The 234669-nt window shown below is 44.0% G+C and overlaps 3 protein-coding genes across 4 annotated transcripts; 2 read left to right on the top strand and 1 right to left on the bottom strand.

The window, feature by feature from the left end:
- Positions 1–35921: 35921 nt before the first annotated feature.
- ENPP1 (ectonucleotide pyrophosphatase/phosphodiesterase 1) lies at positions 35922–174983 on the top strand. The gene is made up of 25 exons (XM_083176706.1): positions 35922–36126; positions 92491–92563; positions 93997–94113; positions 95697–95822; positions 101222–101282; positions 103425–103522; positions 106812–106891; positions 124740–124859; positions 128846–128955; positions 131464–131529; positions 134767–134839; positions 142452–142560; positions 143895–144026; positions 147230–147261; positions 148806–148933; positions 151002–151071; positions 155122–155209; positions 155739–155911; positions 160948–160999; positions 164027–164178; positions 168203–168338; positions 169782–169862; positions 171714–171846; positions 172722–172878; positions 174456–174983. Exons 1-25 carry the CDS (start codon positions 35977–35979, stop codon positions 174618–174620), a joined length of 2682 nt encoding a protein of 893 aa, XP_083032832.1. The 5' UTR covers positions 35922–35976; the 3' UTR covers positions 174621–174983.
- An 11287-nt stretch (positions 174984–186270) lies between these two features.
- On the top strand, positions 186271–200201 carry ECHDC1 (ethylmalonyl-CoA decarboxylase 1). Its single transcript, XM_083176705.1, has 6 exons — positions 186271–186423; positions 189661–189882; positions 193764–193906; positions 194069–194121; positions 194517–194597; positions 199339–200201. The coding sequence occupies exons 2-6, from the start codon at positions 189663–189665 to the stop codon at positions 199739–199741; spliced, it is 900 nt and encodes a 299-aa protein (XP_083032831.1). The 5' UTR covers positions 186271–186423; positions 189661–189662; the 3' UTR covers positions 199742–200201.
- Positions 200202–207134: 6933 nt separating this feature from the next.
- On the bottom strand, positions 207135–222712 carry RNF146 (ring finger protein 146). 2 transcript variants are annotated; one of them, XM_083176704.1, is made up of 3 exons: positions 222472–222712; positions 217194–217261; positions 207135–209746 (listed from the first exon to the last, which is right to left on the bottom strand). In XM_083176704.1, exon 3 carries the CDS (start codon positions 209743–209745, stop codon positions 208702–208704), a length of 1044 nt encoding a protein of 347 aa, XP_083032830.1. In that variant the 5' UTR covers position 209746; positions 217194–217261; positions 222472–222712; the 3' UTR covers positions 207135–208701. The 2 variants fall into 2 exon arrangements, with proteins under 2 accessions (XP_083032830.1, XP_083032829.1); XM_083176703.1 differs by lacking the exon at positions 217194–217261 and having other exon boundaries at positions 222472–222711.
- Positions 222713–234669: the final 11957 nt, after the last annotated feature.

Here is a 234669-nt window from a genome sequence, read left to right as displayed (position 1 = left end):
GATTGGCTGCTTCAGTAGAAGTTCCATCGTAGTAAATTTACCCCTAAGTGTTTGTACTCTGTAGACTGTATTCTGAATGTAGAAGCAAATTCATCTTACTGCTTTGGTAAAATCTGGCTTATGCTGCTGCTGCTGGGATCTCATTAATCTATTTTGTATACCAGCTTTATTTTTATTTTTGTGCTTGATCCGGAATGGTTTTATTTTAATTAGAATCCTAAACTGATAACGTCACATTGAGTTAACAGAGTTTCTTTGCCTAGCGATCACATGTCAGAGTAGGTTATACATGCTGTGCAAGCATGTGAGAAAGTATGCAGTCTAGAGATCCCTTTTTCTTTGCAGTACTACTGTACCTTGTACTCAGCATACAGTGTCACGTGGTTAGTAAAGTATGTGTATCACAAATCACTGCACAGCAAAAACCCGGTGAACCAAGGAGGTATTGCACAGTTTTTCATATATCTTTATAGTACAATAAATAGCATATTTAGATAACCTTTACTCTATTCTTTTCTGCAGATGCTCAGACTTTGAAGAACATGTGGGGGTAATTCAGATCTGATTGTCGCCGGACGAATTCGGTCACCCGGCCAATGATGTGTGTTTGCGCATGCGTGAATATGCGCATGTGAAAAGTCTCTGGGCAAACGTCTTCAGGGAGTTTCACACTCGCTGGGGTGCTCGCTCCACCATGGGAGGGCAGGGTGCGGGCAGCGAAACACCCAGCGTTTTATGGGTGCGCCCATAGAAACACTGGAAAAGCTGGACATACCCAAGAAAACGCGGGCGTGTCGATGCATGCTTTGGGGTGGGCATGTGATGTCACATTACATAAGTGTCCATCCCGAAATCGCCCTTCTCTGGCCAGGATAACAGTCAGTTTAGACCACCTTTTATCTACGAAGGGGAAAATGATCATATGAAAAATTGGTCTGAAAGGCGGCATTTACCTGTGTAATTTACCTTTACCATAATGAATGGCCAAGCCTGGGATTCATATACCATCAAGCAGTAGAGATGCGATCAAAGCCCCGGCAGACCAAACGTTGGATTCAGATGGACAGAATACTGACAGCATCCTGATAGTAGTGGGGTTTGGAGGTTAAGGGTTAAGGATTTGCTAGTTTTAAAATACTTACTGTACCTGGATTCTGACTGTCAGGATCTCATACCCAAACCCTAGCAGTGTGCGGATAACAAAGAGGGAGGCCTGTTAGGCAAAGAGTCATCAATATCTGATTACATGTAATCAGGGCTGGAGCCAGTGTCAAACGCAGGATTTTTAGAGGGGGTTTTTCAAATGCAGACCACAATCTCTCACTCTGGGGAACATTGGAGCAAGTACAGGAGTCTGGAGGAGCATTAGAAGAACCCATACCTGCCAACCCCGTTAAAAAGGGAATGTGGCCTATGCAAATGGGGCATGCAAAGGAGGGAGTCATCTGGCCATGCCCCCATTTTTCACCCTCTGCATCGCTGAGTAGACGCTGTGAGCATGCATCTATTCCCTTCAGGCTGGAGGGACTCCCAACTGTGCCCCCCTGCAGCGGGACACTGACAGCCGCGGGCGGGATGGTCCCATGAAAAATGGGACATTTGGGAGGTATGAGAACCTAGTAGTGATCCTGGGCACTAATGTAAGCATTGCACCACACACTGTAAACTTTGCAGAAGAAGCTGCTACCACTAGGCATGTGCATCAGCTCCGCTCTGTCCCTTAAAATTCATTAGGTAACCAGAAGCTATAGTAATAATATTATATACCATTGCCATTGGTGTCACAATTTGAGCCACTTGTCAAGAAGAGGGGGGTTTCCGGGCAACCAGAAACACCCTCTGCATTTGCCTGTGGCTGGAGCTACCTGCTCAGCAAAGGGATGCAAACAATGAGGCACCAGCCTGGGCAGGTTGACTCTTGAGTGTCTGACTGCCTAGATGAAGCCCCCAGCTATACAAAGCAGCATTGTTGCAGCCATTGGCAGGCAGTGACGGAGCCAGAAACTCAGCATCCCAATTGGGTGATGCAGATAAGGTCCCTGAGCAGGGGTAGGATATGGGGTGCAAGTGACCGGAATAGCATACCTACTGAGACTGTGATTATTGCTGAGTGACACACTGGTGTCTTGTTGTACCACCATGTGTTCTGCCACTGTCATAACCCCCTCTGCGTGCACCACTGATGCATGCTTTGTATGATACATGAAGTGCACACTTTTTACAACCTTTTGTACAGTTACAGTTATGTACAACTATCTCAATGTTTTAAATGTATTGTTGCACTGTGACTCCATTTACATTTAAAAACATTTACAATTACACTTGTGTAGTCACTGAACTGCAGTTAGATGCTAGGGATTACAAATATTCAAGAACAGATCCCTTACATGCAAATTAACTTCCTAAATAAAAGTATGGATGCTGGCTACCCCTACTGGGTCTGTTGCTGTTTCCCTGCATCTCTGAGTAGTGTAGCATTGGATTCGGTGCTGAGCCACCAGTTGACTCACACCAGCACCTTCATATTGAATATTTGCGGTGTGCAGCTCTGAGAAACATGTGACGTCATTGGCCCGCCTGCGTTCACATGTTTTCCTGGGCGTACCCACAGTTTTTGTGGGCATGTCCAGGAAATGCTAGGTGTCCCCATGCGCCCCTGCCCTGATGCTTGCGAACAGCTTGACAATGATGCAAGTCGCTGAAGCCATTTGCAAAGAGGGGCTTCGCATGCGCATAATAGCATGCTCATGGGCAGGCCCCAAAACATTGGGATGGGGACAAACTTGCAAAATTGTGAGTCAACAAGAATCAGGCCCTATATGGGAGAGCCTCTGTGCTTCTAGATCAATGTTTAGCTGTCGCTCAGTACATTAAAGTACCATTGGTTATCTAGGCAGCCAATAATGCTGTTCATTTGTGTTTTATTTTTACAGATAACAGTTAGGCTATAGCAGGAAATGTATACTAATGTGTACATTAGTTATTTTAATATTATTGTTGGCTATGTAGCATACCTCAAAAGTTGTTTTGCCAATGTTAAGGCATATGTTGCAGTAAAATTTGGGTGCGTCACAAAATACACAATCACATCAAGTAAGAGGAATAATATGGATCTACAAAATATAACCTTATGCTCATAACGTAGGTGTGTGTACAGTATATGGCATTATATTTTAGCAAGATTTTGAGAAAAACCAACATCATAATTGTCATTACTAATGTTGCTAACCAAAACATACATTTTATTCCAACAGTACCCTCACCAGCTGTAAATCCTGTGGTGGTCTAAAAATAATTATTGTGGGGCATGGCTTGGCATTCAAGGAGAGCAGTCATGTTTAGGGAAAGCTCCAGCTTCCACAGCAGCCCTCAGGCCAATAACCCGGTGATGGGCAGCATAATCCAACTCTGCTACGCTGAAGCGGCGGACAGAAGGCCCCTTTGTGAGCAGGAAATCACTGCTGAGTCGGGGAGTCTTTTTAGGTGCTCCCACAGACTGCGGCCTACTCGCACCTACCAAGCTGGGGTCTCAATTTATACCAGTGGCAGGTGCGAGCCTCTGGAGCCGTGGAAAATGGCTGAAGTAGCTCTCTGGTGCACAGGAGACTTCTGGACCCCGCTGTGCAGAAGGAGTAAACTCAGTTTTGAGCCACTGAACTGCCACCTCCCAGGGCAGGTGGAGCTGGACTGAGGTTTGCAGCAATCAGGTACTGTAGCTGGAGGAAGCCCAGCCGCCATATTTGGCTCCCTCATACCTAATTAACAGCAGATACACACACAAAAGGGACCCAGTACCCATTAGGACAGTTATAACGGGCATTTGATAGCTATGCCATGATACGGCCAAGCCACATAGAGGGGAACGTGTGATTTCTACCAAAATATAACTAGTCTGCCTTAATGAGTCTATGAAGCTAACCTGACCCTGGATCAAGCTGCTCTAACTAATGTCCAGACACCGCAGCTTCAGGAAATCGATGAACACTGGTTAAGACATCCCAGGCTAAAGCCTTTCATTCCTTGTTTGGGGCACCCATTTCTGAACTTACCTCTTTTACTCCATCTTCACCATGTATAGCCTCGAGCTCTATGGAGGAAGACACAGCTGTGGACACTTCCCCCAAGGGCCGTGATAGTCTGACTAGGAATGAAACTCCTGACATGGCTCTCATCCTCTCTCAATTACGAGCTCTCCCGACCCGTCAAGACATATAGGAGGATTTGCTAACTATGGAAAAATCGATTCAAGAATCCATCCAGGTACACATTTCGACAAAAGAATCTGATATCACACATGCAACACACAGGATTGATGTCTTAGACGAGCATAAAGGCATGTATTCAATGCCGGTGCGAGCGGCCGACGAGGGGGTTAAACTGCGAGGATCGCAGAAAACCAGTGATCCTCGCAGTTTAACCCCCGCGCCGGCCGCTCGCACTATGCAACGTTCCGGGGGAATCCTCACCGTAACAGAACTGCAAGGATTCCCCTAAACTGCGAGAGCCGTGGCTAGTGCAGCAAACTCGCTGTAATTAGCCTCGATTCTCGCAGCTTTTGGAGGCACATATACGCCAATTCTCCCTCGCTTAAAAAACGGAGCGAGGGGGAATTTGCATATGAGGGGGGTCAGTTGAATACTGACAGGGTGAGCGGTGATTGCGAGCAAAAAGTCCTGCTCGCAGTCACCGCTCGCCCACAGCATTGAATATATGCCAAAGAGGAGACAGACTCTAAAATTGCCATCCTACATGATCGCCAGTCTCACTCCATGGCTGAAATGAGACAAGGTCTGGAGGATCTTGACAATAGAGGTCATCGAAATAACCTCTGGATTAAAAGCTCCTGGAAGAAGTGCCTCCACAAGGCATTATTGACGTGTTGTCTAAAATATTTAACAAACTCCTGGTGGATGCCGCACCTGACTCACAAATTCTATTCGACAGGACACATAAGGCCTTAGGTCCAAAAGGCACTCCCACAGAGTGACCACGTGATGTGATCTGCTGCCTACACTTCTATCAAGTGAAGTAGGATATATTAAAAAGATCCATACAGGCTACAGAAATTGATTTCAATGGCCACCCAATACAAATACAAATACTCTCATAGGCTACTCTATAAAAACGTAGATTACTTTGCCCACTCACTGAGGTGTTCCAGAAATAGGACATTTGGTATCGATTTACTTTAATTATACAAGTGGTCCAATGGTAGAATGGTATATACTATCACACATGCTTTTGAAGTCTCTGGGCCAAGGGAATTTGCTGCTGCTGGTGTCCTTTACAGACACTTCATTAGTTGAGGGAACTGTTTCTTATAAGAATATTGTATTATCTCTTCCCTCCCTCTCAAGACATTTGTGTTGTCACGAGCAACAACAAGAGAATTGTTACTGATACAGACCATTGTTCATGTTATTAGCTTAAACTAGACTTCATGTTCACAGAACCTATTATTGTTGTAAATTTTTATTCCATGGCTTTTCATGCAGAGTTCTCCAGTTTGTTTTTTTCTGTTTTTTCTATCACTGGGTTTTCTCAAATTGAATTAAAATTTCTTGTTACAACTCAGGAATTGTATATGTTCCTTCACTTGTCTCTCCTCTCCTTTCCCCATGTGTCATCCTTCCTTTCCCATCCCCTGTTCTTATACAGCAGGCACGCAATGCAACGCAACAGATACCTCTATATGAAGAGATAGCTTCGCTGTTACCCATTTTTGACAACCCAATGTCAGGACTATTAGGAGGAATAGCCACTAGATGGAAGAGGGCAGGTGTGACAAGGGTGATCCACGTACATGTAGGGGGCATTCTTAAATCCTTCTCAGAACTCAGTGATAATAAAGAAGTATCCATAAGGGACAACTGGTTCTTCAATTATGTCACTTTTGTCACAATAGGGGATGAGTGGACCCAGGCGTGACCCAGATGGTCAGCCATGTTAGCTGAATACCAATGGAAAGAGTACACTTATGCAGCAGGATAAGATGAAGAAACTTTATTCACACAATGGAAATTACAGTACAGGTAAATGCTTGAGAAAGTGTGAAAATAAGAAACAACTTATTACAATACCGTGACAACTTATCCATCCCTATACTTATTTTCTCACTTGATGCTGAAAAGGCATTTTATATAGTACACTGGAAGAATATGTCCCAGGTCCTTGTTAGGTTTGGTTTAAATGTCTTTTTTTCCAAGCAGTTCTGACAGTTATATAAAAATCCTTCAGCTAGAGTCTTTAGCAATGGCTGTCTGTCCACTAAATTTGTTATCGGCAATAACACCAGACAGGTGTGCCGCCTGTCCCTATTAATATTTACATTGCCTATTGAACCCTTGGCTGAAGCTACCAGAACTCATCCTCAGATTTCTGGTGTCTCAGTGGGTCACTATCTTCAGAAAATCTGCCTTTTGCAGATGATGTTCTTCTATTTGTTACAGATCCTGAATCTAGTTCACTGACCATCTATAATGTAATCCAACCATACTCTGAAGCTTCCTACTATAAACGTAATACCTCTAAGTCAGAGGTCTTAGCTCTTAGCATTGACCAGATGACAGTCCAGTCTCTTAAGTCCTCATACCCTTATTCTTGGCAAGATTCTTCCATAGGTTATATAGGGTTAGCATTAGACATATGCCCAATCTTGTTTTGGCCCAATTGGAGGAGAACATTTGGAACAACAACATATTTCTTTAAAGGATAATCCTATTGGGTAGCTAAGTAGATGTCATTATCATCCTATAGAAAGGGGAAAAGAAAATATTAGAACTCTTTATAGAAAAAATCTAAAGAAATTAACCGCGTTCGCGGATGATATCCTATTATACATTTCAAACCCCTTAGAATCTTTTGGCCATATTTTTGACTTATTTAAGGCATTTGAAGAGGTGTCAGGTTTTGCGATTAACATGAATAAGTCTGTAGCCCTCCCTTTAACCGCCAAACCTCTACCCCATGTATTTATGGAAAATACTCAAATAATATGGGCAACGGAATCTCTTACATATCTAGGTACTCAGGTCCCTCATCAGCTATCCAGCTTATATAAGCTAAATTATACTCCTTTATTTCAGCAAAACTACAAGGAGTTGGAGGGCTGGAAGAACCTACCGGTTTCTTATTTAGGTCGTATAAACTTAATTAAAATGATTTAGTTCCCAAGAATAATGTATCCCTTGCAAGCATTACCTCTATATATTTCCCCAAAGGACATACAAGCTCTTAACCGTAATTTTAGACAATTTATATGGAAGGGAGGAAGGCCTAAACTAAGCCTAGTAAAACTTCAGCAACCTAAATGGAATGGAGGTGTTGGATTTCCAGACCTAAGGCAATATAATAAAGCAGCAATGTTTCGTTACATTTCTGATTGGATATCGGGTCAGGAGTGTTATACGTGCACTTCCCTAGAAAGAGAACTGTTGCCGGGGGGTTGTCTAGTGTCGTTCCTACATCTCTACGATCAGGAGGCTCCCTTACATATTAGAGACAATCCTTTATTATGGAGCACTAAGAAAACATGGCTCTGGGTGAGGGATGCAGTTAAGATCCCGGCGGTCAGGATCCCGGCGTTCAGAATCCCGACGCCGGAATCCCGACCGCCGAAATGCCGACACTTTCTCCCTCCTGGGGTGTCCACGACACCCCTGGAGGGAGAATAAAATAGCGTGCCGAGCGTAGCGAGGCACCGGGCCCGCTGCGTGGCGAGCGCAGCGAGCCCGCAAGGGGGGGCGATCCACGTCCCCCCCTTGTCGGCATTTCGGCGGTCGGGATTCCGGCGTCGGGATTCTGAACGCCGGGATCCCGACCGCCGGGATTCAATACTGAATCCCTGGGTGAGACATCAAAATGATCTTAACCCGCATAAATCATTACACCTTCCTCTTATAAACAACCCTGATTTCCAGAATGGCAATGCAACATACCCATTTACTATTTGGAGTGGGTGGATTTGCCACTCTCGCCTCTCTTGTTGATAGAACGTCACAAAGGGTGTTGACCTTTTCAGAATCGGTTGACAAATATCCTTGCCTGGCAGGGTACCCTCTGGCCTTCCTGCAAGCCAGGCACTACCTTGGCTCAGTTATTCGTCATTTTTCATATGGTGATTGGATTAACCCCGTAGATATATTGTTGTTCCAGGCTCCCCTTGAGAAAAAAGCAATTACTCGTTACTATCAACATTTCAGTTATCTTAGATCATTCTAAATCAAAAACGGGAATGGCGCAGTGGCTTTCTAATTTCCCAAATTATGCAGTAGAGGATTTGGTTAAAGCCCTGATAAAATCGTGTAGGACTATCTCCTCAACGGTGTATGTTGAGATGTTTCTTAATATCTACCATAGAGCATACCTATCTCCGCATAGGAGTTTTCTTATGGGAAACAAGGCCACTAGTGCGTGTTATAGATGCGGGGAACTGGAAGCTGACTTATTCCATTGCTTTTGGGCATGCCCAGTAGTTAGGGGATTTTGGATTAAAATAAAAAGGTATGTGGAATCTTATCTACTTAACTATGTTCCTCTGACTGCTGAATGGACGGTGTTGGGAATAATTCCTTCAACTTTGTGAATAAGTAAGGGTGGTAGAAGGCTGCTTTTGGCCATTAGCGCAGCGGGCCGAAAAACAATCTTACAGGAGTGGACAACCACAACGGCCCCAACATTCCCTTTGTTCAAGTATAAATTATTCCATTTATTCAGAATGGATTGGGTGGAAACATCCTTAAGTAAAGAGTCCAGAGTGAAGAAGTTTTTCCAGATGTGGGAAACTTCTATAAACACTTTGTCCTTAGATATAAGGAAACAGATCCAGGAAAGTATGAAACACACATCTTGGTTCCTATTGCGGTCTTTGGCGGAGGACCACCCGATCAATCTTGAGCAATGATCTTGTAGTCTGGTCACAGGAGAAGGGGGAGAGAGCATTTTTATTTTGTCAAATTTCTTTGTTTTTTTTTCTTTTCTTCAATTGTATACAGTACATGTACGCACTGTTAACTAAGTTAGTGTATCTCATAAATGTGCTATGTAACGCTGATCACGAATTGAACTGCATCAAGAACGCTTTGGAAGAATCTTTATTTTGAACGGTGATAACAAATTGTTAACACTTGATTATGCACTAAAATCGATATGTACATGTTTATGTTTTTTTTTATTGATTGTGCCTAATAAAAAGAAAAAAAAAATCGAAATAGCTCATTTAGAATGCCTCACATGCCTTCCTTGTCCACACATCTCTTATCAAAACTCTCCAAATTTATGGCAGTATATAGTGCTGCACCTTGTATATATAAAGAAAAAAAAATCAAACAGTAGAAAACATCCGAGGTGCTACATAAAAAAACATCACATATATAATACGTTCCTTTTGGTTTCCTTTTATTATTTATTTATTTATTAACAGTTTCTTATATAGCGCACACATATTCCGCAGCGCTTTACAGAGAATATCATTCACATCAGTCCCTGCCCCAGTGGAGCTTACAATCTATGTACACGCAAACATAGACATTCTAGGGTTAATTTTGTTGGCAGCCAATTACCCTACCAGTATATTTTTGGATTGTGAGAGGAAACCGGAGAACCCGGAATAAACCCACACAAGCACAGGGAGAATATACAAACTCCACACAGTTAGGGCCATGGTGGAAATCGAACGCATAACCTTAGTGCTGTGAGGCAGTAATGCTAACCGTTACACCATCTGTAATGTCCTTTTCTGACAGGAATCATCGGATGTGGATGATATGTTCCAAGAAATAGTCTGTGTGTCTTCACCTTCAAGATAGGATAGCCCTCCTCCAAACATATGGAACATTTTGGAAGAAAAAATGCGATGTGCGATGCACTATGCAGAATAGCCCAATAAGCAAATAGCTTAGTGGGAGCCCTGCTAGGAAACAAGTACCAAAGTCTAAATAGTATAGAAATTATTTTGTGAAGTGTCAGGTGAGAGAAGCATACCCCACTAATACCCCTTTTACACCAAAAACCCTGGTCGGACCCTGGTCTTTGAATGCTGGAGTATCCAGGGTCTGACCCTGCTTTATACCCCATTTACACAGCACTTTGACCTGGGTCGGACCTGGGTCTGCACCATTTACACTGAACCTGGGTCAGCCCTGCCTTAAATAATATTTTATATATATATTTATAGAAAAATATATATATATATATAGAAATATATATATATATATATATATATATATATATATATAGAAATATATAATATATAGAAATATAATATATATATATATATATATATATATATATATATATATATATCAGGGCTGACCCAGGTTAAGTGTTTTTTTTTTTTTTTTAAGGTGCTGGGGGTGCCGGAGGGTACCTGTCCTGCCTGCTGTGCTTGGTGTACCTGGGGGTACCGGGGTGCTGGGGGGTGCAAGGGGTGCTGAAGGTACCTGTCCTGTCTGCGGTCGGATCTCAGCGGAGAAGATGATGTGCGCCGTTGCTGTACCACCCCCCCCCCTCCCCGGCAGACGGTCCCTGCGGCGTGCGGCGTATGGAGTGTCAGTGGCGGGGGGACCGCCGATACTGACACTCCATACGCCGCAGGGACCGGCTGCCGGATGCGGGGGGGGGGGGTGATACAGCAGCGGCGCACATCATCTTCTCCGCTGAGATCCGACCGCAGGCAGGACAGGTACCCCCAGCACCCCTAGCACCCCCGTACCCCCAGCACAGCAGGCTGACAGGTACCCCCCTCTCCTCAGCAGCCGCAGGGACCCCCCTCCTCCCGCAGCAGCTGGGAACGGGTATGGGTAAAATCCGGAATCGGATAAGACACCGGAATGCCGGACTGGACATCAAACTCTGCATTCCGGAGCTTGTAGTATCCGGTGCGGGGGTGTCCTGTCCGGGGGTGCTCCATCTGATGAGGCTGCTCTCGCACCTGTCACCTGGGAGAGGAGAGGGGGGAGAATACAGCCTCACCGCATGGTCCGGGGGTGTAATAAAAACTGGAACGGTCCAGACCACACGGGGAGGCTGTAATCACCCCTTCCCCGTGTCCCTGGTGTGAGCAATCACAGGCATCCCCCCGGACAAGACACCCCCCGCATGGGACACCCCTCGGACCAGACACTATAAGCTCCGGAATGCAGAGTTTGATGTCTGGTCCGGCGTTCCGGTGTCTTATCCGGGTCCGGTTTTTACTTAGTCCCGCTGGGAACATCTTCCCCAGCGCTGCACGCTGTGGACCCGCTGCGGGTGCCTGCACCCGCAGCGGGACAATTTACACCGACATTTACACGGGTCCTATCCGTGTTCTACCCAGGTCAGGACCTGGGTAGAGGACCCGTGTAAATGGAAACGGATACCCCCCATTTACACCGCCGCGGATCCGGGTCTGACCCGCCGCTGACCCGGATTTTTCGGCGGTGTAAAAGGGGTATAACTGGTAAATAGATATATCCAGATGTATAAAGGTATCTCTTTCTTCTATATGTGCTATCTCCACCGGAAAGAGTAAATAAGGGAAACATACCCCAACTCATATAGGGCCTTATTTTGGTTCATTCTTTCTGACAAAATCCTTCTTAGATGGGCAAAAACATGTGCACTGCAGGGGGGCAGATGTAACATGTGCAGAGAGAATTAGATTTGGGTGAGTAATTTTGTTTCTGTGCAGGGAAAATACTGGCTGCTTTATTTTTACACTGCAATATAGATCTCACTTTGAAGTAAAACCCCACCCAAATCTAATTCTCTCTGCACATGTTACATCTGCCCCACCTGCAGTGCACATGATTTTGCCAATCTAAGAAGGATTTTGTCAGAAAGAATGAACCAAAATAAGGCCCATAGTCTTCTTGTGAATAAAGTGTATAAAAGGTATCTTCATTTTCAAGACAAGATCCAAGATTTGCTTACTGTACTGACAAGTAATTGTATGGTGTACCAATTCCCATAAAGGTATCTTTGTATTGCTTGTATATCTTTCTTACTTCTTAGTTTTGAATATGGCTATGGATTTGTGTCTATGGAGTATAATCCATGCATGAAAAAATAAATTGTCATGATATTACAAGAGATAATCAAAGTGAAGGGTATGGGGAACTATAAATGATAATTCAAAACATGGGCGTACCCCACACACTATAAGTGATGTGTTTGTGTTCACTGGTCTATAAAGGTTTCTTTCTTTGCTCCTTCTGTGTTTAGCCTCCACCATAGAATATATAAAGTCATTGTACCCCAACTCACATACATATATAGTGTCATAGGCATGGGTATCAAGGTTTCTTTAAAATCTCTAGAATTCAGAGGGTTGGCTTACCATACTCACTGGAAAAAAGTTGTTGATATACATATAAAAAGGTATCTTTAGGTTTCCTCCATGTTAAAAATAGTGGTGTTTCTCCAACATAAATACCCAAATACCCAAGTGAACCCAAATAAGAATAAATTGGGTATCAGGCCAAAAGGTTTCTTTTTTATAAACATAAAATGTTTTATTGCATACAAAAGGGGTATTGGAAATACTTTACTTTAATATATATATATAGTCCAAATAGATAATGGCACTCGCTATAAATGCAATCCTGGTCCTGTTGCCATCCGCAATTAGGAGCACTTGGTCCCCACAAATAGACAATGTCCGGCGGCACTCAGGAACTTAAAAGAAGGACACAGCCACAGGAGCTCTTAAGCCAACGTTTCAGTAAGTTTATCTTATTTTCATCAGGACATACAAGTAAATGAAAAACAACTCACCATTTATGTGCACATCCTTCACCAAGTGATGCTGTCAGGGCCATGCTGCAGACTCAACTCCGCCCCTGGCGATGACGTCATCACTGTGCTCCCACACCAGTACAAAAAAACTTTATTAACTGCAACAGACAAGCACAACATGGACAATGTGCTAGAGTATGGAGAGATATAGTAACGATAAACACATTGAAATGTATGCCAAATTGTGGCTACTTACTTATATATAAACTATAGTCATCTCGTACATATAGCAATAGTAATTTACTCAAGGGAATAAAGTGCAAGTGATGAATCATAAAAAGCAATGCAAACCAAGGGTTTCATTAAGTCCTTGAGGACTTAGTGTCCCCAGACTAAAAATCCACTCCGCCTCACGCTGTAATAAAAGCTTAGATCTGTCTCCTCCTCTAATGGACGGAGGGACATGATCAATAATGCGATGTTTGAACACTGTGGGGGAGTGTCCCATCATTGCGTAATGTCTCGCAACTGGCTGTTCACTTGTCCCTTTAAGGACAGCTGTGCGGATTGCCATGCGATGCTGGGCCATACGAGTTTTGAACTGACAGTCAGTCTTGCCTATGTAATACTTGCCGCAAGGACAAACTATTACATAGACAACGAACATGGTGGAACAAGTCAGTCTGAATTTGATGGGAAAAGTGACATTACTGTGGGGGTGTTTGATGTTATCCCCAACCCACATGTAGCTGCACGTCACACAACCTGTGCATTTGACACATCCCAATTTGGGACTACCAAAGAAGGACGTGTTACTTTGTTTTGTAAAGTTGGTGATATCACTGTGTACCAAAAGGTCATGTAGGTTTTTACCTCTAGAGTAGCTGGTAACTAGTTTTTTATTGCGCAGGCTGGGCAATTCTTTGTCAGTGGTGACAATGGGCCAGTATGTCCTGACCGCAGTATTAGCTTTCAAACTAGCTGTGTTATATCTATTTGGCCAAAAGATCCTGTCAGCTGAGGTTTTACGTGATTTACGTTTAAGAGTTTTACTTCTAGGGAGAGCTAGAACACGTTTCTTGGTGAGTATAAGTTGATCATAGTCATAACCTCTCTCAAGAAATTTATGAACCATCTGGTCCAGTTGAATATGTAAATCCTCATCACTACTGCAGATTCTACGAACCCGCAGCATCTGGGAATACGGTAACCCCTTAGTGACTGAGGCGGGATGAAAACTACCTGGGGATAACAACATATTTCTATCCGTAGGTTTGGTGATTAAAGATGTTTTAAGCTGACCATCAACAAGACTAATGCGCACATCCAAGAAGTCAATCTGACTAAATGAGTGTGTGCATGTCAACTTGACGGGACTGCAAAGGAAATAGGAAGAAAGTAGCATTCAGAGAATTGATGATGGTGAAAAATCAGGGGATTCATTTTAATCCATGTGCTACAGTAACATTTCAGAGCAGGGAGGCTCCGTCGTCAGACCAGTTATATGCACAAGTGATATCATACATGCACAGGTTTAAATATGTGTTAGAACTTACCCACCCCCTGTTCAATGCCGACTCCCTATTGCGGTTCCGGTGGCGTCTGGGACGGCGCCCACCATGTCCTGCTACATCTACGTCACTCTGTGGCGTGGGTGTGCGCCTCACACAGTATCACGGGTATGCGCGTCACGGCAGCGCCGATCCATTGGCTCAGCCTGGCCAAAGTGAGGGCACTATGGGCAAAGATATATCAAATAAGCAAAACATAATAATTCTACAATAAAACATTATCGTGGTAAAAAAACTTTGCTTAAGTTTAAAACAACATCCAAGTACTTCACACTTTTTTTTTTTTTTTAAATCTTTTTTATTGCATTTTTAAATGTAACAACAGTATACATTATTGATTATTGAATACAGAGTATATGGTTGTAAATGCAGTAATGAATAAAATTCAAATAATAAATCAACATGTGTGAGCCTATTTTATAGACCTCATGCTTGAAACCAGATTTATGTTACAATTCTCTGCAGCATGTATTATTAGGTTCAAATATATGCTTCTGAAAAATGAATTGTAGGTCGCGCCTGGCGCCCTCCTTATTTACATGTGCTAAATGTATGAGAATAAATAGCACCTTGGCGCTTAGTGTCTAAATGTGCCGCATGTCCTTAACTTCAGTGTTGTAAAAATCAGGTAGAGTCGGGTAACCGGCCAATGCGTATCCCACAATCCACAATGTACTGCAGGGGACAATTACTCTGTTTCTGAGGTCTAAATTCCTCTAGGCTTAAACCTAAGATGCTAACATATACTCTAAAATATGAATACTTTAAAACATAAACAGAGACAAATACAAGGACAAAGACATAGACAAAGACATAGACAGATACAATAGGATAACAAGCAAGGGTTGGGAAGGGAAGATAATGGTGAGGAGGGAGGGAAGGGGGGGGGGGGGGTGGGAAGGGAGGGGAAAATACCAGCATCATATAAAAATTAAAAGAAACAGTGATTCGATGATTCAAGGGCTCCCCAGACATTGAATTAATCATTTTCTTTAGGTTACCATGTGATACATCTTATACCTTAATATGCTATGTATTTAATAGCTAGACCTGGGTCAACAGACTATTATTATGGTCCCACCTTATCACATGTGCCCTAGAGACTTTTGTAGTTTCTTGACATACAGACTTATCAACTCAATATGGCTAAGAGGTATCAAACACTGACATAATAAGAGTTCTTGTCGGTAAGTCCTGTGAATCGATAAAGAGTGACCATCTCTTGTAAAATGTTTTAGCACCATTTATCAGATCCATTTTAGCGTATTTTCTTTCGAAATATAGAGTCCTTAAAAGTTTTTGTTGAACTAAAGATAGCTGTGGAGCAGATTTTTTGGTCCAGTATATAAGTACGCATTTTCTTGCAATTGTGATTATAATGATAAGGAGTGGCAATGTGCTTTTTTCAATAGTGTCCATCGGCCAGTTTTCAAAGCTGAGTCCCATAATTGCGAGAGGATCAGGAGGAATATTTGCGTGGAAGATTTGGGAAAGATAATGAGTTACCTTATGCCAGAAACGTCTCAGTTTAAAGCAGTCCCACATACAGTGTTTAAAGTCTGCAATCGTGCATCTACATTTCATACATTGGCCCGTCTCTTCTGGGACCATGTGTCTTCTTCTGTAAGGGGTGATATATGCCCGGTTCAAAGTTAGTACATATACTTCTTTGAGATAAGTCGAATGCAGGACTTTTAATGAAAGTGGGTGCAGGCTCATTAAGTCCTCCTGTGCGGATATCTCTGGAAGATCTTTTTTCCATTTCTCCGTGAGTAAGGCCCATTGATCTCGGTCTTGATGCTCCATTTCCGATAACATTGTACACATATATTTAACTTTATACTTGTTGCATAGTAAATATTTTAAGAGTTGGTCTATCGAAACTATCCGAGCTATCGGTGGAGAAGGGGAGGTATCTAAACCAGGGGCTTTAATTGAGTTCAGATAGTGTCTGGCTTGAAAGAACATAAATTGGTGACTATTAGGTAATGCATATTTTATTGCGAGGTTGGAGAAGGAGTCAAAAGTTCCTCCAGGGTCAAACATTTTGTTCGATAAATCTAAGCCTTTGGCCCTCCACGTTTTAAAAAGAGAATTTGACAGGGATGGTGTAAATGATGGGTTTCCCCATAACGGGATAAATTGAGAGACACATAGATTCCTATTAAATTTCTTATTTATCCAAGTCCAGGTCTCATACATATCTCTGAACAGAATATGTGATCTCATTTGTATTGGAATCAGTGATTTCCTTGACTGAACCAATGCCCCCAAGGCGTAAGGATAAAATATATCATGTTCCAATGTTGTATCTGTATATGCTGACCCACCTAGTATCCAATCAGCAATGTATCTAAAAAAGATAGATGCAGAATAATTTCTTATGTTGGGAAAACCCATACCTCCCCTTGCCTTTGGGCTCTGGAGTTTAATTTTAGCTATACGTGGCGGTTTGTTTCGCCAAATGAATTTCGAAAAGAGAGTTTCCAACTGCTGTATATCTTTTTTCTGCAAGGCTAAAGGCAACATCTGCATGGGGTAAAAAATTTTTGGAAAAATGATAGCTTGTATTACCGCCAATCTACCCAGCATTGAAATTGGAAGGTCTTTCCATGCCTCCAGCTTGGTTGCTATAGAGCTTATAATTGGGGTATAATTTAAAGAATATAGTTTACTCAAATCTGCGCTAACGTAAATGCCTAAGTATTTAAATTTAGACCTTGTTATAGTAAATGGGATATTAAGTTCAGAAATTTCGAGTGGGTCATTGTTTCCTAACAAAAGTAGCTCTGATTTTGCAGTGTTTATTTTATATCCAGAGGCCTCACCGAACGAGCCGATCAAACACATCAGGGCTGGGATAGTTTGTGAGGGTTGTGAAATAAAAATAAGAGTATCATCCGCGAACAGGGCGATTTTTAGTTCCTCTGATCTAATACGGATTCCATGTATTTGAGGTGATATTCTTATGGCTTCAGCTAAAGGTTCTATTGCTAGGTCAAATAACATGGGGGAAAGGGGGCAACCTTGTCTCGTCCCCCTCCCAAGGTTAAAGAAATCTGATAATATTCCATTGCATGCCACTGCTGACCTAGGTGCCTGATATAGAGACTTTATTATATCTACAAAAAGGGGGGGGAAACCAAAATTTTGCAAAGTATTAAACAGATGCGGCCACAAAACCAAATCAAAAGCTTTCTCTGCGTCCAGCTTGAGCACCATGTGCTGCCCACGCTGATCCGCAGAGAGCCCCTCCACAAGCTGTATAGCGGCAAGGACCCGCCTCACATTCACAACCGAATGTCTTCCGGATATAAAGCCAGATTGGTCCTTATGAATAATGACAGGCATCACAGGTTTCAATCTCTCTGCTAAAATCTTGGTAAAAAGCTTATAGTCTATATTTAGCAGAGAGATTGGCCTGTATGAACCTGCCAGATTCAAATCTCGTCCTGCCTTCGGCAGTACTTTGATTATGGCATCTGAGAAGAAAGCTGGGAGGGTACCCTGTTCTATAATACAGTTGAAACAATCTCTTATTGGCTCAGCCACTTCACTTTTCATGATTTTATAGAATTCGTTTGAGTATCCATCTGGACCCGGTGTTTTGGCCAGTTTTAGCTGGCCAATAGCCCAGGATATTTCATCTGTGGTAATTGGCACATCAAGAGACTGTTTCAAATAATCTGGGACCTGCGGCAGCCTAATAGAACTCCAAAAAGAAGAAGGTATCGGTATAGTATTTGGGCCTAGAGGTTGGGAAAGGGACCCTTCTGTGCCAATCAACTCGTCCGATGAGGCCGTAGGAGGGGTATATAATTTTTTATAATAAACCTGCATAACTTCGGCTATTTGTTCGTCTGATTCGGTGAGTTTATTTGTTTCTGTTTTTAGTGGATGTATTACAGTACGTTGCCTTGATCCTCTCAGCAAATTGGTAAGCATGGGTCCAATCTTATTTCCAAATTTGTAAAATTTAGATTCTACATTAAAAAGGTATTTATCTCCGTCCATTTGAATAAGCTCCTCAAAATGAACTTTAGCTTTTTGAAAGTCTGATTTATTTATTGGGCTGGGTTTGAGTTTATATTGGTGATATGCTTCTGTTAATTTACTTTGTAATTCCAGGTATTTGTTATTTCTCTTTTTCTTTATGCTGGAGATATAAGCTATAATTTCCCCTCTCAGAACTGCTTTCGCAGCCTGCCAAAAGAGAATAGGGTTCTCAGCTCTGGTAGTTGAATTCTCTATACAATATTTTTCCCACGTCTGTCTGATTTTATCTTGGAGACCTTTGTTTTGGGACATATGGGATGGGAATTTCCAAGTAGGTCTTAAAGCACTAGAGGCTTTTAATTCCACTTTTATCGTGATCAGACCATGATCCGACAGAAAAGGGGTTTCTATGCATGCCCCTTTTACTCTTGGGAACATTGGTTCAGCCAACAAAATATGATCCAGTCTAGAACAAGTGTTATGAGTCATGGAAGTGCATGTAAATTCCCTTTCAAGAGAATGGAGCGCTCTCCATGTGTCTATTAGGTTTAATGTTTGCATTAAATAGGGAATACCTATCTTCGGAGGGGTAGTATGTTTTTTGGGAGGGGGGGTCCTATCTAGCATATCTGATACAATTAAATTAAAGTCTCCGCACAATAATAATGTAGTTGGATCTAGCTTATGCAAATGGGTCAGGAGTTCAATAAAGAATGCTTTCTTATACGGGGTAGGGGCATATAAGTTACAAATATTAAACATCTGTCCTTCTAAAGTAATATTAACAATCACATATCTTCTCTTGGGATCACTAGTCAAGGAAGCCACACTCACAGCCAAAGACTTTTTCGCCAAAATCACTACTCCACACGACTTTGAATTAAAAGAGGCGGAGCCTAATACGGTCCAGTTGAGCATATTAAGCTTTTTTATCTCTCCTGATAATAAATGGGACTCTTGTAAACATGCAATATCTACTTCCTGCTTATTGAGGTATGTTAATACTTTACGCCTTTTGGCTGGTGTGTGGATTCCCCGAACATTAAGTGATCCAAACGTGATATACATTACTTAATTGCTTTATGGATATTAAGGAAACCCTTGCTTCTAAATCACTTACATTCTGGTATATGGGACACAGGAGGAGAACATTCAACACATAGACAGGGGTATGACATGACATACACATAAGACATAATCCTAAACATAAACCTACAACTATACTAAGAAAAAACCTTGGTAGGTACATAACTTGTGGACTTCCAGCAGTAATCCACTGCTAATGGCCTTCTGCCATAGCGGTGGTGTTTTAATTTTAAAGTTAGAATAATATATGCTTACCAGCATAACTTCCCTCCCCTTCAGCAAAAATCATGAACACATTCAAATAAACTTGAACTGAACTTTTTGAATAGCCAGTCGGCATATGCTTCAGTTTAGTCAATATATCCTAATCCTCTACAGAAAGTATGGGATAGACATCGTGACAATCAACATTGTCACCAAAGTAATAATAGCCTCTCAGTCTGTCACAATGTTTGATATGTCCTGAGTATCCTCTTGCCTTGTAATGAGCCGATGTTTTTTAAGGTAATCTTCTGCTTCACTCACCTTAGTGAAGTCTCGAGAACCGTTGTCAGTTATTATTCTCAAGCGGGCTGGGAATAACATGTAAAACTTGCAGTCAGATCTTATCATGGCTGAGCATATAGGGGAAAAAGCACGTCTTGCCTTTGATACCTCACTTGAGAAATCTTGGAATATTCTCAGCGTGTGTTCCTCCCATATTAGGGGGTTAACTTTGCGTGACGCATTCCAAATTAGTTGTTTGTGCAGGTAATTTAGAATTTTAAGTATTACTACTCTGGGTCTGTGTTGTGATTGAGGGTTTAGGGTACCCATCCTATGGACCCTTTCCACTGCCATGTCTGCACATGCAGATTCAATATTGAGCAGCTTTGGTATGGTGTTGCGGACAAAAAATTCTAGCTGTGTCCCCTTAATATGTTCAGGTACTCCTGTGATTCTTAAGTTGTTTCTTCGTGTCCTGTTCTCAATATTTTCTAGCCTGTCAGCTAGTCTTTTATTGTCAGACTCTAGGTTTTGCACGGATTTAGTCAGGGTTGTGATTTCATCAGCGTTATCGCTGATCTTTTGTTCAGCAATGGACATTCTATCAGTGAGACGGCTGATTTGGACTGTTATGTCCATAACAGCTTTCTGAATGAGGGGGGACATGGATTTTTGTATGATAGAGATCAGCTCCTCGTGCTGATAGTGGTAAATACCTGCAGATCCTGTAGCGCTGCTTGCTTCAGCTGGGCTAAGCTCCGTTATGGGCTTTTTAGCCGCAGGCGTTCCTGGGGCGTTGCTGGTGCCCGGCGCCATGTTCTGTTCGACGCGTCTCTTCTCCTGCCTCTGTGGCTGAGACATCGGAGGTTGTTTGACGGCAGCAGGTATTCCAGATTCTCTCTCCATGGCGTGAGCCTTCCTGCGGGGAGAGCGGGAGCGATCTCTATGTGTGCCCGACAGCTTTAGGGTTTTAAATGCTGTTAGGGGAGACGGAGCTACACGGAGAAGCTCCTCACTCCTCCATGCCGGAACCGGAAGTCAAAGTACTTCACACTTTAAGGGATGTTGATTAAAAAACGCGTGCTAAAAAACAAAAAACACAACCTAACTTAAGGTGAAAAGAAAACATGATGAAAAATACATTTGAGCACCATCTAGTGGTGTGTTATAGTGAATATGTGACTATATCTTAAAAAGACACAAATATTGACAATGACAAGGAATTATCCTACTCTCAAATCATCTCCTGTACTTTTGCAAAATAAAGTGCTAAAATAATATGAAGTAGAACGAATACTTTCAAGTACGTGAAACGTCTATATGTATAGTACTGCTATGATCCATATACTCGTTGTGCGAAAATGACATGACTATGCCCAAACAGCACCTGATTATGCATCTGACAGATGCAAATGGATTATACTGAATAACTCTGCTGGATGATATGGTAAAAAGTATTATTGAAAAAGGTAACAATCAAGAAACACAGATAAGGGCTCGCACAGCAACCCCCTGGCTGAGACCTATCATCTCGGCCAGGGGGTCGCTGTGCGAACCCTTATCAGTGTTTCTTGATTGTTACCTCTAACCTTGCATACAGGCGTTAGCTACATACCTTAAGGATACTAATTTGTTACTGTCCAGGTTATCCACATACGGGGGTGCTCGCAAGCATACACAACTGGACACGTTATATACCTGTATTCCTCAAGAAGAAGCGTTGCTGGCAGTCAAAAAACTCATCAGCCATAACCCCCTGTACAAGGGGCCAGCTATCTCTTTTTCTACAACTGTTACAGTTAACCTTACAACACAACTTCTTCTACTATAATTGTAAATTTTATTTGCAAAGGATGGGGTGTGCCATGGGCTCTTCGGTCGCCCCATCCTTTGCGAATGCTTACATGTGGGAGTTTGAGCAGAACCTGTTTGTCAACAGTGAGGTCGTTACATAGACAATTTGCTAATGTTGTGGGATGGCTCAGCACAAATCCTTGTAGATTTGGTTAATCGACAAAATATGTCTGAGCACCCCATAAAACTCACTTTAACCATGAGTCAACAGGAAATACATTTCCTAGATGTCACAATTAAAGTCGTCAACAACACCATTCAGACCTCACTATATATCAAGCCAACAGACAGGAATACTGTCTTAAGACATGATAGCTTTCACCCTAGGGCCACTATTAGTGGTCTACCGTATTCACAGTTTCTGCGGATACAAAGAATTACTAGTGACCCCGTGGAGGCACAGCTCCAAATGGATAGGATGGGCCACAGATTAACCCAAAGTGGCTATCCAGAAAAGGAACTTATTCAAGCCAAAAACAGGGCACTTTTGCAGAACCGTGAGACATTATTGCCCAATAATTTATCTCCACAAATCTCTAAACCAGCTATCCCCTGGGTCATTAAATTTAATTCAGCCACTACACACACACCGGTAAAACCATGAAATCGTGGAGGCCCATAGTGTCTACTGACCCAGATCTAAAGATCTTTAAAAACACTAGACTCATGCCAAGATACAGGCGGAGTGGCAATTTAAAAGACAGATTAGTCAAGTTGGATGTCACTGGATTCACAGAGCAAGCACGCAACACTAGACAAAGGAAGAATGGTTGCTATCGCTGCTTCGGTTGTACTACTTGCAGTTTCTTAATACCATGTACTATAATATATCACCCATTTTCAGGACAAAAATTTCTCATAAAATAGCCACTTACATGTACCACTAAATTTGTGGTCTACATTCTATCATGCCCCTGTGGCCTACATTACATAGGCAAAACAGACTGTGCCTTCAAAATTAGGATGGCACAACACAGATATGCCATCAGGACAGCTTTGTTATCAGAGGAAAAGAGAACAACCTGTCGCACGCCATTTCGCAGCCAAAAAGCAGAACATGGTTACCCTGCGATACAAAATTATAGACCATGTTCCCCAATCTATACGTGGGGGAGATAGGTCTAAAAAATTACTTAGACTGGAATCACAGTGGATATTCAAACTTGACACAATGCAACCAAAGGGCCTCAATGAACAATACAAAAAAAAATTGCCCGGGGATATTTAAAGTGCAAAAGTACTTCAAAGAAGCCTTTTAAAATGAATTACCATGAAAAAGGTCATAATTAAAATTTATAATACAAAATTCTCAAGATGGTGAAATTTTTTCCTGCCCTGTAAAGATTGTGTAAAAACTAGTGCTGGGCACGTTAACGCGTTAATATCGCCAGCACATTAACGGCGATTAAATTTATTATCGCCGTTAACGTGAAGGAGGGGGGGCCCGGCGGGATGGGGGTGCTGCAGTGTCAGGGATCAGGAGATTGGGGCTGCCGGGTACGGGGAAACGAACGAGTCTGCAGCGCAGGGGTGCAGAGTCTCTGTCCACATGCTGACGGAGACCCTGCGCCCCTCCAAATATGGCCGCCGCTGTGAAGGAGACAGACGCTAGAGGTGCTCCTTTACCTCTAGCGTCTGTCATGGATGTGCAGAGTGACCAGCGCTGCCCGGACCGCTGTTGACCCTGCAACCCCTGGCAACCCCTGGCAATGAGCAAAGAACCCACCACCCCCCTGGAAGGAAGCAAGTAACCCACCACCCCCCTGGCATGGAGCAAGTAACCCACCACCCCCTGGCAATGAGCAAGGAAACCCCCCCCCTGGCAACGAGCAAGTAACCCACCACCCCCCTGGAAGGAAGCAAGTAACCCACCACCCCCCTGGCATTGAGCAAGTAACCCACCACTCCCATGGCAATGAGCAAGGAACCCCCCCCCTGGCAACGAGCAAGGAACCCACCACCCCTGGCATGGAGCAAGTAACCCACCACCCCCCTGGCATGGAGCAAGTAACCCACCACCCCCTGGCAATGAGCAAGGAACCCACCTTCCCCCTGGCATGGAGCAAGAAACCCACCACCCCCCTGGAATGGAGCAAGTAACCCCACCCCCCTGGCATGGAGCACAAACCCCCCACTGGCAACAAGCAAGTAAACTCCTGGCAACAAGCATGAAACCTACAATAGCAACAACCATGCAATCTCCCTTATCAACAAGCATGTAATCCCACCTGGCAACGAGCATGGAACCCCTGGCAACGAGATTTTAGGTAAGCGGCACTTATGTGCCTATCAGTGCGATTAATCGCAGTAATCGCAAAAATTTCATGAGATTAATCGCAATTAAAAATTTTAATCGTTGCCCACCACTAGTAAAAACATACCATATCATCCAGCGGAGTTATTCAGTATAATCCATTTGCATCTGTCAGATGCATAATCAGGTGCTGTTTGGGCATAGTCATGTCATTTTCACTCAATGAGTATATGGATCATAGCAGTACTATACATATAGACGTTTTACGTACTTGAAAGTATTCGTTCTACTTCATATTATTTTAGCACCTTATTTTGCAAAAGAACAGGAGATGATTTGAGAGTAGGATATTCCATTGTCAATGTCAATATTTGTGTATTTTTAAGATATAGTCACATATTCACAATAACACACCACTAGATTGTGCTCAAATGTATTTTTCATCATGTTTTCTTTTCACCTTAAGTTAGGTTGTGTTTTGTTTTATAGCACGCGGTTTTTAATCAACATCCCTTAAAGTGTGTAGTGCTTGGATGTTGTTTTAAACATAAGTAAAGTTTTAAACATAAGCAAAGTTTTTTTACCACGATAATAATGTTTTATTGTAGAATTACCATGTTTTGCTTATTTGATATATCTTTGCCCACAGTGTCCTCACTTTGGCAGGGCTGAGCCAATGGAGCGGGGCTGCCTTGACGCGCATACCCGCGACACTGTGTGAGGCGCACACCCTCGCCACAGAGTGACGTAGACGTAGCGGGACATGGCGGGCGCCGTCCCAGACGCCACCGGAACGCAATTGGGCATCGGCATTGAATGGGGGGTAGGTATGTTCTAACACTTATATTTAATTAATATATTTTATTCAAATGATCTTTTGCTTTACAATATACAAGAAATTCAAGAAATACATACATTAAAAATGGACAATGTTCAAAATTTTACATAGTGCACTGTGACTGTTCAAAATATAGAAACTACATAACTCAAACTTATTTTTTAAAACAAAAAAATTATGAAAGGACACAAGTGTTGCTGTAAACTATGCTTTAAATACATGTTCTTTAAATTGTAAACTGCATTAAAAACATTAGTTTAAATTATAAAGGTGAATAATATAGAAGGAAAAATAAAAAAAAATAAAGTTTAATTAATTTAATAAGTTAATGGGTTTGCCCGGGAATATTTGAAAGGAAGAAAGAAGTTTTGAAAGGAATTTTAAAGAATTATCACGGGAGAGGTCTCAATTTAGAATTAGATTACATAACTTTCAAGATGGTCAGTGGTTTTTCTGCCACACAGAGATTGGGTATAATCAAACCAAGGATTCCATATTTGAATACATTTTATGGATTTGTTCTGTAAAATGCTATTTTCTCCATTGAAGCTACAAACCATATCTTATTTGTTAATGTTTGAGGGGAAGGGGGGTCCAGATTTTTCCAGTGTGAGGCAACTAGACACCTTGCAGCGCTAAGTATCTGGGATGATAATTTTTCTAACAGTGGGTCTAGAAAAGTTATGGGATGTCCCAAAAGAAAGGATCATGGTTCCCTATCAATTTTAGTAAGTAACACTTAAAGGGCCCCATACATCAGCAATTAATTGTGACAATTTTCAGATATGGAGATGATTGCCACAATTTATTTTAGATGTGTGGGCTCCCCCTTTTGGCAATCCCAATCAAAATCGCCAATCGATTGCTTAATCTGATTTTTAAACATGCTTAATAATCTGGTATTATCTGCGGATCTTTTTTATATGTGTGGGCATTCCCAATTCGTCTTCTTCATCTATTTACATTATGAACAGCTGAAATGACAATCGATTGGGCAATTTCCAGATATGAAGATGCAATCTTTAGATGGAAAAATCTGCCGATCACTGAAATAAATCTGTAATGTGTGGGCAAGTCAAATAGATTGTAGAATCCATTTATCTGGCCAAAAAATCCCTGGATCTGGAAATCCATTAATTGTGATTGCTGATGTATGGGGCCCTTTACCCAGGAAATTTGCCACTTATACTAACACTTATATTTAAACCTATGCATGTATGATATCACTTGTGCATATAACTGGTCTGACGACAGAGCCTCCGTGCTCTGGAATGTTACTGTAGCACATGGATTAAAATTAATCCCCTGATTTTTCACCATCATCAATTCTCTGAATGCCGCTTTCTTCCTATTTGTATATATATCTCTGTTGATGGATAGGGGGCGGATCGGCACTCGCTTTATAGGTACAGCGGTGCTCCGGTGCCTACTAAGATAGTAGGTATAAAGCAGGAGTGGAAGAGGCACTCAGGGAGTATTCAATGAGGCCAATTCGCCATGTTTCACGGCAAATTTGTGCTATTTTCATGTTGGACGTTGCGAACAGTGAATGATGGACAATTCGCCATCTGATAGTCTCTGCAATAAGCTGTGGTTTTTCAATGGGTTTTTTCAATGTGATTCGCCGTGAGTGTATTCAATGAGAAGATGGCGAATTGCTTTCTAAGTGATTTTCGCCGTGTGTCACCATGTAGCAATCGCCATCTTCTTATGGTGAAGTGGAATGTGAACTTTTAAAATTAAGATTAAATAAAAAGTTTGGTGTAAAAAAAATCAGAAATTAATTTTTTTACTATCTGAAGGGACATGCTTTTTTTATTCATGTGGTTACAGCACATGAATATATATTTAACTTAAAAAATATTTTTTTTTTTACACATAACAGCCAGCAGGGGGCCGGGAGCCGCTCATTACATATTCATATAGTCACTGCTCCCGATCATTACATATGCACGATCGGGAGCAGTGCTAGCGGCTCCTACCCGGTCCCCTGCTAGCTCTCCTGGGGGGGCAGCTTGTGCTGCCTGGGTCCCGGGGAACCCTCCTCCCCCCCACATACATTCTGGGGCAGACAGGGAGACTTCCATCTCCCTTCCTGCCGCCGTCCCCCGGCTCCCTGCGGCGTAAAGATTCGCCGTTAGGGGCAGCGAGCCCCTGTGGCATTGAATACGGGGACAGGGAGGGCTGGCAGTGAAGGCTCCAGCCCTCTGGGACACGGCGACAGTGCAGCAAATCCTAAACAGGATTCGCTGCACAAGCCGATAAAGGTAATTGAATACTGCCCAGAGGCTGGTTGTTGGTATTGAAAAAGTATTTTACTAAATAACATGGTGCATGGTAACTCCAACGTTTAACCTCTGTGTATAAGAGTTTTCATTTTGCCAAGCCTCTACCGTTATTTATAATTCTGTTTGAGGGCCTAAGTTCTGAGGGCCTAGGTGATGCCCTAAGTTCTGAACTTTAGAAATACACACAGGCTGCTTCTTTTGCGCAGCAATTGGGAATTTAAAACTATTTACAATTTCTAGTGCTGCACCTTTGTATAATGCCCACATGAACCCTCAAGTTCATATACAGTATGTGTGTGTGTAAATCTGGCTCTGATACTAGCCAGTTCCTCCCCAACCATTTTCCTCACTGCACTTCACAATGTCCTGTATCCTATTATTCAAGAAAACAACCTTGAATTTCTGCCAGCTCTTAAACAGCTTATCTAAAACTGACCATGCATATTTTCTCATACTCCATTTCTTCTGAAGCAACCAAGCCTGGTATTCACGGTCGGGTAATCCTGTAGATCCCCTGCACTTTTTCACATAATACAGTACCTAAATGTACAGTAGAATTTGCTGTTTATAAAGGAAAATGATAAGAGCTGGATGCCTGCCATCACCTATTAATGATAACTCTGTCACATTGTACATCTTACAGCACAGGAACCGCTGTACGGGTGATTGCTGGTAACATACTGTATGCACATACTTTTTCAATGCAATAATTGTAGAGACACCAGAGACAGTAATCTAATGCTGCTTTCCCACTGCTGAAATGGGTCATTACCCATTATTTTTAAACGGGTTTTTAAACGGCAAGAGCCATAAAGACCCTTTCCCACTGCAGCTTTTAAACGGTAAATTACCGTTTAAAAGCCGTTTTTGGCACATTCCCACTGCCGTTTAAAAACCATTTTAACCCATACAAAATATGAGGGGGGGGGGATTAAAAAAAATGGCGTGATGTTCCCCCCACTGCCGTAACCAGCACCAGGCTGAATAGCCGGGGCTGGTATTAAAAAATCAGGAAACCCGACAAATAGGGCTTCGCTGATTTTTTAAAACCAGCCCCAGGCTCAAGCGCCGGGGCTGGTTCCCAAAATACGGGGGACAAAATGAGTAGGGGTCCCCCGTATTTTAAGAACCAGCCCCAGGCACAACCAGCCAGCAGGGTAATGCCACAGCCGGGGGACACTTATTATATAAGGTCCCACGGCCAAAGCATTAACCCTACCGACCAGTCAGCCTGGCCAGGGGTCCTGGGGGAGTGGACCCCCCCCCCCTGGGCGGTGGGCATCGAGCTGATCTTTGTGTAAAAAAAATAGATTAAAAACTATTGTCTTATACTGTGGAACTATGAGTCCCAGCAAGCCTCCCCCGCATGCTGAAACTTGGAGAACCACAAGTCCCAGCATGCAGGGCATTAAAGGGCCCGCTGGCACTTGTAGTTCCACAGTACAAGAAATAGTTAAATAAACACACTGACACCCCAGAAAAATAAAAGTTTAATACATACATTACACAAACACACTGATACTTACCTATCTTGAGCCCGTCGGTAGGTCCCTGGGTACGGTGGCTTGGTTCCGGGGCCTTGGTTCCGGAGCTGGTCTGGTCTGGTGCTGGTTACGGCTGTGGGGGGGACCCCACGCCGATTTTTTTTTCACTAAATACCGTTTCAGAGCCATTCCCACTGCCTAAAAAACGGCTCTGAAACGTGTAGGACTTTGCTTTTTAAACGTGTTGAAATACCAGTTAACTTTAGCAGGTAAATCAACTCTGCTGCTTTCCCACTGCAGCCTTAAACGTTTAGGAAGGGGAAAAAAACGGCAATATACCATTTAAGACCTGCAGTGGGAAAGGGGCATAAAGCTATCCAGTATATTTATTTTGTACTGTACAGTTCTGAGTGCAGGCAAACATTCTATTTGTAATTCAGCATTCATTTGTAGTTAATTACTGTACAAAATGTAGCAATACATGAATAGTAATTGCATAACTCTAGTATATAATTATATTGTGCAAATGATGGTTTTCCCCACAATGTATAGTTTTTTGTTAAATGTGGCAGTGTGCACAAACTGAGTGAGGGGGTTCTGCAAAGTGACGCTTTTATTTGATTGCGAAGTACATAAATGAGGATTGCAAGCTGCAGGGCAAAATGAAACGACTGACGCATATTTTTATGGACTGCCATTGCTAAGCAATGGAACTTTGGGCTCCAGCTCTTCATTGGCAGAGTTCTCTACTTTCAGAACCTGAGTCACATGCCATGCCGATACTTATTACGGTCGCAAAGTGGCTATTGTAAGCAAAGTGGTTGATGGCTTCTTGCTGCACATGTCTGGGCCACAGTGCGCATGAACAGCCTCTCAACGGCAATGGTGATCTCTCAATAAGGGATTAGTTGCTGTTAGTAACAGGAAGACAATGTATGGAGGTGGTAATGTGAAGTAGTTGGATAAATGCAGGCATGTCATGACCGTTCAGACAGGGTTTTCTGGGAATGAGAAAATAGCCTGTGTCCCAGGAGAGTATATCAGGCTGCTGTCTACAAAGGTACCCATAACCCAATTTGAAACAATAGTACCAATGTATCAGCAACTGTACGCCATTGGACGGAAATGATGTTACAGCAGCGGGCTTTCCTATGCTCAGATTAGCTTCTGCCCATATTAGCGTATAGTCCCAATTGCAAACAGCAAAAGATGGTAACAGCAATCACTAGAATAACAACATCTGAACCGATCCTTGTGTGTATGCACAGTGTGCAGTAGTGATCGATATGCATGGAATCCAAAGAATATTGAAAATGGGCATTCCTGGGCGGTGACTGGGATGTGGCTATGCAGACCATGAAGATCCATCTTATAGGCATGTTATGGAAATGTTGTGGGTCTGTCGTTGAACTGGTTACACACTCAGTTGCTTAACCACTCACATACAGATGTGACAGCCTTCATCTTACAGGCTAATCTCAGCAGACATGCTAATGGATGGGCGTGGGCACATCCCTGCACTTTGCATAATGCTGATACAAGACTCAATGGTGTGACTGATGGTGGCGTCTAAATACAAACCAAGTGGTATTTCAGTGTCTAAATATGTTTAAGTGTGCATCGAAGTCCTTGCACACGCCAACACATGTCTGTATACCAGGGAAGAGCTTGTTATGGTAATAGCATAAAGTCGCATACCTGCGAGCGGCCATGCAATGTTGTTGGCTGTAGCTGGGTGACTTATTTTTACTGTGAATGCATCTACATCACACAGCTTATGTGTGTTTGTACATTCGCGATTTCAGAAAATGTATATGTGTTTGGTAAATCTATTGGCAATCGTGTGTAGTGACTGAAAGGTGGGCGTCTCTGTGTTCGCTTATTCCTAAGCACTACTGTTCACAAGGGAAGGGCTTATGGTGGTATTGGCATTAAGTCACATATGTACGATATGACCGGCAAAGATGCACATGCTACAGTATATGAGCACCACTGCATGTGACTAAGAATAAGCCCCTTAGGGGTAACTTTGCTAAGATGGGAGTTCTATTTCAGATAGGATGTTGCTATTGGCAACCAATCAGATACTATCAGTTATCTTCTAGAAGGGGCTAAATAAATAAGAATTAGATTCTGATTGGTTGCCCATAGCAACAGCCCATGTGAAATGGAACTCCCATCTTCGTAAATGTCCCCCTTAATGTCTATCTGCAAACTCCGATATCGGCAAAACATGTTAAGGAGCCCACACACGCACCGTTGCCGGCGGTGCGATGCTGTACGATGGGGTGCGCGCTCCCACGGCACCTCATCGTACAGTACAAAAAGTATGTGCTGCACATACTTTTTGTTCTAGCTTTTTCTAGCATAGCATCACATCGCATGCACATCGTATGCACAAGGCATACGATGCGATGCTATGTGTGATAATTAAGCCCACAACGCACTCCGGGATCGGTGCGTGTGTGGGCTCCATTAGTTCAATATTCTGTGATGTGCTCATTATTTTTGCAGTTCTTTCTTTCTTTGATGAACAATAACATGGATGTGAATTATAATAACAATTAGACACGGGAAGCAGAGAGCTCAGTAATATTTTTTTGTGCACAGCAAAATAGAAATGCCGGCGGATAACTCTCAGATAGTCCATAAAAGACATATAGATATGGGCCCCCTGTCCTTTTAATCAAGATTCATTTGGGTATATGCAATCAGCATTGTGCTCTTGTTTAGCAGCTGAGAGCAGCCGCACTCTTTCTTGTTTAAAATTAGGAAGAATTCTTGGAAGTTGTCCACATTCAGGAATAATGATCTAATGCCGTAGCACTGCCAAGTTTAAGGTTTTATTTCATTTGTCACCCATATAAAAATTTCTCAGAGCTATTATGTACTGATACTGTAAAATCAAAACTGTTCAGGGTAACTACAGATCGTATACCAATAATCTTAGAGCGTGCTCTTCTATTGACTCATTTTTGAATCTAGATTTTTTAAACTAAATTTTACACCATATGGTTTATATGGGACACGTACAACATACAGTATATATAAAAAAAAGAACCACAGTTCATTTAGGACATTATTCATTGTGTACTCTACAAGGAGAATAATATATATTTTATACAGTATTACACTAGTACAGCGGTTCTCAAACTGTGGGTCCTGACCCCAAAGTGAGTCCCGACCTTCTCAGTATGGGGTCAAAACTCCATGTTGCTGACCATCAGGCCGATGACTTTTCTCCTCTCAGTCAGTGATTCAAGAAGTCTGAAAAATCATTTGAATTGTCTGTTATGTTAGCTCCTCCCATCATTTTGTGCCTCCACAATGCTGCAATGTACAGTATGTGCTGTCTGCTGACTACACATGTGATGGGATGACCTTCTGCAGTAACTTGCTGGGGTCCTGTAATTATTTTTATTGTCTAATGGGGTCCCAGAGCAAAATAGTTTGAGGACCCCTGCACTAGTATTATATATTCTGTCTCTCCTATGTATTATCAGGGGGGCCCTGATGTGTGGGGGCCCTTGTTGCCCCGTGGTTAATCTGACCCTGGGTGTATTTAATAAAAGGTGCAGTGTGTGCAGTGCAAACGGGCCCCTGAGTTCCAGTGGGACCCACACTGTGCATGCTGCATCCAATTTTCTAATTCTTACCCTCCAGAGTCCAGTGGCGGCAGCAGGAGCGCTATCGCAATCATTGGAAAAATGGCGTGTTGGCCATTTTCCCAGAAAGCTGTGCATGTTCAGTAAAGACTGAGCACTCTAGTGCTCAGACTCCACAATGCTGCACTGCTGCCGGCAGCAGCAGCAATACGAAAATTGAGAAGTAGGCTCTGAGCAATCTAGTGCTCAAACCCTACAGACCCCACTACACAGCTCTCCTCCTGTCAGAGAGTAGGGGGCCCAGCCTGCACACGGGCCTCCTCCGGTCTTAAAAGGCCCCTGGCTATGAGGATGATAAGCAGAAGCCTGGCAATGTAAACTGTAATCCAGTAGCGCCAAGAGGTGGGGGGAAGTACTAATTACCCAAGCCTGGTCAGTTGCATCGGTCATGCTGAGTTCTTGCACCTCTTCCCATCCTCCTACCTGTCAGTGGGTCCTTGGAGGCTGCTGATGATTAGTGCCACAGTCTCCTCTGCCAATAAGGGTGGGGAAACCTATCACACTGGTCCCACCTCTCCTGGATCTGGTTGCAGCACTTAAACAGCATGTTGGGATACTGGCATAATATAAACTGGGGGCACTACAATGTGGCATAATTTGAACTAGGGCACTAATGAATAACTGCTCTCTACAGAGGTGTCTCGCTAAAAGCAATGAGGCTCGTTTAAACTGTTGCTATGGGGCACACAAGGTTCTATTTATGCCTCATCAGGGTGCTAAAACTCTGTTCATGCTACATTGCTATAATTATTTATTAACAGTTTATTATATAGTGCATACATATTCTGCAGTGATTTACAGAGAATACTGTATTTAAACATTCACATCAGTCCCTGCCCCAGTGGAGCCTACAATCTATATTCCCTACCACATGTACATGCACAGACAGACATTCTAGGGTTAATTTGTTGAGAGCCAATTAACCTACCAGTATATTTTTGGATTGTGGGAGGAAACCAGAGTACCTGGAGGAAACCCACGCAAGTACGGGGAGAATATACAAACTCTGCACAGTTAAGGCCATGACCTACTTCAGTGCTGTTAGGCAGTAATGCTAACCATTACATCATACCTTGGCTGAATTAGGCATAAATGTATGTGTGTATAGGTGAGAGATAGAGGGGTATTCTATTAGCAGCAGTAATTTACTCCTGTAAATAGGCTCACCAGGGGCTATCTAATTATCCCCAGCAACAGCCACTTATCAGGAATTATGCTTTAGGTGCCTTAGGTTCCCAAGGCATAATCCGCAATAAGCAGCTCCTGGAGCAGCAATATCACTGCCTGCGGGGTGCACAGTGTCTATTCCCCGCTGAAAAGCAGACGGACGCGGGGATTTCCAACTGCACCCCCCCCCCCCCCCCGCCACGGGACACTGCTGGCCCCGGGCGGGCCGCGGGGACGTCCCCAAAAACCAGGACACTCACGTGGTAAATGGGACAGTTGGGAGGTATGTAGTGGGTCCTTTTTTTTGCTGATAAAAAACTATAATTGGACAGGCCAATAATGACCATTAGTACAAAAATTGCGCTATATGGCTGCTTTTATCAGACAAAAAAATTGTTGCAGCTAATTGGATACTCCTCAGTGTGGATTCAAACCTGCAGATCTGTAGAAAGAATGTAGTATCAGATTGCCAGTATTTAAGATAGTAGCAGTTACATATATATATATATATCTCTATCTATCTATATATATATCTATATATATATATATATATATATATAGATATATATATATATATATATATATATATATATATATATATATATATATGGGATTCTCTACAAGCGTTTTTATCCTGACAATCCTGTGAAGTCGAATGAACAAATATTGGAAAAACATTTGGTACTTGTGAGTTATCCGGACGCCCGATTTCAAAATCGGGTCGGATCGGGCACATCGCATCGCATCGCATGCGACCATCGGATGCGATGCGATGCGATGCGATGACCCGATTTTTCCATAGGAATCAATGTTAAAATGGACTGAGTCCATTTTAACATGGAATTCAATGGGAAAAAGGGGTCCTTTTCATACCCCTACTATCCAAGTGGGCATGGAGTTGGATATAAACCTGTGGCGAGCGTAGCGAGCCACCGAGCCCGAAGCGTGGCGAGCGTAGCGAGCCCCGCGAGGGGACACGGAATACCGTCCCCTCGCGGGGCTCGCTTCGCTCGCCACGCTTCGGGCTCGGTGGCTCGCTACGCTCGCCACAGGTTTATATCCAACTCCATGCCCACTTGGATAGTAGGGGTATGAAAAGGACCCCTTTTTCCATAGGAATCATTTTAACATTGATTCCTATGGAAAAATCGGGTCATCGCATCCGATGGTCGCATGCGATGCGATGCGATGCGATGCGATATCGCATCGCATCGCATCTGATTGTATGCCTTAACTTAAGGCATACAATCAAAAAATCGGGCGTCCAGATAACTCACAAGTACCAAACATTTCCTACTCACTTCACTGGATGTGGATTTTGAATAAGTGTATTTGGACATTTATAACCTTACTTTTGGCGCCATACCACTATTGTGTAAAAACATTGGGCTTTGGTCGTTCTCTATCCCTCAGGGAACTTAGTGGTGAGGCTGCCACATAGGGCGGTATTCAATGAGGCTGATTCGCCATGTTTTTATGGCGATTTTGTGCTGTAAGGCGAATTTTTTACTAAAACGGGGAATCACCCTATTCAATGACCAGATGGCGAATACATTTCAAGGTTTTTTTCGCCATGATTCACCTAGTAGCAATCGCTATCTTTTTATGATGAAGTGGAATGTGAACTTTTAAAATAAAGTGTTTTGTTTTTTACATTTGGTGTCAAAAAATCAGGAATTTTATTCTGAGGAGGGGCATGCTATTTTTATTCATGTGCTGTAAGCACATGAATATATATTTAATTAAAAAAATATATATATATATTTTTTTTACACAGACCAGCCAGCAGGGGGCCGGAGCCGAGCCGCTCATTAGATATTCATATATTCACTGCACCCGATCATTACATATGCATGATCGGGTGTAGTGAATATACCCGGTCCCCTGCTGGCACCCCCGGGGGGCAGCCTGTGCTGCCTGGCACCCGGGGAGCCCACCTCCCCCCCACAAACGTTCTGGAGCAGGCAGGGAGACTTCCATCTCCCTGCCTGCCGCCGTCCTCGGGCTCCCTGCGGCATCGCCACAGGAGTTAAAATTCACCAGTTAGGGGCAGCGAGCCCCTGACTCGTTGAATAATGGAGCCGGCGAAGCTCCGGAATGCAGCGAGCAGTGGCGAATGTGCAGCGAATCCTAAACAGGATTCGCCACACATCGCCAAAATGCTCATTGAATACTGCCCATAATTGCAAAATAGGCTATATTGAAAATAATCTGTAAATAGGCATAGCGCGAGTTGGAATATAGGGGATATATATATATATATATATATATATATATATATATATATATATATATACATATATATATCCTATTCATGCAAAAATGTGAAACATTGGGTAGTTTTAATATTTTTATTCATATATGTTTAGATAGAAATGTTTAAAATAAAACCTATTTAAAGTATAATGTAAGAAAGTACCATATTGCAGCGGAAATCCTTGTTATTAGAAAGGAGTGAAAGCATTTTCCATGTGCTTGGCATTATCCCAGGAAGCAGGCGGGGCAAACAAGCCTGTTTGGGCTCAGCACAGAAAGTGTGAAGCTGCCTCTGACTGTATTTGTAATCACTGAGGATGGATTGTGAAGCAAGGAATGGGGACACAGGCAGAGAAGTGCAGGCAGAACTCATGCTGAATTCTCTAGATATGGCAGACGAGCCAGTGAAATCTGCACAGGCCAGTAAGAAAAAGAAGAAATCCGGCAAGTGGAAATTCATTTCCCTGGTGAGAGTTCTATTCTTTTGCTCAGCATGAATTTTTGCAATTCACCACTTTGACTATGCACTGGGAGAGAGGGCATGTAAATGGGGGAGGGCAGGTCCTGTTAATCATTACGAATACTAAGCTTTTGCATCCTGCTGCTGAACTGATCTTACTAGTACTGTATCTTTTTTTTTTTTTAAACGCCAAAAAATATATTGAATTAAATGCAAATATGTAAGAGATAATGAGGGAATAATGTAGCCATTACTTGAATAATTTAATACAAACCTCTGATGATCTGCAGGAGGCTAAAAAGACATTTAAAGTTAAATGCTGGTTTTCTTTTCTTTTTTCCAAAATCCAGGGCTAGAAATAAAAATCCCACCAGATGTATATTGCTGCTCTGGGCTGCCGCTTAACAATGTGTCATCCACTCATAAGCCCCATACACACTAGCAGACCTGGCCAATGCTGATATAGATTATATCCGCTGCAGGCGGTCAATATTGTGCGTACACACTGAACGATATAGGCCAACGATATCACCGGCACCAGCTAAACATGCAGATTGTATGGCTATATAACCAAATTGACCTGCATGTTCAGCAGACATCAATCATCGTTAATGTTAGCGATGCACGGGTGCGTGCATCGCTAACGATATTGAGTGTACACACTAGATGATATTTTGAAAGATATCGCTCAGAATCCCCATCCAGAACAATATATATCACAATATCCTCTAGTGTGCATGGAGCTATAGACAGTTATTACCCAGGATCTTGGAAATGTATTTTATCTGTTGGTGTCTTTTTTATTTCAATCAGGGATAAAAAAAATTAGAATCCATATTTTTTTTTTTATAATTTTTAATTAAGTGTTCTCCCTAGGTGCACTGTGCTTTGCATATGTTTGAGTGCTGTTTAACATATTTTTTGCTAGAAAGCAAATCAGCCACCACTCATACCCTCCAACATGACCCATTCCATAAGGTGCAAAATGCTCTGGTTCTGGACTTCTTCCTTAATTTAGGATTGCCTTCACCTTTGCTGGAACACAGTTATCATCACTGAACTAGTTCAACACAGGTGACTGCAATTATCAATTAAGAGGAAAGTCCAGAAACAGTGCATTTTGTACCTAATGGAGTGGGTCATGTTGGAGGGGAGGACAAAGGAATTTTATGGGATTGCATTTAAAATGCTGTGTGAATTAACCTGGGAATGCTGTAACTAAAATGACAATGTGTCAGGACCACCGATATACTAAAGGATGCTGCCGCACTATATATACTTTTTTTTTCTATTGTGTGAATAATATGAGAAGCCAGAAGGTCCTGTGGTATGTCACAAAACTTGAAGAAAAAATATATAAGTATAGCCTGCGCTCGAAGGAGCTGCTTTTTATTGGTTAGTGCAGTTTTTTAAATAAGAGAAAAAGCGCTTGGGGGTGTTAGGTGAGTATATAAAACAAATATAAGTGCTTAGCCGCTGAAAAGATAAAGTAAAAACAAGGAGTAAAAACAATGTTTACAGCCCTTTCCTGATGGGTGGGGTTGCTGGTCCGTGCTGAGGCAGTAAAAGAGTGGCACTATTTTGCGGAGACCTGGTAACCCTATCTGTCCCTAAGCTTACCTAGGTCTTCTTGGCCTTCTGTCTTCCGCGCTCGGCCGGAAGTTCGGGTTTGTTTACTTCGCCGCCGATACCGGAAGTAAACAAACCCGAACTTCCGGCCGAGCGCGGCACACTCGTGGAGGTCCGGAGCACGGCGTGGAGGAAGACAGAAGGCCAAGAAGACCTAGGTAAGCTTAGGGACAGATAGGGTTGATTTAGAAAGAAGGATTGGCACTGGTTTGAAATTTACAATAGTTAGCAATTGTACAAGGGTATTTAGATAGAAAGAACCAGCATAGTTACTGCTTTTTGTTAAAAGGATATATAATGGCAGTGTTTGGCTGGTGGTGCTCCCAAGGGGATGTTCAGTATTTAAACTGTAAGGCAACAAAGGGGGGTGGTCACAAGAGGAAGGGAACATGCAAAAGGGTTTTTGGGGCACACTTGATGATAATGATAGTATAGATTAAGTGAAGAGATGATACATGGGTGAGATAAGACTTAACTTTTATTTAGGAATAACTCTAAAAAAAGGTGATATTTATATCTGATGCAAAAATGCACTAAACAAGACAATACGTATTCAATAAGTCGTATGTGGAAATATCACAAGGTATAATATAAGGTTAATAACCTGTCAAAAAAAAGGGAGAGGGTCCTTGATATAATTAGCAAAGTGGGCGCAATGTTAAGATGAAAATACAGATATACCTGTAACAAAAGTACCTGTAGTTAAACAGAATTTGTTCAATTAGTATCAATATATAAAAAAATATACAGAGTATAATTGTGGATGCTTGACACACCGAATAAGACAAAGGATTTGAGAAATATGTATCAATCTGTCTCCGTCATATAATTGTAATGGAAGGTCACTACCCCGGAGTGGGATGTAATATTAGAAGGTCACTACCTGACAGTGAGGGGTAGTAGTGAAGATTTAAGGGTGTGAAAGATGCAGAAGCTATAGAAAGTATAGTAAGATTGAGCTGGGTCCAGAAGGCGATCTCCTGCCTGCAACTTAATTACAACACCCGGTATTCCCAAAGAGTCTTCCCAAAGGTACTGGCCGGGCCCATCACTGCTTAGCTGCTGAAATCGGAATGGGTTCAGGCGATCCAGTGTGGTGTGGTAGTAATATTTATGGCACGCAAGGGGGATGCCAGCGTTTGAGGCTCAAATGAAATAAGGTGCTTCTGCTGTCAGAAGCGCCGTCAGTGATCCACCCTGGTGCTCGCCTGCATTGCAGGGGGGATGGATACAACGCGACTGATGAGAGAGCACTGAAATGAGAAGAGATCAGCAAAAATGGTGGGCTGGTGTCAATGATGCGGTCCTTAACCTCTGCTGTCCACCATCCACCTTAGGTGTCCAATGATGAATGAGAGAGTCAGGGATTGCTGATCCTACCCCAGAAAGAGAAGAGAAAAATATAAGTTTGGGGCAGCACAACCAGTGATGTTGTTGCTGGTAATGGAGTGAGGTTTACCAAAAGTAGCAGGGATTGGTTGATCCAGAGTTTTTTTTGGTTTTGTGTCCTCATTAGTGGTGCATCTTAGTCACCATAAATGTCAGTGAGTGGTAATTTCTGACAGGAGCTAATATGTCACCTTGAGGAAGTTTATTGCTGGATTGCCCAGTCTGTGTGCTACAAAGACAGATGGAGCGATTACTTTCTGCTGTGTGGTAAAAAAGCAGATAATTGAACAGACTGGGTAGTGGATTCTGTGCTAATGTCCACAGAGTATGGGGAAGGAAAAAGATAGTTGCAGTATTAAGTGCCAATTACAATCATATATGCACACAATCAGGATCAGATATTGTTACTGTAATAATCGGGTTTAAGCCCCTCCCAGATAATGCATGTACGAGGATGGTCAGTGAACTGAATTCACACAAAATACATTGCGAGCAGATCCCAGTGATGGTCTCTGTTAATATACAGTTGCTGCAAATGAAGAGGGTTCAATCTTATTTGTTTTTAGAACATAATAGACAATGCTATATTGTCCAAAATTTATAGTGTCAAAGTGACAGTGCCCACAGCTATTTGCATATTATGAGCGGGTTTCAATTGTAGCAGTATTGTACACAGAATAGAGTAATGTAGCAGTATTATACACACAGTATCATACAGTGGTATTGTACACAAAGTTTCATACACAGAATCGAATAATGTGATGCGCACGGAGCTTCATAACAATGGCTGTGAGACTGGTATCAACAGATTTTCATTAATACGCTTGTACACATACTGAGGTTAAATTTCTGAATACTTAACACGGTAACTGCTGCGATCAAGTGCTGCCGTGATAATTACCGCTGCCCGTAGTTACTGGCGGAAATAGACAGGTGTAATTGATTTGAGCAGCCGCTGGTAAATTTTGAATGCTGGTTAAAGCAATGAAAACGCCGTAAGACGGTTCCCAGCACTGAGTTGCGGGGGCCGTCTATGGCGTGCAGGGTGTTAATTGCCCGTAGTTACTGGTGGAAATAGACAAGTGTAATTGATTTGAGCAGCCGCTGGTAAATTTTGAATGCTGGTTAAAGCAATGAAAACGCAGTGAGACGGTTCCCAGCACTGAGTTGCGGGGGCCGTCTATGGCGTGCAGGGTGTTAATTGGCCGTCTGGGGGTAAAGATGTGCGGGAAGGCTAAGGCAGGAAACTCCCCAAAGAGAGTGAGGGGAGAGACGGTACTTAGCTTTGGAGACGCGGCACCCGGCGCCAGATGACGGGAGCCGCTGCTCCAGATGACAGGTAGTGACCAGCGTAGAGGACGGAGGCTGGGGGTGTGTCAGAGGCGTATCCTCACACGTGTTTCGCCTGTGGCTTTCTCAAAGGACGCTGCTAAGATAGGGTTACCAGGTCTCCGCAAAATAGTGCCACTCTTTCACTGCCTCAGCACGGACCAGCAACCCCACCCATCAGGAAAGGGCTGTAAACATTGTTTTTACTCCTTGTTTTTACTTTATCTTTTCAGCGGCTAAGCACTTATATTTGTTTTATATACTCACCTAACACCCCCAAGCGCTTTTTCTCTTATTTAAAAAAAATGTCACAAAACTGACTTCTTCAAGTTATAGTAAATAGAAACATCATCAGGGTGTATGTATGGGGGCTGCAGTAGATATCGGAGCTGTGATTTGACCCCCCAGCCCACCCCCATTTTTGACCAAAAATGAAGCCCGCATAGATTTCTATATGAGGGCTTTTAAAAGATCAGCTTTCTCAAGGACTAGCATGCCAAAGCCCATCTTAGCTAACCCCAAATTAGGGCAAAGTATTCTGGGATAGGGATTTTTTGGGGACCCCTTCATGGTGTGCAAGCTAGCACATGCGCAGCTTGAAATGTAACCCATAACAAAATTGATTGCGTTAAGCTGTGTACACATGGTGCAATATATTGCTCAGTGTCCAGTTTGCATCAGTGACCAGAGATGGTCACTGATGAACAGGAGACTCTGCCAAGTGAGCCACAAAGGGAACAGCTGATTGCAGGAGCAAGCTCCTGCGACCAGTGACCATAAGGGAGCTGAACACGGGAGCGTGCACCCGGCGCTTTATTGCTGCAGCACAAACAACATTGCACCGTGTGTACACAGCTTTAGCCAGTGGCAGACCTTACCTATTGTTATAGCTCACAGTAGAATCTACCACCTCAGTGAGCCAGTTGCAGTCTGTGACTGCAGGACAGGCAGTCCTATTGGGAGGTGTATTTATACCTCTGGGTCTTCCATTACAGGCTGTGATTAGCAGAGAGCATGCTTCCTGTGAGAAGTCACTCCTTGCCTTTGAATATCCTTACCCGGCATCCAATGCAGTCCATAGAATCTGGAATATTGTGCATATGCAGTCCAAATACACATTTGTCGGTTCTGACCCCTGTCAGATCCATTGAGCAGGTGCCCCCTCCTACTGCAGGCAGCATGGGCAGCCAGGGCCGGCAACAGAAAACTCGGGGCCCCGGTACACTGATATCTCTGGCGCCCCCACCTCTCCTTTTGAGCAAAACATTTTTAATATACTGCATATTGAATGTATTTTTATATTGTTACAAAAGAAACCTAATTAATATTCACTAATACCGAAGGAGGGTCTGAGTGAGTACTTTTACAGGAACCAGGGTGATGCCATTATAAACCATTGCTATGCACTGCATTGCCGCCACTATGGTTACAGCCCCTGAGTGCCTCAGAACCTTGGGGCCCCTCACAAGCTCGAGGCCCAGTACAGGTGTCCCCTTTGACCCCACTGTCGCCTGCCCTGCGGGCAGCAGCAGCCTCCTCCTCCAAAGAGGTAGGAGCTGTCAATGCTTATAGCACATCAAATACATTTTGGTGTTTATTCATGGCATTTGTGGGTGTCACTTGGCTATTTATTGGGTGTGTCAGAGAAAACGCAGGCGTGCCCAGGTGTTTTCAGGGAGGGTGTGTGTCGTCAGCTCCAGCTTGTTCAGCCTGTTTCTATTACACCAGCCGAGTATGTCCTGGGTTATGCACAGACTGCACACACTCAAAAACCATTAGTGAGATTGTTGCGAATGGATTTGCAGCTAATCACAGATCTACAATATTTCTGCAAGCTTTTTTGCAGACTTGCACAGGGTGGGAGTATACTGCTGGTGGGGTGGTGATTACCTGATTGAAGGGCTCTGAAAATTAGGACATTATTCTGTTTGACTCGAAAGGCTGCAAAGTTTGCAGCCTTGCGAGTCCACCAAACACCATCCGCCGGCCCACCCCACGCATTCTGCGATTCCCCCTGAAGGTATACCAATGTATATTTTGCAGAAACATCCATTCGCAGCTTGCATGCGGGGTGGAAATAATTTGATGGTCACCGACCATGAAATGATTTCTACAGCGCTCGCAGGCCTAACACAAATCTGGGGTTTCTTAGGTCTGTGGGCGCCGTATGCGGAAAGCGGACGGGCAGCTGACATCAGCTAGAAACAAGATAGATTCTCAGTTATACAGCACTCTCAACCGCAGCTGGATTGCTAGCCAGGAGCACCACAAAAATAGAGGGTAGCTTCCCAGCGCTGGTTGGATCCGAAGAATATTAAATGCTCGGTATTCCCGAGTAGATATCCTATAGGACCACACTGACCTTGGTGTTGGTCCCTATGTGCACAAAAAGGTATCTTTTACTGGCTCAAATTCACAGGGTCTCGTACACTTCTATCCAAACACGGTGAGATTACAACTGACCTGATGGTAGGTCCCTATATGCACATCACGGTTTCTTTAAGAAGCTCCAAATCTCTGTGACACACACACACTCTGTCGCAGATAGTACTGACTTGGTAGTAATGCCCTATGTTCACATAGGGGTTTCTTTAATACGTCCCAGCTGGTTCAATAAGTCCCCAGAGTCGAGTGGCGTGCTTTCCAAACACTGGATGGTTTATTGCGAATAAAAAGTTTTTTCAATACAGATAAAAAAAAAAAAAAAATGGGAACAGGATGGGGAACAGAAAACTCTGGATAACCACCACAAAACCTTCTCATCCGGATTGAGTAGGGAACAGGTGGGACCAATGGCAAGGGTCTATCCAGAAGTTGTCTGTATCTCCTTCCATACACACCAACGCATTTCGAATTTAATCCTTCCTCAGGACCCTGTGAATTTGAGCCAGTAAAAGATACCTTTTTGTGCACATAGGGACCAACACCAAGGTCAGTGTGGTCCTGTAGGATACCTACTCGGGAATACCGAGCATTTAATATTCATCGGATCCATCCAGCGCTGGGAAGCTACCCTCTATTTTTGTTTTTGGTATAGCTGACATCAGCTGCCTGCCAACTGTTTTCATGGGAACGCCCAGTTCCATGGTCGCTCGCACCAAGCAGCTGCACATGTTCATAATGAGTTACAGGCATGCGCCACCGCACAACATCGCTCCCCTGAGCAAACACGCAAGGGAGCAAATGAACTAGAATAGGGGCCTATGAGCCTAGTAATCCGGACTGAATAGCCCCCTTGCTTTTGGATTCAAAATAAATTGCACAAACTTGCTGTAAATGACATAACAGACAAGGTGGCTAGATGGCTAACCTCCGTATCTCTACTAGCCTTAAAATTGTATCCTTCACAGACGTTGCCAAGATTTAGGTAAATTTAATTCCACACCTAAAGGCCCCCATACACCGAGGCGATTGGTCACAATCGGCTGAAATCGGACCAAATCAGCCCATTAAATCGGACAAAAACGTCCCTCCCTGACAGGCCATTGGGTCCGATGCACGGTCCCATGCATCCGACCACCTGTTCCTCCTGGCGGGGAGGCAAACGGGAAGCAGGGACGCATGCGATCCATCACAACGGATCGCATGCGTCCCTGCTGCCTGGAAGGTCCCGGCGGCTCCCAGGCTGTCGGGTGTCCATACACTGCTGCGAGACATCGCAGGCAGTGTATGGGCACCTTAAGAGGTGGGCTTTTTATGTCTTATGCCCAGACATCTCAATTGTTGTTGTGGTTTTTTTTTATAGCGGGATAGTTGTCTTACACAAACTGGGTGTGGTATGTTTCACCGACAGTCGGAATCCCGACAGTCATTATCCCGACTGGCCGGTGTCAGACAGCGTGGCCAATGCAACAAAGCCCCTTGCAGGCTCGCTGCGCTTGCCACGCTACCTATTCTATTCTCCCTCTATGGGGGTCGTGGACCCCCACGAGGGAAAATAGCCGACGGCCGTCGGGAACCCGGACGTCTGTGTTTGAACAGTCTGTCTGTATCCCAACTGTCCGAACCTTGTCCGGCACCCCACAAACTACATCATCAACATCCTCACCCACAGTGTCAATTTGTAGTAGTACACAAATATCCCCCTTATCCTTTTCTACTTCCAAACTAGCATCCACAACTTTTATTATGTTCTCATCACCATCTTGTACTTGTACTGCTCCCTACATGTGCAGATGACAAAGTAATGGTGGAAGGAGGAGAAAAGACTTCACTGTAAAGGGATGTGGGAAATGTCAGATTCACACATAGATAATCTCCCCAGGGATGCTCTGAACACCCAGTTTATTGTTCTGCCTTAGTGATTAAATAAGCGCATGCACAGAATAGCAAAGATTGGCTAATAGCGATAACTACGCGCATGCGCAGAATAGCAAAAATTGGCTAATAGGGATTTTTGCTATTCAGCAATCTGATTTGAATTAGTCCCAATGGGGAAAATGTATTTGACAGAAAAGGATTGTCTTTTTTGCTGGCGCACTTCAAAGAGAGAAGGAAGTAATTCTTAAAATATACCTTTTAATATTATCTTTTTAAAACCGTTTAAGTGAAAATATAAACCACATATTGACATTTGACAAACATTGAAATAAAAATGAGAAGCACGTGTTGTGTGAATAATTGCGTTGCTTTGATGTTTTTTGGCACTCCGCAGTATCTCAGTTCAATTAATATGAAGTATTGTAAATGCTGACGAGCCAATCTGTTACTAACTTCACTGTCAGCCTGGTAATATTTTGTATAGGTTGGTGGCGTGCTACTCTATTTGCAGGTATACTGCTGTGGCAGCTATGTGACCCTCGTTATGTCATGAAAGGTTGGTGAGAGCTCTTGCATTTAACACTTGCTGTTTTTTTATAATGAGCTTCAATCCCCTTTTCCCTTCATAGTACAAGGGAAAAATGTATTTAGCCTGATAAAGTGGAATGTGATAATGCACCAGCCAATCAGCAGTGTTTGAAAAAAATGACAGGAGCTGGTAGGCTAGTGCATTATCGCCTTCCACTTTAGCAATTTGCCAGGCTTAATACTTCTGCTCATTATTACTTGATTGCAAGCGTTACTGGAAGCCAACATCCAGGTTTACTGTCCACTGTGCATAAGTCAACAGCTTTGTCAGTCATACACGCTGGCCTGATGAAGAAATAATTTGACCTTACCATGGCCAGGTTACGCTGATCAACATACGGTGCAATATATTGTCGCTGATGAAAAAGAGATTCTGGCGGGGGAGCCGCAGAGCAGCGGCGTAACTATAGCACCGCGGGGGGGGGGGCGCTGTGCATGTGGGGGCGCCGGGGGCTGCGGTGCTATAGTTACACCCCCCCCCAATACCCCGCAGACTTACCTATCTCGCTGGTCCCGGCGGCTCCGTTCTTCTGCTGAGGACCACCACAAAATGGCCGCCCCCATATAGCACACAGTTCTCTGAAACTGTCTGCTGTATGGGGGCGGCCATTTTGTGGTGGTCCTCAGCAGAAGAACGGAGCCGCCGGGACCAGCGCGATAGGTATAGGTAAGGCTGCAGGGGATTGGGGGGGGGGGGGTTTGCATGGGCGGTGGGGGATTGGGGGTGCTTGGCAGGGCAGGGGGGGGCACCTCCCCCCCTAACGGTGGGGGGGCGCCCAAAACTTAGTTACGCCACTGCCGCAGAGGGAACAGCTGGTCGCAGGAGCATGGCCCTGCGACCAGCGACCATTAGGAGGCTGAATATGGGAGCGTGCACTCTGCGATTTATCCCCTCAGCACAAACAAATCACTGCCAATATTGCCAGCGATATTGCACCTTGTGTTCAGTTTTAGCTCCTACTTTGTACTGTTTATTGAAATGCACTGTTTGTTTTGCGATAGCTGTTTTGTTGTATACTTACCTGAAAGGAAGCTTAAGATCATTTTTTTTTTTTTGCCATTTAAAAATGTTATGTCACTTGTTAGTTATTTAGTTTAATATTTCAGAAATATAAAAGCACAATCACTGAAACATGGAATATTGAAGCTGGGCTAACTAGAGCTGCTACACCTACTGTAGTATGTCTTTTCTTTATGTAATTTAGAAATAATATGTTTTTATCTGTGGTACTGTATGTTGAGTCCTTTTTCACAATTTCCCTTTCAGTCTAGTCTGTGTAAATAGATATTCTTTTGTGAAAGCTCTGATCCATGAATTGCTAGCTTATGCTTCATTTCCATGATGCATAAACTCCACTAGGAACAACTCATCAACAAATATGTTTTTTAAAGGAATAAAAATGATTTACTGCCATGTTATACAGTAAATGGAAAAATGGTGCCCTTTAGACCGAAAATATTTGTCTAATTTGAAAATTGGCCTTCTAACATTTTCAATAAAAAGTATAAAAAATGTTCTTAAAATGACGGGACGTATTATGTTAAGGTTTAAAAAGTCTTACCTTAAAGCATACCTCACAACTGGCCCGCATGAATGGATGCTGTGCACATTCGCACAGCGTCTATTCATGTACTCGCATCGCCAGAAACGGGGAGTGGCCTCACGCGAGTATAGGCCATGCTCCCTTTCTGCTAGACCACGATCCCAAAATTTTGGGTGCGTCTGCGGCACACACTGATGTCCCTCCTCAAAGTTGGGAGGTATGCCTTAAAGTGACAAGCTTGGGGGAAATTCGGGGAAGGGTTGGAACAGTCGCACAGGAATAGGTATGACAAATGTACATTAGTTTACCCTCATATACTTGTTTCTTTATTATATATATGAAAAAAGGTGGAGGGTGTGCTACCACTGGACACAAATTGATATAGTAACAAGGTAAAGGAAAGAATGTCGCTGTGTGGTGCACAGAAAAATGGTTAATTTAAAATTTAACTTTTATTACATATGTTTAAAATAGTAGCGAAGTATAGACACATACATTACAAAACATGGAACATAAATGTGATTTAAAAAGGATAATATATCCTAATCGATGTGACTACAATACTGTATCCCAGTTGACAAAATTGCATGAGAAAACCGGTACATAAGGGGCTTACTGGTACAGACCAGGTGGGTCCTGATGAAGCTCCCGTAAGCGAAGCGTACGCTCACCCATCAGCTATTGTTGTGACTCCCTACTCCCTTTCCCCACATACCAATGTTTAATAATCTGTGAACTGTAACCAGCTGAGCCGAACCGAACAAGCGTGCGCCAGTCACCACTGGGCACACTAGGTCAGAGACACAGTGTTTGACATCAGCACTGTCTCCCCTGACCACTCAGACCGGCATTAAGCTTTCGGAGCACTACTCAGAGACGCCGCGGCTCACCCCACATCTCAGCAGGGGGTGTTTGCGAATCAGTGTCATTGACTGCGGTGGTACGGCGTTCTGACTGTGAAAGTTGCAGCTCACATCAGACACCATCCACGCACAGGCACAAGAAGCACAACCCCAGACCCCGGACCTGCCACTGGCCTTCAAGCGGGTTCTTACGCATTACAGTATTTGTAACCTGTATTCATTACGTGCACGGCAAAGCTGGACAATAAGTCTCCAACAACAGAATTTATTCTCAGATACATGGAGACAGACACACTTACAATAAATTTTGTCAACTGGGATACAGTATTGTAGTCACATCGATTAGGATATATTATCCTTTTTAAATCACATTTATGTTCCATGTTTTGTAATGTATGTGTCTATACTTCGCTAATATTTTAAACATATGTAATAAAAGTTACATTTTAAATTAACCATTTCTCTGTGCACCACACAGCGACATTCTTTCCTTTTCCTAGTTACTATGCCTTACAGTGAGTGAACAAATTTGTTGGGTTTTTTTGTGCTGTAGTTTTGAAGGTTGTAAACATGGGGGATGCGGTCATTTGGTCGAATGCATTATGGTCGAATGTCATTACATCGAATCCATTAGGTCGAATTGCTAAAAGGTTGACATGATTCTAGGTCGACATGGGAAAAGGTCGAAATGATTCTAGGTCGAAAGGTCATTAGTTCGACAGGTCATTAGGTCGACAAGGTCATTAGTTCGACATTGTCTAGGTCGACATTCACAAAGTCGACATGGGGTTTTTCACTGTTTTTTGAGCCGACATGTGCTGACAGGCGGTATTTCATGCCCTACCATCCACTAGGGCGTGGTGGGAGAATAAAATAGTGTGCCGAGCGTAGCGAGGCACCGTGCCCGACGCATAGCGAGCGCAGCGAGGGGATGCAGTGCACTTTAAACTGTGTCCATGTCGACTGTGTTGACATTCAGGTAAAAAAACAGTGAAAAACCCCATGTCGACTTTGTGAATGTCGACCTAGACAATGTCGAACTAATGACCTTGTCGACCTAATGACCTGTCGAACTAATGACCTTTCGACCTAGAATCATTTCGACCTTTTCCCATGTCGACCTAGAGTCATGTCGACCTTTTAGCAATTCGACCTAATGGATTCGATGTAATGACATTCGACCATAATGCATTCGACCAAACGATCCCAACCCAAACATGGCCACCAAACTGGTATAAATGAATTTGCAGCAGTTTCCACAAGGTGTAAGATGCAAAATAAGGTATGATGAGCTGTTGTGTTAACCCTTTGAGTGCCAATGTTGCTGTGAGAGATTCTCAAAAAATGCCAGCATGGCTCACAGCGACTGTTCTTTTAGTATGAATAAATACAAATACAGCCAAGTCAATTAGTTGAAGTTTAGTTAAACATTGCACCTGATTTCAAGGTGGAAGTAAAGCAAAAAAGAGCATGTAACTGTGTACCTGGACAAACAATGCTACAACGCAAGGTGAGCAAATATTTTTTGGGGGCACTCATGATAAATAGCTACTTTCCATGTAGGCAGTTTTACAGTATGTTTACACTGCAATATAGATCTGAGTGAATGCATGCCCCTCCCAAATTTAAATCTCTCTGCGCATTTTCATCTGCAGGGGGAATTGTATAATTAAGCATAGCAACCATACTTGCCACCTTAACTGCACCCTCCTCTGAGACGGGGCAGCCCATTAAGCGCATAGAGGGAATGGCCAGCACAAAGGCATGTTCTCTGGGGGGCGGGATCACGTTATCATGGATCCACCCTATTCTCTACAGTGCTGAGAAATGTGGCACAGTACATTGGGTGGCGTGGACCTATGATGATGCTATTCAGCACAAATTGTGTCATTGGGTCTGTCCACATATGTGGATAGCTGGAAGGGGATGCGGTAGAATTGCCTGTCTTCCTGGGGGCCCGAGAGCACCACCTGATTTTTAGGAGTCTCCTGGCCATTCAGAGAAGGTAGGCAAAAATGACCACCATTCCTACACATGTGGTAGGAAATAATATATCTTCTGATCATAGGCGAATCTAGAATTATGGTAATAGGTGGTCCCAGATCTAGACATAATAGTAGGGGGACCTTTGCGCGGCGTAGCCGCACAGCAAAAATGGGGTGTGGCCTCATGGGAAGGAGGCGTGGCATCACAAAAAGGGGTGTGGTATTACACTTTAGACCATACACAGTAATGCCCATTACACATTTTAGCAAACTCTGAAATACCCATTACACATAAAGCCACACGCCATAATGCCAATTACACATAAGGCCAAACACCATAATGCCCATTACACATTGTGCCACACATCATGATGCCCATTACATACTATATAACAAACCGTAATGCCCATTACATATTTGCCTCATAAGTGCTGCTTACCTACGAGCTCATTGCTAGGGGGTTCTTGCTTGATGGCACCATAGTACCCATTACACATGATGCCGCACACCATAGTACCCATTAAACATGATGCCGCACACCATAGCACCCATTACACATGATGCCGCGCACCATAGTACCCATTACACATGATGCTGCTCACATAATGTCCCTTACACATGATGCTGCACACATAATGCCCCTTACACATGATACTGCACACATAATGCTTCTTACACATAATGCCCCTTACACATGATGCTGCACACCGTAATGCCCCTTACACATTAAGCCACACATGCGTAATGCCCCCACATACCGCCACTTGTAGCGTCCCCAGGGCAGCCGAGAGGGGGGGGGGAGCAGAAACTAATTACCTGGGCCCAGGCTTTCTGGAGGGGCCCTGCAGGGGACCTGGTCTGACCCCTCCCTTCCCCCTCCATCCCTCGCGGGTAGCAACAGCAGCACACACTTCTACAGCATGTGCTGTGCTGACAGCAGGCTCAGCATGAGTGTCTTACTGAGGGCGGGATGTACTAAAGGGAAAATGCGGTGAAACGTGGGTTTTACCGCATTTTCCTATGTACCATTACCCATCCGCCCCATCTCCGCTGGGCAGGGTATCGCCACCCTCTGGGTGGCGATACCCTATAGAAGCCTATGGGCTTCTATCGCCGCCCGCCGTCTGCGCGACCCCCCCCCCCTCCCATCCTCCATCGATCTCCTCCTCCCTCAGCAGGTGTCACAGCTGGAAAGACATCCGGCTGCAGTGGGGAGGAGGAGACGCAGGGGGACACTGACAGCTGCCGGGATGTGACTGAGTCCCCTGCAAACCACAGGTATCGCGGGGGTCTCCTTCACCGCAACCCGATGCTAGCCGCATATGTTAGTACATATGCGGTAGCATCACGGCGGCTGGCAGGCGAAGGGCGGCGATGTATATTAATACATCCCGCCCTGACAGCATGAGAGGTCATGCTGATCCTGCTGTCAGCACAGCACATGCTGTAGATGTGTGCTGCTGCTGAGATTACAGTTTTTAGAGTTTTCTTTCACCCTCCTCTAAACATTTCGGGGGCGTGGCCTAAGAGCGGGAGGTGCACTCACCTCCCACACTTAAGCCACACCCCAAACTTTTACCGGGGCCCGGCATTCCTCTCAGCTGCCCAGAGCGTCCCTTAAGCAATGCCCCCAAAAGTGCCACTTACTGTAAATTTTTACATGATCCTTCGCTGCTGCTGCAGGGAGAGATGGGGAGCAGTGCAGCTGCTTCTATGGGGAGAGGAGCAGAGCGCAGCGCAGAGCACGCTCCCTCCTGGTGTCCCCTCAAGCCGAGTGGACATTTGAAATATTGTGCGCGCTGTTGTTGTGCATGACGTCGGGGGAGCACGCCGGGCACTGGCACCACATGATTAAAGGGGGGGCGGGCTGAGGTGAAAGCGGGGAGAAGAATTGGAGCTGAAGCTGCAGGGGTGACAGTCATTGACAGCTGGGCAGAGAACAGGGGGCTGCCCGGTTGTATTCAGAGCACTGCAGGTCACGGCTGTTTGAAATAATACCCCTTTCACAACAGAAAATGCAGGGATTTACCAGGGAATATGGTCCCAGGATCATGCAGGGACATTCCCAGGCTGACCCCTTATACACCAGCCTAGTCCCTGCATTTTCTGGTGTGAGGAGGAGAGACAACCACTCCCCTCTCCCTACCCCCCTTTAACCAACCAGCTATATCTTCGGAAAACAACTGACCCATTTACATGAGACATTGAAGAACTTTTGAGTTGGCTTCGAATGATTTTGGTCCCGTGAAATTGGGCTGTTTGGTTCCAGAGAAATCTGCCCTCAAGGAACATAAACAGTCATGAAATTAAATTTAAGAAATGAAAAAAATTAACCCATATGGATCCAGCCTGGTATCAGATTTGGGTTCGACTGAGATCAACCTCGAGCTTCAGAGATGCCGAAGGTGGAACTGGTAGCCATTGAACTGGATGGGGGTCGGAATTAGCGGGTCCCATGTTATCCTATAGGGAAAATGTTCCAGCTTTGCCTGGCAGTATCTCCGGTTCTCAGGGGGCTAGATACACGGGGCTGGGCTCGTTGGAAAGCCCCATCCCTCAGCTACAAAATGGGTGGTCCAGTGTACCCCCAGACCACCCCCTAGATTCGCCTATGCTTCTGATCATTTACAACCAGCTTAACTCCATTTGAAGGTTAGTGAACTGGAGTTGCGCCTTTTTTTTACCATCCCCCAAAAAACCCAGGCATTTCTAATTCCAAGACAGACATAATGCAGTATAACTTCTAATGATTAAAAACTCCACAAGCCAGAATAAAGTGCAAACAACACTCCTATTTTCATGGCAAATCACTTTTAGTAGCTTTCTATGTGGCAAATATATTTGTTTAACAGATAGTTCTGAAGCCCTGTACACACACATCGATTTGCTTTTGATTCGATGTAAGATTTGATTTTCTATTAGATCTGGCATTAGATCTGTACTTTTGCATTAGATATCGAATTCGATATACATTCATGGTACTTTGTACACATTCGATTTACTAGATCGAATTCGATATTCCCTTGGCTGCACAGTAGATTTTTCTGTTCGATTTTGTGAAAACTGTAGCGCACATCGAATGTAGATGGAAAGTGACACAAAAAGCATTTGATTTGGTTTAGGATTCGATTTTGCTTATAAGAGCAAAATCAAATCGAAAATCGGAAAAATCAATGCATGTGTACAGGGCTTGATTCATAGAGCAAATACAAACACAATCTCAAAAAGCATGATATTTCCTACAATGTGTATTTATTTCTAAATTCGAGCTCATTGCCTCCGTCTGCAGCATGTGATGATGAGACAAAGGTATAGGGTTCAATAGACTTGTGTTTCACAACTTCTCTATTTATTTTTATTATTAGCAACATAGGCAAAAGGTTCTTCTTTCCTGTGTTAACATCTAATTTGCTTTAGACAGCAGAAGATGAATTTTGTAGCAGAGTGGGACATAATATTGTGATGATATTTTTTGGATCTCATGGTGCTTTATAAATAAACTTGTGCACTATGGCAAAGTTTACCTAAGGCCTGCAGGGTTACAGTTCCCCAGTAACATTCACCACCTCAGTGGCTACACTTTGCTGGTTCTTCCCAGCAATGCTAATGCTATCCAGATGTCCATCCCAGCAGAGTGGCCGAATGGGGGATACACCATTGTCGGGGGCACTGTAGCCATAGTCCTGGACTAATCAAGGCAGCAATAAGAGCATCACCAATGGAGTGTTTTTCCTGAAGTGATCACTATGGAGCCCCCAGGCTTTTTGTGTATACTCCATAGCAATGGCGATGCCTGGTATCTTATCTAGTTAGATCGCCTAGCAAGTGAATACACAACACTAGTTAGCATAGATCACTTAGCGCATATGTGTTTTTGTGTTGTGAGATCTTGACTCCAAGACAGGTAGGCTCAAACAAAATAGGTTGCAGCAAGACAGGGTTTTATTAATAAGCAAATTAACATTAGGCTTCTCAGCAGCACATTACGTCCAAAACAAAACCAGCTTTTCTTCAGCAGGAACAGACCAACTTATTTCCATTCAATTTTAACAAAAAGTCTCTGCTCTTTCAGCTTCACCACAGGCAGGCATAGACCAAGGCACTCGCCTTGTCTCTGTATTAGCAGGTCTCAGACAGACCATAGCAGCCCCAGCTCTCTCTCTGGCTTGCTTCCTTCAACACACAGTCCCAACACTGCCCACAGGCAACGACCCGTATTAATAAACTTCAGAACTGCACCTGATACCCCAGTTCAGGAGTTTATTAACCTGGTGTGTAGTATTGGAATGACCTACTACCAAATCCCTACAAGCATACAGGGCCGGCACCACCACTAGGCAAATCTAGGCATTTGCCTAGGGCGCCAGCCACTGGAGGGCGGCACTTCGCCCCTCGCCTCTCTCATGGAGGCTGCAGGGGTGTCCGGGCCGGGTACCTGCGGCACTGTGTGATCTGGCGGTGGGGTCCCTGCAGTGATGCGCGCTATCCGGCAGCCAGGCGGCGCGGGAAGCGCTGCTGGGTTTGAAAACATTCCGCATGCTGATTGGCTGAGATTCAGCCAATCAGCGTGCGGCGAGTTTTCAAACCCATCAGCGCTTCCCGCGCCGTCGCCTGGCTGCCGGATTGCGCGCATCTCTGCAGGGACCCCACCGCCAGATCACACAGTGCCGCAGGTACCCCCCCGTAGGCACCGGGGCGCCCCACCCCCCCTTGCCTGGGGTGCTCCGGTGCCTTGCACCCGCCCTGCAAGCATACCAAAACCCGGACCGTACCACTCATTTCAACCCTGTCTGGGATTTATACCACTGACCTCAGAAGTCTCAGTGGCACATAGATGCCATCAAGCGCTTTTCCTGCTGACGTCCTACAGTGTGTATGGACGATCTAGACACATGTGTATGGGCCTTAACTTTACTGTGTTCTGTCCCTATTGTTACATGTGTATTTAAGGAATTTATCAAACTATGCATACATTTTATTTCCTTCTTTTATAACCGACTAAGGAAACTTGTGTAGTTTCACGGCGCCACCCCGCGCACAGTCTGTGCCTGAAACTTGGCAGTCTGCCAGACGCTTTGTGTTTATTGTGCGCGTGCCGCTCTAGCTGTTCTCAGCGCAGCGTGTGGCTGCTTTCCTTATGTAAGCTACGTTATCAGCATAGCGCTGGGCAGCAGCAGTGCACCCAGCGCTGACAGGTCACTGTGGTACTTGTAGTTCCACAGTGAAATAGGCAGTCCTGCGCACCGCTGACAACCCGGCAATTTAGACGCTAAAGCGTCTAAATCCAGAGACTCCCTGAACCGGACACCCCGGCAATTTAGAAGTCTAGATTTAGACGTCAAAATCCAGTCTCCCTGCAAACCGCTAAGATGGGGGCATCTAAATTTAGACGCTAAAGCGTCTAAAATTTAGTAGGGTCTAGGGGTACACTATTAAACCTGTTCACAATGACACTAGTCGACGTAACAGCTGTCGACCTTGTTAATTCCACTATCCACGCCAACCCGAAGCGTGGCGAGCGGTGGCGGTACGCGTCCTACGACCTTTTCATACCCCCACTATCCACATCGGCGTGGAGTTGATTTTTATAAAGTGTGGTGAGCGCAGCGAGCCACCGAGCCCGAAGCGTGGCGAGCGGACGTGGATACCTTCACAGGTATCCGCGTCCCCTCGCGGGCTTCACAGGTATCCGCGTCCCCTCGCCACGCTTCGGACTCGGTGGCGAGCTGTGCTCGCCACACTTTATATAATCAACTCCACGCTGACGTGGATAGTGGGGGTATGAAAAGGTCGTAGGACGCGTACCGCAGCCCCTCGCAAGCTCGCTGCGCTTGCCACGCTTCGGGTTGGCGTGGATAGTGGAATTAACATGGTCGACAGCTGTTACGTCGACTAGTGTCATTGTGAACAGGTTTAATAGTGTACCCCTAGACCCTACTAAATTTAGACGCTGTAGCATCTAAATTTAGATGCCCCCATCTTAGCGGTTTGCAGGGAGTCTGGATTTAGACGTCTAAATCTAGACTTCTAAATTGCCGGGGTGTCCGGTTCAGTGAGTGACCTCTCACCCAGTATGTCTTAACAATTATTTAGTAGGATTATATCTTAGTTGTTTCAATATATTTAGCCTTCACATTACAAAAATGCCAATTTTATGCTGGCAAATATATGTACAAACTTCCACATAAGTTTACATGTGCTTAATTGCATTTATTTTTAAAAGTACTGTGACAAGTTATTGCATACATTGGATAAGATTAAGTTTTGATCTTTATTTTGTAGCAGGTAAACAGCATACCAGGTGCACACCATAGGAAAAGATTGTTGCAGCGTTGCAACATACTGATGTTGCAGCATAGTACAAACTCCTCAGTATGTTCCAGGGGTCCCTACCATAGCCCACTCCCCCGGCCTATCACCTGGGTGGCTCTTCCACCATCAGGAACAATAGACTACCTGCCCCGGAAACACTTATATCAGAAAGCCACAGGTGTTGCTTATCAGCCCAACCCTGATCACTTCAGTTAGGAAACCTGGACTGGAATGGATCCAGAAAGAAAAAAAGCTTATAACAATACAATTCTAAACATGATGACGAATTTTCACCAAAAGAAAGTTATCTTTTGAGAACTCTGAAATGTCTGTGAACTTTTTTTGCAGCAGTGAAGTACACTATAGTTAAAGGGGATGAGTAACATTACATTGCAAACATTAGAAGTATCAGTAATAACCTATTTCTTACATTGTAACACTGGAAAAGAAAAGGTGGTCTGGGTTTACAGGATTATTAGGTTTTCCCTGTAAAAGATGACTATGACATTATAAGCAGTGTTTTAGTCTGTGTACTTTGGCAAAGCCAGTGGCATAACTACTGAGGGTACAGCTGCTATGGGACCTTGGCTACTTTGAGGGCTCGCTGCTCCCCCTGCAACCAGTTACCGCTTTCTCTGACCTACCCTTCACCCCATGCACATCGAAGGCTGTGGAGTGCAGTCTGGAAGCTGTAATCTCCTGGGCGCCGCGCTCTGCATGCCGCACCCAGGGATGATGTGTCAGGCAGTGACACCTGGGGAGAAATTTAATAGGATGTGCCAACCCCACCGGAACCAGTGACCACCTTTTCTGCAAGAGCTCCCTCAGTCCACATCCATGTGCATAAAATATGGACATGGCAAGCAGAGAGCAACTCCCAGGCTCCCTCTGGACTGCAATTCCTAAACCTCGGAAGTGTGCGCGGGGGTGGGGGGCGGACACTAGACACCAGGGGCAAGATTTAATGCCACCTGCCGAACTTGGACATTTTTTAAAGGGGAATTAACTTGCAAGGCATAAACGTCTTGAGTTCGCAGGACATCTCGCACTGCCACCATTAAATCTTGCCCCAGGGGTTAAATTTAATAGGATGAGAAATTTAGAAAGTGAGATATTTGGTAAGAAATCTCCAGTTTTTTTAAAAGCAGCAATCCTTTACACTGCAAAACCAGTTTTGATTTTGAAGTGTAAATGATTGCTATATAAAAAAAAAATGGAGATTTCTAATCAAAACACTCACTTTCTGAATTTCTCATCCTATTAAATTTCACCCCTGGGGCAAGATTTAATGGCACCCGAGTTCAGCGGCGGTGGGAGATGTCTGCCGAACTCAGACGTTTATGCCTTGCAAGTTAATTAAATGTTGCCCCTGGTGTCTATTGTCCAACCCCCCTCCCCCCCCCCCCCCCCCCCCCGCACACTTCCGAGGTTTGGGATTTGCAGTCTAGAGGGAGCCTGGGAGTTGCTCTCCGCTTGCCGGGTGCCGGTCGGGTTCCCGACTGTCGTTTACCCGACGTCGGGATCCCGACGTTGGGATCCCGTCTGTCAAAACGCTGACAGCCGGGTGCCCGACGGCCACCCGCTATTTTCCCTCGTGGGGGTAAACGACCCCCATAGAGGGAGAATAGAATAGGTGGCTCGCGTAGCGAGTGCAGCGAGCCCGCAAGGGGCTTTTTTGCGCTCGCCATGCTGTCTGACTCCGGGCAGTCGGGATAATGACTGTCGGGATCCTGACTGTCGGAGTCCGGTACCACACCCCTGCTTGCCATGTTTTATGCACATGGATTTGGACTGAAGGAGCTCTTGCAAAAAAGGTGCTCACTGGTTCCGGTGGGGTTGGCACATTGGGCTGGGGGAATCTTACAGTACCATACAGTATATGACCTACAATAATTCCAGAAACAACTAAATGCAAAGTCAGAATGGCTGATATCATGCACATTAATCATAACAGCATGCAAAGATAACTTGACTGATAGATCAATTTATAAAAATAGCCAGCCAGAGATATCTCAAAAGGGCACCCCACCTTTCAAAATCTGCATATTGTACCAGGTAGTCAAGTGGAAGCATTGTATTCATTAAAGATTTAAATGCTAAAGACAATGTGGGTGACATTCTATGCTTTGAGATAAATGCGCATTTTTTTTAGCGCACCACATCGCAGCAAATCGCACTTTTTAGTCAAAATTCGCATATTCAATGTGATGCGTTTTGGAGGCTGAAAAGTGCGAAGTGGTGCGATTTGCGGCGAATTGGTGCGCTGTCTTTAGTCCTGAAAATGTGCGTGTCACAAAACTTGGCGACACTTCCACTTGGGAATTGGCTAGACCTATCACAGGGGCGCGGAGTCTAACCGTGCCGGGGGTTTTCTGCCAGTGACCCCTCCAAGCGGGATTTGGGCTTCAGCGGCTCCCGACACGTCGGTCGCGGCCCCCTGGATAGGTTTCCCTTTTGAGTGGAAGTGCTCGGAGGATATGGACGTGGTCGTCTTAGCCGGGTCAGAACCAGATGGACAATGCAGTACAAGGGATATAGCGAAGAATGGTCAAGGCAAGCCGGGTCGGTAACAATCGGTAAGTACGGTATCAGGGGTCAGGCAAACGGAAGGTCAAGGATCAAGCCGGGTCAGTACACAATGAGTCACGAGGATAAGTACACAGGGGTTAAACGTAAGAGTAGTCAGGAATAGCACGGGTCAATAACACTTGGATCAGAAACAGTATGGAAACGCTGGAGTAGGTGAAGTGAACCTATACTCTGGCGGGGTTTACCTGTCAGGGACTTCCTTTTATCCCTGCAGGCACCCCCACCAATATCCTGCCTGTGCCTTTAATTATACATGAACGCGGCGCGCGCGCCCCTAGTGAGCGCGCGCCCGGCTACCAGGAAGTACACGCTGTTTTGTCCCTCTCGGCGCTGCAGAGAGATCTCTGCTGCCGGAGGGGACTGCGTGCAGCCAGCACCCGCCGCCCAGACCCAGGGAGCAGCCGCCCGCACCAGAGGCGCCCCCGGACCCGGTAAGTGACCACCGCGGTCCGGGAGGCCGTGACATTACCCCCTCCCCTAGGGGTGGGCCCCGAACACCCTATGAATGGCTTATTGGGATGTTTTCGATGGAAGTCCCGAAGTAATTGTGGGGCATGGACCTCCGAGGCCCTAACCCAAGCACGTTCCTCAGGGCCAAAACCCTTCCAATCAATAAGGAATTGAACTACACCCCTGGACACCCTGGAATCCAGGATTTGCTTAATCTCATATTCCTCATGACCTTCCACAGAAATGGGCAAAGGAGGTTGTCTGGTGTTGGAAAACTTGTTGATAACGAGCGGTTTAAGAAGGGAAACATGGAAAACATTGGGAATTCTCAAGGTCTTCGGAAGTTTAAGTCTTACTGCCACGGGATTGACTATCTGAAGGATGCTAAAGGGACCAATGTATCTTTGAGCAAGCTTCATAGATGGTACTTTGAGACGAAGATGCTTGGTGGAAAGCCAAACTCTATCTCCCGGCTTGAATTGAGGAATACTTCTCCTTTTGAAATTGGCAAAACGCCTGTAGCGTTCTGAGGATTTTCCCAGATTCCTTTTTACTTCTACCCAAGTGTCCAAGAATTTTTTAACTGAATGCTGAACTGCTGGAAGGGAGCTAGCAGACTTGGAAAAATATTCTGGAATATTAGGATGGAACCCATTTAGGATAAAAAATGGAGAATGACCCGTAGATTCGTGAAACAAATTATTATGAGCGAATTCTGCCCAGGGGAGTAGAGACAACCAATCATCTTGATTAGCTGAAACATAGACTCTGAGAAATTTTTCCAAATCTTGGTTGACCCTCTCGGTTTGACCATTACTCTGGGGATGATAGGCCGAGGAAAAGTTAAGCTTAATGTTGAAAGCGGAACACAACGATCGCCAAAACCTGGACGTGAACTGCACTCCTCTATCAGAAACAATACTTCGTGGAAAGCCGTGGAGTTTGAAGATCTCTCTGATGAACACCTCCGCTAGTTTGGGTGCTGATGGAAGACCCTTTAATGGAACAAAGTGAGCCGCTTTGGAAAAACGATCCACCACAACCCAGATAGTGTTGTAGCCGTGACTGGGTGGAAGCTCCGAGATGAAATCCATCGAGATATCTTCCCAAGGGCGGTCTGGAATGGGAAGAGGATTGAGCAATCCAGCTGAAGCTTGCGTGGGGGACTTGTGCTGAGCACAGATGTTACAGGCAGCGACAAAGTTTTTGACGTCTGTCCTTATAGATGGCCACCAATAATCACGACTGATGATTTCTAAAGTCTTGTTGGTACCCGCATGACCGGAGAAAAGAGAAGAATGAAACCAATGCAGGAGACTGGATCTTGACCTGAACGGCACAAACGTTTTCCCGGGTGGAATCTTAATTCGTCTGGAGGATGCGATAAAACAGGATGACTTTAAGATGGGCTTGCGCTCATTCAGCTCTTCAGATGAGGCTGGACCAAAAACTCGTGAAAGGGCGTCTGCTTTAATATTCTTGTCACCGGGTCGATAAGTTAGCACTAGATTAAAACGATCAAAAAATAATGACCATCTTGCTTGACGATAATTGAGGCAATTTGCAGTCTTAAGGTACAACAAATTCCTATGGTCTGTGTAGACCGTCACTGGGAACTTTGCCCCCTCCAGAACGTGCCGCCATTCTTGCAGAGCTAATTTGATAGCCAACAATTCCTTGTCTCCAACCGCATAGTTACGTTCTGCTGGTTGAAATTTTTTGGAAAAAAAACCGCAAGAATACCACTTATTGGCCTCATCCCTCTGAGAGAGAACTGCCCCGACACCAACCGAGGAGGCATCTACCTCTAGAAAGAAAGGTTTATCTGGATCAGGGCGTCTCAGGATAGGAGCGGACACAAAGAGCTGCTTGAGTAACACAAAAGCTTGCTTGGCTTCCAAGGACCACTCTTTTGTATTCTCCCCCTTACGGGTAAGGTTGACTATAGGAGCTACCACTGAGGAATAACTCCTGATAAATTGTCGGTAGAAATTACAGAAACCTAAAAACCTCTGGATGGCTTTTAACCCCACTGGTTGGGGCCAATCAGAAATTGCCGACAATTTTTGCGGATCCATGCGTAGCTCCGTACTCGTGACGATGTACCCCAGAAACGGCATCTCCGGCTGTTCGAAAGAACATTTCTCTAGCTTGCAGTACAACTGGTACCTGCGAAGGCGAGCCAGCACCTCACAAACATGACCTCGATGTGCTTGAAGATTTTCGGAGAAAATTAATATGTCATCCAGATAGACAACCATGAACCTATTTAGTAGGTCTTGAAAGATAGAGTTCATGAATCTTTGGAAGACTGCTGGGGCATTACTTAAACCAAATGGCATTACAAGATATTCGAAATGCCCATCTCGTGTATTAAATGCCGTCTTCCATTCGTCTCCAGACCTGATTCGGATCAAGTTATAGGCCCCTCGGAGATCTAGTTTGGTAAAGACTCGTGCTCCTTTGATCCTGTCAAAAAGTTCAGAAATTAATGGCAGGGGAAAGCGATCCTTTATCGTGATGGCATTAAGACCCCGGTAATCGATGCAAGGCCTGAGGCCACCATCTTTCTTTTTGACAAAGAATAGTCCTGCACCTGCTGGCGACTTGGACTCCCTGATGAAGCCTCGTTCTAAGTTGTCCTTGATATACTCGGATACTGCTTGAGACTCCGCAATGGACAATGGAAAAACTCGACCACGAGGAGGTGACTTTCCAGGAATTAAATCAATAGCACAGTCCCACTCTCTATGGACTGGCAATTTCTCTGCGTCCTTTTTACTAAAGACGTCCAGGAAGGGTAGGTAGGGAGCTGGAAGCTTGATATCGGAATCTACCTTGGTAGAAGACAAGGAACAAGCTACACGCTCCACCTTGGGAATGCACCGACCATGACACTTATTTCCCCAAGCTAGTATTCGGGGGTACTTCCAGTCTAGAATGGGCGAATGCATCTGTAACCAGGGCAATCCCAGAATAACCGGGCTCTCAGCGGAAGGAAGCACGAAGAAGGAGATATTCTCTTGATGGAGAACCCCCACTTTCATAACTACCGGTTTGGTACTGGAATATATACTTGACAGCGGCAGTCTGTTCCCATCCACCCCTACTATATGTAAGGGGTTGGGGAGAGCTTGACAAGGAATTCCCAGGCGCTTGACTGTCTGCGCTGTGATAAAATTACCATCGGCACCCGAATCCAGAAAAGCCTTGAGAGCAACATGGGAATTGTGACCTTGAAGGGTGATATCGATGGTAAAACCTGCTGCAGAGACTCGAGACGGGGTATGTGACACTGTGCCTAGGCTGACCCCCCTGTAGTCAGTTAGGCCTTGTCGTTTCCCGGACGTTTGGGGCAACCGGAGAGAAGGTGGCCGGATTCTCCGCAGTAAAGGCACAAGCGATTCTTGAACCTTCGTTCTCTCTCAGCAAATGGAAGACGGGATTTCCCAATCTGCATGGGTTCCTCAAACTGTTGGCTGGTTGCGGCAACCGGAACAGAAGCGGAGCTGGATTCTGGCGGAACAAATCGAGGAGCCAAACTAAACCTCCGGGACTGCTCCTTCTCCTTCTCCCTCTCTCGGTAGCGGAGGTCTATCCGAGTGCACAAGGAAATCAAACCATCCAAGGTAGCAGCAGGCTCTCGGGCCGCCAATTCATCCTTGATCCTGTCTGTCAGTCCTTGTGTGAAGGTGGCTATCAAGGCTTCTTCATTCCACCCTAACTCGGAGGCTAGGGTCCGGAACTGAACTGTATACTGGCCCACCGATTGGGATCCTTGCTTCAGGCGCAGGATTGCCGAAGCAGAAGAAGTTACCCGGCCAGGTTCGTCGAAGACTCTGCGAAACTCCGCGATAAAATCGGTGCTTCGGTTGACGATGGCGTGATTCTTCTCCCAAAGTGGGGAAGCCCAGGACAGAGCTTGACCGGTTAACAGGGAGATGATATAAGCCACTTTCGTTCTTTCCGAAGAAAAAGATGCTGCTTGAATCTCGAATTGGATCAAACATTGATTCAGGAACCCCCGACACTCCTTTGGATTACCGTCAAATTTAGCCGGATTAGGGATTCGTAGGGAAGTTGCACCCAGGACCACTGCTGGAGGCGCTGGTGCCGGAGGAGGTGGAGGTGGCGGAGACTCCACACGCTGCATCAGGGTTTGAAGACACTGCATGATCTGTGCCTGGTCCTGTTCCTGCTTCTCGACTCTAGCTAGGAGATGCTCCAAGAGCTCCTTAGGAGACGGGCCACTTGCCGGGTCCATATTCAATTGGGCCAGAGTATTCTGTCACAAAACTTGGCGACACTTCCACTTGGGAATTGGCTAGACCTATCACAGGGGCGCGGAGTCTAACCGTGCCGGGGGTTTTCTGCCAGTGACCCCTCCAAGCGGGATTTGGGCTTCAGCGGCTCCCGACACGTCGGTCGCGGCCCCCTGGATAGGTTTCCCTTTTGAGTGGAAGTGCTCGGAGGATATGGACGTGGTCGTCTTAGCCGGGTCAGAACCAGATGGACAATGCAGTACAAGGGATATAGCGAAGAATGGTCAAGGCAAGCCGGGTCGGTAACAATCGGTAAGTACGGTATCAGGGGTCAGGCAAACGGAAGGTCAAGGATCAAGCCGGGTCAGTACACAATGAGTCACGAGGATAAGTACACAGGGGTTAAACGTAAGAGTAGTCAGGAATAGCACGGGTCAATAACACTTGGATCAGAAACAGTATGGAAACGCTGGAGTAGGTGAAGTGAACCTATACTCTGGCGGGGTTTACCTGTCAGGGACTTCCTTTTATCCCTGCAGGCACCCCCACCAATATCCTGCCTGTGCCTTTAATTATACATGAACGCGGCGCGCGCGCCCCTAGTGAGCGCGCGCCCGGCTACCAGGAAGTACACGCTGTTTTGTCCCTCTCGGCGCTGCAGAGAGATCTCTGCTGCCGGAGGGGACTGCGTGCAGCCAGCACCCGCCGCCCAGACCCAGGGAGCAGCCGCCCGCACCAGAGGCGCCCCCGGACCCGGTAAGTGACCACCGCGGTCCGGGAGGCCGTGACAGTGCGATTTTCATGTCTGAAAATCGCACGTTTGCAGGAAAGCGCAAAGTAAAAAAAAAAAACACTGTTTCTTCCTCGGCGTCTGTATTCAGAATGATTTCTGGCCAATCAGGAGCCGACTTTCTCGGCTCCTGATTGGCCAGAAATCATTCTGACTGGAGAGGCCGAGGAAGAAACATCTCTGCGCCTGTGAAAGTCCTGTAAGCCGGGTACCAGATGGGAGCAGCGCTTCTGCCGGAGAGGATGCAGAGGTCGTCGCCGGGGACCAGGTGAGTAGGATTTCCTTCCTTAGGTACCCCTGGGGACTACCTCGGATCCTGGACCCCGGATTCTTCAGCCCAGGAGCCCTGGAACCCCAGGACCAGCCCCGGAACCAGGACCAAGGCCCCGGAACCGGACTCTTCTGCCCTGGAACTCCGGAGCCCGGACCCAGGATCCAGGGACCGACCTACGGGCTCAAGGTAGGTAAGTATCAGTGTGTGTGTGTTATGTGTGTATTAAACTTTTATTTTTCAGGGTGTCAGTGTGTTTTCTTTAACTATTTTTTGTACTGTAGAACTACAAGTGCCGGCGGGCCCTTTAATGCCCCGCATGCTGGGACTTGTGGTTCTCCAAGTCCCAGCATGCGGGGTAGGCTTGCTGGGACTCATAGTTCGCCAGTAGAAAACAATAGTTTTTCTTCTTTTTTTACACAATTCATCAGCCCGATGCCCACCGCCCAGGGGCATCGGGGACAGCCCCGGACTATCAGCATGGGCTGGTAAGTCCTGGAGGGGGGGTACCCCTTCATTGGGGGGGTCCCCAGGACCCCTGCCCATGCTGACCAGCCAGGGGGTTAATGCTTTGGCAGCGGGACCTTATATAATAAGTGTCCCCCGGCTGTGGCATTACCCTGCTGGCTGGTTGGGTCCGGTGCTGGTTCTTAAAATACGGGGGACCCCTAGTCATTTTGTCCCCCGTATTTTGGGAACCAGCGCCGGACCTTGAGCCTGGTGCTGGTTTCATGAAATCAAGGGGACCCCTATTTGTCGGGGACCCTGATTTTATGTCACCAGCACCGGCTCAATGAGCCCGGGGCTGGTTATGCTCTGGCGGGGGACCCCGCGCTCGTTTGTTTTTTTATTTTAACCGGGTTTTTTTTATTTTAACACCAGAACCCTGCACAGAACATTGCGATCTGTGCAGTGTTCTGGCTCATTCGCCAAACAGAACCTGGTCTGAAATTAGTGCGATAATTAGACACCTAAAAAGTGCGATTTGCAAATGCGCATTGCATTAAATAAGCGAGTTGTATACTGTTCTGTACGAAAACATCTGGATGCGATAAAAATGCGAATTTATCTCGCACTTTTGGTCAGCATGCATTAACGCACATAATATGCGATTTCTGTCCCTTAGCGCATCCGTTTTGAAGGACAAATGCGATATCGACATTTTTTTTACTAATTAACGCAAAAAAACGCAGATCTCATCCCATAGAATGTCACCCCTCGTGTCAAAAAAAGTTGGGGCTAATTTTTCCTTATTGAATAAATAATCTAGACACATAAGTAGCCCTTAGATACAACAGAATCTTATTGACCTGCCATTCTCTGTATGTGTCAGAGATTGATCCCCTTCAATCTGGAATATAATAGCTGACAGTGTTGGAAAGTATCCTGTGGCAGCACGGATGGTGTAATGGTTAGCAATTCCCACCATGGCCCTCACTGTGTTGAGTTTATATATTCTCCTGTGCTTGCGTGGATTTCCTCCAGGTAATAATAATAATAATAATAATAATAATAATAATAATAATAATGTGGCATTCTATGGAGGGGGTGAAGGAATAAATCCTTCAGGTAGGATATGCGCTGAGGGGGGAGCAGCTTGATATAGGGGTTAATGTAGTAGTAAAGTTGTGCGGACACAACTGGTGGTCAAGCGCTAGGGGAGAGAGGTGGGACAGACTGGGGAGCACAAACAAATTGTGCTCCCCAGTCTGTCCCCACCTCTCTCCCCTAGCGCTTGACCACCAGTTGTGTCCGCACAACTTTACTACTAATGTGGCATTCTATGTTCCATATGATTTACTCCCAATTAAAGTTTTATTTACTTCAAACAAAATACATTGACTAGTTATTTCTGGAATAAGGAAGAATATGTGGGTTTGTGATTACAGCCCTAGAATAGTTAAATCGTTTGGGCTTGGGAACTAAAATTAACTTAAGCTCTTTTTAATCCTTACATTCTATTTTGCAGTACTATGAGAAGAAATAACACAGTCATGAATATGATTATTTATGGAAAACCTGAACATTTGTTGCTTCTCTTTTGCTTTCTAAGCCCAGTGCGCTAACAATGGCATTGCACATTCAGCATACTTGTTTTGGGTTCTGGGCTTTTTTCCAACATATATAATAATAATCAAATTCCTGTAATAGACTAAGATTATTTCCATATGTTTAGATTGGTAATAAGACATAATGGAGGACCACGTTGTTTACAATAGGACTCAAGATAACATTTTGCAGCACAGATGAAAATGTCATTTGTTTTATCAGAAAAACTGGTACATTTGAATCTTGCCTGACGTACTGTAGATAACTGGAATGTCACACATTGAAAAAGGATCATGGGAAATCATACACACAATGAGCTCAACCAGTGGTTCCCGAACTTTTTTTGAATTGCGGCCCCCTAGAGGATCGAATTTTTTTTTTCATGGCACCCCAGGCTAAAAGTTTATTATTGAGAAACATAGAAAAAGATATAACACAATTTACTTCATTTTATATGTTATCATTATGTTGGATTGAACACATATTTTATAATTGGCAGCCACCAGCCCTGGTTAAGCATATTACATTGATCATAAATATTTTGAATTGGTCGTGGACCACCAAACTCTTGGATGCTACAGCACACAGGGGGTGATACAGGTTGATCTGCAGCTCTGCAAAATTCGCAGCACTGCGTGTTTTTTTTAAGTCCGACTGCTGCCCGCAGGGATGTCCGCAAACCATTCTCGTGTGTCGCAATCAATGGTCTCTGACCATCGAATGATGTGGTGAGTACACTCAAAATGAAGACACTCTCAGGTGTCGTAGTTTTGCATGTGTCCTATGGGAGGACATAGCGGGCAGCTGACATCCGGAGATGTCATTGGGGCATTTGCATGAGAGCGCCCAGCATTTTCATGGGAATGCCCTTGAAATGCTGGGTGTCCCCATGGGTGCAACCCCCTTTTCACTGTGGCGCTCACACAGCGTATGCACATGCGCAGAAATGCGCATGGCCATCTTAAAAACATTGCGCTCCCATAATTCAGAATCACCCCCACAGTATGGGAACCACTAAGCAGCGGTGTAACTATAGCACCGCAGCCCCAGGGGGGGGAGGGGGGCGCTGTGCATGAAGGGGGGGGGGCCGGGGGATGCGGTGCTATAGTTAAACCCCCCCCTCAATCCCCCGCAGACTTACCTATCTCGCTGGTCCCGGCGGCTCCGTTCTTCTGCTGAGGACCACCACAAAATGGCCGCCCCCATATAGCACACAGTTCTCTAAAACTGTCTGCTGTATGGGGGCGGCCATTTTCTGGTGGTCCATAGCAGAAGAACGGAGCCGCCGGGACCAGCGTGATAGGTAAGGCTGTGGGGGATTGAGGGGGGGTTTGCATGGGCGGCGGGACGGGGGGTACGGGTGCTTGGCGCGGCGGCGGGGGGGGGGGCACCCAAAACGTAGCTACGCCACTGCCACTGAGCTAAGCCTACAATGTGTAGTAGGTCTCAAGTTTTTTAGAATCACAGCACCCTACAGAATAGTGTCGTATTTTTATCCATCTCCCCATGGCCAAAAGTTTGTTAATGAGAATTAAGAACATTTTAAATAAATTGTGTTTTATATGTCATCTTTAGGTTTAATTACAGTATGTATTGAGGGACTAGAGTGGCCTCTGTTTAGCCACATATTTTATGATTGGCAGCCACAAGCACTGGTTTTGCGTATTACATTGACCATAATTCATTTGATTTCGTCCTGGACCACCACTCAAGCCACCACTGCAAGGGTCCCAAGATACACAGAGCCTTATTCTAGTTCACTCTTTCTGACAAAATCCTTCTTAGATGGACACAACCATGTGCACTGCAGGTGGGGCAGATGTAACTTGTGCAGAGAGAATTAGATTTGGGTGGGGTTTTACTTCAAATTTTTACACTATATTGCAGTGTAAAAATAAAGCAGCCAGTATTTACCCTGCACAGAAACAAAATAACTCACCCAAATCTAATTCTCTCTGCACATTTTACATCTGCCCCCCTGCAGTGCACATGGCTTTGTCCATCTAAGAAGGATTTTGTCAGAAAGAGTGAACTAGAATAAGATAGATAGATAGATACCACTTTATTGTCATCATCATAATTTAGGGTGACAAAATTCAATTTAGCATCCATCCGAATACGTACATACAATAAAAAACCAGGAATCCATAACAATTTACCATGAATACAACGAATACTTAAAACCCATTAACCCCCCTCCCCTGTCCAAATTTCGTATTTAATTCTACAATAGCCCTAGAAAAAAAGCTATTCCTCAGCCTACTCGTCCTACTCCGTAAACAACTAAAACGCCTGCCTGACGGTAGTAACACAAATAAACCATTTGCCGGGTGGGTGTTATCTTTTAGAATGTTATGAGCTCTGCGCAAACAGCGCTTACTCTGAATATCCTCAGCAGACGGGAGTGTAGTACCCATTATCCGTTGGGCCAGTTTGATTACCCTCTGTAAAAGTTTCCTTTCTGCAGCGGTACAATTCCCATACCAAACAGAGATACAACTGGTCAAAATACTCTCCACTGCGCATTGGTAAAAATTTAGCAATATGCGCTGTGACAGTTGATTGTTTTCTCAACATCCGAAGGAAAAAAAGGCATTGACTTTTTTTTACCAAACATTTAGTATTAACTGACCATGTTAGGTCCTCAGAAATCTGAGTACCCAAAAATTTGAAGCTAGAGACACGTTCCACACACGTACCATTAATCTGTATCGGCATGATAGGGATAGATTTTTTCCTCCGAAAAGTCTATTACAATCTCCTTGGTCTTACTTGCATTGAGAAAGAGATTATTTACACCGCACCAATCAGCCAGATGCTGAATCTCATCCCTATTTCATCATTATTATCAATCAGACCAATTAATGTTGTATCGTCCGCAAATTTAATGATGGTATTAGAATTGTAAACCGGCTTGCAGTCAGATGTAAAGATGGAATAGAGAAATGGGCTTAATACACAGCCTTGCGGCACACCAGTATTCAGCTTAATGGATCCAGAACTAACTGTACCTATTCTGACCACTTGCGGCCTATCACTTAAAAAATCCCCTATCCAGTTGCACAATGGACCGTTGATCCCTAGATCTAAAAGTTTGGAGACTAATCTAGTTGGTAACACCGTATTAAACACCGAACTGAAGTCGACAAACAACAGTCGGACGTACGTATTGTTTTTCTCCAGATGTGATAGCACAGAATGAATTAACAGAGAAACTGCGTCATCAATACTTCTATTGCTACGGTATGCAAACTGAAAGTCGGTGAGAGACCAACCTTCAGATGTACTAACACCAACTGCTCAAAGCACTTCATGACTATCAGTGTAAGAGCCACTGGGCGGTAATCATTCAAACTCATCGGCCTGGAATTTTTAGGCACCGGGATGATAGCAGTACTTTTAAAGCACACAGGAACAACCGACGTAGACAAGGACAAATTAAAAATGTCCGTAAATACCCCCGTCAGCTGTTCTGCACATGCTCTCAGCAATCGTCCTGGTATACCATCCGGTCCCGCCGACTTATTTGCATTAATTTGACCGAGACCAGCAAGGACCTCAGCAGGTGTTAAGACAAGAGGTTGACCAGAAAGAGGCATTCTAGCTACACTATTGTCTCTATCGAACCGTGTGTAAAATTGGTTCAGCTCATTTAATGAGGAGACATCTAGATGAAGGGATAAACTATCTTTATCAGCTTTGTAATTACTGATTCCCCGGATGCCCTGCCATAGACGGCGGGTGTCAGATCTTTCCAAATTTTCCTCCAGCTTTAACTTATAACAACGTTTGGCCCTGATAATGCCTTTCTTCAAGTCTGCTCTAGCTTTACCATAGGTATACCGAGATCTTTTTCCATTTTGTAACACCATTAGTGGTAACGCTAATATAGTCAAGCACAGAGGAAGCATACAGGTTTAAATCGTCAACTACAATAAGGCCCACAGTTTGGGAACCACTGAGCTATGTCAGAGGCAGAACAACCATTGGTGCATTAGGTGCATTGTACCAGGTCTTCTAAGGACTAAGGGGCCCATCTGCTCCCACCCACTGCTGTGGCATATTGTGAAATTCGGCTAGAGTGGTGGTGATGGTGGGGGGCAAATTTTATATTTTTGCACATATGCCAACCACTCACAAGTGCTGCCACTGAATTATCTAAATGTGTTATTTATGTTTTCTCCATCCCGAAGCGCAGTATACGGTCATTGGTTTGGCCCATACTAGGTAGATGTGCATTGTGTTGACCACATGAAATAGGTTGTTTAAAACATTACTTTTTCTAATTTTTTTGACCCGACATGTGCTGTCACGCATGCTCTACCATCCACTGGGGTGTGGAGGGAGAATAGAATAGTGCACAGGTTCTCAAACTCGGTCCTCAGAACCCCACACAGTGCATGTTTTCGAGGTCTCCTCACAGAATCACAAGTGAAATAATTAGCTCCAGCTGTGGATCTTTTATGTGTCCGAGAGTAATGAGTGCACCTGCCGGGGGACCTGGAAATGTGAACTGTGTGGGGTCCGAGTTTGAGAACCCCTGAAATAATGCCTGAAGCATGGCGAGCGCAGTGAGCCATGCAAGGGGACCCAATACACTTTGACGGTGTTTATGTCAACTATGTCGACATTCCGGACAAACAACACGTGAAAACTCATGTCGACCTTTTGACTGTCGACCTAGCCATTGTCAACCTAATGCTTGTCGACCTTCCAAACCTGTCAACCTTAGCCATGTCTACCTATTTTATATGTTGACCTAAACCATGTCGACCTTATGTGGTCAAACCAATGCATGTTGACCTAATCTGGTCCCATATTAGGTTAACATGCATTTGGTCGACCATTAAGTGCAGTGAAAAGTCTGGAGAAATCACTGCTGTCACATGGCTGGTGATCATGCAGCAGCTGGTCAGCTCCTAACTGCCATTTTCAAACACAGGGCCAAATGCACTAAGCTTCAAAAGTTATAAAATGGAGAGGGAAGAAGATTTAGGGAAAATTTGAGAATTACTTCACAAAAAGAGTAGTAGATAAGTGGAATAGCCTCCCATCAGAGGTGGTAGAGGCAAATACAGTAGTACAATTTAAACATGCTTGGGATAGGCATATTGATATCCTTACAAAAAAATAAGGATCAAATATGGTTTGAGGTAACATGTTTAAAAATGACTAGATGGGCTCAGTGGTTCTTATTTGCCCCAATCAAGACTATATCTTTTCCAACTTTGACTATCTTTCTCAATTCATATCAAATATACAGTCTCAGTTACAATATAACTTTAAGTTCTCTAAACACCCTCTTTTGTTACACAATTGATATAGTGTATCTAATACCTAGCATACCAGACTGCATGGACATCTCAACTTATTAAAGTGGTAGAAATTCTTTACCCACATTGTTCAAATTTAAAATTAACATTTTTTCGCCAACACGGTTATTTTACCAGATTTATGCACCACACATTTCAGTAGAGCGTATGAAATTGTAGTGCAATAGTCTAAACACTGTGGGCCAAATGTAATAGGGTGAGAGTTTCAGAAAGTGAGAGATTTTGGGAGAATTTTCCCATTTTTTTTAAAGCAGTAATCAATTACATGGCAAACCCAGGTTGATTTTGCCATGTAGTTGATTGCTGCTTTAAAAAAAATGGGAAAACTCTCCCAAAATCTCTTTCTGAAACTCTCACCCAGGGCCGGCGCCACCACTAGGCAGCCTTAGGCATTTGCCATGGGCGCCGGCAGCTGGAGGGCGGCAGTTTGGAGCTGGTCCCCCCCCCCGCTGCATCACCTAGGAAGCCGCCCACTCCCCGCTTCCTGGGGAGCATCGCGTGACATCCCGGCGACCCACATCACCCACCAAGCTCCCCCCCGGAACGTCACAGTGACGGACAGCGCCCCTCCCCTCCCTGGGGAGAATCGCGGCGGCCAGCGCCGCTACGCACGGCAAGCGACACCCCCCCCCCCTTGAACGTCACGGCGCCACATCACTGGACCCGGCAGGCGGCCCGCCTGGAGCAGGTAAGTGGTTGATCGCCGGGGCGCCTGCCCCCCTCCCTGCCTGGGGCGCTCCGGTGCCTAGCACCGGCCCTGCTCTCACCCTATTACATTTGGCCCTGTATGTCTTTCTATGTTATATGTGATGTATGTATTTTTATTTATTATAAAATATTTTATTCATAATTGATTTAGAAAGCAGTGCCCCAGCAAAAAAGAGTTTATTTTCTTCTACTTCTTCATATTTAACCTAAACTCTATGGGAGCACCACCAGATATGTTATATCACTTATGATAAATATATGTAGCATGGATAGGGTTTCCATAGCAACTTGGACACACCCTCTGTCTCTTGAGAATTCTGGTCAATTGTAATTGTTTTCGATTGCTTGTGCACAGTAACAATCCCCCTTTTTCTGGTTCTTATTTGCTGTCAGATTCTATGTTTCTATGAGAGTGATAAACAACAAGCCAATCAGCTCTCGCCTGACATTTTTCAAACCCAGTCTGTAACATGACAAGTAGGGACACAGCAGCGTTTTCTCCCGGTCATGGTTCTATGACCACGGTGCTCCCGTGAAGACACTCCCCCTGTTTTTGCTGCTGTTGGGGGCATGGCCATTGATGTGAGAGCTGTTGGTCATGCCCCCATCCCTTTTCTACAGTTAATAGACGTCCATTCCCTACTGCTTTGCTATGCAGAGCAGCGGGTAGCAGGGGGGACTCCCAACCCCCTCAGCAGGACACAGACAGGATGCGGGACAAACCCAAAAAATCTAATTCTATCTGACCCAGTTACATCTGCCCCCCTGCAGTGCACACGGTTTTGTCCATCTGAGAAGGAATTTGCCTCTAAGAGTGAACTAGAATAAGGCCCATAGTACCATCGATAAAACAATTTGTATTAATTTTCTTTTAATCTTACACATATCGAGCTAGAGGCAATGCTAGAGTATATACTGGACCATTCTTCATCCTCGAGGGTTTTCCCAAAATCAGTTTCCCATGCTATTTCATGTGCATCTCTCTCTAGTGTTTGAACTATGAGGCAACAATAAAAGGTATAGAGAAGATAGAAGGCCTTTAGTGGACGCATTACAGAAAACTAGTCTCTATTGAAGAAATGGTCTTGCAATGATTTGTGATTTTACCGAGAAGTGGATATATCTGATTCTGAGATATTGGATTTTTTTTTATGTGGAATTGAATGTGATGTTTGAATGTCCACAAAGGTTGGGAAGACTATAGTATGAGAAATAGCAATCAGGAATCTAATCCCGCTGTTCCACCAGAATCCAAAAGAGTTCGGGGAACACCTTGGGTGAAAGCTAGGATTATCAAACAATGGAACCAAGCAGCTAGGAAGTGGGGCAAGATTGAATTGTCTATTAGACGCATCCCAAACATCAAGAGAGTGTGAAATTATCGGGTAGAACTTAGTATTTTGAGGTTGGGCCTTTCTAGGTAACCATAACAATGAAGCAATAGAGTGCATCTTAATAACATTAGATTCAATCCCTACCCATACCCTCTCGGATTTGGGTCTATTCCAAAGAATACATTGTGCCAATCTTGCAGCTCCGTAATATGATTATAAGTTTGGGACCCCGAGGCCACCCTCCGATGAACGTCTCTGAATTACCAAACAATTAACTCTAGTTTTTTTTCTTGGACCAAATAAAGTTCAGAATATTATGTTGAAGAAGCTTAAAAACATTTGTAGGAACCCGGATTGGCAGGGTTTGAAAATAATAGCGAAGTCGCGGTAGTAAATTCATTTTGATAGCATTTACCCGACCTATCCAAGAAATATGATATCCACTTCAGATCTTTCTGAAGTTGATCAATTCATTTGTGGTAGTTTGCTTGATATAGCTGCCAATATTTTTTGGTAATAGAGACGCCCAAATAAGAGATATGTCGCCTATGCCATCGAAAATCAAAGGAAAGTAATAACTTATCCTTGACTTTTTGTGGAATATAAATATAAATGTCTGCCTTTTCACGTCTACAAGCGCTAAGAACTAAAGTGCGACGTCTGGGGGAATTCAGGCCATTAACATTTACTGTATAGATAATATTTTTAGTCCCATGATATATCTTGTATAAAAAATATGAAAAAGACCAAAAAAAAAAAAAAAAAACTCTAGGTGTTGGTGATTGGTTCCAGCCGGTTTGGGGGGGAAGGTAAATATTGGATCGAGGGGGGAAAAGAATAGAGAAGAGAACAGAAGACCAGGAAAAAATAGAGCGAAGAGACCTTTTAAAAGTTCGAAACCCAGAACAGAGTAGACTCTCTAATAAAGGGCCTAAACATTTTTTTTTTTTTTTCCATCAATAAATTTTTATTGTGACAGATTTTTAATACGGGGAACAGAAAAGAAAAAGGGGACATTTGGGGGGGGGGGGTAGGGAAGGGGGAGTCGGGTAACAAGCATATTCATTATACAGTGTGTTTCGCTACGCAGAGCGAATAATATATGTAAAGCCTAAATATTACATAAACAAAAGAAAACAAAAGACAAGCAAACAAAAATATCTTCTGGTAACATTATCACATGAAAACAGAGCATTTAGCTAACTAGTCTCAAATCCCCGGTCATATCATTTTCCTGTAGGGGGGGTATTAACTGGTAGGGTGAATTAGCCAGGCATGTTAGGTTATTCTGAACTCTCTGGGGTTTCATTTAGGTTAAGCTGACATGGATCCACCGGGTGGGAAGGTGGGAAATGTGCAGCACCTTCGCCTTCTGCTATGTATGTGTGCCACGGGAGCCAACGCATATGGGGGGAGGTGGGTGAGGGGACAAATGGGACGAAGTTAGTTTCCATAAGGAAATGATAATTCGTCTTCATAACTACCTGGAGAAGGAGTGGAGGGGAGGGTTGTTTCCAGAGTTGGGCCAGGTTGGCTCGGGCAGCTATAAGGATGTGACCTAGGACATATCTATCCCTAGGGGGGACAGTCTGTGGGTAAACGTGAAACAGAGCGAGGGATGGGTCCGGAGTTAATGTCATCTTCAACACTGTAGAGATCAAGCTAAAGACCTCAGACCAATACTGATGGATTACTGGGCATGTCCAGAAAATGTGGTAGATGTTGCCTATGCATCCGCATAGCCTCCAACATTTGTTAGAGCAGGATGGCCAGAAGGTGTGCAGACGATCTGGGGTTAGATATAATCTATTAATTAGTTTGATGTGCATTTCCGTATGATTTAAGCATCGGGACATTGCATAGGAAGTGTGAAAGATTTGGCGCCATTGCAGGGGAGAGAAGGTCACGCCTAGGTCTGATTCCCATTTCTCGTGGGGGGGATGTTTTGGAGAAAACAGAGGGGGTTACCAAGGTTCTATACCAAAAGGCGATGTCGCCTTTAGTTCCTGTCATGAAAGGTCTGGATAGAAGTGTCTGAGATGTAGCATCTGGGGGGGTATAGGAAGGGAAGAGGGCCTTCCACCAATGTGCTACTTGTAGGTAGTGGTGGTGTTCGGAGGGGGGGATGGAATATTGGCGTTGTAGGGTGGAGAATGGTAACAGGGAGTGGGATTCTAACAAGTCTCCTAGGGTGTTGATGCCCAGGGTTTTCCATGAGTTTAAATTGAGGTTTGGGATTAATTTGGCTACTGTCGTAATGGAAATGGTGGGTATGACGTTCGCCGAGCCAGATAGATTGACTCGTAGTCCATCCCATGCTCGCAGAGAGGCTTTGGTGGATGGGAGTAGTGGTAGATGGATAGGTCTGGCTTGTTTTGGAATTCTGATTAGATCTGCAAGAGGGATTTGGGGGGTCTTGGCTTGTTCAATGGACACCCATCCTGTAGCGGAAACGGTGTCCGTGTAACATTTAAGAGGGGCTAGGAGGCACGCTGTATGGTAACTAGCTAGGTCGGGAAGGTCCAGGCCGCCAAATGCCCTAGGTAAGGACATTTTGGAGCGGGCAATTACTGGGAGTTTTGTCGACCACACATACTTTAACAGAATGGACGTGCCAAGTCGTAAGAATTTTTTAGGAATTGTGTATGGTATAGTGCGAAACAAGTACATTAGTTTAGGGAGTAGTGTCATTTTAAAGGCAGCCATACGTCCCATCCAGGAAATATCGTAGGATACCCAGGATTTAGTTAGGGTAGACAACGTTTCAAGGAGGGGGGTGAGGTTGACATCAAAGACATTGGAGGTATTCGCAGGGATGTGAATGCCCAGGTACTTTATCGCTTCAGTTTGCCAGTTGTATTTGTGGAGTGATTTTAAATGGGGTAGGTGTCTTGAGAGGTTAATCGGGAGAGCGTCTGTCTTAGTAGTATTTAGCTTATAGTATGATGCTGCGCTATAGGAGTCTAAGATCGTGTGGAGGTATGGGAGAGTTCTAACAGGGTTGGTCACGAAAAGCAGAACATCGTCGGCGAAAAGACTTAACTTATGACAATGTGGGCCTATCTGCAGACCGGGGAAATTGTTGTCATTGCGTATAGTGATGGCTAGGGGTTCTATTGAAAGAGCAAAAATCGGAAGGGTGATACGGGGGGCGTGACCACGGCGAGCAGGGTGTAGGTCGCATGTCGGCGTCCTCTCCCGCTCCACCATCCTGGGTGCTACAGAGTGCTAAATCCCCCAGGTGATCGTTCCAACAGCCGGCCTGAATTTAAAACAACCCCGCGTACCGTGGTGGTCCTGGTTGCTCGGTGCTGGGGAGGGTTGCAGAAGCCGTGAGGCGTGTATCGGCGCCCGCCATCCGTGTGAGTGACGAGGAGAGGCTGCGCCCGGAGGAAGCCGGAAGGAGACGCTTAGCCCGACAGCGCAGCGGTGAGGGAGCCGTCAGTGTGTGGTGTGCCGCAGAGCAGGAGAAGCGGCGGCCAGCGGGAGCTGCAGGACTCCACTGATAGATTGGCAGCCTAACTCCACAGGAGCCCGGGCGGCACAAAGAGAGAGCACGGCAGCAGCATATAACGAGGAGGGGAGACGGGGTAGCGGCAGCCTGCCAGGGGCCACAGGACAGCACGCAGGGCAAACAGCCTTACCTACCTGGAGATCGGGCAGCATCATAAAGGAGTGAGGTACTGGGCTAGAGGTAGCCCATTCATAGGGGCATAAGATACAGCTTTGTGAGCAAGGGTTATTTTTTTCTCTCTCAGTCCCTGCTGATCTCTGCTTTGTCTCTACTACCAGAAACTTGTTTGTAAACTGGGACGCCTGAGATTCCCTTGGCCATATGCTGTTGGCCTCAATAACCGGCCAGGGTGATTTTGCGGTTAGTTAAAAGTATACCTTTTTTCCCTTACCTCCCTTAAAAGGTCAATTATTAAAGAAAAAAAAAAAAAAAAATTCTTTTTTTGGAGGTAGAAGATATGGGGAAAACGCAAAATGCCTCAGCTGCAAATCGCCTGGCAAAATTTGCAAGACCCCCGGCAACTCCACCATCTGCCCCCAGAGGGGACAGTCCCCCCCATGGTACCTCTCCTGAGAGTGATAAGTCCACAGTACAGAGTGATACCTCAATTCAAAAAGTACTGGATGCATTAGCCGCCAGCGAGGGCCGCCTTGCAAACAAAATTGAACAAATACAGGACGATTTGAATATAATTAAACAGTCAGTGCAACAGATGAAAGACCGTGTAAAGGAGGTCGAAAAACGGACCTCAGACTTGGAGGATGGGCTCACTCCACTGGTGGGGAAGGTTGAAGATCTGACCTCTCAAATTAAGGCCATTAACAGTAAATTGGTCGACATGGAGGGACGTGCCCGCAGAAACAACTTGAGATTCGTGGGGTTACCTGAAAGGGCTGAGGGCCAATACCCTGAAAAATTTGTGCAGACCTGGTTGATCGAATCATACGGGCAAGAGACTTTCTCCAAATTTTTTTCAGTGGAAAGAGCTCACAGACTGCCCATGCGTGCCCCCCCTGCAGGGTCGCCACCCCGTACTTTCATCATCAAACTTCTGCACTACTCAGACCGAGATTTAATACTGAAACTGGCCAGAGAAAAAGGCTCTCCGGTTTGGGATAACGTGAAGGTCTCCATTTTCCCGGACTACGCTGGGGAAGTACAGAGGGAAAGAGCCCAGTTCTACCCAATTAAAAAGCGACTAAGGGAGCTGAGTCTACAGTACTCGATGCTGTTTCCAGCAAAACTTCGTGTTATACACGATGGTTCAACCAAGTTTTTCAATACACCCAAAGAAGCTGCAAACTGGCTGGACGGTAGTTTTCCCGCAAGCAGTCAGATGAACACACATTGATGAAGCTGTGATTTAAAAAAAAAAAAAAAAATGGACATCTCCGAGAAAGACAACATTAACCAGATAACCCTAAATGATCCCCCCTTTTTTTTTTTTTTCTTCTAGGGGGTTTTCCTTTATTCAAATTTTTTTTTTTTGTGTTTGGTCAAATACTGCAGTTAAGGATACAGGTAGAGCGGGATTAGGTATCTATGCATTTTGGCTGTGTTTTGTGTTTGAGGCTCTATCCCAGGATAATTGCCGCATAGGATAAAACATTTAAAGGTTATTTAGAACAGTTAGCGGCATATGCAATTTGTCCATCTGCTAAATTAGTGCCCGTCAATTTATGTTATTTATTTATTTATTCACCTATGGAGGGGGAGAGAAGAGAAAGGCTGTGTTTCAAGGGAGGAAGGAGAAAAAAAGGAAAAAATGGACATCACCGAGAAAGACAACACTAACCAGATAACCCTAAAGGGTTTTTTCCCTTTTTTTTTTTTTTTTTTTTTTTATGGGGTTTTCCTTTATTTATTCATTTTTTTTTTTTTTTTTTTTTTTTTTGATTGGTCAAATACTGCAGTTAAGATACTGTTAAGGCTACAGGTAGAGTGGGAATAGGCATCTCTGCACTGAGCAGTCAGGCTGGGTTTTATGCTTGAGGCTCTACTCCAGGATAATTGCTGCACACGATAAGACATCTAAAGGTTAATTAAGAACAGCTAGCTGCATATGCAATCTGTCTATCTGCCATATCAGTGCCCGATAACCTACGATATCTATGTTTTCTGTTATCTATTGCAAAAGAGAAAAAGGAAAGAGAAAATTTTCCTCTTCGTGGGTTTTTATTTATTTTGTAATTTTTTTTTTTTTTTCTCTTCTTCTTCCTCTTAGCCAAATATTGCTGTTAAGGCTTCGGGTAGAGAGGGAATATGTATCTCTGTGTTGGGCAAATTGGCTGTGATTCATGCCTGAGGTTCTATTCCAGGATAATTGGCGCACACGATAAGACTTCTAAAGGCTTATTTAGAACAGCCAGCGGCATAAGCAACTTGTCTATCTGTTATATCAGTGCCCGATAATTTAAGCTATTTATTTCTTCCCCTTTTTTTTTTTGATTTGATTATGTAGGGTTTATGTGTTCGATATAAAGGAATGGTCACCGGGGGGAAGCACGGTATGGTATATAAAGGGGCGGGGGCGGATCCCCAGCTCGTGGTCATTACATAGATTGTCCCTAAAAAGAAAAGGATGGAAAAGAAAGGGAAAAAAGGGCGGGATAGGAGGGGAGGGTGGCCTTGGGGGGAACCTAGGTGGGCGAGGGTTTGGACGAGGCATGTCAGGACGGGTGTAGGGCATGCAGGGTGGGGGGAGGGGTTGGGTATGCAGGGTGGGAGGTGGGTCTGGGATATAAGGCGGATGGGTTGTTTGATTTTTTTATTGTTTAATGTTCTTTCCCATGGCGTTAAGACTTATTTATTGGGCCCATTCATACCCTGGTCAGTATGGTGACAGCTAAATATTCTTTCCTGTCCTGGAATGTACGTGGCATGAATAACAAAATAAAAAGGGCGCTAGTAATGCGACAAATAAGACAATATGCTGTCGATATAATTTGCCTACAGGAGACACATCTTGTGGGCAATAAGTTGCTATCTATTAAAAAGCCATGGATAGGATGGGCCTATCACTCCTCTTTTACCTCCTCATCTCGTGGAGTATCTATTTTGATTCGTAAGGGCGTGCCATTCACTAAAGATACTATACAGATAGACCCAGGTGGAAGGTACGTGTTTATGAAATGCAAATTGGGGTCGTTAGTTTTTCTACTGCTTTCAGTATATATCCCTCCGCCCTTTAGATACGAGGTATTGAAAAAAGCGGCGGAATTCTTGGCAACTTTCCCCAATATCCCAGTTATAATAATGGGTGATTTCAATAACCTATTAGATCCCATACTCGATAGGAAAAGCCGCACCAATGCTCCCTTGGGCTCTCAGAGTTCATGCTTTTCATCTCTTATAGGGGAAATGGGTCTGAAAGACGCGTGGCGTGAGCGCTATCCAGGGGTGCAAGAGTTCTCATGTTTTTCTAGCTCACATCATGCCTTCTCTAGAATTGACCTAGCATTGGTATCGGAGGACTGGCTCCCTCGTATTCTAGGAATAAACTATAAAACGCGAGGGATTTCTGACCATTCACCACTGGAGATGACGGTGGATATAGGGGAAACAAAGGGTTTTGTTTTCTGGAAAATGAATGCTTTCTGGACAACATTATTTGTATCAGGAGACAAACTCGAATCCTCCTGGCAGGAATTCTTTGATAATAATGATGGGACTGGCTCTGTTGAAAATATATGGGGGGCATTTAAAGCCTTCCTTAGAGGTACTTTGATTAAAGAAATTTCTGGTCTGAAGGCTTCATATAAGAGGGAGGAACAGACTCTGGAATTAAACTGCCATGATCTAGAACTTAAGTACCTGAGGGATGCGACAGATGCTAATAAACAGGCGTGGACAGATGCCCAGGAAGCATGGCTTAGATGCCTTGCAGATAAGACAGCATATAAAGAGTTATTCACAAGTCATAATATTTATGCTAAAGGGGATAGGCCAGGTAGTTTCTTGGCTTATCTATCACGCTCAGATCAACCTGGGAACATAGTCTCAGAAATTCGTAACTCGGAGGGAGCAATGGTACATCGGACTCCTGAGATAGTGGAGAACTTCAGGCAGTACTTTCAGGAACTTTATACCTCCCAGCAGAGTCGATCCCCTGAGGAAATTTATACGTTCCTGTCCGGGGTAAAGAAAACAATTTGTTTATCAAATGAATCTAGAGAATTCTTGGATAGCCCAGTGACGCTTTTTGAGGTGGAAACGGCTATAGCATCGATCCCCGGCGGTAAGGCACCGGGCCTCGATGGTTTACCACAGGAGCTATATAAAAAATTTAGTAAATTTTTCTCACAGAAGCTCTTCGAGCTGTATAATACACTTTATTCAAGTATGACACTCCCTGCTAGTATGGCAGAAGCCTTGATTATAGTTATATTAAAAAAAGACAAGGACCCTAAAAGCATGGATTCCTATCGCCCCATTTCATTGCTGCCCAACGATATTAAAATCTTAGCCAAGATCCTGTCAGCTAGGCTAAATAGGGTCTTGGGCGAAATTATTCATAAAGACCAAACAGGATTTATGCCTGGGCGGTCTACCTCAACTAATCTGAGGAGATTATATATTCAACTTCAATCTCTAAATAGAAGTAGGGGCAATTCAGCGGTGGTATCATTGGATGCCACCAAAGCCTTTGATACAATCGAATGGGAATTTCTATGGGCAGCTTTGAAGTGGGCAGGTATAGGTCCTGCATTCATAAACTGGGTGAAGTTGCTTTACGTTTCCCCATCTGTTAGGGTCTCTGTCAACAAATTTATATCCTCCAGTTTTAAAGTGGGACGTGGTACGCGTCAAGGTTGCCCAATGTCACCGGCTCTATTCGCTATAGCGATGGAGCCCTTGGCCTGTATGGTCAGAGAAGACTTATTACTTCAGGGCTTAAAAATAGGCCCCAGAGAAGATCGCATCGCCTTGTACGCCGATGACATTTTGTTATTTCTCCACGACTCTGGTGTTGCATTACCTCGGGCCATGGAGTTGATTAATGCCTTCGGCATACACTCTGGCTTAAGGATAAACTGGAGTAAATCCTACTTTATGCCCCTGGGAGATAATAGTCTTACGGGAGTGGATCCATCTACGCCGTTGAAGCAGGTTGTTGAGTTCAGATATCTGGGTATATTGGTATCCAGGGATACATCCAGATTTATTCCACTAAATATAAATCCTGTAATGGAATATATTAAATCCAAGATCAAGCCTTGGGCCAGATTACCTTTGTCTTTGACAGGTAGAGTTAATCTTGTTAAAATGATTATCTTGCCTAAGCTTTTATATATACTACAGCACTCCCCTCTTTATATCCCACGAAGCATATTTAAAAAGATCGAGGGCTTGATCTCATCCATTTTGTGGGGTAGCAAGAGGGTCAGGCTCAGACAAAGTATTCTCTCGAGAGACCGGGACGGCGGGGGCTTGGCCCTGCCTAACTTCTGGCTGTATTACCTCTCCTCCCACATGCCATATATTAAAATGTGGATTAAAAGGGGTGAGGAGAGTGATATGATTGATGCAATGGCAGAAATTGTCTCACCAGGGCATACCCCATTACAAATTTTATTATCTGGCAATATGGGGAAAAAGTGGCCCCCATTAGTAAAGCAGGTTATTAAAATCTGGAGGTCAGTGGAGACCTTAATGGGTAGTTGTGGCTTAGATCCCGATACTCCCCTGTATAATGCCCTTCATCTCGCTCAGTTGAGAGAACTACAGATACGCGAGGCGTGGGCTGGTAAAGGGTTAAAAGCAATCGGCCAATTGTATGAGGAGGGAAACCTTAGAACATTCCAGTCTCTGAAAAGTGAATATGACTTACCAAATAATTATTTCTATAGATATTTGCAAATCAGACACGCCCTGGAAACTCAGTTTGGCAGTACAAATCCCGATATAAAAGAGTCCCTCACTAAAAAATTGATTAATAGATCTCCCCAGAGACACGGGGTATCCTTTTTTTACAAAACCCTACTGCAGGTGCAAGATAAGGGCCTACCCCAGTTGAAGGATAAATGGGAGCGGGATTTGGGGTTAATAGAGCTAGGAGAGTGGGAGGAGGCTATGAGAAACATCGGTAAAGCCACAAACCAAGCCAGATTCCAACAGGTCCAGCTGTTTATATTTCATAGGATATACTTGACACCTGAACGCCTGTGTAAATTCGGGGGAGCAAGTAGCAATCGGTGCCCAAAGTGTTTAGCCAACATGGGCTCATTCTGGCATCTCCTCTGGGAGTGTCCTAAAGTGGCCACGTTCTGGATGGGAGTAATTGGAGTCCTAGCTGATATGGGGTATCCCAGATCTATCTGCACACCTCGGGTGGGTATCATGGCCATAGTCGGGAATACACCATTGTGCCTTGATGACAAACTATTACTAATACAACTATGCACCCTGGCTAAAATATGCATCGCCAGAAGGTGGTTGGCGAAGGAAAGCCCTAGTCTGGAAGCATGGTTGGCATTGGTGAATGCAACTAAGGACCATGAAAAATATATATTTATGGCTAGAGGTACAACCCAGAAATTCTACAATATCTGGGATAGATGGTTGTTATATGAGGAGAAGAATAAACGCCAAAAGTAATCCTTTAGGACAGGGTAAGGGATTGCACAGAGAGTAAGGTCAGGATGTGTAGCCATCTGCATAGTTTTGTTAATAAGTATAACCGAGAGAATATTGTAACCCAACGCCTGGGTGGGGGGAGGGGGGGCAGGGGGTAAGGGGGTAGGGGGGGCGGGTGCAGTTGGTAAGCTAATTTTATATAGATTTCCTGTTCATTTTAAATGACTTATGTATATATGTACATGTCTGTGGCTCGGTGACCTGGCCCAAGCGTTCGCCTAGCGATGGCGGTGGGGAGGTGAGGGGGAGTAAAGTGATCGCGCTTCTTTTTGTTTTTTTTTCATTCTCTATATGCACTAGTAGTAACTTATAAGATATAGGTAAACTTCATAAACATAGTACCACAGTATTAGTCACGAATAATTTTTGCGTATCTGTATTGCACATATAAAGGGTAGAATAAGGAAAAATAACAATAATAATAATAATAATATATATATAGATTTAGGCACTGTACCCCCCCTTTTTTTTTTTTTTTTCTCTTTCCCCACTTTTCTTCACCTATTAACACTAGAAATAATATTAACAATAGGCAAAATATATAAGATTTTCAACAATATCACGTTATAAGGCACGAATATCGATTAACACTCGAACACCATATATTAAGGTCATAGTCTTAAATTTAAACTATATACACGCACTCAGGACTCATTTCTCCTTTTTTTTTTTTCTTTTTTCTCTCTTTCCTCCCTCCCTCTTCCTTTGCCCTGGTCCCTCTTTACTTTCCCTGCTAGGAATATATAGAACACCTACTTTCTCTTTGGCTAGCGCCTGGACGGGCTGATCGTGAGGTTAATCCGCGATATAGTTTACGTAGCAGTTATCTAAAGGGGAGCGTAGGGGCCTGGGCCACTGACCCATAGACATATGAAGAGTTACTGGAAGAGAAGATTATATGAATATACAGCCTGTCTGCGAACAGGAATTGTAATGTTTTACTCTAAGGGGCTCACATCTTCAATGTGGAACCCGATGCAAATTTTCTTACCAACCTTGTATTAAAGAAACCAAAGTATAAATAAAGATCGAATTAAAAAAAAAAAAAGAAAGAGCAAAAATCAAGGGAGAAAGGGGGCACCCCTGTCTGGTGCCATTCGTGATATTAAAGGGATCCGACAAGAATCCGTTGCTGAGCACCAGGGCCGTGGGATAACTATAGAGCGTCAGGATCGAATTGAGAATTCGGTCTCTGAAGCCAAAGCGTGTGAGCACTTCTTGCATATATTTCCAATTCAGCCTATCGAAAGCTTTTTCAGCATCAAGGGATAGGAGAAGGAGATCTTGCTTTCCAGTGAGAGAGTCGATCAGGTTAAATACTCTCCTTGTATTGTCGGAGGCCTGTCTTCCCGGGACAAAGCCTGTCTGGTCCGGGTGCACCAGCAACGGTAGATACTGATTAATGCGGAGGGCCATTAGTTTGGCAAATAATTTAATATCACAATTTAACAGTGCTATAGGGCGATAATTCTGGCAGAAAGCCGGGTCCTTCCCTGGTTTGGGGATGGTCACTATACGGGCTTCTAGTAGTTCCTTTGGGGAAGAGCCTAGGGAGGATAGTTCATTAAAGAGGTTTGTTAAAAGTGGGGTTAGCGGGTCTTTGAATGTGATATAGAAGTCAGTTGTGAAGCCGTCTGGGCTTGGCGCTTTGTTGCGGGGGAGGGATCTAATGGCAGATTGGATCTCTGATTCAGACCATGGGGCGTTGAGGGCTTCTAGTTGTTCCGGCTTTAAGGATGGGAGCTGTATATTGTCTAGGAAGGAAGATATTGTAATGTTGGTGGGTTGTGGTGTGGAGGTATCGGAGGAGAGATTATAGAGCTGAGAGTAGAACTTAGCAAACTGGTTAGCGATGTCCTTGGGGTTTAAGAGTTTCTCTTTGGTAGGGGTAATGATTTGTCTGATTCTGTTTTTGGCTTGTTGAGCTCGCAGTTTGCGGGCAAGCATTCTGCCCGATCTATTACTAGACAGGTAATATTTATGGCGCATTCTGTTCAGGGCTAGTTGTGTACGAGCTAAGAGGATTTTTTGGATTTGATTACGGATGTTTGATATTTCCAATTTCAAGGCTCTAGATGGGACTGTTTTATTTTGGGTTTCTAGTTTCGATAGTTTGGTCTCTAAATCTTGTTGGGCCTTAGTGGAACTGAGTTTGAGATATGAGCCAGCCTGTATAGCTGCTCCTCTCGTAACTGCCTTAAGGGCACACCAATGGTTGGTGATAGACGTTTCCTGTGGGGAATTGTTAGAGAGATAAGAATTGATAGCATTTAAAATTGTTGCTTTGGCCGTAGGGTCTTTTAACAGGTGGGGGAAGAGACGCCAAGGCCTCGGGGGGGAAGTTGATGGGTTGGGGCACCACTTCCATGTGACGGGAGCATGATCAGACCATGTGATCGGGAGGATATCAACATCTATGGTGTGCTGTAAGGCCCACTTATCGCAGAGAATATAATCTATTCTGGAATAGGAGTTATGTACCGAAGAGTGAAATGTGTAGTCGCGGCCAGTCGGGTTTTTAGTCCTCCAAATGTCGTATATATCAAAATCTAATAGAAGGTTGCGGAAAGCTAGGGATGGGCCAGACGTCTGGGAGGGACGGGATGTGGGTTGTTGGGATTTGTCTATCCTGGGATCTAGAACTAAGTTGAAATCTCCTAAAAGTATCAGGGAGCCTCTGTATGATTTCCGGATAAGGAGAAATAGTTTACGTAAGAATGGGATTTGGTTGGTGTTTGGTGCATACAGGGATACTATGGTAGTGGGTTTGTCCTCTAACAGACCTGTCAATATCAGGAATCTACCATTTTTGTCAGAGTTTTGGGATTGTAGGACAAAGGAGGTGTGCTTATTGAACAGAATAGCAACTCCGTTGCGTTTGAAAGGGCCACTTGCATAATAACCGGTTGGGTAGTTCACATCTTTGAACATCGGGGGGTTAGTGGAATTGAAATGGGTCTCCTGTACCGCTACCACATCTGCTCTCTGCTTATGAAAATAGGAGAGAGCTAGTCTTCTTTTATTAGGGGAGTTTAACCCCTTAACATTCAAAGATAGAAATTTAGGCATTGTGAAGTTAGGAGGGGATGCTGGGAGGATTTAGGTCTTAACCCTGGAGAGACATTATGCCATATCATTGCTGTTTTCACTTTTGCCGTCACCCTAGTGGAGAGGTCGGCTGGTGAGGGGGGACACGGGGGGAAGGGAGGTACAGATGGAGAAGGGTAAGCATAGGGAGAGGTAAAACAAAAGGGTCCGGTATATTGGACCCGCATGACTACTGCAGGGGAGAAAGGGTCATGCAGTAGTGTGAGAGAGGTTGGGGGGTGGCAAGGCTCGTAGAACGTAAGCCGCCACTCACTTTTAACTCACATAAACTATCCTATTATAGGGAAAGTCTAGTAACTTGAAAATACAACATTCTAAACCTACAACACCTCTGGGTTCAGAAAATTTGAACCGGAGGGAAACATAGAATTTACAGCAAACAACAATTGCTAACCGGGTAAGTCGAGTGCCAAGAGTCCTGCATAATGAGGGATACAAACAAATATGATACTTAACATTTGGGTCCCATCCCGGTGGAGGGGAGAACAGGAACTCGGGCCTCGGAGAACTGCAGTCTAAATGGTTTTGACACGAGGCAGGACGTTGGAAATCAGGTAGCCGACCATTCTTGTTGTAGAGCCTGTGGGCGTCTCGGCTCTGGAGGTTTTGTGACTGATATGTCCCAGTCCATTAGAAGTTTCACTCCTGCGTCCAATGTCGATACGGAGTATGAGGTGTCTTCATAGTATATAATTAGTTTAACCGGGAATCCCCAGCGGTACCTGATTTCGTGGGATCTGAGAGCAGCGGTGATAGGTGCGAATGCCCTTCTATTGGCGATGGTTGCCGGAGAAAAGTCCTGGAAGATTTGCAGCCCGCCTAGAGTGCCTGAGTTTTTGGATTCCCGGGCAGCTCTAAGTATGCGTTCCTTGACCGTGAAGAAATGGACTCGCAGAAGGGTATCTTTGGGTAGATCTGCGGAGACCGTTCTTGGTCTTGGGAGGCGGCGTATGCGGTCAATCAGGAACTCTTTGGGGTCTGTTGTGGGCAGCAGTTTACAGAACAAGGTGGTAGCGTAATCTTCCAGCTCTGAATTAGCCACCGAATCGGGGATACCTTGAATTTTGATATTGTTGCGTCTAGACCTGTCCTCCAGATCCGCTAGTTTAGATTGGAACTGGGCTATGTCTTGTTGTTGGCGGTCATAGGAGGATATCAGATCATTGTGTGAGGCAACTATTTCCTCCATTTTGCGTTCTAGTTGATCGGTTCTGTCCCCTATAGCCACTAGCTCTGTCTTGACTTCGCGGATAGCCGATTTTAGGTCTCGGGACATCTCGGCTTGAAATGCAGTGAAGACTTGGCACAAGGATTTCACCGTTACTGGCGCTTCTGACTCAGTGTCCACCCCAGCCATCTCGATGGGGGAGGGGTATTCTGTCTGGTTTCCCAGAGCAAGGGGGGGCTGTTTCAGGGGGCTAGTGGTAGCTGGAGGAGGTTGTGAGGATTTCCTGGAGGGGAGGGAGATTTTGGATGGCACTGCATCCTTGGGTTTCTTGGCCGGCATGGTTATGAATGGGATCCTCTGGGATGGGTACCGGGGAAGGAGTATAGGGTTGTTATAGCATTTATGCAGCCCTGTTTACATCTGTAGTGAGTGGCAGCTATGGAGATGCAGTTTTCACATATTTATTCTTATTCTTAAGCTCCTGGGGGGTTAGACAGTGTGTTTCTTTAGATGTGAAATCTCGTTTTGTGCAGACCCAGATCTGTGAGCGGCAGGGAGCTGTTACCTCTGAGGATGGTAGTCAGTTGTGCTTGGCCTAGTTAGAGGGCAGCTGCAACACAGTGGGCACAGATGTTGGCCAGCAGAGGGTACTTGGCACTATGATAACAATAGCTGGGCTGTAACTGCTCCCACCCCTGGTGGACAGAGCCAGGGGGACAGCTGGGGGGGATGCCACATATGTGGGTGCTGTGGAGAGGTTCTGTTAGGGACAGGGTGTCTTGTGTGGCTTATATGCTGCGCAGCAGCTTCCAAGATGGCGCCGGCAGGACAGTGGGGACAGGTGAGGCCTCCAAGCAGGGTCTTGTAGGGAGCTATTGCTTAGGCTCTATTTGTGGGGTCACCAGCGAGCTGGTTTCTGTCTGGCTTCCTCTCCCGGCTGTGCTATCTGTCACTCACCGCCTCCTCCGTCCGCCGTCTGTAGCTCCGGTCCCGACAGCCGCTCGTGAACGCGGTCGGCGGCGGGCGTCTGGCGGGAGCTCTGGGAAGGCAGCAGGCTTGTGGGGAGTCGCCGCTGCCGCGCTGTCCTCGGTCCCCTTCTTCTTATCGGCGGGCGTCACGGGTTTCGGGCACCCCTCCGGTCGTAGCGTCGCCTCCTGCTGGAAATTTAGGTCCCGGCTCCGGCCTTCCGACTAGGCCGCAACCCGCGGGAGCGCTTAAAAGCACTCCCCGGCTCCGCGGTAGGGATCGGAGGCCGGTCGGACACAAGGGGGACTGGGTCTAGAGTAAAAGAAGGTTTGGGATGGGGTATAAAGCGATTGGGAACAAGATGTAAGGAAGGTATAGCGGGAGCTCTGCTAAAGCGTGGCTGCTCAGGACGCTTGCCAAGCCACGCCCCCAAGGGCCTAAACATTTTAAACTATAACTATTCCTAACCCTTAAGTTATTCCTCCTTGATCTATTTTCCAAATCTTCTTGTTTCTCTTTTAGCTCATTTATTTATGAACGCAAAAGAGAAGGTTTTCTGTCTACCAACTCCAGGGCATCTGTGCACACACCAAGAGAAGATAGCTCAGTTTTAAAATCGACAGCTTTCTTGAGTTCTAGTTGGAAAGTTGTTTTGATACCCTCAACCAGGGTCTTAAGAACAGCATGGATAGATCAATGACTAAATCAGGAACAGCGTCTGGAGAAGACTAAGGCCCTTATTCTGATCGGTGCGGCCCGATCAGAATATGCGGCCGCAACCGTGCAGGCGAATCCCCGCCTTCCATACGGATCGCCACCTGCCGTCCGTATGCGGATATGTGGCGATCCGCATGAAATTGGACGGGGATACGCCTCCTCCATGGTGGGAGCAGCCCCTGCATTCGATGGTCGCCGAACATCGAATGCAGGGCCGCACGCTCCACCAGGTCCCGCAACACAAGACCACACGGACACTTGTCCGTGTGAAATCATGTATAGGGGCGGGCAGCTGACATCCGGCGATGTCAGATGCCCGCCCCGTACCCATGCGTCACGGCCTCATTACCATGCATACGCCCCGCGTTTGCATGGGAACGCCCATGAAACGGGGGGCGTATGCATAGGGTAATGAGGCTAAGTAGCCCCTCACGCCCCTCTACGCCCCCTGTGCGGCGTATAAAGAATCCGTGCGGCGAAATCGCCTGCACATGCGCAGAGTGACCTCTGCACATGCGCAGACGATCAACATCGGCGGTCCGTCCGCATGCGGGAATTTCCGCACCGATCAGAATAAGGGCCTAATTGTGTCTGACCATTGTTTGCGAGGAGTTCTTGTTCTTACGAGTGAACATGGCTGGATTTGAAGCTACTGAAGCTTTTTTGGATTTATTGGGCATAATAAAATCATCTCCCAGGATTAATGGCGTTAAATAAAAAAAGGTTTCACTTTAGTGCTTTGTTTAAGGACAAGGACCTCTTGAATAAACTGTTAGATAAATATTGAGGAAATTTCTCTGGCAGATTTTCTCTGTACAACTATTTTGTAGCACAGACGGTTCTCTAGTATCTATTAATAATGCAATGTAGTCATGCTGAGTGTAATATTTTAGTAATATTTATTTTGAGCAGCTTACTATTTGAATCTCTTGCAGCTTTTTGATAGTGAAGGGTGGAAAAGCTGCACGGTAGGAAATCACAAACAAATGTGGTGCACTGTAATGCTGTAAATTGTCAGCAAATGTCTCTTGCAGCTTTCCCTGTACATCTATTAATGATGATGTGATCCTGCTGAGAGTTAAATCTCATATAAATATATTTGCTTATGGGTTATCAGTCCAGGGTATTAAAAGTTGGTAGTGGTTAAAGCAGTGTGCTGAGTATTGATCAGCTCCGATTACTGCTCCTGTAAGTGCTTCAGGGCCTGGTACCTAATAGACAAGAGCACACACTCATGATATCCAGGCATACACTTTGTTAGTGGCGCCAAGTACATCAGACCCGCACCTAGGACCTTCCACCGGTTATGTGTGCACTCAGCCTGGTCCAGAGCTGGGGGAATCAGAATTGAGCAGCAATACACTGCAGTGGAAGGCGGCCTCTGAGGTGTGCCAAAGTCTCGTGGCTCTGGAGGGAGAGGTGTTTGATGAGGCGGGAGCAGCCACTGTGTTGCTGACTGCTGAAGTCAGCAACAGCAATTCCATCTCAGCACATCTCCAGCTTGATCAACAGCGCATGCAGTTATTGTACTGCTATGGCTTAAGACAAGTCTCGTGAGCGTTTCAATAATAAAATATGTACTAAACTTTTAATAAAAGCCTCTTTGGTACTTATGTAATATCTGGGCTCCTCGTGGGGTTAGCTGCGCTCGCCACGCTTCGGGCACGGTGGCTTGCTGCGCTCACCACACTATATAAAATGAACTCCATGCGTAGTTGGATAGTAGGGGTATGAAAAAATGGGGTGCATTTAACACGGGAGCCCAGATAATGCATAAGTACCGCCTCTTTTACTGGGGGGGGGGGTCAAAGAGGGTAGAGGACTATGCAATAGTAGATCTTCAAATGTGGGTCAAGTTGCTTTCAAGGCAAATTTCAATTTCAAGGCTTTCTCACACCAAGTAATATGGCATTCATGAAGGCCTTCTATACGATGGCCAGAACCCAGGGTAAAAATTGTGCTCCAATACTTAATAAGGGTATCCCTCTGCTGCTGGATTATTGTGGAAGGCAGTGATGTAATATAAGTACCTTAAATCCTGGTATGAGGGTAGTATAAATTTTGTTTTTCCAACCAGAAGTATAGAGTTGAGTTAAAAGCAGCCATCCTGGATGGCTCCGCCCACTCCCTCCATTTTATTTATTATTATTTATTTTGTGGTTTTAAGAAAAAGGGTTGGGGCTTATAGTAAGTGATTCACATGAGTTTAGCCCAGTCCCTGTTTTTCAGACTTGCAATTATTACCAGGATGTGGGAAATCCGCCCATACTTGCTGGGGTCCATGTGACTACAAGTAAAATCTTGAAGCCTGATAAGTATGGTACAGAAGCATGGCTACAATGATATGAATGTGCAGCCACATCCCCAACCACTGCCTTGTATGCCAAGATACATCTCTTCCCAGCCCACTTTCACATTTCACCCCCATCCCCAATTGCTGTTCTGACCTGCCGGAGTTGGCAGCCATTAAGTTTTCAACTTTGCTATATCTTTGTGTCTCCAAGGACAGCACTTTATTAAAACAAAATGCATATACTACATTATATATTGATGTACTCTGTCTTTTTTCCTTTCTAGTTAATCTGTGTGTGCATACTAACTGCAATCCTTGGATGTATATTTGGACTAAAACCAAGCTGCTCTAGAGAAGGTAACTGAAAATCTACGGAGGATCAGGTTGGGGTTAAACCTAAAATCCATTGCTATATACAATACCATGCACTGATGAGTTAGGCCCAAGTAATAGTTGAAGGTACTATTTAGTAGCAATCAGGGGCAGATTGGGAATGAAAAGTGGCCCTGGAAAATTTTGTAGCAGTAGCCTCATATGGGCAGCAACAGAGATGTTAGTTGTAGCCATTGGCCATGACAGCAGCACTTTCAGCACCTCCCCTCCTATAAAAAATTGTCACAGAGTGGGCATGTCCAGCACCAGAGAGGTAGATAATGTGCCCCATATGTTTATTTTAGTAACTTTATTTTATACACCTTTCAGAATGAGGGAAAATAACTAATACTTATATTTGTTTCATCAACTTTATGCCAATCAATCACCATAACACCATACCTCCCAACTGTTCCGCTTTCCGTGGGAAAGTTGCGGTTTTTGGGGACGTTCCCATGTCCCGCCTGGGGCCGGCAGTGTCCCGCGGCACGCAGGGAGGCAGTTGGGAGTCCCCCTGTCATCCAGTGAATAGACACTATTCCCACAGCAGAGAGGCTGAGGACTGCCAACAGCTTACAAAGCTGGGGGCAGGCCCCCACAGCGTCGAAATCAGGGAGTGACCTTGTGGAATTTAAGTGATTTGTAGGCCATGCCCCCTTCCAGCTAAGCCACACACCCTAATATTGGCGGCTGTCCCTCTTTCATTGTCTGAAAAGTTGGGAGGTATGTAATACTCAATCCTATATGTCAGTCAAGCAGGCAGTCGGCACAAACACTGAATCACCACAATCGCAAGTGGCAAAGTAATTTGCATGTATGTGAATTATGTAACCGTTTACGACTATAAATAAGCCACCTTGCAACAAACAAAAAAGGCCCAATAGGCATGTCAGCCCACCAGGAATCTTTCAGGTGAGCGCTATGGCCAATCCACTCATGGTTGCAATGCATGCCTTAGCGTGTGCGTGTGTAATAATTTATTACAATATGATAATTTAGTTTAGGAACTGAAAATTTAGCAAACTATAGATCTATCTGTGTCACACATCTTTAATTGTACATTAACCAAACTAGACTATTTCTCTCCCAACTGAGAAGTTAAGCTTGCCGTGGCAGAATCAAATTCCTATAGTATTTACAGCACAGGTAAAGCAGCAAGGAAAAATCTGCACAATGTGGCTTAGCGCACATAGATGATGCATTGAATTGTGCAGTGCAGGGCAGAACAAAGACTGCAGCCTAATTGACCCTTCCCCTTATCCTGTAGTTACTGAGAAATAATAAAAGTAATGTAACATCCGAAATTGTGAATGATTTATTAAGATCTATTGCAATTAATTGAAATAGTTTTTATACATTATTATTTGCATAATTCAATATTTACTGTAATTCAAATCAAATATGTTTTTCCACTGTAGTAAATAGCTGCAAAAATCGATGCTTTGAGAGGAAATTTGGGAGCTGCCGCTGTGATACTGCCTGTGTTGAACTTGGAAACTGCTGTGTAGATTATAAGGATTTATGCATACAGCCAGGTAAGAAACACTTACCCAATAATGCAGTAAATTCTCATATACCAGAAACTTTATTGTGTTGTAGCATTTATTTGCATTAAGGTGCATAGACACTGGGCGTGTATGCACAGCAATGATGCTGAAAATCGCTGGGCTGAAAATTGCTCAGTGCATACACACTGAGCGATTTTCCCCCATCCAAGGAATTTTTTTAAGGGTGGACGGCTTTCCATAGCACGACGCTATGGATAGCCATTCACCCCACCACTCATTTTATCATATAGCGTTTGGAGGTGGAAACCTGAGGTTTTCTTGGTGAAAAAAAACTTCTCCATCACGGGAGCCTATCAGGCTTTAGTGCTAGTACCAAACAGATGCTTGTCCAGCAGCATTATCTAGAGCAGTGGTAGCCAACCCTAGCCCTCGAGAGCTACCAACAGCGCACATTTTCCAGACAACCTAGCTGCTGCACAGCTGCACTCATTAATCACTGACACATTTTAAAAGATACACAGATGGAGCTAATTAGCTCACTTGTGATTCTGTGAGGAGACCTGCAAAACATGCACATTTGGTAGCTCTCGAGGACTAGGGTTGGCTACCCCAGATCTAGAGCTTACTCTACAGCACACAGCATGCTGCCAGAAGCTTTATACCAGGGATGGGGAAACATTGCCTTCCAGCTATTGTTGAACTTCGCATCCCAGCATGCCCTGCATTAGTTTTACACATAGCTAGTGGCAGGTGTTCAATTAGTTTAGTAATACCATTCAGGTGCATGGGAGGAGGGAGGTATACTGAGTAAGTAACAATCCATGGTTTCTCCCAGCTCACGGAATGGTATTAGTAACCAGTCCAGAACACTACATGATAATAGAATTCAGAGATATTGGCTACATATATTTGTGCAGGTGTATGACATGCCCCCAAGCCGCGTCAAGGCTTCTCTGTATATTGGGGGTCCCCAGCGCTATATCTAGGTGCAGGGTGCGGAACCCCAAAAACCAGCACAAGCCAGAAAGTCCAGAGCAGCACACCAGTGAAAATACTATAGTGTTAATAGGTATTAGTGATAGGAAGCCGAAGCTGTATATAGATAGTGAGAGAGAAAAAAAATGAATGTAATTAAAATGTTAAAGAAATAGTGTTAGTGAGAAAAAAATTGTGCAAAGTGTTAATAGAATGTAAGGGCACGCTGGAGGATCGGTAGGTGCCCCAATACATTGCTATGCCCAGGGGGTCTACACTGCTGTTGACGCCCCTGTATGTATGTATATATATATATATATATATATATATATATATATATATATTTTTTTTTTTTTTTTTTTTTCATTATTATTATTATTATTATTATTTATATATACATTTGGTCTATCTATAATACTTTAACTGACCGGGCATATACTGGGTCACCTAAGTGTCCATCTCCGTGCTTTGCTCCGCCCCTCTGGAAACCCCCTTCTGAAAATCCTGCGTTTGCCACTGAAGATATGGCAACATTGGCTAGATCTAGTTACAATCTGAACATAATTGAATGCTTTTATTTTGCATATCAGAAAATCTTGGATGCTATTACTGATTACTATATATTCCTCATGCAGCTCACATCTGGACATGTGAGAAGTTACGATGTGGTGAGAAGAGACTTGCTCAAAGTCTGTGCTCCTGCTCCGATGACTGCAAAGACATTAATGACTGCTGTGTTAATTATGATTCAGTCTGCAGAGGTGAGTGTGTATGCTATTATCCCTTTTACATCGCACATATTACCTGAGCCCGACCCTGGTTGTTGCCAGGTTGATCTGGGTCAACATACGGTGTGAAAGGGCCATTTGAAATTACCTGGGTCCAGCAAACCAGGATTCTGACCCGGGTTAATGAAGGGTTAATCCCAGGTTTGACCTCAGTTGCTGTGCAGTGTGAACGGGGAACCAGGGAGGTGGCAGCGTCCACTCCAAGCGCTGCCTCCTCCCCTGCCCCCGATGATGCGCCGCCACTCTGCCCCGCCCCCTTTCTCGCAAATGCCGGGTCACTCTCTGGACAAACCAGTGTCCAAATCCCAGGTGTGACCTGGCATTTGCGAGATGAGGGGTATATGTAAAGAAAAAATATTCTTTTTTATTATCACATTAGAAACAAAGTAATGTGACAAATAATGGTAATTTATATATACATGCATCTGATAAAACAAAACTTTCAACCAGGCCTTTATATGTGTCCTGTATACCTTAGGCCACACCTGGCAAACCTGTGGCTCTGGAGGCTGATGTGAAACTACACATCTTAGCATGCATTGCCATTGTAAAAACAGATTGGTCTGCTAGATCCATCTGAAACTGAAGAAAACAGGTCAAATCTGACTAGTCGATGGGGGCCTTTACCCTGAATACTACAGTATGTTTTCTACTAATCAAGATCAAATTGTATGACTGTCAGCCAGGAACAGATTAGACATATGGAGGACATTGCCTAGTAGGCCTGTGGACTCATGGGTATATCAAATTGTGGTACTTCTGTAGTTTCACGGCGCCGGAAGTAACAGAAACTTGGCAGCCTGCCAGAGGCTCGCGTGCCGCTCTAGCTAAAGTGTTATAGTGTAACGTGATATAGCGTAGCGCTGCGCGTGCCACTCTAGTTGAAATGTAATGAAGTGTAAAAAGGAGACAAACAGGGCTAAATGGGGCTTATAAATTGCACATCCCGGCACACCGCTACCACAGGGGGTGTCCCGAATGTAGACGCTAACTTATATTGCGGTTTGAGACGCTTTTAGCATCTCAATTCACACTCCCGGCACTTCGGCTTAGACGCGCGCGGACAGTGTTACGTAGTCAGTCAGAGAGCTATGCAGTTTGCGTAGTCAGTCAGTCAGCAGTAGCCCTGTATGAGACACTGAGGTGAATAATGGCAGTGGCAAGTCTCTGTATGGCAATGGAGCGTCTGACGCTATTTAACCTGCCGCAGACGGAGGAGGAGGCTGTGGCTTTTTTGCGTGTTCCTGAATCAGCCTCACTATCCACGCCCAGGGCCGCCAAGAGAAATCCTGGGCCCCGGAAAAACAACTTCCTGGGGCCCCCACTGACGGAGATCCCCGCACACTCTGCGGACCCGGTGTTACGCCACTGCTTCCAAGGTGGATACACGTACAAAAATTTACACTGTAATGTCTATTACACGTCACACACCCATTACATATTATATCACATGCCATAATGCTCATTACACGTTATGCCACACACCGTAATGCTCATTGCATATTAAGAAGTTAACATGCTCTACCAGGGGTTAACATGCTCTGCCAGGGGTTAACATTTTGTGCCAGGGATTAACCTGTCTGCCCTGATTTACATGCTCTGCCAGGGGTTACATGCTCTTTGAAAAGGATTTACACATACACTCCAACATGGCCCATTTCATTAGGTACAAAATGCTCTGTTCCTGGACTTCCCTGCCAGTGGCAATTACAGATGTGAGCCTGCAGCACAGTCCAATATTCAAAAGGGGGGGGTCACATATACTGCCACCCCAAGCATCACTGTCCTGGACTCAGTGGCAGTTGATGTGACTGCCCCTCTTTGAATTTTGGACTGTGCTGGAGTCCAACCTCATTTTGTACCTAATGGAATGGGTCATGTTGGGGGTACTTGCCACCAAATAAAAAAAAAAACCTGTGTCCAGACCAGGGCCCCCCTGACAGGCCCGGGCCTGGGTAAATTGTACCTGCTCCCCCCCTCTCTCGGCACCCCTGTCCACGCCCACCCGAAGCGTGGCGAGCGCAGCGGTACGCGTCCTACGACCTTTTCATACCCCCACTATCCACGTCGGTGTGGAGTTGAGAATAGAAAGTGTGGCGAGCGCAGCGAGCCACCGAGCCCGAAGCGTGGCGAGCGGATGCGGATACCTTCACAGCTATCCGCGTCCCCTCGCGGGCTTCACAGGTGTCAGCGTCCGCTCGCCACGCACCGATCCCGAAGTGTGGCGAGCGGACCCTGACACCTGTGAAGCCCGCGAGGGGACGCGGATAGCTGTGATGGTATCCGCGTCCCCTCGCCACGCTTCGGGCTCGGTGGCTCGCTGCGCTCACCACACTTTCTATTCTTAACTCCACGCCAACGTGGATAGTGGGGGTATGAAAAGGTCGTAGGACGCGTACCGCCGCCGCTCGCCACACTTCGGGTGGGCGTGGATAGTGGGATTTACACGGTCCACAGCTGTGGCGTCCACTAGTGGCACTGAGGGTGGGTTTCAATAGTGTTCCCCTAGGGCCACCTAAATTTAGATGCTTTTGCGTCTAAATTTAGATGTACCCCTTCACCTAAGTAAATCCAGACGCAACACCTTTGCGACTTGCAAGGCGCCTGTATTCTAACGCTTTAGCGTCTGAATCCAGGCTTTCCGGCTTCTTAGCGGCTATCTATGTGACTCGAGATTCAGACGCAGTTGCGTCTGAATCTCGCGTATAGTTTAGAAGCCCCGGCATCGCTGTGCCGGGGTGTCCACTTTAACATACTGCTGCTGCTGGCCGGCCACTACGCTGTTTACGTACAGCTAGAGCGGCACAAGCTCAGTCAGACAGAGCTAGAGCGGCACGCGCACAGTGAAACAGAGCCTCTGGCAGGCTGCCAAGTTTCTGTTACAGACTGTGCGCGCGGTGGCGCCGTGAAACTACAGAAGTACCCAAATTGTTATTTATCTTTCCATCAATTGAGTATGTGGCAAGGCTGTGGTGCTGCATCAGCACTATTTGGAGGGCCCTGGCCTATTAGCAGTGTCAAGTACAATAGTTATTTGCATGATACAGCTATGGGAGTACAGTATATGGACTGCACCACTTTCAGTGCTAAACTCTACCAGGCTCACTATGCACATCTATGACGCTCCGCAAGGGCTGTATTCAAATACAAGTGAAATACTGTAAACATAGATGAATTTAATGTTGTGGTAAGTGCTGGTGTAAGTTAGTACTTAAACATGTATTCAGTCCAAATGTAATATCTGTATTAAAGCAAATATTTGCCTAAACAAGGTATTACTTTTTTATTTCATAAATCATTTTCCCTTCAGTGCACCCCCAGTAAAGATTGACTATGTTTGATTTCAGTATGCACATTTGGTTGGGAACGGCAGTGATGTCTCAGCAAAGATTAATCATTGCAGTATACTGTAGTAGCTTATAAGAGTATGGGCATCTCCTTTATACAGTCATTACCAAAAGGGATGCGCAAACTGGCCACAAGTTTCCAAATACATCATGGGCAATCTGCACAAATATTAGTAGGATTTCACAAATTAAAGATTGCTCTAAAATATATAAAGTGCTAAATTTGAGAAAATCGAATGTTTGACAATTTGTGTTATCTAACTTGAGCAAATTCAGCTAATAATCAGAGTTTTTATAATGTTTTGACATTTTTTAATTATGAATGGCAAACCTAAAAAAAAATGCAAATTTGAAACAGTATAAATCACATTTTAAATAAGAGCAACATTTTTATTTTGTTCTTTATTATAATTTATAACTTAAGCCTTATTTTGAACATAAATGAGGAACAGAAATATCAAACGGTGAATCTTGAATGTAATCTGTGAACATGGAATGTGAGATGCAAGTTTCAGACCAGACCTGTGGATCTGGGTGTATTGACCATTGCACTGCAAAGTTGTTAGCGGCCATCAACCCAGTCTGAAATATTCAAGCATCTCTTATCATGCTGCATGCTGTCCGGTTGTGCAATGGATCTGTATCATTGCTGCAAAGGGCTTGATTATCAGTCACACCAAGACGGGTATGGTATAACTTACCGACAGTCGGATTCCGATGGTCATTTCTCCAACATCTGAATCCCAACTGTCAGGAGCCCATCAGAAGGGCAAGTGCATTGAAGCCCCTTGTGCGCTCACTGTGCTAGCCACACTGCGGACTCGGTGGCGTGCTGTGCTCGCCACCTATTCTATTCTCCCTCTATGGGGACCCCCACAAGGAAAAATAGCCAGTGTAAGTTGTGATTCCAACTGCTGGGCGACTGATGGTCGGGATTCTGATGTCAGAAAACAACATGGATTCTCGACAGTTGGTCACTCATCCGGCACCCACCCAGGCAGTGTGGGTTAATAGCATTGTAGTTCATGGGCAAAACATTGCAATAGAGCCCCTACACACCCATTCACTGGAACCAATATTTCAAAAATCACAACATACCCCTCCTGTGTTGTCTCTCTACATGCTTTCATACAGTGACTGGCTGTCAGCACTCTGATTGGAGCAGGATAACTCCAGCCTTCAATTAATCAGCATGCTGACAGCCGTTTTCTGTCTGGCTGGATGCTAAGAGGCAGGTAGAGTATGCAGCCTGGCCGCTCTGATATGGAGGATGCCACTTGCCCCTGCTCGGAGTCCCCTAGAAACGTGGGGCTCTGGACAGCTGTCCAGTGTGCCTATAAACGAACATGGCCCTGCTCCCACATCCCACAAACTGCACATACTCTGTTGTGAACATATGCATATTTGCGTATCTCTGGCCAATTCTGATTTGGTTCATGTTAGTTTATCTTTGTGGATGTTTCCGGGTGTCAACTGAAGGACAACTGTGTAAAAGCATGGATGAGAACATCTCATGGGCAAAGAGCCAGAGTTGTGTTCTAGTGGTGCATATGCTGAGGGACCTCTACTGTACTTTAGATTAATCTCTTGCATCCAGTATGGTGTTAGGTGTAAATGACTATACTAGTGATGGAAGGCTTGCACACCAAAAGGGCACAATAGGCCTACACATTAAAACACATGCATTGCTAAATTAGCTTTCTCTTTGCATTCCAGAGATAGCCACGTTTGGATCTGCATAAGACCTAGATACAGGCCCAGAGTGCCCGCTGTTGATCTGAATGTAAAATAAAGATATTTTATGAATTGCCTTAGGGTTGCAATGAAAAAAAATATTCCTCTAGAGTGCAAAGCAGCCCTGTATTTTTTTACATTTGCATTTATTAGTTTATTGCTACCATGGTAGTTGGCTAGTATGTTACTGATATGTCACTAAATGCCAGCACTCGGAAACTTAAATATTTTTGGAATAGCAAGTTTATTCTCGAGAGCTGTGTCTGTATAACTATACATTTTCATTTTCAGGAAACAAAAGCTGGGTACAGGAACAATATGAAGATATTCAAACACCAATTTGCCCACCTGGGTGAGTTCATGATCCTTTTTTCCAATACCAGAACCTTTTTTCAATATTTTATTTATTTACAGTTTCTTATATAGTGCAGCAAATTTCATTGTGCTTTACAAAAGGGAGCAGTGATAAAACAAACTGGGTAGTAACAATCCGACATAGAGGTAGGAGGGCCTGTCTTGCAAGCTTACAATCTACTGTATATACATAAATGTATTGCAAAATTTAACATATAGTATATCTATAATGATCTTCCATGTGTTCATCTTTAAATTTACAATAGTACGTTCATCTTTGTTCTAGAACAAGTGAGATTTTACATCTCGAGAGTTTGATAATAATAAAGTAAAATTGAACACAATCTTTTATTTATTGGAACAACACACTGCACTTTGTAGGTTATGTACAGCAAGGAAAAGTAGTATAATCATAATCTTTGCCGTGGGTCTCTGCCACTTACAGATGTAGCCATGCTTATTGTTGCGGCGACCCTGCTGCTTTTGCTTGCTTGGTGCATAAAATTTGCCCCCACAGCTTGGAACCACCACCCTGCAATATTGCTAAACAATGCATTTCCGTGAGCCATGGGAGAGCATCGTTCCTGCAGGAGTCGCACATAGCGATTGGCACGGCAACAATGAGCATGGCTACATCTGTATGTAGAATCATTTTTTTTAAACATCCCTGAAAAGAATTACATTTTTTTCTATATAAGATCATAACAAACTTTTAGAGATATTTACCATCCACACTATCAGAAAGTGCTGTTTTGCAGAGTGCCCCCTGTATTTTTTTAGTACTAATAACTTAAAAATATTTGTCTTTGTTCTACTGGATTCTACTGGAATCTGTATTTATTGTTCTGATTCTTACACAAATACATTTTCTGTAGATCAACTCTTAAGGTGCCCATACACGGTACAATTACAATTATTGTATGCGATTTGGACTAGATCGTATCGCATACGTTTTGCAATGCAATGAGATGCAAATTAGTACAAAAAGTATGTGCAGCACATACTTTTTGAGCTGTGCAATGAGATGTGTGTTGTAGTGTGCATCTCATCAATTGTACCGTGTATGGGCACCTTTAAGGTGTACATATACTATGCGACTTCTCCCCTTTTGCTGCTGGCAGGAGGTCCAACATGGAGATCATACGTACAGCACTTATGATCTCCAGCGTTTTATGGGCGTCCCTGTGATAATGCTGGGCATTCCCATGGGTACACAGGCGGACGATGCCTGCAAGGGGCAGGCGACTGACTTCACATGACGTCAGCCGTACAGTCAGTTGAGACTGACTTCAATTCCAACGACCATCGAATGATTTCTCCGGCGGCGGCGGCATGCAAGCGAATGTGTCTTCGGTACACATCCCCTCGCATAGTTGCAGGGGGGAGCAACTTTTCACTCAGTAAGCCGTGATCTTCGCACCTTAACGAGTCAACTAGAATCAGGCCCAATATGCCAAGGTTTCATTATTGATTCACAGATCGTTTTAGATGCCACAGTATAAGTACTGGAAAAATACAATCTCTCACCACTCATCCTTGACCTTCATCATAACTTGATCTTCTTTATGAAGTTTTTTGCATCTGTCCCTGGCCTAATACACCTCTTTGGGATCATAGAGTCGATCTTTAATCTCCTGACACACACACACTGTCCAAAACAACATCCAGATCATTCACATTAGAGGTAATGCGTACTGCTCTTAATAATTGCGAATAAGGCAGTCCTTTTGAGAGGTTGGGGGTTGAAGCTAGTGGCTAGCAATAATGTGTTCTTATCAGTGGGTTTCTTGAATAATGCAGTAGAAAATTTACCATCAACCATGTTGACCGTAACATCCAAAAAAGTTAATGCTGCATGGGCTATAATTACACGTGAATGTAATTGTACTTGGGATAGCATTTAGATACAGATGAAACTCTTGTAACATTTAACATATTTAGAATAAATTGTATTTAAAGTAATATGTTGTCTCTCAAATTGGTACATAAACAAATTTGCATAGGATGGGGCCATATTAGACCCCATCGCTTATATATTAAATCATATATAGATATATAGATATACAGTACAGTGAATCTAATGATGATCAATAATTTGACTATTCAGTTGCTGCCTGCTAATTTATTTAATGCTTTTTAGGTTCTCTCAGCCTCCAGTTATCTTATTCTCGTTGGATGGGTTTAGAGCAGAGTATCTATATATGTGGGAAGGACTTCTTCCTGTGATCAGCAAACTGAGTGAGTAACCCCATCCTTGTGCACAGCCATGTAGTAGCTGAAGACCATTATAAGGGGCTTATGTAATAGCTTGTGAGCTGCACCTTCAAAAATTTCCGGTGAGCCTGCCCATATCACGTAAAAGATCAAACCTGGTTAATTTTGCTCTTTTTAAATTAACGCCATTTTTTAAAATATGGGCTGATTCACGGGATATTTCAGAGAGCAAGGCAGCTCATGGGCTGTCACATAAGCCCTATGGAAGGGTGGACTACTGTGTGGCATAATGTATAAGGGGCACTACTGTGTGATGTGTATAATGGAAATTACTACTGTGTAGCATAATGTGTGGTGTAATTTGAATTAGGGATATTATTGTATGGCCACACCCACTTTTAAGCTGCTCCTATTTAAAACAGCTTTTCGATAAAGCCTCTATCTAGAATAAAAGTAGACTACAGTACGTGTTTCAATAAGATGGTAAAAATGTTGGTATCCTGTATTACAACCCTCTTAATTTATGGTTACCATCTAACCATAAATACAGTGCCGTTTTCCTTATGGGGTCTGGGTAATCAGTGCGCACTGGAACATACACCCTGCAACTATTGTAGCTCATCATCTCATCCGGTGGCACCATAGTTTCAGGGATACAGATGTGTCCACACCAACATACACATGCTCCCACTACCAATACTGTAATCTGCAGGGGGTACCAGGAGAAGGAGTAGCACAAAATAGGGATGTACATAGATATCAATAGGGCAGCTGCTGGCTGAAGAAGGTCACACAACGATTTAAGAGGGTACATCTGTGTATTTGGAAGGATAGCTCTGCTATTAAAGACTCATTCGCTGTCCGAGAGTCTTGCTGTCTTCCGTGTAAGCTCCATCTTTCCAAGTAAATCAATGCAAAAATAGTCCTACCAGCAAATGGTGATCCCCAGTTTAAAAAAGTCCACATTTTTGCATTCCCAATTATATGTAATGTAATGTAAGGCACTCCTAAATTAGTAAGTAGTAACGGTAAAAATAAAAACCGTAAAACTTTAAAAAAAAAGTAGTATTAATAACAATAAATAATAATAAAAAAATAGAGTGGAAAGAAATAAAGGGGGGAATTAAATTGTAACCACTACTTAATTTTTTATTCAATTATTTCTCCCTCTCCTCCATTTTTACCGCATGAAGTTGTCCAGTTTTTGCATGAAAACAAACATGTTATCTCATTTGGGTCTATGAAAAACAGGCAACTATTGGGGATTTTGTAGGTTCAGCCTTTGGACAGGTGAAACAAAATCCCAGATAATGCTGGCTGTCGGGGACAACTGAATTACACCAAGGGATGCAGATTACTGTAGCTGATTGAATTTCCCCCATAAAGTTCATACAATATATTTAAAAAATCTTTCTGCTCTGTAGTAAGTGAGTCTGCTTTCATGCAGGAAACTGGAAACATTACACAAGCGCTCTCGGTAAAATAATATGTTAACAAATCAGAGCCAAGAGAAAATGTCACGGAATCATTTTTATATACACTATTTAAGAATGTGCAGGCATAAAACGAATAAACATGTCAAGAAGCTGGCTTTTGTGCAAAGCTATTTTAGAAGGCATAACTTTTGGACATTTTCTACTATGCTTATTTTATTTTTCACATTTATAAGCAGCTGTACAAGTGATGTTATAAATGCTGCAGTGCTCTAGAACCAGACGTACAGTACATTGTAAATATGTGTAAAATAGTGCAAAAAACTATCTGAACCAAGAAAACATTAAATCTTGAGTTACAATGCTCATTGGTGTTTTACTTGCTTTTGCTGTAGGATATATAAAAAATCCCACTCCTACAGTAAGTGTTTGCAGCATGTAAAAAATGGGGTTGATAAGTGGTTAAAAATAGATTAAACTAATTGTGTATTGTTGTGGAACTACGAGTCCCAGCAAGCCTGCACCGCATGCAGAGACTTCGAGAACCACAAATCCCAGCATGCGAGGCATTAAAGGGCCCGCTGGGACTTGTAGTACGACACATACGAACAGTAAAAGTTTATTACACACATAGCCCACTCATACTATACTCACCTACACTATCTTAACATGAAGGATCACTCCCCTTGTTCTGTAGAATCTATTTGGGGTTCCTGTGGAAAGAAATCGTACCAGCATGATAGCTTCTGTGCTTCTCCTGGTACGCACGCACGCTGTAGACACAAGCAGGACTTGTGTTTACATCTGTGGCTCCACCCACAGACTGGGAGTTAGGCCCGCCCATTTCTCCGATCATGATTTTGGAAAATGCGATATTGTGTGATTTTAGAACCTTACTAAATTTCGCATCCCATTAACTGTCACCCACTGTATCAGTGATATTTCCTATATATAATGCAGAACAGATTACAGAACTCAACATTTATGGAGACTGCAGGTACTACAGTAATGCCATGTTCAGATGGTGTTACCCACTGAGCTCCATTGCTTCCTATAGGAAAGATATCAGAATTGCTAGGAGAAATGCATTCAGCTCCCTATACCACCTCATGGCACTTGCAGAATACATGCATGACCTGAGGTCATGTAGTATGCGCACTGGCACTGCTAAAACAGAACCAGGCAGTGAAAACTTTTGCTGCTTCCATTAGCAGCGATTCAGCGAATGTGTTGATGTTGGCAATTGTCACAGTTGCATTTCAAAGCAGCTGTCCCAGCAATGTAGCAACAATAATTACTTGCTCCAGTAGAAGTGTCCACCACTGCAAACCACATGTCGACCTTTTGCTTGTGTCAAGCATTTGTCAGTGTAGACCTTGTGCGTGACAATCTGTTGTCAAAATTGACCTTGTGCATGTCGAGCTTTTGACGTCAACCTATTGAATGTCAAACTAGACTCTCTCCCATTTCCAGGAAAACTCAGACCAGCTTGGTAGCCCGGGGGGGGTGGGTGGGTGTGTGCTGGTGGCGGCCGGTGATGTACGGGGGGGGGACGGGGGGGGGGGTGTGGATCGGTGCCAGTGTTTTTAATGCGGGGCGGGCTCACCTTCTCCTTTCTGCTGCCCGCTGCATGTCGCTGCACATGAGAAGCCCATGGGTCCCAGGAGGTGCTGTGCGCTATTGTGCATGCAATAGATGTGGGCAGTCCAGGGGGAACACGTCCGGCTTGTTTTTACAGAGTTTTGGCCCGGCCCACCGGGAAATGGCCTGGTTTCCCGGTGGGCCAATCCGCCCCTGGTTACGGTCATAAACTAGCATTGAACAATAGTTGTTTAGCCTTTGTGTAACTTATTGTTGTTTTCTCTGCTTCCATCTTTTAGAAAAATATGGGACGTATACACGTGCATTAAGGCCTGTGTATCCATCAAAGACATTTCCCAACCATTACAGTATTGTCACAGTAAGTTATTTGAATTGTTGAATTTCTAAATGTACAGTATGACCTATTTCCCATGTTATAAATTTAGACCAGGGCTACATAAATCTGGTTCTGGGCTTGAGGTATGGTCAGAGTTTTTTTTTTATGTTTTGATTGTTTATAGTTATGCTACAGTACTTAAAGAGCAATCATCATAGCTGGGATCTTCCATTTCTCAAAATTGTAGTCCAAATCTTAAAATCTCAGTACATTTCTTATTTTTCATATATTTTTTCTTTGTTTTTACATAATTTCAAAAATTGGCAACAATGTTCAGAGACACCTTTTATGATAAATGTACAACAAATCTTCATTACTGATTAGAACAACTACTGCAGATGTGGTAATAAAATATTTTTACTTAATTTTTAAGTTGGAACATGCATACTGTACATCATAAAGGGATGTAGTCAATATCCCTGTGCTCAGCATGCCTATGAACAGAATCCCGACGATAGCAATCCCAACATATCCTGAAGGTAAGTATTGGGGTTAGGGTTAGGCTTTGGTACTATGGCTAGGCTGTTGGAGGGGGGGGGGGGGTGCCACAGAATGGAGTTTTGGATGTGAACCTATATTCATATCTAATCCTGCGGCTGCTTATTTTCGGAGCCCCGCGATCAGGTATACATTCCCCAGCCAGAGTTAAATCCTGCCCTCTGCGAATTGATGTGCATGGCTTGCGAAAATATTGCAGTGCCACGAATAGCTGCAATCCCATTTGCAAGCTGCTCGCCATCTAATGAGTTGTCCACTGTGTGCAGTCTCTACGTAGCCCTGGACATACTCAGCGGCTTTGCTAGAGACAAGCTGATCGAGGCTGGAGCTAATGCCATGCACATTTCCTCCAAACGCCATGGCACGTCTGCATTTTCCATGGGCATGCCTGCATTTTTTCTGCCACTTCCTTAAAATGTCCGGTTGATTTTGGGCACCAGTTCCCTTCTGGACAGTACTTGGCCTCTAAAGCCTGCAAAGCGGCGGGCGCTTCCCTATGAGAGCCACATATCCAGCAGTCAGCACAGCCAGAAGGGTAAAGCGAATACTAGGAACCCTGCAGCAGTTCCGGCAAGTCGAAATCACCACAGCTGGCATCCGGGTCCTCCAAACTATTGTCTGAAAGGATTCCCTGGAGGCCAGCACCGCCGACCTGGATTTTGAATGCTTCATAAGTTATATGGGCAGGAGAGCATTTTCTTAACACCATTATGCCATCAATTGAATGTGATGCTTCCCAGTGGGTCATTGTTGTCTACACTCTGTCTCCTGATATGTATGTACTCCATGTATTAAATCTACTTGTTTGTTCATGTTTCGGCCACCATGTCTTCCCAAGGATGCCTCTGCATTCCTTTGCTCCTCTTGTAGTTAATGAATGTACCTTTAGTTGCTGAGAGTGTATAACATATTGAGAATTGTGTGGATAAATCTCTCTGGCTTCGGGTCACCTGGAGGTTGAAACAGAGTCTTTTGGGGAATTTCTAATGCACACACCATAAGGTGTTTTTGTTAGTGGGGTCTCACAGCCCTTCGTCTGAGTGGTACACCATAGTGCATGAAGAACATCACCCAGAAAACCTTGTCAACGGTGATAGCACATTGGTCTCTACTGGGGTGTTTTTTCCTCTGTCTCTACTGGGGTGTGCCTGTGCATACTAGGAGTTGAGGTTTACTGACTTGAATGGAAGGTTTTCTATAGCATGCAATGGTCTTGAGACTTATATTAATGATCTATCATGGCCTCCATAAATTTTGCGTAGTGATGGTTAGTTATTAAGCCTGCAGACTTATATTTTCCCAAATCCCTATCTTCATCATGAAGGGCTTGCAAAATCTGCTAGTGAAGCTTACTAAGTCAGGCTAGTTGCCTACAGATCTCACAATTTTTTTCCATTAAGTCTATTGCGGGCTCTTGCAAGTGGGCTAGTAGCTTTGCCTCTTTTGTCTTAAGTTCTCCTGCTGTGGCACCAACTCACTGCACCAATGAACTTATCTGAGACAACACTTATAAACATTTGCATCAGCCAGACATTCTGAAGTAGTAATCCCTCCGCTGTTGCTCCCAGATTTCTCTACTAATGGGTATAACTTTACCATCCAGTCAGCACATTTCTCTTACCTAATGGGCAGGAACTTCCACACGTCCTTTTTCTTTGCACACAAAAGTCCAGGCATGATCAAAAGTGAATCCACATCAGTTAAGCAAGCCAGGCTAATCATTTTTGGTGGCATCCCCTTTGTGCTGTGTGTGTAAATATCAATGTGAACTATCCAAGAAAGCTCATTAAGGGTAATCCCCTAAATGAGAGCCAGTCTTTGGTTGACAGGCCTGAATGTGCCATGATTTATCTGGTATAGGACAGCCCCTACCAGTTCAAGATACATCTCCACATGTTGCAGGTACAGTATGGCCTAACCCAATCTACATATGCCAGTCAGATTAGTGTTGAGAGTCTGTAGTACTTGCTCACACTACGTAGTTCATCTGTTCATCTGTCTCTTGGAGTAGTGAGGCACAAATATTATAGAATACGTGTAATATCTCAGAAATTACTGCAATGCTCTCAATTTACTTGCTCTGGGCCATTAGATAAAATACTATACTTCAGCTGGATATTTGCCAACGCTTGGCTGATGATATCTCCCTTGGACTTCTAGCAGATGTGACGCTTTCCAGAGATGGTTTGAGAATATGCCCCACATTCCATTTTAGCTTATTGACTTCCCTGTGATACTTACAGCATACTCTCAATCACAATTAAGTTATCTTTAAAGCCCAGAACCTCCTGGAATTAATGTCACTGACCCTGTCCATGCACTTTATGAATATATTATGGGCTTCTGACTCTTTATCATCCTGTGAAACTGATATAACCCCTTGAGGGCCAATGAATGTTGTCTTTCCGGTTTAGGTAAACCATGCACAGACAGATCCAGCCCAAACTTAAGCCTTGTACACACGGGGCAATATATCGCTCACTCTGAGCGATATATCGCTCACGCTGAGGGATGTATCGCACGGTGTCCCGTTTGCATCAGCTACCAGAGATGGTCACTGATGAAAAAGAAACTGTCGGGGGAGACCGGCAGTGGAAATCAGCTGTTCGCAGGAGCAAGCTCCTGCGACCAGCGATCACTACGGGCAGAAAGCGGGAGCGCACACCCGGCGATAGGTGCACAAACTTTTTACATCGCTGGCAATATGGTCGCTCAGCGACCATATTTCCAGCGATATTTGCTATAATCGCAACCGTGTACGCACCGTTACTAACATTCAAGGTTTTAAACCTATCTTTGTTTGAACACAGGTTATTTTGTTAGGACAACAATTAATTAAGAGAGCGCACTGCATTGAGGGACTAGATCCTCCGTATTTTATTCCACTGGTATCTCATGATTGTTTAGGAGAAGACCTTTCCTCTCCACTCAAGCCCAAATTTCTAACAGTAGCTTTAACCAAGCCTTATTATGCAATTTCCTTGTTTTCAATAACTTTTGCCTATAAAATTGTTATATCTTTCATAGTGCTCGTATCAGATGCATTAGAGAGGTCACGTTGGGTCACTCCCCTTTGCTCTGCAGACAAGCATTGGTCTTTGAACCAATTTAAGGTTTCCAATCGCTGTCAACAATGTTCTCTGTCAAAATTATGAATCTACATGTATATATTTGACAGTAGTTCTCAATGGTAAAATGGTGTTCTTCAGTGCACTTGTTTTTCCAATGTCATATTTAACACTAGACTCATTCTGCTCAGTCTTCTGAAATATCCCTAAATTCTCTATTTGCTCCAGGGCTGCCTCCGTTGCTATTCTCTACAGCAGACATGTCCAAACTATGGCCCTCCAGCTGTTGTGAAACTACAAGACCCATCATGCCTTGCCACAGTTTTGCTATTAGGGAATGTTAAAACTATGGCAAGGCATGCTGGGATGTTTAGTTCCACAACAGCTGGAGGGCCACAGTTTGGACATGCCTGCTCTACAGTATATGTTGGCTATTTATCTCTCCAGTGACTGCTGACTATTTAAATAACTTTTTCTTCTTTATGCATCCAGGTGCTTCTTCACTAGACTCTCTCCACTCAATCATCCTGTCATCTGATCCAAACCTTTTATTGCCAAGCAGTAGTTCCCTATGTGTCTCCCCTCACAGATCAGTACCAAACTGTCAGGGTGAAAATTAAGGCTAATTAGTCATGGATGTACTACAAGGCCTTTTAGCAATTCCAGTCATTGAGCTTGGGCATGGCCAAAACTACCTGCGGCTAGGCACAGTGGCAGAACTTGTGGGTGGTGAGCTCAGGTGCAAAAATATTATTTGGGCCCCCCTCCTCCACCCCCAACCCATACCTCCCAACATGACCCTCTCCAGGAGGGACACAATGCTCTGTTTCAGGACTTCTCCCTTAATTATGATTGCCATCACATGTGTTGAATATCCTTTCTTATCAAGTTTGAAACAGGTGATGGCAATCATACATTAAGAGGGAAGTCCAGAAACAGAGCAATGTGTCCCTCCTGGTATGGGTCATGTTGGGAGGTATGCCAACCCAAGTTCATAATATGCAACACGGGGAGTGTGTGTGTGTGTGTGTGTGTGTGTGTGTGTGTGTGTGTGTGTGTGTGTGTGTGTGTGGGGGGGGGGGGGTTGATTGTTGGTTAGGGTGTGACAGGGAAAAGCTGTAGGTGACTTGAAAAGGGTCACAGAAGCAACAGTGGGCCCTTAGCCACAGGGTTAGCACCTGCTGCACCAATGGTAGTTCTACCTTTGGCTAGGGGAGCACATGCACCAGATGCTGGATTTGATACCTATTTGTGCATGCAGGGGGAGAGGGGAGAAGCTGGAGCAGAGCCAAATTACTGCCTTGTGCCAGGTGACTAAAATCCTAGTTTCAGCACTCGAAACAGATGTAGACCCTCAGAAAGAAACACAAAGTAACCTGCCAAAGCTGTATACTGTTTGCGTGCCTGGGCCAGGAGCCAATACACAATGATGAAGGTCGTCAATGCTAGCTAACAGCTGATGATTGCAGATTCACTACTCATGTTGATATGTGCTCCCTCATTGCTCGTGGATGTATAATAGGGTTTTGTAAAACAATTTTTCTGTTTTTTTTTTCCTTAGATCAAATCAATACTTTATTATCAAACTGACGGGTAGATTTATTAAGCTCGGTGAAGTGATAAACTGTCTGTTTTTTTATCACCTTCCAATCAGCTCCTACATGGGAAGTTACAGGCTTGGTTTGAAACATGATAGGTAGAAGCTGATTGGCCGGTGATAAAAACCAGACACTTTGGGGGAAATTTACCTAAGGAAATTTGTAAAAAATAGGTGTATTTGTATCCAGAAATACACTTATATTTGACATTTACTATACCGAAAATATGGCAATTCATATTCGTATTGATAGAACATCAATACGAGTACGAATTGCCGTATTTTCGGTATAGTAAATGTCAAATATAAGTGTATTTCTGGATACAAATACACCTATTTTTTTACAATTTTCCTTTAGTAAATTTCCCCCTTTATCACTTCATCAAGCTTAATAAATCCACCCCTGAACATCTACAAAATTGTGCCGAAGTGTACCTGATGCATGATGCTCACTTGGTGCATATGCTACTGGTGCATCATTGGTTACATATTTAGGGGGAAATTTACTAAGATGGGAGTTCTATTTCACATGGGATGTTGCTATGGGCAACCAACCAAAGTCTACTTCTTATTTATGTACATTCTAGAAGATAAAATATATAGGGTGAAATTTAATAATGTTGCTATGGGCAACCAATCAGACTCTGGGGGAAATTTAATAGGATAAGAGATTCAGAAAGTGAGAGATTTGGTAAGAAATATCTCAGAGTCTGATTGGTTGCCCATAGCAACATCCCATGTAAAATAGAACTTCCATCTTAGAAAATGTCCCCCCTTAGTGACCTGGCATCGCTTACATTATCTGGCGTACTACTGCTAAACTTATGGGTCTAAGTACTAAGCCTGGGAGAGAGATAAAGTCAACTGAGATAAAGTACCAACTAACCAGCTCATGACAATTTTTCAAATACAGCCTGTGGCAGTTAGGAGCTAGTTGGCTGGTACTTTATCTTCATCCACTCTATCAATTGCCAAGACTTCGTACATACTAAGGTCAAAATGTAATAGGATGAGAGATACAGAAAGTGAGAGAATTGGTAAGCAATCTCCAATTTTTTTAAAGCGGCAATCATTTACACTGCAAAATCAAATGGGTTTTACAGTTGTTAATGCCGATGAAATATGACCAAAGAAACAATAAGTGAAAAGCGCAGGTTACGTATTATGTCCGTAACCTGCGTACCCTTTATACCTAACTACGTGCGAACAAAGCGTAGCGCAGCGTAGAGTACCTTTTATTGTGTATTATACACCCAAGAACCAATACCTTAATAAGAGATCCCTTCGCAGTACTTTGTCTCTAATCTGCGAATATACCTTTAAGGACTGTGTCCGTAATATACCTTTATCGCTAAGTGCGAATAACAGACACAAACCACTGTATAGAAATAAGGAGATAAGAACTCCGTAAAAGGTTGTATTTAAGTCCCTAATGGACAAAAGGGGGTTACAGGAATAGAAGATACAGGTATAACAGGTAATGCAATAGACTAACAATGAATACAATAATTAGACTCTACTAAGGGAAGAAAAACAGATACAGGATACAATCAGCCAACAATACAATAAGTATAAGTACCGTGAATGCAACCATTACCGTCTCATCAAATATGCGAAGCGCAGTCCGGTCAGAGCTCGCTATCGTTCAGGATTGAACTATAGCCCGGTTGAAGGTCAGGGAAAAGAAAGATGTGCCGAAGTGAACGTGGTTGTTCTGGGTCGCCTATCTTATAGGGTCAGAAAGGGGAGGTCAAAGGCCATTCCCATTGGTCAGAGATCGTATGTCAGGTCCACTGTGATTGGGGGTTAGATGAGGCACCTGGTTTGAATAGGTGCAGGGGAGTGAACTTTAGGAGTCCTTTGTTTGTTGGTATCGTCGTCAGGAGTCGTAAATAGCTGTAGAAACCGGTTACATCTAGATTCCTTTGTTATATACTTTCAACTGAAACTGTCTTGGGAATATGGAATTATGTCCATAACTATCGGGCCGTGTCTATTGCGAAATATTCGCAATGACCGGAATACTGCGCATAAGAAACGGAACGGAACGGTACTAAACACTATACAGATAGATGTATGCAATGCTAACTAAGCTATGTGTGGCGTTCTAAACCTTTAACTATATTTTATTTAGTGTAAGTATGTCATTATGAATTTATGTGTGATAGTATGGCTACTCTTCTGGTCCACTTTGTCACACATACTCGGGTATGGAAACTTTATTTGCGCAACTCAGCGAACCAAAATGGCGGCCATACTATCCTAAAATGGCGTGTGTGCAACTCGACTTCCACAGTCCACCCTTTAACAGTAAATATAAAACTGTTACAATACAAAACATTTTACACAGCAATACAGAAATTCATAATCCTAACAGAGAAATTGGGATACATGAATTAAACATATAAGGGGAGTAAACCATCTGCTCTCGGCCGATCCAGGATCATGGATAAACGATGGGCCGCATTTATCGAACAATCTACTCAGGGTCACGAAGGATAATGTACAATTTTGGGATAAAAATAAAAACAGGGGTGGTTACAACATATATACTTTCACAAATATGGTTTCTTTAAAGAGAGGTGGTTTCGATTCTAGGGTCATATACCAAACCCTGGTCTTCCTCTGTATCTCTCGTTCTTACACTCATGATTTCGGTACGTTTTGTCTTTCCCCGGGTCACCACCTTTAAACATTTGAACAATAGCACAAAGACTATGATGGCACCACCGATACAGAGAAGGAGTTTCCCTATGTTAGCGATGATTCCTTGCGCCCATTCTCCTAAACCGGAGAACCAGTGCATTGGATTCAACCAGGAGGTCCATTCACTAACTTTGTTACCTATTTCCGCCAGGCTGATATTATGTTCCCTTCTAAATTCCCATTTAAGCTGAAGAATCTCATCCATCCGATGATCGATGATTTCTTCTGGGTCTTCAGTATTGTTGGTGATATATGTACAACATTTCACCCCAAACTGTGTAGAGAGGGTGACACAATATCCTCCTGTCATAGCTGTCAGATAGTTCAACACCATCCGATGTTGGACTAGCTCTCTTTTATACGCTTGCAACTCCCTCCCAGTGTATCTAAAAGTGTCATCATAAATCTCAGTGATGTTATCTATCAAGCTGGCTAATGCTTGTATATATTTAAAATTTATGACTCCTCTGGCGGTATGGGTGATATCTAATGCAATGAGGAGTTGGATACCGAACGACTCGTGTATCATTTCAGAAGCTAGGGGTTCTTTCTTGATTGTTAAATCCCTTTTGTGGATTTGATCATAATGGGTATGAGTGTAAGGAGGAGGTATACCTCTGTGTATGTTCACCATCTCATCATGTGTGAGGGTCATCACTTCAGGTAATACTCTGCCTAGATAACAAATACCAACGTAGTTCATGGAGAGCCATTTGTACGCCCTTCTACCACAAATATATTAAACGTCGTCAGGGAGAAAATAAGGGACAGAGTATTTCATGATCTTGTCACACATTATCCATAAGAACATTCCCGTCCCCTGCTCCCTGACTTGTTCCTCACAAGTTTCTGGCTGTAGGGTCATATTACAGTAGCCGGCTGATACTCTGCCGGCCATCATTTTACTTTTCTTCACCGTGTAGACATATTTATAGTGTCTCCCACTGGTTCGGATTTTTAACAATAATTCCTTATCAATAGGCTCTCCATCTGGACGCTGGGAGTAAGTTATTGTCTGGTTGTGCCATGTCACTTCCCAAGTACCAATCGTTCTGGAACTAGAGAAGTTCATACATACAAGGGATTTGTCCACTTGGTATGGGTGTAATCTAAGACTAGGGGACCTGGTATACAGGTATCTCTTATCCAGTGGCCTCCCTTTATTTAATACACTTATCTCAGAAATATTAAGCGGGTATGGGACTAGGCCTACACTACTCCTTTTATGTAGCACTTGTGAACACACCCAGCATTCTGTTTGGTTTAAGACCTTACCCACTAGTGAGTGGTAATCACTCAAGGGATGTCGGCCGGTAGTTGCCTTACTTGTCGACTGACATCGCTGGATGCATTCTTCTTCCATTTTAGGTTGACAATATCTACAGACACAGTACTCACCAGACAATAACCCATCACATAGCCCTTGAACTACGTTTTCCTCATACCTTTTACCTTCTCCTGTCATGGGCAAAGTATCAAGCTGGTTTAGGGATTCTACCTCACCCCTATCTGGGTCCATTATCACACTGTCAGAACTCCGCTCCGATCGCTCTAGAATGTGGCAGCCACCGAGTATCCTTGGATGAAGAAGAGGGAACAGAAAGAAAACAAAGAAATAGGTGCATAACTGTGAACCTGTTGCTTGGAGTCCTTCCATCATCTCTACCAGGGGACTTTTATTTGCTCTGCTCTTGGACCTTTGCTCGCTCAGGTTGCTTGACCTTGGCTGCTTCTCAGTCTTCCCGGAACAATGCTTCTAGCGAGACTTCTTCTCTTTCGCTCTCTGCACACTGGGACTCTGGGTTACTGGCTTTCTTGCAGTGGGACGAATGTATCCAAGTCTCTCTCTCTGCGACTTTAATTGATGTAGTGCTGGTCAACAAAACTTGGTACGGTCCTTCCCAACGGTCTATCAAACAACCTGAGCGTAAAAAATTTCAGATCATAACAAAGTCTCCTGGTTTAAGATTATGACAATTCTCGGTAGGCATATCAGGGTTCAGTAAATTCAGCTGTTTTTGTTGTTTCCTTAGCTGTTTGTTTAGCTTTAGGATATACTGTACAGTTAACTCATTATTACATTTGAGATCATCCTGTGGGTCTATCATGATGTGTAGCTGCCGACCAAACAATATCTCGAAGGGGGACAAGTTGAGCGGAGTCCTGGGAGTGGTCCTAATGCTATACAGCACAATAGGCAATGCCTCTGGCCATAACAACCCTGTTTCAGCCATAACTTTACCCAATTTGTTCTTAATAGTACCATTCATTCTCTCAACTTTGGCGCTCGCCTGGGGACGATATGGAGTATGAAGTTTACTATTAATCCCCAGGAGTTTACACATGATTTGGAAGACCTCTCCTGTGAAATGAGTGCCTCTGTCACTCTCAATGACCTTTGGGATACCATATCTACAGACAAACTCCTGACATATTTTCTTTGCTGTAAAGGTAGCAGTGTTGGAGGCAGCGGGGAAAGCCTCCACCCAGCTGGAAAACATGTCAACACAAACTAATACATATTTCAAATTTCTACAGGGTGGTAACTGTATGAAGTCGATTTGTATTACCTGGAAAGGGCCTTCTGTAGGAGGGATGTGGGATGGCTCTGTTGGGATGGCTTTTCCAACGTTCTTCCTCAAACAGGTGAGGCATGACATTGCCACTCTACCTGCTTGAGAAGCGAACCCTGGTGCACACCAGTAGGCCTTTACCAGCTTGCACATACCTTCCTTCCCAAGATGTGTCAGCCCATGGGCCGCCTCGGCTAGACTAGGAAGGTATGCCCTGGGGGCCACTGGTTTCCCCTGTCCATCTCTCCAAAGTCCGGTGGACTCTTGGCCACATCCCTTCGACTTCCATACTGCTCTTTCCTGTGGGAAACACAAATTCTGCATGTCTATCAGTTTGGATGTGGATACCATGTTCAGTGTACAAAGGTTTGTAGGATGGGTGAAAATATTTACAGGGCATGCGGCCCTTTTCGCTGCCTCATCAGCGCGGCTGTTACCAAGTGACACCGGGTCCTTCTCTGATGTATGAGCTTTGCACTTGATAACAGCCACTCTGTCTGGAAGCTGGATAGCTCCCAGAAGTCTCCTAATGTATGTCGCATGCGCCACTGGTGTGCCAGCCGCCGTCATGAAATTTCGGAGGCGCCATAGGGCTCCAAAATCATGTACTACTCCGAAAGCATATCTGGAGTCGGTATATATGTTAACTGATTTTCCTTTGGCCAGTTCACATGCTCTGGTCAATGCCACCAGTTCCGCTACTTGTGCTGAGTGAGGTGGTCCCAAGGGTTCAGCTTCCACAATACCTTCTCCATCTACTACCGCGTAGCCTGTGCACAGCTCTCCCGTCTCCGTCTGTCTATGACAGCTACCATCTGTGAATAAGGTTATGTCTACCTCACTTAATGGGCTGTCGCTTATGTCAGGACGTGCTGTAAAGGTCTGATTCAGGTAGGTCATGCAATCATGCTTATCCTCACCATCACTAAACTCTGCTTTACCATTTTCAGCAACATTCCCATCACTCTCCACCCTTTGTGCCTTGGAGGGCACATGAGGAAGGAATGTGGCTGGGTTTAGTGTGTTGCATCTTTTGATGGTAATATTTACTGGGGCCATCAGCGCCAGTTCCCACTTGGTGAACCGTGCTGAGGACACATGACGTGTTTGGGCAGAATTTAGGAGGGCAGAGACAGCATGGGGAGCATGAACAGTTAAATCGTGTCCCAACACCACGTCCTCACTCTTGCTTACTAATTGTGCTATTGAGGCCACACTTCGTAAGCAAGTTGGGAGTGAGCGTGCTACTGTGTCCAGCTGGCCACTGTAGTACGCTACTGGTCGGTTGGCATCACCATGTTTTTGTACAAGTACTCCTGCCGCACACCCAGCTGATTCAGTTCCGTACAGTTCAAAGGGTTTCCCATAATCTGGCATTCCCAGTGCTGGGGCCTTTGTTAGGCTCACCTTTAGTTCCTCGAAAGCCAGCTCAGATTCCTCAGTATGAGAGACCCGATCTGGCTTAGTTGAGGAAACCATCTCTTGTAGTGGTAATGCCAGAATAGAGAATCCTGGGATCCAATTGCGACAGTATCCACACATGCCTAGGAATGTACGGATCTGGTGCTGGGTCTGTGGCAGTACCATGTTCTGAATCGCTTGGATTCGGTCGTCGGTGAGGTGTCTCAGCCCTTGGGTAAGGCAGTGGCCCAGATACTTAACCCTGGTCTGGCATAATTGCAGCTTATCCTTTGATACTTTATGTCCTGTCTCTGAGAGATGCATCAGCAGCTGTCTAGTGTCATCCACTGATGACTCCAGTGACTCAGAACACAACAATAAGTCATCGACATATTGTATCAGTATCGAACCACTCAGGGGTTGAAAGGATTGCAAACAATCATGCAAGGCCTGGGAGAAGATGCTGGGGCTGTCTATGAATCCCTGGGGGAGTCGTGTCCAGGTATACTGTACTCCTCTGTAGGTAAAGGCGAACAGATACTGGCTATCTGGGTGTAACGGGACAGAGAAGAACGCTGAACACAAATCAATGACTGTGAAATGAGTACAGTGAGGTGGGATTTGCATTAAGATGACAGCTGGGTTTGGCACTACGGGGAATTGGCTCTCAACTACTTTGTTTACCCCTCTTAAATCCTGCACTAGTCTGTAGCCCCTCCCCCCCGCTCTTTTTCACAGGAAAGATGGGACTATTGGCCGTGCTGGAAGTTCTAACTAGGATTTCCTGTTGGAGCAATCGTTGGATCACTGGGAATACTCCTAGCTCAACTTCAGGTTTTAAAGGGTATTGCGGTATTTTTGGGGCTATTCTGCCTTCTTTTAAGCGGATCTCTACTGGAGCTACATTTGCCATCAGCCCAGCATCCTGTCCATCTTTAGTCCAAAGGGAACCCGGTATTTGTGCTGTAATTTCAGCTACCCTAGATGGATTTGACTCTACAACAGTGGAATACAACATTAGCCTCTGAGGACTGTCCAGCATATCTTGCACTTCTTGTGTAAGATTTTTAGGAGTGTCCAGGAATACCCCATCGGGGGTGCAATAGATGACACATCCCATTTTGCATAGTAAATCTCTACCCAGAAGGTTAGTCGGGGCCGCTGCAGCCAACAGAAAAGAGTGTTTGGTATGCAGAGGCCCGATTGTAACCTCTGCTGGTTTCGTCAGTGGGTAATGTTGTATTTTTCCTGTTACCCCAATTGCTGCTACTGATTGGTCAGTGAAACCCAAGTGAAGAGGAGTGTTGAGAACAGATCTGGCCGCCCCTGTATCAACCAAGAAGGTTTGCCTTACTCCAGCTATATCAACCTTCACCTGAGGTTCCTCTCTAAGGTGTTGTGTTAGTCTAACTGGCTGTAGGATACAGGTATGACCTGTTTCCTATTGTCTTACCTGGGTTGCCCTTAGTACCGTGTCAGCCATCAGATGGGGAGGAGGCATGTTGCGTGACCTGTCTGTCTCCTCCCATTGTCTAGGGGTTGGGTATTTCCTTGTCTCACCCTGGTGAGGCTCCCATTCTCGCCTATGTGTTTTGTAACTCCTGGGGTTTCCTGACTTACAATGAGCTGAGTAGTGACCTTCCCTATTGCAGTTGTAACAGATAATTGGCTTTCTAACTGTGTCCCTGGTGTTTCGTTGGTATGCAGCTTTATTTGGGGCATTTGTAAGGGCTTGGATGCTAACCATCATCAGTTTGTCAGTTTGCAGTTCCCTGTGTTTCTTAATGTTGCGGTCGTGGTCCACAGCAGATTCCCGTAGGGCATCCACTGTCATTCCACGCCAATTTGGGAAAGAAGTTTGGACTCTGGCTCTCAGGTTTTCCCTAAGCCCTTCCACCAGCACAGAGACAATCATCTCCCTCAGGTGGGGGTCGTCCTTAGGCTCGGAGACACCAGTGTATTTTGATACCTCCAGTAAGGCCTTAGTGAAATAATCAGCAGCAGTTTCGCCATCCTTTTGTTTGATGGTGAAAATCTTGCTATATTCCACTGCCGCAGGAAAATATACTCCCAATTGTAAGTTGATTAGGCGTATATTTTCCTGGTTGATCTCATCATTTATCTCCTTGTCCACTTTCAATCCACTATCCTGAATGAATTTCGGGATGTCTATGTGAGTGGGGAGACAGGCCCTCAACATGATTCTCCAATCCTTGTTGGTGGGCTCATCAGAGTTTCCCAGATCCCTTACAAATTTCCGGCACAATGCCAGATCTTTCCTAGGATCAGGGAAATCTGTAATGATGGACCGCAGCTCTAACCGTGTCCATGGGTTTAGCATGGTCATCTTTCTGGTAGGTATCACACCCTCTCTGTCTGCCTTACCATAGGGAACCTCCAGTGTGCGTACAGGGTATGTTTGTACCACATTTGCATTACTGGGACCTTCTTGGGAGTCGTCTGTGTCTGTGCTGTGCAGTGCTTTCTTACCTGGGTCCAATACTATGCTGTTGGCATCAGCCGTCTCCTCTTCCTGTGCTGGAGCCCCAGCAGCAGGTTTAGCCGGTTCAGCTTTTCCCTCAATCATGTTAATTGCATGGGAGACGGCCAGTGCCAACAGCTGCTCGTTTTCCGCTCGGGTTTCCTTATAAGGGGATAAGACAGGGTACAAGTTAGCAACAGGTAAATTACTACTCAGGTCTCGCTTATAAGTCATTAACCCCTTCGGCACATATGGGGGTGGGGGAGCTGTTGCGGCTACGGTTGCATTTTTATTGTGGCTGATTGTATCTGGCACTGCCAGACATCTGATTCCCCATTGTTCCTGCCCTTCCTTCTGCCACAATTTAAGAATTTCTATGTGCTTAACTCTCTTCTTACGATTGGAGAGTAGACATATTTCATCTTTTACTGCCGATAAGATTTCTGGATCGAAGCTACCAACACTGGGAAATTCTAACTTGCTGCCTTGTGTCATTTTTCTCCATTTATTTTGGTAAACAACTGCTCGTTCACCGTGCTTACAGCACATAATAAAAGCCGCCGATCCTTTTGGTCGGCTTGCTTCCTCCCTAACTTGCACGTTATCACAGCGTGACCCGTTATTACCCATAATTACAGGAATAAACGTTCACAGCTTAATAGATACCGGTGGGTTATTACTTGTCTGAGAGCTCCCCAAACACTCACTTCTTCAGCTTCCTAGAACAGTCCCACAATCAAGCGGGTGCGAAGGATACGAGGTATGATACGAGGTATGATACTCAATCACCAAGTCTTTCAACTAGCAGCGAACTTCTAGTCAACTTGCAAGGTGCGGCCTAATTTTTCCAGGGTACAACAAACTTGTTTTCCTGTACCCCCAAAAACTGGATTTTCTAAAGTAGCTAATCGGATCACTGGGTTCCGATGTATCTTCTTGTACCCTCCTAGCGGATCAGTTCCACTGAAGGGGCAGTTCCTATGGGCACGTGCACCCTGTCCTACCTGGACTGTCCTACACTGGACTGCACTGCGCTTGAGTCGTGCCGTCACACACCCGTTCGCCTCAGTTATGTTTCACACTGGGCGCTAGTTACACCTTGGTCTTATGCTTATATTTGAAATATTTCTGTACAGAAAATCTTCCCAGGCTGGTAGCTTTTCACTAGATACTTATGCAGGTATAAATCCCTTATAAAAAGCTATAGGAATCTATTAAAATAATGCTTGAGTTGCTTGTTTTTGGAAAATGAACAAAAAGAAAAAAAACGTATTTTCTTTTATTAATCACCGCCCTATCCACAGTATATTACTATACTGTTTTAAATAAGGCTAGTGGTTTAACACTGTTCACCTTTTGAGTTCCTATGTGTGCTGCCTGTGCAGTGCCAATGAACAGCCACGTGTGTACATGCGTTGTTCACAGGCCGCCGATGAAATCGGCCACCCACGTGTTCTATAGTGTATTTGCAAGGTTGCACTCGGGTTTCGCTATACGCAGTAATTGCGCCTGAATGTGGAATAAATCCCTTAACTCCGTCCGAAAGTTACGTATCAAGTTGCGAAATAAATCCCGCACTTAATCCGTAAATCACGTACAAAGATGCGAAAATTTCCCGATATGGGCACGTGCGCGCGCACCTTGCGTAATACACAATAGACGCTTTACGTTACTGTAAAAGGCCCAGAACTTATCGCCACGTGGCGGAGTCCCTGACCCTGCAGTAACTAACAATAAAAGTTATAGTTTTGCACAGAAGGGATCCTCTATGTACTATAATAAAACACAGGCCTTTGTTTCCACGTGTGCGAACTTTATCGCACGTGGCACATATACTGTAATAAACAAGCAACCCAAGACACTATACCCCGTTAAACTACTTGTGGCAGGCAGAAGTACAGTTTACTAAACACTTAGATATGATATGCTTTAAAACACGTGGCTTTCACTTATTGTGCTTCGGGTTCAACGCTAGCACTTCCCGAACCCCGCACCGCCGCGGACCCGGCCTATCCAGCAATGGATAATAATACTTCCACCCTTTTGCTGGTATAGGTCGGGCCGCACGCCTGGTACTGAGTTCTGGAATGTGAAACGGACGGACGAGCCCTCAATTGTTAATGCCGATGAAATATGACCAAAGAAACAATAAGTGAAAAGCGCAGGTTACGTATTATGTCCGTAACCTGCGTACCCTTTATACCTAACTACGTGCGAACAAAGCGTAGCGCAGTGTAGCGTACCTTTTATTGTGTATTATACACCCAAGAACCAATACCTTAATAAGAGATCCCTTCGCAGTACTTTGTCTCTAATCTGCGAATATACCTTTAAGGACTGTGTCCGTAATATACCTTTATCGCTAAGTGCGAATAACAGACACAAACCACTGTATAGAAATAAGGAGATAAGAACTCCGTAAAAGGTTGTATTTAAGTCCCTAATGGACAAATGGGGGTTACAGGAATAGAAGATACAGGTATAACAGGTAATGCAATAGACTAACAATGAATACAATAATTAGACTCTACTAAGGGAAGAAAAACAGATACAGGATACAATCAGCCAACAATACAATAAGTATAAGTACCGTGAATGCAACCGTTACCGTCTCATCAAATATGCGAAGCGCAGTCCGGTCAGAGCTCGCTATTGTTCAGGATTGAACTATAGCCCGGTTGAAGGTCAGGGAAAAGAAAGATGTGCCGAAGTGAACGTGGTTGTTCTGGGTCGCCTATCTTATAGGGTCAGAAAGGGGAGGTCAAAGGCCATTCCCATTGGTCAGAGATCGTATGTCAGGTCCACTGTGATTGGGGGTTAGATGAGGCACCTGGTTTGAATAGGTGCAGGGGAGTGAACTTTAGGAGTCCTTTGTTTGTTGGTATCGTCGTCAGGAGTCGTAAATAGCTGCAGAAACCGGTTACATCTAGATTCCTTTGTTATATACTTTCAACCGAAACTGTCTTGGGAATATGGAATTATGTCCATAACTATCGGGCCGTGTCTATTGCGAAATATTCGCAATGACCGGAATACTGCGCATAAGAAACGGAACGGAACGGTACTAAACACTATACAGATAGATGTATGCAATGCTAACTAAGCTATGTGTGGCGTTCTAAACCTTTAACTATATTTTATTTAGTGTAAGTATGTCATTATGAATTTATGTGTGATAGTATGGCTACTCTTCTGGTCCACTTTGTCACACATACTCGGGTATGGAAACTTTATTTGCGCAACTCAGCGAACCAAAATGGCGGCCATACTATCCTAAAATGGCGTGTGTGCAACTCGACTTCCACACAGTGTAAATGATTGCCGCCCTATTACATTTTACCTCATATGTCTTATTTGCTTATCTTTATTTACGAACATGCATGTGTTTTCTTTATTGGAAAATTAGATTTTTGGACACATGATTACAACAGCTATTGTTTTTTTAATTTAGAAAAAGTAGGCATAAAATCAATACCTCTAAATTAATGTACTCTTCTGATTCTAGGGCCTCTACCCAGAGTCACATGGCCTTGTGGACAATAAAATGTATGACCCTCACAGGAATACGTTTTTCACTCTAAGAAATGCTGAAAAATTTCACCCTTCATGGTACCAAGGAGAACCGGTATGTGTAAACTTATTATAGCATTATTTTATAACTATGGGATCCAGTTATCAACAAATTTTAGCTATAAAAAACTTGTTGTGCAGGATCAGCGGTGCTACAGCCAATCAGCTGCTAACTGTTATGTGTATAAAAATGTACAGTTCGTTATGGGGTTTACCCTCCTCACACCGTCCCCTCTACATCGAAACAGCTTCCTGCTATCAAATTTAACACTAAACTCTGGGATTCCCACTCTCTTAAGATGAAACTTACCTCCCTTGACCCCCATTTGGCACAATCCCATGTTTCCTCCTGGAACATCTACTAAAAGGTTCTGTAATTGTATTTAAATTTCCTGCTGATTTTTCTGACCAGGGTCAATGGCTATCTGTCTACATTACAACAGAACTCTCCATCCCATCTACTTAATCCCTTTCAATTCCTTAACCTTCCTCATTTTCTATATTCCCTACGCTCCCTCTTTGTACTCCAAGTTTTTACTCCTTTTGAAAGTTTTTGTAAACACTGCCCCTTAACTAAAGGCTTGATCTCCCAAATGTATGCCTTCCTTCTTGACGCTAGCTTACCCTCCTTGAGACCCCATGACATTGCTTGGGAGCGAGAATTAGGACCTCCTCCTGATGAAGAAGCCTGGAATGACATGAGACTAGATATAACCAAAAGTTCTACTGATACCAATATTAAAGATACTGGGTATACGATCTACTATCACTGGATTATACTCCTGATAGACTCAACAAAATGTTCCCATCCTCTTCACCTGTTGGTGTGGGTATGGCTGTAGCGGTTCGATGATCCATAAATATGGTGGACCTGTCCAAGTATTATCCCCTTTTGGGATTTGGGGACAAAAATGGGAAAAACCATGTGCACTGCAGGTGAGGCAGATGTAACATGTGCAGAGAAAATTAAATTTGGGTAGGGTGTGTTGAAACTGAAATCTAAATTGCAGTGTAAAAATAATGCAGCCAGTATTTACCCTGCACAGAAACAAAATAACTCACCCAAATCTAACTCTCTCTGCACATGTTACATCTGCCCAACCTGCAGTGCACATGGTTTTTCCCATTTTGAGAACTTTGTACTGGGATCAGATCTGAATAAGGGCGATAGAGTGAATGGGGAAGCACATAGAGAACGCCTGCACGGCTTGTAGGGCCGGCGTATGCTTCGCAGACCGAGCTTACTCAGTGCCCCGGGCTGGCTTATAGGGCATATAGAGGGTCCGTGGGGGGTCAATGCTGTTGCTTATATAGAAGCATCTATACACTATCAGTGTATAGATGCTGCTATATATCCGGCTATTTGACAAAGCCGGATATTTAAATAAAATAAAATTGGTACATATCAGGACGATACTCAGCAATTGAACACAAAACAACATTTGGGACTGGTACTAACAGGTAACCAATAATGCATGGGTCCTCAAACTGCGGCCCTTCAGATGTTGTGAAACTACAATTACCAGCATGCCTTGCCACAGTTTTAACACTCCCTTATAGGAAAACTGTGGCAAGGCATGCTGGGATTTGTAGTTTCACCACATCTGGAGGGTCGCAGTTTGAGGACCCATGCAATAATGAATAATAAAACTGCAGCAGGATTTATACTTGGATACATAACTTACATTACACTACCACTGCGGGGATCAGAATCACGCAGGATTAACCTTTATGTGACATAGCCGAAATATAGGATACAGTACATCCAGACAGCTAAATAATATAAATAGGCTGCATTTGAACACTATACACCATTTGGGACCAGTGCTAACAGGTAACTCCCAGCGTATAATGGCTCCTACACTATGGAGACGTAATCCGATATTAACTAGAAATAATTTATTCTATTCACCCACGCTATATGGATTATATAAAATGGCTATAGCAGAAACTACACTGTCCCTTTTTTGACATACCAACCTGCAAGATGCAAAAAGTATACAATGCAGAGATACTCGTTCGTTGCGACCCGATGGATGGGCGAGGTGTTAAACGTCATCAGGGACTTCAGTGGACAAGTAAAATATAAACCGCTACTTAAGCCAGCCCGGGGCACTATTGCGGGATGCCCTGAGGTAGCTCGGTCTGCGAAGCGTACGCCGGCCCTGCAAGCCATGCGGGCGTTCTCCATGTGCTTCCCCATTCACTCTATGTTTGTGTTGTCGCAATAGTCCTTATAGGGACTCTAATATTTAATTGTGTTTTAAGATTGTGTTGTTGAGCCGCATATTAATTTAAATTAGTATCTTAGGATCAGTCAACGGCAGCAGCTTACCCGCCGGGGAACGCTGCAGCATGACCTAGTATTGACCTATCCGTTATAGCCATGCAATCAGCAGTACGATTGTTGCATTGTCACCCTGACTGCCACACACAGCAGACGGGGTGTGGATGTAACAGTGATTGTACCATCCAGTGTTAATGCTGAAACTCATTGTATGAGAGCTGCATCCCATGGGGTTCATAAACTACTGTACCATAGTGAAAATTAAATTACAGAACTTATAGTGTATACATGCTGCTATATAAGCAACAGCATTAACCCCCCACGGACCCTCTATATGCCCTATTGATGTACATGATTGCACATTACATGGCAGATCACAAAAGGACTGATACTTATTCTATGTGTGATATATTGTTTATTTAGTTGAATTAAACAATAACATAGTCCGTGGAATCATGAGTGTTTAATAAAGGTGCACTCGAGCCATGCAATCATAAATTCTCAGGATTGTACACTCACCAATGGGCAGACATTCAATCTAAGGCCACCTATATTCCTGGCTATAAAGGGTTAAAACCATTAGGCTGAAACATAGTCTATAGGTTTGTATTTACTAAAGCAATGGCAGGAACCCAGTGACCTTCTTACTGTTCAGTCAGGATAGACAACATCAGAATCTGTTGAAACCTGTGCAGGTATCAACTGGGACCAATACCCTCATAACAGCAGGCTAAGATTACATTAGCAACAATATAACAGGCTGACACTGCATTAGCAAATAACTAAACAAGTCGTGATTGACTATTATACAGTGGTGAAATTAACACACAGAAACACTACATTTAAGGAATGGAATCGATCCCCACATGCAATTGAGGTGTATGATAATAAGTGGTTCAGAACCTATTACAGGCATCTATTCCTCCTAATAGAATAGTGAGCCCCATTGTCTCCTCTTGGATATAGAACTCTGGGGCCACATTAAGCCACATTAATTGAAGGAAGACACGTTATAAAAAGGGACCCACATCTATTTTGTGACACACTAAACCCACTTAAAGGAGGAGCACAACAAGCACTTGGCGAGTCCGCACATGCTTTTTTAACACACCCCTTATTCACTCTGTTTGTGTTTTATGTTCTGTGTTGTTTTTATATTTTGCGGTAACATGAAATAAATAAAAGGTATATTTTACAGGTATAACGGTCATTTTTTTCTGTTGGTGCACCACAATAGGACAAACCTTACCCTATCCCTCTCTAATGTGTTTAAAAAGAGAAAGTTAGGAGCTGGTTGGTTAGTACTGTGGGGCAGATGTACAGTATTAAGCCTGTTTAAGTGATAAAGCGGAAGGTGATAAAGCAGCAGCCAATTAACCCCCAACTGTGAAGTTACAGTCTGGGCTTGAAGCTAATTGGCTGGTGCATTATCAACACCACTTTATCACTTCACCAGGCTTAATAAAAATGTGACTTTATCTCTCAATGTTCTCTATCTCCAAGGCTAATAGACCCCTAATAGGTCTAGTTACTAAACCTTGAAGAGATATAAAGCATAGAGATAAAGGGGCAAAAAAATCCGCTTTTAACTGCCATATCACAGGCTTTTAGAAAAATGACAGGAGCTTGCTGGTTGGTACTTTATCTCAATCTACTATCACTTTCCAAGGCATTGTAACTAGACCCCTACGGGAGGTAAGTTCGTACATCTGCCCCATTATCCAGTTAAATTGACCATTATACTCTGTTTATAGGTATGGATAACCGCAATGAATCAAGGGTTAAAAACGGCAACTTTCTTCTGGCCAGGATCAGATGTTAAGATTAATGGATTCTATCCAACCTATTATAAAGAATACAATGGGTAATTATTAGGTTTTAATATATTTCTAGATTGTAATTTTGTATCAATCTTCTTCAATCGTAATAGACATTGGCAGGTATTCAATGCGGCCGGCGAGGGGGTTAAACAGCGAGGATTGCAGAAAACCAGCGATCCTCGCTGTTTAACCCCTGCGCCGGCCGCTCGCTCTATTCAATGTTCTGGGGAAATCCTCGCCATCACAGGATGGCGAGAATTCCCCAAAACAGCGACACTCGCGGCTGCTGCAGAAAACTCTCTGTATTTAGCCGCGAGTCTCGCTGGTTCTGGAGCCGCATACGCCAATTTCCCCTCGCTCAAAAAATGGAGCGAGGGGAAATTGGCGTATGAGGGGGGTGCGTTGAATACTGACAGGGTGAGTGGTGACAGCGAGCAGGAAGCTCTGCTCGCTGTCACCGCTCGCCCACAGCATTGAATATCCCCCATTATGTTCCCCAATATCAGGAAGTGGGTATGGTAAGGTGGAGTAGCATATGTTTTGCATGACAAGGCTGAGTGTTATGGACTGATTGGCTTTCTTTATGTTTTGTGCCAATCTTTCCTAGGTAATTGATGAAAGCTGTGTGTAAATAAGTAAATACACATTCTAGACATGCATTATTCCTAACATTAGCATTGCTGTACACAGCTTTGTTACAAAATGTAGTGCTTTAACCCTTTGCAGTCCAATTTTATTTTTGCAATTCAAACAGTCTGGTTTAAATATTTAAATTAATTGTCATTTTATTTATTTATTTGTTATTCAAAAATGGTCTACATAGAATGGTGAATGATGTCATGCCTTCCAACTCCAGGAGGGACACAATCAGGGCCAGACTGGGACCAGAAATCGGCCCTGGCATTTTGAGCACACAGGCCCACCTGAAGTAGGTGGGACCTTTGCACGGCAAAGCTGCGCAGCAAAAAGGGGGCGTGGTCTCATGGGAAGGAGGCGTGGCATCAGAAAAAGGAGAAAATACACATTATGGAACACACTATAATACCCATTACAGAATATGACACAATCAGGACCCCACAGGCTGCTCCCCTTGTATAATAACAGGACACAACAGGCTGTTCCCCCTGTATAATGACAGAACACCACAGGCTACTCCATTTGTATAATAACAGGAAACCAAAGGCTGCACCCCTGCACACTAACAGAACACCACAGGCTGCTCCCCCTGCAAAATAACTGGACACCACAGGCTGCTCCCCCTGCACAAAAACTGGACACCATAGGCTGCTCTCCCTGCATAATAACAGGACTGACGAGTCAGGACACCACAGGCTTCTCTCAGAGAAGTTCTCTGGGAGAAGCCTGTGGTGTCCTGACTACTCAGTCCTGTTCTCGCCTGTACATATGCTACCTAAGGCTGCGTGAAGCTGATTTCGCCGCTGCTGCCCCGCCGCTGGATAGACACACACAAGCTGGAAGCAGGAAACAGAGTGCCGTGTGATCGGCACAGGCAGGCTGCGCTGCTTCCTGCCTTCTCCCTCTCCTCTGACCCCTCATCCCGCCCACAGCGCCACCCTCTGTACTATCTGTAGCGGCCTCCTGCGCTGTTTAGACAGGTCCTCGGTGCAGGAGGCCAGCGGCCATATTCTTAAAGCCATGGCCAGAGCCACTCAAGGGGGGAGATGTTTAATACTCCTGCAGCAGCAAGCGGGACTCAAATTCGGCCCACCTGGCAATCAGCCCTTCTGGCATTTGTCAGAAGTGCCAGATGGCCAGTCCGGCCCTGGACACAATGCTCTGGTCCTGGACCAGAGCATTGTGTCCCTCCTGGTGTTGGAAGGTATGACATCGTTCAACATTCTATGTAGACCATTTTTGAATAACAAATAAATAAAATGACAATTCATTTAAATATTTAAACCAGACTATGTTAACATTATTATTTGAAAGCGGCTCACCATTGGATCTGCTACTAGTGCTAGGGCTGTTGAGCCTGACCAGACCTTGGACCTGAAAGGGTTAAAAATACTATTTAAAAAAAAAAATAATGAAATTTTTAATCCTAACATTTGTCAGTTGCTGATGTTGGGATACCATTGAAAAATATTGAATATGTATGCATATATGATTGAATTCAACTAAAATTTGTCGGTAAATAGCTCGAAAGGAAAAATTAAACATTACTAAAGAAAACTATGATGTATGATTGCTATATTTGAAGTACAGTAATAGCATAAAACAGTAGAAATAACTGAAAAAAATATTTTGTGACCTAAAAAAGAATCATTCTATGAGCCTTCTGTTGTAATTTGAATGCAGATTTTAATCTTTGATATTCCATTCTTAATGACCTACAGCATGGGTCTTCAAACTGGGGCCCTCCAGATGTTGGGAAACTACAAATCCCAGCATGCCTTGCCACAGTTTTAACACTCCCTTATAGCAAAACTGTGGCAAGGCATGCTGGGATTTGTAGTTTCACAACATCTGGAGGACCACAGTTTGAAGACCCATGACCTACAGTATATAATTCAATGCATTTCTTTCTGCAGCTCAGTTCCTTTTGATGATAGAGTCATGTCTGTCCTTAATTGGCTACGCTTACCTGCAGATGTTAGGTAAGCTCATTTTCTGGCAATTGAATACAAGGAAATGAAAGAATAAAAGTGTATTTTAAGTGTACTGTCAAATGTTAATGTGATCTGTATGGCTTATGAACGCCAGTATGTGAGTACTGGTTATGGTATAAAACATACACTGACTCATGATAGACAGTCATATGGCTGACAGCTAATGGTCGACAGGGTCATAAAGTTCGACATGGTTAAAAGGTCGACATGAAAAAGGACGACAGACAGAAGGTCGACATGAGTTTTTAATGTTTTTAGTGTGTCTATGCTGACATAGGTCGACATGGACACTAAGTGTACTGCGTGCGCTCACCGTGCTTCGGGCTCGCTGCGCTCGGCACACTTTTTTTCTCCCTCCACGTCCTAGTGGATGGTAGTGCATGAAATACCGCCTGTTGGCACATGTCGGCTGAAAATTTAGTAAAAAAATACATGTCGACCTTTAGACCATGTCGACCTATTGTGCGTCGACCTTTAAACCCTGTCGACCTTTTGACTGTCTACCTTTTGACCATGTCGATCTTTTGACTGTAGACTAATAGTGGTCGACCATATGACTGTCTATCATGAGTCAGTCTATGATCAGTCCGGATACCGTGAGTACTCATATCCTTGTGATCTATAGTAAAAAATCGAATTGTTATATATAAAACTATTAATGATTATCTTAATTATATTGTATACTACACACTGCAGCCTTACACTATAGTATGCACTAATATTATGCACTACTCCACACTGTAGGTACACAATCTGGGGCTAGCAAGCTTGTGTAACTTAGTCCCATTATGTCCTGACGGCCAGGTGTGGAAATACATGCTGTGCTTGTGTTCTCATAACAGCCTGAGTGCCACTGATTGGCCAAGCAGGGCCGTAACTTGGGGGGGGGGGGGCTGGGGGGTCACGTGCACCGGGCACTGGAGGAGGGGGGGGGGGGGGGGCGCTAGTGTGCGGTCCTGGGACTCCTGGCAGCGGGTCCGGCGATGGGCAGCGGGATCCCGGGGACGGGCAGCGGGGTCCCGGGGACGGGCAGCGGGGGTCCGGGGACTGGTGGGTTAACTTCGGCTCCTAGCGCTGCCGGGCCGGAAGCAGATTTTGAAAAGACTCGCCGGACGCTGATTGGCTGAATTCAGCCAATCAGCGTCCGGCAAGTCTTTTCAAAGTCATCAGTGCTTCCCGCCGCCAGGCACAGACAGATAGCGCTAGGAGACGGAGTGACGAGTGAGTGAAGGCTGCCGCTACACCAGTCCCTGGACCCCTGGACGCTGCCTACCCCTGCTGGCTGCACACAGGTATGTTGGCAGCAGGGGACCAGGGACTGGTGTAGCGGCAGCTTTCACTCACTCGTCACTCCGTCTCCTAGCGCTATTTGCCTGGCGGCGGGAAGCACTGATGATTTTGAAAATACTTGAATTCAGCCAATCAGCGTCCGGCAAGTCTTTTGAAAATCTGCTTCCCGCCCACCGCCTGGCAGCGCTAGGAGCCGGAGTTAACCCACTGCAGTCCCCGGACCCCACCGCTGCCTGTCCCCAAGCCAAGGCAGTCATTTGGTGTGTGTCCCATCCCATCCCCCCCCCCCCCCCTCGGCGGCGACCAAATGAATGCCGCCCCAGGTGCCGAAACACCTAGTTTCGGCCCTGGGCCAAGTACAATGTTACTAGAAAAACTAGTAAACTGCCACTCAAAGCTACACTAGCTGGCTCTTGCATAGACTTTTCTGTCAATGGATTATCTTGTTCATCCATATGCAGCATTCTGTGACAAGAGATGAGCCACATGCTGGTGCCTGTTGGTGCGGCTCTGAATGCCAGTTCTGTATTTATGGGCTTATCATGCTAAACACTATCATAGTTTTGATGGTTATAAGCATTGTCAGAGATGTTATAAGTCACCAAGGAGTACTGCAACAATGCACAAAGGCTTCTGTGTCTTCTGATAGCCATAATAATTTACTGTAAATCATGCATGATGTTTCTTTATAATACTCAGATTTGGTCAACACTGAAGTTGTGACATCAGAACTCAGTGATGATCAATGGCCTCTTTTGTCCTGAATCCAGGACAGCTGGGAGGTGTGCATGGATAATGACTAGTATTAGTATAAGATATGAACTTTGTAGGGGTATTAGACTCAAGACTCACACACACAAATTCAGAGTTGCTATGTTCCTCATACTAACCAAGCCGATGGTATGTATTGTATATTCTAGGCCGGATGCATCAAGCATCGTATTGTGCATGCAATGCATCCTGACACTCATCACAAGAATAGTAATGCCGTATGAGTGATGAAATTCACAAAGGACAACTCTCTTAGCTTATTTCATATAAGTGGTTGCTCCACCAATATTTGGGGCATCCATTTCCATTCCCATTAAGCTTAATATATCTGTGAATGTTAATAGGTGTCATAATCCAATATCTGTGTTATTTAATAATATCCGTGGTTTAATGCTCCTAGATTTCATTAAAATGGTCATTAATTATTGTCAGGCTATCCCACAGGTTTGGTGTGAATATATATTACCTGCTTATACATTAAATAACTTAGGGGGTTATTATGGGTGACTCTTAGAGGCAAATTCCTTCTTCGAGGGACAAAACCATGTGCACTGCAGGTGGGGCAGATGTAACTTGTGCATAGATAGTTAGATTTGGGTGGGGATTTTCTTCAAAAGTGAGATCTATATTGCATTGTAGAAATAAAGCAGCCAGTATTTACCCTGCACGGAAACAATATAACTCACCCAAATCTAACTCTCTCTGCACATGTTACATCTGCCCCCCTGCAGTGCACATGGTTTTATCCATCTGATAAGGAATTTGCCTGTAAGAGTGAACTAGAATAAGGCCCCTAATGTAATTTTAAATTAAGTCTGTTTAACCTATAGAAATGAAATGCACAGTACATTTGCAATAATTTATCTTCATATTTAACAAAAGTAACCAGAGTAATGATCTGATCATTCAATAAGGGGTACATCTTATTTATTTATTTAGGATGGTTGCTTCTTAAATATTATTGTCCAGTGAGTTTGCTTTGCAGCCACACACTGGCAGCCTTATCCAATATCAGCCAGGCTATGGCAATAGAAAAAGATTTTGCTACAACTATTTGGAAAATAAGCCTTTTGTTGTGTAAAATATTCCTTGATAAATTTTATGTTGTGTGCTAATTCAAATTGATTGACAAGTGTGTGTCATTCTTGGCACTGTTTGATTTAGACCACACTTTTACACTCTGTATTTAGAAGAACCAGATTCGTCAGGACACCGATATGGTCCAGTGAGCAGTGCAGTAAGTAAAATGCTAAATTGCTATTATTAACCTTTTGGCACTTTAACAATTTTTTTTTTTTTGCAATGTGGTAATTGAGTAATATACAAGTTTAAATTAAAATCTGGAAGGCGTATGTTATATGAAGTATAGAGAGTTCTGCCACAAATTTCGCTTTTAGGGGGTATTCAATGTCTGTCGAGCTCATTATTTTGGGCGAGCTTTGTTGTTTTCTCGATGAGAGGTTGGTTTTTTTATGAGGTCGCCTATTCATTGTCTAGCTTTCTCGAATTGTCGAGCAGAGCTCGCCTGATTTGGTTTTCGGTTTCCTCGACTGTTGAGTTGAACATTTCTCGAATTGTCGAGTTATTTTGGGTAAAATCTGTCAAGATAATTCCTGTATCCTATTCAATGTCAATGAGTACACCTGACTTCGACTGTTTGAAATAATTTTTCCCTCAAATTTAACTCGACAATTATTTTTGTCGTGACAAGGGAGTTTCTCTTGTTGAATGTCCAAAAATTGTGTTAAGTGTATATGCAGAATTCCCTAATGTTTGTAGTGCTTATCTTGACTTCTCTTTTTGTGATATTTTGCTAAATAGTCCTCTTTTGTTTCATTTTCCATTGGCTGCATGTTTATATGGTATGCTTGGTACTTGTGAGTTATCTGGGCGTCCGATTTTGGTACTAGATCGCATGCGATATCGCATGCGATATCGCATGCGATTTGCGATTTGCATGCGATTTAGCATGCGATTTGCATAAGATTTGCTATTCATTTCATTACCCCACTATCCCCAAAGTGTGTCTATCAACGTGAACCCGAAGCGTGGCGAGCGCAGCGAGCCCGCGAGGGGCGGCGGTACGTGTCCTCCGACCTTTTCATGCCCTACTATCCACTAGGGCGTGGAGTGAGAATAGAATAGTGTGGCGAGCGCAGCGAGCCACCGAGCCCGAAGCGTGGCGAGCGCAGCGAGCCCCGCGAGGGGACGAGGACACCTTCACAGGTATCCGCGTACCCTTGCGGGCTTCACAGGTGTCCGCGTCCCCTCGCGGGGCTCGCTGCGCTCGCCACGCTTCGGGCTCGGTGGCTCGCTGCGCTCGCCACACTATTCTATTCTCACTCCACGCCCTAGTGGATAGTAGGGCATGAAAAGGTCGGAGGACGCGTACCGCCGCCCCTCGCGGGCTCGCTGCGCTCGCCACGCTTCGGGTTCACGTTGATAGACACACTTTGGGGATAGTGGGGTAATGAAATGAATAGCAAATCTTATGCAAATCGCATGCTAAATCGCATGCAAATCGTAAATCGCATGCGATATCGCATGCGATATCGTATGCGATATCGCATGCAAATCGCATGCAAATCGTAAGTACCCAAATCGGACGCCCAGATAACTCACAAGTACCGTATGCTTTATTCCATTATTCCATTGTCCACATAAGTTTTCAGCTTGTATTATGTATGCCATATAAGAATTATTCACTTTTATTAATTTTTTCTTTTTCGTCCACTAGGGGGCACAGGAATTCACGCTGGGTATGAGAGGTGAGGTAGCAGAGCGTGCACCAAAGGGTTACAAAAAAGTACCCAGCATGCTCCCTGCCACCCTTCTCCCAGTGGTGCAAGTAGAATTATTTTCTTGGTGGTACTGATAGCCTCCACCAAAAATGGGTGTGGCCATGTGTCATGAGGGGCGTGGTCACACAATGCTAGAGGAGTGACTAAATGACAATAGTAGCATGGCATCAGGAGACAGGGAATGATAAACAGGGAATGACTGGGGGTGGGTTGGCTCTTGCTTGGGGGAGAGCCGGGCAGCTTGTGTTTACAATTGTGGAGCCTGCTCTTCATGCTGTCGGCGCCGCTGATGCCTGTCAATGTGAAAGGCTAAATCAGCAGTAGCCGGTAGCTGCATACAGCACCAATCATAACGCTGGGTGGGCGAGCTGCGGATGCATTATATTTAGACTTTAAAGAAAAATAGAATTGACAGTGGGTCAGGGGGTAAGTGGTACTGTGTACCTGCAACATATTTCTTACAGGTACTCCGTACCACGCCGTACCCCCTTACTTGCAACACTGCCTTCTCCCCTATACCCAGCCCCCTGACCCTGGGTCACCAGTTTTTTCTTTGGTGCCAAAAAGAGCAGGCGCCATGAACGGCTGTTAGAACAGCCTTGGGTTACAGAGCTGCGGCGGCGGGTGCTATTTTACTGAGTCACCGGCAGCGCAGCTCCATCACCCGGCGGCGGCGATGGCAGCGCCGGTAACTAGGCTGGGGACTTCCATCGCGGGACCATCTCTTTGAAGACTCCCGCCGGCCGCGCTCCGTCCCCGGGCAGGTAAGCAGTGGTTCCCTGCATGCAGGGAGCCGCGTCTAGCGGCAGATCCCCCCCCTGTGTATGGGAGTCAGCCTGGGGGCAGGCAGTGTGGGTCTGGCTGGTCCACCCTTCCACTAGACCACCAGGGACAGTTTATCAGGCTATGTAAAGGGGGTTGGTGCCTGAGGGGGAGTGATAAAAGGCCTGAGGTCCCTCCCACACCCCTGGGGACGTGCTGGGAGCTTGCTCTCTGATCGCCCCAGGTGTCCTAGCTCCTCCTTAAATACCTAATCAGCAGCCATTCTGGCACATCGGCACAGTTCCCACCTTCTGCCCCTATGGAAGATTTATTGGAGACTGCGTGGTCTCAACCGTCTAGAAGATTCCAGCTTTCCAAGCGACTTACTATGTTTTATCCTGTTCCTCCCACAGAGAGGGATAAGTGCGAAAATCCTCCCCCTGTGGATGCTCAAGTAGCGCGACTAGTTCGCACCTCAGTACTGCCGATTCCGGATTCTTCATCTTTGAAGGACCCCTCTGATAGGAAGTTGGAGAATTTTCCCAAGACTGCTCATTCGCAGGTGGGGGCCATAATGCGTCCCACTCTTGCCACAGCATGGGTTGCCAAAGCAGTGTCAGAGTGGGCGGGCAAACTGGAGAAGGGTTTGTCCAACGGCACTAGTCGTAGGTCGCTGCTAGCTCACGTTCAGAACATACAAAAGGCTAGTCTATATTTGGGGGAGGCTGCGCTGGATTCTGGAGTTCTGGCCTCTAAGGCCTCAGCTGCCACTGTTGCAGCTAGGCGTGTTCTGTGGCTAAGATCCTGGCGCGCAGAAAATAATTCTAAGAAAGCATTAGAGGCTCTCCCTTTTCATGGAGATACTCTCTTTGGTCTCGAGTTGGACAAAATTGTGACTACCCTGGCGGCTTCTAAGTGTGCATTCTTGCCCTTTGCAGCACCCCCGCGACAGAAGACCTCGTTTAGGTCCTTTCGGCCCCAGGGCAAAGCCAGAGGTCAGACTACCTCTGAATTTCCCTCGGCCACTAAGGCAACCAAGCCCCGCACCAAGCAGCCCTGGGCTACCAGATGTCCAGTGGCTAAGCAGAATGACAAGCCTGCAGCCTGACGGGGCGAGCCCCCACCCGGGGGATCCCAGGGTAGGGGGCCATATTCTGTCCTTTGCGCCGGGGTGGTGGGACACCACGACGGATGCTTGGGTCAGGGAGGTGGTCTCCAGGGGCTACGACCTGACATTCCGGTTCCCCCATCCTCAACGTTTTTTTTCCTGCACGGGTCTCCCAAAGGATCCAGTGAAACAACAAGTGCTACAGCTTTCTATTCGCTCTCTTTTGGACTCGAACGTCATTGTTCCAGTTCCTCAGGATCAGGGGTCCTACACCGCCCTATTCCTGATCGACAAGCCGGATGGTTCTCACTGTCCTATCCTAAATCTGAAATCGATCAATGTGTTTCTGCGAGTGCGAAATTTAGTATGGAGTCTCTTCGTTCAATCAAGTGGACAGGAGATTTAAGTCATCAACGCAGGGGATAGGAGTTTCATCCAGATGTGTTTGAGTGGCGGAAGTCCCAATGAGGGGTGCCGGACATAGATCTGTTGGCATCCAGACACAATTTCAAAGTTCCCCGGTACGGCTCACGGACAAGGGACCCCGGAGCTTTTCTAGTAGACGCTCTCATGGCGTCTTGGCCATTCCGTATCGTTTATGCATTCCACCCGTTTCAGCTTCTACTTCGCCTTCGGCGGAAGTTCAAAAAGGAGGGAGGAATGTTGATCCTAGTGGCCCCGGATTGGCCCCATCAAGGTTGGTACGCAGATCTAAGGTCAGTGGCGCCTCCTCCGATACTGCCTCTACGTCCAGATCTCATTTCTCAGGGTCCGTTCCCACACCCGGACCTGAGCCGCCTGGCTTTGACGGGCTGGCTGTTGAAATATCCCTCTTGAGGGATAAGGGTTTCTCGCCAGAGATCATCCATACTATGTTGAATGCTAGGAAGCCTTCTTCAGCACAAATTTATTACAGAGTCTGGGAGACTTATTTCTTCTCTTGGTGTTCGTCTAGAGCAGGGCTGGGCAACACCGGCCCTCCAGATGTTGATGAACTACACATCCCAGCATGCCTTGCATCAGTTTCAGCATGGCCACATAGCAAAACTAATGCAAAGCATCCTGGGATGTGTAGTTCATTAACATCTGGAGGGCCGGTGTTGCCTAGCCCTGGTCTAGAGGTTTCCGACCTAGACTCTTTCGAATCTGCATTGAATTTATAAAAACCATTCGATACCCATTCAATTTTCTATTTGATTTTGCTTCTATAAACAAAATTGAATAGAAAAATAGTGCATATCTCACTGTGTGTACCCTCTATAAGACAAGAAAGTCCTTTTAAATGTGAAATATGGGCTGATATTTGCATCCCTGATAGCACTTTGTAACTAGATAAGTGCTCGCTAACGGTGGCATTATTTCCACAAGCCACAGGTGACACGTCTAATTTCTCAGCATTTTAATGCTTTTTAGGAAAGCATTAATAACCCTAATTCTGTAGAAAACCGCATTATGAGTCTTTATACAGTTGCCCGGTTATTGATTTATTTTTTAACTGGTGGGAACCTTGTCTGTAACACAGTAATTGACCATTGCAGCGACAGAACTTGTGGGTATAGTTTGGGCCCCCCATCTCCATCCCAACCCAAGTTCACAATATGCAACACAGCAGTGGATTACAAGGAGAGGCAGAGGGTGGCAGAGTGTGACAGGGAAAAAGAGTGGATGGCAGGAAGAGGGTGACAGTGACAGCAGTGGCATTTTAGGCACTAGGCAAAGCAATACACTGGGGTCCTACACACCCTTTTGAAGAATAAATAAAAAAATATATAACTTACCCACGGCCGGCGCCACTACTAGGCAGGTCTAGGCATTTGCCTAGGGCGCCGGCCACTGGAGGGCTGCAGTTCGCCCCTAACCCCGTACAAAGGGGGTACCTGCTGCGCTGTCTGTGGAGTGGGCAGGGGGGTCCATGCCGGCTTCTGACAGGAGCCTGCAGTGGTGTCCTTGCCGCGCGGGTACCTGCGGCGCTGTGTATCAAGCTGGCGGCGGTGGGGGTTCCTGCAGTGAATAAGATATAACTAGCGCTATCCGCCGGGCTATGCGGCGGCGCGGGACGCGCTGCTGGGTTTGACAACACTGGCCGCACGCTGATTGGCTGAGATTCAGCCAATCAGCGTGCGGCCAGTGTTTTCAAAACAGAAGTGCTTCCCGCGCCGCCGCATATCGCTAGTTATTTCTTATTCACTGCAGGGACCCCCCGCCGCCTCCAGCTTTATACACAGCGCCGCAGGTACCCGCGCGGCAAGGACACCACTGCAGGCTCCTGTCAGACGCCAGCATGGACCCCCCTGCCCGCGCAACAGGTGCAGACGGCGCAACAGGGACCCCCCGGCACCAGGGCGCCCCCACCCAACTCACCTGGGGCACTCCGGTGCCTTGCACCGGGCCTGAACTTACCCCTCCTATGGTTCTGCACCCTCTCTCCACATGCTTCTTCACAGTGACTGTCTGACTGCATTCAAATTTAGTGGACAGTTTGACCCATCCATCAAACAGTCCTAGATTGGATGGGCATGCCAACAGTTGTGTGTTGTGCTACTTTGTATTGCTCTTTTATATGCTATACACACACACCTACTAGGAGACCCACTCAGCAGTAGCAAGCTTATGGAATATGCTATTGTTCTGTAAACATGTAGCTAATTATGCACAGGGAGGCAAATGGAAAGCTATAAATCACATCCATTACATTGCTAAAAATAACAAAATAAACAAAAAAGAAATAAAGTAATAAGACAAAATAGAGTGCAGTTTGTACAATACTGCCGGCAAGTGGGATATTGCAGTGTTTGCCAAATACAATCCTCCTTTATGTGAAATGGTCCATAGTGAACTGATGCATGCAGGAAGTTGTGGGGGTAACCTAGCAGGGTGTGGATCAGTTGGTCACCATCAAGTTGTTAGACATGCGTTTAGGTTGACATGCATTTAGGTTGACATGCGTCTAGGTCGACATGCGTCTAGGTCGACATGCGTCTAGGTCGACATGCGTCTAGGTCGACAGGGTCATAAGGTCGACATGGTCATTAGGTCAACATGGGTAAGGTAGACAGTGAAAAAGTCAACATGTTTTTCTTTAAATTATCATTTTTAATTTTTTTTTACCCTTATGACGACACAGTCAACCTAAACACTTAAACATACCACCGCGCACCCTCGCATGGCGCGCTGCACTTGCCATGCTTCGGGCATGGTGCCTCGCTATGCTCGGCACACTATTCTATTCTCCCACCTTGGCCTAGTGGATGGTAGGGCATGAAATACCGCCTGTCGGCACATGTCATGTCGACATGGCTTGCTGCGCTTGCCATGCTTCGGGCACAGTGCCTCACTGCATTCGGCACACTATTTTATTCTCCCACCACACCCTAGTGAATGGTAGGGCATGAAATACTGCCTGACGGCACATGTCGGCTCAAACAACAGTGAAAAAAAAACCCATGTCGACCTAATGACCCTGTTGACCTAATGACCCATGCCGACCTAATAGCCCCGTCCACCTAACCCATGTCGACCTAATGACCCTGTCCACCTAACCCATGTCAGCCTAAAGTCTTGTCTACTTTACTGCATGTTGATCAAAAGTCACGTCGACATATCTGCATGTCGACCTAGTGGTGTCGACCTAATGCTTGTTGACCTATTTGGTGGTGACCCAATGACCGTATCCCACCTAGTACTACAGTATGACCAAGCATACCTACTGAGGGGGGGGGGGGGCAAGGGAGGCAGAGAGGGGGGGGGGAGGGGCAAGGGAGGTGGAGAGGGGGGGGGGGAGCAAGGGAGGCGGAGAGGGGGGAGCAAGGGAGGCGGAGAGGGGGGGGGCACAGCCATTATTCTGAAGCCATGCTTTGTGTCCTAATTCAGACTTTCAGTAAGGTTGGGAGGTATGTTGTGTAGTGGACACCATTATTATACATGTTGAAGGCCTCAGAGTATCTAACATCGGTCCCAGCAGATTAAACAAGAATGAAAATGACAACATCAATTCAGTATTAATATTAAGACCTTTTCTTTTGATATTACAAGCATTTTGTTCCACATATGGATAGTAGCACCCTATCAGCCTGTCTGCTGTGTATGACTGATGCAAAGATGGCAGAAAAAATATTTTAATTTGGTAGCATATTGTTACTGTAGTATAAAGCAATAGTGATATGCAACTATCTACACAGGTGGTGAAAGCGCTAATGAATGTAGACCGTATTGTTGGAATGCTGATGGACGGACTTAAACAAATGCATCTAGACAAATGTGTTAATCTTCTGCTTCTGTCAGACCATGGTAAGTACCAATAGGGTGGTTGTTGCTATTCTCGTAACTCCATTCTTACTTCCATGTTACCAGAACAGAAGGTTTAAATAATAAAAAAAATATTAAAATGCTATATTCCTGTGAAATAAGATTTTTAAATAGAATACAATTATTATTTTTCTTTAAAATCAAAAGGTGTTTGTTAATCATACAGGTGCAATAGCTCCCCAATGCTATGCTGCTATACTGACACAAGACCAGTAATAAGGAATCCTGTCAGCTAAGCATTTGGTTTCCAAACAGTGGTACATATGAAAGACCGTGTTAGCTAGTCACAGCAGCATCCATGTACTTAACAAGTGCAAAACCGTATATTTCTTTATAATGTTTATATTTAATTTAAAAAGGAAAAAAAAAATCACAATTTTATGTATACACTGTACTATTATATACAGTAATGCGTCTGCCTTGGGGCTCAAGGTAGTGAGGGAGGAAGTTATCACCATGACAGAGCACCGGCTGTTTTTTAATGTAACTATGCAGATCATAAACCTTTTGTACTTCTCTCCTATTCCTTTTATCATATATGTCACTGTGGGCTAGACTTATCAAAACTTGAGATATAGGCGTCTATAGTATGTACTAATCCTTAGAAAGAGAGATAAAGTGGATGGAGAGAAGTACCGTCCATCAGATCCTAACTGCCATGTGTTTGAGAAATGACAGTTAGGAAATGTAATGTATGTCTGTAGAGCTCCTATCTCTTCTAGGTACATCCGTTCATACCATTATAGGAAGTTAAGATGAAGGCTGTTTAGTGCTCAGATTGGCCTGGTTACTGGGAGGCGTGTCCTCTCCTTATTTTATTTATTAACAGTTTCTTATATAGCGCACACATATTCCGCAGCGCTTTACAGAGAATATTTGAACACTCACATCAGTTCCTACCCCAGTGGAGCTTACAATCTAAATTCCCTACCACATGTACACGCACACACAGACATTCTAGGGTTAACTTGTCAGCAGCCAATTAGCCTACCAGTATACTTTTGGATTCCCCTCTCCTTCCCCCAAAACTGTTTGGAAATATGAATGTATGTTGCTCACCAGGGGGCATGCGTGAAGTTCAGACACCAGGGGGAGAGAGGCTGAAGCAGTGAAAGAGATTGCTGTCTCCGGTTTAGATGGTTTAAACAAAAATGTTTGATTCAACGGACCTAAATATTTCATATATAGAAAAAGTAATTTAATATTGTTTCTTTACCTTCTTGCACATGTACAAGAGTAGTCCACTGCCTGCATTATATATTTCTTTAAGACATGTACCTTATGTAATGAGATATAATGTGATGTCCCAATTCCAGGCATGGAGGAATCACGCTGTGAAAATATTGCTTATTTGAATTCATACGTGAACTCTTCTGAAGATTATGTTGTGGTAACGGGACCAGCAGCACGTCTGAGACCAACCCACGTGCCGGATAAGTATTTCTCTTGTAAGTAAGTCTCACGCTACCTGCAAGTATCACCAGTGATTACTGTGTTTGTTCTTTATCAATTATTATTTTCAGTGTTTTGAAATAATTAGCAAACTGATTGCAACTACAATGTGGGACACATTTTTTTCCCGTGTTACCTTTTGCAATGTCATAAAAGCATTGGTATTTTGCTGACTACATGTGTACACATGAACTTTGATCATTTTATCGTTTGTGTTTGATTACACTTTTAAATTCCGTGCAGAGAATTCTTATTAGTTTTATCATTTCAACTAACCGGCTGATAAATACTGTATAATCTCGTCAGTCGGTGCATTCTTTTAAACTACAGTATAGAGGTTTTACGGTGAATAGTTTAAATTCAAAGTCAATTGTATTTTCCAGAGTTTGCATTCCTTATATACTAAGGGGTAAATTTACTAAGAATTTGTATTTTGTTTGTTGTCATTCGTATTTGTATGTTTATGACATCGAATGGCTACGTATGTATTTGTAATTTCCGAATGATTGAAACGTTGATATGCTCAAGCACCATTGACGGAGTCTGATTTATTGCTATGAGTGCCGCACACCAAGATTATTTGGGTTGGGATCATTTGGTCTATTGCATTATGGTAGAAAGTTATTAGGTCGAATCCATTAGGTCGACATGCTAAAAGGTCGACATGATTCTAGGTCGACATGGGAAAAGGTCGACATGATTCTAGGTCGAAAGGTCATTAGTTCGACAGGTCATTAGTTCGACAAGGTCATTAGTTCGACATTGTCTATGTCGACATTCACAAGGTCGACATGGGGTTTTTCACTGTTTTTTTACCTGAATGTCAACACAGTCGACATGGACACAGTTTAAAGTGCACTGCATCCCCTCGCAACGCTCGCTGCGCTCGCTATGCGTCGGGCACGGTGCCTCGCTACGCTCGGCACACTATTTTATTCTCCCACCACGCCCTAGTGGGTGGTAGGGCATGAAATACCGCCTGTCGGCACATGTTGGCTCAAAAAACAGTGAAAAACTCCATGTCGACCTTGTGAAGGTCGACATAGACAATGTCGAACTAATGACCTTGTCGAACTAATGACCTGTCGAACTAATGACCTTTCGAACTAGAATCATGTCGACCTTTTCCCATGTCGACCTAGAGTCATGTCGACCTTTTAGCATGTCGACCTAATGGATTCGACCTAATGACTTTCTACCATAATGCAGTAGACCAAATGACCGCATCCCGATTATTTCCATCTTCCCCTCGACTTGTGAGGATATATATATATATATATATATATATATCCCAGTTTGGGCACACTAGGAGGTGGAGCTGCACCTCTGTAAGATCCCCTGTTAGACGGGACCCAAGGTTTTCAGAAATGAAAAAAAGAGAGGTTCAGAGGGCGCTGTAAATTAGTAGACAGTTTTGTGGATATAATATTTCATAAAAATGCCCTATGGGCATAACAATCGAGTAAAAGATTACAAACGATAAAAACATGAATTCTTTCAGATGACGGATGTGAATGATCAGCACAAAGGTGCACGAGGCCCAATGTGTTTCGTCATTACCATGACTTCATCAGGGGCAATATATACAGCGCATCGGTAACACCTTAGTTGTCACAATGGTGTGACTGATCTCTATCTTCCTTAGCGAATTGAAGTTCTCAAATTGACTGGTGAAAGTCCACTAATGGTGGGTCCTCACTGTATTAGCTTATTAAGCTCAAAAACAATAGATGTTCTCTATTTATGACCAGCGACCAAACTATCCCTTAGTAGGAGCAGTGTGCACTGTGGGGATCCAAACTCCAGGGTATGAGGGTGGTGTGTCTACTAGCCGTGCATCTCAGTGCCTGTCTGGGTAAACTACATCTGGGAGGAATGTGAAGCACCCAGAAAACATGGCATTGGTGACAGAGTTAATGACTCACCACTGGGAGCTGTGGAACCGGGTAGTGACCGCAGTCAGTGCCTGGTGAGCTGCGGCTGAGGTTCACCGCTGAAGCAAGGAAAGGTAATGTACATATGTTGGTGTAAACATTATGAATGTATTAAAGCTGTACTATTCTGGGTTAGTGTGTCTTGTTTTAACATTCTTTTTACACATGAATTAGAAGTCTAAAGAGGCCCATTAATGCCCGACCTGCTGGGACTTGTGGTTCTCCAAGTCCCAGCATGTGGGTGAGGCCTGCTGGGTCTTGTACTTCGACTGTAAAAAAAAGCAAAGTTTATTTTTATAATTTTACATTTATCATTCCGATCCACCGTCCTGGGACACCAGGAATAGCCCTGGACTTCAGCCATGGGCGGGCAGCCTCCCTTTAATGGGGGGGGGGGGGAATCTGACTCCCCCCACGGACCCCTTCCAGAGCTGACCAGTCATGGTGCTCATTGTACACCTGGGGGACTCCCAGTTTCTTTGTCTTCCATATTTTTGAAACCCGGATCAGTTCAATGTTATGCTCAGGACCCCACACCATTTTTAAAAAAGAATTTCACTTTAACATGTATTTTTTAGACAGAACTATGCACAGATCTCACTGATCTGTGCATGGTTCTGTAAAACTCGCCAGGTGAAAAAAATATAGATTTGTAAAAAATGCGACAGTAAAATTTGGAAAATACAAATGCAGAAGAAATACTAATCAATAGTAAATTTGTCAAAACCATTGAAAAGAATAGGCTTTAACAGTATTCTATTGATGGTGTATGCATTCATAATTTTAAGAAATTCGTTAAAATACGAATGACAAAAATACGAATCGTACGTATTCGTATGTTCGTAAATTGAATGGATATGAATACAACTATTCGGACCTATTCGATCTTAGTAAATTTCCCCCTAAGAGTTAGGCAATGCATAGGGAAGCTTTCTATGCAGCTAGTGTAAACACTTGAACTATCTATGCAAACATAAACCACATTTGCAAAATAAAAGCTAAAAGTAACACGGTATAGAAGATATATGTGCTTTATTGTAATATCGTATTATTTATTTTACTTTCTGCCATTGCTTGTACATCATCACTTAGCTATTATAATAGATTATATTTCATTCAAATTAATGAACCACCATATGATATTTTTTCATCCAATGCATATGTTTCTTGCGTAAATGACATATATAATGCCCAGATCTGTTTATGTGACTTTATATGGGCTAAGGCTAAAACATGTATCTAACTATCCAGTCTGGCTTTTTCAGTTGACTATGCAGATATTGCCAAGAACCTTACAGTAAGTACACATTTTGTGTCATATATGTGAATCTGCATGCTGTGTAATTTGTACATCATGACATGATAACTAGAGTTACAAAGCAATCTGCTATAAATGGTTCTCCTGTTAGTAGGGTCTGAGTGGTAGCTGTATATACATATACTGTATGTACATTAACTATTAATACGCACTGAATGAGATTACATTTATTTTTAAGTATAATTGATGATCAGAAAAAAAGCCTGCACTCAAAATAAAATAATGTGCTAAATGCTGTGCAAATAAAAATGCAAGTACATTATATTATTAGGCGGAACTATACTAGGCAAGAATACCATAACAATGAAGATAAGAGGTTATTAGGGAAATAAACCGTTTTTAAATTAAATTAATGTTTACGAAACTAGCAACGATCAATTACAGTAATTAGGGTTACATACATACCCATATTCTATGATGCAATAAAGTTGAATTCAGTATGGGCCTGATTCACACCTGCATGGTGAGCTGCAAGTGTTCGGAGCCCAGCGAGCAGCTAAACGCCGCACCTGTGCACAGCTGCAAATGCATTTGCAACCGTGCACACAGGGGGAAAATCACTCAAATCTAAACCTGTTCACAAATGCTGAGTAAGTCTAGACTCACTCAGCGCTGTGAAGACCATGGGGAGAAGGAGGCCAATGGTGATGTAAGCGGCAATGAACACAGAGAATGCCCAGAAAATGCCGGCGGCATACCCACAAATGGCCGCCTGCTGTCAATCACACAAAGATAATAGGCGCCTGTGATCGCACAGATGGCTCGCTCGTGTGCACTGTGGAATGTGCGTGGGCGGTCCTCCGATGATGGTCAGGGCTGAGAATTGGCAGCTATGTAATCAGGGCTGCATTGGGCCCTATGTCCCAATTCATATTGATCCTTTAGATTGTGCAGTATCTGAATTCTATTTGTTCTTTGTTTTACTTTTCAAATACAATTATTTTGTTAGTGTCATAAAATTTAATTTGGAGACTATTAGCACAGATACATCTTCCTACACCCCAGTGATAAATGTGCTTGGCAGAATTCTGTGAATATGCTTCATTTATGGATTGATTTTGAGAGATGAATGTGTGATCTGTTGCAAAATACTTTATTCTTTCTATTAACAGCTTGAAATTAAGCTCTTCGTATGATACACAATTGCTTATAGCAGTGACATATACAAATGTTGTATCCAATATTTGTATTTTGTGCTTTGATAACATCTGTCTCATAGAATCTAAAACATCATACTGCACACATTAGCTTAGTAGTCTTTCCTCCTGTAAATAGGACATCATTTTATGTATTGAACTCTTAATTCCTCTATAATATACCATTGTTTTCTGTAGTTACCTTGATATGCATGGATATAATTTAGTTTGTAGAATAACTAAACCGAGGATGAACAACACATGGTACATTTATTTTAGTCTTGTCCTGATTAACTTTCAAAACTATTGATTTCTTGCATATGTTTACTTCAAATAAAGGTTTTCTTCCTGTCCCATAGCTTCCATTAATGTGTTCCTTTATCCCAGTGCAGAAAAGCTGATCAACATTTCAAACCATTTCTAAAGCATCACTTGCCCAAACGTTTTCACTTTGCTAAGAATGACAGAATTGAATCTCTTCACTTTTACAGTGATCCTAAATGGCAGGTTGCACAGTAAGTGACTGGATGTATGTTTCATCAACTAAACTAATGGTGACTGCCTCAATGGGAGATATGGTAATGTGTGTTGGAAAAAAATCAATTATTACAAAAACGTGCTAATAGTATTTTGGTACAAATATAAACAACATATGGTGTAAAAATATAAATGTGAAAAATAAAAGTAAAAGGGATATATTTAACTAAAACTTAATGAAAGGTTAGAGCAAATACTAGTATATATCATATATACACAATCCAACCTTCCATGCAAAGGCTGCAATTTGGTCAATTTTGTTTTATGGTTGGTAATTATGGTATAATTTCATAGCCTCGATCTTCAGGGACCGAGTCAATGCATGGTTGACGTACACTGGATCAAACATAGTGGGCATTATAGTTTCAATAATTTGAAATGGAAAATTTCTCCTGATTGTCCCTGCAATTGTGACAAAGTCCTAAAAGTGTGGAACAGTCCACCAATATCAGAAACTTCTGCCAGAATCTGGACAGATGTGTTAAAGTCCAGCTTTATAGTACCTGTTCTTGCAGCTTCCCCTACCTACTGCTGGTGTCTTTTCTACAACCAAACTCAACATAAGATACTCAATGGGATTCACGGAAAATTCCTGGCGGGCCTTACAGCCTGAGGGCCCCACCCCTGCCTCTAATGTCAAGCCCAAGACTGTGCCCTAAGAGAATACATTTGTTACTCTATTAAAGGGTCCGTTACATGGTCACCGTGTGGGAACTGGCACTCTCCCTAAGCATGGGCTCCTACCATTACATTCCTTTGGTGGGCCCTTTATATCACAGTCCAACATTTTATATAATATATTACAAGTGTCAGTTTGCTTCAAAAACATATAGAATAGAATACTTTGTATATCTGAAGATTGTGGGACCCCATGCCCACAGTATTGGATGCATCTTGGTATCATGACCCAGGGGTTAGATTAAACAACAGTCACCTAGTACATTATGGTGCACTATGCAAGCGCAATTTATTTAAAATACTAATCATGCTAGATGTATCTGTTAAATAATTAAACAATTCTCGTCAAAATAATGAAAACTTATATGTTAGATGTAATGCTGTAAAGAAAATACACTGATTTTAATTATTCTATGAAGAACTTGAGCAAACCATACTTCAATATCTTGGTTGCCAGGAAAACAAAATACCGATGTGCAGTGTATCATATTTCAATGGAAAAGTTAGGATAATAAAATGTGATCCAAAATTGTTTTATCAAACTGAGCAGTTACATAAAAATATTGTGCAATTCCTTATGTCACACTGGTTCTAAAGAATTGTACAAAGTTTCAGAGTTGAATGTAAGTTATATGCATAAATTAATGGACCCAGGTCACTTCAGTCTCTTTTCTCACTTGGGGCCAGATGTGTAACCTTGAAAAGTGATAAAATGGTGAGTGATAAACAACCAGCCAATCAGCTCCTACCTGTCATTTTTCAAACCCAGCCTGTCACATGACAGGTAGGAGCTGAATGGCTGGCTGTTTATCACTCTCTATTTTATCACTTTTCAAGCTTTGTACATCTGACCTTTGGTCCAGCCTCACTCCCCCTACCTTTCCATAGTTTGGTCATTCTTCCCACAGTCCAGCAGTAGCAGCTCTGTCCGGACCACACCATCAAAATATCCCCTCCCCCTCTTCCTTTTCAGGTCTCCTTCCCAGTCCTCCCATACTTAACTGGGTCCACCGGTCCTTCTCTTCTATGGCTGCCCTATCTCCTTAATGTGGGAGCTGCAAAGGCCTCTGACTGAAAGTCTTATACATTTATTATTCTGATAAGTTAACTGCACATAAAATGTATATAATCATGTTGCAAAGTAAAAACAATAGGTCAGAACTCCTCCCACCAGTGTCAGTGAGAGTGATGAGTGGTAATAGATGAAGAGGAGAATTTTGTGTTGGGTGGAGAGACAGAAAGTTGGGGAGAAATGTAGAAAAAAGAGGGAGTATGTGATAGAGACAGAGAAAGCGAAAGAGAGATAATAATTGAACACATCCATAAAAATTGTTTTTTTGAATGTTTAATATTTATTTTCAATTGTAGGTCCCAAAGTGATTCCAAATATTGCAATGGTGGTTTTCACGGCTCTGATAACCTTTTCAAAATGATGCAGGTAAACTATGATATCCTGTTTTTCAGTGTTTTAAGACTGGGGGGGGGGGGGGGGGGGGGGGTTATTAGCTGTGTCTGCCTAGTAAAAGCATTGCTCTTTTAAATATTGGGCATAAACACTATCAGAAGCGCTGGGTATCGCCTCCGGGTTTTGCCGCCTGCTGCTTTTTTAATAAGCCCTTTGGTTCAGTTCCCTTAATACTATACAATGGCAGAACATTTACTTAGAGAATTAAAAAGTTATTTTTCATCAGCTACCTGATCCAAGGGTCTTGATCTGCGAAATCGCACACTGGGCGATTAGTGAATGACTGCGCATGCTTGCAGCTTATAGTATGCATGCACGAGGCTAAACCACAGTGAAATCGTGCTACATTTTTATCGCTGGCGGTATGCAGGTTGATTGACACAAAGCCGGTGTTTGGTGATGGACATTTTCTGGGAGTCTCAGGGATAACACAGGCGTGCCCAGGCATTTAAAGGGAAGTCATGTGATATCAGCTCTGGCCCTGATCAGCCTGTTTCTATCGCAGCAACCAAGTAAGTCCTGGGCTATGCACAGACTGATCCCACTAGAAAAATCCTTCAATGATGAGTGACTTGCGTATGGATTTGCTGCTAATTGCCATAATCAGTGTAACTTTTGCAAGCCTTGCACATCAATTGGCAGGCTTGCACATGGCCTGATGTCACTCTGGCTGGGCAGCGACTACTTGATCACATGGATCTGCAAATTAGCAGCTCAGCAACCAGGTCTGAATACCCTCCTTAGTTTGAATATAAAATGGTAGTAATCTTATAATAAAATATTGGGATCGATTCAGTTCACTACGAACCGTATGATTTGCCATCGCAATGATGTGGAAAAGCCAGGAATAGTATATTGTCACCTCTGCAGAATTGCAAACAGAATTTTTTTTTATTTCAAACCTACGGTATTTTCAGCATTCTGTGCAAGCCAGTTGCTGGCTTTTTGAATTGATACCTTTAAATGTATACCACTTGAGGGGCCAATATTGGACATTCCTTGCTACCTAGATCTTCGGGAATAAACCAGCCTCCAGTGGAGAGCTAGTAGGGGACTCGTCCTCAATTACCACATCACATATACACACCTACTGTATTTTATCTAATTTATACTTATTACAAGTACAGTCTGCTGGTATAGAACATTGCTTTCTGCCGCTGCTCAATGTTGCATGTCACCCAATAGATTATAGTAGGTAATTCACAATAAGTGTACCTTCTCATAAATATTGTAATTAATCAATTCATTGAATACTGTTTAATGTATAAAGTGGCACTGTGCATTTGCTTATATACTGTATGTGTCTGTGTGTCTATACAGTACATATATGCATTGTGTTTAGAATATGTTTGAATGTGCCTTATTTTCAATTGCATAAAACGATTAAGTTGTTAAGGAATCTGCATGTGGCGTAAACCCGTCCAACCTGAAATGTAATCCTTTATTCTGCTCAGGTGTCTCTCTTTCCAATAGTCTATTATCTAACTAGGTTGGTGCAAAGTACTGCAAACAGAATACATGATGCAGGTGTGAGTGAAGTCCATGAGAGGATTCTGTGCACTTTCACAATTAGCTTTGTTATAACATATTACTTTACATCTTCTATAAATTGATAGGTGATGCTTCAAGCTCATGCTTCATTATATCACATTTTAGCCCTTGGAGTGCTGCTAAAAGTGCCAGCATGGCTCACAGCGACTGCTCTTTTTATAGGTGCAATATTTATCTAAGCTTCAATGAATTGACTTGGCTGTATTTGTATTTATTTATACTAAAAGAACAGTCGCTGTGAGCCATGCTGGCATTGTTAGTGGATATCTTTAGGATCTCTCACAGCAATGTTGGCACTCAGAGCGTTAATTAACAGAACAGCCCTTTCAAAACAAGATCCACCAAATTCTGAAGGCTCAGACAAATAAAACGTTTTTGGCAGTGTATATCTTCATTCTTGGTACTTGTACAACCAAACGTTTCTGTTCTGCATTGACGTCTCAGTATGATATGCACCAGCTTTGTAACAGACATGCCAATCTACAGCATTTTGCATATATGTGTCATTTTTTATGATTTAGGAATTTAGGATTAAATCTAAAATACGTGCCTGCTGCTTAAACTTGCATAATGTGTGCACTTTAAATAACAAATGGAGCTATGAACACAATCATGTTGACCTCATGTAAATGGTATTTTGCAATGATGATTTGTTAAGGACATACATCTGTTTAAAGTATCAGACATTGTAGTAGGCTGCAGATTAGGAAATAAATGGGAAAGGAAGAAGAGCAGATACCAATATAAGCAGTAACATCTGGAGAGGAGCGAGGAGCAGTGTACTCACTCCAAGGTTAGAAACTGCTAGAAATGGATGTAAAACAGCTGAATTCATTGCAAACTGAATATACAGTTTACGACTATAAAGAGTATATGTGTGTGTGCATTGTGAATGCATTTAGGGAGCTAACAGTTGTTTATGTAATGCTCCCTGTTGTGTTCCACAATATCTGACAACACCGTGGAAAATTATTAACATTCATTTCATTTGGAGTGCCCTGTGAACACAATGATGTTCAGTTTCAAGCGGTGACATTCTATGGGATGAGATAATCTGACTTTGGCGATGTATTTCGCAAAAACGGCCGAAATCGCATTTTTTTCCATTTTCGCATATTTAATGAGGTGCGAAAATGTGAATAAAAGTGTGATTTTGGCCAACAAGTTGGACACACTGGAAATGCGATGACCAGCCCCGGAACCAGGACCAAGGCCCCGGAACCGGACTCTTCTGTCCAGGAGCCCCGGACCCCGGACCCCAGATCCAGGGACCGACCTACGGGCTCAAGGTAGGTAAGTATCAGTGTGTGTGTTATGTGTGTATTAAACTTTTATTTTTCAGGGTGTCAGTGTGTTTTATTTAACTATTTTTTGTACTGTAGAACTACAAGTGCCAGCGGGCCCTTTAATGCCCCGCATGCTGGGACTTGTGGTTCTCCAAGTCCCAGCATGCGGGGTAGGCTTGCTGGGACTCATAGTTCTACAGTAGAAAACAATAGTTTTTATTCTATTTCTTACACTTTGCATCAGCCCGATGCCCACCGCCCAGGGGCATCGGGGACAGCCCCGGAATTTCAGCATGGGCTGGTAAGTCCTGGAGGGGGGGACCCCTTCATTGGGGGGGTCCCCACTTCCCCAGGACCCCTGCTGACCAGCCAGGGGGATAATGCTTTGGCCGCGGGACCTTATATAATAAGTGTCCCCCGGCTGTGGCATTACCCTGCTGGCTGGTTGGGTCTGGTGCTGGTTCTTAAAATACGGGGGACCCCTAGTCATTTTGTCCCCCGTATTTCGGGAACCAGCGCCGGACCTTGAGCCTGGTGCTGGTTTCATTAAATCAAGGGGACCCCTATTTGTCGGGGACCCTGATTTTATGTCACCAGCACCGGCTCAATGAGCCCGGGGCTGGTTATGCTCTGGCGGGGGACCCCATGCTGTTTTTTTTTTATTTTAAATTGCGATTTCCTGCAAATGTGCGATTTTCATACATGAAAATCGCACATTTTCAGGACTAAAGAAATCGCACCAACTCGCACCTATTCGCACTATTTGGCCCGTTTTTCGCATCTTATTAAATATGCAAAAAACGGGCCAATCTTGCGATTTTCAAAAGTGCGATGTGGTGCGATATAAAAACATGCGCATTTATCTCAATCCATAGAATGTCACCCAAAGTGTTTCCTTATTTGGCTTAAACATGTGAACCTTCACTTTATGTTGCAGATATATTTTTTAATGATACAGTTACAGCACCTATAATAGCATCTATTCACTACCCTAAAATACGTAAGTCAGACTTCTTGATCTAAAATGAAAGTAATCACTAAAACAATTGCATAGTTGCATTGAGCTTACACCATTAATGAAGAATGCTGCATATGTGATTCTATTTAAAGCATTGTACTAATAAAACAAAGACGCTATTAAATGTAACAGAGAAATTCTAAATCAAATGGTTCTTTTTAATTTCAGGCTCTTTTCATTGGTTATGGTCCCATGTTCAAGTTTCAGACAGAAGTGGAGCCATTTGAAAATATAGAAATCTATAATTTGATGTGTGGTAAGTGGTTTATTGCCATTTTATTATTTTATGACATTTAGGGTGTGATTCTAATGTAATCACTCCCCCCTGAGTGTTCTCACAGGGGAGCGATGTTTTATGACACTTATGAGCATGTGCAGCTGCATTGTGCGCGCGGCCACGGTGAATTGATTATTCGCCGGCTGCACGCGCACAGCACTGCCGGTGGGGCATTCCCATGAAAATGCTGGGCGTTCCCATATAAATTTGCCAGTGATGCAGGTGCCGGTGGTGGTCAGCTGACGTCAGCGTCTGTCAGCTGCCCGCCCTCTTTCCGTACAGGGAGCCTGCAGATCTAAGACAACATAGAGGTGTCTTAGATCTGTGAGTGTTTGCAAAATAATTTGCTGGTCAGCAACCATCAAGTTATTCTGTCCCCGCATGCATATGCAGCACATAGATTACATGCAAAGCTGCGAATTTTGCAGCTCTGAGTGTCAACCAGAATCGCCCCCTTAGCGTAATGCTTTATTACAGTCTAAAACTAAACTTGCTTTATGTGTTCTAGACTTACTAGGAATTGAGCCTGCAGCCAATAATGGAACCCATGGCAGCCTTAATCATTTGCTAAAGAAACCGGTTTATGAGCCAACACTTTCAGAAGAGCTGTCTGAACCTTTTCAGTGCTCTATAATCCAGGGCATCGATGTTAACAGCTTTGGCTGTTCGTGTAATACATTGGTAAGTTCTTTATGTTAACTGTATAAATCTATCTGTGCATCAATATGAAGGCCCCCTAACTCATTTGTCTTCCAAAGGCCAAAATGTGCCAAGTTCAATTATGTTTAAAGGGAAATTCCACTTTCAGATTAAATCAAGTTTTCTGAAGCAATTTTCATTGACATATGTGAATACCTTTAAGTTTGTAAAATGTAACTTGCAGTGTATACTGCATACAAATATTTGTTCTTGTAGCCACGTAGCATATAGTACATCAGGAATTCTCAACTCTGCTGTTTATAAGTAACTCCTAGAATGTCAATATTTACTTAGAGAACCCATGTGTGTATCTCAATGAGGTGTATTTATCAAAGCGTGGTGAGAGAAAATTGTAGGGAATAAATTACCAACCAATCCGCTTCTTCCTAAAAAAAATTAAACTCAGCCTGTAAAATGGAAGGTAGAAGCTGTTTAGCTAGTACTTTATCTTTCACAGTATTGTTTCTCTCTAAGGGCCTTATTTTAGTTCACTCTTTCTGACAAAATCCTTCTTAGATGGGCAAAACCATGTGCACTGCAGGTGGGGCAGATGTAACTTGTGCAGATATAATTAGATTTGGGTGGGGTTTTACTTCAAAGTGAGATCTATATTGCAGTGTAAAAATAAAGCAGCCAGTATTTTCCCTTCACAGAAACAAAATAACTCACCCAAATCTAATTCTCTCTGCACATTTTACATCTGCCCCCCTGCAGTGCACATGGTTTTGTCCATCTAAGAAGGATTTTGTCAGAAAGAGTGAACCAAAATAAGGCCCTAAGTTATGCTAAATACCTCCATAATCATTGATATTGTGATGCAGCCAGCACCTGGGTGACGCCAAAGTGCCGGCACTACAGACAGCCGGGGGCAAGCAGCACCTCTGGGGATGGTGGATCCTGGGTGGCAATAATCCGCCCCTATCGCATTGTAAATGTGATCCTTAATAAATGGACCCCTAAGGGTGGAATGTGTATTTTTATGCTTACTTGCCCACATGCATATTGCCAGAGTAAGACAAATGGAGTCTTGTCACTAAAGGAGAGGTTGGCTGAATGGACTCCTATAGTTATAAAGATGCCATGATTCAGAAAAAAGAGGAGCATTCCTCTTAAGGCTGAGCTTCAGTCTCTCCCAACAATTTGAAGAGCTGCATATTGGGTATATAGGGTGCCACTCAGCAGGACAACCAAGGACGGTTCCCCTCTGTTATTCAGGGCACCTGGGATTCTTCATCTATCTTTGCAATCCAATAGGTATTGTAGAGTACAGTATGTACAGACTGCCACCTCCTGGCTAAGTGATTAACAGTTGGTAGATTTCCAGTTGGTAGATTTTCCATTCTGTACATATCCTTAAAATTGTAATGTTGTTAGAAGTTTTAGGTGTCTGTGCAAACCTGAAGGAAGGACCCAATTCCATTATTCTTACAATAACTGCTCATTTTATAACCCCTTCGTCTTACACTGTCACTAAAAATAGTAATAACCACTATTGCCACTAATGTAAGCATACTCACTTAAATAATATTTTCAGCTGCATTATTTTAGCTCCTTATAAATATGTTTAACCTGAAGCATTCTCAGAAGTAAGAACTTTTCCAGCTTTTTGTAAAACCCAAAAAAGAAAAAAAATGTATTGAACGTGTTTTTATAACTTGATGCTTAGGGGGGTATTCAATCGCCGGCGAGCATCTCCCGTCGGGCCCTATTCAATGCGGTCTTCCCCGACAGCATTGAGCAGGGTATCTCGGCAGAACGAGTCCGACATCACAATCTGTCAGGCTCGTTCTGCCGGCTGCAGCTCTCCTCTTCCCGGCCGCAACTCGTGGCCACGCCCCCTTCTCGCTCCCCGGCAGGCGGGACATTGAATCCCACCTGCATGTTCTCGGTTGAGCTGACCGAGAACAGGACTGGGTCACGGCGGTCGAGCAAGCTCGACTGCCGTGACACTCACATTGAATACCCCCCTTAGACTGAAGTGTAAAGTTTTAGAGAGCACCTAAAATCAGTAATTAGCGACTTAACCCTTTATCGGTCACATTGCCTTCGTGCATTTGGAAGAAAATATTTTTTTCCTCGTGGCTACAGTACTCGATAAAGGGTTAATGTTAATCTATTTTACACTCCATTCACATTGATCACAAGTAGCTTGGTGATTTTCACTAAACATACACCCCTTCTTTATTGGCTGTCAATGGGTAAAATAAAGAAGAGTGTTTAGGTATGTGTAAACCTATATGACCATCATATTATCTCCCCTGTCCTTTCTTACTTTGCGGTGCAAGTAGCAGTAGTATCAGTATTAATACGTGCATTTCATTCATATATTGGGATGTGGTGGTCAATGGGAATATGAGCTCTGCAGTGATCAGGGTGGAGTGGACACCTTAAATGTGATCCTGGCGGGTGACCAATTTAAATCTATGCCTGACTTTTTTTGTACCAGGATAACCAACAGTAGACAAATGTATTCCATTCTAAGTGGTCATGTTTGAGGAATGTAAATAGCATGAATTGACCAATACAAGGAAAATCGCTTTCTGGAAATTTGAAACAAAAAAGGGTGGATTAATCTGTATTTTATTATTTTAAAAAATTTGGCACAGTTGAGCTACTATTACTATTACGAACTTAGGGGAAAATTTACTAAGCTTTTTTCGTAAAAAATAAGTGTATTCGTATCCAAAAAGACACCAATTTTTTTACAAAATTTTACAAATTTACTATCCCAAAAATACATCAATTCATATTTATGGCACATTCGTATTTACAAATACGAATGTATGCGTCATCGATAGAATACGAATAGGAAACACCATTCAAAAGAATGGTGATTCCTAATTTACTAAGTATGTATTATACGGCCACTAATTACCGGCAATTAGCAGGATATGGCCGCTAATTGCCGGTAAAATACGCCTGGAAAATACACTTAATTTTCCAGGCATATTTGGCAGAAGCCTGCATAGATCAGTTAGATCCGTGCAGGCTGCAGTGTAAAAAAAATAGAAAAAAAAATAATTACATTTAAAAAATTGTGTGGTCCGGAACCAGCCCCAGACTCACAGAGCCGGTCCTGGCTTTAATAAATCAGTGTCAACTAGAGTTCCACTGATTTTTTTAAAACCAGCACCAGGCCCAAGGGCCAGTCCTGGTTCCCAAAATAGGGGGGACAAAATGACTAGGGGTCCCCTGTATTTTAAGACCCAGCACCAGGCCCAACCAGCCAGCAGGGTAATGCCACAGCCGGGGGAGACTTTTTATACCAGTCCCCCCGGCCAAAGCATTCACCTGCTGACCGGTCAGTCTGGGCAGGGGTCCTGGGGGAGTTGGGACCCCCCATTGAAGGGGTCCCCCCCTCCAGCATTTACCTGCCCAGGCTGAAGCCTGGGGTTGTCCCCGATGTCCCTGGGCTGTGGGCATCGGTCTGATAAAAGTGTAAAAATTAAATTAAAACTATTGTATATTGCTGTGGAAATATGAGTCCCAGCAAGCTTCCCCTGCATGCAGGAACTTGGAGAACCACAAGTCCCAGCATGCAGGGCTTTAAAGGGCACACTGGAACTTGTAGTTCCCCAGCAATACAAATAGTTAAATAAACACACTGATAAGCAAATTATACTTAGAAGTCTCCTTCGGCATAGATCTGGTCCTCTTCATTCCAAGTAGGATCCCCGGACTTGGCAAAAAATAAAACACTGAAACCGAGCCACCAGACTGAGGAGAAGCCGCACAATGTCAGTGTTTACATCGTGTGGCTCCTCCTCCCAAATGCCGCTATTGGCCGCTAGGCGCCAAGTTCCTACTTGGAACGAAGAGGACCAGATCTACGCCGGAGGAGACTTGTAAGTATAATTTGTTTCAACAGGTACCCCATGGATTTCTTCAGGACCGGACGGATGGATGGACGTAGACCTACCTACGGGCTCAACATAGGTAAGTATTGTGTCAGTGTGTTTATTTAACTATTAGTATTACTGTGGAACTACAAGTTCCAGCGGGCCCTTAAATGCCTTGCATGCTTCTTCAAGTCCCTGCAAGCAGGGGAGGCTTGCTTGGACTCATAGTTCCACAGCAATGTACAATAGTATTTACGGCCATTAATACGAATCCATACGCCATTCGTAAATACAAAGCAGTCGTATTTGACTTCTTTGTAAATTACCCTCCGGAATAAGAATTTGCATACGGCTATAACAGTCGCATGCATTTGTATTAAGAATAAAATCGCATTTGTATTCTTAGCGTGGCTATTGCTAATTTCTAGTTAACTTAAAATATCTGTGATTTATAGATCTTTTCTGCTAATCTACATTCAATTACTTTTAAAAGCTAATTCCACTTTCAGATAAAATCAAGTTTTCTGAAGCAATTTTAATTGCCAAATGTGAAATTGTAGGGGATAAATTACCAACCAATCAGCTTCTTACTAAAAAAAATTAAACTCGGCCAAAAAGACACATTGGACTCTGGAACGGAAACACCCATTGGCAGGGCACCTGTAAAGCATACCTCCCAACTTTCGAAGTTCTGCAAGCGGGACGATGCTCCTGCGCGCCGGAGGCGTGCTGAAATTTTCTGGGTGTGGCCTAATTTGGGGCGTGGCCTATACGCGCGGCTCTTCTGCGAGGCCACGCCCCCATTTTGCCGCTATGGGGGCATGACCCAGAGGCTCTGTGAGCCTCTAGCCATGCCCCCAGCCCCCTGGCTGCGGGAATAGACGCTGTGCGCATGTGGGTGGGACATCGGGACAGGCCCTGACAATCGGGACTGTCCCGATAAAATCGGGACTGTTGGGAGGTATGTGTAAAGTGACAGGGAGGAGGCATATAGTGGATGGTAAAAATGCACTACTGTACAGTGTCTCCCCATATCTTGCGGAATCTGATTTGATTAAAAATATATAATTGATAATTCACATACCATTGATGCATTGCAATTTAAGTTATTATTTATTTTTGGAAATATAAGCATTTGTACACAGAAGTAATACAGTAATAATCTGGTCTATTTTGCAGGCTCTAAAAGAAGTTGGATTTAGGAAACAGTTAATGCTTACACCTCAGAAAGGTAATAATTAAGGTATGGTCATTTTTGTTAATGATAGTGAGACATGAGACCAATCCAATGAGACCAGGGCCAGACAAGAATCCTGTGCAGGAACAGTGCTCGTGCTCTCACTGTGCTATACACAAGCAGAGCATGCTCAGTAGGCTGGGCTTCATATTCCAGCAACTGCCTTGTAAGCTCTAGTACGCACTATACTAAGCCTTGTAATATCTGCTAGCAATATGTAATATGCACTATAATAATGCCTAGCAATATGTACAGTAGCATGCACAACATAAGCCATGTAATAAAGCCTAGCTATATGCACTATGCACTGTGCTAAGCCCTACAATAATGCCTAGAAATATGTAATATATACTGTACTAATGCTGGCCATACATCAGAAAGATCGATCTTAAGATCGATTGTGCTCATGATTGTGTCCAATTTCCCTTCAACTCCCCGGCAGTCCTTGGTGGTTTTTGGACACACAATCTGCATACAATCCATCTTACAATCAATTGAGATTGTATGATTGGGTACAATATCTTTCTGATGTATGGCCACCTTAAGTCCTATAACAATGCCTAGCAATATGTAGAATGCAAAATGTAAGCTTTGTAATAATGCCTTGCAAGAATGAACTTTGTCATTTGTTGTATGCCCAGTACCCATAGACGGATTGAGCCTTTGGAGGGCCCATGCCACTTTACACAGGGGGACCCTCTCTTTTGTTTATACTGGCCGCAAACTTCATGGGAGAATATTTCTCCGTGAAGGGGGAATTAAAGTGTTTTGCTTGCTGACGGGCACTAAATGGTGCCCAACAGAGCCATTAAAAAGAATCGGACCTCTTCTTGGCGAAGGGTTAGCAATATCCTGCCAATCAGCATTTTATCAGTTTTACAGGATATGATCCTGTAATCACACAGCCACTAACAGCATTTAAAAACATATTTGGAGCTGCCAGATAGCATCATCTGCCTGCCTTCCAGGAGCCATGTAGAGCACATGGTACCAAGATTTGAAGGAATTTTACTGGCCCATCCCACCTCTGATCTTCTCAGTTGTGCAATAACCTGCTCAATTCCTTTACTGTTTACTGCATCTTCTCTTGATTTTATAATACAAATGAAGATGCTATCCTTTTTATATATTTATTTTAATTAAATAACTGTGCATTTTCAACATACTCACTTGCCTGTCACTCCACTGGTATATTTATTTATTAATTATTATTATTCCAGTATTAGTTTATTGCTTTTAATCTGAAAAACAATCACCTACATATCCTGTTCAGACCTATTACACCATGCACACATACCTTATATGGTCAAGCAGGACTAGTATATGCAATTTTTGACACGTTTATTTTACTTCTAATGGTTTATATATCTGCTATCTGCCTATTAATAACCAGTCTTGCAGTTCACTGAATTTTTTTTTGTGCTGCTAAGTTTGCTAGGGGTTTATACATAAATGCAAATTCATTAAATTAACATTTACTATTAACGTTGACATGCAAGTACTGGTCTATAGCAAATAACAAATTTGTACATCACTGTCATAATGTCGGCATCACAATGTGGAATTTTACCATGCCAACATAAGTGGATGTTATTAGAAATAAATGTATCCATTAGGTATTGTAGTTGGATGTTTGTATTGGATGTATAAAAGGATGCAGTTAACATAACATAGTAACTAAAATAGAAGTTAGTCCATCGAGTTCAACTTATCAACCTAGTTAACATCCCGGCAGTCTTGATACTGGCAGTTAGAATATTGACACCGGCATCTGGACTTGCAGGCAGAAGACATTAATGGAGATGCCAATGCTGGAATCCTGACTGCTGGCAGCCCAATCGTTAGTATTCCGGGTGGGTTAAGGTTAGGTCAGGGAGGTTGTTAAGCTTCGGCAATATTGGGGACAAGGTTTGGCTGATGGGGGGTGAAGGTAAGGGTTAGACTGCAGGTACTGGTTTGGCTACAGGGCAGGAGGGTTAGGGTCAGGCTACTTAGCAGAACCCTGTCAGGGTTCCCTTCTTTGATATTCTGACCGCTGACATCCCAACTTCTGGTCATCTGTATGTATCCTGCATAATTATATTCGGTACTTATGTAGTATCTGGGCGTCCGATTTAGAAATCGGATCGCATCGCATCGCATGCGACCAAATCGTATGCGATGCGATGGTCAAGATTTTTCCATAGGATTCAATGTTAAAATGGTCTGAGTCCATTTTAACATAGAATTCCATGGGAAAAAGGGGTCCTTTTCCTTTCCCCACTATCCAAGTGGGCATGGAGTTGGATATAAACCTGTGGCGAGCGTAGCGAGCCACCGAGCCCGAAGCGTGGCGAGCGTAGCGAGCCCCGCGAGGGGACACCGAATTCTTTTTAAGAAATATGCGTCCCCTCGCGGGGCTCGCTTCGCGCGCCACGCATCGGGCTCGGTGGCTCGCTGCGCTCGCCACGCTATATATAATCAACTCTATGCCCACTTGGATAGTGGGGAAATGAACAGGACCTTCTTAACATTGAATCCTATGCAAAATCGCATCGCATCGCATCTGATTGTATGCCTTAAGGTAAGGCATACAATCACAAAATCGGCAGCCCAGATACTACATAAGTACCTTATATTCAATATGTAACTACCAAAGCAATAATTAAATGACTTTACAGTAATTCTCCCTTTTCTCTATTTTTGTATATATTTTACAATATTTCCTCTCACCAGAGGGCCACACAAACATGTATCTTTGGTCCTGGACCAATAACCTTTATGCATTGATTATTTTTTTTTGTTACTTTTACTTACTGATCAAACTAATTGGTTACAATGTATTACAACTTTTTAAGTGTTTTTTTTTTTTAAATGCATTGACCTGGACATCCAAGTTACCTGATTTTGTAAAAATACACAATGCTAATATTTAAAAAATATTACTCTGTATGTAATATGTATAATATTATACTGGACATTTATTTGTTGTTGAGTCATTTTGGTTCATTGTTTTTTTTTCTCCTTTGGCTGCCTCATAAGAATCTAACATTATTAAGCACAATCTGCCATTTGGAAGACCAACAGTTTTGCAAAACAGCAGCTATTGCATCTTGTACCATGACAAGTATGTGAGTGGGTACAGCTACAATATTAAGATGCCTCTGTGGAGTTCATATACAATAGGGAAAAATGTAAGTTGTATTCTATTTCACTAAAATACTGGATAGATACTAATACAGGTTGAGTATCCCTTATCCAAATTATTCTGAAAACCATACATCCAGAAAGTGAATGCTAAAAGCACTACTGGGGACATGTTATGTAACTGGCACTACTGGGAACATCTGTAAGAGCACTACTGGTATAGGCATGCGCAGCCCATTTAATTAGGGGGTGCACCATTGGAGGGGCGTGTACATTATCGCCTACTGGGCGTGTCCATCACCGCCTACTGGGCATAAATGCAAGCTAAATATAAGGTGACTTATTTATGTATATGGGCTTTTCCACCCACACATACCAGAAACAGGGTCAGTGGGCGCCGCAGGCACACTGTAAAAATGTAAACTGTAATGCCCATTACACATAATGCCACACACTGTAATGCCCATTACACATTATGCCACACACAGTAATGCCCCCCCATAATGCCACACACTGTAATGCCCATTACACATTATGCCAGGGTTTGAGAAGTTTTTGATAAAATAGGGACAATAGTGACAGTACGCTCCAAAGGCATGCACCAAAAATTTACACCATAATGTCTATTACACGTCACACAGCCATTACATAGTATACCACATGCCCTAATGCCCATTACATGTTATACCACACACTGTAATGCCCATTACATGTTGCGCCTCACATTGTAATGCTCATTACGCCTCACACTGTAATGGCAATTACCTATTAGACCACACACTGTAATGTCAATTACATATTACGCCCCACACTGAATTACCTATTACACATTATGCCACATGCTGTGATGCCCATTACACATTATTCCACACACAGCAATGCCCATTACACATTATGCCATGCACCAAAATACCCATTACACATTATACCACATGTATATGGTGTATACATGTATACATTTCATATTATATCACACACCACATTGCTCATTACACATTATTCCACACACCATAATGCCCCTTACATATTATGCCTTATAAGAGCACTTACCTACATGCTCGTTGTCAGGAATTACATGTTCGATGCCAGGGTTTAAATTCTTCTTTACAGGGTTTACATGCTCCTTGACATGGCCGGTGGGGGGGGGGGAGAAAGGGGGTTGCATGCTCTTTGCCACAGGGACCACATGCTCATTCCCCGTGATAGTTGCATGCTCATTGCCAGGAGGGATTACATGCTCGCTGTCCAGGGGGATTACATGCTCGATGTCTGCGGGGATTACATGTTTATTGCCCACATATAATGCCTCCCTTAGTTCTATATACATAATGCCCCCGTAGTTCCACATGCATAATGCCACCCATAGTGTCACATGTATAATGCCCCCCGTAGTGCCACACACATAATGCTAATCCTTTCATGTCACACACAATGCCTCAATAGTGCCATAGACATACTGCATCCTATAGTGAAACACACATAATGCCCCTGTAGTGCCACATGCATAATTCCCCCTGTAGTGCCACACACATAATGCCCCCATATTGCCACGCAATGTAATGCCCCCATAGTGCTATATACACAGCTCTGTCCCATATACACAGTGGCGTGTATATGGGACAGAGCTGCCTTGAGCCTGCGGAGGGAGGGGAGAGCACTGCCATGGGGAGTAAGCTGCCGCTGTCAGGCAGAAGAGGGAAGGAGGCACTGGGTGGAGGGGGGGACGGCCCTCCTGCTGCCTGGCGAAGGGGGGGGGGAAAGCTGCCGCTGCCGGCCAGGCTGAGGAGGGATGGAGGTGCCAGGCGGTGGGGGGGAAGGAGGCACGGACAGGAACATAAATGTGAAGGAGGCAGCAGCAGCGAGGGGGGTGTCATTAGGAGGTGCTTGTGCACCCCTGGCACCCCCCCCCCCCCCTGCGCACACTTATTACTACTGGGGACATGTTATGTTACTGGCCCTACTGGGAACATGATATGTAACTTGCACTACTGGGGACATGATATGTAACTGGCACTACTGGGGACATGTTATGTAACTGCCACTACTGGGGACATCTGTAACTGGCCCTACTGGGGACATGATATGTAACTGGCACTACTGGGGACATGATCTGTAACTGGCACTACTGGAGACATGATCTGTAACTGGCACTACTGGGGACATGATATGTAACTTGCACTACTGGGGACATGATATGTAACTGGCACTACTGGGGACATGATATGTAACTGGCACTACTGGGGACATGATATGTAACTGGCACTACTGGGGATATGATATGTAACTGGCACTACTGGGGACATGTTATGTAACTGGCACTAAATATTTGCTAGAAAATGATTGCTTGGCATTCAAAGTCAGTGCCTGAGACAAACAAACTTTGTTCCATGTTTTGAAACCTTGTTTATGCACAAATAAAATATATTGTTTTCTATATCATGTGTTTGATGTTGTTATACAACATATACAACATAAATGCAAGATACCTCAAGATACATCATTGAAATATAAAAATATTCTGAAATACAGAATAATCAGTTATCCAACATTCTTCTTGTCCTGAGCATTTTGGATAAGGATACTCAACCTGCAATGTTATATATGCATAGAAGCTAAGAAGTTTCAAAACACATTTGTTATGTTGAACATTAATTGAAATCATGTATGTGTGTGTGTGTGTGTGTGTGTGTGTGTGTATGTATGTATGTATGTATGTGTGTATATATATATATATATATATATATATATATATATATATTATATTAAATGTAGCATATATTTTTAAATAAATGTCTATAAAGTCTTACTATTTACCTGTATGCAGATATTCATCTACTCTATATGCAGAGTTGCACATATCGATATGTCCATACAGCTCACTTACATGAGAAAGAGTCGTCATCGTTATCAGTGCACACATTTGCACCTACTATTACATGGTTCAAGAGATACATTGCAAATCAGATCAATCACTGTGTACGCTGCATATGAGTAGCCTGACATTCTCCCTACAGGCCTACAACTCACCCTTGTCAAGCTCTCAATGAGGAAGTGTCATTTACATCTGCCTAATGTTAAAATATGTAAAACAGAGCATTTGTAAATGCATAAATTAATTGTATACTGTACACTATGGGAAAATCCAAGTTATGTGTGTTTATTTTATTATTCACTCTTCGGGATACGGTCACTAGGTCTACAAGCCTTGGGTCGACACCACTAGGTCGACATGCAGGAAGGTCGACATGCAGGAAAGTCGACATGGGTCATTAGGTTGGCATGCATTAGGTCGACAATCAAAAGGTTGACATGGGATTTTTCACCTTTTTTTTTTAAACCGACATTTGCTGACAGGTGGAATTTCATACCCTACCATCCACTAGGGCGTGGTGGGAGAATAAAATAGTGTGGCTGAAGCATCACAAGCACAGTGAGCCATGCGAGGGGATGGGGTGCTATGTTTTAGTGTCCACCCTCATGTCACCCTTTTGACTGTCAAACTTCCCCATGTCGACCTTCAGTCATGTTGACCTTCATGCATGTCGACCTAATGCTTGTCAACCTAATTGCTGTCTGTCCAATGTCCCATGCCCCACTCTTCAAAGGATGTTAGCAATACTTAAATAAAGTGTTCAATTTGTGCATGTCTTAATGTGCCCAATACTGTATATAATGTAAATGTATGGCATCACTTAGCAAACTGGTAATTGTAGGGTCTAATGTTATCATGGAATAACACAGGAATATTTTCCACACAAGTAACTAAATGTACATGTCATTATTTAATTATGAGTACATCGTATCCTATTGTTCCTTACACATTAAGGGATAACTATCATTTCATAGAAAGTGTCCACTCTGCCAAGTAGATGACAATGCTTTAATAATAAAATGTGTGGCACCACAGGAAAGTTGGTTTCAAGACTTTGGAGTATTAAAATAAAAAAATAAACACCATGAGAAACTGATGACTCCCTTCTGGTGTACACTTGCATTTAAGAATAATATTTATTATATTGACGTGTGTTTTTGCATGTTTGGACTTCTGAACTTTCTCCTAATGTTTCTTAGGAATTTGTGTCTTTTTCCGTGGAAGAGGATTCTTCATGTTTATTTGTGGATGTTCGAATCCCACCCAACCAAAGTCAAAATTGTCAGTTTTACCATGATCATCCATCTCTGAAAGAAGGATTTCTCTTTCCTCCAAGTAACTATACTAATTTAATCTGTATTAATACCTTCTGGCACAGCTGTTTGAACATCACATTGAAACCTCTATATAATGTGCATGACTAGAAACACACTATAAGATTTTCTGTAGAATGTTTCTGGTTGGAACAAAAATATGGTCATGTATGTGAGCAAAGGACAATTGCCCATGGCTCCCAAACACTGGAAAAAAGACAAAACTTCACATTCCAACAAATTTGATTTAACTAGTTTACATGATTGACCATTTTTGCCAATTTTTCAGCATTTGGGAGCAAATGGTTGATTGCCATTTGCTCCAATACCTTACAATATTTTCACTTCAACCAGGAAGATTGGACAGATAATCTTATAATGTGTATCCAGCATAAGTTAATGAAGACTTTCCTAAGTAAATCAAGTAGTCTTTTAAAACATGGCTTCATTATATTTGATAATAAACCTCTTCTGCCACAATTAACTTTTGGGCTCAGGTTTCAAAATGTAACTGATACTGATATAGGGAGGGAGGAAGGGAAGGGAAGGGGGGGGGGGGGTGTGTTAGCCTTGGAAAGTGATAAAGTGGAGAACAATAGCTGCCATGTTACAGGCTGTATTTTAGAAATAATAGGAGCTTGATTGGTTGGTATCTATCACCACTCTCTAAGGATTGCATCTGCTCCATAGGCTTTAAATTGAATAATGTCACCATGGACTCATCCACTTGAAGGGCCAGGGCAGTGATTTGTGGCATCAAGCTGCAGGGGCAGTGGCTTCATTACAGACATTGGGCCAAATGTAATGGGGTGAGAGTTTCAGATAGTGAGAGATTTTGTGAGAGTTTTCCCATTTTTTTTTTTTTAAAGCAGCAATCAATTATATGCAAAATCCACCTGGTTTTGCAGTGGAAATGATTGCCGCTAAAAAAAAAAAAAAAAGGAAAACTCTCACATTAACTTGACAGATAAATACATGTTCTGTCCATGGTTTGTGGAAGTGCCAGTTTGTGCAGAAATTGTATTTACTATAGAGGTTATGAAGTTCTAAAGGAGCCCACAGACGCATCGATCCCGGCATGCGTTCTGTGCTTAACTAGAACACATAGCATCGCATCGTATGCCTTGTGCATGCGATGTGCATGCAATGCGATGCGATAAAAAGCTAGTACAAAAAGTATGTACAGCACATACTTTTTGTACTGTGCGATGAGGTGCCACGGGAGCGTGCACCCCATCGCATAGCATTGCACCGCCGGGATCGGTGTGTGTGTGGGCACCATTACTGATAACTGCTCAGGCTACAGCTACTGCAGCACAATCTGAACTTACTACAAGGAGGACACATACCTGTATATGTTTCAGCCCCAAAATATTGAATTGATGTTTTGCATCCAAACCAATGTGCATGTGATCAATAATAGATGATAAATAGAATGACAGCTATGTTTAAACATATTTTCCAGGCCTCAAAAAAACTTCTGAAAATGTGACTTATTCAGGGCGTACCACCAGCAATATTGTTCCAATGTATCCTGCCTTCCAAGGTCTGTATTACACGTTGGCATTCATAGTGCACTGCTGGGGGGGATACAGTATGTGAACAATTATACCACAACTATGCCCACCACCATACAACTCAATCTAATGGGGACAGGAGGGCACAATTGAATTTATTTATTTTGTAATTAATCAATCCAAAGTCTTGGACTAGGGGGGTGCCTTGAAAAAATGCAGACTCCAGGGTGCCATGATTTCAAAAAGTTTGGAAACCACTGCCATGATGTGTTTATTTAATGACTCTGACCTATCAGTTAGTAGTAGATTGTGAGAAAAGCACTTACATGATTCACAAAAGTACTATCTCTGAAATTACTCAAGGGGTTTGTATTTGTGATGACATGAAGAGTATAGATCTACACCATAAGGTTTTTTTTTTTTTTTAATACAAACTATTTATGGAGATGTAGACATGCAGCAACAGTCATGCCCATACATATTAAAAGCATGGGCAGATTGGCCATAAACCTTACAGAGAAGAATACTGGGATGCCAATGCACCTGTGAGGCCACCTGTCAGCCACTTATTTGTTGCCCTGCCCAGAGTAATGGTCCAATTCCCCTCCTGTCTCCCATGCAAACAACCTTTGCCGGTTCACTGTAGAGTACCCAATGCTGCAAATACTCATCTAAGGTGGGCACCCATCTACTGCATATCCATTGTGTCATCTGTTAAAGGTACATGATTGGGCGCTATATGGGAGTGTATACTGTACATTTCTGGGACGTTTCTGGGCTCCACTGGTTTGGGGTGGGGCTATTTTTTATATTTAAGAGATTATGGTAATGTCTGCCTCACAGAAGTTTTAGGGTATCGGCTCAGTTTTAGTGAAGGGAGGTGGGGTATTATTTAAAATGTGAAAGTTTGTGGTTTGCCACAGCAGCTTAAAGGTCTGGAGGTCACTAGACTGCTAACAGTTTCCACACAGGTGAAGATGTATTAATCCCACTTATTTTGGTAGTTTGTGGCCACTTCTAGAAATGTTTTCCAAAGCTATACTTTCAGTTCTCAATCTGCCCTTGTTATAAAGAAGCAGTATATATATATTTGCTGCAGAAGCAATGTGTATTCATTATTAAACCCAAGTTTTTCTTAAGCAATAATAGTCTAAACACAAAGAGATCAATTTAGTTGCAAGGCCTGTGATCTAGTGGGCATATGCTGTATTTACAGTAGCCTCAGGTCAGAGGCAGATTTTCACAAGGTAAAACAGGCGCAAGGGGCCCCATAAAAGATATCCTGGCCATCCAAAAAATCCCCACCTCACATAGACCTGCCCACACGCCAAAGTCCCTTTTGATGTTCTTTGATGGGATAAGAAATATTTGTATAGTAAAGCAGGCAGTACACTTACCTTAAATATGACACAGTTATTAAGCCAATTCCAAAAGACCTATAGCCTGATTCAGATTTGTATGCAATGCCGATGTTCACGGAGCTGAGTATTTATTGGTAGATTGTACATGCGCCAAGGTACTCTATCGAGGCCTCCTGCAATCTGCAAAAAATATATAGTGCTGTGGATAGTTGCAGGGAGAAGAACCCTAAACTGGTATCTTGCCTATGGCCCCATGAGGTCTAATTGTGCCTTTGCCTCCGGTCCTCTAAAATAATCAATTCTGCAATATCGGGGCATAACTGGGGAGATTTTCACATAACTATTTCTTGAGCAATTGAATCAACCCTTAATTGTACACTCTTGTGCTTTCCCATTCAAAAAAACAACCTTTTTCTTCAAAAGAATGAGAGTTCTTTATAAAATACAATCCTTACGTACTTTGCTATTAATGAGTTTACAAATAGGTTTACGGAAGTACTATTTTGCTTATTTCTTTAGTGATTTGGAATTATGTGCAGAACATACTGTTACTAAAGTATGCTGAGGACAAAAATGGCGTCCATGTGATCAGTGGTCCTATATTTGACAATGATTTTGATGGACGATATGACACCCTGGAGCAAATTAAACAGTAAGTAATTATCCACTGTGAAACTTAAAGGAATTAGGTGAGCTTATGGGCAGATTCAATTAATCAAACTTACTAACAACGGCCATATACGTCCGATCCCTGTACGAATGGGATCGGCCATATTTGACCCGAAAATACGAATGAAGAATAGGACAAATTTACAAAGCCGTCGTATTTTTCTCATTTGGATTTTTCCGATGTCGTAGCCATTCATATTTCATATGTGTCCTATTCGTGCAATGCTTTCCAGTGTAAAAAAAAGAATAAATAATTTTAAAAAAGGGTGTGGAATTCTAACAAATATAAATGACAAAAATACGAATTCATCAAGAGAGGTTGAGTATCCCTTATCCGAATATCCCTTATCCAAATTATTCCGAAAACCATACATTCCAGAAGGTTAAAAAATATTATTTTTTTTGCTAAAAACTTACTGGGGACATCTGCAGCAGCACTACTGAGGACATGATATGTAACTGGCACTATATATGTGCAAGACAATGATTGCTTGCCATTCAAATTTAGTACCTGAGATCGTACACAAACTTTGTTTCAGGTTTTCAAACCTTGTTTTTTTGAACAAATAAAATATATTTGTGTGTATTTCATGTGGTTGATGTGTTTATACAGCATAAATGCAAGGTACTTCAAAATACATCATTGAAATATTAAAATATTCCGAACTACGGAATGATCCGTTATCCAAAATTCTCCTGGTCCCGAGCATTTTGGATAAGGGATACTCAACCTGTACATTATATATTGCATTTTGAAATCTATTCTTTTAGGTTTACAATTGTGGACTGGTCATTGCCTTATATTTGTGGTTATTTTCTCACTACATAATATTTTTTAATGTTATTTTTCTCTTTCAGAATGTCAAAGTATTCCAATGTTTACATTCCAACTCACTATTTTATTATCTTGACGAGCTGCAAGAACCCAGCAGAATCTCCATTACAGTGTAACGGACCTCTTGAGGCCTTGTCCTTTATTGTACCACACAGGGCAGATAACACGGAAAGTTGTACTGTAAGTTTAACTTTATTCCTTTTGGTGAGGTTCTTGTGTGTATACACACACAGTTATGTAAATATGGGAAGTGCAGCATATATTGCTTCGGAAGAAAAGATCAATTCAGTTTATTTAAAAAGCACTGGCTCCCTCTTCTGGTAAAGACATGCATATCTGGTATACAATAGATATAGGAACAGAAGATACAAGGTTTGACATGGATACACACATGGATTAAATTCAATGCAAAAATGGTTGACAGGTTTTTTTTGGGGGGGGTCATATTGTAAGGCAAATTAGTGGAAACATGTACACTCACAGGCTTGTATCGCTAGCCACATTTAAGGTTATGTTAGTATTCATAATCCTAGTGCACATGGAAGGTAAAGTATGAAAATGTGAATTTATTTTTCACTTTAAACTTGTAAAAATATGTCAACCTTTTGACCATGTCGACCATATGGTGTCGACATATTGACTGTCGACCTATCATCTAACTGACATACACATATAAATACATATGTGTGTGTATGTATAATCATGTCCTTTTCATCAGTTTTCAAGCGTTGACTGAAAATAATAGAAGCATTTATTTATTTACAGTTTCTTATATAGCGCAGCCGATTCCGTTGCGCTTTACAATTGTAGATAAAACAAACTGGGTAACGACAGACATACTTGGAGGTAGGAGGGCCCTGCTGCAAGCTTACAATCTATAGGGACATAGGAGGGCAACACAAGGACAGGCGCCAGTAATAGCATAGCAGTCCCACCAAGTTACAAGTCCAGAAGGGAAGCTATATAATACATAAGTGCCTCAGGGTTATGTGTGGTATCTAAATATGATAGGCTTGCCGAAAGATTTGAGTTTTCAGGGAGTGCTTGAAAGTTTAGAGGCATGTTATCACATTAACATATCATTCATATATTTGGATGAAACGTGTCGTTTTTGAGATTTAAGGCGAAGCATGGCAGCCGCTGCACTTTACTCTACATAGGTTAGCGAACGCTTTTGAGTGAATCGGCAGAGCAACAGTGCGAGCTGCTGTGGTCGGCATTTAAACACTGCAACAAAAGGCATTTGCAACCTTTGCCTATTTGAATTCCACCCTTATAGGCAACTCTTCCACTGGCTCACTTCTCTAACGTATTACAATTGTTAATGAAGTAACCAATGAGTTAAGGTCCATACACAGCTCAATATAGCCTAGTATGTATGGGCCTTAAGTGGTTTGGTAAACAATATGCCTATATTGTTTGCCAAACCATTGAAGACTCTTGTATACAGTAATTCTGCAAGTTCTAAAGGTGCCCATACACGGTCCGTTAAACGGATCCGTTTGGGTCTTAATTAGCATGCATCGTATCAGATTGCATGCCTAGTGCATGCAATGCGATCCGATACGATGTTTAGCTAGTACAAAAAGTATGTACAGCACATACTTTTTGTACCGTACTATGTGATGCGCGGGAGCACGCATCGCATAGTAGTACAAAACGGACGGTCCGGGAACGGACCGTCTATGGGTACCTTAAGTAGATGATGTTTAGCTATTTATTTTGTTTTTGATTCTCTTTTTGTTTTGCATCTACAGGAATATAAAGATAACGAATCAATGTGGATTGAAGAACTTCTTCGGTTTCATGTTGCCCGTGTGAGGGACATTGAACTACTTACAGCTCTTAGTTTTTATCAAAATGCAAAATATTCAGTTTCTGAACTGTTGCAGCTGAAAACTTTTCTCCCTGATTATTTATGAATGTGTCAAAAGATTTGTATTTTGAAATACAGGACAGTAATTGCCTAATTTCCAAAACATTTCATAGTGGATCTTTATGAAGACATGTTATTATTCCTACATAAAAAGTGATCAAGAATTTCCCTTGAAGTCTTCACAATCTGGGTGTACACCTCTGAAGACATGTAAATGGAAACCCTGGAAGCCACACGGTGCTATCATGTGGGCTCATTCATTAAAATTCACTTGGCAATGGCATAAGTCCTGATCTCATAATGGAATTCCTAAACAAAAGGAGATAATTGTGTTTTACATATGTTGATATCTTTATATTAAATAGAAGTGTTCTTATATTAATAATATTGACTTCCTAATAAATTACATATTCCCTACCAAATTTGGCCAAACTCTTTATTTGATGAAGTACTACTGTATAATGAAGCTGAACGCTCCAGGAAACAAGAACTCTAATTCCCCATTGTTTTCTAGTTTTATCAGCTGAAATTGATTGCCTGTTACACACTGTTTTTTTGTGTGAGATTTATATGTACAATATTTAGAACCTCAAAACATACCCAAATAAGCGTTTTTGCTAAGCTATTTAGGGTAGGTGTTTTCCCGGTGTCTAGATCACCCATAAAGAGCCCATACACATGCAGGGATGTGTGCTAAGCAATTTTGCTAAGTGATTTTACTTGAGCAAAAAAAAAAGACGAAGTAGTGGTTCAAGATGCGATAGTGGCATGCGAGACCGCACATCGCCATCGCTCGAGGGGCATACACACTGAGCGATATGTGCTTACTTTCTAGTCAGATCGCTTAGAGAAGAACACAAAATCACTCAGTGTGTATGCCCCAGTTATCTTTTAAAGCACTATTACAGATATTACAAAATATTTTAAATGGGACAATTACATTTACGGTTGGCATAAGTATTTAAACCATAGAATTTAAAGTTTAAAACAATAACAGCATTTATTCTTTTGCATACTGTTTCAGAAGGATTTTAGGTCATTCCAGTTGTGTACCCTGGTTTACAAAAAGTGCCAAAGATTCTTAAATGGATTGGGAGCAAATTTTTTTTTTTTAATCAGCCTTTGTACAATGTTCACCTTTTTAGTTTTTTTAAACAGGTCCAATATAAATATGAACATGTGTCGGCGATCTTTGTCCTGCTAAAGGATTCTGTTTTTAAACAGGCTGGAAAGGTTCTCTTACAAGAGGACCAGTCCATGTTGATAAATAGCAGTCCTCAGGATGCTCTAGTGCTCAGTGTAGTTGTATTATAGGTGAGGTCAATAACCTATGGATAATAAGGTTGACAGTGTCTATGTCAACATTTTGACGCCAAATGGTCGACAAGGGAAATGACAACATGGGAAATGTTGACACATGCAAAGGTCGACGTGCATTTTTCAAATTTTATTTTATTTTTTGCTTTATTGAAGCATCCATATTTGTGCAGCTCTAAATTTTTATGTCAAACCTGCTAAAAAGAAATAAATAACAAAGCCAATGATTTCACTGACCACAAAAGCTTTGTTATGTCTCTCAACTGGAAGGCCTGATTCAGAGTTGATTGCTGATCAGTGAATTATATTATCAAAACTATACACATCATGCATGCGTGAGACCGAATAGCGACAGAAAAAAGGGGGCAGTGCAGTACATAGCCCATAGGCTACAATGGGCTATCACCATCTCAGAATGGCAGTAGCCCAGGGACTAGGGATAATGATACATCGGGCAGCATTACATCCCCCGTAAAAACCTATGGGAGGATGTGGCGAGAAGGAGGGATCAGAGATTTCTGCCAGCCAGCGGTGTCATGCCACAGCCGGGGGACATTTTTTTACATAAGGTCCCCTGGTCAAAGCAGAATCACCCTGACTGGTCAGCCCAGGCTGGGTCCGTAGGGGAGTGGTTACCCCCCCAATAAAGCCCCCCCCCCCCCCCCCTCCAGGGGAACACCAGCCCGGGCTGAAGTCCGGGGCTGTCCCTGCCACCCCTGAGCTGTGGGTGGCGGGCTGATGATGTTTATAATAAAAAAAAATAAAAAATAAACATTGGTGGACATTGGAAGCAGCAGCCTTGGATTTTCTCCTGTCTGAGGGTGCTGCTGCTGCGGCGCCGCTGGGTAGGAGGAGGGGGAGGGAGGGAGGATGGAGCAGGGAGGAGGTGTCCTCCGAGCTGCTGCTATCGCTTAGAGATGGTTCATTCGCAAACAAATCGGTTCTTTTGGATGGATCCCATTACAGAGTGAGTGAGCCGCCAATCCCAAAAAGGTGAACCGTCATTCTTTTACTTTCACTTTTCATTACAATGCATTTGCCTGAGCTCAGCACTGCCACCTGTGGCAGCTGAGATGTACTAAATGTGGAGACTGAGTACAGTGCTATGACTGCAAGTGAAAGAAACCCCTTTTTCAAAGCGAGACGATGATCCGTCTAAAAGATCCAGATCTTTTCATGGACTGATATCTTTATCCCAGCTTTTCTTAGTGACCCGTTTTGCCCATCTTTACTATCACCGCCACCGGAGGAGGGAGAAGAGGCAAGCCCTGCTGCGATGACTCGCAGGCAGGGGCTTGTGCTCCTAATGACCCAGCGATAGATTTCACCAACAGAAGGTGCGACCAAGGAGGTGCGATGCAATGTGCATGGGAATGCGCATTGCATCGCACCTCCTGTCATGTACATGCAATTCGGGCATTGTACATGTGATTTCTTGCTGAAATCACATGTAAATTGCCCGAATTGCATGTATACCGCCCTAGTGTTAGAAGCTCATGCAATCTGCTCCTAATCCTAAGTGATCTAACGTGCAGTACATCAGATCAGAGGACCAATCGTCCAACCCCCCCGGGGCCGGCATTGTATGTACACACAATCTGCATACAATCCATTTTACAATCCATTGAGATTTTATGATTGGGTACAATCATACTTGCCTACTTTTGAAAACTATTTTCAGGGAGATTTTAGCTGATAGTAGAATGCACCGCTCTGCTGAGAGGTGGGTCATGCTCCACCCAAAAGGCGTGTCTATCTCCACCTATGGACCTATCACCACTAAGGGGTGTGTCCTGCAGTGGCAAGTGAAAACTTGGGACCTGATTCAGAGGTGGACGTTGCTGCATTCACTTTAACACCTGTTGCTGGAATCTCAGGAACTGTAACTTGCTAATGCTAGTTTCAGCCTTCCCTTCATGTACTACTGTAGCATTCACCACAATGTGCAATCCCTGAGATGCCCACTTTGTGCCCCTACATGCTGAAACCCCACATTTGAGAGAAGGGGAGGGAGACCATGTCAGGGGGAGGGAAAGAGTGGTAAGAGGCAATTAAGGACAGAGGCCCTTATTCTAGTTCACTCGCAGAGGCAAATTCCTTCTCGAATGGGCAGAACCATGTGCACTGCAGGTGGGTCAAATGTAATTTGTGAAGAGAGAATTAGATTTGGGTGGGGTTTTACTTCAAAGCGTGATCTATATTGCAGTGTAAATATAAAGCAGTCAGTATTTACCCTGCACAGAAACAAATTAAGTCACCCAAATCCAATTCTCTCTGTACATGTTACATTTGCCCCACCTGCAGTGCACATGGTTCTGCCCATTTGAGAAGGAATTTGCCTCTGCGAGTGAACTAGAATAAGGTTAGAGTTTCAGGGAGAGAGAGAAAGAGCTAGGCCTTGTCAGAGAGACCGTATCAGGGAGAGTTTATCTGAGAGACTGTGTCAGCGGAAGAGAGTGTCAGAGAGAAAGAGACAGTGTCAGGGGAGAGAGAGTGTGTTGGGTAGAGAAAGAGGGAGGGAATCGAGCAGGTGATTACAGAAGGGGGTGGGGGGTGTTACACAGACAGGGAAGGACATGGAGGGATGGGCCAACAGATGGGCCAACAGAGCCCCATGTGGGGGGCATAGATGGGCAGATAGACAAATGTTACACAGAAAAATTAATGACTTCCACTTCCTTTCACCTGTGCAGCTGACATTGACCCACAGACAGGTTCAATCTCCTGTCAATAGTGCTACAAATCCTTCATACAGTTATGTGAAATGAATCAGTGCTGAGACAAATGTAACAATTACAATTTGCAACATCCAACTGGAAACAAAATATTTAATTGGTATTCCACTTCAGGAGGTAAAATCCCCCAGCTTCCAAATACAGTAGTAGTCTCAAAAAGATACTTTCCAATCATAAACTGTCACAAATGTAAACTACTGTAACTACAGAGGAGCAATGTTTTTAAAATAAACATGTAAAAAAATAAACATAAAAGAAGCAGTGTCAGTATAAAATCAAACCATTCTTTATCCAATTTTGCAGGACCAGCCCAGCAAGCATGCAGCACCATGTGACATTTTTATTGCTTTACTTATGTCACAAACCTGCTTGTTTTGTTGCTCTGGTCAGCAGCCTTCACACAGCTTGGATCATTGCAGTCTGCTCTCATGCTGTCAATCACGGTGTGAGAGGCTGGGTTCAGCCCTTCACTGATTGTTCACCTGAGTAGAAGTCAGTCTGTAGCCAAGATTAGCTGTAACCCTTCTGTGGCCTGTTTGCTATTCGTTCAACTGTCTAGTTCTGACTGAAGCTCCTGAATACATGCCTCTAATTGCTGATTACCTTCCTCCCTGTCAATCAATCAATAATAGGCAAGGGGATAAATATCCATCCCTCATACCAACAGTTTCCTCCAGCAACTGCTCTTCCTACGTGCAGTTTCCAGGCACTTTGTGAGGTGTTCCACTGTAGCCAGACTCCAGTCGTTTCACCTGGGCACTTCCAGCCAGTAACTCTGCTGAGACCTCCAGTCAGTGGCGTAACTATATAATTTGCGCCCCCCCGCCAAACTTTTTCGGCGCCCCCCCCCCTCCCCATACCCATACCTGACAGAGCGCTGCCCCAGTCTCCGCTGCGCTGCTGCCCGGCCGCATCTGTGGTCACTGTCCCGTCACTCGCTCCCGGCGCCGGCTCCTGCTGATAATGAAAAGTGACTCTTAGAAAATGGCTGCCAAAACTGTCTGCAATACGGGGGCAGCCATTTTCTAAGTGTCACTTTTCATTATCAGCAGGAGCCGGCGCCGGGAGCGAGTGACGGGACAGTGACCGAAGATGCGGCCGGGCAGCAGCGCAGCGGGTAACTATAGCACCGCAGCCCCCCCCCGGCGCCCATAGTTACTCTGCGCCTCCCCTCCATGGCGGGGGCTGCGGTGGCCTAGTTACGCCACTGCCTCCAGTGTTTGTTTCCGTGCTTTGCTACCTGTGCCCAAGATAGTACTTAGCATCCTGAACTACCCTGGTTGCAGCTTCTGTGTTTCCAAGTACCTGCACGACATTCACCTGCACCTGTATGCTTCCAAGTACCTGCACCAGGGTTCACCTGCACCTGTGTGCTTCCAAGTTCCTGCACCTGTGTGCTTCCAAGTCTCTTCACCAGCGTTCACCTGCACCTGTGTGCTTCCAAGTCCCTGCACCAGCGTTCAACTGCACCTGTGTGCTTCCAAGTCCCTGCACCAGCGTTCCCCTGCAACTCTGTGCTTCCAAGTATCTGCACCAGCGTTCACCTGCACCTGTGTGCTTCCAAGTTCCTGCACCTGTGACAACTTGCATCTGCGAGCTCCAGTTCCTGCACCTGTGATCACCTGCATCTGCGTGCCTCAGTGTCTGCTCCTGTGACTACCTGCACCTGTGACCACCTTCACCTGTGCTCCAGTGTCCTCTCATCCGCACCTGTGCTTCATCCGCACCCCGTGCTCCCTCCGCAGCCCGCACCCCGTGCTCCCAGCACCTGTGCACAGCCAGCTTCCATCACCTGTGCTCCACCTGTTACCAGCACCTGTTACCTACACCTGCATTTCGAGACTGTCTTTAGTGCTCTCATTCCAAAGCCGTCATCCAAAGTATATTCCTGCTTCTCTGGGATCTGTGTAGAAAGTTTTCAAGTCACTTGTTCACAACTGGGTCCTCAAAACCAAGAATCCTGACAACTTACATTTACGCACCACCACTGCAGCTGCTTGTGGCCTCTGCTGGTGACACTGCCATCCGGCTGCCTGTCTTCCTGCCTCTGGTGATACTGCTGTTGGCTCTGGACTCACAAAAAGCCGCTTCTTAAGGCTCTCCCATAGGCCACTCCCACTACTGCTCACAACCCTACTGTGGCCGTTATTTACATAAAATGGCAAATATAGTTATACTTACCCTCCCCCTGCCCGCTAACTTTCCTTTCCTGCAGCCGACCCTAAACCTCCCACTAGTGCCTAAACCTAACCCCCCCCCCCCAGCTAGTCAGCCTACCCCCCACCTGGAATCTAGCTCTAACCCTATGCCCCACTTGCAGCCAACCGTAACTCCCCAACCCATAGTGCCTAACCCACCCCCATGCCAGTCAGTCTGCCTGCCTGCCTAACCTTCCCCCGCATGCAGCCTAACCCTAACCCTCCTGCTGGTGCCTAAAACTAAACCCCCTCTTCCCCAGCCTGTTCCTAACCCATCCCACATACTCCTCAATTGGAATGCCAGCTGTCAGTAATCCAGCATTGGCATACTGACCGCCGGAATATTCTGAATGTAAATCACTCCCCTCACATCCATCCCATATATACATATGTCTATCACACCCCACACATACATTAAACATACATACCTTCCTATCAACCCCCCCCCATGCATCCATTATACATGCATAAATCCCTATCACCCCCCCTACATCCATTATCTATACATATATACCTATTACCCCCCACACACATCTATATGACTATCACCCACACAAATTCATTATACATACCTATCACCCTAACACATCCATTAAGCATACATATATACCTATACCCCCCCATACATTATATATACATATATGAATATCAACCCCCCATCCATTACACACACATACATAAATGACTATCAACCCCCCCCCCCATTCCTCCACATCCTTACACATACATATAAGACTATCAGCCCATCACATCCATTATACCTATCTATCACTAACCCACCTCACACACACCCTTTATACACCTATCGCCCCCTCACCTCTTATACACTTTAACCTATACTGTAGCCTGAGGCTGGGAGGGTCCGTCTCCTCTTAGGATGCTGAGCCCTGTTCCTTGCCACTGTGTGGGCAGGGAGTGGACGGAGCCGGCCAGGAAGATGAGGAAGTCGGGGCTGGTGGGGGCTGAGCATGCTCTTCTACCCTGTGGAGCACCGTCACAGAGCAGCCAGGCGTATGGAGGGCGGAAGTTTCCCAGCTGCCTGTTGAGAAGATGATGCCTGGCTGGCTACTACCGTCTGCTGTGCTGCTCTAGGCTGAAGGACAGACTGGAATGGGGGCAGTTGTCACACGCCTCCTCAGGAACTGGCCAGGCAGCAGGAAGAGACAGCGGCGGATGGTAAACATCCTGCTGCATATCAGAGAGGCCCGACTGCCGGTATATATACAGGTGCTAGGGCCAGCTTCTAAGTAACGTGACATCACGCATCCTGATGTCAAGAGCTAGAAATCGTGCATGCGCAGTCTGGGTTTCCGCAGAAACCGGGAGGTAGATGAAAGTTTGCGGGGCATCTGGAGGCTCTATTAAAATTCAGGAGCCTCCTGGTAAATGTGGGAGGCAACTCCTGGGTACAATGTCTTTCAGGGATTCAGTATTGAATCCCGGCGGTCGGGATCCCGGCGTTCAGAATCCCGACGCCGGAATCCCGACAGCCGAAATGCCGACAAGAGGGGGACATGGATCGCCCCCCCTTGCGGGCTCGCTGCGCTCGCCACGCAGCGGGCCCGGTGCCTCGCTACGCTCGGCACACTAATTTATTCTCCCTCCAGGGGTGTCGTGGACACCCACAGAGGGAGAAAGTGTCGGCATTTCGGCGGTCGGGATTCCGGCGTCGGGATTCTGAACGCCGGGATCCCGACCGCCGGGATGGTAACTGCATCCCGTCTTTCAGGTGTATGGGGGCCTTTATTCTACCAGCATTCTCATATCTTTCACACAGAAAACCAAATAGAAATGATTCACCGGATTTGCTTTCTGTGTAAAAGTGAGAGTCTGACTGGGACTGGCCAACCAAATCAGCGCTCAAAAGAAGGGGCCGGGTGAGCCTAAAGAGCACTTCAAAAATGTAGGGAGTGGCTTTGTGGAGAATGGGTGTTCCCATGAAAACGCTGAGCGTTCCCATTGTAATCGGCCCTTGATGTGGGTGCCGGGGGCAGGCAGCTGACATCAACTGATGTCAGATGCCCGCCCAGATCCTTTCAAATGTGCACACATATCTAAGTGACCTTAAAGTCACTTTAGATATACGTGCACTAACCTCTATGGTCGTCGACCATCGAATGTTGTCGGTGTTTCCACATAGCCTGCGAATGTTAAGCATCCATTTGCAAGCTGTACGAAGGACACGGCGCGCAAGGGGGGTGAACCAGCATTCGGCGCCTGCGAATTTGCATCCTTGCAAGTCAACCAGAATAAGGGCCATTGTGCAACACACCATAATGCCTATTACACGGGTATGGATCATTAGGTCTACAAGAAAATGGTCGACAGCATTAAGTCGACATGCAGAAAGGTCAACATGGGTCTAGGTCGACAGGTCATTAGGTCAACACAAGCATTAGGTCGACATGGGCAAGGTTGATGGTCAACATGGGGTTTTTCACAGTTTTTTTTTTTTAACCTGAATTTCGACATGAACACTGAAACTTAGCAACGATGCGCTCACCATGCTACGCTCGGCACACTATTTTATTCTCCCACCACGCCCTAGTGGATAGTAGGGCATGAAATACCTCCTGCCACAGTGCTACGTTTCAGTGTCTGTGTTGACTGTCGATATTCTGTGAAAAACCCAATGTCAACTTTTGACTGTCGACCTTGCCCATGTCGACCTAATGCTTGTGCCGGCCTAATGACGTGTCGACCTAGACCCATGTCGGTCTTTCTGCATGTCAACCTAATGGTGTCGACCCAATCCTTATTACACATTGTACCACACACCGTAATGCCCATTACACATTATTCCGCACACTGTAATGCCCATTACATACTATACCACACACCATAATGCCTATTACATATTATGCCACATAAATTCCACTTACATGCTCATTGCTAGGTGTTTCTTGCTTGATGCCAGGGGTTTCTTGCTCAATAACAGGAGTTACATGTTTGTTATTAGGGGTTTAATGCTTGATGCCAAAGGCTTCATGCTCGTTGCCATGGGAGAGTTAAATGTTAATTGCCATGGGGATTACATGCTCGTTACCACAGGGAAGTTAAATGGTCTTGGCCGTGGGGGAGTTAAATGGTCATTGCCGCAGGGGATTTAAATGCTCATTCCTAGGGGGGAGTTACATGCTCACTGCCATGGGGGATAACAGTGGTGAAAGCCGGGCAGAGAGCGGTGGGCAACCCAGCTGTATCAGAGCAGGCCCACGTTGCGGCTATTTTAAATGTCACTTGTGAGCCAATTAGTCACCACTGTCTGGCTGCTGAGCCCCAAGCTTGGATTACGAGACATTGAAATGGCTGCAAACCTGCTCAGATACAACTGGGTTGCCTGACACGCTCTGCCCAGTTGTCCCCATTACCACAAGCACACTTTAAGGTGCCACAGTAATCAGAGTACTCACAACAATGGAGAAGAAACTGTCAGCACCCCCGTTTTTACTATGGTGACTCAGGACAGTTGATAGGTATGATACAAGCTAATATCCACATTGAGGGCACAACGTGGGGGGGGGGGGGGGGGGTGTTTCAGCAGGCAGGAAGACTCCCTGCCTGCTAAACTGAGCAGCAGGGAATAGATGCTGTGTGCGTGCACAAAGTGTCTATTCAGTGAAGCAGTGGGGCTGGGGGCATAGCCAACTGTTCACCCAGCGCTGGCCATGCCCTCACAGCAGTGAAAATGGGGGGCATGGTCAAGTGGGAGCCCTGCAAGCAAAGGCTGCACACCCTGTTTGCATGATCACTCCCCCAAAATTCTGGTGTGCTCCAGCGTCCCTCTTCTTGCTGTGGACTGTGAGGAGAAAGACGCCTTCGAACCAGAATGAGAAAATGCTGCGGCACGTGCCCCCCTGTCATTTCTGACACTTTTTTTTACTTTAGCTGCCGCCTGCCGCCACCAGAAAAAATTCACAGCCGCGCAGAGAGCATCGAGTTGCCCGGCTGTATTCAACAGCCCTAAAAATAAAACTTCATTTAAACTTGACATCGATGGTCGGAAACCATCTCGTTCTCTCCATTGTTGGCAAAACTATTCTATATTGGCCATAACCCATTGATGATTTTGAATCCCTATGCTGTCCAGGCAGTGAGGAACGGGTAGAAGTAGTAGTAGAGAGTAGAGAAAATAATGGGGATTGTGGTCTTTAGTGCTTATTCAGTAGAATGTGGTTTTGGTAAACAGGGCTGATTTACAGGTACTGTAAATATGACCCTAAATTTTGTTTAGATGCAAAATTCAGACACTTACGATCACCTTGTCTGCAGCTGCTGCTAGAAAGAACATGTTACATTATAAGCGTGTTGTACTTCTCAGCAATAGCATCACAATGTGCAATGATAGGGTCTTTTAATTTAATTTTTCCATAAATCAGTGGTTCCTAACCCTGGTCCTCAAGTACCCCAAACAGTGCATGTTTTCCAGGTCTCCACACAGAATCACAAGTGACATAATTAGCTTCACCTGTGGATCTTTTAAAATGTGTCTGAATAATGAGTGCACCTGCTGGGTGACCTGGAAAACGTGCACTGTTGGGGGTACTTGAGGACCAGGGTTGGGAACCATTACCATAATTAGTTTTATTTTACACATGCAAAACAATGTTCTGCGCAACACTTTGTGGACGGGACTATGTGAAAAAACCCGACCCGGACAAGACCCCGCACCGGACAACAAAATCTGCAGTCAGGAGCTTGGGGACTATGTAAAAACCGGACCCGGACTACACTCCGGACCGCCGGACAGGACATCAAAATCTGCAGTCCGGAGCTTGTAGGGTCCGGTCCGGGGGGTGTCTTGTCCGGGGGGTCCCTGTTATAGCTATCACCAGGGACATGGGGGAGGGGAGATTACAGCCTCTCCGTGTGGTCCGGACCGTCCGGTTGTTGCTACATGCCCGGACCATACAGGGAGGCTTTATTCTACCCCTCCTCCTCTACCTGGTGACAGGTGTCACAGGCAGCCCCACGGACAGGACCCCCCCCCCCCCCCCCCCCCCGACCGGAGGCTACAAGCCCCAAAATGCAGAGATTGTTGTCCGGTCCGGGGGTTTTGTCCTGGTCCGGTTTTCACCCATACCCACTACCCAGGAGCTTGTAGTGTCTGGTCCGGGGGGTGCTTGTGATAGCTTTCACCAGGGACATGGGGAAGGGGAGATTACAGCCTCGCCGCGAGGTCCGGACTGTCCGGTCTTTGCTACATGCCCGGACCATACAGGGAGGCTTTATTCTCCCCCTTCTCCTCTCCAAAGCTCCAAAAATGCAGAGTTTGATGTCCGGTTTTTACCCATACTTGTTGACGCCTATTGATTTGCGCTACTAAAGCCATAATTACCTTAACCATTTTAATCGCATTGCTACTATATATAGCTATATATGTGTTAATCAGTGACAGTTAAATTACATCGTAAACAAGAGAAGAGGTCTCTGTCTCTTCTAGTTCACTTCGAGCGGCTGCTGCCGGCCTGCCCTGCCCCCAGCAGCACTGCCACTGTGAGTGAGTCGGCGTCTGTGTGAGAGTGAGACCGGAACCATCCGCGCCCGGACTCGTTTCCCCGCGGACGTATATCGGCGCTGCACGATTGCAGTGAGTCTGGTGAGTGCTAGGGACATGGAAATACACATACTAATTTTCAAACAGGCAGTAGATGCGTCCAATGCAACTCAGTGTTGTAGTCATCGTTATAATGTGCAGCTGCCAGCATGCTGTCATCTGGTGTGTGCCCTAACCCTCCCGGGCACCATGGGAGCTGCTGCTTCATAATACATACAGTTCCCGCAGATGTCCACTGCCTGTGCTTAGTTAATATGCCAGTGCTGTATGTATTTTGCATTGACTGGTTACTATATTAATCATATCTGTTTAGAACTAACAACAGTGGTGATGTGATGGTATAGGTCGGAGCTGGCTTTAGAATGAGCTGATGTTCATTTTAAGACAGGGCGAGCTGTACTGAGTACTGTATGTGATCCATACACAGAATTATAGGCTCCTCAGCTGGGGGCTCTGCCAATACAGATGTTTTTTTTATGAATTTATTTTAAATATTAAAGTCTGCGAGTTTCCTGTCTGCTTGGTCACTTCAGATTTAACAAAATCATAAAAGTGTTTTTTTTTTCTTCTTCTTCCTAGTACAGAACAGGTAGCTGCCATTTACTATTATCAGGAATTTATATAGCGCACAAATGGGACCTGATTCTGGTTGGAGCCATGTAACGCCTCCCGCTTCCTAATAAACTGAATTTCCCTGCAGCACTGCAAATTGTTGTTTTGTGCGGGCTCAAAATCATTCGATGGTCGCCAACCATCGAATGATTTCTGTAGTGTTGACTAATCTAAGTCAGTCTCCGGTGACTTAGATTAGCAGCGCCCTGCTCCGAGAACAGGGCGGGCAGCTGCCATCTGGTGACATCAGCCACCAGTCCCAGGAAGGCAAGTGGCTGCACCCGTTCGCATGGGGATGCCCAGGAAATGCAGTGAACGCCCTCTGGCTGCCTACTCAGTCCTCAGGGTACACTAAAGCTGGTACACACTGGCCAATATATTGTCAACGATATGGACAATATCATTGATAATATTGTGCATAGATCATCTAGCATTTACAGTGAATATCATTAACAATGTGAGCAGCTGTTGGACCTTAACGACCCACCCCCTGTTGCTGTAAATGAAGCTCAATCTGACAATATAGTCAGTTACTGCATGTACAGAGTGGGGGGCGGGCTACTTCACTGACCGATATCATGAACGATATTGGCCGCTGTGTACGGTCAGTATTGTTCTCCCGCGGCACCACCGACAACTATATCTGTGGGCCTGGGAACCACTAAATGTGTATCCAGCTTAAGGCTTCCAGCACCACATTATTAGTGGTATTCTAGCTATGCGTATGCTGTGTTTAGCTAGCGAACAATTCGCAGCCAAGCAAAAATGACCAAAATCCTTTGCTAGAGGATTTTTCCATTGGGCACCAGTAATCGCAAGTTACAATAGGAGTAGCCAGGGACTTACTTGGTGGCTGCAATGAAAACAGGCATATCTGGCCTGGAGCTGACGTCACACACCATCCCTTAAAACACTTGGGAACCCCTGTGTCTTTCTAGGGATGCCTAGGGGGAAATATAATAGGATGAGAGATTCAGAAACTGAGAGATTTTGTAAGAAATCTCTCATCCTATAAAATTTCACCCTTAATGTTTTTTTCTGTCACGCCTGTGTTTTTCTTAGCACTCCCACTAAACGGGCAGTTACCACTCCCAGAAACCGGCTTCCTGTCAATCACCTTGTAAACGGCTCCTTCGGAGACCACATGAAAAAGGTCAACATGCTGTAGGTCGACATAGTCAATAGTTCGACATGAAAGGTCAACATTAGATTGTAAGCTCTTCAGAGCAGGGCCCTCTTCCCTCCTGTTGTGTAAGCCTTCTTCTCTTCACATTTCACTCCCAGCTCTCCTAAACTCAAACACTCAGCGACCATCTTCATCCACATACTCCTCTCCATCTTTGGCCACCAGCCCCTAGTAGCACATTGGTCAAGTCCTCACTACTTACATTTAAGCTGTAATGTGTATTGAATTTTGGCATTTTTACCTGTACTCTATTTTGTTATTCATTGACTGTAATGTTAAGTTTGTCTTCCTGCACTGTTCCTTTGTACGGTGCTGCAAAACACTTGTGACGCCTTATAAATAAAATTATAATAATTTGACTTTCACTCTTTTTCACCCCCCAATAAAGGACTTGTTTGTACTTTACCATCCCAGTGGATGTGGAGGGGGAATATAATAGTGTTGCACCGTGCGCCAAAGCATCCGAGGTTACGCGGCTCACTTATTGTGTCCATGTCAACCTACATTCCACATAGGCACACCCCCCCCCCCCCAAAAAAAAAAAAACATGTTCTTTTTTCATGTTGGCCTTTCACGTGTCGATATTTTGCTTGTCGACTTTTTGACCATAATGCATGTCAACGTTTTTCATGTGTCAACCTACTACCTGTCAACCTATTGACTGTCGACTTAAAACTTGTCGACCTAACGACCCATACCCGGATTCGCCTGACACCGTTTGGACAAACTATGGGGTTGAATTGTTGGGGGTACACACCGCGCTTTAACTAAGGTAATAAATTGCTAAAAAAGAGAGTGATAATCTCACGCTGAGCACAATAATATAGGACACGCTGTTTTCGTAATAAAAGGTTTTATATATAAACAAATAATAAAAACAGTATAGGAGGATAAAAAACAGAAATTGGAGTATAATAAACAAACACACATATACAATAGCATAAACTATGGGGTAGATTCTATTCAAAATGATGTGAGTAACGCAATGAGCTCTAATCAGAGCACTGCTATCGCTGACTAGTGCATTTCTGCTTGTTCCCGTCCTGGGGTTCAAGCAGAAATCTGACAAAACTAGAGCAGTGCAAACCGCATCACCATGGGGCACTTAAGTCGGAAAATGCCAGTACTCACCACTAAATACTTACGAGTACTGGCATTGTCCAACTTAGCGGCACGCTGCTGACTAGAATAGTGCCGGGAGTTCTCTCCCGCCGCTTTTCACAATATTTTGAATAGAATCGACCCCATTGTGTAAAAAAACGCTCTCCAAAAAATTGTTTTTTAAAAGAGAAGGTATGTTCTAGAAATTACAATAAATGTTAAGCTCTTCATGCCATAAATGAGCAAGAAGTTCATTTTATGCTAAAACTGCAAATTCTACTATAAACATGTGTATTTGCCTTAGGTGTCCAGATCTTTTCATTGCTGAATAGTTTGGAACAATACATATTTGTATCACAGTTTAAGATATTTATTTGTAGAAATGGCAGCTTCCATATGGAGATGTATGATGAGAAGAGCAGGACCAAGATGGCATCTTCACCGATGTATGTCTCTATATAACAGTAGCCATGGGTTTAATGAGGCAGAGATTACGAGTAAGCTTGCTCAGTTCTCCGGAGGATCAGTGGAGCTCTGTAAAAGAGAGAATGGAATTGCAGAGCTATGCATAAATAATCCAGTAAGAATGAACGCATTCACAGGTAAACAAATATGTTTACAATTTTTTATTGTTGCGCTCAGTGATTTGAAGATTCCCAAACAATCCAGTATTATGAATTGGAAAATGTGTAAACCATAATGTGTGTGTGCAAATTAAATTGTGCAGTATTTTGTGTGATCCAAAGGAGCTCGTCCAGTTTGCTCATTGGACCAGTGTTTCCTAACCTCGGTCCTCAAGAGCAGTAATAGTGCAGGTTTTAGTGATATTTATGCTTTAGCACAGAATAACTGAAGTACTAATTAAGTTATCTGTGCTCAAGTATGACTATCCTTAAAACCTTGACTGTTAGTGTTTCTTGAGAACTCTGGTTGAGAACCCCTGCTTTAGATACTACCTGTCAACATATAGAGCCTGATTCAGACCGGATCGCTGGGCTGCTAGACCGATTATCAAACGACCACGTAAGCGCATGGTACAGTGTGCATGTGTGGAGTGCCCCTGTGAACAAAGCCAGCGATTTCATCAATGACCGTTTGTGCGGTGATTAACAGCCGGCGGCCATTTGTGGACGGCACGCCAGCATTTTCTCGGAGTGCCCTGGAAAATGCAGTCGGCACCAGCTGTTTGGAGGGAGGGCCGCTGTTGTCAGCAGTGGTCTCCTCCCCATGTTCTTCGGAGTGTAGACTTACACAGGGGCAGGGGGAGACCTTGGCTGGGCTCCAAACATTTACAGCCCAGAGATCAGGTCTGAATCAGGCTCATAGAACGGTGTTTCCCAACATTTTAAATAACTTGTGATTCTTTTAAAATGTGTCCGCCAGCTAGGAGAGCCTGCAGAATAGGGGTAAGGAGCACTGGAGATGGAAAACGCTGATCAATTCAACTGCAGACTGCAGTTACATCATAGAAAATATTTCAGCAGTGGTGTATGATAGTGTCCTTTGGTTAGACACAAGCCAATCCTGCTTTTCAATACAGTTAATGGTAACAAACTGTACTATGATCGACAATTTTGGGACCTCATTTATTTTTCCTTAAATCATAATGTATACGGTTGAGTGGTTATTACAATATGCAAATGCAGCCACAGTAATATCAAATGACTTAGAGGGGATTGGGTCAACCACTGAAATAGGTTAAATACAAGGTGGTGTGTTGAGAGACACACACAGTAGTGTTCTAATCTCCTGCGCTCTGTTTATGTGAAACAAGAAACTATATATTAACTTGTGTATACAGAGGTTTTGAGCCCTTCACCATAAGTATATGGGGAGGATACTGTACATCCCTTATTGGGGATATGCGTCTCCTCTTCTCCGTATTTAAGGACAGCAATCAACGTCGATTCAAAGTGTTTTATACCACAGTGAAAGCAGGGGAGGTAATAAGGAGGATACTGTACATCCCTTGTTGGGGATATGCGTCTCCTCTTCTCCGTATCAGAAAGACAGCAATCAGTGTAGATTCAGGATATTTTACACCACAGTGAAAGCAGAGAGGATACCGTACATCCCTATCTGGGGATATGTGTCTCCTCTTCTCCGCACAGAATGATAGCAGTCAAATAAGGGAGTAGGCAAACAGGCTTCACCAGTCACAGACCGTTTCCCGGTGTGTAAACATACGGAAGACAAAATATGGCCATATAGTGTAACACGGAAGTAGTGGAGGACAAGTTGAAAAAGTCCTCGAGTGAGCACAAAGATGAAAGTCCCGGAAACTTTCAGAAGTGGCACAGCTGGACTCCGGCAATGGATCCCACGGGTATCCTGCTTAATAGATCCATTAAGCAGGATACCCGTGGGATCCATTGCCGGAGTCCAGCTGTGCCACTTCTGAAAGTTTCCGGGACTTTCATCTTTGTGCTCACTCGAGGACTTTTTCAACTTGTCCTCCACTACTTCCGTGTTACACTATATGGCCATATTTTGTCTTCCGTATGTTTACACACCAGGAAACGGTCTGTGACTGGTGAAGCCTGTTTGCCTACTCCCTTATTTGACTGCTATCATTCTGTGCGGAGAAGAGGAGACACATATCCCCAGATAGGGATGTACGGTATCCTCTCTGCTTTCACTGTGGTGTAAAATATCCTGAATCTACACTGATTGCTGTCTTTCTGATACGGAGAAGAGGAGACGCATATCCCCAACAAGGGATGTACAGTATCCTCCTTATTACCTCCCCTGCTTTCACTGTGGTATAAAACACTTTGAATCGACGTTGATTGCTGTCCTTAAATACGGAGAAGAGGAGACGCATATCCCCAATAAGGGATGTACAGTATCCTCCCCATATACTTATGGTGAAGGGCTCAAAACCTCTGTATACACAAGTTAATATATAGTTTCTTGTTTCACATAAACAGAGCGCAGGAGATTAGAACACTACTGTGTGTGTCTCTCAACACACCACCTTGTATTTTGTCTGTTTTTTGGGTGTAGGGTTACCCATTCTGTGTTCATATCTCCAGCTGATCTGAAGCGCGATTAGTATACCATTTCAAACTACCTTCCATTGCACTGAAATAGGTTGCATGACTAAAGTCGACAGTGTTGGAAGGTGGACACAAGCATTAGGTCGACAGTCAAAAGGTTGGCATGAGTTTTTATTTTTAAACCGACATGTGGTATTTCATGCCCTATTATCCACTAGGGAGGGAGAATAGAATAGAATAGTAACCATGCCTGAAGCATGGCGAGCGCAGAGGTACACTTTGGCGGTGTCCATGTTGACAATCAAGACAGAAAGAAATCTGTGAAAAACTCATGTCGACCTTTTGCCTGTCCACCTTGCCATTGCCAACCTATTTCAGGTTTCAACCTAAGACCTGTTGACCCAATGCAATGACCCATACCCACTTAGAGATGGTCTTATGCTTGATACAATTTTATTTTCTGATCCACTGTTATCTTTCCTTTGCTTTCCGTAGCCCATGTTCAGTGTTTCACACATGATACAAAATAAGAGTGACTAGGCTGAATGATTGATTACAAGATTTAAGGCATATGACAAGGGGCATATGAACAAAGGAGGAGGCCCTTGTGCAACCTCCTCCATATGGGCCGCTGCCGTCCCTGTAGCCTAAGCCTGGCAGCACATTACAGTGTGGGCAAAAAGGGGCACAGACTTTATTGTGCATGTGCAAATGGAAGTGTCTAAATCCCCTTGAGTTTTGACAATTTTTCCATCATGTCCTGGGTCCACGTATACCTGGTGGGGGCGAAGCGAGCCACCGTGCCCGAAGCTTGCGAGCGTAGCGAGCCTGTGTGGGTACAGTGCAGCTAAATTAAAACAAAATAACCTACACCTACGTGAATTACGGATAAAATACAAAACGTGAATGCATCTAACAACTTCCGCCCTCACTGAACATCACATCCTGTAATCAGAACTGAAGGGGATCTAGTGTCTACCATGTGCAAATCTCCGGGGAAATGGTGTGGTGTCCGTTTTTCTGGAGATCTGTTGCTGACGGTAATGGATGGTAATGTGTACCAATTATAGATACACTACATGCGACCAAAGGTGCCTTCTGGAAGATTGTAATAATGTTGACCGACATTTCAGGGCTATACGACCCCTTTCTCAAGATGTACAAAGGAAAGGGGTCATAGAGCATTGAACTTAACGCACTTGCAGGGGTTCCAGAGGTTGGTGGTCGAGTACCAAATAAAATGTTGTTTCGTAACCATGATTGTCATTTACTTAATTATAATTTCTGAGATTCTCAATGAGAAACATAGGGGTGCCTATGGGAGCCACTGCATTAGTTAATGCTTATACTGTATATTTAAGCAGACCTTTCGCATGTGTCTGATTCAATTTGTAATCATAATGATTTTAGGTCCTCAATAAATGTGGTTTTGCTGCCAACAAATGGTTTAGGATTCTTTTACCCAGACTGAAATTGTATCACAGGACGAATGATGATAGAATTAGAAGATCGCATTAGAGATCTGGAGGACTGGCAGGAAGGGAAAGGTCTCATTGTTTATGGTGCAGAGAACACATTCTGCTCTGGGGCGGACTTGAATGTTGTTAAAGCCATTTCTAATCCACAGGTAAGTGTGCGATAACCTTTGGCTTTAATGTTTGTGCTTTATTGACTCTGTAACAGATTGGTATATCCTTTCCAGCATAAAGTAAAATCTATTTGTTTATAAATTAAAAAGATACGTTATACTTGTTCGTTGTTTTTTTAATTTTTTTTATTGATTCCATAGGATGGGATGATGATGTGTATGTTCATGCAGAATACACTGACAAGGCTGCAGAGGTAATACTCGCTAAGATCCAGCATAATAACTGAGGTACAGGCAGGCAATGCATTCCATACTAAAGATGAAGGATAAGTGCCTGGTAGCGTTTGATAGAGAGTATGAAATATTTAGAACATTACTACTAGATGTATGATGTCTACTAAGCAAATGCTCTGAACACTGTAACTGTCTCAAGTTCCTGGCTTGAGAAAATAAATTACTCCAGTAATGTATATTCTTTAATAAACAAAGTGTATTATTATTAACGCCATGGCTTTGGTACTGTATAGTATGCCAGAAGTAGTAATTCATGTGCTTAGCTGCAAATTTGTACGCAGATTTCGATCACTTACCAGTGTGCTCAGTTTCTTGTGCCCTAATATGATGTTGTAAATGGTTTGTATATTTCCAGATTACCACTCATTAGTGTAGCAGTAATTCAAGGAAAGGCACTAGGGGGAGGATCTGAATTATGCACAGCATGCGATTTAAGGTATGTTGCATTTTCTGTATGGTTGTTTTTTTTTTTTGGAGCACTTTTGTTTTTAAAGACTAATGCCGTCCATACACAGTGCGTTTTGGGCTGTCATATCTAGTTCAAAATACATGCTGCTTTAGCACATCAGATGCATTTTGAACTAGATACAATGCGATCTAGTTCAAAACGCACGGAGCTAATCGTGTTTGGGCACCTTTACCCCTTTCAAAAGGCAGATTTTATTTAAAGGCAGGTTTATTTAGGTACAGACATGGGTGAATTGGTGAAAATTATTTTCAGATATGAAAATGACTTCACCATTTATCCTGTGATTGTGGTGATCTAGTGTCTGAGCTGCCTGCCTTACATGTAATATTTAGTTAATGGTGATAAGCACAATATATTTTGCACTTATTACACCACCAAATAATTATTTCAGAATGACATAGGACTAACAGAATCAGGCAATAGGGATTTACACTACTAAAGTGGCTTACATTGTTGGTATACAAGGAATAAAAAGTTTTTAAGGACCTTTGACAGCGCTGGACCCTTGGATTCAGAGCAAACTAGATGTTCATATGCAATTCATCACGATATCCATATTTAAAGCAGCACAGTCCACTCGTTTTAAAAAATCCACAAAAAAAAGGTGTGGATTTTTTAAGAAGAGTGGACTGTGCTGCTTTAAATATGGATTTCTTTCGTCCAGTCCAATGACACAGCTTCATCTTGGGATGTAGGAGGGTCCGCAGGAGCCAGGCACCTATGCTGAAATATTTCCTCTGGTTGCAGGCTCCTCCCCTTCCGCATCCCATCATGCTCCAGTTCGTTTTAGGTGCCCACAAGAGTGGGTGCTATGCTCGGCTGCTCCTGCACCCGCGACTTTTTTCCTTTTGGATTTTACTAGAATGGTTAGGAATCTTTATTATTTTATTAACTTAACCTAGTGCAGGTTTTCTTTTCCAGTGTGCTGCTTCTAGGAAGCGCCGCACACTGTGAGCACAGCAGAGGCTGACAGAAGCGTGTCCTGTCAATGCTCTGTATGCGGCGAGACGCAGCTGCGTCTCATATAAAGAGACGCAGCGGCGTCTCCTGCACCGCGCTTAACCTCTTTTGCGGAGAGGTTTGCCTGGGCCCGGGGAGCGTCTGAAACCGGCTCCTTACTTAAAAGGGGGATTGTGGGGGACAGACCTCCCGCGATGGCAGACGCCATCTTGGAGGGTTTATAGACTGAAATCTCTCAGGGGAAGTGAAGTCTATTACAGGTGCCCAGCACTGCTGGACGACTCCAAGTGATCCCAGAAAGAAGGGGAGGCACTGGAGGTGAGGAGGAAACCCTTGTGGGAGCGGCTAAAGGGGGAAAGTAAGCCAATTGGGCTATCGTACCCCGTTTAAGCAGAGACTTGGTCTCTTCCTACTCTGTGTACTGGCGCCATTTTCTCTCCACTGCGGAGCTGAAGCCTGGCTGAATTCTTCAAGGTACATAAGTTACAGTTTCTCCCGAAAAGCGCCACCCCCGCTAACGTTGAAGTCGCCGACCGCAAGCAATCAGATAAGTACACTATATACATTGACTGGTACTTTGCCTGACATTGTTCACCGTGGGTTAAATATGACTGACACATGTGATAATGCTGCTGCGGAAAGGGGGGGTTCGGGTCATGTTATAAGACTGCAAATCCTGCGGAGTAAATTTAACATGTGAACAAATGGATTAAGGGGATTTGTGCCCTGCTTGTGAAGCTGTGCCCACTAGTACGCAAGCCCAGAGGTCTGAGCATCAAGAACTTGCGTGGGCTGCGCCGTTGGGGAGGGCTATGAATGCCTTGGCTGAGACTCAATAGGCAAAAGGATAGCCTTATTAAGTCTCCTGGCCCTAGTTCATCCTCCCAGACTTCTATGGGATAAATTGCTCAGTCGTATGGGGACTTCATGTTACTGCAGGTCATACAGGACAGTGCTCAAGGGGTTCATAAGATGAATTCTCTTATGGAAAAGTTTGCAAAACCTTCTGATAGCACTAGTTTCAGATGGCCATCAGCTACACCTCCTCTGTTATCTGTGGATTCTGATGATGATGGTGTTTGTGAAGATGATTTACGTTGGGAGCAAAGGGAAGAGGCTGATGCTTTTGTCACGAGCATTGAGGATTTAATCCTTGCTGTGAAAGAGGCTTTGGACCTGTCTGAAGAGGACCGGGTTCAGGCGCATTGTGTTTTTAAAAGAATGCGTAAAGAGTATTACATTCCCAGGTTGGGAGAAGCCTGGAAGTTTCCAGATAAGAAAGTGACTGTCTAAAAGATTTGCAAATATGTACCCCATGCCTGAGGAGCATGTGAAGTTGTGGGAGACAGTTCCGTTAGTGGATACTCCTGTGGCTAGATTGTCAAAAGCCACAGCCTTACCGGTCCAGGGTGGTGGAGCCTTCAGGGACCCGGTAGATAAGGCATCCTTCCAGTTTTTTAAGGCAGTCTTTAAAGGAGTGGGCTATACACTCAGTCCCATTATTGCGTCAGCCTGGGTAGCCAAAGCTTTGATTAAGTGTGCTGAGGCTTTGGGAGATCAGTTGCAACCTGATTCCAAGGCTTTTCTCTTAACTGAGAAGCTCAGATGTGCTGCAGAGTACATCACTGAGGCTGGCGAAGAAGGCGCTAAGATGGCGTCTAAGGTTTCTGCCACTTCGGTATCTGCAAGGCGAGCCCTCTGGCTTAAGGTCTGGGATGCAGATAGCGAATCAAAGAAATTTTTTGAGTCCTTGGCTTTTAAAGGGGAACTGCTTTTTGGTTCTGAAGTAGAATCCATCATAAAGCAGGCCACAGGGGGGGGGGGGGGGGAAAGAGTACGTTTCTTCCTACCACTACTAAAGCTTCAGGTTCAAAATTTGGAGTTTTCAAACCTGCTTTTCGCTCGTCCAAAGTGGCCAGATTGTTGGATTTCCTTCAAGATGGTTTCTCTACAGGTTTCGGATTACAGTCCCTAAAAGTACAGATTCCTGCTCTATCCATTTCCTTTCAGTTCTGCAGAACCCTCCATTTGAACAGTTTAGGTCGGCTGACCTAAAATATGTATCTTGGAAATTGACTTTTCTGTTGGCCATTGCTTCGGCTGGCGTGTTTCGGAGTTAGGAGCTTTGTCCTGTAAATCTCCACATTTAAATTTTTTATGAAGATAGGGCTGTGCTTCGAACAGTACCTAAGTTTTTACCGAAAGTGGTTTCTTCTTTTCATTTAAACCAGGAGATTGTGCTCCCGGTGTTTTCTCCGCCAGAAGGGGCAAAAAATAGGGACAAATTAAGGAATTTGGACATAGTTTGCGCCTTGCGAATTTACGTCAAAAGGGTAAAAGACATCCGCAAAACAGATCTGTTGTTGGTTTTGTATGTGCATAAGGGAGGATGGCCTGTGTCTAAGCAGATTATTGCCAGGTGGTTAAGGTCAGCCATTGGCTTTGCTTACACCAAGATCAGTAGACCGGTTCCTTCTCTGATTAATGCACACACCACCAGGTTGGTTGCTTCCTCATGGGCTGTGCATCATGGAGCTACAGCGGAGCAATTGTGCAGGGCTGTCACTTGGTCCTCTGTTCACACCTTTACCAAACTTTATAGGTTCCATGAGTTAACGTCAGAGGATGGGCAGTGATAAGAACTGGCAGTCTGAGCATACCCTCCCATAATTCCAGCTCGTGAACGTCCCAAGGTGAAGCGGTGTCACTAGACTGGATGAAAGAGAAAAGGGGATTTTTGTAAGAACTTACCGTTCAAACCCCTTACTCTGAGTCCAGTCCGATGACACAGCGATCCCTCCCCTACGCTCAGTAAGCCATACCGTTCATGTGTATCATGTTATGGTTATATGATTGTGCACATAAGATGTCGGGCATTGTACTGAAATGTGTATCCTAGTGTGCTTTAGAAAGTGAACTGAAGCATGATGGGATGCGGAAGGGGAGGAGCCTGCAACCAGAGGAAAGATTTCAGCATAGGTGCCTGGCTCCTGCGGACCCCCCTACATCACAAGTTGAAGCTGTGTCACCAGACTGGACTCAGAGAAAGGGGTTCGAACAGTAAATTCTTACAAAAATCCCCATATTGTGATGAATTGTATATGAACATCTTGTTTGCTCTGAATCCAAGGGTCCAGCGCTGTGAAAGGTCCTTTAAAAACTTTATTCCTAGTCTTTTTTTTTTTATAGTTTAGTTTACAGTTGAACTATTATTTATGGACAAGCAGCAGCAGGACATTGTCTAGCGCTCAAGGATTACTCTGTCCATCTGCTTGGCAATCGTTGGTATATAATATGCCACACCCCTGACTAAAATTTATTCTCTTTGGTTCTAGTGATTCTGATGTCAATTATACCCCTTTCACACTGACAAATATTTCCCGGGTTATTAAACGTGCAACAACCTGGGAAACTGGTCAGCGTGAAAGGGCCCTGGAAGATTGTCCCGGGGCAGTGTGAACAGGTATCCCGGGTCACTGGGAGAGGCTATCATTTTGCAGAAACCTTCCAATAATAATAATCCATTTTGGGGGTTTCCTGCGAACATTAAGTATCTGCGAAATGTGTCAAGAGTTACTACAGCAGCATCTGTTCAATATCAACATCAAATTTTAATTCTAAATTTAGATTTTTCACTAGCTATTATTTATCAGAATAATACAGTATTGTAGCCAATAAACCAGCTTCTTCATGTACAAGTGTGTCTAAGCCAATATAAAAACAATTGACTATATTTATTATTATACAGGTTGATGACTGAAGGAAGTGAAATAAGATTTGTTCACAAACATATGGGATTGGTTCCAGGTTGGGGTGGAGCAGCAAGATTAATTCAGCTTGTTGGAAGTAGACTTGCTCTTAAATTATTAAGCAGTGCTCTTAGAGTTCACCCGGAGTATGCATTAACTATAGGGCTTGCTGATGAGATTTTATCTTCTGCTGGTGACAAAACATTGGAAGATGCTCAAAACTGGATAACGACATACACTAAAGGACCAGCTAATGTCAGTAGAGCTGTGAAGAAAGTGGTTGTTGCTGGGAGAGAAGCGTTACTTCAAGATGCGTTGAGGATGGAGAAAGATATATTTGGAACTGTGTGGGGTGGGCCAGCAAATTTACAAGCCCTGTCAAAAGGGACCAAACACAAATAGAAACATAATTATTTTGATTGCTGTTTGCCAATATGGAAGCGAGAAAATATTTTCAATGGCTGCAGTTTCTATATATTGTAATTTATATTTGTAACCACTTAAGGTTATTGACGTTCACTTTTAGAGCCGTATTCAATGCGGTCGTGAGGGGTTAAACAAGGGACCCTATTGTACGTTCCGGGGGAATCCTCGCTGTCATAGGACAGAGAGGCTTCCCCCAAATGGCGAGGTTAATGCAGGGAGCCTACGGCATTTAGCCTCGCTGTTTTAGCATCCGCACACGTTTTCCCATCTCTGCGAGGGGGGGGAAAATGGCGTGTGCAGGGGAGTCCGTTGGATACTGACCATGTTCGCTGTCAGTACTGCTCACTGTCAAAGCTTGCAAAAATCATTGAATATACCCCTTAATAGTATGTGTTACTAATGGTAATTAGACGTAATGAGATCTGTATATTTTTCAGTATATAATAAAAAGGCTGATCACAGTCCAATTTGCATAATGATGATGATACCGCAACTTAAAAAAAAAAAAAAAAAAGTTAGGGGTATGGTCACTATTGAAACAAAATCACACCTCCAATGTTTGCAGGTTAGTAAGATTACTTACTTCACACCAAGCAGACGCCATGTTTTATTCACCTTCAAACAGCTTAACTTTTAAAAAGCAGGTGGTTGCTGTGCGTTGTGGAAATGCACTGAAGTCTTTCCATAGATTTACAATTGCTTTTCTTGTAACAGTTTTATCTTTTATTTATATTGTGCCACAAAGGTTTTGCAGTGCTGTACATATCAGTAAAACAAAGTGCACACTACACAATGTTACAGACTAGAACATACACATACATTATTGGGATGCTCAGAATACATAACCGCACAGAGAATATAAAGGGGAGCGGGCCCTTCTTATCTAGATGGGTAGACCCGAAAGGTGAGGTAAGCAGAGATGGGGCATGCACATTAGAAGTAGGGTTTGGATGCTTTAAAAAAAAAAAAAAAAAAAAAAAAAAGAAGGGTACTTGTGTAGTTTCACGGCGCCGTGGGTCTGAGCCCCCTTGCGGGCTCGGTGGCTCGCCACGCTAATTAAAATCAACTCCATGCCAACATGGATAGTGGAGGTATGAACTATCCATGTTGGCATGGAGTTAAGTTAGCTTTTTTAACATAGTTTGTGGCGAGCGTAGAACCCAGAAGTAGCACGGCGCCATGAAACTACACAAGTACCAAAAAAAGTTGGTTTAAAGAACACATTTACAATATTCATTACCCAATACAATACTACTGCAGCTCTATTGTTCCCAGGCAAACTGCTTAATACATACATTGATGCCAACATTGTATTAATTTAAAGCCAGTATTGTTTGTAGTAGTTAATTTTTTTCCATCTTGTTCTATATGCACCAGTAATATCCATACTATAAATCAGGGATGAGAAACCTTTGGCCCTCCAGCTGTTATTGAACTGCACATCCCAGCATGCCCTGCTAAAGTTTTTTATATTTGGCAATACTAAAACTGTTGCAGGGCATGCTGGGATGTGGAGTTCAACAGTAGCTGGAGGCCCGAAGGCTCCCCATCCCTGCTATTAATGAACCTCAGCATCAACTTAATAGCAACAATTTTCTTGGGCATCACCTTGACAAAGAGTTAAAGCTTCCAATGCATTTTTACCATTCTGTGTGGACATTAGAGGAGGTTCACGCCAGCTGTATTTTGTAAACTGAACAAAATAAGTTCTGGAACCACCTATTTCACATTTTTCTCAACACCTAAAATCCATCCCACAATTGGTACAAAAGGTCTTTTTAAAACAGCATTTTTCCATGCCATTAGGCTTTAAGCATATTGAATTTGCCAAAACAATATCACGCTATGATGTTCCAATTCCCTTACTTATAGGTGGATTGGAGAATTGTAAAAGACAGGACTTGTGTTTAATAACACAAATTAATGTTGTAATCTTGATTGTTGAGAGGACCAGCAAATTATAATTTATAGGACTTCTATATTCTTTGCAATGGTGTTGTTCATCCTTAATTGTGTTAAGGTGCCCACACACAGTACAATTATTATGTGCAATTTGGAAAAGATCGCATATGTTTTGCAATGCGATAAGATGCAATCTAGTACAAAAAGTATGTGCAGCCCATACATTTTGAGCTGTGCGATGGGAGCCCGCATCTCATCGCACCCAGCAAAATCGCTTCTGCTAATATAAAGGATATGCTGGTGAATGTGGCATTTTAGAAAAACAAAACCATCCTATTGAAAACAGAATAAGGAAGTTCTAGGTTAGCTTTAAAAAAAAAAAAAAAAAAAAAAAAAATAATATATATATATATATATATATATATATATATATATATATATATATATATATATATATATATATATATATATATATATATATATATATAATGGCGGCACTCGAAAATAACTGGAGACCACACTTGGTTTGACCGACGTTTCTGTGCCGACTGGCACTTTTATCCTGCACCTTGATAAAAGTGCCAGTCGGCACAGAAACGTCGGTCAAACCAAGTGTGGTCTCCAGTTATTTTCGAGTGCCGCCATCCCCCCTCTGCATATTTGGCAGTCAGCCAAGGCTCAGCCAGGAGGGCACCGGAAGATATAAGCTTTTACCTAATCCACCACGACTCATCCATCGGAGTGCCTCCTCACAAATATTATATATATATATATATATATATATATATATATATATATATATATATATATATATATATATATATATATATATATATATAGAACAAGGTAGTAAAAATGTGCGCTCAAACTAGTACACTAATTCCAGTCCAAAGGGACAACCTGAGTGTCACACAGGTGTAGCCAGCACCAAAGTTCAAAACAAGGAACCTGCAGCAAAATCTTCCAAATGCCTCTGGAATCCACAGAGGAAGGACAATCTATAGGGGAATAGAAGAAATGCGCTTCATGGTGCAGTATGTACGAATGAACACACTTTAATATTTTGGAGGTCCACAGGTATACACACAGGGACTCGTACCAAAAGTTAAAACGCTGTGGGCTGGATACCACAAGGAATACACAATAAAACCAAAGGCAAGACTGCTCACGGTGCGCCGGGGGTCATCAGCCGATTCTCCAGACGCCGGACAGCTGGAGTGCTGCACGGCAGCGGGGATCAGGTAGATGGATGTTACACCGGTCCTCGTGTCAGCCAATCGAGCGTAGTAGGCCACGCCCTGACGCGTTTCGTCGTAAGACTTCGTCAGAGGGCGTGGCTACTACATACGCTCTCAGGCTTCTTATACCACCTGACCTGTCAATCAAAACGAGTGACAAGGAGCTAACCGCCCCTTAGGGGGAGGAAGCAAAGAGAACGCATATAGCCTTCCAAGAGTTGAATGGGATCTCATACAGACTATACAATCTACAACGGGACTATTCAAAAGTAATCCAGAGTACTCGTGGGCAGTTTTGCCTGTACATTAAAATACAATATTACAAACTCATGTAATTAATACATATAAATAAAAAGTATAAAAAATACAAATACAAATAAGCTATGCACCACAGAGATTTTATATGTGAATGACTAAATTTTGTCCTCAAATTCAACTATTTGGAATTTTTAGGGGACTGGTTTCTCCAGATCTGCGGGACGGTGATGGGGACGATTTGTGCCCCTAGCCTCGCAAATATTTATATGGAGAGCTGGGAAACCCATGCCCTTAATGGTGAACATCGGAATAATATCGTTCTACTAAAACGCTACATAGACGATATTATTCTGGTGTGGAGAGGCGACAAATCCTCCTTTGATCTGTTTGTCTCAGGTCTTAATAATAATACGTTCAATCTAAAATTTACATCTGTGTTTCATAAATCCAGACTTGAATTTCTGGATTTGGTGTGGAGTACTGAAAACTTCCCTGCAACATCTCAGATTGAAACATCCACCTTCTTTAAGAAGGTGGATGCTAATAGTTATCTTGATTTTTCCAGCTGTCATTACGATCCTTGGAAGAATAACATCCCTTTTTCACAACTCCTCCGGTTAAAACGTAATTGTTCCAGCTCTACATCCTTTGAGGAGCAGGCTTTGGTTTATAAGAAGAGGTTTGAGGAAAGGGGGTACCCTGATAAGATTGTGGAGGGGGCCCTTACACGTGCAAGAAACACCGACAGGAGACTTCTCCTGGCTGAGAAGGATACCTCTACCCAACAGAGTCATAAAGGTGATGTTATGTTTATAACACAGTATAACACCCATGAAAGTGATCTTAGAAGAATAATGAAAAAACATTGGAGTGTATTAAAATTGGACCCTGTCCTATCGGGCCATTTACCTGAAATGCCTAGGATTGTATATAGAAAGGCAAAGACTATTAAATCCCTGGTTTCTAAAAGTCAACTTAGTTCCATCCCTGAAAAACCTTTAACTGACACGTTCCTTAATCTGAAAGGAAGTTTCCCTTGCAATCGATGTAAAGTTTGCCCACAAATGAAGAAGGGTAATTCCATCCCAGGTTCAGACTTAAAAGTGTCTAGCTTCATTAATTGTAACTCGACCTTCGTAGTGTACCTTTTGTCCTGTGGGTGCGGGCTGAACTACGTGGGAAAAACAAAAAGGTGTCTGAAGGTTAGATTTCTTGAACATATCAGGAATATACGGCATGGGATCCTTAATCATAGTGTCTCCCGACACTTCAAGGAGGTCCACGGATGTGATCCCACCAGCCTTTCTTTTAAAGGGATTGAACTTGTCCAGAAGGGAAGTAGAGGGGGAGACCATGAAAAACTGCTTTTAAAAAGGGAGACCATGTGGATCCTTAGACTGAATGCACTGGTGCCGAATGGCCTAAACGAAGGGTATGAGATAACCCCGTTTATAAATTGAATTATTCTGTACAGTGTTTGGATCCTTTTAGGTCTCTCTTCCCCTTCCTCGTCCTACATCCCCACTTTTTATTGCCTTTTTTACTCTATCCTTACTTTTGGTTGTTCTACATATATTTTAAAAATGTACTTGTTTAAGATAATCAGTGGAGATGTATTATAGGTTTATGCGCATACCTGTATATGAATTTCACCCTTATCCATATGTAGAAAAAAGGTCTGTATATGTTTACAATTCTGGGCATACAATATATTTAGGTTGGTGTCCCGGTATTATGCTTATTACATCTGGCATAAATACAGAAGTTTGTGTACAACTGCGGTGATTGGGAGTTTGGTACTTATGTAGTATCTGGGCTGCCGATTTTTTGATTGTATGCCTTAAGTTAAGGCATACAATCAGATGCGATGCGATGCGATGACCCGATTTTTCCATAGGATTCAATGTTAAAATGGACTGAGTCCATTTTAACATGGAATTCAATGGGAAAAAGGGGTCCTTTTCATACCCCTACTATCCAAGTGGGCATGGAGTTGGATATAAACCTGTGGCGAGCGTAGCGAGCCACCGAGCCCGAAGCGTGGCGAGCGAAGCGAGCCCCGCGAGGGGACGGTATTCTGCGTCCGCTCGCCACGCTTCGGGCTCGGTGGCTCGCTACGCTCGCCACAGGTTTATATCCAACTCCATGCCCACTTGGATAGTAGGGGTATGAAAAGGACCCCTTTTTCCCATTGAATTCCATGTTAAAATGGACTCAGTCCATTTTAACATTGAATCCTATGGAAAAATCGGGTCCATCGCATCGCATCGCATGCGATATGGTCGGGTGCGATGCGATGCGATGGACCCGATTTCAAAATCGGCAGCCCAGTTACTACATAAGTACCGGGAGTTTTTTAAAAATAATAAAAAAATCAAATGTATATCCCCCCGTCAGTTGGTGTGTTGTGCTGTAGTTCTCATGTTGAGATGTGCTACAGGCTTCACGTAATTAAGGACGCACTTCACAGCTGTGGGTGTCAGTGCTTTGAAAGATTCATTTCTCTGTAGTTCTAACTACTTTTTTGATAGGTGTATACATAACCTTCTGCTAATATGAATATTATCTTTTTCTGTGCTCTCTTTTTTGTGCGCTTTTTCTTATGATGTAGAATAGCGTATTTCGCTGTGTGGTGCATAGCTTATTTGTATTTTTTATACTTTTTATTTATATGTATTAATTACATGAGTTTGTAATATTGTATTTTAATGTACAGGCAAAACTGCCCACGAGTACTCTGGATTACTTTTGAATAGTCCCGTTGTAGATTGTATAGTCTGTATGAGATCCCATTCAACTCTTGGAAGGCTATATGCGTTCTCTTTGCTTCCTCCCCCCTAAGGGGCGGTTAGCTCCTTGTCACTCGTTTTGATTGACAGGTCAGGTGGTATAAGAAGCCTGAGAGCGTATGTAGTAGCCACGCCCTCTGACGAAGTCTTACGACGAAACGCGTCAGGGCGTGGCCTACTACGCTCGATTGGCTGACACGATGACCGGTGTAACATCCATCTACCTGATCCCCGCTGCCGTGCAGCACTCCAGCTGTCCGGCGTCTGGAGAATCGGCTGATGACCCCCGGCGCACCGTGAGCAGTCTTGCCTTTGGTTTTATTGTGTATTCCTTGTGGTATCCAGCCCACAGCGTTTTAACTTTTGGTACGAGTCCCTGTGTGTATACCTGTGGACCTCCAAAATATTAAAGTGTGTTCATTCGTACATACTGCACCATGAAGCGCATTTCATATATATATATATATATATATATATATATATATGTGTAGGCCTGGCAATCCTCCAGCAGTATAGGTAACCCAGGTGCCTTCAGGAACAGAAGTACAGGATAGTGAAGAAACAACAGCGGCACTCTGGGGATTTTTAGAAAAAATATATTTGCAGCAAAAAAAGCTTCCAACATTTCGGGGTATGTGACACCCCTTTGTCAAGGTTATACGTGAATATATATATATATATATATAGAAGTTCTTGACATTTGTCTGATCACTTGTCAGTAAAATAACAAAACCACATCTTTGTGTATCTGTAACACTTTCTATTGTATTTACATGTGTTTGCAGTGGGATTGGAATGTACTGAATGCATTTACTTGTTTCATACCAAATTCTTACCCAACTTCCATATTATTTAGCGTCTTGGTTACTTTACAGTTCATGGGCCAGATTCTCTAAGCTTCAAAAGTGATAAAACAGAGAGGGATAAACAGCCAGCCAATCAGCTCCTACCTGACATTTTTCAAACACAGTCTGTGACATGGCAGGTAGGAGCTGATTGGCTGGCTGTTTATCCCTCTACATTTTATCACTTTTGAAGCTTAGAGAATCTGGCCCCATATTTTCTAGACACAATTTGGCGACACCTGTACTGTTAAAGCATTCAGCAGATATCAGTATACAGCTCTGAATGTTCAATAGATTCTGTTCTACTACCAAAAACACAATGACTGGAGTAAAGAGGTCAGTTGCTGGTAAAATGTAATCTTTATTAAATTACAAATCTTGTAACAAAAACCAAGACGACTTGAAGGGAATATCTTCTAAATACAGACTAGACAGCAAAGTTAAAGAAGAGGAGAAGGTGTAAAAATAGTCAACAAAACAATATTAGCTCTATACATATGTTGCTGGAAGGTTGATCTAATATGGAAGCCATTTGCTTATTAAACCACGTTACTTCAAACTTACAACTACATGTCATTAAATTACACATTTACTCAGCTTCTGGAATTTTAGATTTCTTTCCTCACATTCTCAGTCACACTCATGCAGAGTTCATTTTAAAATACACTTGGGCTTCAGTGGAAAAGTAACCGACTGTAGTTTGCTTCCCATTGAAGAATTACATTAATAACAAATCACACAGTAAGAACAGGTCAGGGGTCATGCCAAGCTACACAGTGACAAGGTGAACAGCTACAAAATTAGTTGTAGGATTCTTTTTGAGTTAATATGAATTTAGCCTTAAGTATTAAATTGAATGAAATAGCAGCCTGTTAAGCCCAACCATTATTAATTTAGCATTGTGTGAGAGATTTTTATTGTACATGTATAGATAGATAAGACAATCATTCTTCAGAAAGAACCAGAAGCAATCACAAAGCAAACAAAATGCACGCACACAACATATAAAGACAGAGTGGTAAGAGAAAAAGACACCTCTAGGTTGCTGAATGGGCCTGCAGAACATGAAGACTGTACATCAGTGTCATTCCATAATAGGGAAGGTGGCGAGTGTGAAATTAAAAAGGGATTAGAAAAGAAATAAATTTTTTCATATTCATAAGACCAAGAGGCAAATGAATAGGGAGATCGGTGTTGAGCGGGAAGATACTTTCTTACCAACTACTTTGTTAGTTGATACAAAAATCTGGAAATACATGTGAGCAAGGACGACAATACACCATTTGCTTCCAAACTCCGGAAAAATTACAAAGATGATCTTCCAAACAAATGGAATGGTCATTTTCATCCTGTTTGAACCCAGAATTTGAGAGCAAAACAGACGACTGTCATTTTCTCCCACACAGTTTGGTTCTAAACAGCAAGGTACATGGCTTGTTAGAAAGTGAAGCCTTCAGTGCGTGGCCATCTAACAATTAGAACTGAAAGTGGACTAAACAACCAGAGGAAATCGTTATCTGGCAATTCCATAGTCACAGCAGTTTATGTTTATTCCACTTTCATAAAATGGCCACTATTTTATTGAGTTGTATTAACTAAAAATCAATAAACAAGAAGGAATATTTAAAACTCATTGACTTAAATGAATCATACCTTCTAGTTTAGCACCACTAAGAGAAAAAGTGTTGCAGGCCAACTCAGCACTCCGATTATGCCAACTCAGTCTCTTCCGTTAACGATTTATAAATACACCTTCCAGCTTAAAACTGAAATAACTCAAGATATACTTCATGTTAGGGGGTCAAATTTTAAACTTTTTAAACAACCAGTTATTTAAGTCTGAGCTCAATCCTAAAGCAGTGACGTCTTACAAGGCTCATTAAAAGCTCAGGAACCTCAGTAACTTAGACTTCTGTAATCGTGCATTGTCCATCAGGTCTTCTAGACCTTACAATGGCACTCTGTGCACCATTAGCTGCTGCAGCGGCATGATCTGGTGTTGGCGGCTGTGTAGCCCCCACCACTGTGTGTCTCTGTTGAACAAGAAATGCGTTCTGTTGCAGTGAAACAATTCCTTCATTACTGTCGTCATCAGATTCAGGGTCATCTACTGTGGAATCAGTAGCCGACACTCTACCTCCTGGTTGTGGCAGTCCTTCCTCACCTTCTCCTATGTTGTTTCTACCAGTTGCATTATCTCCAATTTGAATTTGGGAAAATGCATTGTCAAGTGGGGTACTCGCATTCGAATGTGGAAGGGAGGGATTTGCAGTTTGGCTACCAAGGGATGTGTGAGGTCTAGCAGGTAAAACAGCAGTTGGTTGTCCAGATGAAGCTCCAATGTTGTCTGCACCATCTGCTGAGCTTTCACGTGCTGGATTTACATTAGCTGCATCACAGTCTAGTCGTAAACCAGCAACACCCTTTTTTGGTATATCTATAATATCCCTTTTCATCTTCCTACGTCGTCCATGCTCATTTCTTCGGTATTGTACCATGTTCTCCAAGTCTGCTACATAAAGAAAGCCAGCAATCAGCATCTCTGTATTCTTCTTACCCTTTGTGAAGGCATCTTCAAGCTCTCTGCTTGTCCTCTCATCATACTGCCACCAACCATTTCTTCCTTCATAGTACCAGGCGTATTCCCCATTCCCACGGCTAGCAGACTTCAGTTCCTCAGGGGAAAGCAAAGTGGGTTTGTCAAGGAAATCCTCAGGTATCTCTTGTCTACACAAGGCACATCGCCGTCCAAGCCATGAAGCTCCTTTCACACACAGGTAACAGAAGATGTGCTTGCAAGGAAGACTGACTGGGTGCACACAGGTTTGTAGGCATATAGCACATTCAGGGACTGCAAGGTTTGGTGCGCCATTGGAACAAGCCTCTCCTAACTTCTTGTTTGTGGGCAACATATTTGCAGTGTGGCTAACTTCACTACAACCAGCCATCCTATTAAAGAAGAAAAGAGAAAAATATTTATGCCACTGCTTATTCACAAAGATGGCAATACTTCAATGCAAGCACATTAATTGCTTTACCGTAAAATACAAGGAGTATACTATTAGTCCCAATGCCGTTTTGTATAATAAAAATAGACAGATATTGCATATAAAAGACAAAATTGTAATGTTTGCGGTATTCAATTAACGTATGTTTACATCAACCGAAAATGTAGATGACCACGTGAAAAAAAATTGGGATCGGGCATAAGATCCAGATCCCATGTGTTATCATTGGTCACAGGATTATGTTTACTACAGCAGGTATCGGAGCTAAGGTACAGAAGCATCGGGTGGATAGGATATCCCCCTTTCACCCAAGAATTTTATTCCATCATAGCAAACAGATTTTTTTGACATGTAGACAAATTCAGGTCTTTAAGCTTCCAATAATGTTTTTCTGAATTATTTTCATAAATAAAAAAACAAATACATCACATTGTAAAATAACTGTTTTAACGAACAAATATGTAATCTCAAATATAATTTCCAAGACTTCTACAGTGATAACGCAATGCTATGGAGTAGTGGTCTAGGAAACTTTCAGTGTGAATTGGTAATAGTATGTTATGCTGGGTGCAGGGAATTGCTTAGTTAGTGCCTCTACATCTGTGCAGGCTTCTCAAAATATGGTCAGCTTCTGGGCCTAATTCAAAGTTGATCGCTGATGTGCGAATTTGCAATCTGTTGGATGAATGTGCATGTATAATACTCTACATGCGCAAGCATGTAAGCTATTCATCACAATATTCAATCACTATTAATCAAAATACCCTTTTTCATGTTCATGGAGTGAAGTAATTCCATCCGCTCTCTGCACATATTCCCAAACATGGTCCTCAAGGCACACTTAAGGTGTATACACACTGGCCGATATATTGGCTGCTTGATTTAACGGCTGATATATCGACAAACCACCGGCCAGTGTGTAGCAACAGTATATGTGAACGGCATTGTTCGCAGATATATCGAGTCAGCTGCGCATAGCTCTGTGTGTATGGATGATCTGCTGACCGGCTGTACAGCCGCTGCAGGAGCTGCCAGCAATTGACAGCTCAATTCGCGGGTATATGCCCCCACCCAGTTTTTATGCCAATCACGATGGAGTGGGCAGGGTGTATGGAGAACATGCTGCCCGACCCATCTGTAGATATATCTGCATATCAATTGCCTCAGATATATCTACTAGTGTGTACCCAGCTTAACAGTCAAGGTTTTAAGCATAGCCACACTTAATTTACTGCATCAATTATTTGGCTTTAACCATCTGTTTTCAAGTAGATCACTAAAACCGGGACTGTTAGTATGCTCAGAAGACTGGTATGAGTCTTTGAAAAGACTTCTAACCTCTTTTTCGTAAAGAGAGCTATAGTGGCTGAAATGCATTCACAATATCCTTTTTACACAGATCCAGACACTGCATTGCGGCCATTTCTAGCTAAAATCAGTATAACTAGATTTCCATTGTCATATATATGGCATGATACAGCTATTTTCCATAGCCTGATGTGGGGACTACAAAGCGGATCAATCTAGACTTGTACAAAAACTATACCTGTCAATGTGAGGGGAGGGAGAGAGGCTTTGCTGGATCTCTCCAGGTTTGCCTGCATATAATCATGCAACTACAACCCTTAGCCATCAGTGTAAGCTTGCTGTAGAAAAACTCTGCCTAGGAGGTGGGATCATGTCCAGGGACTTATGTGGAATTCTGATCGATAAACTGCATTTTGAATTGCACAAACAGAAAACCAACCCATCAATGATAAATAGACTCCATAGTTCCATGTACACAACGATTGAGTGTGCAATATTAAATTAAGATACCTACAGGCTTCGCAATGATAAATTCATCACTTTATGAAACAAGTGACTAAACAAAAGATGAAGTAGCTGCGAAATACGTAGAAGTCAGGGATTGGTGATACAGTTCCATAGACAAAAACAATATAACCATGCCCTACAGATAGGTTAACATGGACAGATATAGGGAAAACCTCAAATTGAGGAATCTGTGTCACTAAACCAGGGGTCCTTAAACTATTTTGCTCTGGGACCCCATTACACAATAAAAATAATTACAGGACCCCAGCAAGTTACTGCAGAAGGTCATCACATGTGTATTCAGCAGACAGCACATACACGGCAGCATTGTGGAGGCACAACATGATGGGAGGAGTCTACAATAACAGACAATTCAACAGATCTTGCAGACTCCTTGAATCACTGACTGAGATTCCAAGTCATCAGCCTGATTGTCAGCAACATGGAGTCGCGACCCCATGCAGATAAGGTCGGGAACCATAGTTTGAGAACCGCTGCACTAAACTATTAAATTCCCTATATGAGAAGGGAGGCAGGCGTGTAGCAAAAATACCCAGATTAGATGTATTGGACCACTACTAGGTGACAGAAAAATTATCACTGTAGAGAGCCTTAAAGTGATATTATACACAATAAAAGCTGGAGGGAGCAGATGCAGAGTCTAATGGGGCGATTTCAGGGCATTTTCTAACCGATTTAACTAGATTGGTTAGAAAATGTCCCTACAATGCACTGTGGGGGTTATTCTAGTTCACTCGCAAAAGCACAATCACTCTCTAATGGTCACAACTACGTGCACTGCAGGTGGGGCAGATGTAACATGTGCAGAGAGTTAGATTTTGGTGTTATTTTGTTTCTGTGCAGGGTAACTACTGACTGCTTTATTTTTACACGGCAATATAGATATCAGTTTGAGGTACACACCCCACCCAAATGTAACTCTCTCTGCACATGTTACATCAGCCCCACCTGCAGTGCATATGGTTTTGTCCATTAGAGAGTGATTGTGCCTTTGCGAGTGAACTAAAATAACCCCCTGTGTGTAGGTGCGATAGCAACGAGCTGCCCCACGCAACACTATTGCCAGCAATTAATATCCAGCATGCTGGATAAATCTACTTGATCACCAGCCAGGGCTAGTGTTCTCACCGGAGCACACTGGCCCTGACAGATCGCTCAGCACACTGACACATCGCTGTGTGCTCTGAGCGACCTAGCGTCGCTCAGAAAGCTCTGCAAATCTCCCAGGGTGTAGGCCCATTAACATCCACCTGTGCATGGTACTTAGGACTGTACAATGTGGTTGTAGCAGGGAGTTTTCACAAACAAATTTCAATGAGATTGCGGGCTATGCAGCGTCGGACATAATAATAAAAAATAAATAAAAAAGGAAGCTTTCCATGCGTATCCCTGCTCTTAATATAGGGTACGTACAAGTGTGCAGTTATGATAACTAGTTACAAAGCAGTTGTGCAGTGCCCATTATATTTCAAGATACAGATGGAGCCGCTCGGTCAATCCAACAGCGCGCCATATCTATATAGTTGGAGAGCACACGGAGACTGTGCACGAGGCGAGCGTCTCGTGCATGTGGTTTCAGAATATATATATTCTGAAATCACAACAAACAATAGTAGTTTTACAAATCACCAAAATGTAAAACCCATAGCTATGCACTGCATATCCACACTGTTGGGAGGATTCAATTAGCCAAAAAACAAACAAACTGCTTAATGCGAGTTAAAACACCACTGCCCCAAATTCAAATGGACATTTCTGCTCACACCTCCAAGTTATTTTTGTCTTAAGCATATTCACCTTTGAAAATATCTCCCAATGGTAACTAATGTGCGCCCAAAACATCTACATTACAATGAATGTTTGATTGAATACATTTCTTTCATCCAATATTCCCTAAACTCTGTTTAACTGTATACCTATATTGCTTTTCTATTTATCCTGGTAGAAATCTATAGCCCTGTACACACACATCGATTTGCTTTTGATTCGATGTTAGAGTCGATTTTCTATTAAATCTTTCCATTCGATTTGGCATTAGTTCTGTACTTTTGCATTAGATATCCAATTCGATATACATTCATGGTACATTGTACACATTTGATTTACTAGATTGAATTCGATATTCCCTTGGCTGCACAATAGATTTTTCTGTTCGATTTTGTGAAGACGGGAGTGCGCATCAAATCAAATGTAGATCAAAAGTGACACAAAAACCCATTCGATTTCGTTTAGGATTTGATTTTGCTTCTATAAGCAAAATCTAATAAAAAAAAAAATAAAAAAAAAGGGTACTCTTTACCTAGAAGGGCGCCAGCGATTGAAATCGCGGGCGTTGGGGGTAAAAATCGCGGTCATCGCGGGTAAATCGGGATGGCCGCGATTTTCCCATAGGGAACAATGTTAAAAAGGCTGATTGACCGCGATTTTACTGTTAAATGCCTCAATGGACCCGATTTGGCCCTAGGAATCAATGTTAAATGGGCCACAGAGCCCAAATAAGCACAATTAACCCTTAAATGTCCCCCCCAATTTTTAACGCCACCCCACGATCCACGCGAACCCGAAGCGTGGCGAGCGCAGCGAGCCCGCGAGGGGCGGCGGTACGCGTCCTCCGACCTTTTCATGCCCTACTATCCACTAGGGCGTGGAGTGAGAATAGAATAGTGTGGCGAGCGCAGCGAGCCACCGAGCCCGAAGCGTGGCGAGCCCCGCGAGGGGACGCGGATACCTTCACAGTTATACGCGTCCCCTCGCGGGCTTCACAGGTGTCCGTGGCGACGCGGACACCTGTGAAGGCGTCTACCTGTGAAGGTATCCGCGTCCCCTCGCTGCGCTCGCCACACTATTCTATACTCAACTCCACGCCGACGTGGATAGTAGGGCATGAAAAGGTCGGAGGACGCGTACCGCCGCCCCTCGCGGGCGTTAAAAATTGGGGGGGACATTTAAGGGTTAATTGTGCCTATTTGGGCTCTGTGGCCCATTTAACATTGATTCCTATGGGCAAATCGGGTCCATTGAGGCATTTAACAGTAAAATCGTGTCCATCGGGCCTTTTAACATTGATTCCTATGGCAAATCGGGAGCATCGCGTCGCGGGCATCGCGGGTACATTTATGGCCGGCCGCGACGCGACCGACACGATTTCCATGTTTAACATGGGTTTCAATGGGAAATCGCGGGCATCGCGTCGTGGCCAGACATAAATGTACCCGCGATGCCCGCGACGGGCGCCCTTCTAGGTAAAGAGTACCAAAAAAAGTGATGCATGTGTACAGGGCTTATGACTTGCAGCATTATAAAAAAGCTAATGGATTTCCAGATAATTCTAACATATTTATGAAAAATAAGCAGAGCCATTTGCTTTTCAACCAGCATACACTTTCATGGGTTATGGTATAGAGAGGGGGGGGGGGGGGGGGGTTTGACAATGTCTAGGTCAACACACCATAGGTCAAGATTAACGGACGGCCAACATGGGATTGTTGACATGAGTTTTTCACATTTTTTGTGTGTCTATGTCGACATGGTGTACCACTATGCTTCAGACACGGTGCCCTGCCGCACACGGCACACTACTATATAAATGCTCTATGCCCATTTGGATAGTACAGTATGAACCAAGTCTTTTTAAAAAAACAACTTGTGTAGACTTTTGAGTCTCGAACATGTTCATGTCGACCTTAAGCTTGTGTTAACCTGTCAATGTCGACCGATGTTTCGTGAACCATTTTTTGGTGTCGGCCTAGACATTGTCAACTCAGGGCTTTCTTGCATGAAAAAAAAAGCAATGCATGAGCAGTACAACTTGCTTTCTCCATTTTAAAGCTGGACACGTGTTCCGTGATCCTCTCACTCACCCCAATAGCTAAGTGATAGGTGTACCATTTAATTTCAAAACATGCAGTGGCTTGCAAAAGTACTCAACTCCCTAAATAAGTTTCTGTAAAGAAACGGTGATACATCTGGCAATACTTGTGTGAGTAATTGTACGCCACCGTTATTCCTCCACCTACATATGCCTATGAAGGGGTTAACTATGGAGATACCCAGATAAAGAAACTGCTATATGTATGGATAAAAATCTGCTTTCTGTGAGTGGGGTACACCATCTTTGGTATACATATTTGCCTTTAAGCAGTACAAAGATACCGTTATATGCTGTACTATTCCTCACAGAGGTGAGAGGTACGCCTGAACACCCATGAGCCATCCCTTCCCTGTACTGGATGAAAGCTGCACATACTGTACCTTTTCAAAGAAGGAATTTCACATAGGGATGTATCATTAGATCACTGTGATTAATATCTATTGCTCCGTTTGGATTTGTTAATTCTATCCCCCCCCCCCCCATTGTTCTGTACATCAGATTTGTATTTATTGGAAATGTTATACGGTCATTACAAACAATAATATTACATTTTTTTTTTAATTCATCATTTGTCTTAAGATTCCGTGGTTCAAACCTGGTGCTGTTGAAGCTCCAGATTTATTATTTATTTGTAGTTTCTTATATAGAGCAGGATATTCTATTGCGTTACAACTGAAAGCAACAGTGATAAGACAAACTGGGTGATTACAGACCGACAGAGGTTGGAGGGCCCTGCTCGCAATATTGCTCTAATAAATGGCTTTCAATTAGCCTCTACTTGCAAATCATTAGAAGGCCAGCTTTAATGGACAGAAGGCTCCCTTAGTTATACAATATTCTTCACACATCATGATTCTGAAAGAAACACTGACTGACAATCCGTGAAAGTTTCGATTGTAATGCTGAGAATCCTTTTAGGCTTGGGCCACGCAGCGTTTTTGCCAGACCCATTTGGTAGGACATGCTGCAGTTGAACAGGATGACAGGGCGACCGGATTTCAAGCAGAACACATACATTTGAAGTGTGGCTGTGCTCTACTTGAAATCCGGTTGTTGCACTTGTCAGATCCTGGTATGCGGCATCTGGCAAAATCACTTTGCGCAAATCCACAAATGCTCCTTCCTGACAAGCGGCTACTGCCAAACGGATGTGGCAAATCCAGTCAATTTGCTCAATGTAAATGGAGCATGTTAGTGTAGTTGAAAGACCAGATAGTGGTCATCTACCTAATGCATTTCAGTTTTTGATGGGTGCTTGAAGAGTGTGCTGGCCAATGGACGTGCTCACTGTGCAAGGCTGCAGTCTCTGCCACAGTGGACCCTACCCTGAATGTGGGTCGCTGGCTTTACATACTTCCAGCCTTCCACTCTCCTGCCCAGAACCTGCTGGTCAGTGCGTGGGTGCACAAGGAGCGCTGCCTGCCTCCTGTGAGGGAGTTTAGTCCTCTTCCCTCTCCCCTGGCTGCTTCATGGTGCTGCCTGTTTTTGGGCAATTTCTGTAGAGAACATTTCATTCTCCAACATGGTAAATGAGTCAATCAGGGTTGCTTGGGGGCTACACACTTGGCAGATATTCTTCATTTGCCTTTTATTTATTAATGTAACCTATGCTGCATTTTTACAAAAGGAAATGTAAAAGTATAGAACATGGAATTGATCCCATTACACTTTTACTCCTTACCTCTACATGGAGCTTCTGGGAATTAATTTCTTTATATGCATTCTTTTTTCCAGTCACTTGAACTTCAACTATAGTTGTGAACACCCAAGGGAAAGAAAAAGAAGAAAGCTTTGGAACAACATTTGAATCCCTGTCTTTTTAGCCCTACAGATCTTTCTAATATACACACTGCAAATGTAATACATATAGGGGTCAATTATATTCAGAACAATGTGAACAGCGATAGGAGGGAGCTCCCGGCACTATTCTATTCAGGTCGGTGAAGGCAGCTAATCGCGGGGGTTTAGTCGCGAGCACCTGCACCTCCCGCGATTCTGTTTGTGCCACGCTAGGGCACAAACAGCAGCTCCATCCTGCTTTTGCTGGATTTCTGATCGCACCCCAGGTGGGGTGTGAGCAGAAGTTAACTAGTTGGTGTTAGCAGCGCTCGGATTGGAATAGCGCAGGGAACAATACCTGTAAGCTCTTATCAAACAGGATTCTGACAATTAAAACCTGCTACATGTGAGAGAACTACAATGGTTTACTAATGCAACATAACCAGATTTTGTGACTGATACAGAGTTGAACAGAATTCAGCCACAACTGCATACAAAGGGTGGAATTTTACCACCCCCACAATCTTGAATCTAAAGGGACAGGTGAATGAGGGGCGACATTCAATTTATTATGAGCAGGCTTGGCCGCATAAACCAACTGAACTGAAGGGTGCAAAGTGAAAAGTCCCTGTTGAGCACTCAAAACAGGTCACTTTTCACAGCTCGCCACCCCCAGGGTGGTGCGAGCTGAAATGTCAGTGCCGGCAGCCAATCATCCTTGAAGCAACAATTAGCTACATTGGCTGCCATCTGCTTGCTTGCCAACAACCAATACCCTTAAAGAGCTAAATAGATGGAGAGTTGTACAGATCTGTGACTGCCCTGACACAACCTGTATGTTTGTATTCAGAGCAGCCATTGTTACCAGTGCAAACTTGCCCCAGCCCTATACCTCTTACGTGTACTCCCAACTCTGGATGGCCCTCTCACTTAAATGAACTTTGCCTACAGCTACATGGGAAAGCCTCATTACAGACCAGATAATCCCCTTAAGTTGCACATGGAAAGGTGTTGCATTCACAGTACTCAGTCCAGGACAATACTAAAAAGAAGGGTCACTAATAAAAATGGAATACAAACATGTACAGCAGTAATATATAATGTGTAAGTAAAAATATCAAAAACCCAGGTGTTATGCTGTGTACACAGTGAGATTTGACATTCGATTTTAAATATATATATATATATATATATATATATATATATATATATATATATATATATATATATATATATATATATATATATATATATATATATATATATATATATATATAGTCAAAATCGCATGCAGATCTCACAGGTTTTTTACCTTGCGATCCCGATGCGCATTCCACTGATAGCACAAATCGAAACCCAGATAGACAGGGCAGCAATGACTATATACAGGTTGAGTATCCCGTATCCAAAATGCTCGGGACCAGGAGAATTTTGGATAGCGGATTATTCCGTATTTCGGAATATTTTAATATTTAAATGATGTATTTTGAAGTATCTTGCATTTATGCTGTATAAACACATAAAATACACACATATATATTTTCTTACCACATGAAATGCACACAAATATATTTTATTTGTTCAAAAAACAAGGTTTCAAAACATGAAACAAAATGTGTGTACTATCTCAGATATTGAATGCCAAGCAATCATTTTCTTGTACATATATAGTGCCAGTTACATATCATGTCCTCAGTAGGGCTGTTACAAATGTCCCCAGTGAGTTTTTAGCAAAAAAACATTTTTTTTTTCACTTTCTGGAATGTATGGTTTTCGAAATAATTCGGATAACGGATATTCGGATACGGGATACTCAACCTGTAGTGCAAATCTAATGCTGATTGTATGTTAAAAGTACAGAGATAGCAGAGATTGTATAGCACTCGAATAGCAAGGTAATCTCACCGTGTGTACACACCATTAGACGTATCTGTACCTATTCAAATATGGAGCAGAAACCGCATACTACAAAGTCAGTGAGCAATATACAAAAACAAAATCATGTCATCATTCAGCAGTACAAGAGGCTGAAAGTAGGAATACAAAGGGGTTCCCAACAAAGAATAGCAAATTGTACTGTGCAGTAGATTACCATTGGTGGACAAGGCTTGGGAGTGTTTTTAAATGATTACAAGGCTAGATTTTCCTGGATATACATTTTTAATACTGCACGAGTGTTGAACTTTATCGCTGCATAGATAAAGAGGGTAATTCTGAAGCAATTCAATTGCGCAAAAAACGCTCAATGTCAATGTTAGGTCACAGCACCTAAGCCCAAAACTTTTCACATGTTCTGAAAGGTGTTGTGCGTTTCCCCCCACTTCACATGCACATCTGAATGGAGCAACAATTACATTAACAAGACTCCACATTATGACTATCCTATGGGCAGCACGGATGGTGTAATTACTGCCACACAGCACTGAGGTCACGGGGTTGATTTTCACCATGGCCCTAACTGTGAGGAGTTTGTATATTATCCCAGAACTTGCCTGGGTTTTCTTTGAGCACTCCGGTTTCCACCCACAATCCAAAAATATACTGGTTGGTTAATTGGCTTGAAAAAAAAAAAATGAACCCTAGAATGTCTGTGTGAGCATATACATGTGGTAGGGAATATAGATTGTAAGCTCCACAGGGGTAGGGACTGATGTGAATGTTCAAATATTCTCTGTAAAGTGCTGCAGAATATGTGTGCGCTTTATAAGAAACACACACAAACGCACAGACAGACAGAGATAATCATGCGGAATGAGGACCAACCCCCATTAAAAGCCTGGAGGTTTGTATGCTGTCTTGACAAGCCAGTCCATTAGGATTTGGTCTACCGCGGAGCTCTAAACGGATCCAAGTACCATGGCTGCTGCTGAGATTACAATCTCCAGCCTTTCTTAACATAATTCTAGCTACGATAGTAGAAATGACAAGATTCTGTTACTACCTGGCTGTCACAGCACAATTGTCTCAGATAGTGTCTGCCGCTACCATTACTACTTGTGGGGCCTAGTGGTTGGCATACTATGTATTGATGCAACAGTGCGAGGAATACAATTTATTGGCACTACTGTGGGGTATGCTATCAATTGAGGGCCAAGGATGGGCATAGAGTATGTCCGTCTCTACAACATTTCATATAATTTGGCTGGGGACAATGGTCTGGCTCCTAACTTTTTCAAAACATTGTCTGCCCCTGGGTTAAAAAATGGGTGATCTATCTTGTTAAATGCCCTTAAAATTAATGGGATCCAGGTATACCTAGGTTGGGGGTAGGTCATACAGGGTGGGGGTTATGGGGAGGTTTGCTTTGGGGTTTTTTTTTTTTTAGTTGAGGGTAGGGTAGATTTAGGGGGGTTATGAGGTGGGTTAATTTGGGATTTACTGTATTTTTTTGGGTACCTGTTTATTATTATTATTATTATTATTATTATTATAGATCAATGTGGATACTGCATGATGTAATAAGTGAGCATTACTAATAACAAATTGCTGGTTACTTAGGTTTACAGCTCTTGTGTCAATTCACACTATATAATGCCATTGTTGGATCGTGTCCGAATAGCGCCTTCGGTGCAGGATCTATATTGCTGGCTTTTTTGAGACAATCTGCATAAATGTGTAATGTGAACCTTATTCTTATACACAAGATTGTATATTTATATTTGTATGCTGTATTCTCCTCCGATATTTCTGCAGTTTTATACTGTTGTTCTAGCCACCCACACATATGTATGTGGTGTTGTTGTTTGTTTATTTACATGCAAAAACTTCAATAAAAAAATTACTTTAGTCAAAAAAATGCCCTTAAAATTAAAGAGGTTTAAAAATAAATATAAAAGGTTTAATAAATTGGTTTTACAACACGAGTGAAATTACTTGTATTCAAGGTCAGACTAATGTTGCCCATACACATATGTGATTGGATGCGATATCGTGTTGTGATGATGGGGCTCAGCAGCAGCACAATTTGAAACAATTTAAAAAACTGAGTGACCGCCTGATTGGCTGAGAGAGCCAATCAGTGGCCGTCTGAATGTGAAGCATCTGATTGGCTGAGAGCTCCCAGCCAATCAGATGGCTGCCCAGTGTTTTAAATAAGTTTTTTCCAAATTCCATCTCCACTGAGCCAAGCCGCCAGTGCTCCTTCACATCGCTGCGCTCCAACACAGCGATGAATTCTACCACAGCCCACGCTCCCCGAAACCCACTGCATTGCAAGCGATCGCATGTGGTTAAAAACCTCATGCAAACGCTCATATAATTCAATAAATATGTGCAGCGCATATTTTTCTACGCGACATGCGACCAGTGGGCCCGTGCATCACATTGGGGGACCCAATCGACCTGCATAATATCCTTTGGTTTATCGCACAGATGCAGTTGAATGATTGTATGCAATCTCACCATAGTGTATGGGAAGCATAACCAAAATACAACATTAGATAAGAGACACCTGGCTACAGTGGGACTTGACCCAGTGTCTTCAGTGCCGTGAATCAATAATGCTATTAAACCAGCCGTGCCACATCTCCATAGCTGGCCATTTGTGGGGACTACGTAAAAACCGGACCGGACTAAACCCCGGACTGCCGGACAGGACATCAAAATCTGCAGTCCGGAGCTTGTAGGGTCCGGTCCGGGGGGTGTCCTGTCCAGGGGTGTCTTGTCCGGGGGGGCGTCCCTGTGATAGCTATCACCAGGGACATGGGGGAGGGGAGATTACAGCCTCCCCGGGTGGTCCGGACCGTCCGGTTCTTGCTACATGCCCGGACCATACAGGGAGGCTTTATTCTACCCCCCCTCCTCTACCTGGTGACAGGTGTGACAGGCAGCCCCCCCGGACAGGACACCCCCCGGACCGGAGGCTATAAGCTACAAAATGCAGAGTTTGATGTCCGGTCCGGCGGTTTTGTGTTGGTCCGGTTTTCACCCATACCCCCATTTGTGGGTTCCTCACTGACACTGTCCAGTGGGAGGCAGCCTCTAGGATGCGGCTGCTACACGCACCTCCCTTTTGTGTATGAGATGATGCGCAGGCATATACACAGCATAACATGTACACACACAGGGGGTGATGAACGAAGGGGACAGCCCGGGGGGGTGGGGTCACTAATGAGTGCGACAATGACGCACACCGTCCCCCACGCATCACAGCGAGACGGTGATAGCAGAGACCGACTTACCTCCCCAGGGCACCGTACGGACCGGCACTGCCTGACACTGATCCCGGGATTCGTCCTAAGTGACGGAGCAGCGCCCTGGAAGTAGATCACATCCGCTTCCGCGTCCCTGCCAGCCCCACAGCCGCTCACAGCCAACCGCCGAGCCCCGTGCTCCCAGCCTATCCCGGCCGGGCTGTCTGATGTGCGTCCTTTCTGCTGCTGCGTGCGGTGAAAGAGCGCCTGGGATTGGCGGTGGCCTGGTTGTCCTAGCTGTGTGCGCAGCTCTTATTGCAATGCTCAGCTGCTCCTGCTACTTGTTGGAATGGGGTGGAATAGGAGACAGCCAGGAGTCATAAATTGGTTATTGCAGATCATATAATTTCAGCCGGGTCATTGTTATGTTTTATGAGGAAAGTAAGGACGTGCAGTGCATACCATAATATATCAGCATAGTCACCTGGGATACTAGTACACAATCATTCAAGATCAAAATGGGTACTTGTGTATTATATCGGCGCCCCCGATTCCCATCGCGCAATGTTTTAATCGCATCGCATGCCATGCACCCGATGGCATGCGATGCGATGCGATTTTTACCCCCTATACGATGAAAGATTGTATAAGCACCCTAAAGGGTGCTTTTAAGCACCGTAATGGGTGCTTACAATGTTAAATGTACCCCCACGCCACCCCCCCACTATAAACGTGAACCCGAAGCGTGGCGAGCCCGCGTGGGGGCGGCGGTACGCGTCCTTCGACCTTTTCATACCCTCACGATCCACGTCGGTGTGGAGATGAGAACAGAAAGTGTGGCGAGCGCAGCGAGCCACCAAGCCCGAAGCGTGGCGAGCGGACGCGTATACCTTTACAGGAATCGGAGTCCCCTCGCGGCCTTTACAGGTATCCGCGTCCCCTCGCGGGGCTCGCTGCACTCGCCACACTTTCTATTCTCGAATCCACGCCGACGTGGATAGTGGGGGTATGAAAAGGTTGGAGGACGCGTACCGCCGCCCCTCGCGGGCTCGCTGCGTTTGCCACGCTTCGGGTTCACGTTTATAGTGGGGGGGTGGCGGGGGGGGGCATTTAACATTGTAAGCACCCATTAGGGTGCTTATACAATATTTAATCGCATCGCATTGTATGGCATTGTATGCCATATACAATGTCATGCAATTTTAAAATTGTATGGCATTGTACAATATCGCGCGATATCGCATCGCATATCATCGTATGCCTTATGGTATGCGATGCGATGGGCGCCGCCAAAATACACAAGTACCTCAAAATGTATTTATTTGTTAACATTTATAAAGCACACACGTATTATGCAGCGCTTTACAGAGAATACTTGAACATTCACATCAATCCCTGCCCCAGTGGAGTTTACAATCTATATTCTATATGGAGCACCCCCAAGGAGACCCATGCAAGCATGGGGAGAATATACAAACTCTGCACAGTTAGGGTCATGGTGGGAATCAAACGTTGACCTCAGTGCTGTGAGGCAGTAATACTAAAATACTACATTACATCGCCCATACAATGGTCGAAACACAGGCATCTTGGTAAATTTTAAGCCCCCCCCCCCAGTATCGACGTGATCCCGAAGCGTGGCGAGTGCCGAGCGGCGGTGGTACGCGTCCATCCGATCTTTTCATACCCCTACTATCCACGTCGGCATGGAGTTAATTTTATATAGTGTGGCGAGCCACCGAGCCCGAAGTGTGGCAAACGCGCACGCGTATTATGTTGCATATATTACGCGTCCGCTCACCACGCTTCGGGCTTGGTGGCTCGCTGCGCTCGCCACACTATATAAAATCAACTCCACGCCGACATGGATAGTGGGGGTATGAAAAGGTCGGTCAGACGTACGCGTACCGCCGCCGCTCACCACGCTTCGGGATTACGTGGATAGTGGGGGGCCAAAATAAATGACATGATATGTCATTTAATGGTATAGGACATTAACTGGCATTATTATAGGTTCCATCAGAACTGATATCTCATTGCGTCGCATGCCATACAATAATGGCATGTGATGCAATGGAATGCGATTTTTTTATCGAACACCATCGCATCGCATGCCATACAATAATGGCATGCGATGCGATTTTTTTATCGCACCCTACTTTTTAATGGATTCACTGACACAGAGCAGTGAATACATTAGATAGGAAAATTGCATCGCATTCCATACAATATGGTATGCGATGCAATGCTATTTGCAGCCGGATCCCACCACTGGAAGGGACGGCTGCCGGGCTGTGGCCATCCCCTCCATTGTAAACTACTGTGTGCGGCACAGCTTCCTGGCCTTGCAGGAAAGGACCTCTCTTCGAAGGGGATCTAGCTGCTACCCTAGGGGAGTATACAGAGGTGTGGCTTTGTGGGAAGGGGCGTGACCACAGAAAAGTACTAAATCACGTTACACCGCACAGTAGTATCCATTTGTGACATTTCTCCACATAGTAGTACTCCTTATACACATTATGCCACAGCAGTGTCGTTTACACATAAATACACACAGTCTCATACATGTTTACATGAAGTAATACAGATAATTTTTTGGCACTAGTTAGGATGCTGGCGTCAGCATTGTGGCTGCAGCCATCCCATCTGCCAGGATGCTAACTGTATTACAGTGCACATGCATGAATTGCAATTAAACATTCAAAGGCTTGTACCACACCCCTGCTATATAAATACCTCAAAATATACCCATGTATACCCTCCTGTACATGCACCCCCTCTTAAACAGGTATAAGCACCCTCCTGTACATGCACGTACCTCCCTTATACATATTTACACATACACCTAATATACACCCCTCCCATATACACCCCCCTCACCAATATTCACATAACCTCCTGTACATGTACATCCCCTGCACATAAACATATATAATCCCTCTGTCCAGCTGCTTATACACATATCCCCCCCCCCCCCAAAAAAAAAATAAACATATACAGTTGTGCTCATAAGTTTACATACCCTAGCAGAATTTATGATTTTTCCTGCCATTTGTCAGAGAATATGAATAATAACTCACAAACTTTTATTTCACTCATGGTTAGTGGTTGGGTGAAGCCATTTATTGTCAAACAACTGTGCCTACTCTTTTTAAATCATAATGACATAATAACAGAAACTACTAAAATGACCCTGATCAAAAGTTTACATACCCCATTTCTTAGTACCGTGTATTGCCCCCTTTAAGCAATTACATCTTGAAGTATTTTGTGTTAGTTGTGGATGAGGCTCTTTGGTACTTGTGAGTTATCTGGGCGTCCGATTTTGGATCCGATATCGTATGCGATATCGTATGCGATATCGCATGCAAATCGCATGCAAATCGTAAGTACAAAATCGGGAGCCTCACAAGTACCGATTTGCTATTCATTTCATTACCCCACTATCCCCAAAGTGTGTCTATCAACGTGAACCCGAAGCGTGGCGAGCGCAGCGAGCCCGCGAGGGGCGGCGGTACGCGTCCTCCGACCTTTTCATGCCCTACTATCCACTAGGGCGTGGAGTGAGAATAGAATAGTGTGGCGAGCGCAGCGAGCCACCGAGCCCGAAGCGTGGCGAGCGCAGCGAGCCCCGCGAGGGGACGCGGACACCTTCACAGGTATCCGCGTGCCCTTGCGGGCTTCACAGGTGTCCGCGTCCCCTCGCGGGGCTCGCTGCGCTCGCCACGCTTCGGGCTCGGTGGCTCGCTGCGCTCGCCACACTATTCTATTCTCACTCCACGCCCTAGTGGATAGTAGGGCATGAAAAGGTCGGAGGACGCGTACCGCCGCCCCTCGCGGGCTCGCTGCGCTCGCCACGCTTCGGGTTCACGTTGATAGACACAGTTTGGGGATAGTGGGGTAATGAAATGAATAGCAAATCTGATGCAAATCGCATGCTAAATCGCATGTAAATCGCATGTAAATCGCAAATCGGATCCGATATCGTATGCGATATCGTATGCGATATCGCATGCAAATCGCATGCAAATCGTAAGTACAAAATCGGACGCCCGGATAACTCACAAGTACCGGCTCTTTATTTTCTTAGAAGGTAAAGCTGCCCATTTTTCTTGGCAAAAAGCCTCCAGTTCTGTAAATTCTTTGGCTGTCTTGCATGAACTGCACGTTTGAGATCTCCCCAGAGTGGCTCAATGTTATTGAGCTCACGAGTCTGAGATGGCCACTCCAGAACCTTCACTTTATTCTGCTGTAGCCAATGACAGGTCGACTTGGTCTTGTGTTTTGGATCATTGTCATGTTGGAATGTCCAAGTACGGCCCATGCGCAGCTTCCGGGTTGATGAGTGCGAATTTTCTTCCGATATTATCTGATAACATGCTGCATCAGGGCCGGTGCAAGGGTTCTTGGAACCCTAGGCAAAACTGCCTACTCCGCTTCCCCCTCCCCCCCCCCCCCCCCAAAGAAAAAAATACCGGCAACTACCCACTTTCCCGATCAGTCAATCTGTCACACATTTGCCAGTCCTGGCCTGAGTACCCCCCCCCCCCTGATCTCCGCTCCAGTTCTCTGCTCTCAGCTCCATACCTGCCCCCCCCCCCAGATCTCCACTCCATGCCTCCCCCTTCCCAGCTATTGTTTTATACTTACCAGCTACCTTGCGGGTGTTTCCTGGCGCCGTTGTCCGGGCACCATAGAGGTGCTCCTTGTCTGTTATTTCCACCTCCATGTGCGGACGGGGTGGGGGCTGAGCAGGGCGAGGCACCAGAGCACAAAGCTCCTCAGCCTCTTCCTGCTGCTCACTGACTGGGGCAGAAAGAAACAGCTTCCAACAGCGCACCGCCAGTAGTTTCGCCCTGCACCTGCAACTGTCAGTGTAGGGGCAGGGGTTGCTGCTCCCCGCTGCTGCCACGACTCATGATGCTGTTGGCCCGGGATGTCATGGTGCTTCCGCAGCGGCACTGCCCGCTGGCATGCTGACGCTAGTGAGGGGTGGGCAGGCAGCTGCTGCCCTGATTAATGAGCTGATGCTCAATTTCTTCCCCGCCGTCTACCTCCCGGAAACCACAGAAACCTATTTAAGTAAAAAAAAACTGGTACTCTTTACTTAGTTGGGCGCCCGTCGCGGGCATCGCGGGTACATTTATGTCTGGCCGCGACGCGACCGACGCGATGCCCGCGATTTCCCATTGAAACCCATGTTAAACATGGAAATCGTGTCGGTCGCGTCGCGGCCGGCCATAAATGTACCCGCGATGCCCGCGACGCGATGCTCCCGATTTGCCATAGGAATCAATGTTAAAAGGCCCGATGGACACGATTTTACTGTTAAATGCCTCAATGGACCCGATTTGGCCATAGGAATCAATGTTAAATGGGCCACAGAGCCCAAATAAGCACAATTAACCCTTAAATGTCCCCCCAAATTTTTAACGCCACCCCACGATCCACGCCAACCCGAAGCGTGGCGAGCGCAGCGAGCCCGCGAGGGGCGGCGGTACGCGTCCTCCGACCTTTTCATGCCCTACTATCCACTAGGGCGTGGAGTGAGAATAGAATAGTGTGGCGAGCGCAGCGAGCCACCGAGCCCGAAGCGTGGCGAGCGCAGCGAGCCCCGCGAGGGGACGCGGATACCTTCACAGTTATACGCGTCCCCTCGCGGGCTTCACAGGTGTCCGTGGCGACGCGGACACCTGTGAAGCCCGCGAGGGGACGCGTCTACCTGTGAAGGTATCCGCGTCCCCTCGCGGGGCTCGCTGCGCTCGCCACGCTTCGGGCTCGGTGGCTCGCTGCGCTCGCCACACTATTCTATTCTCACTCCACGCCCTAGTGGATAGTAGGGCATGAAAAGGTCGGAGGACGCGTACCGCCGCCCCTCGCGGGCTCGCTGCGCTCGCCACGCTTCGGGTTGGCGTGGATCGTGGGGTGGCGTTAAAAATTGGGGGGGACATTTAAGGGTTAATTGTGCCTATTTGGGCTCTGTGGCCCATTTACCATTGATTCCTATGGCCAAATCGGGTCCATTGAGGCATTTAACAGTAAAATCGCGGTCAATCAGCCTTTTTAACATTGTTCCCTATGGGAAAATCGCGGTCATCGCGGGCATCCCGATTTACCCGCGATGACCGCGATTTTTACCCCCGACGCCCGCGATTTCAATCGCTGGCGCCCATCTAGGTAAAGAGTACCAAAAAACTTTCTGGGATCAAAGTAGCCGCTCAAGGGCGCCCTCCAGCGGCAGGCGCCCTAGGCAGCTGCCTGAAGCTGCCTAGTGGTAGCGCCGGCCCTGTGCTGCATTCATCTTGCCATCAATTTTTACCAAGTTTCCAGTGCCTTTGTAGCTCACACATCCCCAAAACATCAGCGATCCACCTTTGTGTTTCACTGTAGGAATGGTGTACCTTTCATCATAGGCCTTGTTGACTCCTCTCCAAATGTAACATTTATGGTTGTGGCCAAAAAGTTTAATTTTGGTCTCATCACTCCAAATGACTTTTTTCCAGAAGTTTTGAGGCTTGTCTCTGTGCTGTTTGGAGTATTGTAAGAGGGATGCTTTGTGGCATTTGCATATTTATGGCTTTCTTCTGGCGACTCAACCATGCATCCCATTTTTCTTCAAATGCCTCCTTATTGTGCATCTTGAAATAACTACACCACTTTTTTCAGAGAGTCCTGTATTTCAGCTGAAGTTATTTGTGGATTTTTTTTGCATCCCGAACAATTTTCCTGAAAGTTGTGGCTGAAATTTTTGTTGGTCTACCTGAGCGTGATTTGGTTTCCACAGAATCCCTCATTTTCCACTTCTTAATTAGAGTTTGAACATTGCTGATTGGCATTCTCAATTGCTTGGATATCTTTTTGTATCCCTTTCTTGTTTTATACAGTTCAATTACCTTTTCCCGCAGATCCTTTGACAATTATTTTGCTTTCCCCGTGACTCAGAATCCAGACACATCAGTGCAGCACTGGATGAAAGATGCAAGGGTCTTTCAGGAGACCAGAAACTCACTGACCTTTTATACACACACACACACACACACTCTGATTTCAAGCAAACAGATTACAGGTCAGGATGGTTATCTTTAGTAGCCATTAAAACCTGTCGTCAACTTGTGTGCATGTTATCAGCCCAAAATCTCCAGGGTATGTAAACTTTTGATCGGGGTCATTTGGGTAGTTTCTGTTGTCATTATGATTTAAAAAGAGTAAACACAGTTGTTTGACAATAAATAAATCACTGAACCACTAACCATGTTCTTGTTCTATTGGTTCTGTAGTAGGACTACATGTCCCAGTGGACCTATTGTGGTTCTCCAAGTCCCAGCATGTGGGGGAGTATTGTTGGGCCCAATAGTTCTACTACAGAAACCCACTATCTATTTTTAACAATTTTATTTTTACACATTTGCAACATCAGCCTGCCACCCACAGCCCAGGGGTGGCAAATTCGCTGCCCTGCCTATTATCAGATAGCCACGCATGTGCACGGTATTCTGAGAGCATGCGCAAGCAGTCAGTGCAAAGTCAGCGTTGGCTAGCCATCACTGGCTGCTCGCAGGGTGATTGTCACCCTGCAGCTATTTGGGGGTGGTAACCCTGTGTTTTCTCGGAGTGCCCCAGCAAAACGCAGGCTTTCCCTGGCCGCTGGGAGGAGAAAACCATTAGATGGTGAGTTATTGTGAATGGTTTCCCCTCATGTGCACGACTGCAAATTAATTTGCAGTTGTGCACATCGATGAGAATTCGCTTGTGTGGGGCTTAATTTACCTGAATGCTGGGCTCCAGAGATTCCCAGCCCAGTGATCAGGTCTGATTCAGGCCCCATGTCCAGGCTGTCGACACTCCCCAACACTCCTTCTTTACCTAAACCCTTATTTTGCCCCATGATACCACATCTGTCCTTATCTCCCAGTGTCCTACATCTGCTCTCCTCTACTTCCTTCCCAGTCTCTTCAGTCACTGTCACTCAGTTCTGCCCCACCACGGGCCCTCTACCCCACCTCTTAGACCTGCTATTTCCCTCCTCTCACTGCCACCTCACCTCTCCACCATCAATATCAAACTACTCCCGCCATGCCGAACTCCTGCTGTTTCCCTTCTTTACTCAGTGGCCTGCACCATCACTACACCCTATGGGGTTTATTTACTAAGATTGTAGTTCTTGTTCAGATGGGATATTGCTGTGGGAAACCAATCAGAAGTTATTTCTTATTTCTTCTTCATGGTTCCTGGGTCCCACAGGGTTAACATCGGGGTTGTCCCAAGCTTTTTACTATTAGACTTTATTTAATTTTTTTCTAGTTTTACACTGTGCAAGTAGTGCTGGTAGTCATGGCAACTACAGCGCTACCGCTCCATTACCCCTGCCGGCATCAATAACCTCCTGTCACCCCCGGGGTGTGCACAGGCAGAGAGGAGGGAATCGGAGCCCAGTGCAGCACTGCTGGGCACCGAAAAATTCCAGAACAGCGTGGCCGGATTGCAGGAGGGTAAGCTCTCTCACTGAGAGCATAAATCGCTGTTCATGCTATGTACTCTGGGAGCAGGTCACAGCGCTGGCGTGGACACTGCCCCCCGCAGCAGGGATTCCAATAGCCCACCAGGGTAAGGGAGCACAGGTTGGGAGCTGTTCCCCTGAGGGGGAAGCTGTCCTCCATTTAATAATTAGGCTCTATTATACCGGTTTGGGATGTCCAGCTCAGGGGGAGGCTGCACTGGCCTGCAGCCCCTCCCCCCAGCATTAGACGCCAGTTCACCTCCATGCTGCACGCCTATTAGCTGCAGATTCGTGCCATCAGCTCTTCTCACAGAAGCTGGCAGTCATCTTCAAACCCTCATCGCTGAGCTCTGCACGACAGGCTTTTACAGCACTCATTGTCCTACCCAGCCTCTGGCTTATGGTGTACTAGACTTAGTGCTATTTACAGTAGTTTTTGTGGGCTAAATATTCTACTGTATGTGTGTGTCTAAATGTGCTGATATATAATGTGTTTTCTCATGTGTATAACTATTATGTACATTAGTCTGTCACTACACACTGGGACAGGTCTACTGGGGAAGCAGTAGTACTATTCACACTCATAGGGTCATAGGGTCTCATGTGGAACCGGGGTTCCAAATTAACTGCTAGCACGGCTAGTGATCAGCAACACCAGCAGACAGATTCCCCATCCCCATTACTGTGTTCATGCGCAGCAGAACTTTCTGACCAGGACAGTGGACAAGATGGCCTGTGTGCTAAATTCCATGTTCCTGTAGACCAAACAGTGGCCCCCAGGCTCAACAACCTCCTTGAGTCCCGCACCCCCTCCAACAGCTCCGGTATTACAAGTGACCCCACCATGGGTAAATTCTTTGTCTGACACAATGCTTTCACTGATGCAGTCCCTAGCGACACAAAAGGCTCTGCCAGCCTCTACACAGGGTTCAAAATTACCAAGAAGCCGGCTTCTTCTCAGTCGATCGTGATGACGGACACTACATGTCATCAGGGGGGGTGATGAGGCAGACATCGCAGAAGGGGAACCCGACACAGGGGAGGTAATGACTACTACGTTAAATGTTACCGAACTCATAACCGCCATACGGGCAGTACTCCTATCTGAAGAAGAGGAGCCGGCACCAGTGGCACAAAAGGTTGATGTGTTTAAGTCCCGTAAAGTGGTCAGTGCCGAGTTCCCACATTCTGATCATATAATGGAGATCAGGACAGAAATTTGGAAAACTCCAGGGAAGAAATTCCCAATTCTTAAAAGGGTTGCCATTAGGTACCCACTCCCGATGAAGGATTGCAAACTATGGGAGAACCCACCACCGGTGGACTCCCACGTGACTCCCTCGTTAAACCCTCAGTGTTGTTGGTCACTTCTGCGGCCTCTCTAAAAGACATAACAGATGGAACAGTGCCTGAACTCAGTATTTAGCCTGGCAGGTGCTATTAACAGACCTACCATTGCCACGTCCTGGGCCTTAGAGGTGTTACCCTTTTCAGGGGACATCCTTTTTGGGGAGGAACTCAATAAAATAGTAGCTTTTCTTTCAGCAGCCAAGATGCCATTCCTTCCGTCAGCTTCTAGTACTAATTGACCAAAGGTTAGTACTGTTTATCCCTTTTGTACATCAGGGAAAAGCAAGGGACAGGTATTTGGCAGAGAGATGGGACAAACCAAATCAGCCAAACCTAAGTCCAGACTCCTTGCTTCAATCCAGAGTGATTGTGCCAGGGCCTCAACAACAACAACAACAAAGCTAATGGTATTACTCAACCCTGTTTTTGATATCCAAACTAAACGGATCATTCAGACCCATACTAAACTTAGAAAATAAGCCAAAACTGCGCAAAGTTGGAATACTTTTAAAACATCAAGGCGCCCAAAACTTAGCTACGCCACTGCTCACCACAGCTGCAAGTATCCTGGTCCTTGCAAGGAAAATGGTCCCAGGCGGAATCAAAATTATCAATAAATATCCTGGAGCTAAGAGCAGTCTTCAACGCTCATCAGTTGGCACAGGATCTACTGCAGGGCAGACCAGTTCAGATACAGTCAGACAATGCCACCACGGCAGCATACATAAACCATCAAGGAGGCACAAAAAGTGTAAAGGCCATGAGGGAGGTCTCCAAGATCTTCCAGTAGGCCGAGTGCCATGTGCCAGCCATCTTAGCAGTGTTTCTCCCGGGAATTCTGAATTGGGAGGCCAACTTCCTAAGTCACCAGGATGTTCATTTGGAAGAGGTGTTTAGTCAGATAACCAATAGATGGGGCAACTCGGATGTGGATCAAAGTATTTTAATCAATATATTTTTATATATATACACCTTTCTGAGGAAGCCGACGATATACAGGCGGAGAAACGCGTTAAAGGACCCACACAGGCACCAACCCCTTTGCCACCACGCTCATCACCCTGTGGAGAGAACCCCATAAAGGCGGCATTGCATCTGCAAGGAATCAGCAGCCGGGACACAAAGAGGGATCGAGTGTTTAGAGCTGAGAACTGGCAAGTGATAGCTCACAAGAGCTTAAAGCTATTAACATACAGTATATGCTTTGTGAATGACTGAGCCCAAAATTCTGCTTCTTTCTGCATAAGCATTTGCAGTGTGTATGGTACTAACAGCTGTAGTATCAGCAAATAAAGAGCTGTGAGAGAGCTAATTAACTGCATGTGCCAAACTATCCATTCTTCAAAAATAATGGACTTTCAATCATTACACTAAGCTGGGATCAATTTCAAGGAGGCTTTATAATTTCATTTGCTTGCTTGCCTGCTAAACCTTATTAACCCACTAATTAATATGCTTGTGCAGTATGTCTAAAAAGTATTAGTCTTGAAAATAAGTTTTAATTTTATATCTACCGGCCCGGTGATTTGTGTATGTTTTTTATATATATTCTAGAAATGTATTAAATATCAAATACTATTCTAATCTGAGTCAGCGCTGTCTCATGGACAGGGCTGAAGCAGAGATGGTGCTGGACGGACGGATAGCCGGCAGCGCAGGCTCACCCGGACCCGGCTGAAGACTGCAGAGGTAAAGTAGGCGGACACTAGTGGACACTAGGGTATTTTTTCCCCTGATTTTTTATTACCAGCCCCGGCTCTTTCAGCCTGGTGCTGGTTACGGCTGTGGGGGGGACCCCAGTCTTATCTGACTGCTTTGTAAATTATCCTCCAGAACACGAATTTGCATACGGCTGAAACAGCCATATGCATTCGTATTAAGAATACAAATATGAAATATTGTATTCGTATACTTAGTAAATTTTACCCAATAAGTGTCCCCCGGCAGGCCTGGCGACAGGGGGGTCAAGGGGTACAGCTGACCTGGGCCCCGCCGATCTGAGGGGCCCCAAAACAGGCCCCACATCAGCTGCTGCTCCCGAGGAGACTCACTGTCAGGTGTCAGAACTGTACGGTGAGAATATGTGACAGCCTCCAGGAGCAGCAGCAGGACAGGATGCTCTCATGTGTCCCAGGATTCTCACTCAGCCCCGAGCCTCCCCCCTCAGACACTTGGCATCCCTGCTCGGTGGGTGGGTGGAGCTACACAGGTCCCGCCGGGGGCTGAGCTATGTAGCTGCTGCATCAGTGAGTTCAGTGCTTCCTGCTATTGAATTCGCTAGGGAGGGGACTCAGAGGAGAGGCTGCTGGAGTTCCACGCCCAACCAGGCAGTGAGCCTGCACTCTGCGGATGGTTTAAAGGTAAGAGTGAGTGGTGTGTTTGTATATATGTTGGGTGTG

This window comes from Crinia signifera, chromosome 3 (genome assembly GCF_055691185.1).
Source record: "Crinia signifera chromosome 3, ASM5569118v1, whole genome shotgun sequence".
Lineage (NCBI taxonomy): Eukaryota > Metazoa > Chordata > Amphibia > Anura > Myobatrachidae > Crinia > Crinia signifera.
The sequence above is the reverse complement of the archived record's forward strand: the minus strand, read 5'-3'. Positions and strand labels throughout refer to the sequence as shown.

Bases quoted from the DNA above. Each gene is read 5' to 3' on its own strand.
- RNF146 (XM_083176704.1), bottom strand. From the start codon at position 209,745: ATGGCTGGTTGTAGTGAAGTTAGCCACACTGCAAATATGTTGCCCACA.
- ECHDC1 (XM_083176705.1), top strand. From the start codon at position 189,663: ATGGCAGCTTCCATATGGAGATGTATGATGAGAAGAGCAGGACCAAGA. The intron at 189,883-193,763 runs GTAAACAAATAT...ATTGTATCACAG, and splicing joins AAGAATGAACGCATTCACAG to GACGAATGATGATAGAATTA. The intron at 194,122-194,516 runs GTAATACTCGCT...GTATATTTCCAG, and splicing joins ACACTGACAAGGCTGCAGAG to ATTACCACTCATTAGTGTAG.
- ENPP1 (XM_083176706.1), top strand. From the start codon at position 35,977: ATGGATTGTGAAGCAAGGAATGGGGACACAGGCAGAGAAGTGCAGGCA. The intron at 103,523-106,811 runs GTGAGTAACCCC...TCCATCTTTTAG, and splicing joins TCCTGTGATCAGCAAACTGA to AAAAATATGGGACGTATACA. The intron at 144,027-147,229 runs GTAAGTAAGTCT...TGGCTTTTTCAG, and splicing joins GCCGGATAAGTATTTCTCTT to TTGACTATGCAGATATTGCC.